This window comes from Channa argus, chromosome 6 (assembly GCF_033026475.1).
Source record: "Channa argus isolate prfri chromosome 6, Channa argus male v1.0, whole genome shotgun sequence".
Taxonomy (NCBI): domain Eukaryota; kingdom Metazoa; phylum Chordata; class Actinopteri; order Anabantiformes; family Channidae; genus Channa; species Channa argus.
In genome coordinates this window covers 16,223,630-16,504,900 of record NC_090202.1, presented here as the reverse complement: position 1 = coordinate 16,504,900, position 281,271 = coordinate 16,223,630, and the positions used below count along the sequence as shown (strand labels likewise).

Sequence of the window (281,271 nt, the reverse complement as noted above, 5' to 3'; positions counted from 1 at the left end):
CTCTTCTTTAGATGAAAGACTCTTTATTGAACCTCCAGCGAGGCATTGGTTTAAGGGACTACAGCTCAGAGGCTGAGGAAAAGAGAAGTCGCTATCACTGACACAACACCACAAGGCCATAAGGGCATGCTGTGCAATAAAAGGACCTGTTGTGTTTGTGCACCAGGATGCAGGCAGAGGCAAGATAGAGAGAGGACACAGGGGAAGCCACTACCAACAGTGAGCTGGTCTGACAGAGACAAGAGAGAAACAGTCATCTCCAGGCCACAGGAGGAAATCATTGACAGAAAGTGGATCTATCACACACACACAGAAACTGAGTTTTCCCCAACATCACTGAGGTATTGTGGGGAGGTCTCTAAACCTGTGGGATACCTGTTTCCTTCTGCTCTCTTTGTTTCCAAGTGCATCCTACTGTAAGCCATGTCAAAAAGGAGAGGGGCAGAGAGAAAGGAAACTACTGCATGCATTTAGACAACCTAGCTCCCCTCAGTCAGTGTTAATGTGGTCCAGTTTCAGTCTACGTGTATCAAAAAAAGAAGAACAGAAAGAGAGGAGAGATCAAGTTGATGTAAAGTTGGGGGGTGTCCTCTCGAGTCTCAATGGTTTTCTACGCTCTCTCGACTGTTCCAAACCAATCGTCCCCTAGAGGTACTCGCTGCAGTGTCCCTTTATAAGCCATCCTGCGATTAGGGTGCAGTACTATCCCACAACCAAAAAAGGAAAAGAAGTATTGTAGCTGCAAGCTCTTTTCCTTGTGTGACCCTGGCCTATATGGTTTCTGTCAGGGCTGGTTCCTTGTCAGACTGCTGTATTAAATAGAATCTTAAATTGCGAAGAGCTAAGCCAGTATTTTTACACAATACACAATTTACATGAGCAGTTGCCCCACATGGCATTATTCTTCATTCTTATAATGAACTAGAATGTATTATCCAGGACAAAAAGGCTAAACTTTGATCCCAATGTGTTAATGAAAGTTACGCAAAAGGGATGCTGCAGCCAGACCAGTATGGAGAATTGTGTTCTTATATGTTTTATTACTAAACTGTGAATATATCTCTTTAAAAACATTTAAATTAGAAGGAATTCTATGAATATATTTGAAATATATAAGAATATTTCATTATTTAATATATATATTTCAAAATATATAAACATTACCTATATTTATTGTTAATTTATGTACATTAGGAAATTATAAGAGCTCTAGACAAGTAAAAGAATTTCTAACAAAAGTGTTTTCTTCTCAAAGTGCATGCCAGATATGTCTGTGACATGTCCAGTGTGCAAGTATGAATCTGCATTTGCGCGACTATATTCGCGCACGAGTGTGTGAGAATGTGCGTATGTGATGGTGTGCACATGCTTGCGTGCGCACACAAATGTTCTGTAAAGTGTGACATTTTTACCATTCCTTCTTTGTATGTTTCTTAATCTTTTCCTGTTCTGGCTCCTAAATCCAGTTTGCCTTTATTTTTTTTTTTTTTTACGCTAATGCATTTGGATGCCGCCTTGCATTAGCCCTACCAGAGTATGGTTTACAATCGAAGGTTTTGCTCCAAAATGAAGTATCCAAAAGTTGAAAAATTAAACAAAAGAATGTTACAGAATGAAACATTGCTGAAACCATTGCTTAATCGATTAATAAAGTAGATTAAAACTATGGTTGAAAAAATTTATGAGATTAAATGATTAACTTGTAAGTGGACATATGACATTTTGGAGATGAATTCTTCATCTGCCCTCCGCCACATCAGTGGCTTGGCCGATCTTTACTAAAAAGTAACAGTTTGACATTTATGCCTTCATTTACTTTGTTGCTGAAAGTTACATGTTGTACAACTATTGTGCTTGTACACTAAATATAATCAGCTTATAATACAGCTTGCAGCCAGTTAGTTAGCGTCACAAGCTGTTTGCCTATTTCCAGCCCTGATGCAAAGCTAAAATCTACTAGCTCTACTGATCAGCAACTGTTCAGCTTAGCTTAGCATAATGAATAGAAGATTGTTTGTTAAATTGTTTCCCCTTCAGATTTCATTTTCATATTTAGCATGCAGATATGACAGTGCCATCGTTGATCTCCGGCAACTTTCAGCAAGAAAGCAAATAAGCACATTGTTCCAAATGTCAAATCATTCCTTTATAAAGACACCCCTTTTAACCCCAAATCTATGCACCCCACTTCCCCATTTTAAGTGTCTGCCTTGGGTGCAACGAAAGCATGACAATTAACTTTACGCTACTGAAATGAACCAAATGAAAGAAGTAGAAATGTACCTTCCCCGATGATCTTATTGTTTTAAATTAAATAGTTATCACGTAGGTTATATGTTACAGCCGACCGCCTGAAGCGATGATAGCACATCCAAGACAATAAAAACTTCCTTTTGTAAAAAGAATAGAAAATGAAGCACTTTAAGACCTTTTCAGGTAAAGAATGACGTAGAGAAATGGCAGCAGTTTAGTTTGGAGATAAATGCAGGCTGCGAAAGTTCACATTGTGTTCTGGTTATTTTAACACTCACTCAGGTTAAGTACAACTTCCAAACTCAATCAAAAAACTTTGATTTTAATCCTACTGGTTTATAAGTAAAATACTTTTGCCCAAATTAAAATTCTTATTGCAATGATGAAATGTAAATGCATCAAAATACATCTCAAACAGCGCAACTCCAAACTCATATGCTGTTTATATATTTCAGGGCATGGCAGGAGAGAGTGAAATTTACTGACTGACTTACTGAAAACAGCAGAACAGCTTCAAAATTGGGCCCCTGTTGTATGTGTGTTAGTGTGTATATAATATTTTACAAAGGCACTGTGTAATGAAACCTCAATACCTGAATGTGAGTGGTTGGAAAGGGTTTCAGTTTTATGGAAATCACTTTTCACAATCCTGTTGATACTAAAATATTCTTGTGAAGTTATCTTCATGTACAGTGGCTTTCCCTTCACTTTTTGCACACTGACTTTAAATTCATACAGTACAATTTTGCTCATCAGTCTACACTGAATAACCAACAATGACAGAATGAAAATGTATTTCTAGTAATTCCTGTGAATTTATTAAATATCAAAACTGAAATATCTTAGTTACAAAACTTTTTACTCCCTTTACTATGGCACTCCAAATTATAGTGAAGTGCATCAAGTATTTTGTGTGACCACGTGCCCATCTCTGGTAAACTGTATTGATTGGATTGGTTTAGGGAAGACCCGACCTGTGTGTTATAAAGTCCTGCAAATTTAACTGCATGTCAGGACAAATACCAAGCCATGAAGTACAAGCATCTTTCTGTAGGCAAAGAAAATACAGGGCCTTGACCATTGTGGTAACAAAGAATCCAAGAGTGACTCTAACAGAGCTTCAGAAATTCTATGCAGAGATGGAAGAACCTGTGGGAAGGACGACCATCTCAGTAGCACTCCTGACTGCTCAGAATGGAAGGAAGGAGGAATGCAGCCAAAAACAGAGAGGTCCTCAAAAAAAGTCTCCTTATGCAAAAAGATCTGAAACTAGGCCAACCTTTCACCTTTCTGCCTGACCCAGGACGACTCTGTCCCCAACTTAAACCTATACACTTTTCTTTCAGTGTGACAGAGCGTAAGAGTATCTTAAACTTAAATTTACAACACACAAGTTTGCAAAAAGCCAAGGGGTCTAACAACAATTAAAGTGACTGTGTATGATGGTACAGAAACATATATATAAGATGTGATTGATGCTTTAATGCTTTAAGGAGTTTCAAGGTGTATGGTGAAATGGATTTTCTTTTTCAAATGCTTGAATTTCATTGTTTTTGTCTTAAAAATACAAACATTCTCAGCTGTTAGAAGGAAACATTGTAAAAGCTTGATTACGTTGGTTTGTTTTGTTCTTCACGTCTGAGTGAAAGAATTATAGTCACCACAGACCTGAATTGAATTGAATTTTTACCATCCTCATTTCTCATTATTACCAACCATTCTAACTTGAATTTAAGTTACAATCTAGCACAGATTAGCACCCGTGTGATGTTTGTTTTTTCTTTTATAGTGTGCACTCACACAGTTATCTGCGTTACACAAATGATTGTATGATTGCTATTGCTGCACAGCTGTGGAACCAAGGTGACCCGAAAGTTCCTGATGCCACCATTTTGTTACTGATAACTAATGAATTGTGTGCTTCTCTGACTGTATTAATTGGCATTTGCCTTGCTGTCACAAAGCCAGCAAGACGTCGGTGCCACTCTTACACCACAATAGTAACTAAAAGCCTTGGTTAACATAACGATAAAAATCTCACACACCTCCTGGAAATCACCACTGATCAAACTCAGCAAATGCTCTTCTTCAAGTGTGTCTTGGTTAAAAATATGTACTGGTGTAGTTCTGTTTAAAAAAAAGAAGTTCTACTGTATGTTTTTTTAGAACATGTTTTGATCTCCAGAGAGACTTTTAGTGAACTTTATACATGAGATAAATATACTGTAAGTATATGTTATGTATATTTGCAGTGTGCACACACTGACGAGAGAATCAAACTGCGCTGCGCGCAGGTTTTGACTTGCTGATGACTTTGCCTCATAGAGACTGAAGATAAAAGTGGGTTTCTGGTTCATGTGAAGTAGAGTTTGGGAGCAAGAATTAAAAAAATGGACAAATAATGATATTTTGGAGGCTCATATTTTGTCTATTTTTAATTTAAATTATACTATTTTAACAAATCACACGTATTTCATCATATATGTGGGAAAATCCAATGCAGTTGTACCGTATTTTATGTTTTGCTAACTCTAAACAGAGTTACAATCCCTAGAGATCCAATACATCTGACCTGAAGAGACTTTGCAGTGGAGTAGAACACTATCAGGCAGCCAGATTGAATATTCATGTGTTACGCCTGCTGTACTTCAAAAATATGGGTGTCAGATATTGAAAGCATCATTATTATTGTGGGAGTTGTATACAGACACAAGCTCCTGTGTTTTCGGAGCGTCCTTTCCCCTAAACTTCCCTGCTGTCTCAAACTGTCCCACAGATTTATTTCTTACCACTGTAAACCAACCCGGTGAATTTAGGTAAGTGTTGTGGTGCCAGTCCACTCTCGCTGAAGGTAAAGATTGTGTAATCTGCAGTTAAGCATTTTTTACTTTAGTTATAAAAATATAATTCTAAATAACAACTATTTATTAATATTAATTTTTAATTAAATGAAATTGTTAATGAAAGACCTATTGTACCACCTTCTCAATCTGGCTGGTGGCTTTCTGTGGCACCCTGCCTACGTGAATCTGTTTCTGTCTTAAAATTGTCCCCCTCTAAAACTGGTGCTGGACCATATCCAGACAACCTGTGACTGCAGGGTGCGCTGCTGCATAGACGGTAAGTTGTTGTTGTGATTAACAATATTCTGTAACAATGGCCCCACAATATTTACATCTAAATGTATTCTTCGTGAGGCACCTGCAGTCTGTGTCATAGTCCTAGTTCCTGCAAAAGTCTTAAAAGACAAAGCCTCAAATTCATAGATATATGAGAACATTTAGTTATAGCAACAATGCTTTTTGGTACACTGAATAACATATAAAGTTTTGTCTTGCTTTCTTTGGCTTTACGTTCGGGTGCAAATGTAAATTAATGCTTTTAAACTTCCCACTGACTTCCCTATATTAAAATGTTCCTCTGCTTCCAGCTGGAAAAACCCTCCAGATGACAACACCTAGAGGACTTTTTAATCATTAGGAGTTCAGATGATGTGTTTTTAATCAAACAAAATACAACTGACGAGTGATGTTAGCTAACAATTTAATAAACTGGAAGCAAATGTGTTTCTCTTGCTGTGCTCTAACTGGCCAGTAACTTGCAGTACATTGAATTTTTTGTTATTTTTTGGTAGGTAAAAAGTGTTTTGCGTATTATGTCCAATATATGTACTCAGTTTAGTTCATCAAAATTCTATAAAATAAATATTAAAGCACCAGTAGTCATCCCTACAACATTTTCACATTAATACTGTGGTATTCAGTTAAAAATATTTTGATATGATTTTGTTCATATCACCCAGCCCCACTTTATGAGTAATAGCAGACCTTATTTCTATTAAGCTTCTAATTTCAAACTACTGTGTTTTTCAGGTGTTTCAATCCATTAGGAGGGACTCAGGCCATGGTAAGATGGTCTCCAAAAGGACAGGGAGAGTTTTTCAGAAGAGTTCTTAAATATGTTCAGTTTTGCCCTTATACAAAAAGGTCAGCAGAATCTCGGAAGACACTCGATCTGAACAAATTAAGTAAAGGCTTTTAGTCGGTGCTGCCTTTTATAGATAAATGTTGGTTTCCATAATTGATTTTTAGGTTTTCTTAATTACCGTATAAATTTTTCTTTTATTGCTGCGATTTAGGTAACTAAATCATGGAGTACTGTGGGTTTTAAAAAAGGAAAGGAAAGTAAAATTGCTAGACAAGGTTACAGTAAAGTTGCCTTAATTAATAGAAACTGGCTTTCATCAAGGCTGTTAGTAATATGCTCTATTTAAGGAAATTACTACATGGTACTGTATTTGGATTATTAACAATTTTACAGGCTACTACTGTATTTACAAACATAAATAACTATACCATGTTTTAGTACATGGTATTATAGCAATGCTATAGTAGAAAAAACAGTATCTGCCACTCTACTGTGAATCAAGAAAAAAAACAGAAATCTAGTGTAATTCAGTATGTGCTGTTATTACAATAACAGTGGTAGAACTGTAAAAGGTAACAGTAGATTACTGGAAACCACACTACAAGTATTTTACTGTTTATCTACAGCTACAGTTTGTCGGTGAAGATTCTCATTCATCTTTTTGTTTTGTTATCAGAAGATTGACTCATGTCAACTTAATTTCTTTCTCCTTGGTTTGGCTACTTATCCAAGCAGCTTCTTCAGCTACTTACCTCTAAAATTGTTTACAGTGCATAGTGTCACTGGTTTTATGATTTATGTCATAGTGTGTATAATTTACATGGTGACATGGTTGTACAGTATAATACTGTTTTACAAATTACTACTGTCAGGACACTCTGGACTCTGAATCCAGTGATGTGTGTGTTTATGTGGACTAATGTTTTTCTGCAAAATCATCAGGGAAAAGATCTAATAAAAGTGGCTGAAGAGCTCAGAATTTGCATGTGATTCTGAGAGAATGGGTGAGGTCGACGTGTCGCTGTAATGAATCAAGGGGGATGGGACTCGCACCATCCTACCAGCCTCCCGCTTTCAATAACGCCTGAGATGGGATTTGCAAAAGGGGCGGAAGAGTCCCCACTTTCTCGCCTTGGCTGGTCGCAGAGGGCGGTGCTCCGTGCCTACGTTTGACAGCTGCGAAATAGAAATTGTATAGCGCCTAGAAGGACTGGGAAACCATGCTGCTCAAAGACAACCTTACTGTCACAAGGAGTGGTATGCAGCATAAGCCTATGTAACACGCGTCAGCCCTCATAAATCTGGCTCGTAAGAGAAAGGGAAATACAAAATTGCCTTTAATTGTGCAGATAATCCTGGGATTCCGGCGGCATGCACCGAGCCTTCTCCTTCCCCGTGACTGTGGAGCGCAGTCGGACCAAGCAGCGCCTGGAGGCGAGTCTGGCCGGGCTGTGTGAGCTGGAGCTGCGCAAGCAGAGGCAGCAGTGCCTTGTGCTGGGTGCGCTGGCTCTGGGAGACCCCTTGCCCCAGGACCACTCCAGAGGGGAGTTGGCGTGTTTCAGCAGTTGGGGGCAGGAAAACTTGACACTGAGGCGCCAGCTAGTAAGGAGTTTATTTTGAGGGTCTTTTCACTGCATGTTTAGATTCCAGTAACCAGCTCTGGCAGATTGGCTCCACATTTTAAACACTTTACTTCTTGCACCATTGTCCTACATGGCGTTGGATACATATTTACATCGTTTTGAATACATAGGCTTTGCAGCGTGTCCTCATTCTATTCTGCTTGGCCGTCGGATGCACTCTAACTCTGTCCCTTTTGTGTAGCGGTGACCCCAATCTGCAAAAAAAGTTACTCAACATGATTAATAGGTCCTCTGTTTAACATGATGCGACGCGTTTCTCTGCTTTAGGATGAGATTAATGCCCGAGGGTAACGAAATCAGGGGGTGGAGCAGCCTGCGTTTGTGGCTCAGGCTGACTACTTAATGGCCCATTGTTCCCTCATCATGGACTTCTGGAGGTTTTACTACTTAACAAGCTCCTATTTGCGCTTTCTGCACATACCAAAGAAATTGTTCACCCCTCCAGCTTTGTAAGTCGTTGTTGCAGCTAACATTTGTATGCCACTGTCATTTTTCATATAATTAATGCGATTTATGATTTAGGTTGTGAAAACCCGCCAGGATGAACATAAAAATAGAACAACTAGGTTAATCCAAAGTTTTAGTGGCAGCGTTACTACATTAGAAAGTTGTATGCACCATATCTTCTATTTTCCTTTTGATGCTGTTTAGATTTAACAATTAGATCTGGGAATTTTGTTTGTGTTTGCCTGCTGCTCCTGCGCAGCTCGCAAACTGTCTAAACATTGCTATAACACAAAGCCATTATTAAAGAGGGTGAAAAAGAAATTAAATCAGCCGCGTCCTCTTCACACCTCCTTCCTGCCTCCCTTCCTCCCTCCCTCTACTCTTCCAGGGGGCTAACAAAAGGCGCATATGGAACAGAATACTAATGACGGCGATCGAGGCCCTGTTGAAAGAATCCCATACATAGATGGCCTTGAACACTTTGTTTTACTTATAACCTCATCTCTGCCATTGTTGGTTGGTTTTATAATTGCGACAGAAAGATATTCGACTTATCACAGAGCCACAGATGTGTAATAACCTACAAGATGAGTGCACGAGGGTCAAGTGTTTCCAATGTGTTCCACAACATCAGCCGCTGGAGCTGCCAGTGCATTTCAGCCTGACTGACGAGAAGCAGCAATTTTTAAAGCAAGTAAAAGGGGTGACACGAGTCCCTGCAGGCTGCACATTTTTTTTTTCCGCGCAAAGCGTCACCGGATCGATGTTGATTAACAGTTATGCTTATCCAAGCGTGTGAGTAGTTACATGGCGAAATGCCTCGGAGAATAGTTTTGCCCGACAGGTCCGTAATTGAAGTCTCAAATTGAGCCTTCATAATATTAGGTCACCATCTGCGTCTCTGCCAACTCCCCAATCTCATCTTCTATGTTGGCTGAACCCTCCAAAATGTATAGTTTACAGTGTGACACAGAAGCTAGTGACCCATGAGAGCATGTGTCTGTGTGCGTGTGTGTAGTTACCTTGAACGTGAATGTGGCCTCAGACAGCTAGAGAAACCTTTTGCCCGAGATAAAGTGTGTTGTTCAAGGTGTTGACAGCTGTGGGACGCCAGACAGCAGCTGCAAAATCGAAACTCTGACCTCCCTCTCAGATACCCTGCTGTGTGTGTGTGTGTGTGTGTGTGTATCTTTGAGAGTGGAAAAGTGTTTGCAGTAATCTTCATCCTAAAATCATGTTTTTAACCTTTCTTAAAAACTGTAAATGGCCTTAATTAACTTAAGCCATAACTTTGTGTATGTCATTAGTGGTGTGTTTTCTTATGCAGGTTTTCTTATCAGTTCATCATTGATAAGGGTGTGTGTCCCCTTGTGGCTTTCTGTGTCTTTACGGTGTAAATGTAAATTAATGGTTTAAAGGTTCCCACTGAATTTCATATATTAAAATATTTCTCTGCTTCTAGCAGAAAAATCACCCAGAGGAGTTTTTCATCATTAGGTGTTCAGATGATGTCATCTGTGTGAGCAATGGAAAAGCGGGTTGATAATGATTACTAATTCCATAGTGTGAGCAACAAGATCACATAATCTGAACTGAAGGTTCCTCCAAGTCATGTGATCTGAAGGCATTTTTCTGCTAGATGTAGAGGCATATTTTAATTTAGGGAAGTCAGAGCAAACTTTAATGACATTCATTTATATGTACAACTCAAACTAGACCCAAAAGAAGAAAGTTCAACATCACTGAAGGCGTCGTTTAAGATAACAGCACAGCGTGAGAAAAGAGTTGGTAGCGACTGATCACTTAAATGGATCGTTGGTTTCCTTTCGTTTTGTCCTTTGTGCCCTTTAGTTTCTATAAAAGAGACAATCAGAAAAGAGCTCATGAAATATAGACTCATAGAAATACAGAGAAACATAGGTAAACCAGATTTTCCTATAAATCTGTCAACATTATGTCCAAGCAGCAGAGTGGTAGCACTTCAGCATCATAGCTAGATATGGAGCTTGCATGTTATTATCATGCTTTCGTGGGTTTCCTCTGGGTACTGGGTTTTCTTCTACGGTCCAAAGACATGCATGTTAGGTTAATTGGTGACTCTAACCTAACATGCATGTCTTTGGACTGAGGAACATGCTCTGTGAGTGTCTCTGTTGGCCCTGAGATTGGGGACTGGTCCATCTTTCAAATTTGATTTTACCAATATAATTTATTTTACTTTATTTAAATAAAATTAGCATTGAATGACTGTGTTTAAAAAAAGAAGGGATTAGTAGTCAATAAGCATAGGAACTGTTAGCAGTGTGTGTGTGTGTTTCCTGCCTCCCACAGTCTTCTCTGTGTGGAGCCAGTCACAACATTGCTTTAATTATACAGGGTTCAGCAGTGCAGGCTGCATGCCTTGTGTGCCCTGTTCCATAGATTTCCTTATCCTGGCAATATTGTTTCTAAAGGCTTGTGTGTTGGAGGCTGGTTAGAGGTTGGTTCTACAGATCAAAATCCCCTTTAAATTAAAGTCTATATCGCGCCAATGTCATTCAAATCAGAAACTTCTCGAAAAGCAGAATTATAAAGTCTTTATTATATTGAGCAGGACATCTAATTCTCACTTGTCTCTTGGTTCTTGCCATTTTTTCTTTAAATCTTGGGTTGTAGCATTTGGCATCAGCAAGTAATCAGTCCATCTGTTGTCTTGGGTTCACCTGCTGATCAGTCTATTTCATTGAAACGGCAGTGTTGCCGTGATTTGTTGTACACCTATAGCATATTGGCTAAGTGAGTCTGGCTGCTGACTGGAGTCCTCTGTGTCCCCCATCCCCCACCAGCCCAGGGCAGAGGATGCAATAAAACAGTAATGATTTAGAGTGTAGAATGTCAGAGAACCAGTGTGGGACCATTAATTATAGAGTGCAATCAACAACCAGCCTGCAAAATTGTCCCTGATACACTGTGAACCTGCTCCAAAGCCATTCAGCAAAAATGTGTGTATTGTTTGGTTTGTATGTCCACAGAGGTCTGTTTGTTACTGCAGCATAATAATTTGATAATGCACACCATGCCTTCCACGTGTTTTCATTTGTGGACATCACCACAAAGAGGTGGCAAGCAATCAATTATGTGAAACAGCATTATTGATTAATTGATTTTCCAGTAGCCTCTCATCCTCCCAACTATTCCTTACCACACCAGAAAGCTTAAACAAAGCTCTGTACTCATAGCTTTCCCTATAAACCATATTAATGTAGATATGTTAATGCTTTGTTTATGTTAAGACATTGAGCATCCTTGTCCAAACAAAGAAATGACAGTGTTTTGGGTGAGGAGGTGGTGTAGATTGTTCACGTGAGCTTGGGTCAATTGCCCCTCAGCACCCCTTCCATTCTGCTTATGTTTAATCTACAGGACAAAGCAGTCAGAGCTCCATCTCTGACTGGTGCATTGATCAAAAGATCATTAGATCACTGAGACAAGGGTCCTGTCCATTTCTCTAGGAATTTGTCTCTTTTTCCCTTATAGTTTTGGGATAAAAATAGTTTGATTTTTGAAAACTTAAGAAAACTGACCAAGACCAAGAGTAGCCGCACTAGCAGTTCTGTGAGGCAATGTAGATTTCCCATTGTTTGAGAAAATGTTGAGGTTCACTAAAGTTATTACATTTCATCCTGAGGGGAATGTGAATGTCTGTTCTATCCAAAAGTTGCAGAGACATGTCACTAAAAACAGTTATCGCCGACTTCATCGTAGGCCCTAGAGGAAAAATCTGGGCACCACCACTATGAAAGTCTGCAAAGTGATTCATGGTAAATAATGATATTTTAGGCAGCAGGCCAACCTTTCCACTCATACAGCCATGAGGAAAGCTTGAAGAAAAAGGCTCTCTGCCAAACGGCCATTTCTGATGACTTCTCATAAGTTCTTTTACATGTTTGGGCTCCGTATTGCTAGTCTACATCTCTACAGGGATTGTTTTATCAGCACAGACGTACAAAGACAGGGCTCTGAAAGGGCAGAACACTGTAGCATTTATCTGCCACGTGTTCAATCACCTCTTTAAGAGGAAATTAAGTCTCCTAACGAACCCTAAGTGTCAACAATATCACCTTCAGAATGAGTGTGCATTTGTGTTTCAGTGCGCTCTTCAGAATTCCCCGTGGGGCCTGATGCAGACGCTGGAACAGCAGGTGGAGGAGCTGAGGATCGACCCCCACGGTGGCAGCTATGATGGAGCTCAAGGAGAAACTGGCGACAGTCGACCAAGTTCTGGTACTTTCTTAGTTTTAAATCTTTTCAGGCTTGCATGTAATTTAGAGTTTTCACATGTAAACATTGTAATAAATTGCTTTAATATGCATATTACTGGCATGAAATTGAAAAACTTCATGCCAGCTCTTTTGTTTTGCATTGTGAAATATCTTTACTGACACAGCAAACTATCCTTTTGCTCATTCATGCTCCAGTTGCCTGTAATGTTATTTTGTGGTCTATTTGTAAAGTACACTCAGCCACTGAAGACCCCATCATGCTGAATGGAGAATTAGATGTACCAGTCCGTCACACCACCCTGCCACGCTCTTTCTCTGCCCCTCACCCACCTCTAGAGGGCATCACTGAGGAGGGCACGGGAGCAGACTCCTGGCAGTGGGAATCCAATGGAGCCGACGTAGCCTGGCAGCAGCACTCTGCAGAGGATCAGATCACTGAAGAGGCCTACCAGCAAGCCTTGAGGGTAGAAGGTTACATCCTAGGTCTCATCCAGCGCCATACTGTCTCACCAAGGCCGTGCCAGCCCTGTACCACATTGAGCCCCGACCATCCATTCTGTACTGCCTCTGGACACAGCTCACTACAAGGGAGAACTCCTCATATGACTGAACAACACATTCCTGACTCCCATCTACAGCTCCACGTTGACCTTTTGGCAAACCCTCATAGTCAGACCTGGGGTTGTGACCTACTAGAGAGGGAGGCAATTGGCAAAGAGCCCCCATCTCTGGAAGATGACTGTTATCTGGCTCTGCCCAACCCCCAGTCCAGACCACACTCTCTGGCTGGGAGGCTCCCATCGCCTCTGACCTCTCTGGAACCCAACTGTGGTTTTGAGTCTCTTGACCTTCATTGTGAACCTGCATCCCCCCAGCATCTATATCTACAACCTCCTATTTATCATAAGAACAATTTAGTTAGTGCTCACTACATCCCTGGACAGGCCTGCTGTGCCCCTGTACGCTCCCCCAGAAACTACAACCCAGAGCAGCCTAAACACACCCAACGCTCTCCTGACCACATCAACTCCAGGTCCAAAACCTCTAAGAAGAGCCACAACGAGCGAGAGAGATCCAAAAGATCAAGCAGTAAAACCAATCGATGCCAGTCTGAAAACAGCCTCCTGGGCCAGCGAGTACCACCTGAGCGAAGATACAGCACCACCGAGAGGCACCAAAGCAGAGAGAAACGAGCCCAGATTACAGGCCTGCAGGTAGCCAACAGCAGCCATAGTGGGAGCCGACCCTGGAGCTCCAGCCTAGAGCTCAGCCAGGATGAGGGGGACACCCACACAGGACAAGCACACAAACAACCACCTCAAAAAGCTTGTCTTTGCCACACTGGTCACCATTCCCAACCCCAGAGCTACCAGCAGCACCACACACAACGCTGGCACTCAGACTTTCAGGAGGGAACACCTCCCTGTCAGGGAGAGGTGGGCTATGCTGCTGCCGCTGCCCACGCAGAGTCCGAGTCCAGCATGAGTGAGGTGTATTCCCCAGCCTCCAGCTCCCTGTCCAGTGACTCCGATGAGAGCGGAGGGCTTGTGTGGCCCCAGCAGCTGCCACCGCGAATTGCGTCTACCTCCTCTCCGAACTCAACTTCACCACAAGCCACTAAGAACGCCCCCCCTCAACCAAAAGCCTTTGTTAAGATCAAAGCCTCTCACGCTCTCAAAAAGAAGATCCTCAGATTTCGCTCAGGGTCCCTTAAGGTCATGACTACTGTGTGATGAAGCCTGTTTAAAACCCAAAACATTTAGTACAGTTTTTAAAGCTATTGTCAGTGCAAAACTGTAGCTGCTACTTTTGGTCACCAGTAATATCTTAGATTTTATACTGCCTACCTCTAATGTTCATTTGAGAAACATTTACTTTAATGGGCATGATTAAATATCTGCAAGAGACCTTCAGTTTGTCATACCTGGTTTAATTCATTTTATAGCTATAGCTAACATCCATCAGACACCAAACTAATGGGCATTATCCTGTTATAATTTATGATAACTGATGTTATGCTAAATTTTGCTGGGTTTAAATGCACTCAAGTTAATTGACTGACTGCTACCATTTGTTTAAAAAATTAATTTTAAAGAAATTTGGGTAATAGCTTTTTTGTGGTAGTTTGTTTGTTCATTTGTTTTTGTTTTTTGACAGGCCAAAAATTATTTCCTTTTTTTCTGAAAAGAACTATGTAATTTGGTAGTAATCATCAGGAAACCGTTTCCTCCCCACTGTTGCCTATGGCTTGCTCCAGGGGGAATTGTTGGGTTCTCTTTATACATCTTTATAATCTTGACTTTATTCCGTAAAGTGCCCTGAGATGACTTTGTTGTGAATTGGCGCTTTATAAATAAAGTTGAATTGAAGTTGAATTGAATTGAATTAAAAACGGGAATTTTCTTAAAAGAGCAATTAATTTTAAACCTAGGCATTAATTGAATTTTTTTTTTTTTTTTACTGTAGACATAAGAGACTCTTTATGTTACAATACCAATTCATTGGAAAAAGTTGACCAACAGTGTATCATTTCAATACTTTAAAAAAATTACTTAAAAGGAACTTTGTAATTGCAGCATACACTTAAAAAATACCTAAATTTCAGTTTTGGCAAGACTTGTACCTTAAGAGCACTTGCACTTCCTGTAGAGAAATCTCTCTTGGACATAAACACGTGTTATTGTACATATATGTTTGTATTTGGTTTTCCCGGCGTCTAAAAAAAAAAAAGTGGGCTGATTGCAAATATTTGAGCAGTGAATACATGTATATCCCTTTTACTTGCCTTTTGCTCAGTGTTTTTAAAGCATGTATTCATATTGAACTGTCCACCATCATACCTCCCCTGTTTAGCCAGCTGCTTTCAGTAAGTGTAAATAAATACACAGCAGTGTGTTGGGAATGAGCTTTAGAGGCTCCACTACAGGACCAGTGTACCGATTCATTCACACAGAGATACAGACTAATAATCTCTGGCAAATATGAATGTTTTTGTATATACCAACATGTGGCCTTGTTTGGAATGAATGTGCTTTGTAAATTAAGGCAATTTGCTCTTGATTTTGGAACTTTTAATACATTTTATTACTTTATTGTTGCATTTGACGTTCTGGTAAAATAAGTCTAATGTAAAAGAGCCTATGTTCGTTTGGGTATCTGTAAAATGTGATTGTGTTTACAGTTCAATGGCATTTGTTTGAAATAAATGTATTTGACAAACCTACACACAACAAACCTTCACTACAGATCATATTCATACAGTTCCAAGCTGTCCTACTGTCTTTTGAAAACAACTGGCCCACTGGGAAACAGAGACTCAGACTTTCCTTCTCCCTCCTGTGGTTTATAATAGTACTGACAGCCATGTTATCACTGGTAAAGCACAATTTGTTTATCATGTCTAACAATATTCATTTATTCATAGTATATAATATCTAATTACAAACCTGAATACAGATCTCAAACAATTTTTTTCATGGTGTTGATAAAACAATTAACACAATTGCTTGAAACACAGATAAACAGGACTGAGAGCAAAAAAGAAGATGTATTTAAAAATGTTTTGCATTTCTACAGGAAATGTTGAAGATTGGCCAACGGTTCCTCATTTCCTGTAATCTTGGTGCATTCAAACTTATCTCTCACTTCAGTGGAAGTACATCCAAAATAACAGTTGGGTTGGTGTGCTATACTCCTGCCTAACACTTTATTTACACTTATAGCATCTATTTGTGTTACTCTTATGGCACAGTACAGTACAATAAAAAACTTGAAAAAAAAAAACAGAAAACATCTTCCCCATCAATTTACCGGCAGTATTTCAAGCTATTTTGACTTGGAATTTTCATTTTTTATCTTTCCAGATCCTCTCGGAACATATACACATAGGATTTTTCTAGCTTAGTCCAATCACTGACCTGCTGAAAGTTAATTTAACTGATAAAAGCATGTTAAAACACTCACAGGACAGTTTTTAACAACATACAATGTTAAAGCAAAGCACATTTGATAGTGATAATCCTGGATATGCATAATATCTCCACTTTATTGAGTCACAATGTGTCCAAACATCATCTTTATGTCTGCAAATTACCTGGCTAATGTGAGCATATTGTGTGGATATCAAAGTTAGTACAGCATCAGATTTTAGTTGCTTCCCTCCCATTGCTCGTGCTCTTGGTGTCTGTATGAGTGATGCTTTGCCTGGCTGTAGGGTCCTCAGTGATGAATTGAAGCATGTTGCGCAGGGAGCGGTTCATGCTGTCCTTGAATCCTCGGCCCAGACACACATACAGCAGTGGGTTGAGACAACTGTTCAAATATGCCAGGCAGAGTGTTAAAACGTGTGCCAGGTAAATTTTTGGATTCTGTTCAAAATGTCGAGGGGTAATCAAGTATAGAAAGTCCACAATATGCATTGGGAACAAGCACAAGAAGAAGGTCAACACCACAGCAATGATGACCCTCACTGTTCGCTGGGAACGTGTCCGACCACGCGTCAGTCCTCTCTCTGCTTTGCAGTACACCACTATGTGACACACCACAATAACCAGGAAAGGCAGTAAGAACCCCATCAGGAAGCGGAAGATGGTAAGCAGCCACGCACTGAAGACTGTGTTCACTGTCTGGCACTCTCGCTTTTCTTCACCTGCATTAATCTCCTGGGTGTAAATAAACTGGGGGATGCTGTATATCAGGGCCAGGCACCAGACACCAACACACCCCCAGGCAGCCTGCTTAGGTCTTCTGTTGTTCTGGCACCATACAGGTTTGGTAACCATCAACCAGCGATCAACGCTAATCAGAACCAGCTGCAGGACGCTGCAGTACATCACCAGCCAAAACAAGCTTTTGACCACTGTGCACGCCAGCGGCCCAAAGGGCCAGTGATCATCATGGGCTAATGGGACCATGAGCAGGGGGATCGAGAGGCAGCACAGAAGATCAGCCAGTGCAAGATTGAGGAACCAGAGAGAAGTGACAGAGCGGGGCATGCAAAACCCTGTCACCCATATCACTAGAGCATTTCCAGGGACACCCAGCAGGACCACAAGACCGTAAAAGACCAGAGCTACTATCTGGATTGGTTGAATCTCAGGGGTAACATCAAAATCAGGTAATGTGTAATTAAAATCCAATTTCATAAAACTGTTATTAAAGTCGTCATAATCCATGACTGTTTAAATCTGTAAATGGAAAAGAAATATATCAGCATAATTTGTAATTTTTAAATTAACATAACTATATTCACAATTTTATAGATCAATTTGTTGGACAAATATTTCATTTAAAATAAAGAATTGCACGCTGTCCCTTATCTAGCGAAGCCAATGTACAGTCACAAAGAATGATAATTATCTTTACCATATAAGCCTCATTAAAGTTTAATTATTTACTACATTGTAGTTACAAAATCTTAACATTTGAAATTTAAGTTTGGTGGATTTTTCTCTTACCGTTCTGTCAGCCGTTTGATGTTGCACCCACAGTTGTCAGCTGCTATGGAGCTCTTCTCCTTTTCAGGCTTTTTATATCCACTATCTCTTGCACGCAACCATTTATGCAAATTCTCTCTGACAAGTTGTCCATATGTGAAGGAAGTGTTGAAGTCTTTGAACTTTAAGCTTAAGGCAGCAACAGCATTTAGGCATATTTCAAAGTTTAATAAGCATAGATAAATGAGTACATGCCTGGCACGTCAGACAATAGTTATATACATGATGAGGTAAAGTGATATTATTATGTATATTTATGCTGTGTACTTTATTCAATAGAGACATAAAAGTAATTCACATTATTTACTTCTGCTACTATCAGATTCTGCTTCCTTAGCCTTACGTGTTAATGCTTTATCTACAATTTGTCCCGTCTTCTACTGATATCATGCATTTACTAGGTATTTCTGCTCTAACACTTCAATACGCCTGCAAAGGGGAAACTGTAGTAAAAAGTAAAGATGATTTTAGTAAAATTTTTTATACATCATCCTATTTTGATCAGGATGTAAAAACCAGTCACTTGCAGGTACCATTTATTAACTATTGATTCCAATTTACATTTAGTTAATTTGTAGACGCTTCTATCCAAAATTGTTTTCATGTTAATTACAAAGAAAGCAGAAAATCAGATTGGAAAACAGAAAATATATTTCAAGTGCATAGGAAGTACAGAAGAGTTCTGCCTTCGAAAAGTTTTTGAAAAGAGGCTGGGAGGCTGCTGAGCAAGCAGAGTTTGGTCGATTGTTCCTCGTTGTAGGACCACAGAGCAAAATATCTTTGCTTGTGATCACTTCCTGTGTGGTGAAGGGACCTCTAGACGGTGTTTGTTGGTAGAGAACAGTGGCTGGGAGGGATTGTAGACCTGGTTGACGGTGTTTAGGTCGAAAAGTGCTGTGTTTGCGTAAAATAATTATACAAACATGTCACACCAAAAACATAAATTCCTCTTTTACTGGGACAAAATACTTTATTGTGAAATCATTATATTCATTGTACATGCACAACTTTTTCATATATACAATTTATTGACAAATCAATCTACAAACACATAAGAAAACTACAGAGTATTATTCTCAATTGCATCTACAGCTAGTGAATGGAAACAAAACCACTTCTGCCTTTTTCTTTTTTTGGGAGGGGGGGGTAAAAATGTTTGACACATCTAACAACATCCAGTGTTACAAAATAACTGTCAGTGACGATTGCAGCCCTGTGAAAATTAATTGCTGAATTGCTGATGCTGACAATCATAGCATTCGTCATGCAAGTTACTCAAAAGAGACATTTGTGGTTTGGGTTTTTTTATGTAGAAATTTAGATCAGTCATCTAAATCAATTATTAACTTGGTGAAATCTGTCTTAAAAAGTTATATATGCTATAAATCAAAGTGAGACAGACAGAGAACATCAAGTATATTTTATACCACTTTAATAAAGAGTACACCTGTAGAGTTTATATAGAGGTTAATTTCCTTGGTGGTGATCTAGGAGGAATGAATTTAATAAGGTACAGGCTGTTATCTTTTTTAGAGACAAGGTAGGGAAACTTAACAAAACACAAACTAAAGAGATGTGCTGTTATGCCGTTATCGTCTTTCAACCTAACAACAGAAATGAAACCCAAAGCTGCACTGTCAGCAGAATTTCCCATAATGTTGCTCAATCTTTTATTTTTAAGATGCACAAGCTGATTTTGTGTGTATTTAAAGCCTTGTTTGTGTTCCTATGTAAACAGTTGACACGTAAAAACCTAATACAGTTTAGGCGTTTCTGTTATTTATATAAATGTGTTGTACACAATAATAGAAACTCTTGTTGGACTGCTGTAATATGCTGCATTGGTTTTGGCTTAGTGTTGCTAAAGAACAACAGCAAAGTGTAACGCTTACCTTCTTCACACTGATATAAAAGTGAACATAAGTTTCACAGTTTTCAAGTAGCTGTTTGTGACTAAAACATATTTTAATAATTGTGTTATCCAATAATCAACATTTCAGTTCAGCCTTTGCATCATCTGTGGTCACTGTGTTGTGTCTGTAAGTGATGGAGGTGAAGTATTATGGGGGGGGGGGGGGGGGGGGGGGGGTCGGGTCAGTTGAGAGCTGGAGCGCTGCTCGGTGGAAGTGTAGGGGTGTCATCTCTAAATGCATCTGACTGAAGGTCTGCAGAAAGAAAAAGTAAAATGTTTTTTTTGTTCAAAATAAATTAAACAATGATTCTTAACTAAACCTTAACTTCAACTCATACAGACTTTGCCTTATCAATACAACATCATCACTTTACTCCAATATTGCATTAAGTGATTTTTTAAATTTATTTTTAAATTGAAAACACATTGAGTTACCTTGTATTGAAATGTGCTCTATAAATAAATGTGCTTTGCACACTTAGATGTGTATGTAACATGGCAAACATTTGTAGAATATTTCTAATCATTTGTCTTGATTTGAAAGCAGTAACAATTTTGTTATTACTGTATGTGACTAGTGTTTTCTGTGTGAACAGGCTGTAAGTTTGTATTTCAATCAACAACTTTGCCACTCAGGGTTCAGATGAACAAAAAAAAAAATTTTGACTCGCCCCGCTTATCTGATTCATCATGCATCACACTCCACCAAAATTAGAGAAGTGACATGGCAAAAAGAAAAAGGTCAGCATTTCCATTATGCTGCAAATTGGCTCTTCCACTGGATACACTCTATAAATTTAGAAAGCATGGTAAAACCCCCAACTCACCAATGAGTGTCAAGCCTTGCTGCTGGTTTAGTATAACTGATGTTTCCTCTTCATCCTCCTCTTCTCCCCAGTCTGTGATGTTGGCTGGAGGGATGCATTGCTCCAAGAAAAGGTCCTCCTCATCTTCCTCCATATCGGTGTTTTCTGGAGGCCAGCGCAGCTCTCCGCTCTCCACCTCACTCACCTCCGTCGGTTCCACAACAATGGATGGTAAGCGCTCCTTTTGGTGGTCATGGTCCAGGTTGTTCAAGGAGGCCTCTGGGCTTAGGACAACCTCAACAGGATCAGGGAAGATCTGGGGGAAAAGTTGGGAGAGCTGACTGACAACTGAGGACAGAAGTCCTACTGCAAACAACAAATTTAATTTTGTAACAATCTGTAAATCTCTGTTAGCTCTTATAATTTTGAAATCAGTTATGAAGTCCATCTTTTGGACCACTCTCATGTTGATAGATAATCCTACAGACCATTCTCTCACACACACACACAACTACATGATGCGTGGGCCATGGATACTGTGTACTTATAATGTTTTATGGTTTATAATCCTTGTTTTAGTTCACATTTGTCTCTCTGTCAAGCATTTTGTGCCCAACTTGTGTTTTTACATTGTCTTGCATGATAAATTCAACTGGATACACGCTTATTTGAGCTTGTTTGGTCACAGCACAATGGTGGAGCATACCTGTAATGTCAGTCTTTCTTCCTTCCTTTGCACTTCTTCGCAGTTTGGATTGTGACCACTGATCTCTTCCATGCCTCTGCAGGAGAAACAAACTCACAATCAGGTACAGAAACTCATATTTAGTTTTATAGAAACAGTTATTTAGTTGTACTAGCACAGCAGAATAAAAGTTAATTTAAATGCCCCACAAGACTCCTTGGCTGAAACCAAGAAATCTACAGTGATCTCATTATCACTGATACCGTGTGGACCTACATAATAAAAAGATGGAAGTGCCTACACCGCCACACCACTGACACTCTTGTTTACACATGTTTATCTGACATGTCTACCACTGAGGACCACAGTTTGACATTGCACAAGGACAATGGACAAGATGAAATCTTTAATCCTGTTTTCTGTGAAGTAAATTTGTTATCCCAGAGCTGAATTACAAAACTATCCCAGCGCCCAAAGTCCTTGTCTTTTGATTGGTCTGAAATTTTCCATCTCAAATGTCATTGGACAAAGCTGGTCTGCCTCTGTGATTTACAGTATGATTTACTGTATCTGAATGGGAGACTGAAAAAACACAGTTATGGTTCTGTCAACATTTACAACAGGCTCCAAGCTTTAGTAGCTGAAGCCTTTAAAATCTCTGGGTCATCTCCCGACTTCTCTGTGCAGGCACATTTTACACAGGGTGTGATTAATACGAAAAACCCAAAATTTCACAAAGACCATAGTCCTGCAACCTTTCTGCCCACTTTATGCTGGGCGCACAGTCCACAGTGTCTATAAAGTAGACACTTGGTTCAGATATATACTTGAGCCTGTTTCTAACTTCAATCTGTTTATGGTCTCCAGAAAAGCTGCTGGGGAGATTATGAAGAGTGAGGATCTCTTGGAATCCTCTTTTTTTTAACCCTCTCTCTTTTTCCCAGTGTTTCCAAGTATCTCTTCACTCTCCGTGTTGTTGTCATTCAGAGCCCTGGAGTAATGATATAATCTGTTAAATCATGCTTACTCTTTAATGAAATTTCAGTTTAAAGCCACATTTAATCTGTTTGCTTTCTGCTAGTACACTGTGTTGGGTACATTTTGATATTTGCCAACAGCAGATTCAGTTAGTTGTTACGCAAACCTTCAGTGGCACACAACATAACAGTTTTGAAACATTTGAGTTTCAAAATGAAAGCATGTTATAGGAGGAGGGGGAGATACCATTAAAATGCTTTTCAATGATATAACTGAGAAAATCTTAAAGAAGCTTTATGTTCACAGGTATTTTTTTCTCCAAAGGAAATTGTGAAAATATATGAAAAGTGGCCCATTGGGAAGGTACTATAAGTTTCACATGAGAAAAGTATTTACGGGAACAATCATAATACTGGTAGCATCGCTGTTGGGTTTAACACTTCTGTAATGAAATTTAGTGCTGATATTCAGGGTTCTCAGCTGACGTATCCTAATAATTGATGAGCTCCTTATATGTCCCCTGCCAGTTGTCAGTAATGTTGTCTAATACATGGATACTAAATAACACCAAACCTATTAATATTCCCATCAGCCTCAGCTGTACTTTGTTTTTCTCTGTCGTTAGAAAGAAAGAAGACAGAATAACAACAGTCTGTTCAAAATCATCTGGCAACCCACAAGTAATTTTCCCGTTGACAACAATGATAAAATTCAGTAAGTGCTGACAGGATACCTCAATCTACAAACAAAAATTTTTATCTATGAAGGTTTTATATTTGTTTACACAGGGTGTATTGAATGTACAGGACCACACAGTACCTGGGTGCTCCTTTCATCTTTCAGCCCAGTGTCCAATTTGTTTTATACATCAATGCTATGTTTGTTTTGTCACATTAACATGTGTATATTAGCATGTTAACTCGAAGCTCTGTTGCCTTGAGCTGTTGTTTGGATTAGAGACTCACATGTTGATCCAAGATGTGCAGTGCTTGACCTGCTTTATTTACTACATGTCCTAATAGGGCTACAATGTGTCAAAGGTCAGAATGAATACTTTTCTAACTTTGAGGTTCTCAGATCAGATTTTTTGATTGATTGATTCCTGATAACTTTTCCTGCAAACCCATATAATGTGATAGATTTCGGCTAAATGTTTCTAATCATCAACCAGAGTTTCATTGTATAATATGACAAATGAAGGAACACTAAGCCAGTTTGCACAGCTGTCAAAACGAGGGCGGCCTGTTCTCATCTAAATAGGATCAACTTTGGGAGGATGCTATCATTTTTGACCCACTTGTGAATGTGTGTAGCCCTACAATTCAATTTCTGATATTGCTGACAACTGTGTCACACTAAGCTGTTTGTGTGCCACCTGGGATGGAAACATTCAGCAGCTCTTATGATGAAGAAGCTTAACCTCCATGTAATCCTTCTCATACACACTTCCTCTAAGCACCTGCACATTTACACTCAGTCAACATTCCCTCTTTGTTTGTGCAGACTAATGCATTTTGCATAACGAAACTTGCACAACAATAAAACCTATGTTATGAATCAAATAAAAGGAATGCACTAAAAATTGTATTTAACAACGTACATTTGAAGGAAAAATCTGAATATCAGAAAAAATATTCCACAAGCCTGATGTGGAGATTTTAAAAGCTTAATTTCATCTGTCACTATTTTAGACAAACACAAGATTTTACACTGCTGTAATGGACACAAGCCAAATAATCGAGGAAATGCTATACATATATGAATTCAGATGCTTTTTCATGTCAAACTAAGGCCTAAGTTAACACTAATCAACTAAGAATGTTATTGGTAAGAGTGTAAGGGGAAGGAGTCACTGCACTGATGGAACTGTACAAAAACCAAGTAAGAACAGTTTTTCTAGCTCTTGTGATGCAATGAATGAACAGCTAGAAAAACTGGTCTTACTTGATTTTTGTACAGTTGTATCAGTGCCCTATATTATATGAATGAAATGTGTGCCTCAATGTGGCTAGCAAGAAAAGAATTGCTAACCACAGCAAGGGTTCCAGTCTTGACCACAGCTAATTTACATTTTCACACACAGAATTACAGGATAATGCTCAAACATACTTTAACTTAGTTTCTGTTCTTCTCTTAAAGTATTTAAATTCTGTTATTTAAATTAATTTCTTTTCTGCTTTGCCTTCTCTTCTATGTATTTTTTTCCAACTTAACTCATGATTGTTATCTGTTAATCAGTTGTCTCACTCTTTACCCTCAATGCTAAGTTTCAGTTTTTTGTAAAAATGTTGGAACGTAAAATAATTTGCAAAATTTAAATTGGTGTACTGGATTGTGGTGCATCTTGTTCTCCCCATCTACATACATGAGAACAGCACCATACATAGTTAGAACTCCCATAATGATCATGTATTTTATAATTTTCTCTCAACGATATGAGCTTTTAGAAATAGGTTTCTTTAGCATGGCTGTTAGGTTGGATTGTGTTCATTTTACATTTGTGTGCCTAATAAAAAGCTCCTCCTCACCACAAATGGGTAAAGTACATTTGCTAAAAGTTGATATTAGTATTCAAATTGTTCTACAGGTCAGATGCTCCAGGGTAGCTAAAGGAATCTTATGGTGAATTGGGTTGTCTACTATCTGTCTATTTTGATGGTTAGTTTTGCATTTGCTGGTTTGCTTCCACAGACTATTCTGTCTATTCCACAGCATCAACAGTGAACTTTCTGTGTTTTTTCAGGGATATGTTCATGGACATGACATAAAAGGGAAGTCAGCATCAGAAAGATTCTAGTTCTTACCCCTCATTTGCAGTCAGGTCTTCCTCATCTTGGCAGAACTCCACAGTGGTGAAGCCTGGCTCCTCCTCATTGAGTACAGATGACATAAGAGGGGGTACAGGAGGAGGTGAGCAGCTCCCACAGCATTCCCCTTCTACAGAGCCTTCAGAGAAGATTTTGGCCTCCAGGGCGAAGTCTGGAAGGGGAGAGGCCCAAACCCTTGGGGATCCCAGGAGAGGGTCAAGAGGCACAGGTGTGCCTGATATCCTTTGTCAGTCAGGTCAGCACCAGTTTCACTTCAATGCTGAGTTCGTCTACTAGGCCAAGGCTTATGTACTCCCTTGTCTCCTGTGTCCAAGTTCTTTTCTTAATGTCTCTCTCAATATCCCTCTCTGTCCTGCCCCTCCTACTGCCAGGCTTTGGAGAAGAGCGGGATTAGCGTCTCTTTCGATTTACAGAGGCTGGGTGGGTGACGTCAGCTAGGCTTGACAGTCCCCTCTGATGTGTTAGTACACTGCGTTGCCTGTGCATCTGTACATAAGCATATGAAGGGCACATGGATCGCACATAGCCCCCTGTTGATGGACCCTAAATTGTATAAACATGAGTACAACTTCCCAGAAAATGTTTAAAGAGAAGTTTAGCACAAAGTAAATATAAGCTCTTCCCCATTATATCGGTTTGTCTGCCATCTCTCTTCCCAACTGTGATAGCTGTTGCTCCATCAGTGGATTTAGATTTGGACGATTCATGGAATTAGCTAAGGGATGAAGAGCTCAGGGTTGGGGAGGGGATAGCTATCTATCTAGCTATCTATATATATAGATATATCTATATATATAGCAGTATGTAATCCCCTCTGTTTGCTAAGTCACTAGGTTATGCCTTAGAATCTGTACTTCTTGCTTTTGAAGAACCTTGTAGCTGACAGACTAAAAATTACACCCTACAAATAATTATTGACATTGACAGTTGAAAACATTTGTCAGTTATCAGCCTGTTCTGCCTGATAAGAGCAACACTTTCACCATTTGAATCAAAGTTTACATAAATTCTGCATATTATTGCTGCCATATACAATATCTGATCTGCTGCACATTTAAATTTAGATTTCATTGCTTTACATTTAAAAGTATATACTATACATAGGTGTTTGTTTGTTTTTTCTAATTTATTTTTAAAAAATTATATACTGACATTTTATAATGGAGCTGAATTGATTTAAAAATGTAAGTAAAATAAAGTTTTAGTGTGAAAAGAGTTTGTGTCAATAGACAGACTATAAGATTTAACAAAATAAAAGCTAAAAGTAAGTAACAATTATTTTTATCATGAATTGTGTATTTGGTTTTGTTTTAATTTCATTTTAATTTTTATTTCATTTTCTTTTTTCATCTCTTGAGCTTTTACATTTTGTATTATTTTCTGAACAGATATTGTGGCTGATGAGGATTTGTTGGAAGGCAGAATATCTAAGCGACACCACTCAAGTTATCAGCAGAAAAAAGTATGTTTGCTAAAGAAAAAACAAAGCAAGAGTCAAATAAAATGTAGAACCTTCACATGAGATATTTTTCATCTGTGATTTAATTTGTGTTTCTCAAATGGAGGTGAGACATTTTTATAAAGCCAGAGGCAGAGGCACTACATCTGATTACCAGTTTGTAACATTGTTCTGTTTTTTTCCTCACTCTTAATCTCCCATCTGGGTTGTGTTTACACTCTAATTCTCTATGATCCTGCCACTTGTTTTAGCTGTATTACTGATGACTTATATATATATATATATTCAAATGCAAATTGTAGTCAAAATGCCAATATTATCCTTGGCTATATGCATACACAAAACAAATAGGAAAACTGTAATTAGTGCAGACAAGTCTGTGCACTAACACTAATCTCTGAGTCAAATGGTGGCAAAAAGAAAGATTCAGACAGATGTCCATTTTTAATCAGATACAAATGAGTGTTTGAGTGTGGATTAATTAGAACCGATGTACAAAAACACTGGATTGTTCAACAGTGGACTGCACTGACATCAGCTGCACAGTATGTTGTCATACTCCTAGCACATGTTGAACCATACATGACATGAAATGTTGCATGTGGTTTGTTAAGTTAAGAGACAATTATTGCGCTGACACCACATCCTTCCTTCTTCCTTTGATGGACAACTTTCAGATGATGCTGCAAACCAGTAGTTATTTTTATTGTTGCCTTCAATAATAAATGGTTGTAATCCATACCATCAAAGTCTTTCAAATAGTTAAAGGGAAATGTAGTTTGAATGTCTAAATTTGCATTGCTTTGATATATTATACAAACACTCACATTTTTATTTTGTATATCATATCCGAAATTAGTCGTCCACGGACCAAAGGGTCAGTGGTTTGATCCCCGGCATAAAAACTGTGCCATATCAACATGCAGACAAAGATCCGCTGTGGTGACCCTGGATAAGCCGAAAGGAAAAAAAAAATCCAAAATTAGTTATAATTGAAATAATCACGTAATTTCATTTTGTTTACATTTGGTAATCTTTTGGTAATCTAATAATCTTCAGTCTAGAGAAGGTAAAAGTCCTAACAGGTACCCAGACCTGTCACATGTAGGCCTAAGTACTGTGTTTTCCTTGTAAGATTGGTTTTAGATAAGCTAAATTGTACATATATTGCTTAATATTAGCTCCACCTATACAAGCAATGATTTTTTACTCTAGATTTGTATTAATTATTAACATGTTTGGTTCAAGTGTATTGCAATGATTACATAATCAGTTTTGCTTAAAATATTGTTGTCTTAGTGGAATACTTTTTGATTTTTTTATCAAGTAAAATGTAGATAATCTGCTTAGTACTTTTTTGCGTAAAGGATTTGCAGAGTTACTCTATTGGGAAAAAACACTGCGTTCTTTGTTGTGACTGACAAAATAGCTTTCTTGCTTAGTTTGAATCTGTGTTTCTTGGTGTTTCCTTGGTGGAAATTGTGTGATTAAGTGTGTTTTAAGTGTGTTTTTGTTTCGTGGCCAAAAAACAACAGAAAATATGTATTTCAATCTGTAAATTATATTAATTATATTCATTAATATTAATTATATGCCTTTTAATGGAAACCAGAAATGTGTTTTTTGTCTGTCTGCCAACAGCTAGGAGGCGCTGTCTGTGAGTTCGTCACATATTCAGTGGATCACGCATGCGCAAATGCTCTGTTTTCAAACGAGGACGCGTTAGCAGCGGTAGGACGTGGACGAGCGTCTCATTTATTGTTTTTGTCAAGTTTATGTTAAGTCTGTGTTTTTGTAATGGATTTAGACAGTGGGACATACGAGCCAGGATTTGTGGGAATACGATTTTGTCAAGAATGGTGAGTTTGTGGGCAAATAAGACTTGGTTTGATTAATTCTTCCGTTAACCTAGCTGACCGAATTTATATAACAAAATTTGTTTGAATGAAAGGATCAACTGTAACAAACTGTTTTTCAGTAACAACATGTTGTACCCTAAAGAAGACAAGGAGAACCGTGTCCTGCTTTATGCGGTAAGTGGCTCGTGGAACCAGGTTGCTGCCTACCACTGTCTACTTGGTCGCTAGCTCCTCTGTTGTTTATGTCTCTAGCTATTACATTCAGTCAGGTTCCAATTAGGTAACGTAAGGTTAATGCTACGTCGACTAAAGTCTGACTAAAGTAAAAGTCGCTCATGAAATACATCGGAACCCGAAAAGTTGGGTGCAGCATATATACATCAGTGCTTGGATTTATGCAGTCATATGTTGGGACAACAGACTTGTTCTGTCATTGGATCGGCTCCTTATTCATTGAGAAACGGAACAGATAGAGACTGCAGATAGTACTTCGGTTTAAACTACATCCTCTGTGTTTTATATAATTTAAAAAATGTGGCGAGTGAGAGGTTTAGAATGCCAACATACTCCGCTGAATGATTCAGGGGCTCTTTTGTGCCCAGTGCTGTGAAAATGTAAATAAGGCTTCTGTTGATGTATGTAGGTATTGACTGTGATTTGACAAATTATAATTGCAAAAATTTTGTAATTGCAATTAAAGCATGGTAATTAGAATGGTATTAATTCCAGGTTATGTTGTTTTTTGTTGTGTAATTGTAGTTTTTTTTGTGTGTGTGTGCATGTATGTTGCAGTGAGCTGTTGTTGCTGCAGTGGTATTCTTTTCTAAATAGCTCTGTGTTTTAATAGTTTGTTTTTGGTAACTCTTTTAGACGAGACAAAGGAGCCTATGGGAGGGGAGGGCATGTTTGAGCACAGGAAGGCAGTGTGCTAGTATTTCTATTGTGGCAATGTACTGTATCTGCTGAATGTCCTGTTTTATTACTATTTTTATAATTTGACTTTCTCAACTCACAGTGCAGGAACTGTGACTACCAACAAGAGGCAGACAACAGCTGCATCTACGTCAATAAGATCACCCATGAGGTTGAGTAAGTAGAAGGAAACCATTTTCATATATGCTTTAATATGTGACCTGCTTCTTGTCCAAGCACTAATACGGTTTTTAGAAATCAACATTAGTGGACAAAGACCAGTCAGTCCCTAGTGCTAGTCTCTTAAAATGTAACCAAAAAAAACCTATAATGAGATTCAACTGTGCCCATACAAACCACAAATTACTTACTTATCATTTTATTGTGTTGAAAAGAAACATTTTAAAAGGTGCCACTGTTACATATTCAACCTGTTCAATTCAGTGACTTGAAGCTTATTTTTGTTCTCAACCATCTTTCTTTGTTCTTTCTTCAGTGAGCTAACACAAATCATTGCTGATGTATCTCAGGATCCAACATTGCCAAGGACAGAGGACCATCCTTGTCCCAAGTAAGCTTTACTATATCAGTCACCCTCACTCATTTTAGGATAATATTGTTTATTCATTTGTGTTATTTTGCTGAAGAAAGCAGTGCAACAAAAAATGCTTTAACTTACATCACAAAATAGGTCAACTAAAGGTTGTCTCCTAAATCTTCACATTCACAAGTTAAACTACCACAGGAAACAGGGCGCACTTGCCTCAGTCCTCAGAAAATAATATTTTTTTACAATCCTGGTTGTTTGACTCTCTTCACCTCCCACATATTTACTTCATTGTTTTACCATCTTGAGTTTGTGGAGGATGCTATGTTAATGTAAAGACTTTGTGTGTTTGTTTTATGTGTGACTTCATGTCTAACTTTTAGATTATCCTAATGTCATGATTGTTGCCTTATAGATGTTGTAAAAACCAGTGCTGCCTTCTTTTATTGCAAAACACCAGTTGATTTAAAATTTCTATATACTGAAAAAAATGTAATTACAGCTGAGATGCAATGACAAATTTGTTAGGGAGCGCAAATTAAACATGAAAGCAAAAACAAATGACAGCCACATTTTGCTATTAATCATGTCATGTGATGAGTTGTGGCTGAGTCACCACAGCGATTGGTCATCACACAACTTCCTGACTTTACACGGATAAGTTGCCTGAAGTTTTCCAAAGATCTCATCACAGATACCAGTAAAGTATCTCCCTTCCCCTTACTTATTTGAGTCAGTGTCTGGGAGCTGTGCCCACATGTAAATGTAAACTTATAATAATCCGATCAATCTATTGCATCACAAAGTCTCTCTGGGGCTTTACATACCTTTAGTTACAGCATGGTACAGCATGGAGGTTACACACTGAAGTTTTTTTCCAGCACGAGCACCAGCATTTTTATGAAGTATGGAGAAGTGGTGTTTCTAAAATTGTGTACCCAATACATCTCTTTCCAGATGTGGTCACAAGGAGGCAGTGTTCTTCCAGTCTCACAGTATGAAGGCTGAGGTAAGCTCTGTAATTAAATACAGTGCATGACCTTAAGTCTTTTGTGCAGTTTATATATGGATAAGTTTACCAGCTTACCGTGGTCAGCAGAATGTCGCTTTCACCTTTTAGCAATATAGTCTGCTTTCATCCAAACGTATACAATTAAGACATTTGTAGTGCTGCAAAACACAGACAAAATTTAAGCTTCCCTCCATACACATAAGATAAAATAAGCAAATAAAACTTAAGTAAAACATTAAACATTTTCCTCCTCCTGACAGGATGCTATGAGACTCTACTATGTCTGCACGGCCCCTCACTGCGGACACCGTTGGACAGAGTAAAGCTGGTGAAAGCACGGGTCTATCATTTTCATCTACATGCTACTCAAAAATATTCCCAGCTGTTGCCCAAATTGGTTTTTGGTTTGTTTTCTTTTTTGTTTTGTTTTGTTTTTTGACCATATCAGTCAGAAACCAAATACAATCAATCTGGTCACTGTGAATATAATAGATTCCATTACTAGACAGTTCTTTGTAGACCCTGGATTCTGTCTTTTATGATGTCCCTTACATGATGTCAGACACCATTTTGTGACTAGAATGGATTAATAGTTTTGGTAACGTTTTGTAATAAAGCCTAAGATTTAGTCTAATTTCACTGTATGATGCAGATACCGATGGAAGAAAGCAAGACATTGGGGAACAAATTTTAACTGTCTACTGGTTCTCATGAGATGCAGTTCTTAGAAAAAGACCTAAAGTAAAAATTGCCTGTTCACATTGACATTGTCTTGTTCACCAAAGTCTTGTTTTCATCCATCGCAACTACATTTAAGTACCAGTGTGAAGTGCTAAGTATTTTATTGGTTCCTGATTCATACGCCTGCATTACACTGACAATTGCAGGCTGCACTATAAATTAGCAATGTGGCTTTTGTTTTATTTTTTTTAAGAGTTGTAATTTTCAGGTATTTTGTTGGAATAAAATACACACTTGTTTGACACGTCTCTAGTGTTTACTCAAACATGTAACAAATACTTCTGTAATTATTCACATTAGTAGACACACCCATGCTTTTGGCAAAACAAACACTAAGTGGCCTCTCTTCAGGGTGTGAAATACTTAATTGTTTAAAGGTTATTCCACTTGTATTCCTCCTACATGATACTTAAACGTCTACCTTACAATCATCTACTCTCCCACAGTTTCTCTGTCATGATATGGAATATTTAAATTCCCTTTTTTGCAAACATGTTTATTTCAAATAATCTCTTGGGTAACTGCTGAATATCTGTAAGACGGCACAATCAGTTAAAAATTTACTTGTGATTGTTGCAGTGACATGTATCCACATTCAATAACAAAGGTAATGTGTGCTTCCCATGACCACACCTCCTGAAACTGGCTTTTTGATAAGGCTGCTGCACATGCTACTACTCGTCAGTCCGCAGCCAAAGCCAAGTGTTTACGGAGTTATGCAGCAGAGAGGTAAACCAACCAATAGCCTTACATACACTTAGAAATATAATTTCATTAATTGTTGCTGATTGGGTAATGACATGAGCAAATATTTCATCGTCATCAAACTGCTTTTCAGTGAATATTGTTTCAAGGCTGGAGTGGGGAGCAGCTGCCCCTGAGCAGAAAGAGAAATTGAAAGCCCCTGCCTGGAGAGTCATCATACATCACACCGCCCTCCCACGCTGCAAAGGCCTGACAGAGGGTAAGGACCAGCTTGTCTGCATTCAGAGAATGCATATGAAAGGAAGAGGCTTTGATGACATTGGATATAAGTGAGTAGTTTGTGCTTTGAGGGCATTTCTTTACATTATTAAAATTAATTCATTTTTCCATCCAGCCAAAAATATTTTTTTAAGCAGTGTTGTGTTCAAAACGCTCAACTTTCAACACAAAATCTGCAAAAATCTTTATTCCTTCTTTGTTAGTGTGACAAGACACTCGATCATACATGATACTTTATGTTTCAGTTTTCTCGTAGGAGGAGATGGTACGTTGTTTGAGGGCCGTGGCTGGGGTGTGGTAGGGGCACATACCAAAGGCAACAATCACGACTCACTGGGAATAGCCTTCATGGGCAATTACAACAGTAAGCACGCATGTTTACTTTTTTGTGACTGCAATAAGAACATGTATGGTAAAGAGTGAAAAAGCAGAGTGGTAAAAAGGTGCACTTTCAATAAGCCTACAAGATGGTTTATAAAGTCAGTAACAGACTGTTCTATTTACATTATACTGCATATATTGCTTCTTCTTTGATTTCAGATGACACACCAAGCACAGAGGAAATTTCATCAGTCAAACTGCTGCTGCAGTGTGGAGTTTCCCAGGGCTTTTTACACAGAGAGTTTGTTTTGTTAGGGCACAGAGATCTGGGAAACACTGAATGTCCAGGAGGAAAACTTTATGCTGCACTGTCAAAACTTAGAGGAACTAAGTAATATCTACTGCTGATTTTGATCAATATTTTATGCCTTAATCTAAGGAAAAAAGAGGATGGCAGCATTGTTTTTTTTTTCTTTTCTAACTGACGAGTGTTGTATCAGGAAGCGGCCCCACAAGTTTCATAGCCTGCCAAACCTTTATCTTGCTGCTGAGGGAGATGTCACATGATACAAGACTAATAGGTGCTAGGCATGCAGAAGTTTACAAACTGTTTCAACATATGTTAAAGTACTGTCAAAGTGTCTTGACATTCTTTCAATTTGTCGTGTCTTAGGTGCAACGTTAATATAGCATGAAATACGTTTTATTTATAAACACATTGCTGATATGGGTGTGATGTTTATGCAGTCATTGTTATGTAATAATCCCCTTCAATTAAATATACCTTCAATTTCAATAGAAAAGGATGCAACGTAACCCTAAACCTAACATATTACAAATGATGCACATTCGGCTATAGTACAAATGTTCTCTTATTATTAACATTTTTTAAAAGAAGGGAGGGAGTGTGTACAAATTTTAAAAAGCATAAAATTTTATCAGTGCAAACGTTTGCACCCCGTTGATATTTTAAAAAATAACTTTTCATTCATAAGTATTCATTTACCATTTGTACAAGCTCAATGTACATTACATTATGTTGATGAAAACAAAAATGCTTAATTTTATTCTTTTTGGCATTTTAAAATAGAGGATGCAAACTTTTTCAACTACCTTTGTGGTATATGTAGGTCCACAGGTTGAACTAAAGGGTGGTGTTCACACTCAAATGTTTTCAGGGTGTCACTGCAAAATCATTATAAACAACGTAACACAGGAAATCAAACATTTCACAAAGAAGATCCAAGAGGATTACAAGTAAGACAACAATGTGTGTTTTCTACAGAGCCGGAAAAATTCCCAACAAGTGCTCACTTGTGCACCATGGGGATTATGGATGGAGGTCCCTATCAAATTGACTAAAAGAAGATACCAACAGATTATACTTTTAGGTCCAGATATGGTGTCTGTTTGACATATGAACTTTAAATCACCCAGGGTAACAGTTAATTCAGTGACTATCAAAGAAACAAACGCACAAGTTGCTACAGCTATGGTAATGTAAGCTTAAATGGCAGCTGGTCAGTGAGGTAAATCAAAACCTTTTTTGTTTTGCACTGTACAGGGATCTCATTTTTAGATTTTGTTGAATGATTGTTGATTGAATGGGAGTGATTAGAAATCATAGGCGGACTTAGAGGGATTTCTTTCTACAGTGCCCATAGCAAATAATAATGAAATGCCTAGTGGGTCTACATCATTGTCTTCAAGGACCAATGCTTTGCTTGTTTTCCAATTATCCCTACCTTCTGATGACTACCTGCCGCAGGTATGTTTAGAAGCTGGAAGATCAGAATTGAGAAGCGTTGCTCAAAGGGACCCTGAAAAAAGATGTATGGTACCTTTTAAGGATCTTGAAGTCAAACCTATGACTAAATTTATGTACAATGGCCAAAGTTATGTGCTTTGTTCTCAGTCTCACACATGAGACATGTATGCCTGTTATTTTTCTATCTAGGAAATTATAAACATAATATACATTTTCCATCTAAAGCAAGCAGACTGCTCCTATTCCAAAAATGCTAGTATAATGCATGTCAGAAAAGGTTAAATACACTGTGTGAACTGTCTGACCTATAGTGAAGTGTAGTTTTGGTGCAGAATCATTCACAGATTTATAAAATCCAGAGTTCTGATAAAATCACTGGCACTAACAGTATATTCTACTCTCTGGCAATGGGATGTTTCCTTATTCGCACAATAAGGACTTTCCCCTAATTCCCTTTGCAATTTGTTCACTTTTTGAGGCAAGAAATCTTCAACTTTTCATTTTAATCTCATTCCTTCATCTTTTTCTTTTGTGCACATATTACTGAGGACTTCAGAAATCCACTCATCACATATCCTATTCTTTTTTCACTCAACACACATGGTTCTTCTGTACTGATAGGGGCCCAGGTGCCCTTTAGATTTCTTTTTTTTTTTATTTTGCCTCTGCCCCTCATGCATCATCAGAAATGCAATGTATAATCCTAATGTATAATTTGCCAATATATAGGGCATTTGTGCCTGTAATGCTGTTTTTTAACTATTCACTCATAAATTTGAGTATCAAAACAGATGTCACTGCTATAGTTTTTCTTTCCATTTTTTTCTTTGGATATAATGTAACCACAATGTTCTCTGCTTCTATGTGATTTATGCACAGTGGACCGGGTAAACGTCATTGAAACAGTATAGCAGGCTGCTAAAAACATCAATATACCTCAATTCTGTATGTTTTTGCTTTTTGCTTGTGTGTGTCTGTGCAAAAAGTTAGACATGAAAATAGGAGTATAGGCATTAAAGCTTCAGCAGAACGAGGGGGCTAATTTATTGTGTTCAAAAACCGTCATGTGCAGATAAATTAAAGGCAGGGTTCCGACTGGCCATGGTGATGAATGTCATCAGAATACTACAAAGTGCTGAACTTTATACCAACACTGTCACATGTAGAACACAAGACCCTGACTCAACCCCCCAACCCCCCCCACCCCCTCTGGCACTATCTTGTGAGTGGATCTTGTATGAGAAACAAGGCTTGGCAGTCTACTACAGACTGAGTGGAATCATCAAGCGTAAAAGATCCAACATGTCTATTTACTGTGCCATTAGGAGGACAACAAGACATTATCTACTGTAGCTTTCTGTCTGAACGTGCCTTGTTAACAGCTGATGAGATGAATCACTGCTGTTTTCTGGAAAAGTCCTGTAAACATTGGTAGAAACATTGATAATGGTAATTGCTCAGGAAATTTTGATTGTTTTGAATTTGACAATTTCATTAACACGAATTTGTTTAGAAATGTCACTTTGATTTAAGTTGAAATAATTATGCTTTGATATTATCCAACTATCGAAACCGCATAGCAGTAAGAGAGCCTGCAGGGTGTTTGGCCCTTGCTGGTTTCCTGTCTTATCAGTGACGCACCATGATTTTTACTCTGACATCAATTTATATCAAAATTAAATCGGTCAGTATGGGTGCATTTCGTTGTTGTCTCAATCTGAATTTGCAAGTTTGTTGTTAAGTGCAATCATCTCGTCCTGGTTTTTGCTAAAACGTTTTAAAAAACATGCGTCTGTTTTTCTCGGTTTGTTGAGGCCTATGGACAACACCAATTCTTATCGGCGATTTGCCAGATTGTGGTGTCAACAAATGCGCCAGAGCAAACAGAAAGAGGCCAATCCCAGGGGGAAAGGCGCGTGTTGAAGGATTGAATTTCAAAAATCGCAGAAATCTTATAATTGAACCTGAGAGTTCAGCAATCAGTCACTCAGACTGAGACCACACTCGGTGTGGTGTTCAAAAGTCTTATGATATTTTTTATTTAGTTTACTTTGGAAATTTTTTGATAATAGGTCTCAATAAAACAACGATGTTTCTGTTACTGCGTTGGATTTGCTTATATTATGATATACTATATCATATGCTGTTCTGTTTTCCTGTGACGTTTCAGTGCACTAACCTACCATGCGCAAATTACGCCACCAAATGTTTCACGTTTTGATCCAAATGCACTACTTTTTTGATGACGAATCCTGCCCTGCTGCGATCATGCGCATTTGTTGTCACGCTGTCTGGCCAGTGCGTCTCCTGCTGCTCACCACTTAGAATCAGCGCATCTTTACACCGTGGGTTTAGTGACGCTCTCTGCCGAACAACTTTGAGCATTTGGGAGCGACTTTTAACCTTTGCAATGGAGGACTTGAAAACTCCGGATCGTTTTTTTCACAAGTCCTCGTTCAGCATCAGCAACTTGTTGTGGAGACGAGAGGGGATGGTGAGTGGGCAGGAATCTCCTTCTCTGTCCCAGAAACTGCACTCCGCGCTTCCAGAGAAATCAAGTGAAGAAGAAAAGTTTGACAGTGAAAACAAGTACGACAACCCAAAACAGCTGTGCACCAAAGTTGACACCAAAGCGGCGCCTGAAAATAGAAAAAGAGAAGGAAATAAGGGAGAAACAAAGAAAACCGGAGTAGCAAATGAAAGCGTCAAACCTGAAAAACCTCCCTTCAGTTACAATGCGCTCATCATGATGGCGATCCGCCAGAGCCCTGATCGACGGCTCACACTCAATGGTATCTATGAGTTTATTATGGACAACTTTCCCTACTACCGACAGAACAGACAAGGGTGGCAAAATTCAATTAGACACAACCTGAGTTTGAATAAGTGCTTCGTTAAAGTGCCGCGCCACTACGATGACCCCGGCAAAGGCAACTACTGGATGCTGGACCCCTGCAGCGAGGACGTCTTCATAGGTGGCACATCAGGGAAACTCAGGCGAAGGGCAGCATCGGGGTCCAGGGCCAAGCTTGCTCTAAAAAGAGGAGGTGGTCGTCTGATGTCCTCCAGCACAGCAACCAGTGTGACCTTGGCTGCAGCGGGCTCTTTTTACTGGCCGGTTCCGCCGTTTCTGCCTCTCCAGACACCAGTGCGCAGCCAAATTGGCGCAGGGACTTACCTGAGCACGCACCCCCGCTTCTCCAACCATGCCGCATCGGTTGTTTCACAGCGATCCCGGCTCAGTGCAACAAGCGCAGCAGACACCGACCGGTTTGTGCAGACGCACCAGGAAATGTCTTACATTGGAGTCAGCTGTGCGCAATCCCGTCGCCATCAGATTGGCACAGCCTGCACTGCTTTCTCCACACCCATCCCTGCATGCACCCTGCCGCTTTCGGATCCATGTTCTTTTAACATGATCTCTGGACAAGCCAGCTACTTTTACTCCCACCAGATACCATTTGCCGCAACATTTAGTCCATGCCAAGAGGAATGCGCAACGACCAAGACATCTCCTGGACATTTTTTATCCAAGAGCGGCCATTCAGACCTCGGTGGATGTTGTAATGACTTTCCCAATTATTGCCCTCAAGTCAGTACAAGTCCTCCTTCGTCCTGGATTATAGAAAAGTAAAGTAACAAACAAAATACCCAACATGTAAAACTTACCATATTGCCATACATGTTAACAAATGTGGCAAAAAAAAAAAACAATTCTTGAATTTCTGCCTGACAATTTGAAAGAGTTGCAGTGATCTAAACTGAAATGGAGAATATTTTGCATACACCTGTAGTCTGTTATTTCATCGGTGTAATTAGGTTATTTGGCGATTGTGTGCAAGCTTAGGCAAAGGCGTCTTCTTGTCATTTTCAAAAATGTGCAAAAAGTATTTGGGCGCTGGTTCAAAATAACTAGCGACACAGTCAAATAATCGAAATTTAAAATATAATAATGACCACTTTGTCAGCATCTGCTGCTCGAAATTACAGTATATTCCTATTTTATAAACATTGTTCTCCACTTATAATTTTCAAGGTAATTAATTTTACGCATGTGTATGCACCTATAGAGACTGTTGTTTGCGCGCATGTCAGTGTTTTAGGCCTACTGCCATAGTCATAATTATCCCACTGCAGAATGCCGACAAATATAAATTCCAAAACGAAATAAAAAGTAAAGAAATAACCATGACCATGTCTGAATTGATTCATTTTAACCAATGTGTTAACAAAGACCTTTAAAAGCTATCAAACTGTGACAGAAGTTAGGTCAGCTCTGATAAGCGAGTAGACAAGGACCAATTGCAGGTGTCTTCATTTAAAAGTAATAATAAAAATAGGTTTAGTCTAACAACCAGAAGTTTAGAATACTAAACCATGTTAGAGGAGTTTCTAATGACATTTAACCTGCTGATTAACAGCACTTAGCCTTTTGTCTTCGACTTCTTTAATGTTGCAACTAAAATATTGCATTCCTATTTTAATTACCCTATTATAATTAAACGATAAATAATGCATTTTTAATTGTGTTTTCTTTTTACCTCATTAAAATGTTGTTGTTGATGTTCTTATTTGGCTGTGTTATTATATGTTTGACTCTGGAGATTTGAGCCCACACACTAAAAGGACAACAGATAAGACAGATAGACTGAATTATTTGTTTAAAGCAGCGTTTGGGATATAGAGATTGCCCCCCCCCTTTTTTTTTTTCCAATGTGCTTGCAGTGCTCATCTGTCTTGTCATCGTGTACAGATTTGCAGACGGAAGCCTGTTGGGGGGACGTGTTAAAACAATGCGCAGACTGTGATGTAACTTCAGCAGGTAGACAGGACGTTTCCAGTCGTGCTGATCTTATTGATCTGTCTTGTGTTTCACCCGTCGCTGACATCACTGCCTGTTAAACTTTCCCTCACCTCCTCCTGTCGCTTACTCTGCAATAGAAATTAATAGAAATAGATGTACGAGGATAAAGACTGGAGCAGCTTCCTGGACGACTGCCTCGGTTAAACAAAAGACTCTTTATTTCAAAAGACCCCAGTCCGTCACCTTTCCAAGCCCAGTCACATTCACAGTCGCCTGTGGTTAAAGCAGACTGGGCTGGATCAGGTTCACTTCACTGTTGGCAAACTTAAGGTCTAGATAGATATGAAGATAAAATTATTTTCATTACTGACATGAGTAATTGTGGTCGCAGCACAGAGAGCCGGGGAACAGAGCTCTAGGTTTATGATGAAAAGTGAACTTGGTTTTTAGGCTACCCTGTGGCAACAGTAGAAACTATTTCGTGTGCACTGATAAATAAATAACCACAAAACCATACATCACCCCTGCTATACCAATGGTAAGATTGCCACAGTCTGTGCTGCTAAATTGTTGCTAATCACGTGGTGAGCAACAAAGGATGATTTCATTATTATGTTTATAATTAAGTGTCTACTTTATGAAATTATATGGCCAAATTTAATATAAGGTGAAAGAGGATGTTTAATTCTTTCTCCCCAGCTTATAAAATGTTACATATAACATACAATAAAAAACATACAATACCTTAAAAACACAATATTATAAATAACATCATTGCATTTTTTAAAATAAACTCCAAATTCTCTGATTCCATAGTGGTCAATTAATAGTGCTCGTTAAACTGGGGATCTAGAAAAGTGGATTTGGTTTACTGCAGTCACATCCCACTACACAAACGCAGTGTCAGGCCACACTCAGCTCACTTTACAGGCAGTTTAAGATATAAGTCTTTTGGCTGAGTTAGGTGTGCTTCATAAAGATACAGCTCTGGAAATCAATCCCCCACACTCGCCCCTCTTAACAGCACACAGGCTGCATTATCCACAGCAAGTGGCTTCCACAGGTAGATCTGCCACCCTTTGAAATAAAGTGGGTGCAGTTGTGTACCCTTAGGCGTCTGTCTGTCTCTTGCCAGAAAGCCAATCTCTCAATGTCTCATTGCAGTTGATAATGTAGCCTACACTGCTGTCTTTCTTACACACACACACAAACACACACATGCACACTGTCTTTCCTTTGGTTCTTGTTGTGTTAAAGAGCAAAACAAAGACTTATGTGTTTTTGGTGTGTGGTATCACTTTAGCTGCTCAATTTGCCATTTCTTTTCTCTTTTCCTATGACAACATATTTAACAGAAAGAAAAAAAACAGAAGTCTTCTTTGCACCTTCCATTAACAGCACAGTGGACACATACAGCTTATAAGCCATGGAAAGGTAATTGTAAGAGAAAGGAGAGGAGCCAAGTGCATCAAGGGAGGTTCCCAGCATAAATAGCAGCATAGGTAAGAGATGGTTCAGTCAGATGTTTCAGCTCTAATTATAAGTGTTATCTAAAAGGAAAGTTATGGCCTAGTCCTAAAAATGGATATGGTCTCTGCCTTCAATACTTGAACTGGGGGCTGGATCCTGGAGAAGGTTTTGACTGATAGCCAATGGCTCTGCCTCCCATTCTACTTTTGACTCTAGGAACCACAAGGTATCCTGCACTCTAAGGGCAAAATGTTTGTTTGGGATAATACTTTGAGTTCTTTCACATGCAGTGGAGTCCATATGATTACATTAGTTACAAGTTGCAAAGTAAAATATCAGCTACAGCAGGTCTATAGGGCCTATACAGTGGCCCTTGTCTGGTAAAGTGATGTTCTTTTAAACCCTCTTTTTAGTTACTGTTGAAAAGTTGTGTTTCATTCGTGGGGCTGGTTTGGGGGGTTACTAAAAAATAATTAACCAGTCTTCGAAATGAATGGCACATTATTTTTTTTACCCTATCAAAAAAATCCTTTTTAAATGTGGAGTACAGGTTTGGTGCTTGGGAAAATAAGGAAAAATCTATTGTGGGTTTAAGGTGGGTCCAAAAACAGTGTTTTAACCAGAGATTAATATGGCCAAAGTAAAAACGTTTGTGACTATTTTGTAAACTATACAGTGTTATATTAATTTTCTTCACTCTATTATAATAGACCTGGATCTGCTGTTGCTTGTTTTTTGAGATCGCTCTTGACTATAGCCGGGTGTTTCGCAATAACCCGGTTGTTATTAAAACATTTTAAAGCGCGTACTAGTTGTCCCGGAAGTACTATGGTCCACGCGAGTCCGGGAGGATCGTTGGGGAAACGAAGGTGTTCGGCGGAGACGAGCGGGATACGATCTGAGAAAACTGTTCTTATAATTCAGCAGCCATGTAAGTGTGACTGATACTCAACAATTGTTTGGGAGAATGGTCATATCTAGACTAAGAGGCTGAGCTCAAATCACAGTAGATTGTAGCTCCAATGCTAAACTTGTTAGCATTTCATGGCGTTAGCAGTGGCAGCGTTAGGAAGTGGAGCCGATAAACCTTTATATTTGCTTAAACTCTTTACTCCATTGTGTTTATACAATAATTACCGATAACATTTTAAAAATGAAGCAGGGTTAATAGTATTTAATCTAATTTAATTGAATTACTGCAAAATTTAAACTGTTGGAGGCAGCACTCACACAATGGCATTGAGGTAGTTCGGCTAGTTAGCGATTGTTAGCTAAATGCTGTATACTGGTCTTCTCCGAAATGAGAAGTTCAATCGTCTTGCTTTTCATGCACTAGTCGTCATAACAATAACAGCAGAGTAGTTTGCCACAATGATTAACAGCACACCTGGCGAGTGAATTGTAAAGAGTAAATTGTAGTTGTTCATTTTTCTTTTAAATAGAAGTTTTTATTCCCTTGATTGTCTAAATTCATATTATGTGTTCTACATGTATTATGCACTTTTGCAATTACTTTATCGACAAATGATAAGGAACTATTATTAAGTCTATGATTATTTGCATTATATAATTATTTTGAGATCTCCGGTATTTCTGTTATATATTATAAATACAATATTTTGTGGCACTGGGCTGCTGTTTTGACAAGTGAAGATGTTCCCTTGGTCTCTGACTTGTTTTAGACTTCTCAGTTGTTTTTAAATTTAAAAAAAATATTTACATGATGAACTAGTAATTAGTTGCAGCCATATATATAAACCCTACTTTTGATGTGATGTTAGAAAAACAATGGGCTAATAATTCTGCCATTTCAATTCAAACATGCCATTACGATTATCATCATTTTAATTGGTAATGTGTTGTGTTGTTTTTCAGGAGTCTGTTAACAAAACCTAAGTCAGAGATGACTCCTGAGGAGCTCCAGAAACGAGAGGAAGAGGAGTTTAACACTGGCCCTCTGTCTGTGCTCACACAGTCTGTCAAGAACAACACACAGGTCCTCATCAATTGTCGCAACAACAAGAAGCTGCTCGGAAGAGTCAAGGCTTTTGACAGGTACTGACTAATTACTTAGCAGGTTTGACTTAATGTGTGTAAGACTTTTTCATCCAATCCTTTTGTAATTTTACACCATTTTCTGTTTTGGTATTGGTATCTAATAAGGTATAAAATGTTTATTGATAGAAGTAATCTTGTGATGTCTTTTTGATTTTGCCCCTAATGGATTTACCTTCAAATTGTTTGTAGACACAATACATTGTACAAATGCAAATATCTTTTTCAAAAAAATTAAATCTAATATGTATCATAGGATAATATTACTTGTATGGGTTTAGACACATTTGTCCTATCAAGAAATGCAGATGTAACACATTCTGTTTTACATTTGTTTTTCAGTTATCCAAATAGGAAATCAATTAATATTTTTATTACATTATATATTTTAATATTGTATCCTCACTCTCTTTGCAGACACTGCAACATGGTTCTAGAGAATGTGAAAGAGATGTGGACAGAAGTTCCTAAGAGCGGAAAGGGAAAGAAGAAATCTAAACCTGTGAATAAGGATCGCTACATTTCTAAAATGTTCCTCAGGGGGGACTCTGTCATTGTTGTGCTGAGAAATCCTCTGATCACAGGAAAATGAACTCTGTTAAACCTGGATCTGTGCCCAGCTGAACTGGTCACAGGTCCTGTCTTTTTTTTTTTTTTTTTTTTTTTGTTAACATTTGAGGGCAGTGGATTTTCATTGTTGTAAGCTTTTTTGGTGTTTTTTTGAGACACTGCATTCATTGGATCCACCTGTTTTTCCACCTGAAGTCTTCTTTTTTTGTTTTAATAATAAAAGTTATTAATAGATTCAGCTGAGTTGTTGTTGTATTATCTTGCTTTTGGCTTTAATTTTCCTCTCTGCTTTGATAATAAAACTCCAGCAGTCCAGTAAGCAGCATTTGGTTTTCAACCGGTTGTCTCCATAATGTAATGTATGTGCTAATCACAAACAAAACACAGCAGCCTGCAAACAAACTTGTCCTGAAGTAAATTTGCATAGCAGTTTTGTTAATGTTAAAATTTTATATATTGGGCTTTAATATTGATTTAAGTATTTTTTCATTATTGAAGATCTGTGGAATGCATATTTAATATTTTGTAACTATTATGTTTTTTGTTAACTATCAGATTCAGTACACACCGCTTCTGGTGTATCAGAGAAAGCTACATTGAAAAGTTGCTTTCTCTCACGCTCTTCCTTAACTTGAGTGTCTATGCCCACTCATCCTCCCGCTGTCACCCTTTCACTCTCCCCTGACAGCATCTAAAGTGTCGGGCTTGATTTCACTCGGCAGCGCTCAATATGCAACAAACTGCCGTTTAAAGGCCCATTGCATTATTGATGAGACCATATGTGCTGACTGTCACTTCACACCCTCGTCTCTCCATTTTAGGCCATTCTTCTCCGTTGTTAAGCCCCTCCTGACCACTTTGTTAATTGTCTTAATAGCTTTACAACTACTCTCAGCTTACTCCTCTCCAACAGTTGGCACCTATCCTTTGCTCTTTGGTGCTCTTGGATTTAGTGGTTAAATATACAGGACTGCGATTGTGTGGATAAATAAAATGCGTGTGTATTTTACAATTTTTAAGTGAGCTGAATAGTATCAAATTTTAAATATATTGCTCTCGTGTAACTGTGGGCCTTATGCTTAATGTACAACTATCTCTTATAAAATCTAGTTCATCACTATGAGATAAACAAACCCTTTCTTGCTGAGGTACTTCCATTATCCTTACATTCCATGCTCCATTATATGATTTTTTTTCTATTCACAACTAACCCTAGTATGCCTAAGGCCAGCACCTGTAATAAAGGTGTGTGTTATGGGTTTTTACTCATTTACAGCTATCAAGTGAAGCCTGGTCACCGGACTGAACACTCCAATTGAAATTAATTGAACCTTTTATGACCTTTCTAAAATAATTATATCGTACTTGTTGCACTCCTGCAGGCAAATCTTGACTACGACTAAAACTTTGACTGAGCTCACGTTACAAGAGCCAGAAATTGGACAAGTTTTTGCAAAGGCAGCTCACAGCATTGAAAGAGCAGCTGCATCACGCCCTGGGGCCCCCAGGAATCTGGTCATCTGGTCACAACTACTCTGAGTGGATCAGAGCAAATATATTACAAAAATAATGTATTTTTTAAATTAATAAAACTTTATTGTGTATGAAATGTATTATCCATGAAAAACATAGTTTAATAACATGCAATAAAAGGCTACAGTCAATCTCTTTGTTTTTAACTAAACAGACCAACCAAAACCAACATGAAGTGTCATGTTTAGCTGTTTGACAGTTATAAAATGCAGCATCAGTGTTTTTTTATTAGGAATAGCTTCTACTTGGGAGATTCTCTCTGTGGGTGTTTGGATGATGGTGATGGAGAGCATTACCTTGCAAGGAAGTACAAAATCCTTGCAAGGTACAGAGCCATTATTGATGGAAATACCTGAAATTGATCAGGTTTGATTTATAGCTGAAGCATACAAACTGAGCATGAATGTTAGTGTACACTAATGTGTTCGGTGGTGTCCAGCAGAGGTCGTAAAAGTACACAAGCTCAATACTCAAAAGTATTTTCCCAAAAGTAATTGCTCACTAAAAGTAGAAGTACCACTTTTTAAAACTCATATAAAAATACTAATGCTCAAATTTTACTTGAAGTAGAAATGTTTAAGTACTCCAGTGACAAAAATAAATAAATGAATAAAAGTCGAACATCTGTACAGACTTGTAGAACAACAGAAAATGGTAAAGAAATGCTAATTTAAAACGCTTTAGGTGCTGACAGGTGGATACATCAGCGTTTATTAGTTCATAATATTTTTATCTATCTATATCTGCAAAATGAACTAATTACAAAGCTATTTTATCAACATATTTTTACTTACATAAAATGGAAATACTACAGGTACAAGTACCTCACAATTGAGTAAGTGTTCTTAAGTAAAATGAAGACCAGACAAATTTACGTCAATTGAGTTCAGACTATATAATCAATCATAGAGCTGTAAATGTGTTGCAGTATCCAGGGACACGGTGCTGTGAAATAGCTTGCAGGTCTATTTGGAGATGATGCCTGAGATAAAAACAACTTTGGGGACCTGATTTGTTGGGTATCATCATCCACTTTTCTCATGTTTCTTCACTCATCTCAAAGACATTTCAAAAGTCCCTTTCCATCCAGGTTTTGGGCGGTGAGCGATCCATGAGCAGGAAGGCAGATGTTTTATTCAGTAGGTGAGCGATAAGAGGGGGGAAGTGTGATTATGATAGCGATCGGCCATCCATCGATACCTCCAAGCAACGCGACACCCTGCAGCGCATCGATCGGGCCCGGTAATCGGAGCAGCCGCTGCAGTTTGTTGTCAAGCAGAGCCACGGTGCGGGTGTCAGAGCCGCCAAGCCCGGTGGAGTGAGAGAGGAGGAACGGATGGTGGGGGTGCAGGAAAGCCTGTCAGCTCTGTAAACACATAAACAGTACCTGCAGTCAGCTCTTTAAATGTGAACGACAGTAAGTGCAAGGACACATTCAGTGACAGTGAAAACAAGGGGATCAGGTGTATGGAGCTGCTGTGTTCATGTAGAACTATTTCCGAACAAGCGCTGCTTTATTGGGGAAGAGGTGGCACCAGGAAAATAAACTGATTTTGTCTTTAGTTAAAATGCTAATAGAACTTTGGCCTGTAGTTCACACGGAGTAGGATACAGAAAAAATCATTCAGCTGCTTATAGGGGTTGGGAGTCCAGATTTGCCCAGAGAACTGAAATGAAGTTATAATTGTTTTTACTCTTTTGGCTCAAAATTTATTTCTCCATTAAATGTCCGTGATGTTTTCTGATGGCTAACTGCTTAAATTAAATGTTAGTTCATTCCGGCACCTTGGCAGCAGTCTCCAATTACGGAGATATTTTCACAATATCACTTTCTTTGTCAGCACAATTGTTGTCATGGTTCCATGGTAAGGATGTTCAACCCTCTCACTATATTGTTAAAAAGTGGAGACTCTGTATGATTTAGGGCTTTGTACAAAAAGACAGTCACATTTACAGAACATATCATTGTCAACATATCATTGGCTTAACATTTTATGTAATATGTATAGCTGACAGAACCTAGGATTTGTATGTGATATCAGCCCTAATACTAAGTGTGTTGATATGTTAATGTGCAGGATATGTTTAAAATAATTCAGGTTACCTTTTTAGTACACATAAAAACCATTAGACATATTCTTGTTTTTAGTTATGAAACAAAACGCAACCGATATAACAATGAAAAACATATTTTAAGCACATTTCATTTTAATTTAATATTAGATTTCTTGGCACGTTGTGACTCTTTTTACAATTAGAAAACATCAAAACGCATATTTGTTTAAGAAACTCTTCCAGTTCAACGCGCGCCTTTCTGTAATAAATTATAGTTATATTGCCATCTAGTGGAAAACAAAAGTAATGTTTGTTTTTTCAATAGAGCCCGCGAGTCATATTAATACAGATTGTCCTGAAAACTGACATAGATACTGGATCTTAGAAGCAAGAAATTTCACATATTAACTTACAAGTGATTTTTGAGTCCCTTTATTCATTTGGATATAGGGAAACTCTCTTGTGCACAGGTTTTCCTGATTTTAAACATAAATCCCAATTATAAGTTGTATTGAGAGAAATGTGTGAGTTTATTGTGTATTCTTCACTTTAATAGCTGACAGCACCCTATAACTCAGTGATGTGCTGGTAGTTTCCCATTTTAAGAGTTCAGGGCCTGCATTTTAGGAAGTTTTTGCCATTTGGATATATTGTGCTGCCCTTTAATGACCTTGCCTCCAGCCAACAACTCTTAACATAAGTAAACAGTAGTGTCTTGATCTCATTTGCAAATTCGACCCTCCTCCAGTGCCATTCCTAAACTGTTACAAGAGATGGAGTAATCGTAAAAATACTTCAGTAAAGCGCATTCATTATTTTCCGTGAAAAGGTAATTAAACTGCAGTAGTATTTATTGAACTTCCGTGCAGTTCAACCTCAGGATCTAGACCGACACTTTGTTTCCTCGGTTTAAGTTCAGTTGTATAATTCTTATTATTGCTTGCAATTGTGGAGACTGAGGCTTTCAGACTCTGCCCCAGGACTGTATGCTTCAACAAGTCCTGGGCTCTCCGATATAAGATGTAGTAGAATTGCAGTCTGTTTACATAATACCCTCTCTGCAGACTCACAGGGACAGAGAGATGCACAGAACATCCACTTTATCAGCTGTCCTTTTTCCATTTTTCAGTTTCCACATCTCACACACACTTTTTGTGGTTTCTAGCATAGGTAAATCCTTTAACTGTACCTCTGAACATGTTATTGGCTCTTTGCTCCAGCCTCCTGTCTGCTGTCCAACAGATCTTCTGTCAGGCAGCAAGCTGTGGACGATGCTGACCGACTGACGTCAAGCTGTGGAAATAAAGCTGTGGTAAAGAGGAGGAGCATAGGAGAAACCTAAAATTACTGCATGACTGTATTTAATTCTTTATGGGCTACTTTCTGGGAACTGGACCGACATTTTGGTTCGGAACCACCACAGACACCTCAAACAGGCTGGGATTAATATCTACGAAAGTGCACACTAGTGATGGAAACGAAATTAGGGGTTTTCTTGACAGTTTGAATAGACACCAACGTTAACAGGGGACACATGGCTAAATAAATACCAGGCAAACAGTTGCTCAGAGCAGTCAGATTGAATGTCTAAGAGAGAGAGGGAGAGTGTAGTGAGACTAAAGGCATACTGGCTTGCTGGATGTTTAAACATGCCATGCAGACGTAATGCATTCCTTTTTCATCCTCTCTTTCACTCCTGTCCCCATTAGATGGAGTGCTTTTAGTGTGTTTCTCAGCTGAGATATGTGAGGCTTTGAACTTACTTCTCTTTATTGGTAACCGAATTAGAAAGCACTTCGCATTTAAAAGATATCTGCAGTTCACTGGTGTTGCTTTCTTGTCCTATTCTTTTGAACAAAATCTGTGGTATTTTATTTATTTATACCAGAAACAATTCTTGTTAAATGCTACAGAACAAACACAAAAGCCACTGTTGCTAGTATAAACCATAATAAGTTACCCAGACAGCCAGTAGGGTGAGGTGGAGGGCTTGGATACAGGCCCCTGGCTTGGATGTGATGATGCCTTCATGTGCTGTTGGAAAATGATCCCGACACATCTCAAAAGCCTAGCAAATCTGAATGTATACTGCAGGCATGCTTGAAATACTGATCTTACCTTCGCCATTCACCATGCATTTTATTTTGTTTCTCTGTTAACAATAAGTCAGAATACCAGGATTATTTGGTCTTCAATCGTTAACTGTTCTTAAAAGGGTGTGCAAAATGGAACAGTAGGACAGAGATTGAGATTTACCTTGAAGTGGCTCAAGTCCAACACAAGTTAAAGCTTCACTGTATTAGTCTCCACTGTAGTAGTTCGAAAGGTAGAGGTGAATGTTCAGCATTAATTAAAAAACCATTGCAAGACAAGCAGTCTTATCAATACAACCATGAAATTATTAAAAGAAATTTGCTGTCCTTCTTAATATATAGTGATGCTTGTGTAGAACATTTACTCTAATCATACAGAGTTCAGACAACTGCTTTGGTATCTTCATCCACTCTTTTCAACCAAGATACCTCACACCTTTGAGGGACATTTTTTCCTCTAGTGTCATTTTTTTTTCAGTAGAAACATTTTTTAGTAGAAACGTTAGCAGCAAAATATAACCGCAGAAGGCCCATGACTGTCATGTTTTATCACTTATTACTTTTGATGCATTTTGTGTTGTGGCTAGTGGAGGTGAAGCTCTTTTAAATTATTTTCTATACATTTAGATTAGATTAGTTTATTCTTTCAGTACAGGGTACATTATAGAAATACTCAAGTATAAACCAAAACATGGCACAGAAATTGCCATCACTTGCTCTAATTTCAATTCCTCTAAAATAAGCTACTCTCAAAGGAAATAAAAGAATCCACTGACACTGTTCGAGGGCGTTTTTACGAGGCGCCCCTGAACGCTTCGCGGCACTGTAGCCTACTTTGAAGCAGGCGGGTTGGGCCGGGCTCCGGTGAATTTAAACAGACCTACCGAGCGACCGAGTAAAGTCTGGCACGGAGACGTGGCTTTAATCGGCAGAAAGCGGGCGGTAAACCGACTCAGAGTGTGCCAGAAAAGTGCTTGTTACGGTGTAGCGCCGGTGCCGCTCGGCTTCACCTCCTTCGCGCACAGAAACCACTGTGTTGTAGTGATTGGAGTTGACAAGCCCGCTCCACTACTGTATCTCCTCCTCCTTCACCTCCTCCACCTTCCCGCTGCACACAAGCAGGAAATCATCGAGGTGTGCTTCTTTATCCCGCTTGTGGCCACCACGTTTGCGGGTGCAGATGCGCTTTTTTTCGGCCGATTTTTCCCTGGTTTTTTTTTTTAATTTGACTAGTGTGACTTTTACAGCCGGACTTGAGCTCTGAAGTCAGCCTAAGTTGCCTGCGAGGAGAGGATCTCCACTCTGGCCGAACAATGAGGTTGGTAAATCGGCTCAAATCCCTTCATCTTCATTGTTTTAACAGGACATTTTGTGTTTCGGCTACTGGTTTTACAAAGGCCATCGCGAAATGCTGACCCCGTAAACCCTCGCTGGTCTCTGCCTCGCACTGTATTTACCACGGCTGTTTTTTCTAACACATTAAATACAATTTCCCACTCAGAAACAACTCTGTTTTTGGCTCCTTTTGACTTTTTTTCTCCCCCAACCACATATGATATTGTGGAGCAGGTCTCGAAAAAACTTTCCTTTTGTCTATGGAGAGCTAACTGTAATGTGCGGTTGCATGGCCATAGTGGGAGCCCAGTCCTACCTGTTCAAGACCGGCGATCTTAGAAGAAATGTACAAGTTTGGGTAGTTGAGCAAGTCAGGTGACTCCGTGTTAACTCCTTTATTTGCCTGCTTTGGCTGCGGCTGCTCACTGTGATTGTAAATGCAAGTGAAATCAATGTCATGCAGCACAACTGATGATATAAAAACCCTATTTCTTCACAGGGACTCTCTTTAACTGCACAATAATCGCCAGACCTTCCTGCTCTATCTAAAGCATAGTGTTTATATCATGGGATGCATTTCACAGCTACATATTAAAGCTACCAACTACTATTCTGCCCCTATGGGGAGTACAGGAGTTTGCATTGGGAACAGAATTGCTGTGTGCATGTCCATAAATTCCACATCCTGTCACAGCCTGTGCAGTTGGCAATTACATGCTTTGAAGCCACCACTGCTAGTTGGAGCTTTGTGCTCTTTTTTTTTTTCTTTACTCCTTCCTATTTAAACAAACTAGTGCTGCAGTTGTGTTAAGGAGCTATTTTTGTCATCTGAAAGATGTAGAGATGCAAGTTTATTTGTAGGCCAGGAGGTGCTGCAGAGTGTGGTGGTGCAGTACTTATAACCTGTGTGACAAGTTCTTTATCTCAAACCTATTGCACAGCCCTTTGTGTAACAATATATCTCAGTTCAAGCGCATGGGTTGGTCCAGGGTTTGTATTTGTTTTGCAGATATTTCTGCATAGTGACTTTGATTACAGCAGAAACAGGAGGCACCTGAGCTGCTTGAAATCCGGTCACAGTAACAATAATGCATTAAACATACCCTTCTTATGAGGGAGTTAATTAAGTAAATGCAATAATCACCCAAGATAATGGTCTTAACATACCTTACACAATACAGAAGCAGTTTAATAGTTTACAATTATAGTTAGCAAAAGAAGCAGATGAAGAAATTACATAATTTCCTTTTAATATATATATCCACAGATACCCGTAATGTAAGATACGTCTGACAACCACTGTGGTACATGAGTAAATGGTCACTCAGTAAGGTGACTATTTTGGTTTTATTGTTCAGCTGCACAGGGAAAACCCTTCCAATCATAAACCAATTGCAGCAATTAGTAGACGGCACATAAAACATGTAATCATGTTTGTCACCTTAAAGTTTGTAGTTAGCATCTAAGCTAATGTTTGTTAGTTCCACCTCTAAGTGGATTTAATGTGGCATAAACGGTGCATATAACCTGGAGTGACATGAACTGGAATGCAGCTCCACTCATGTTCATTGTCATTTGCCACAGTGGAATGTAAATGTTTACACAGACGTGCAGTGAACAGTTTGACCCAGTTAAGAAAACTGTTCCGTAATGCATCTTCACTTGAAACTTGCATTTATATTTGCAGGCGGTAGACACATCCTGCTATTTCACTCCAAGCGTTCTCTCCACTGACCACCTTCACTGCTCGTGTTCCAGTGGGAAAAAAACGTGTGCTTTTATAACGTTTTAGTGTCACGCTTAGAATCTGCACAATTTCTTCCCAGTTTTTTGTCCATACTTTTGGCATGGTGAACGATGTCACAACTGTTTGTATTCCCCAAATCATCACTTTAGACTAAGACTATCTTATCCTTGGATGAGGAAGTGCATCCATCTGCAATATGTGTAATTGTCAGAGAGGTGACTCCCGTCCCCCAAGTATGACTAACTGACTGGGTCTCTGTGACTAAAAGACATGACACCAGCATATGGTTGCCTCCAGACTCAAGAATTAAAAGCACGTGACCTGAGCAAGCACACAGACAGGTGACACTTTAAAACAGTTTGTAGCCTAACAAGTTCCCTGTTCTCAGTTTAGAAGCTCTACATGCGTGGAAGTAAAGCTAAAGCGGGCTCTAACAATTTTCTCCGTACCCAGTTTCATGAGTCTATTATTGATCAGACCCAAAGCAGGGAAATGGCCTCCCCTCAGTCTCCTTTGTGTCTCGACTCTAGCTTTTTTTTTTTTTTTCTGCCTTGCGAGTAACTGGAAAGGAATGCAGCTTTAACAGTGATCTTTGCAGTTTTGGTGTCATGCCCTCTTCCTCTATCAAAATGTTCTTCCTGCCCTCATGTCCCAACAGGCCAGTAACTGTTATTTAAGGCATTTAGCAAGATTATTGCATATGTCCATGTAAGGATAATAAGATGAAACTGAATGGTGTTGTGATAGCAGTGTGTTCATGCCATGGTGTTGTGTAATGTTCATCACAATGTGTGTGTAGATGCAAATGTTTCATGTCAACACTTGTTCTTGTAATACCCTCCCACACTCAGTTTTGTTTGTTTGCTTTTTGAAGTCTGGTATCAGTAGCAGAGGCTAAGCAAAATTCTTTTATATCAGTGTTACTCCCTAACCTTCTTAATATGAGGAAAACACATAATTGTGTACAGCAGGATTAGTTCAGATTTCAGTTCCACTATGATGTTTTGGGTGAAACTCTGTAAATCTTCAAATTTCTGAATTACCCAAATACATTTGTTGGGTGACCATAAGCAGCCTTTTATTATTTCCTTTTTCAACCAATGACGGCCCTTATATCCCACCCCACAACCAATAACAATTTGAGGTAATTGGGGGTATGCTTGTGGGAACTCCCAACAATAATAATGATGATTATAATATTGGGTTTAATTAATGCATCATAAAGAATTGCATGTTGACCTACACTTCAAAAGACTCCTCAGTGCTTCACTTTACAGTTCATTTGACAGTCTGTCTACATGATCACAAAGCCTGTGCTCTCCTCACACCCCATTATTAAAATAGACCTGCCTTGTGAGCTCGTCTCCCACAACACCCATCATGGCTACACCCCTCCCCTAAAACCATTTACCCGTCTTGGTCCTCCCACCCCTTATAGTCATAAATAGGCCATTATGCAGGATTAGACACTTTGCTGCAGGAGATGCTCAACATACAAAACCTTCCATTGTCTACTTGGTGACAAATCCAGTTTCCTCGGTACTGACCAATGTTTTTCTTTTTTTATTGTGCCTTCAGGCTGTTATATTCTCTTTGTTGTCGGTTCTTTGAAACCTCAACCCTTACTACCTTGTTGGTCATGTCTTACACAGTGAGCTTGGTGTATGTGAATGACATCCATATTTATTGGTTTATTTATTTAAAATTTGAATATTGTGGAACGTGTAGGTAGGCAGCTGAAATACATTCCTATGGCCCGATAATTTTTTTTTTTTAGTTCAAACGAGAGTATTTACCTCAGTTTAATTTAATTTTTAAACGGAATATCTCTCTGTTTTGGATTGTAAGTCAGAATAAATCAGAGATGTTGGTGGTGACTTAGATTTCAATTTCTGTATTAAGTGTGGATGACTTTTCTTCTCTAAAAGATATAAAGATGGGAAATTGAGCAGAACTCTGCAGTGGCTTAATGAAGTTAACACACACATAAAACCTTGTGGCATTTTCTTGCAACAGCCAAACAGAGGTGATGGAAACGCTGAGTCTAACATCATTGTGAAACCAAAGCTGGATGTAGGCAGAAATGCAGTAGTGAAGTATTATATGGTCAGCACTGCTAATGGGAACAAAGATACATTGAGTTTATCTGGGGGTTCTATCCTTAATGGAGCATAATGGATGCCAGTTAGTTTTAAACCTGCTGTATGCTGTTATCCTTCTTAAACATTCTTATCATTACGGTCCTCAGATGTTCACTTATCTTTGATGTGATTGCTGATAGAAAGAGGCAGAGGAATTAGATAAAATAATATTAGAGGAAACCCAGTTAACTGCTTTGCTGGTCTGTTGGACAGCATTTTTCTTACGTCCTTACCATTAGCCCCCACATATACTGTCAGATGCTCAGAAAGAATGTCATTGTGGTTTATAATAAACAAAGAGACAAACTTGAAAGGAGATGCTCTTTTGACTTCTGTTGAATCGAGATCCATTTTCTGCGTGGGTTACATTTTGCTGCATGAGTGGGATTGCACAAAATCATGTTTACAAAACTGTTTTTGCTCTCCTGGATGCCATTCAGAGGAAGACCCGTCTATCTGAGTGGTACAAGCTTAGTTTGGAAACGATGTTTAAATTGGTTGAGTCATCGAACCAGAGCAACTTTTTGCTGTAGAGTCATTTGTTAAAATAATTCATGCTTAACACTCAGTCATGGGTGAATATTGGCCTGAATGTTGTTTGTGCTGTTTAGGTTGTACATAGTTTCAGTTGGTAACACAATAAACATGAGGGTTGACTTGTTTATGTAGAGCTATATGTAGTGTGCTTTCATTTTAGGCATTAATTTAAAAATGATGTCATGAATCACCTCAAATTATCAGTTAACTTTTTACAACCTGGAGCAAACAGAAAAGATAAATCAAATCAGTAGCTGGTATCACCAACTTTGAGACAGCACCACTTCTTGTCAATGAAGACTGTTCTTTATAATTATTGGTGTATGTTTGGGCTCAAAGAATGAGGAACTGATGAGAAACCCTCCTATTGATATTTGGTGTGGATATGAATTTACCAAAATTGTCCTAATCAACAGTTATTTATCAACATGCTGATTATTTTCATGACTAATGGTTTTTATCTATAAAATGTCAGCAGTAGTAAAAAGTAGCAATTAGTTTTTCGTTCTTTGTAAACAGATTTTCAGATTGTCAGCAATCCTAGGGAGTAGCCAGTTACAATTGGGACTCATTTGATAAAGATACTCTACTTTGTAAAACAAATACCTTTTGTTTTGATTGGGTCTATTTTTGCTGTCTCTAAATTGACAGACAAGGAAAACAGATAATAAGACTGTATGCTTCAGTAAGCATATTCAGAATTAAATTCAGTAAAATGGAACTGAAACCACATCTCCTCAGCACACCCAAAACATTGCTGTGAAATATGATCGTTAATTTTTGCAGCATGGCTGATACCTTGAGGACCTGAAATCTTTCACAGTACCACGTGTCTGTAGTTTTAATTGTTTTTATAAATAATTAGATTGATGCCATTTGCAAGAAATGGGACTCATTTGCTGTTGATGGCAAAGATTTCACGTGTAAGGAGAGATGGGCGGAGGTCTTTCTCACAATCACTTTGTCATGCTTATATCTAGAGAATTAGCTGATGATGTTCTCATGCTCCACACTCTAGGTGGGTTTTAGAGACGTGTGCGTGCGCGCAGACTCCTGTGGAGTGGAAGGCTCGCCTGCTGGCAAATAATTGGCAGGGCCAGTGGGAGGATTATCTCTGAAGCCACTATCTCTAAAGTAGACTAATGTAAGGTCAAAGTCTGCACACTTGCATTTCAGTGAAAATCAGGAAGTATGATTAAGGTGTTTTGCTTTATTTCTTTACTCAACTCAGAATTGATAAAATAAAGACTTGTAGGCTGTGGTACATGTCTGTGCAGGTGAGGGGAAAAAGAGTTTTTTTATTTTTGTTTTTTTTTTTTTTCCCCTGGATTCTTGTTTTCAGGAGAAGCAGGCCTGCCTCTTCCTTGGCCCGAGTCAAGGAGGATGTGCTTCAACCTGTAAAAGGAGTTGAGCTCAGTGAGGAGGACAGAGGTGAGGTGGTTCCAAATATGGGCATTGAGCATGTCATTTGTAACCCACACACACACACAACTGCCTCAGAAGCAGGAAGGAATTCATCCCTGCTCTTAAATTTGTCAAAAAACAAAATGAAAGCAACCAAACGTCTATTCAGCTTTTCCACAATGGTCCATAAACGATGCGAGGCAAATGAGTCAGTGCTCAAAGAATGCCAAGGGGTTTTTCCTGGTAGAGGAGCTTTAGCAGTAGATGTCTTTACTACATTCACACAGACTTAAGGAGAAAACAGTTTTTAAGAGTGGCTGAGATAGCTGGAATGCTTGTTTCTGTGGGGCTGACTTTTAGAGGCAGAAACCAGCACAGAGTGTGTGCCTGGAGCAGCATGCAAAGACGTGTGAGAAAAAGGACAAAGAAGGAAGTAGGAAGCAAAGGAGAGCTATTTAAGTGGCTTCAGTTTTTTTTCTTAACTTTTAATGCAATGGCAGATGATTCTACTACTCTAAGACATTTGCTTAAGTAAACATTATAATACAAAGTATTTTCCCAAATAGATTTTGCTATAAGCTTTTAAAATCACACTTTGAAAGAGATGTTTATTTATGTTTTTCGTGGGATATATGCAGTTTAAGAAAGAGCCCAACTGAATGGCTGAAAGGTGGTTTGAGGACATTGTTCTCTCAGATGATCAAGCCCAGTGTCAAAAGGCTATTGTGTTAGCTCTACATGTATGAGTCCTCCTCAGAGGTCAAGTGCTTTCCCGGCATCATGACCTTAGTTCATTCTGGGTAGTAAGGTAGCACTAACAAGTTTTTTTAATATATAGTCTGCAAACCTGCACAAGTACAAGCTTCCTTAAAAAATCTAAGAGGAAATTTCTCTTGCAATTGAGAAATGATTACAAAGTAAATATTCTGATGTAACCTGGGTTTAGAGTACTGTTAGCACGGGCATTCACTCACTGGCACATGATGGGATTTCCATTGTTCACACTTTGCAATGACAATAACACTTCCTTTTCTCACTTCTGTCTGCAGGAGCTTATGGAATGGAACTGTCCCAGACTTGTTTTGTCTCACTGTGCCATTCAAGTTTGTCTCTTCACTTGGCTATAACATACAATAAGAAATGTGTCCCCTTTGTAAATTCGTGACTCTTTTTTTTATTTTATTTTTTTATGGTATTAATATTTATTTTGTGTGAATTGTGTTCTGTTTGTCAGGCTGTGAAAGACATTGAGAAAGTGGTTTGGTTAGAGTTACGATTGAAAGACTTATTGTCTTTCTTTAACTGTAAGTAGGTATAGTAAGGAACAGTGGTGCAGTACAGACACTTAAGTGTTACTAATTCAAATGTGACACCTGTTTCTCATTGTTTAGGCTACATATTTAACTGTGGGTTTAGTGTGAGTCATTTCTCAACTGTACTTATCTCTCACACACACACACACACATATACACATTGCCTGGATGCCACTAAGAGGCATCTCTGTACATGTCTTATACTTTCTTAAATAGACTGATTTGGAGCGAAAATGGAAGGAAACGGGGAAGAATGGGAGAAGTGGGAGGGTCAGGTAAGGGGAGGAGGTGGGAAGAGACAGAGCCACTGGGCCTTACTCTGCTTGCCAGCACATTTGTGGAAAAGCTCTGAGAGTGCAGCCATAAACAGACATTTCCAAGAGAGCATGTGCCCTAGCCATGCACTGCGGTTTCCTGTTAACCCCTAATTCACCAACACAGGGATAAGGAACTCTCTCTGGCTGCAAAGACAGTGTTTATTTGTTAGTACATGAACATTTTACACATCATCATGATGGTTATTTTTATGTGCTGAAGTGTTATGCTGTAGCTATTTGCCTAAAGGTTTTTTCATGTTGGCAGGGCACCAGCCAGTGACCTATTTATGCTTAAGACAAAAGCTCTTAAGTCACTGGTCACATCTAAGCTAAGTTAGTTTAGCTCCACATTCAGCTTCAGAGCTCTCACCAGCAGACTGCTGATCTTCACACTATGAAGGACAGGAATAGATTGTTTTTGTCATTTATTCCGGCACAGTTCAGTCAAACCCAGCCGCGAGTCTTCGGCCACCTCTTATATGCAGTTTATCGAGACACGTGTTGTCAGGTTGACAGGTGTGAGGGTGTGTGCAAGCATTTGTCTTTATGTGCTTGTGCCACGCACACACATTGAGAGTCTCGGTGTCCGTTGTTAAATCAATAATGCAGCTGTTCACTTTTACTCCTGAGTCCTTGCTTTCTTTTCTATTAAATATGCAACAATTTCCCTGTCCTATGTTTCTGTCCCCTCCCAGTTTCCAGAAAACATACCCATTGCTGATGAGAATAGCAGACACTGCAGCTCTGTATTTGATGTAGAGTCCAACCAGCTGTAGGTGGTCTCTAAATGATTACGGCCTACAGTGGTCCTTTTCTCTTCTTTGTAAAAAATTTTGTTAGACAGTTGGTTACACCTATGTAAAGCATTTCTTCCTTTTCATTTAACCTCAAATACTAAAACAAAATATTCAAGAAAATATAAATATATAAAATATTCAAGAATATTCAATATTCAAATCCTGAGAGGCTTTTGAGCCTACCACAACATAGCAAAATATTGAATTTTGGTGTATTTGTATATTTAAGAGTTAAACGCATATTGTAGCAATATGCTGTTCTAAACACATAATCCATTAAACATTTTAGTAAGACCTCTAGAATTTTGAGGGTTTTTCCTAAGTGGGACATACTTCATTTGAAAAACTCTTTTATTATGTCACACATATCTTTGCATTTTTGTAATGCTGGTTCTTGCACTTATTAGGTAATGCACACATGATGTAGACCTGCAGTAGTAAGATAATATTGGCTAATATGTTTGTCCCATTAACCATTTTTTTCCAACATTTGTTTATATTAGAAATTCTGCCCTCCATAACACGTGTGGGCGCCTGTGTAATAGTTTTTTTTTGTTTTTTATTCTTTAGTAATAAGTGAAGTGTCTGACATCTGCAAAAACCTATCTAGCTGAAGGTTGGCACAAAGCATAGACTATCAAAAGTTAAAAACTGGCTAAGCATTCACTGGGCACAATAATAAAATGTGCCAAATAACACAATCACAGGTTGGTGTTTGAAGTTTATGTAATACTCTTTTCTATGACTGAAAGCAAACCCAAAGTTATCTGATGTGCTGTAAAACGAAACCATTCATATATATATTACACCAACAGTTTACATTTAATGCTTCAAGTTATCCACTGCTCCTATCAGGAGTACTCATTTTACAGGAATGTCTGTAGGACTGAAATATGAAGGAGCTCCTACTTTATTTATGTTTAGGTACTTTATTTAGGTCATTGATGCCTTGGTGTCAGAAGTGAATTAAAAAAAATGCTTTCCTAGTAACAATGACTGAATTTAAATGTTACTAACCTGGAAAATTCATGACCTGTCTGCACATCAATTGTTCGGGCTGAGGCCATCCTTATTAGGCAGTGCTGGCAGCAGGAAGTGGGCTGTGGCTTTGCAGTGGTGTCACAGGAAGTAGCAGATTGTATCAGTGGAGGGGACAGATGGAGGGAAAGGGGGAGAGGTGGAGAAGATGGATTAGGGGACTACTCTGTGTGGGTGGGGGTGGGGGTGGGGGGTTAAAAAAATTGGAATTGACAATCAGCCACCTTTGTTCCTTTCTGGTCCATACTTGCTGCGGTGCACTTGTTTTTGTGTTATTTTGTTTGTTTATTTTTCTGTTTATAAGTGGGACCTCCTGCAAATATACATATACTTTCTCTTTTTATTTTGATTGAGTTATAACTGAACTGGTTAAGAAATGTTGATGATTTCTCTAACTTCGAATTATTTCTTGGTAGGCCAGACTGTGTAATATGCAATGCACTCTCTAGATTGATAAATGAATTGATGCAAACTGTCCATTGTTGAGTGATGCTTAATTATCACCAAAATGCTTTGCTTATGATCAAGTCTGTGTACCAGCTAATTGCAGATATTTTTGTTTGACTTATCTGTATGTACAGCTTTTGTCGTAGTACAAAAATATGGTATCAAATATTTGTTTCCTTGTAGCATTACATTATATGTCACATATGAAACACACACTCTCACACACTCTTTCTTTGCAGCCTAAATTAAGCTTGCACGTGTGCTGCCCCCCCCCCCCCCCCCGAATGTGCATCAAACACAATTTACTGCATTCGCCTTCTTGGTATTTCACTTCTAACCTGTTGCATGTATGTTTAAACATGTATTCTGCACATTATTCATTCTTACTCTTTGAATAAATGGTTAACACTGATATATTTAACGTATGCACCACTAAACATGTTTTGCTTAAAAACTCCACCCTTCCCAGCACTCAATATATAATCTGTGACCTATCATAACACATTTCAGCAACCCTTTAATAGGTACTGTTTTGTGTCATTGTAGGTTAGACAAGGTCAGAATCAGGCTAGTCTGGAAGGACTGACGTTCATCTCTAAAATTGTTTCTGTAATGTAGTGTTTTGGTCTGTTTGTCCTTCCTGTGTCTCCACTTCCTCCTCATCTCTCCTTGTGTTTACTTTTTCTCATCCACCTGCAGTCCACACTACATATTGTAATTTGATACCATTTCCGATTGGTAAAGCAATATTAACTTGCAAATACATGCAAATAAATGATAAGCCTGTTAAACAGGCTTGGACTAGCAAAGAAATGTAACAGTCCCTCTGTGATTTAACTGACCTTTTGTGATTGTTGCAGGCTAAAATGCCTGTTTTTGTGACACACGCAAACACAAATGTTGTAATATTTGTATGATTTTTATTTATATTTTTAATTCCAAGATCACACAAATTAAGGAAATCTAATCTTCTCTCCCTGTTTAATCATCTTTCTTCCAGTGAGTCAAGTATTTGCCAGGCTCGAGCCACTGTGATGATCTATGATGATGGAAGTAAAAAGTGGCTGCCAGCAGGTGCTGGACCCCAGACCTTCAGCAGAGTCCAGATCTATCATAATCCCACCAACAATGCCTTCAGAGTAGTGGGACGCAAGATGCAGACAGACCAACAGGTACATCTGACGTGATTGGGCTTGCTGTGTGCTTAGCACATGGGTGTCTGACTTACTTTGCCTCTGGAAGTGTGAGGTGTGTGTGGAGTTCATTCATTTGTCTGTCATACACCCTGTGGGCGTCTTGTCTATGAAGTATGTATGAGTAAGTGAATAAATGTGAGACGGTCTGGATTTGTATGTGCTCATTCATTATTATCATAGCAAACCAGGGCTGGGTGATTTAAATGCAGAATATTTACTGTATAAACTGTAGTAGTTTTATTGTAGGTGCCTAGTATAGACAATAGAACACTATTGTTGATGGCTTTTGAAATTTTTTTCAAAAATTGGATTCAGTTTGTCAGTTTTGACTTTAATGCATAGATAACTGCTATTATTGTAAACTGGCGATCGATTAAACGTTTGCAATAGATTTCAGTATTTTAGTCTTTCAGCAGAGACGAGCACATTATACATAATATTACATATATTAAATCTTGAGGAGTGAGAGTATGGTGCACTGGCTATCATCAGTGTGTTTGTGCTGTGGGATTGACAGGTTTGAGAAGAAGCTTAAACGCTAAACTCATAGACAAGCTTATGGCCACTAAATGAAAATGCACGGATATCAAGATGAGCTTGAAAATTTCACTCCAAGGGCTCTTTTGCTTTACATTGGTCTTAAATCTACTTCCACATCACGTGTGTGCATGCTTAATTGTTTTAAATATAATTATTGCTTGGCTACCTGTGTGGACAGGTAGGAGATACAAATGAGTACCTTCAGATTTTAAGGTTTTAGCAAAACGTGCATGTTATTTCTGATCTCGGCCTAGTGAGGTGAGAGACTTTTCTTAGAAAAGGAGAACAAAAAGGATTTCCTTGTTGTTATAAGGCTATGACTAACCAGACATCAGCAGATAAAGGTGGGTTGATTCCAAGTAGAAAAGCTGGGTTATCTGAATTTGGGTGGGTCTATTCTTGACTACAGCCCTGCTCTCCTTCGCCTCAGTGTCTCACCCCTCCTTTAAGCATTAAGGACTCTAAAGCGTTCCCCGGAGATAGCTCTTGAAGTGGATGATGTTTCCTGTGCGATAGTTAGCCTGTTCAACCATTTCCTGTGACAATTTAGAGGGAAGCCTGATATCCAATAACGACTCTATTTGTGTCTGACATGCAGCTTGGTTTAGGATGACAGTGGGTAAAAGCAGCAGGGAGCTAATAAGAGGAAAATATTGGATGGCTGTATTTTCTTTCTACTTCCATCATCTGCCCTGTTGTACATCCTGGCTTAACATGTACTGAAAACAGGTAGAACCATGGCCTAAAGGGTTATCTGCAGGCTTGAGTGTTTTTTTTTTTTTTTTTTTTTTGTGCTGCCTTTTGTCCTGATAATCCCTTTCTGGTCACATTCTCACTCATTCCCTATTGCTTTTCTTGACTTTTAACACAAATGCAGGGGAATACTTTTTAGTGCATGTTACCAACTGTGATATTCTCTGTGACAGGGTGTCCTCTCCTACTTTCTGCTCTATGGAGTCCAGAGGCTTTTAAACAAATAGTGAAATGGTGTGTCAGCACATTCAGACAATGCTCAAACCCAGAACATTTTTTTTCCTCTTAGTTCATGGGCTTCACGCCACCTGCTGGGTGGAATATAAACCAGGACGATCAACCAGAAATATTGCTGACACTTTAATTTTTGCATATTCGGGTTTGTGGTCATATTAATAGTTTTTCCAACTTTCTATTGAGACACGCACTTGCCAAATGCTACTTTTTTCTTTAGTGTTTGGTTCAAACCTCTGACCAACAGTTCGGTTTAATGTTTCAATTGTGACCTTCGGAACTGTCACGATTAGTTTAGATCTGGCCCATAGCAATGGTCATTGCCCATTGCAAACGGATCATTTTATTGCTCACCTATCCACTCTCTTCCTCAGGTGGTTATAAACTGTCCAATTGTGAGAGGTCTCAAGTATAACCAGGCCACACCCAATTTCCACCAGTGGCGAGATGCGCGGCAGGTGTGGGGGCTCAACTTCGGCAGCAAGGAGGATGCTACTTTATTTGCCAATTGCATGGCGCATGCTTTGGATGTGCTCAACTCTATGGCTGATGCAGGTAAATATTAAATTTCTGTGCAGGTAAATTTCTGTTTAGGTTTCCTTACGTCACTATATGAGAATGTACAGCAACAAATTATTATTTGTTGCAACTTGGTTTTGGAACAGCTAAAAAACTCTACCAGGATCGAAAAAGTATTCTGTCCAGATAGCCTGTTTGTCTGTGAGACTAACCGATAATGTACACTTTTTATTATCTCTGTCCAATAACTGACTGCATGCTTTGTCTGTGGACTTTGTACACTCACCAGCAGGGGTAGAAAAGATGTGCACACCAGTGAAAGTGCACAAACCATTTGATACAGTTTGAATGAATGGAGAGCAAACAAACCACATTTTATCTGTGTTGTGTGTTGGCAGGCTATGCAACCCTTCCCCGGCCAGTGTCAAATGGGCCATCTCCAGAAGAACTTGAACAACAACGGAGGTATCATTAGATCGCCTCTAAACCAAACCTACCTTTATTTTAAATTGCTAATTCTAATGAATGTTATTGTAAAATGAATATGTCTAGTTTATAGTCCTAACATTAACACCAGTTCTTTTTTTATTTATTTTGTCTGGATCCACCAGTTGTATTCACCACAGGAGATGATCATTCATGTTTCTTTGAAACAAAGTGGTTTTAACCTTTTAGACAATGTTCTGTGAGGCCATTATATATTTATATATTCCTAGCAGAAGCAAACCATCCTCTAGGTTTAGTTGCATAACAATTAATAAAAATTGAAGCTGTCTTGGCTTTGCATTAGTCCTGTTGGCACATTTTTTGCGCCCTACAGTCTTAAAACCTCTGTCAGTTCCTGTAGGTTAAAGGTTAAAAAAAAAACAGCTGGCAGACACTCCTCAAATTAACCCCATCATATCTACATAAATATATGTTTTTCTATAGTGAAATCAGAGGTATTATACCTGTGTGCTTGAATAGAGTGGGAATTAACGTGTAATCTTATTTAGGCTAAAAGGTAATATGACACACAGACAGGAAATTTTTGTAATTGACCGTGGGTTGTCGGTCAGGTTACTCTTGAAATTGAGCACAGATGCAGACAGTTTTAATTCTGATCAGCACAGTCACACACTGCCTATCAGTTTTTTTCTGATTTGCATTTCCCATGCACTAAATACTCTACCTACACTATGTCACAGCTGCTCTGACTTGCATTTTTTGTTGGTATGTGTGGACCTGTGCATTTTTGACTGTGGGTGTATGTGTGCTGTTCTCAATACAGCTAGCAGATGTGTTTAGGGAGAAGGGAGGGGGCAGTAAACAACTGAGGCTGTTTAAATTAGGCCACTGTGACCAGCTGTGGACATTTCAGTGGAAAGTAATTCTGAAGCTGTGAAATCAACCCTTTATTTTACCAATGTTGGTATACTGGACACAAATCTTTATTAGCACTAAACACAAGTGCTATACTGTTATTAGACAGAATTGTTTGAAACGAAAGGCTGAGCATAGATATTTCCAACAATTTAAATGACATTTACACATGAAATTGATGATGGCTAAAAGGTGGCAATGAGCACCGTAGTTTTTCCCATGGTAACATTTAGGTTAAATGAACAGAACTTATTGAACAACTGAATTTAATTGCCTCTTATATTTTTGTTTTGAGGCATGCTTCACATATGTTTGTCACTGACAGGTGTGTATTTGTGCATAGGTTAGAGCAACAGAGGTTGGAACAACAGGAATGGGAACGTCAGGAGAGAGAGAGACAAGAGCATGACCGTCTGGAAAGGGAGCGTCAAGAAAGAGAGAGACTGGAAAGGGAGAGACTGGAGAGAGAAAGACAAGCTGCTGCAGGTCAGGAAACACCTGGGCTGGTCAATATTACTGCACTTAACTTTAAAGCAGTTTTTTATTATTATTTTTTTTTTTTAGGCCACACTGCACTACCTTCCCTCTGAAAACTGTTGGTGAAGATTTAATAAAATCTTGGTCATAAAAGTGTGACCAGCTAGCCTCAAGCTGAGTAAGACAAGCTTGAGGCTAGTGTGAAGAAAACCTGTTTATTCATAAAATTGGAGGGGGGGGATGATTGTTTATTTATTTATTTATTGTTAAATGTGTTGGGATGGCCAATGTATTCTATTCATCATGTCCTGACATTAGTGTGTAGGCATTGGACATATCATTAGTATATTATGATGCAGGGTCACTGTTTTGGACAGTGAACTTAAATCAACCCACCTTTCTACCGCAACTGTCACCTTCCATGTTACATTATTTACTGGTTTGCAACTTGATACATGTGTCTTTGAATGGCTTATGACCCTTTTTTTCCCCCCCCCTATTCTCTATTCCCCCTAGCTCTACCGTTAGTCTCCGGAGGTCCCCCTCCTCCACCAGCCCCTCCTCCACCCCCTGGCCCTCCTCCGGCCGCTGGCATTCCGCCACCTCCGGGACCACCTCCCACAGGACCTCCGCCAGCACCGCCCCTACCCTCTGCAGGAGGAGGAGGTGGTGCTGGTGGAGGGGAAGGAGCAGGAGGTGGAGGGTTGGCAGCTGCCATAGCAGCAGCTAAACTCCGTAAAGTAGCCAAGGTAAGTTTCTATCAAAAGGAGTTCTGACTGTATGATACATTTTATTTTTGCCATAACAGATAATACTTTAATTATTTTACATTTCTTAGTATGCAACTGCTATTCTGTTGCCGTATTGATTCGATGTTTGTTGTCTTGTATGCAAAGCTGTGATACCTGCATCTATCAGTTTTTGAGTTATCAGGCCTAGAAATGTCTGCTTGACCCTTAGGTTGTATTGCTCTTTGTTGCCCTCAGCAGGAGGAAACAGCCTCTGCCCCTTCCCTTGCCCCTGCAACTCCAGTAGGCAGATCTGACCCCAGCCGCAGCAGCATTTCCTCTATTGGAGGAGGAGGTGGTGGTGGTGATCTGATGGGGGAGATGAGTGCCATTTTGGCACGAAGGTGAGTGACACAAGTTACATTTCAGGAATAGACAATAGACCTTTTTTAATGCGGTTTCTCATTTAACTAATAATCATATTTAAAAGTGAATATGATAAGCTTAAATTAACCTTTCTACATCAGGAGAAAAGCTGCAAACACTGGAGAAAAGGCACCTGTGAAGACGCAAGAGAATGTAAGGGTCTGTTTTTGTTACATGAGATCAAACACTTTGGGTGATAAGTGGTTTGAAAATTACTTGACTTTGCTGTTGTATATGTAAATTAATTCAGTTGTAAGTTTTTTGGGATCAAACTAAGTCAGTCTAATTTAACAGTCCTGCAGGAAATCCTCCTTCATGAAGGTGATAATGTTGAGTTTGTATTCAGATTTAGAGGAGCTGATTCAATTAAGTAGGCTGTTCTTTCTGCTGCTGCTAAACTGTAGTGAAGGCAGGAGATTTTGTTTTGTAGCTACTACTCCCTGACATACTTATTAGGGTTTACAAAATTAGGGGAAAAAAAACAGTTTTATAACATGTAGTTCCCAGCCAAATAATCAATCCTAATATCAGATTCTACCCTAGTGGGTATAACCATTTGTTATGGTCCTGATTCCTCACTATCCAGCTCTGTAGACGTAGGCACAGAAACGGGTAAAAATTGGAAGTGGGTTATTTCTCATAGAGCAAAGCACATTGTCTATATTTACCCTAAAACAAAGCTGAATAGACTGAAGATTAAGATAATTGTGACTATGAAGTGATCTAGAAATCTGTTGATAATATAAATAAAAAATATTCAAAATGATATTTTTGCTGTTGTTGTATTTTAACTAAAGTAAACTGAACTGTTTACTGAGGAAATGTAGATTGCACCACATTCTTTAACTTGAACAGAACAAGCTCTTTGTATAAGTATTTGTTTGTTTAAGTTTGTTTAAGTATATCGTGGAGAAACTTTATATTAGTCTGTAAAACACAGTTCGCCAGTTAAGACTGACCTATTGTTGGAGGGAGGAATAATGTCCTGCAGTGCACACTTTGAATTGTTATATTGAAATATAAATGATTGATGAATTCAAATTTTATATTTATTATTGTTATATATTGTTATATTATTTGAATAATAAATAAGAGCTCAATGGGAAAATAATTTAATAAATTAATTGACAAAAAAAATAATGAGCTTTCTCCAGTCGTGTATGGGGCAGCAATTGTTTAAAGTTTTTTTTTTTTTTTTTTTTTTTAACAGGATGAAACAGAGCCTCAAAGTCAAAGTGGTAAGAACTAAACATGTCTGCATTTTAATAGTAATTTTCCATCTTTTACAAGTGCTAATGTTTATTATTTCATAAATTTTTTTCTCTCAGACACTTTGAGAAGACCATGGGAGAAACCATCTATGGTCAGGTAATCCTGGATTCACTTATTTCTGTGTTGCCATAATCTCAATCCCCTCAGGTGTCTGGTCATCTTGATAGTTTTTTCATCAGTGTGACTGGGGTTCTGTGAACACACGTGCCTTTATGTTTGCCCAGGGACAAGCATGGTTTTGTGTGTGTGACTGTCTTCCATTTCTGTTCTAAGAAAGGAGTGTGTATGTCTCACTAACAGGAATAACTCCATCACCAAGAACATGGACACCACTTCCTCACTGTCCCAAGGTCCCAGGTATACGAAGCTGTCCCCTTCACTCATGACCTTATCTCCCCTTGTTTTTCTTACCTTTTCAGGCTAGCACAACATAACTGCAACCTATATACCATGGTAGCTTCTTGTACAGTTGATAGCACCATCTAATGGATCAGGGAATGGCTTGCACCCAGGGGACTCATAGGTCTACCAGCTGCATCTGTTATAAAAAAAAGAAAAGAAATCAGACTAATAAGAGAGGCCTGCTGGTGATTAACAAAAATTCTGAATGCTGGGGTTGATGCTGTCCACTTGTGGTAAACATTTCTGATGGCTTAACTGGTCTTGTCTGTGTCCTAGAGCTGAGGCATATGCATGCAGTTGTGGAGGGTTAAAAGGTCGATAAACTACTGTATAACTGGTACATGTGTTTTCCAAATGGCACTACATATATTTATTAATTTATACTTGCAGCATTTGTTTATGAGTATTTGCCAATTTTTTGCTGTAATTGTTTCAGAAAAGAATGTTAATGAGATTAGACAGGAATACCTTCATTCCTTCTGTGCATGTGTCGATATTTCTGCAAGTTTCTGTTAATAATTCCTTCATCCTTCTCGTTTACTTTAGTGGTGAGCTTGATTGACAGGCACCCCATGCAGTGTCATGGACCTTTTCTGGCTTGTTGGGTAGCACATAACACATTTTTCCCCCCTGTATTTCTCTTTGTCTTACTACAGGGTGAAACCTGCAGGCAACAGTAATGATGGTGGAACAGATGACTCAGATTTAGAAAAAATGAAACAAGTAAGTTTCTATTAGCCTAGAAACATCAATTATTGACCAAAAGAGCTCAACCTGAATAAGGGAGATTACATGCACACACATACCAGGGGAAAAGACATCAGGAAGCCCTGCTTCCAAAATAATGTAGGGCTGAGTGAGATATCCAATTACCCATCTGCTGCATATACACAGGTAGCCAGGTAACTACAGTTCATGTAAAATCACTGTTCTACAATCACCTGCATAATCTGGTTTCTATAAATAAACTTGCACTACTGTAGCATTATGATTGACAGTCTGTCAATTTTCTGCAGGAGATACTGGAGGAGGTGCGGAAAGAACTACAAAAAGTCAAGGAGGAAATTATTGGAGGTGAGATTAGTTTGTACTCTGTAAACAAAATACAATTTAATTTTGCTTTTGTACTAAATGCTTGTTTCTCCTCTCCCCGTTCACAGCCTTTATTCAGGAGCTGCAAAAGAGAAGCACGTAGTTCTGCTGTCAGGTGTAACTGAGGGGTATGATAGATGGGGGAGGTTGAGGCCTGTTGGGACCTCTCCTCCACTGCACCCTCCCATGTAGCCCAGGGATTTCTCTTTCTCCTACACATTTCTCTGTCCTTTCTCTTACACAAACACATGAGGATATCTGCTTATGTGTACAACATGCATATTCACTTCATGTAAATGGTAACCCAGGGAAACTTCCTCGCGTAATCTGGCACTTTCGATAATCACACACATTGTATTGTCGCAGTGATCCCATCTCTGCCATTGGTCCTCTGTTCATTCATCCCATCCACTTGTGTGTTCTGTTTATCTAAACCAATTCAGAGCATATAGATAAAATCACAGTTGCTTCTCTAGTTTGTCATCATAACCTTCTTTTCTGCAGAAATCCTGCTACTTGTGTCTTCTCCTTTCTATTGTCAGATGCAAAATCTCCTGATGGCGCATTCCTCAGTATGCAGGAACAATGTATTAACTACAGATTTACTGTAATAGCAAGAGGCTGGGATTCTTTCACTCTTATTTGGCAAACCATTGTTTAACCTCAAACACTGCAACAGACCAGTTTAGCTGAGATGTCCTCCAGTAGTAATTAGAGGGAATCACAACATTAACTGAGGATGATTCGGAGACCTCAACTGCCTGACTTCTGCAGTGTCTCTCCATCAAGTGGACTTTCAGCTTCCAGTAATGGCTAAGAACTAAAACAGCACAACCCAAGCCTTCACTGTTGCAAGATAAAGATATTGGAGGAGGAGAAGACAAGAAAAGGGAATTTGATGGACAACCTGAGTGCTGTGAAAGAGGAGTGTGTTGTAGTTTTATGATGTGTGAGAAATTTATTCTCTTTGCATTGCACTTGTTGTAGAGGAAGTGTGTCTGTGTGCCACACTGTCTTGACCAACTAGTCCCTCAAACTGAGACATTATTTGTTGGCCAGTGCAGTGGTCATACACTGTGCATCTGCTAGTTTTACTTATATTCTAGCTATGTTTTCTAACTTTGAAAAATGGCCAAAATGAGGTCAAATAATATGGCCATGACCAACTGCCTTGAGAATATATAAATATATATATATATAAAGAAAAATATATATTTGTTTAGAGGGAAAATGTTAGCAAAAATGAAATGGTGTTTCTATTTTAATTGAAATCACTTGGTGAATGGGGATTTTGTTTCTTTGTTTTTCCTTTGTTTTGATGATTTGTTTTCTTATTTTTTTTTTGGGGGGGGGGGGGGGGGGGTTACTATTTCCTTTTTTTTCTAATAGAATCTAGGCTTTTTACACTGAAATATAAAACAGCTTAGAGACACTGGATTAGAAATGCCTTTATAGTCAAATACAGCTGCTTTATGAATTGCATTTGGTCTTGAGTCTTTTTTTGTTTTGTTTTGTTTTGTTTTGGGGGGGGGGGGCGGCATCTAATGCTAAGATGCATTTACTGGTTATATTTACTTCCTAACATTAAAATCCAGGCTCATGGCTGAGACATTTGCCACGTGGGACTGGAAACTCGACTATATCTTCACATTAAACCGTTTGTAAGGGACTGGTTTCCCCCCAACTTGACAGTTTGCTTTTTGTATTTTATTAATACCTTTTCGTAAGGCTTAGTTGGTGAAAACCTTTACATTTTGTTTTGCAGCAAATACATGGGTAAACTGTGAGTTTGTTCACCCGAAACAGACTTAAATTTTTGAAAACGAGTATTATTTGCCCTCACTGAAGAGCTTAAAATTTCTACATCCATCCTAAATCCAAGACCAGTGCTCCCTAGATGCTTCCGGAAAGGAAAGGCTCTGAGCAGTTTCCGCCGCCATTGCGGATTTTGGACAGAAGATCAGCCACTGCTATCCATCGATGCAGTGCAGGAAACACACACGGAAGAGGGGCGTGTTTAGCATTTATACTAACACCAGATATAGGAAACACGACTGACAACACTGCATATTGTATTTTATTCTGGTTTTTGTTTCCTTTCTCACTGACTGGCTCCGACCTACACGCACAGTGAGGAGGTCGTAGCTAGCGCGGTGCTACTGCTTAGCTGGCTAGCTAGCTGTTCGGCTAGAAATACACGACTGGAGAAGTGTTAAAAAAACAAAAAGAAACTACGATGGCTCAAATACTACCTATTCGCTTCCAGGAGCACCTGCAGGTATGTAGGCATATCTAATAGGCATATAACCTCTACATTTTATCATTCCTTGTCGATGCCGTGTAACGGTGGTTTGACAGATTGCTAGCTAAGCTACGAGACGTCAATACCCGCAGCAAATGAATGACCTCCCATCCCCCGTTTAGCCAGTAGCTAACAACTAGCTTTTCTAGCTAGCAGCTCTCATTCATTCCAATGATGCTGTTGGTTTCTTGACTCAGCTTCCGACAACCATAGCTAATTTTGATGATCGGGGCCAGAAACTGGTGAACATTCAGTGATGCGAGAGAACAGTTCTTGACGTTACTTTTGTGACCTAAGCTATGAATAGCTTCGTATTCGTCGGCTAAGTGTTAGCCATTACAATAAGTAACCCACCGTTAACGGTAACCAGTTGGTGTGTCGTGAGGAGTGTTGCAGTCACGTCAACATTAGGGTTAGTTACGAAAGACATGTAACTTAATGGTAATCGTCGATCCATTAACATCAAATGTCGGAGGAATCACTATTTCATCAATCCATAATGTTGACATCATTTTGATGATGTTTCAAGTCATGTACTAAACTAGCTAATAGATTAGCTGTAAAACTGGTAAGCTGCAATCTACTTGCACCTTCTGCCGTTCACGTTACAAAAGGTTAAGTCACGACTTTTTGTCTGTATGGTTCCCTACCTATAGAATGTGAGGTGGTCCACCCACCCTGTCAAAAATGACAGTTTTACCCTTATACATAAAGACATTCAAAGAGAAACACCTGAAGGGAGATTAGTCAGTTCAGTGAAGTTCAAGCTCAGCAGGTACATCTCAGCTTAGTGCTGTATTACATGCTCGTAACGCTCTAACTGATAGTAATAAATTTGGGACTGGATCCTACAGGAACACGTTTTTATAATCTGACCTTTTTGAAAAAACGATATACACTCAGTTACTAGTCTACTGGTGGACCCAGATGAAACTGATTTGATACAACAGTTCAGCAAAAATACTACCTTGAGGAAGTAAACAATGTTTCAGAAAGGTGTTTGTGATGCTGTTGAACAGTATGGACTGCTACAAAAAGATGTTTATTTAGTTTATCATATTTTATGTAACATGGGTAGGCTAAATGATAAACACTTATGTCAGTATAATGTAGTATATGTAGTACATCATAAAAAGCAGCCTTAAAAAGAAATATGTGAGTGGAATGACATGATAAAATTCAGGGAGGCTAAATGTATTGCAGCAGAATAAACCAGTAACTGAGTCTGTTATAAAGTCCACAGCTAGGGTTGCCCTTCAAGAATGTTGCAACAGCTTGAACTTAGTGCAATACACAAATAATATACCTACAAAGCCCCTTTGTATCTCAAAGACCACTTTGACTTAGTAGTAACAATTAAAACATTGGTTAAATGGTGTCCCATGGTCTCGTCACAGATTTGCTATTTATCCAAAAAGGACCACAGAGGAAATATGTTTTTTATTTTATCATCCTGACATTTTTAGTAATAAACGGTGAAGTCTACAGGCTGCTACTAAAACAGGCTATGCCTTCTTACCTCAGCTCCAGAATCTGGGAATCAACCCAGCCAACATTGGATTCAGCACTCTGACCATGGAGTCCGACAAGTTCATCTGTGTCAGGGAGAAAGTGGGTGAACAGGCCCAAGTTGTCATCATAGATATGGCCGACCCTAACAATCCCATTCGGAGGCCTATCTCTGCAGACAGTGCCATCATGAACCCTGCTAGCAAAGTTATTGCTCTTAAAGGTAAGTTTAAATTTAAAACCAGTGCTGTTAGCACACACTATGTGTCACCTAGAAAACAGTGACCTAGGTTTCTGAAAGCACAGAACAAAAAAAACCCCACAAATCTTAAAGCTTTGGCCAGTCACATATCTTGCTGTTGTTTTACTAAAATGTTGGGCCATTTGTGTAAATTTTGTTTGTTTTTAGTCAGTTATTTAATTGTCACAATCTGCTTCTCATTGTGATGTTCATATGTAGACCACCCCATCTTTATTTGTCAAAACAATCTCAGTAAAAAAGTGTACTGTAACAAATTCAAAACACTGATATTTTAGGAAAAGTAGCCTTAGTACCAATGCTAGTAAAATGTCATTCTGTCATGGATGCTTTGTCTATTTTGCTTGTTTTTGTTCTTTTTTCATTTCTTACTGCTTTCTTATGTTTGCAGACGGTGAGTTAAATTTTACATGTCATGAGTTGTCAAAGTGTAATCCTGTATGCACTGCCTTGAAATGTTTGCACAATACAATGATAAATACCAGCAGAGCATATCAAATTTAAGAGGGCAACTTAGGCTGTGTCCTTTTTATTTCTTTTGTGTGTGTGTTTGTCCCATTTGTTACAATCTACATATATTTTGTTACAGTCAACCATTTTCTAAAACATATTGCGTTTTAATGTAAATGCTGTTATTTCTTTTTACTACATTATGAAATAAAAGCATGTAAAGGCCTAAAACTACCTTCAAAAACAAAGAAACATCCTGCTAAAGGTTGCACTTAAGTTCAATGAATAAAAGGATTTGATATTAAAACCTACAACCAATTAGCTTAAAAATCGGAAATGTTAAGACAAACATACAATATATATCTGGCTGCCTTATCATTAAAAAAAAACACAGTAACATACAGTGAAAAATAGTAATTCCTATGTCAGTTTTAAGCTGACAGTGACTATAACAATTTAGGAGAATAAATATCTGCTCTTAAACATGTATTTGGAAAAAAAAGAATTATATGAATTGAATGTAAAATTTCATGACAATGTGGATAAACCCTGGTAAAATGGTAAATTAAGTAAATGTACAAATATGGTATTGTGAGTATCATGCACGTTGGAAAATGGTTGGTAGTAATGTATAGTCTGTATGTATGTAGTAAAAGGGTTAAAACATGCAGAAAAAGAAATATGGTCCTTTAAATTGGGAAAATCAAGCAAGCAGTGACATGTAGGCCAGCTTTGAATAATCAGTAGGCTACTTTCGATTGGCTGTCTTATGGATATGTTCCTATGATGCAGGCTTTACGTGGATTACTTGGTTGTGATGTTAAAAATTAATATAACGTCAGTGTTTATGTAAAATGTCAAACAGCAAGGGGGCTGGTTGGGCTGAATTTTTAAAATTGCCAAATTTCCAATAAAGCCAATTTATCAGAATGTAAATTGGGAAAAACTGGCACTTTTGATCCCCCAGGGGTGCTATCAAAGAAGACTCTGTGGCATTTGGCATCAGTTATTGATAAACAATACATCGTTTATCAATAAAAAGGAGAGCTGAAATGCTTAGTTTTGCATTCAACCATTAGGTCTCAGAGAGAGAAAATGAATTTTATTTGATTTTATGTGTGAAAGTATAGTTGAAATGTCACGTTTGTAAGAACAATGATGATGACCATGGATAAACCTGCAACACCAGCCTCTGCTGGATAGTTTTGTCTGCTCAGCTACAGCACACTGTAGAGTCTACAGTGATGCTTTTGGGGGGCTTTTTTGGATTGGTTTTCCTTTTTTAGGGCTTTGTTTGGACTATATTGCTAGCTTTATTCATATATGGAAAAGATTAAGTTTCTTATATTCCACACTGTGACTGTATTTGCTGGCCCTTCGCTGTATATGAGAGGATTAGCGGTAACTTAAGCTAGGCATGAGTTTGATGCATAGCTTCTGTTTAAATGTCGTTTAAACAGAAGCTGGCTGAACACCAACATCTAAATAATTGCGTTACTGTATATCAGTTTATGGCTCTTATGCTTTAAACTACTTATATTTTTTCCTGTTACTTATTCTCATCATTTTATGTGGGAAAAGCTTTTTATGTACTATACACAGAGGCATTTGTTAAGAAAAGTACATTGCAGGTTAGAGTGTGAAACCTCACTATTCATCTACTCTATTATCAATTGGTGTAGTTTAATTGAAGCTTGCTTGAGCCTCATTGGATCTAAATTATAGCTTGTCCCCAGTTGAGTTTATCTTTACTCTAATGAAACAGAACTGGAATAAGGAAAACAGAAGGGGTGTGAGTGCATCTGTCCAGCATCCTTTTCATCATCATCTGTTTTTGTGTTTTGTGGTCTTCTCTTCCTAATCTGCATTCAGACCTAACCCAAATTCCTGTATCCATCGTTTAAGATTAAATTTCCATAATTGTTTGAGCAAAAACAATATTATTGGAGTTTTAGAGTAGTAAGTAGGTGGTGGTAGAGGGCTGGACATAAAGGCTCATTTTGACATGCACTGAGCACTATGTTTTTTCTGCAGACATTGATGTGGTTTAGGTTGAGAATTGAATCACTGAACCAAAACAAAAAAAAAGTAACTGTTAATATAGTTGGGAAGCACAGAAATTGTAGTAGTAGTTATAGTAGAACAAATCTATCTGAGCAAGCACTGAGACCTAAAATAGCGCTATGTAAAGAAAGAAAAAACAGTAACTGGATTGATATAGGCATGTTCTTACGCTACATCACTGAGATGGTGAGAATGGATCCAGGAAAACCAGTTTGCATAACAGATCTGTGAATTAAAAGCTGATCAGTAACTAAAAGTCATTATAATATCTATTGTGTACATTGCAAAATCAACATTATCAATATTCTATTAATCTACTTGGACCCCCCACATATGTGGCTAACCCAGCATCTCACCGTATGAAGTTGATTTATGTTCTGATAAAAGTTGAGCCATGTTCAACTTTCTTAGTCATTACTACAAGAGGTTTGAATGTGTTTCTCATTAACAGTTTAATGCATCAGACATAACTGAATGCAGATCCACTATTGAAGTCATTGCCTTTTTGTTGGTCTTGCCTTGATTTGACAATGGTACTGACTTTTTGTTTGTTCCTTTGGTGATACGTAAATCAAACCTGGAATTTTCCACCAGTTGGAATTTGGTACACACAAATGATCCCAAACCGTACTGTGGTTTGTGTGTGGTAACTTTAGTCAACAGATTATTTTGTTTAATAGTTTGTAAATTATTATTAAAATATTATTATTATTATTATTTTGTTTTTGTTTTGTTGTTGTGTTTTGGTTTGGACATAGCCTTTACTAATGTCACTTTATTTTATCCTTGGCACTGAATATTTACAGCGGCAAAGACCTTGCAGATCTTTAACATTGAGATGAAGAGCAAGATGAAAGCTCATACAATGACCGATGACGTGACCTTCTGGAAGTGGATTTCCCTCAATACTGTTGCCCTGGTCACAGACAACGCAGTCTACCACTGGAGCATGGAGGGTGACTCTCAGCCAATTAAAGTCTTTGACCGTCACTCCAGCCTGGCAGGTTGCCAGATCATTAACTACCGCACTGATGCCAAACAGAAGTGGTTGTTGCTCATTGGTATTTCAGCACAGGTAAATCCAATTTGTAGAAAAAGAGCAAGTAATTTTGACATACAAATCAACAGATTTTTAAAAATACTATTATTTAACTTCAATTTAAAAAATGTTGCTTTGAAAACAATAATGCAATGGTTTAAAAAGACACTTTTGTTTTAGGCCCAGTAAGCTATATTAGAAGTAAAGAATTGTAGTGTATATACTTTCGTACCATGAAGTGTAATGCAAAAATACCAACAACAAATGTTATTGAAGATTTCATTGTTTCAATAAAATAAAAATCAATAAAACAAGAAGACCTATAAGATGCACCTATAAATCACAGATAGCTTTGACTCGCGAATTGACTTTATCGATTTTCTTTTTTTTTTTTTTTTCTTTTTTTTTAACTTTTCAGCAAAATCGTGTTGTCGGAGCCATGCAGCTTTACTCAGTAGACAGGAAGGTTTCTCAACCCATTGAGGGGCATGCCGCAGGTTTTGCCCAGTTCAAGATGGAGGGCAACACTGAAGAGTCAACTCTGTTTTGCTTTGCTGTGCGGGGACAAGCAGGGGGAAAAGTAAGAAAGTTACTTGCACTGCAAAGTCTGAGGCTGACAAAAATAAAGACGACAGTAACACCTACAAAAAAGTTTAAGACCGTAAAGATTAATTGCGTATAGAAGACCTTGTAGTCTGATTTTGTCTTCTTTTGTCTTCTTTTACTTCTAGCTGCATATCATTGAAGTGGGGACTCCACCAACTGGGAATCAGCCATTTCCGAAGAAAGCTGTGGATGTTTTCTTTCCTCCAGAAGCCCAGAATGACTTCCCCGTTGCAATGCAGGTACACAAACTACTTAATGAGAAAACATGTAGAGCCTATACTTGATGCTTGTTCCTAAACAATAGTTTTAACAAATAATATATTTTTTTAGTGGGGGACACCTCTCTGCTTGGGTTTATATGAAATTAAAGATTTTAATATGAATTCTTAATTTGATATTAATAAAGGATCCAAATTTGGAGTAGATTTTGCTTTCAAACAGGATACTCTAGTGCTGTAAGGAAAGAAAAGGAAAGGCCAAGTAATATTGTTTGCCATGAAGAACAGTAACATCAGTGTCTTTTTTAAGGGCAGTTGAACAACGATCTGCCTTTTTATCTGTTCTAACCATTCTCTGCCTGTGCATCTAGATCAGTTCCAAGCAAGATGTAGTCTTTCTCATCACCAAATATGGCTACATCCACCTCTACGACCTGGAGACTGGAACATGTATCTACATGAACAGGATCAGCGGGGAGACCATTTTTGTAACTGCCCCCCATGAGCCTACAGCTGGTATCATTGGAGTCAACAGGAAAGGACAGGTACTTCAGTGTACATACACAGGCCCTCCTTCTCTTTAATAGAATAGAAGACATTACATAAATTTGTAAATTGAAAGTAAAATTACATACAAAATTAACAGTAACTTGTTTGAAAGAACATCTTCCAAAATATTAACACAGATTTGAATGGCAGTATGAGAAAAGGTGTGTGCATAGTCATACATTTTTCTCTGGTATGTTGACATTAGTTAGTGATTCACGCTTACTGTAATATGTCGGCCCTATTTCGAATTAGCTGAAGTCCATGGGTGTTGTTTGATCTTGCGTAGGGAAATCTTTATGTATATGTCAAACCGCGGCATCGTTTTCAGTTTTGACAGTCACAGCAGGAGATGTAAGCCTGGCCAGGCAAACTACACAATCCAATCTTGTTGCCTTTGGCTCTCACTTGCAGGTCTATGGTAAATGGTAAATGGTCTGCACTTATATAGCGCTTTTCTACCTATTGGCACTCAAAGCGCTTTACACTGCTTCTTATTCACCCATTCACACTCACAATCACACACACTCATACACCAACACTCACCGGGAGCAACTAAGTTGGGGTTCAGTGTCTTGCTCAAGGACATGTGACCGGAGGAGCCGGGGATTGAACCAACAACTGTGAGATTGGTGGACAACCGCTTCCTGCGCCACAGTCTACTGTATATACCTCCCTGTATTGCATTCACACACACAAAATATAACACAACATGCAACATCATGGGTTAATCCTATGTAATTTAATAATCTGACAAGTACACATTTTAGGATATAATTCACTTGCATACAGAGATCTTAAACATTAAATCAAAGTGTTCCAGCCTTTAAGTGTTGAATGTATACTGTTAATACTGCCAGTATGCATGTGTGGATGGTTTAATGTGGGTGTTGAGAGATTTTTAGACTTTATATATACTCACGTGTGTGTGTGTATATGTTTGTTTGCTGTATTTGCATTTCTTTTTATTCATAAATTGAATGATACAGTACAGAAATATAACAAAAAATATATATTGCTTTGCCTTTAGAATTACATTCTATCCATTAAGTATCCTATGTTGTGAACAGATATTACATCTTGAATATGTTCTTTTCCAGGTGTTGTCAGTGTGTGTGGAGGAGGAAAACATAATACCCTACATCACTAATGTACTCCAGAACCCTGACCTTGCTCTCCGCATGGCTGTACGCAACAACCTTGCTGGTGCTGAGGAACTGTTTGCCCGGAAGTTCAACACCCTCTTTGCGGCAGGAAATTACTCAGAAGCTGCCAAGGTGGCAGCCAATGCACCTAAGGTACCATCATTAGGGCACTTGAAGCAGGGTCAGACAACATGATATAAAGAAATGTTAAAATAAAATAAGGTCAGATTGTTTGACTAAGCAGATTTTTTTAAGTTTAGTACAACCAAATGTGTATGTGAAACAAGTTTAGAAATAAATACAAAAACTAGAAAAAGCATTTCCAAATAGAGAATGCACTGTGAAATATCTGAAAGTATTGCTTTTGCTGAAATACCTGAAACGAAATGTTGCTTCAATATATTTGTTCGGCAAAGTTCAAAGCCAGTTAGCCTTAGTCAAAAACTTTAAAGGATTTGTGTGATTGATAAGCTAAAGTGCTTTATTTGTCATTATGGGCCAACTTGACCTGTTCCCTAACACACGTTTTTAGTGGTAGGGGAAACCAGAGCGCCTGGCGGAAGCATAGGCAAACTCCACACAGAAGGACCCTGTCTGGTTTGAGGATTGAACCTGGGACCTTCTTGCTGTGGGGCAAGAGTGTTAAGCACTCTTCCACCGTGATGCCATTGATGATGTTATCGACTTTTAAAAGTATACAAATCTTAAAAAGCCATATACAAGCAGGAATGTCCTTATTAATATTCTTCTTATTGTTGTTGTTGTTGTTGTTATTGTCCCTTTATTAATAAAAATAATAATAAAGATTAGGATATTATCCTAGAGCATTTACAGTAGATTTTAAAGAGATTTTAAAACAATCTGATTACCTAGGGAAGCAGTTTTTCTTTTAAATTATTTCTATTTTTATCTGAAATGGTACAAGAAATGGCCACCATTCTCAAAAGTGACTTCTCACTGTAAATAAAATACTTTGTTTATCCATCTTTTCTCAGGGTATTCTGCGAACCCCAGACACAATCCGCCGGTTCCAGAGTGTTCCAGCCCAACCAGGCCAGACGTCCCCCTTGCTTCAATACTTTGGCATTTTGCTGGATCAAGGCCAACTTAATAAGTTTGAGTCTCTCGAGCTGTGCAGGCCTGTCCTCCAGCAAGGCCGTAAGCAGCTATTAGAGAAATGGCTTAAGGAGGACAAGGTATGTTCCCTGTTGGTAGTTTTCATATTGGGCTTTATGTTATCCTTAGAGGAATTATTTTCAAAAGATAATATCGGTTCAGAGACACATCTGCACTTTGGAAAAGACACTCTTAAACCTGATTGATGGACTTGCTCCTAAGTCTAAATGAAAACTGTCAAAAGCATTAAAAAATATATTTCAAGAAATACAGAGTCACTTCCTAAACCTGGAGGATTACAGTTTGGCAACTTTTTAAACTTATATTTAAGTGTCCACGCTGTTTCTCTTACTTACCCTATTCAGTTCCTACATTTATTCATCTGGCACTAGTATCTCTTCTAAAAACCTATATGGATTTTCAAGAAGTCTTTGTGTTTATCTCTGTTTACAGTTGGAGTGTTCTGAGGAGCTTGGAGACCTGGTGAAGTCTGTAGATCCTACTCTTGCCCTCAGTGTCTACCTCAGAGCCAATGTCCCCAGTAAGGTCATTCAGTGTTTTGCAGAGACTGGCCAGTTTCAGAAGATTGTCCTGTATGCCAAGAAGGTTTGTGTTATTGCCTGGCTTGTAATTTCAAGGTTCCTCCAGAAGTTTTGAATTGTTACTGACTAAAATACCTTATGCAATAGCTTTTCTGAAAAATTGTGTTGTACATTGCACTGTTTTTATGATGTTTCAAATTACAAGATTGAACAGAATTTTATGTAAAACAAAATGAATTTTTGTGAGTGCACCTTGCAAATGCCTGAAGCAACTGATAAGAGTATTGTGATACAGAGAAGGAAGAAAGACAGAATGGGCATTTTTCAGTATTGTCTTTACACTTGTTTACATTTATTCTATGTGGTTTCATTGCAGCAAAGACATACCTCAGATGTAGGGCATTTACGCTTAAATGTCTGTAATCTCTGTAGGTGGGCTACACTCCAGACTGGATCTTCCTTCTGAGGAACGTAATGCGGATCAGTCCAGAGCAAGGACTACAATTCTCACAGATGCTGGTTCAGGATGAAGAACCGCTTGCTGACATTACACAGGTAACACATGTACAATGTATTTATACTACAAGTCCTACATGTCAGATTGACCACAAATTTCTCACACACCCACACAATCCTGCAGAGCAAAGAGACCACAGAGCCAACAGAAGAAATGTGCACTTAAAGTTCTTCCTGCAGGGTTGTATGAAGGTGTGACCATGTTTATTTGTGATTTAGAACGTTACTGCTTTGGAACAATCCAAAAAAAAAAACAACACAAAATTTCTCTGATCCACGGATTTGTTCTGGCTAACGCTGCTCCCTCCCTATCACTTACTGTGCATCACTGCTCTCAGAAAGAGGGCCAACTAATGTGTTAGTAAGTCAGCAATGTCTCCTTGGCCTGGCAACCGATCAGGCCTGTACCAATATATGGAAAACATTGCAAATGTTAAAAGTTTGACTGGACATTAAACAGGCTTTGCCATGCCATCTTCCTAATACAAAGTCATTGTCTGAATTATCCAGTGTCTTAATAGAGCAGGTCATTCTTCAGGGAATTCGGAGGAAATTACTCGACATAGTAACAATATGCAACTACTGCTGCTTTAGTGTGCTCTGATACAACACTACAGTATACACAGCAAACGTTTCATGTCAACCAAACATACAGATTTCTTAAGAAGGGTGTAATGATTATTTCTTTCTTTCCTTTCTCCAGATTGTTGATGTGTTTATGGAGTACAACCTGATCCAGCAGTGCACATCCTTCCTGCTAGATGCTCTGAAGAACAACAGGCCTATGGAAGGACCATTGCAGACACGCCTGCTGGAAATGAATTTGGTTCATGCACCACAGGTACAGAAACATTTGAATATGTTAGATCTAATTTAAACATTTCATTTAAAAATTGTCCAAGTTGTGGGGTAGATGTCTTTTGCTCCTTAAAATACTTTTATAAACTTACCCTTCAGGTTTTTCCTTTCTTTAAAAAGTATCTTACAGTGTTTCTTATTTACCAACTATGTTTTCTGTTAATAAAACTTTAAATTATTTTGAAATGTCTTTGTATTATGACTTGCAGGTTGCAGATGCCATCCTTGGCAATCAGATGTTCACCCACTATGATCGCGCTCATGTAGCACAGCTGTGTGAGAAGGCTGGTCTCCTGCAAAGGGCACTGGAGCATTATACTGACCTGTATGATATAAAACGGGCTGTGGTGCACACACACCTTCTCAACCCAGAGGTACAACACACAGAACAATTGAAAATATACATTTTAACAAAAGCAATTTAAACATCACCATTATCCCATTTCTACAAATGCTCATCTGAACATTAATGTATTTAGTAATGTATTAATGTATTTAGATTTATTGGTCATTGTAGTAGTTGCTATTCTATTGCTAATAGTTTTAGCAATACAATAGCATTGCTAAATGGTTAGCAATGCTTTTCTTTTCTATTTGTCTCTGCAGTGGTTGGTGAATTTCTTTGGCTCCTTGTCAGTGGAGGACTCTCTAGAGTGTTTAAGGGCAATGCTGTCTGCAAACATCCGCCAGAACCTGCAGATCTGTGTGCAGGTGGCGTCCAAGTACCATGAGCAGCTCACTACTCAGTCCCTTACTGAGCTTTTTGAGTCATTCAAGAGCTTTGAAGGTAAGCTGGGAATACACAAAGTATCCACCAATCTTGAAATCTTTCCTCTTTATTTTGTAACAGCTTTTAAATAAGTTTTAAATAATAGTTGCCAAACGTTCTCGTGTTATTTTGGAATTTTTCGTCTTTTAGGTTTGTTCTATTTCTTGGGTTCCATTGTGAACTTCAGCCAGGATCCAGAGGTCCACTTCAAATATATCCAGGCTGCCTGCAAGACAGGACAGATCAAGGAGGTTGAGAGAATTTGCAGAGAGAGTAATTGCTATGATCCAGAGCGTGTAAAGAACTTCCTCAAGGTCTGAAATAGTCTAGTGCAGAATAAACATTTTATTATAAAATAATTATTCCCAACGGACACAAAGCCAATTCCAAATTTTGAAATTTCTTCTTCACAGGAAGCTAAGCTGACAGACCAGTTGCCCTTGATCATTGTGTGTGACCGCTTTGATTTTGTCCATGATCTTGTGCTGTACCTGTATCGCAACAGCCTGCAGAAATACATTGAGATCTACGTGCAAAAGGTACATTCCTTTGTCATGGCATGATAAAGAATTACCAAATACCCAAAATAGTAAATACTGTACATTTATATTTCGCAAACTGACTTGCCAGAATTCCCATTCTGTAACTTTTTTTCTTCCTTTCCCATCAGCCCAAATCCACTCTGTGTCCATAGACACTGGTCCACTACATTCTAAATAAAGTGAATTTTTGATGTTTATATTGGTGTGAGTAGAAAATTTTATATTTCATAATCATTTATTTTAGGTTAACCCAAGCCGTCTACCAGTAGTGATAGGAGGGTTACTGGATGTAGACTGTGCTGAGGATGTAATTAAGAACCTCATCATGGTGGTGAGAGGACAGTTCTCCACAGATGAACTGGTTGCCGAAGTGGAAAAAAGAAATCGGTAAGAACAAAAATAGTTCATTGAAGTGACTAGTTGCAAAGAGATAACTTTTTTTAATTTGCAGCTTCCTTTAACTTGTGTTATTGGTTCAGTGCTCAAAATCCTCACTTTGCATCTTTCTTTAGTCTGAAGCTGCTGTTACCTTGGTTGGAGGCTCGCATTCATGAAGGTTGTGAGGAGCCTGCAACCCACAACGCTCTGGCTAAGATTTACATTGACAGTAACAACAACCCTGAGCGCTTCCTTAGGGAGAACCCATACTACGACAGCCGTGTGGTGGGCAAGTACTGTGAGAAGAGAGACCCCCACCTTGCCTGTGTGGCCTATGAAAGAGGACAGTGTGACCAGGAACTGATTAATGTGAGTTTAGATTGGAATCATTTTCTATCAAATCAAAAAATAATGGACAGTTTATGTTCATTTTGCCTATTGCTATTGTCTTCCCTTTTTTTATAACATTTAATGATTCAATTCTATTGTGCATACGTTATGACCTGAACTGTCTTAAGGTGGTTTATTTTTTAAAGTTTTTTTTTCTTTTTGCTTTTTATGTAATCCCTTTTTGTATATCATATTTTAGGTGTGCAATGAGAACTCACTGTTCAAGAGTCTGTCTCGATACCTTGTACGTCGTAAGAACCCTGAGCTGTGGGCAAGTGTGCTGCTAGAGACCAACAACTACAGAAGGCCACTCATCGATCAGGTCTGAGGTCTCCTTTAGAACCATAGCTAAATTAGATAGCTAGGTTTTACTAAGCTTCCTAATATAAGACTATAATATCATAGTCTTGTTTAAATCGTAAACTAGATAATAAATATTTTAGTTTACCTAATGATAGCAGATCTAGCCTTCTGTCCTTCTGTGCTACAGGTTGTCCAGACAGCTTTGTCAGAGACCCAAGATCCAGAAGAGGTGTCTGTCACAGTCAAAGCCTTCATGACTGCCGACCTTCCAAATGAGCTCATTGAGCTTCTTGAGAAGATTGTCCTGGATAACTCTGTCTTTAGCGAGCATAGGTAAGAGAGGTTTAAAACTACTTATGACAACTTTTAAAACAATATATATTTGGCATAGCAGCATGTCTCTTGTTGACTGAAAACCTTTTTTCTTGGTTATTGAAGAAACCTCCAGAATCTACTCATACTAACAGCCATTAAAGCTGATCGGACACGCGTTATGGAGTATATCAACCGTTTGGACAACTACGATGCCCCAGATATTGCAAACATCGCTATCAGCAATGAGCTTTTTGAAGAGGCCTTTGCTATTTTTAGAAAATTTGATGTCAACACCTCTGCTGTGCAGGTAAGTGTGCCTTCCTTTTTTTAGGTGTTTCACAGATATCATTTAATTTTTAAGCCTGGTATGCTTTTTGTACTAGCCAACTGAACTGTGTTTATTAATCTTGGTATTCATTTTAATTTTTAATTTTTTGTTTGCATTTAGGTTCTTATTGAACACATTGGTAACCTGGACAGAGCTTATGAGTTTGCTGAACGGTGCAATGAGCCACCAGTTTGGAGTCAGCTTGCAAAAGCCCAGCTTCAAAAAGGGCTGGTCAAGGAAGCGATTGATTCCTACATCAAGGCTGATGACCCTTCTGCTTACATGGAAGTGGGACAAGCTGCTGCCCAAAGTGGTGAGTTTAAATATAGATCTGTTGAATTAGGGAAAAATACAAAAATCAGTCTGCTGTATCATTTTTCGGTTTTACTGTCGAATTGATGGAATATGGTTGTTGTGTGCAGGAAACTGGGAAGACCTGGTGAAATTTCTACAGATGGCCCGTAAGAAGTCCCGTGAGTCCTACGTTGAAACAGAATTAATCTTTGCCCTGGCCAAGACCAACCGCCTGGCAGAACTGGAAGAGTTTATCAATGGACCCAACAATGCACACATTCAGCAAGTAGGTCCTAGGATACATAGAGACATACAGCCCCCACACAGTAATTTTCTTTCACTTGTTGTGAATACTTTGCAGATCATATTTGTTTTCTGTCTTGCAGGTTGGTGACCGTTGCTATGATGATAAGATGTATGAGGCAGCCAAACTGCTTTACAACAACGTCTCTAACTTCGGCCGCCTAGCCTCCACCCTGGTCCATCTGGGAGAGTATCAGGCAGCTGTGGATGGAGCACGTAAGGCCAACAGCACCCGCACCTGGAAGGAGGTAACGAATGACAAATGTTGTGCTTTTCTGTTTATCACTAAGCCATGCGGAATGGCAGTAAAGAGGACATACTGTTGACAGTGCCCTGTCCACTCAGTTGTATATACATAATGCACTGTTTAATTTGATTGTCTGCTCTTGCAGGTGTGTTTTGCATGTGTAGACGGGAAAGAGTTCCGCCTGGCCCAAATGTGTGGCCTGCATATTGTCGTCCATGCTGATGAACTGGAGGAACTCATCAACTACTACCAGGTATGTGAGTTAACTGGAACCAGTGTTAAATTAACATGCCACACAAGTATTTGTATAGTAGAGTTTTTAGTTTGACATAAAATGTTACTTTGTCAGGACAATAAAATAGTAATATTATTTAAATGTGCATTTTTAACAAAAATAAAACCTGTTGTCTGCAGGGAACACATAATAAAAAAGTTTTTTTTTTTTTTTTTTTTTTTTTTTTTTTTTTAATGTATATTTTGCATATGTCTTGTTCTACCATGGGTCAGATAGGAAGAGAAATGGAGTAGGAGTTATACTGAAAGAGGATTTTGTGAGGAATGTTCTAGAGGTGAAAAGAGTATCAGACAGGTTGATGAGTCTGAAGCTGGAAGTTGAAGGGGTGATGTTCAATGTTGTGAGTGGTTATGCCCCACAGGTAGGATGTGAGTTAGAAGAGAAGGAGAAATTCTGGAGTGAGTTAGATGAAGTGATGCAGAGCATCCCCAGAGTTGAGAGAGTTGTCATTGGTGCAGATTTCAATGGGCATGTAGGTGAAGGGAACAGAGGTGATGAGACTGTTATGGGCAAGTTTGGTGTTCAGGACAGGAATGCAGAAGGTCAGATGGTGGTTGACTTTGCAAAGAGGATGGAAATGGCTGTAGTAAAGACTTTCTTTCAGAAGAGGCAGGAACATAGGGTGATTTACAAGAGCGGAGGTAGAAGCACTCAGGTAGACTACATCTTGTGTAGACGCTGTAATCTGAAAGAGATCAGTGACTGTAAAGCATTGGTAGGGGAGAGTGTAGCCAGACAACACAGGATGGTGGTGTGTAAAATGATGCTGGTGGTGAGGAAGATGAAGAGGAATAAGGCAGAGCAGACCATGAAGTGGTGGAAGTTGAAAAAGGAAGAATGTTGTGTAGTTTTCAGGGAGGAGCTGAGACAGAATCTGGGTGGTTTGGAGGTGCTTCCAGATGACTCGACTACTACAGCTAATTTGATCAGGGAGACAGGTAGGAGGGTACTCGGTGTGTCATCTGGAAAGAGGAAAGCGGACAAGGACACTTGGTGGTGGAACGAGGAAGTTCAGGAGTGTATACAGAGAAAGAGGTTAGCTAAGAAGAAGTGGGACACTGAGAGGACTGAATAGAGTAGACAGGAGTACAGGGAGATACAGCGTAAGGTGAAGGTAGAGGTGGCAAAGGCCAAACAAAGAGCAAATGTATGGACTTGTATGCTAGGTTGGACACTAAAGAGGGAGAGGTGGATTTGTACAGGTTGGCCAGACAAAGAGATAGAGATGGGAAGGATATACAGCAGGTTAGGGTGATTAAAGATAAGGATGGAAATGTATTGACAGGTGCCAGGAGTGTGATGGGTAGATGGAAGGAGTACTTTGAAGAGTTGATGAACGAGGAAAATGAAAGGGAACGAAGAGTAGAAGAGGTGACTGGTGTGGAGCAGGAAGTAGGAAAGATTAGTAAGAGTGAAGTGAGGAGGGCGTTGAAGAGGATGAAGAGTGGAAAGGCAGTTGGTCCTGATGACATACCTGTGGAGGTATGGAAGTGTCTAGGAGAGGTGGCAGTAGAGTTTCTGATTAGTTTGTTTAACAAGATCTTGGAGAGTGAGAGGATGCCAGAGGACTGGAGGAGAAGTGTACTGGTACCAATTTTTAAGAACAAGGGAGATTTGCAGAGCTGTGGCAACTACAGAGGAATAAAGCTGATGAGTCACACAATGAAGTTGTGGGAAAGAGTAGTGGAAGCTAGGGTAAGGGCAGAGGTGAGCATTTGTGAGCAGCAATTAAGTTTCATTCCTAGAAAGAGTACAACAGATGCAGTATTTGCTTTGAGGATGTACAGAGAGGGTCATAGGGAGTTGCATTGTGTCTTTGTAGATTTAGAAAAAGCGTATGACAGGGTGCCGAGAGAGGAGCTGTGGTTTTGTATGAGGACGTCTGGAGTGGCAGAGAAGTATGTTAGAGTGGTGAAGGACATGTATGAGAGCTGTAAGACCGTGGTGAGGTGTGCTGTAGGTGTGACAGAGGAGTTCAAAGTGGAGCTGGGTCTGCATCAAGGATCGGCTCTGAGCCCCTTCTTGTTTGCGCTGGTGATGGACAGACTGACAGATGAGGTTAGACAAGAATCTCCATGGACTATGATGTTTGCAGATGACATTTTGATTTGTAGTGAGAGCAGAGAGCAGGTGGAGGAAAATCTAAAGAGGTGGAGGTCTGCTCTGGAAAACAGAGGAATGAAGCTTAGCTGCAGCAAGACAGAATACATGTGTGTCAATGAGAGGGACCCAGGTGGAACAGTGAGGTTACAGGGAGCAGAGGTGAAGAAGGTACAGGACTATAAGTACTTAGGGTCAACCGTTCAGAGCAACGGAGAGTGTGGAAAAGGGGTAAAGAGGCAAGTGCAAGCAGGTTGGAAAGGGTGGAGAAAAGGTCAGACATTTTGTGTGATAAAAGAGTGTCAGCGAGAATGAAAGGAAAGGTGTTCAAGACGGTGGTGAGACCAGCGATGTTGTTCGGCTTAGAGACAGTGGCACTGAAGAAAACACAGGAGGCAGAGCTGGAGGTAGCAGAGCTTAAGATGTTGAGGTTCTCTTTGGGAGTGACGAGGATGGACAGGATCAGGAATGAGTACGTCAGAGGGACAGCTCATGTTAGATGTTTTGGAGATAAAGTCAGAGAGCCCAGATTGAGGTGGTTTGGACATGTTCAGAGAAGAAATTGTGAATATATTGGTAGAAGGATGCAGAGGTTGGAGCTTCCAGGCAGGAGGTCTAAAGGAAGACCAAAGAGGAGATTTATGGATGTAGTGAGGGAGGACATGAAGTTAGTTGGTGTGAGTGAAGAGGATGCAGAGGATAGAGTTAGATGTAGGCACATGATTCGCTGTGGCGACCCCTGAAAGGGAACAGCCGAAAGGAAAAGAAGAATTTTGCATTGGTCTTTGTTTTGAGGGGTTCAAGTTACTTTTTATCTGTCTGTATTCTCCAGGACCGTGGTTACTTTGAGGAGCTGATTACCATGCTGGAGGCTGCTCTTGGCTTAGAGCGTGCTCATATGGGTATGTTTACTGAGCTGGCCATCCTCTACTCCAAATTCAAACCTCAGAAAATGAGAGAGCACCTGGAGCTCTTCTGGTCCCGTGTCAATATTCCAAAGGTAGGATATTATCCTCAAATTAAACATGACTTATTAAGAACTTCAAAACATTTGTTTCTGGCATGTGTAACTTTTTTTAAAACTTTTTTTACACATATACATACGCATATATACACAACTTTTGTACACTTGGTTTTAAATATAAACAGGACTAAAACAACTCCTTGTTTTTTTTTAGTTCTTGTTTTCCTGATAGGCTCGTAGCAATACCAAAAATATAGTAGTCTCTACTAATGGCACAGGAAATCCACAATTCTTGATTCCATTTTCAATACCCTGGCAAAAAATAAATCAATACATCAAACGTTCTTTAGCATTAACTTTCTTATTTTATTACATTGGAGCCTTTCAACTTTTGGCATAGCATTTCTACTGCAGTTTTTATCATATTTTCTGTGTCTCTAAAAAACTTGGTTGCATGGATGGATGGATGTTCATACTTGACTGTCCTGCTAGACATCCTCATGCTGGTGCGGTGAAAAGACAATTAGGTCTCAGTTATCATATATAATGCGCACAAACAAAAACAACACACTTTAGTATATACATTAAGGCTGAGTAGTAATGTCAGTAGTGACTTTAACTAATGTACAGTAGCAGCATCCAGCTCACGTTCACAATATGAACTATCACTTCACTAAACAGAAACATTTAATTTTGCAACATGTTCATAGCAAATTAACAACTGAAAGTATCTCACCTTGAATTCTCACCTTCGTACAGATCTGGATGTCTTTCTGTGACATTCTTCTCTGAGATTGAGGTGTTTCCTCGTTTTTTTTCTGAGACAACATTTTTGTGATGGCATTTGATAGTGGATAACTTAATCCCTGATCAGCTGACTCAAATGCAAAACATCTCCATACACGACTTTTTTAAATTCCCTATCTCTTAAGTTGCAGTGGAGATTCTGCAGTTCGTGCTGACATCAACTTATCACCTTTCTTTGTCTCTTTATGTCTAGTTCTAGATTGCTCTCACTTTTTTTTTAAATTTAGTATTAGTTTAGTACCGAACTATTGGTTCTTGCAATATTCCTATTTCTTGATCAGTGTACCAAGAATTCATAAATGAAATCTGTATCTAATCTGTGTGTTTGTGTATGTCAGGTTCTAAGAGCTGCAGAGCAGGCCCACCTCTGGGCAGAGCTGGTCTTCCTCTATGACAAGTACGAGGAATATGATAATGCCATCATCACCATGATGAACCACCCAGCTAATGCCTGGAAGGAGGGCCAGTTCAAAGACATTGTTACCAAAGTAAAAAAAATAACCACTAGTTGATCATTGGTACTGAGTTCTACAATTACCAGTTGTACAAAATGAACATACTGGCCTTTTGTTCTGATAGAAAGTATTTGTAGATGTTTAATTGAGTATATTTCTTTTTCATTTCAGGTGGCTAATGTAGAGCTGTACTACAAGGCCATACAGTTTTATCTAGAGTACAAACCCTTGCTACTGAACGACTTGCTCATCGTCCTCTCTCCAAGGCTGGATCACACACGTGCTGTCAACTTCTTCAGCAAGGTCTTGGCCCAATATTACCTTCTGTAAAAATGTCTCACTTTGTAGCGTTATAACTAAAACAACTTGTTTTGCAAATATTAAAATATTTTGATATCTAAATGCACACAAACAATTTTCTGATTAAATGTACAGGTGAAACAGCTGCCACTGGTCAAACCTTACCTAAGATCTGTCCAGAATCACAACAACAAGTCAGTGAATGAGGCACTCAACAACCTGTTCATCAATGAGGAAGATTATGCGGTATGATATAATAATGATGTCTGTTGTGTATTAGAACACTGTGGTCATCTATTGTTGATGTATTGATCCTATTTGAAGAAATGTATTACTTTCAGCACAGCATGCTAAATAAGTTACACTTTTTTTTACCAGCACAATATTAAGCTGCATTGTTCTTGTAATCCCCTCATTCTCGTATCCAGGCACTGCGCACATCCATTGATGCCTATGACAACTTTGACAACATCACATTAGCTCAGAGCCTGGAGAAGCATGAGCTGATTGAGTTTAGGAGGATTGCAGCCTACCTTTTTAAGGGCAACAATCGCTGGAAACAAAGTGTTGAGCTCTGCAAGAAGGACAAGCTCTACAAGGTGATTTGCCGCTAAAACATTTAGTTTAGGCTTAATTTATGACATCGCATTTCACACCAGAAACCAATGGCGGCTGCACAAAAATGTGAAATTGTATCATTGTTATAATGTAAAGTATAATTGCCGTTTCTTTACTACAGGATGCCATGCAGTATGCATCTGAGTCCAAAGACATTGAGCTTGCAGAGGAGCTTCTAGCTTGGTTCCTTAAAGAAGACAAAAAGGAGTGTTTTGCTGCCTGCTTATTCACCTGCTATGACCTGCTGCGGCCTGATGTTGTGCTGGAGACTGCCTGGCGACACAACATTATGGACTTCTCTATGCCATACTTCATTCAGGTCATGAGGGAGTATCTCTCTAAGGTGGGTTTGTCAGAGGTAAACAGGGTGTGTGATCCATCAGGGCAAAGTACATGAATATAAGAAAAAGCCTCTCGAGAGAAACTTGTCTGAAGTCACATTATTGATGTTTTTTGCAATTTCAAGGTAACAACAGCAAAAGACTGTAATAAGAAGGCAGATTGGGAAGAGGTTCTTTATGTTGACTGCTTTTTTTTCTCTCCCCTCCTGTTTGTTGTTAATATTCTTTAAATAGTATTTGCAAACCTTCGCCTAGCTGTAGAAACCTACATATCCAAACTGTTCCGATAACATACTACAGAAAGAAACAAACCACATATTTTTTTCCTTTATCTGGCATTTTCAGCCATGTGAAATCTGTTATATCATCAAATGCTAAAATGTGTTTGTAAATACTATTGAGCTATAGGCAGCATCACACAATTTCTCCTAGACAGTATCAAAGAGAGCGTCACTCACTACTACTTGTTTTCCATGCATTTTTCACTCATTTCCTCTTGCTTCTGTCATTTGTGTGTCATCATTGGTGTTTTCCTGTTCCTTTTATTTTTTCACTCAAGCTACTTTTCTATACAAATGTGTTCCAGAGGAGATTAAATGCTACCGTTGTTGCTTGTCATGCCATTTATATTTGTTACATGGCAAAAATATGACTCACCTATTGCTTTCTTGAGATGGAAGCATTTGGAAAACTTGGTGGATTTTATTGCGCCAAACGTTATATTACGACTAAAATCCAGTAATGTTTTCCAGTGACTGAATGCTTCGGGGCACTTTTTGTGACAAATCAGTTTGCTATTTGAAACAAAGTATACAAGTAGTTATTATTAATTAGTCAATTATTATTTTCTTACTAGTCTTTGCATTATATATCATCTATATATCTTTTGTAAGGTTTTAAATATACTGTAGACCTAGTGGGTCATTATCTGTGTTTAATATTTTACACAGTTCTAAGCAACAAGTTAAAATTCAAAGTACCAGAGTAATCAAAACTCTGCATTTGTATCAAAAGTGGTGGTGTTACCAGCATTTCTCACAGGTGTTTTGTTTTCCTTAAGTGACAAGTCCTGTTTGCTCTTTTCTCTCTGTCAGTTTCTAATTCGGGAGACTTTCATTTGTTTTTTCCTCTTTAAGTTGCCTCTCTGAATTTCCTTTTCAGGTTGATGCGATAAAGGAAAAGGTGACAGTCGAATCCATTTCTAATCATTCTTTTTGACCCCTCTCCCTTGTTCCGTAGCCTGTAGTATGGAGGAGTGAATATAGCAGAAACTGCATGTCCCCTCTTCCCCCATGTCACTTTGCTGCTTCTGAATGTAAATTTCACATTTTCACTTGACCACCTACCAACTCAGAAGACACCAGAGTGGGGTTCTTCACATCTGTATCTCAGGGCTCTGTGAAGTTTGCTGGTATCAGTGATGACTCTATATCGATTTAGACATTGAATTACACAAGCACAAAACACAACTGCTGTGGACAAGAGGTTTATGAAAGTCAGTTTTTACAATGTGCTTAAACGTTATTCTTTATAATATTTATTGCCAGGGTTAAAAATTGTTTTTTGGTGGAATGTTGCTGCCAAGTGCTTAGCTTTCTGAGGTATACAGTAGTATCCAATACTAAGGCATTAAAAAAAACATCCTTTACATAACCTTATACGATGAACAGTGTGAACCAACGTTTTTTGCTGGAAACAGCTGCCTGCTTCATCTGACTACACTGGGAACTGCAATTATGAACCAAATCACCAAGGTGGAAGCTAGAAAGTTAAAACAGTAAGATAGAAGATGCTGTAAAGTTCCACAGAGCTATGGAGAAGATGGATTTAGGTGATAATCCTTTGGGCGTGCATACGTATGAACAAGTTCTATGTTTTTCTGTTAAATGCGCCCCATCACAGCCTTTCTCTTTAAGAACACAGTAAGCCTGCTTAACCCAGCATGTCCATCAGTTCTCTGTAGGTGTGGGTGAAGAGCGCCACTCTGGGTAATTATGTCTCCTGCTGTGATTAGGTACTTTTCTCACAGACTAGTAGAGATAAATTTCAATATTAAACTGTCTTGCAACACCACTCAGCTGCAGTCTGCTGCTACCCATCATCCTGATTTAGTTCAGGTTCATTTCAGAAACTACTTGTTTTTATACTATAGATATTCTAAAGGGAGTTAAGAGGCACATAGGATTAATAACGGTTAGTTATAGCTGTCAAGAGGGGTGAGGGCATATTTCTGTGTTTTTGAACAATAGTGCAGTAGCATAAACTGCAGCTAAGTGTTAGACCTAATTGTAGTAATAAAAGCCAGTGAGGAATTATTTTTAGTGAAGTGACCATTCTTTCAGAGGTATTTGCATTAATGTTTTCTGTCTGTACTGCTGATTTTACATCTGTAATATAGAAAAACACGAATGATTAAAAGCCATAAACCATAGGTACATGCATTTTGAAAGATTTTGAAAGGTTATATTTCTACAATATCCCTGAATATTCTGTAAAGTACTGTAAAGTATGGTCTCTTCAAGCAAAAAAACCAACTAAAGAGTATTAGAGCAAATAATCTGTAGTGTGTGTGCGTATGTGTGTGTGTTCTCTGGGGAGGAAATACAAAATGTAGAACAACAAGCATGCATTCCCCCTCCCTTGGTAGCATCAGCAGCACTCAATCCAGATTAGGAGACATCGTTGTTGGCTGTGCCTACTTTCGGAAACCTTGAACTGGCTGCACAAATCCATCCTCTCAACCCTCTTTCACACTCCCTCCGATATGGTGCTCTGCTTCTCAGCCTCTTTCTCATGCACTCTTCAAGAAGAAAATAACTAAAATGCCACTTCAGCATGTCTCTCAACCCTTCTCTCCTGAAACAAAACAACAGCCTCAGCCTGTATTTTTTTTATTTTTTTAACAGCCCGCCTAACTAGACTGACAGTATTAGGAATAGACAGTATGTAGAGAACTGAACCCAAAATCGCCATGAGGCTGCATCACTTGTCACTTGTCCTTCACTTATTTTAGCAGTAATGAGCTGCACTTGCTGGTCATTATGAGAGGTAATATCTGACACTTTTCCCTGGCTGTTTAACTCTTTGAATTATTGTCATTACTGTATGTCCTTTCCTCATGACTTTTGAACTGCTTAACAAATACTAAACCAGCAAAGAAACTACAGGCACATTTAAGGTAATTGTCAAGTCTGAAAGCAAAAATAAGCCCGTATAAATGTTTGTGGATAGCACACAATATTCTATAAAGAAAGTAGTCTACACACACCCCCAGGTTTTACTTTACAAGTGTATGGTATTGTGCTAGAACCCTTTTAAAGATTCCTTATTCAGAGTCCAGTCAGTTAGTGAAATAGTTACAGTTTAGAAATTGTTAGAATTCACTTGGATCAAATGCTGGTTACCACCTAAGGCTAGCCGGTTTGGATTGGTCTGCTTTTCTGTACACAAGCTGAACTGGAAAAGAGTTTTACTCGTCAGCTAAGAGATGGACTTACTAACAGGCATGAAAAACAGAAATATTAGACTCATTAAGTCTGTACTGGTGAGTGGTTCGTTCTCTACATACCCTACAGTTCCATGTTAGAGTAGATCATTTGAGTGGCTGGATGGTGGGACCATTATTGCCCAGTAGATAGCTGTCTTGCCTCCTAATCCCTAATACTTTCCACAAGTCAGTGGATGTTTATCTGATGGATTGCTGCAATCAAGCTTAATAGACTAGGCAGTATCTGTGTAGTTGTAGTCACTCTTTTTGCCTCATGATGGCATTTAACACATTAGCAAGGCCTGCCTCCTGCAGCCTGTTTTTGTGTAATTTTGGATTATTTGTCTTCAACCTGTCAGGAATGGTCCCATCCGTCAGCCAGTGAAATAACGCAGAGGTCAGTTTTTACGAACCTGGCGTCTCAGCCCTTGCTCTTCAAGAGCCCCATTGCTTTCGTGCAACAGAAGTCTTACACTGTGACTGTTGTGTTTTTCACAGGTGGACAAACTTGAAGCTTCCGAGTCACTGAGGAAACAAGAGGAGCAGGCTACAGAGACTCAACCCATTGTTTACGGTAAAAAGATAATTGTATAGCTGTAAAGCAGTCTTCACCAGTTTTGCAGCATGATTTTGACAATCATCACAGCCATGGTCTTTTTTAACTGGTTATTTTGATGTTTCTGCTGCAGGCACACCCCAGCTCATGCTTACAGCAGGACCCAATGTGGCTGTGCCTCCCCAGCAGGCCTATGGCTATGGCTACACAGCAGCACCAGGCTATGGCCAACCACCACAGCCCACATTTGGTTATGGCATGTAAACACCAACCAATCCCCCCCAACACTTTCCTTTCATCTGTCCTCAATTTGTGTTCCTTACCAGCTTCCCATGGTCTTCTACTCACAACAGGGGGCCACAAGCAAGCAACAGACCACTCTCATTCTGAGTACTATTTTTTTATTATGTTGTCCGCTTATAAGAGGAAACATTTAACTGCATTGAAGGACTTTTAGTTGTATTGTTTGAAAAGAAATTGGATCACGTTTCTTTGTATTTCCACATTCCATATTTATGACTTTTATTTAGAATTTTCTGTTAATATTAATGTCATATATTTATTGGTTTATGGTTTGTGCAGAAGTGGACTTGCTAAAGCTCAGCAATGAACCTTTGAAGTAGGTGGAGGAGCATTGGATTTTGCACTTGTGAAAAAAATAATGTAGAGGAGCTCTCTTACTTTTGATGTACTGAACATGTGAACAGGTTACATTGTCTTGTCTGTATAATGCATTCACCATTGTATATTCTAAGGAGAAAAAAAGGTTACATATAATATTTGAACATATATTGCCATTTCAGTGGCTATAGCTAGCAACACTAAGTAATGATAGTATATTCTGCACAGGCGTGTAGCTTTATGGAGTTTTAAATGCATACAGACGTATGTTACGGTTTGAATGAAGGTGTGAGTGTGACTGTGATGGTCTAAATAAGAATTTTAACCCCCTCTCAGCCTGTACTGGGCTATCAATCCACCCTCCTAATGTTAGTGCTCCTTCATTGGCTCCATGTATTTAGGTGACCTCTTGTGCTGTGTACAGTGCTTGTGTGAGACTGTATCTGTATGTGCAAGGACAAGACCACAGCTATACCTCCAGGGCCCTTAACCGTACTGTGTGTGTGTGTATGTGTGTGTATTTACTTTGAACCCTCTTTGTGCTGAGGTCCATGTATGCCAGGTGTTGTGGTGTTTCCCTCAGTCACCATTATTTTATTTTGTTCTTTTGCGTGTACAGATGTGAAAATGAATTGAAAACTTTTTGATGAAGACCCCACCCTTGTGTCCTCTACCCACTCCCCTGTCTTGTTTCCTGATGGCAAGAACAAGCAAGGAGACAGGAGAAGACAGGCCAGTGGAACCGTCGTTGTTCTAATGACAACTTGATTAGATCCATGAACTCTCCTGTAAGTTGTGTGTTTAGATGGTTATGATGAAAAATTTAGGCCTCAGTACATCCAGTCAAGGATGGTCTGAAATAAGAGCCTGCATTTAACTTGATGTACTTAACTACCTTACATGCTTTGAGCGGTGTGTAAAGTCTCATCTTAACCCTAACATAAGTTGAATTCCTTTCTGTTGTCATGCATATTAATAATAAAAGGGATCTGTCATTGACAAGTGGAAGAATATAACTTAACTGAAAGGGAAATAATAGCTTAAATAAAAACAAAAAATTGTATCCAGTCTCTTGTAAGTTTGTGTGATCAAGTAGAAGTGTCTCAACCAGCCACTTTGTTTTTTCTTTTTATTGTGTCACAGTTCTTACAGAGAGCAATCATAACACAGTCCAGTCTCCTAAAAAGTAACAGTGATCAAAAGCTTACACAGAAACCTTTAGTGGTACATTCTTGTGTATTTTAGTTGTCCTGTTGTTGTCTTACTTGAAACATCCTCTTCATCCAAGATTACAAGATTAGGGTCTCACACAGTTTAAACCCCATTCAGAGTGAATTACACAGCGCAGCACTTGGCCTTCCTCTCCACCTCCGAGCAGTATTTTTCAGAGAGGCCTGTAGCCCTTGACATTGATGACATGACAGGTTAATACACATTCACAATAGAGCAGTATTTGCATACATTCTTACTTTCATGCTGATAAAATATCAGCCACATAAGTCTAAAAACACACAAATGCTTACTTGAGCTCTTTCAGCTTCTTGTCTTTGATTTCATCGAGACGCAAACGTCTCTGCCGAGCTTCCTCAATCAGCTGGTCAGCCTCCTTGAAAACCTCCCTGCGTTTGGCTATGGCAGAGAGTTCACGCTCCTTCATCTGCTGTCGGATGGCATCTGAGTGGCGATGGGCTTTTTGCCGTTGCTTCTCCTCCTCCTCCTTATGTTTGATTGCTGTTTCCTGCTGCACTCTGAACAAAAGGGAGGAGGGAAATTTGGTATTGATGCAATGAGTGTGTGTGTGTATATATATGTGTATATATAGTAATGCAATAGTACTAATTAATGAAAAAAAATACCAAGTGTAAATTTTTTTCTGCTTAATTGGCAAGTGGCCTCACCTTCACCTTAAACAATGAAATCAAATTTCTTACTTTAGAACCCTCTCAAACTCGGCCTTCTCACGACCAGCCTCAATCGACAGGAAGTGCTCTTTGTGGTGAACCTGCTCCAAACGAGCTGCCCTCAGCATCGCTTCTTCCCGTGCTTTCTTTTCAGCCAGCTCTTTCTCTATCATCCTCCACTTTCTGTCTGTTATTTCTTGGTTCCTACGAGCACGAAGCTCATCCTTTTAAATGCACAGACCCAAAATTGAGACACACAGAATGCTTTATTCCAATGCACCTATGAACATGTGATGACAGATATTTGATACCTGCTCTGCCTTGTAGTCTTTTGCTCTTTCTTGCTTGGCCCTCAGCCTAGCAATCTCCAACTCTTTCTCTTTCTTCATTTGTCTCTGTTCTGCTTCATATTCAGCTTCCCGCTCCTTCAAAATCATGAGATGTCAGAATAAAAGTATTTTGATAATGAATGAAATCAACATTGTGTGTCAATACAGACATTTACTGAACTGAACTTCACAGGTATGAACTCTCCCTCTGTAAGTAATTTGTCCAATTGTATGGAGACAATTAGCTTTTCATCTAACCAGTTTTTTACGAATGTAATCCATATCTTTCATGTCTTCCAATTTCTCCTCTTCTCTCCTCTGCTCCTTTGCCCGCATGGCCTCAGCATTGATGCGCATGACCTCCTCTTGCAGAAGTTTTTGCTCTGCCCTCTTCTTCTCCAGTGCCTGAAAACCAGTATGAGAACGATAACAGACTCAATGCCAATATATTCTATATGGGACGGCATATCCATCAAAACATATGTGAATTTTAGTTTAAATGTTTTAATTTTTGTTTTTTCTATTCATTGGCTGTCTCCCCCCCTTTGTTTGCACCTTGAGGTCTTCCAGGATCATCCTCTCTTGGTTTTCTCTTATCTGCTGCCTCTCCTGCTCTTTCATTTCGTCTTGCAGTTGCTTCTCTTCCGAACGTTGCTGGATCTGGTCATAAATTTGCTGCATTCCCCTGGAATACAACATAAGGTCAACACATACATGTTAACTATGCTAAACTAAAGGCTCTTCGCTCTTACTAGTCACCACTACTCTGATCACAACACAAGTATGGTTAGTGGTTTTGCTGGGTCACATAAATTGAAAGCATTAATGTGCAAATCCAGCCAGGAACAATTTTGTGTGTATTTCTGCTGCGGGATTCCCTGTACCTGACCCTCTGTTGTCTGCGCAGCTTATCGATCTCCTCCACAGTTTCCAAGGCCCTGCGGCGCTCCACCTCCATCAAGGCATCCAGACGCTTCTCCTCCTGTAACAACTCTGCCTGGATCTGTTTCTTCTCCTGGATTTGAGCATCACGCGTGGCTTGACACTGGGCACTCAGAATCAGCTGAAGGGATCACTCACACACACACACACAGACACACACAGACACACGTATTGATGTTCATGTCAGACTACTTGTACAAAATAAATCAGCATTTCTGTCAGACACTGAATGGCTCACTTTTAAAAATTTCACCATCTACCTTGTTGAGACCTTTGATCTCTTCCTCTTGTTCCATCCTCAAGGCATTGGCCCGCTCCAGCAAGCGCTGTGTTCGATCTCGGGCCTCTAGCTCCAGCTCTGTCAGGGCATGGTTCTCTTTACGAGCAAGGTCAGCCACAAACATCTGACACTTTTTTTCTTCTGCAGCTTTCTAAAAGATCCAAATATTACAAAAGAGTTATGACCTTATTTTTATGTTGTTAATTTGCAAATATTAGATAAATTTTTTGTGTTTCCTACAATTTCCTCTTCTTTCCTCTTCTGATAAGCCTCCCTCAAGGACTCCCTCTCCTCCTTGGTGAGAATACGGGCTGCTGAGTTAATCCGCTTAAAATCAGGTGATGGAAGAATAATGGACTCTCCCGAAGGATCTGTCCATGGGATCCTGATAAAAATGCATATTAAGGGACTATTTTTAAGTCTTGGTACATAATCACGGATTGCAAGCACTTTTTTGATAATTTGACATTGTTTTTTTTAAGGAATGAGGTTGCAAAACATTAGAACCACCTCTTCTTGTAATGCACTCCAGTACAACTCCACTACTCACTTTAGCATTAATATTAAACACATAATAGAATTACCACCTTTCTCACAGTTTATAACGTAAAAACTCAGAAATTATAACCTTGTAAAAGTAGAATTCATAGCAGAGCTACTGTAATGAATTGAATTAAATTGGAAACGTGGTCATAATGTTATGCCTGATTGGTGTATTGTGATTAGCACCCACTTCCAAAAAACCGATATCTTATTCAATTTAGCTCGCTTAAATTATCTATGATTTCATAGATAATGCATTATGCCTTTAAAATCGACAGACAACCTTTGGCATTTATTAGTGATTGTCAGTCTACCTTAGATTGCGAATGAGGTCTTTGGTGATTATTTGAACAGTCTCCCCTTCTTGGTTCTTCAAGGATTTGCCCTTGGTATTTGACACTCTGTTGCCACGGCTGTCTAATGGTATCTGCACAGAGTTAGTTAGCAACATCTCACAAACTCATTTATGATTTGTTATCTCTCCACCCATAAACGTTCCATCCATTATACTAATGATATCACCCTTATTTTAACGGATGCTGTAAGTCTTTCACACAACTTCCATTTCAATGTCTGTGGTGGGCTACAAGATGTCCTAAACTCACTCACCGGGTTTGGGCTTCCAAAAAGGGTTTCGTCCACCTCGGAAGTTGCGGCACGTGTGCGGTATCGTCGTGTGTTAGAGCTGCACCTTGAATTCGTGGAGCTGGATGCGAGTCTCTACAGAGAGTACCATTCCCACACGTGTGAATACGTGACTTACCTCTACAACAAAACAATAAGCGGAACATTGCTTTGTATTTCAACCGTAAACTTACCATGGCCCTTGGTTATTTTTCTTCAGCGCTATGGAGATCTGGAGTTATTCTGAAAAGATCTTAAGGTTTTAAAGACTGAGGATCCGACGGTAGATGGTTGTTGTCTGGGAAACAAATAGTGAAGGCTAAAAGATGGAGGGGCCACTTAACTTGTTCATGTCTTCGCTTTGTGAAAATTACACCTAACGTTAACGTTACAGTGAAAATATACAACTACAGGTGTACAGGTTTAGTACATACCGAAGACATAACATACAGTAGGATCTCCTTGAAGTCTCTAGGAGCCCCTTAATTAGCCACGTGTGAATACATAAACGTCCTCTATTAACAATTTAACACATTAGAGGCGGCTTGGCATTGTTTCCTATTTCAAATTAACGCCACCGTTAGCTAAAACGTATTATGGTCCTCGGTTAGCAGGCCAAATGAAGACCCTCCCGACTAGAGTTAACGTTTCAAAGACTGATAATGCGTTAGGGTATTTTTCTTTAAATGATAAATGTGGATATCTTACTTACAAACCTGGCTACGACGTCCTTTGGCAGCTCAGGAATGTTTGGTGTCCGTTGCTATGGGAACAGTATCGAAGGCTAAAAGGAAATTAACATTTGATTATTTTTGTGAAAAATACACAAAGTCAGCTAAACTAAAACGTAAGCTACCACAGTGTAGCAAGTGCATATATTTATCATCGTAAAGACCTTGTTACGGGTCTTACCTGTTAAATTAATAAAGGCTTGAGTGGGATTCCCCTTAGCTTAAATTGTTAGTTAAATTTCTAAAACGTACTACGATTGGATCCATATAAAAGCAAGTTCAACTCTGTTAATATGTATTTTATCACAATAGTCCGGAGCAGTATGATTTAACTAAATCAGTACAGGGCGGCGCTAGTTCATTCACGTGATGCGGAAACGTCACATACTCAACTTCTACTTCCACGACATGAGCTGCTTCAATTACATGTTTAGAAAACACATACAGCGGTCGGCGACATAATCCTCTGCACAGAAAAGCGGAAATTTGACCTACACAAGTAGCTGGTTGGCTTGCACTAAAGTCTCCTTTTTAAAAAAAAAAAAAAGAGTATAGTTAAATACTTAACGTTTTACAGACTGTAGTGTGTTTGTATCAATACTTAGTCATACACATAAGCTATATGTTGTCTTCTCACATTAGCTTTTAAACACCGCATGTACAGATTCATATCGACTTGCCCACAACTATTATAAAAGTAATCGTTGGCGTACTTTCTATATCGCAGACAACAGAGAAAGAAATTTCCAATGTTTTGCTCTCTGCTAGGTCCACACTGTTAGATCACCACCGTTCACAAACACCCTCACTTGGAGAGGAGCCTTTCCCTGCATGGTCTGCCGTGACTATTGGACTATCCAGTAAATCATTAACCACAGTATCTGAGGAATCCTTCCATGGTGTCTTCAAATGGACAAACAGTTAGGTCATCAAGGAAACAACAGGTCAAAACAACAGGTGCCTTAAGGAAACAACAGGTCAAACACAGTGTTGATGTCACAGACAGATTAAAATCCTTTTCCATAGGCCAGTCTGCTGCATATGGTATCAACGCTGATTTAATTATCTTTTGAGCAGAGAAGTTGAACGTTAACCTCCTCTACTGATCGCAGCTGTTCAGTGGATCCAGAAACAAAGTTCACTGTCAGACAGCAGAGGTCTGTCCAAGAACAAGCTTCGTTCCTCCACTGGATTTTCTTTTCTTTTTCTCAGTTTTTGTAGGATTTGATCTGCAATCATGGCTACAGCAGCTTTGGGATACTACAGAGGATCTATATTCCTGGCCATGTTCGTGGGCTACACGTTGTACTGCTTTAATAGAAAGACTTTTTCCTTTGTGATGCCTTCTCTAATGCAAGAAATTGAGCTGGATAAGGATGACCTGGGTAGGTGGCATATGGTTGTGCAGTGACTTTATATTTAATTACCATATTATCTATATATTCTATATAATGTCTAAAGAAGAGGAAACATGCTATTAATGTTATTGCAATCCTTAGATTCAGCTTAGTTAAAATTTATATCCTCCCCCCAAAATCAGAACTTTCCACTACTTTTGCATTTAAAACTGGGTGAATTTCTTATATCTAGATAACATTTTAAGTGTAACCTAAGACAAATGCTATTATCATTACCCATATCTGAACCTTTTATGATTACACTATGTATTACAGGTACTAAATTATACAGAAAATGGTATCTTAGATATTCAGAACCAAATAATCTCCTTTTAAATTTTGTTTGTCCTGTGCTCTCTTTGTTCAGGCATGATTACCAGCAGTCAGTCTTTGGCCTACGCTATCAGTAAGTTCATCAGTGGGGTTCTTTCAGACCAAATGAGCGCACGCTGGCTCTTCTCCACTGGCCTGTTCATGGTGGGAGGCATCAACGTAGTCTTCTCCTGGTCCTCCACTGTCACTGTTTTCTCTGCTCTTTGGTTTCTGAATGGCCTTGGCCAGGGACTGGGCTGGCCTCCCTGCGGCAGGGTGCTGCGCAAGGTATGAGAGGCCAAATGCCAGTATGTCAGTGCTACAGTGTACTGATGTCTAGTTCTAGTTTTTAAACTTTTTTAAAATTTTATATGCTATTAAGAATAAATAGACACCAGTAGGCAAGCAATAATTATTTACAGGTAGAAAGACGGTCCTCATCATTCACGTGATTTAAACCAAAAAAAGCACCTAAAACATAAACACGTGTCTGAACACTAGTCGAGTTTATTAAGGACTGATTGGGATTGAAAAACATGTTTTTGGCAGGCTTAACAACTAACAAACAACTAACAATATTTTGGCGAATCTAGATACAGTATCATGTTATTACATTTAACCAGTGGAGGCTGTCACTTGATTGTGGCTTGTTTGCAGAAAAGCCCCAAAAATGAAAAATATTATAAAAGTAAACAATTTTTTAAAAAAGTATATTGTTATAAATACAATTTCATTCTTTCTTGCCTTATTTAACCCCACAATTTAAAGTTTGTGGACCGTATAGTATTAAAATTGTCAAAGGATTGTCGTTGAGTTATGTGTCCATTTTGTCACAGAGAGTATTTATTCCTCATATAATAAAAGGTCAGATGCTACCTTTCAGTGCATATGTAATTTAATGTTATTTCTTCTTCTGTGCTCTTAGTGGTTTGACCCCTCTGAGTTCGGGACACGGTGGGCAATTCTATCTTGCAGCATGAATCTGGCAGGCAGTTTGGGCCCCATTATTGCCACAGTGCTGGCCCAGAGTTACAGCTGGAGGACAATACTGTCAGCCTCTGGAATTATATGTGTGGTGGTCTCCTTTGTCTGTCTGTTGGTCATCAAGAATGAGCCCAAAGACGTGGGTCTGCCCAATATAGAGACAGCAGCCAAAAAGAGCAAAGGGGGTGAGACTGAATTGTTTTAGCTACTACTTTTCTCACACAGTTACAGAAATGAGCACATGCATGCACTACTCATTAAACACATACTGTGCACTGTCCAAATATGTGTGTTTTTGTACAACATGTGGGTCTTGTGACTAAAGGTTGACAAATTACTGGACTTTGTACTCAGAGTGCCCCACACATGCAATTTGCATGAGCTATGTCTTGCTCATGCGCATGCAAAGCGAGAACATAATACCGTGCATGTGCTGAAAAGATGTTCATATACACAAGCCCAATTAGAAGTAGAGTCCTCTCATCTCCACCTCTATCATGGGGATATGTTAGAACCACTGTGACATGTTGCTGTTTCAGATATAGAGACAGTAGGCATACAGAAACACTGGATTTGCAAGTATAACTCAGCCTTCTGCCCGCTATCTGTTCAGGATCCTCCAGTGATGAAAGCACCCTCTCTGAGTTCCTGCTCTCTCCCTACCTTTGGCTGCTGTCTGTGTCCTATCTGGTGGTCTTTGGAGTGAAGACGGCCAGCACAGACTGGGGCCAGCTGTTTCTCATTCAGGACAAGGGCCAGTCAACACTCATGGGTAGGGAAAAGGGGGTAAAGTGCATTTCTGCTGAGAGTTCAGTTTGGTTACCTTAGTATGTCTGATGAACCACTGTATTGTTTCCTAAAGGTAGCTCATACATAAGTGCCCTGGAAGCTGGAGGCCTGTTGGGCAGTCTTGCAGCAGGATACCTGTCTGATAAGGCTGTGGCCAAAGTGAGTTTGTATATAGTATTCATCGTAGTGTTACATTTAATCATATATTTTCTTTTGTCCTGTGGAAATGGAGTGTGGTGCACATACCCAGTTGCAACAAATCCCTTTGGCAAATTTGCCACCGTGACCATCTGTATTGTTAATCCACCAAAACTGATTGTGTTACACAAGTCACTAAAAAGTCTTTACCAACAGTACCAATCTTGCAAAATATATTTTATTTATTATATAACAGCATTTTATCTTCTATTTCAATTTCCTTTCATTTGGATTATTTTATATTTCAATTTCATAAAAAGCACCATATCAATGAGTAATTGATTGCCTCCAATTCAAGCAATATCTCTTTTGACTTATTAGAATAAAACTGCATATTATGCATAATATGTTAAAACTACCAGACTAATAGTGAATGGCACCATCTCTTTGCAAATGCATACAAAGTTTTGAATGACAGCTCTGAATTTAAATTGTCATCAGTTTTTCCTAAATTTTGCAGCATTGTAAACCAGTAAAAGTCTGCTTTTAGCCAGAAAACCTAATCTCTCTTTATATTGTCCTTTTTGTACAGCAAGGCATGAGGATTTATGGTAATCCCCGGCATTTAATCCTGATTTGCATGATGGCTGGAATGTTTGTTTCCATGTACTTGTTCAGAGTCACAGTCACTCCCGAAAGCCCAAAGGTAACTCTCAGCACTAATTAATTACAGATATGTCAGACTCTGTCATCCTCATGGCTGAATCTCTCATCATTACATTTAGGTGTGGATACTCTGCTTGGGTGCTGCTTTTGGCTTCTCCACTTATGGACCAATAGCGCTGTTTGGAGTTATAGCCAATGAAAGTGCCCCATCAAACTACTGCGGAACATCACATGCCATCGTCGCTCTGATGGCCAACAGTAAGTTTACCTGTTTTCATAATCATTATATGGTGCATTAGCTGCACATGATGCCTGAAGATAATTGGAATTCATAATTCCAACCATGTTGTTTATAACTGATACTTTTTACATTGCTAATATATTTAGTCTCACAGCCCTCCACTGGCTTAACTTTGATACAGCAAATTAAGTCTTTGTGAATGTGAGAGAGTGAATTGTCTTACCTGCTCTGTTCCCTGACTTTTGCTCAGTTGGTGGCTTCCTGTCTGGACTACCATTCAGCACCATTGCCAAGCACCATGGCTGGGAAACAGCCTTTTGGGTAGCAGAGATCATCTGTGGTGTCACAACTGTTGGATTCTTTCTGTTGCGCAACATCCAAACCAAGATGGGTCACGTGTCCAAGAAGGCAGAATAAAGCATCACAACGCTCTTCTGCAATGCTCAGAGCAAATATTTTTTTAGATTTTCTTTTTATACCAAAGTATTTTTCTGCTATACAGGGCATAAGTGTAAATGAAAATTGAGCATTTTTTCTTGAAAAACGTTTGCAAGGTGCTTTTCTACATACAGTGTTTACAGTCTGTAAACATCATATTGATAATTCAACAAGGAATTTTTAAGGACTAAATGGGATGGATCTCCTTAAGAACAAGAGCACAACCAGACAAAGGATTTCTCTACTGAGGCCACCGAAATACAGTATTTCAGTGATATAGACATAAAGTGGAACCTGGTTTAGACACTAATATTATAGAATATCTGTTTTATATTTTGTAATAGTGAATCATGCAAGGAATCCCTACATGAGGCACATGTTTTTTTGTACAATGTGCATTCATCATTCAGTCAAAACGTTAAATAAATAAGTTTTTTTTTCCAGACATTTTCAGTTTATGCAGAATTTACTATTACTACTAGAACTGACATAGAAATAAAATGTACGTGTAGCCAAGACAAATGGAACAAATTAACAATATGAAATTGTAACACCTGCATGTTTAATGTTTAAATATTTACAAAACATTTTGTATTTACACAGATAATCTACTTATTACAGTCAAAGAAACTTATGACTGGTGAAGCAGATTTGTGTCCTGTCTGGTTCAAGATCCAGTCCCAAAGTTGCCAGCTTTCTCTGCTATCTCCAGTGCACTTTTCAGATTCTGATCAAAGAGTTCACACCTAGAATTCACAAAATCAAAGATTTACAGTAACATCATAGGACGCAAGCAACTGGATGCATTGGTGTTGATCCCTGCATACTTGATATTTAAACGTTGTGACAAGTACCAATTTTTAGACTTTACAATACAACAAGGTGAGACACAATGAGACCCCTTTTTAGATTGGTCATTACCTGATTGGCATTTCCAGAGAATAAAATGGGTTCTTCAGGGCAAAATCTGAGTAAATCTCATAAATCTTCCTCAAAAGTGTATCAATACCAGTTTGACGAGGGTCTGCCAGCACAATAAACTTTATCCCTGGAAAACAGATCAAACACATAGTAAGAAAGACATGACTTTAAAATGTCATATGAATACAAAGTTGTTTTTCCAAACTACTGGTATGTACACTGATCAAGCACAACAGTATGACCCCCTGGGCAATTCAATGCAATGCAATCCCATACAACAATAACCACTTTTATTGTCATTGAGCATATATTCACATTGCACATACATGTTACAGTGAAATTCGTTCTTTGTGTTTAACCTGGCACCTTAGGGAGAACAGCGGGCAGCCACAGGGTGTTGCCCAGGGAGCTAGCTCTGAGTGTGTCTTGCTCAGGGACACTCTACTTTTACAAGGTTATAATTTCTCAGTTTTCAGGTTGAAACTCAGAAAGGTGATAATGCTACTTTGTGTTTAATATTGAGGTCATAGTGTTTAGTGGATTCGTACTAGAGTGCATTATAAGAAGAGGGGGTTCTAATGTTTTGGCCACCTCATTCATTTTAAATTGGGTGGCCAAAACATTGGATTGCATTAAATTGCAAAGGTGGTCATAATGTTATGCCTGACCCAAGTTTAGGGTCGTTCTTTCACTAACAATGACACTTGTTTTTACCACTGACCCGTGAGTGTCTGGAAGCAGTGGAGTTTGAAGACATCTGTTTCTAGCATCTCTATCCCTGAGCTGCCAACTTCAGGGGACAATTGTGAACCTATAGCAAACAATCTGGGAGAAAATATGCCCTTTTGAGAAACACAAGAGTCCTACTTTAGCGTAGTGGACACTTCATGCATGTGACTTGTACGTGGTTTCTGTGAATGGCTAAAGCCAGTGTAAATGTGAAACATGAATAGCTCTTACGAGTGGAACATGGATGCCAGCATCAGCTTCTCATTGGAGCTCAGGCGGGCTCGTCCAAACCGAATAGACACTGGGTAATTTGAGGAGTCTTTCAGGTATTCGAGGATGTCCTTTCCATCCGCTGTGTTCTTTCCAATCACATCAACTCCATTGATGGACAGGACTGCATGCCCCACTGGAGAATAACAACGAAAGCACATCACTTGTTAAAAAATTATTTAAAAAGTCACGTAACCACAGAACATCCTATGATTAAAAGTAACTTACATAGCATACAGACACTCGGCAGGAAATTACCCAAACTAAGGAAATTATTCTGAGAGATTGGTCTAGGTTAAATGTCTAATTTGTTGCACATTTGACTTAAGCCATAACACATCTGGCCTTGATAAGACTGTCCCACTGTTGCTAGCTAATAGTGATATGAGCTAATGACATGCTGAGACCTAACCTCTGATTCCGTCCCGCTGTCCAAATGATACGATCACCTTTTCATCGTGATGTTTAAGTACCAAATCCAAGGGATAGCTAAATGTCTTTTCGGCCTCCGCCCGCGGGACATAGTTGTCATACTGGTAAATTAAACCTCCAGCCTTATTCACCACATACACACTGAAGATCACCATTTTTACAACGTCCTGCCCAGCTGACAAAAACTGTCATGTGACCACAACCAAATCAAAACTAAGGACAAGAAAAGTTAGCTTCAGTGGGAGTTTTTATTCATTTCTGTCTTTGCGTTTTTTCAAACCAACCAACATAACATTTTGGTAACCTAATATAAAATGTCAAAATACATTAAATGATAAAACGTGGAAAAACACTCATGTTCCCAGAGTTCCTCACGCCATTTCCGCATGTACAGGTTGTCTAAGGCGCTATTCCACGGGTGGACTTCCTTTCGCTCCGACATCTTGACGAGGAAACATGGTGAGGATTGTTACTACACGTTTTGTGAACTCAAAATAAAATGTGTCCATGTTTAGTTGACTTATTTCAAGATATGTGTGTTTGGAATATCTTACGATAGAAATGAGCGTTTAAGCCCAATGATATAAAGATGTAGATGAGACGAGCTTTACTTGAATTTTGCTACTTTGGGGTCCCGGACGGTAGCTAGCTAATATGCTAATCTCACCATGCTTTCATAGTACATTGTGCACACCGACAACGACCCGTGCAAAGTTGTCCTTCATTACTTAACATTGATAAGTATTAATAAGTACACATAACGGTAGCTCTGAATATTTAATAAGTTGTCGCTTATTGTAACGACAATAACTAGAAAGACAAATGCGATTTGCTGACGTAACGTGTAGTCGTAGACGAGGCCATTTCATGCCGGCTATTCAAGCTAATCTCGAGCTGGCTAACAGTTACCTTACTGTAAAATCATTCTCATATACATGGATATCGCGGCATGTGTGGAAAGGCTATGCATGTATCCCCAATCTGAATTTGGGACCGTGTGAAAGATGTTAATTTGTGTTCTTCCAGCCTCCTAAACAAGACAAGAAGAAGGATACTGGGAAGTCCAAAAAGGACAAGGACCCAGTCAACAAGTCTGGAGGCAAAGCCAAGAAGAAGGTATGCGTTTGGCTAATGTAAATCCAGGATTGGCCCGTTTACAATGTGCTTTGTGAATAATTGTCTTGATCAGCATTGAGATTGTTTGCTATAACACTGAAACCAAATTTCTCTGAGCAGAAGTGGTCCAAGGGAAAAGTGAGGGACAAGCTCAATAACCTGGTCCTCTTCGACAAGGCCACCTACGACAAGTTGTACAAAGAAGTTCCCAACTACAAACTCATCACCCCCGCTGTTGTTTCAGAGAGGCTGAAGATCCGTGGGTCCCTGGCCAGGAATGCCCTCCAGGAACTGCTTGCCAAAGGTGAATTTTACCATCTTAGTCATTAGCACATGTGATGAAAACGTTCCGCAACTTTAATATGAGGTAGTGTGTGTTAGTGAGGCTGTTGGATGGGTCAGGTTGTGGTGTGCTGGTTACTACATGTTATTTTTGTTGTGTGATAAACATGATTTTATGTAGGGTTTTGTTTTTTTTTTTTGTTTGTTTTTTTATAGCTGTACATCACATAGAGTATAAATGTAATGTTAAGATGGTTATCATATGTTTAGCAATGGTGCGGTAACTTTATGGAAAACATAAAGTGAGTACCCAGTTTAATACCCCAGGCGATGTTAAAGATTGTCTCCAGAAAGTTCAGCGGGATGCCTCTGTTTATGTGCAACGCTACATTGGTGTAAAGTGCCATTTAGATGAAGCAAGACAGATGACATGCCTGCCGGAGAATTATTGAATTATTAAATTTAATAAGTGGATATGAGGAAAATGTACATTAGAGATTTTAAATGAGAACTTAGCTTTCAGTGTTTCACCCTTCTAAGTAATCTCCGAGTTTTGCATTAGAGATCTAGGTGGACATGGTTCCAACTATAGAAAATGATAACAGTAACACATCGCCATCTACAATGTTGTGATGCAACATTGACTGCATCCCATCAATTTGCCCTACAGTCATCAGCACTGCTCATTGACTGTGCCTAACATTTACGCCCTAAGCACCATGACAAAGTGTGTTTGTAGCATTTTCACAGTAGATAAAAATGATAGTTACATGAATAGTTGATGCAAGGATGACACTATTCTATTCTATAATTCTATTATCACTATTCATAGCTGCAGCATTATGTTTAACATTTCTTTTGAACTCTTACTATGTCAGTGTTCTACATACAGATTGCTAAAAGAAAGCCAAGGTTAAAATAGTGAATGCTGTTTAAATATCACATTGCAAGCTTTTTTTTTTTCATGGCAACTATTATATCAATGCAGATGGCAAACCCATAAAAATAACATTAGATTTTGTTTAAAAGTGTGTTTTAAGATCGGACACCAGCATTTTTCAAATCCATGCAGAAAATACTTCTTAAGGTCATACTCATTTTTGACATGCATTGGCTACATCAACTGCAAAGCCAAAATTATTACATTAAACGTTATTTCCATGTTTGTGCATTTCCCCCTTTATAAGCATCCAACTAGCAACTGTTAACTGTGAGGAAACTTGCTTAGATACTTTGACTGACACCTAATCTGGAGCACACAACAACTGGTGGAAGTGGCAGTGCCGGCAAACTAAAAGGTTTATGTAAAGAAGTGGATGGTATTACCAGGATGCTTATGAAGAAATCATCTTTTTTTTTTTTCTTCCAGGCATGATCAAACTTGTGTCCAAACACAGAGCACAGCTGATTTACACACGTAACACGAAGGGTGGTGATGAGGAGGCAGCGGCGGAGAAAGCATGATCAGGTACAGCAGTAAACTGTACGTCTGCATCTAGGTCATCATTGTTTTTCCCTTTGGCTGTCTACTAACCTACAGCTTTTTTTTTTTTTTTTTTGTCTTACAGGTTCTCCTGTTTGTTTCCTGTTTGTAATGTAAACTGAATAAAAAATGCGGGAAAAAAATGCTGGCTTTCTAATTGATATTTGGAAATGTTGGTAAGAGTTAAAATGGTCGGACTGAGTCTAAAAGGTTATGAGGGTGATCTTATCCAGGCAGCACAGTAACATGGATGATGTCTCCCCAGACAAAGTAGTGGAAAATAATTTAGGGCACTTTATAGCTTATTAGACAGTGGTCTCAGAAATAAAACTGGGTTTTGGTTAACTCCTAATTGTCTATAAATTTAGGAAGAGCTTACTACAAACATTTTATTTATATTATATACACATATATAAAAAATCTCAAAACCCAGAAAATAACTAAAAACATGACTGAAATTGGAAAATTAAAATTTTCACCCAATTCTTTTTTAAGGGGGGTATTTTGAAAATGCTTCTACTTTGATATTGTGTGGGTTCATGAAGCAAATCTAATTTTTGCTGCTCACACAGTCAAGGTTGGTCAGACACTGCTTCGAGTATTATTATTATTATATTTGCAGAAGTTTTCTACCAACTTTAGAACTGCTGTATGCTTTCACACTTTCAGTGTGCAGTGAATTACTGTTCCCGTCCTTGTAACTGTAACTTGTTCTGCAGCTACACCGTGTATTGAGTTTTGCCACCCAGAAAATTCAACCGATTGTTTGTAGGTTGAGATGGATCATTTCTAACTTGGTGTTAGATATTCATCATTTAAGTCCTCCATTTTATTATGAGCCACAGGCAGTCAAAGGGTATGAGAGATTGATAAGAAATTGCATGAAATGAAGACGCTACATCTACTGTCACTTGTTATCCTAGGGCATGAAAGTGTTGGAGTGTCATGATAGATGCTGTCAGACATCCCTTTGAGTGCTCAGCTTTACCTCAAGCAGAAAAAAATAAAAGAAAGCAGGATGTTTGCCACAGACAGATGTACCACCCATCAGCTTCTGCCAGCGAAAAATTTGTTCCTTTTTTTTTGTTTTTTTGAAGTGACTACTGAGGCTTTTCAAGCTACTGAACTGAGTCATTTACAATTCACCTTGTTTTCATGAGTTTTTTCTCAAGCAAGTGTGTGGTACAGTGCAGTAAAAGCCTGTTAATGCTTCTCCCCCCCCCCCCCCCCCCATTCAGTATACATGCATATTGTATGTGTCTGCTTAGGTGGAATGACAGGCATTGTGTTAAAAAAAAAAGTTATTTATCCTTTTAAGATGTAACTAGTTCTGCACTAATGCATGTAGCAAAGTTAACAGGACAATCTGATGTTCTGAGAAGAGGTCTAATCATGCGGATTGCTTAGAAGTACTTTAAGTTTAATTCGCATTTAAGCATAAAGGCAAAAATAAAAGCCATCATGCAACCACTGGTAGCTGAGCTGAACTACATGTAACTGTACTCTAAGTCCACCCTGAATCTGTCAAAAGTACTAAATCTGCAGGTTTAAAACAATAATGAGGGACTATGTCCTGCTAATATGGCAAGTCAAAATATACCTTTTTAGCAGCAGACATTGGGGCTTGTCATAATAGCAAAAATGCAGATGTAATTGATCCTTTTAATGAGGACTGCTTGGGAGCAAGTTTCAGGGCCTGCGTTCTGCATGCTGGCTCACTGTCCTACTGAGATGCTTTATGGAACCTCGCCATCATTACAGAAATTTATTTCACCTGTGCTTTTTATGCCATGACAAGTCTGTAAAAAAAAAAAAAAAAAAAAAAAAAGAAAAAGACATGTTTCCAACATGGTGCTAGTTAACTTGTAAGTTAGCACTATGTTGTAACCAAAGGTCTGATCAGCCAGTAGCTAAAAAATAACACCTGTTATTATGTTTTTTGTTTTTTTTTTCTCTAAAGTTGCATGTCCAGAAAGACTTTCAGTATCCTATTCAAATCAGTTGGAATTCTCCTTTATTTTCTAAAGTTCCTCAAATTCATATGACATGCAGTATAATCACATAGCTTTAGGATTTTTTTAACCGTTCACCAACAGGAGTGTGAAGCAGAAGCAGTAAGAGAGTACTTTTCTTAATATTAATGTGAAAGGCCTGAGGATTATGGAAGCCAGACACGGTAAAACAAAAAATCAATCAAAACAATTGATGAGGAAGAGTGTTTTCAATCACTTTGACCAAATTTAATAAAAAATGAACATATCAGTGACAGTTTGAGATTCATTTGGTTTCAAAAACAAGTTTCATAGATTTTTCTTTAAAAATAGTACACAGCAATCAGCCACAACAATAAAACCACTGACAGATGAGTGAATAGCAATGATTATCTAGTTACAGTGGCACCTTTTGCTGGCTGGGATGAATAATGAGCAGTTGATCTTTTTTTTTCAAGCCTGATCTATGCTGGGTGTGATTCACAGAGCTTAAAAAGATAGGATGTTAATAAATCCAGCTTGTTTGGTGCATGGGTGAATTGGGGCATCTATACGAAGGCTGAAACAGGCCGTGGATGCTATTATCTTTCTTTTTTTTGTGCCATAATCTTGTACTAACAGGATAACAACTTTGTTTTCTTGTGATAACAAGATAATTTATCTGGAAAATGAAATTTGTTTTCTACTGATCTTGAGATAAAGTTTGTTTTCTCGAGATAATGAGATAATTTAGCAAAATCTAAATGACTGTCTCGACTCTTAGATAATAGCATCTGTGGCTGTTCTCATTTTCCATACAGATGTCTTAAATTAGTCCTCTGATAATAAAAGTGCATCCACACAGTGGAAAAAAAGCTTTCCTGGATCAGTGGCTCTAATGTCTATGAGGTTTGGAGGCATTCATGCATATCTTTTTTTTTTTCAAATTAATTTGGGTCAGGGGACTCGTCCTCGTTCCTTGTGCCACTTCGATTTTACTGAAACATCTCTCTGTTTGAAAGCCGTTCAAAGCACCAGGCTCGATATTCTCCTTCTTTAAAATTGTGAAACCTTTTGGTTAAGTAGTACACACGAACAATGCAGATGTACCGATTTGTAACGGACAGTCTTATCTATACTTGGTAACCCAAGATGATGTTAAATCTTAACATAAAGACAGCCTGAAGATATTAAAAGTACAGTTTGACAACTTCTGTTAATAGTAGGAGTATGTGTCACAACATATTTTAATGTGAAGAGGTGCTGTGACCATGATTTATTGAAAAGAATGGCAGCAGTGCAAAGATTTTCTGTCCTAAAGGTTTTTAATGAGGCCCACCCCTCTCACACATCAGAGAATTTCATTTATTTATGCTTGACTGGTGAATTCTCTAGTATCGTATTTACTATATTTTCATACTAATACCTGAAGGACTGGACAGAACAAAGAGATTTTTATATCTTATGTTACTACTAGTTTGATAGTTTGATATATTGTAGCTTTTATTTAAGCATGAATCTTCCATATTTTAGTAAAATTGCAAAAGTAAAAATGAAGAGCTTGAGTTGTCAATATTGAATTATAGTATATTAGAAATGTAAAAATGCTGCATTTATGACTGATAAAATTTAAACCGTTTCCATTTTTTTCACTCTCCTCTTCAAAACACTGTGTTTGCTGCATGTCTCCTTCCACTCTAACTACCCTCTTCAAGAGCTGCCCTTCCTGCTTCCTGTCACCAGGCACATCTATCTGAAACACCCGCTCAACTTCATGTTGAGAGCCAAGAAAAAATAAAGTCTCAAATTAGACAAGAATACATCGAGCCTTGGGTTGGGCACTCAAAGTGACTTACTGGTGCATCCATGACAACTGCCTTGCATGGGGCAATTCTTGTGTGAGAGAGAAACTGAACCTCTGTGCCGACGGTCAATTCCCCTCCAATCTCTCTTCCTTACTCTTTTACACACTTATGATATTCAGATGGCTACAGGAAGGCAAAAAAAGGCAATGGGAGGGAAGTGTGAGTGCCGTCTTGTGGTGATCAAGCAGGGGCGCTTCCAGAGCTGGATTTATGGCACGCAGCTGTTGAGTGGCTGACAGACGTGTGAGCAGCTCAAGCACTGCTGCCTCTCAAGCTGCTCGCACCAGCTTCAGCTCTGCTTACTGTTGCATAGAAAAGAGGACCGCTGCTGTTTCTCAACACACGACGGTGAGTTCTCTGCCTTTCTCATACTAATGCTGTCATTTGTTTTTCTTTCATTACCTCCTCTGAAGATTAAGTGTATAATTGTGGCAACCTTTTGACCTACTGCACAGTTTGTTGTACAGTCTTTCCTTTTCCGACTCACGTGTCTCATGCTACAGTAGATTACTCTGTGGTCCTTACAGAGAGAGTTTGGGATATGGAAAAATGTTTCAGGTGCCAGCTGTCAGCGGTTTTACCATACATGGGCAATATTGAAATACAAAAATAACTCTGTAAAAAACATCTCTTTATTTTTTGTGTTAATGAGCCAGCATTTTTTCATTGTACATTAGTTATGCAGTGTGTGTGTGTGTGTGTGTCCGTGTGCCCTGTGGATCTTTTTTAAATTTAGTTCACAATGCTGTGTCCTATTTTTAGAAGTTAAGGCATCGCAGCAGAGTGGAGACATAATGCCGGCCACTTACTAGACAGACAGTCAGAAACTTCAGCCCTGTGCTCAGCTTCCTTCCTAACTCCACACACTGAGCTCGTCTGAGCATTCCTCTGCCAAAACCCTCCAGCTGAACAAGTTCACATAACCAACTTGATGAAACTTCTAACAGCTTCTTACAGCTGATCCTGTGGATTTTAAGTAACATGTTTAGCCTGTCCAGCCCTTCCTGCCATGCAAAGGTCATAGACACGGAGACACAACCCAGCAACGGGCATCACTGGTTGGGGTAATTCCCTAGTTCCCTTAGATACAGTGCTTAACCAAGCACTCAAACTCTAAACATGCCGTTAGCTGTAATTATTTGTAATCTGTAGTAGAGCATTTGTTTTATGTAAGATTTAGATAAATAACTGTGTTTAAAACTGTGTTTCTGTCACCAGGAAGCTTAAGAATAAAGGCATGGACCTGATTAAAAACTATTTTCTCTTGAGGCTTTATGGTCGAGCTGTATTTCCAATCATAACCTCTTATTCCTGGCACTTGAGCAGCGAGGCTGTTCAGTGAGTGTTTATTTGGGTTGCTATGGAAGGATCTGTCTGTGGCTAAAGGGCTGGTTGTAACACTGAAACTGGAGCTTGAAGATGCCTTTAAAGATCCCCTTACAGAGTAAGGACGCCTCTTAATGCTTTCATTTAAAGCAATTAGACCGCGGTAGCCGAAATCCATTAACATCATAATGAACAAATCCACAAGTCTATTCATCCTCATTGCTTATTTACTCAAAGTGCAGACTTAGGTTAATATGCAAATGATCTTTGTTTGTTAATAGGTATAGTGTGGGGGACACTGCAATCCATCAGTTTGAAAGACACTGATTGTCAATAGACAACTTCCTTGGGAAAAAAACCCCAAAATAAAAGTCAGCTGAATCGGTGTTAACTGAACTAGCAGAGTTATGACATGTCGAACCGCTCAGCCTCACTCAGAGGTGCTGTTGCTCTGCTGCGTAGCAGTGGTTCAATTTGTCTTTATGACTCATTCACACAAGTATGATTTAATAAATATAAATGTGAGATATGGGCGAAAAAAATGAGCATTCCACATAACTTTCTCCTTATCTACTTTCACTCTCCTCTCCCCTGAGCAAATAACACAAAGTAATTTTTTTCCTGCTTTTTCTGGCAACTTTCGTTTGTGTGGGAAATAAGGGCTATTCATCACGGCTGGGCTTGCAGACCGTGTGGCAGGTCCTGTGGAGAAGCAGATTTGGTCATAGAAATAGTCTCAGCCTTTTGTCCTCTCCCTGTTTTCTGCAAACGGTAAGAAACATTTTACAGACACTATAAGCCTTATCATCATCTCTCTGAAACACCTTGTCCTAAACATCAGAGAGCTCAGACCCCAGCAGTGAGCACATTTGCTTTTATCCACCATCTCTTGCTGTGAGTGCGGAACAATATTTACCTTCATTATTTACAAAAACACAGCTTATTTGTGTAAAGTTTGTCATCTGTCAACCTATTTTTTATTCATTTTCTATTTTTTGTTGTTAGCTTGCATCAACTCATCACATGGGTCAGTCACGGAGGAATGTGCCCAGCAGAACATCTGTTAATGTTAAGGAAGTTGGAAGTTTGGGTTGGAAAAGTGGCCCCTTCCACATGATTGAAAATGTATTTACTGTGGCAATAAGATGCAACGTCTGTCCAACATCAGTGTGGGCTGAGACAATGTGGATACATCAGATAACATTTCCCATAAAGTAGAGTTATGATAGCTCTAAAGAATTGATGAGGAGCAGTTTGTTGCTCGGGGGAAAGCTGCAGCTGAAAGCTGCCTCTCTGTTTTGTTTTTTCCTGTTTTATTGACCCTTAATGACGGCGTTTTCTTCAGGCCTTGTCCTCAGTGAAATCAGCGTTCTCTGCAGCCTGCGTCTGGTTATTAATGGTGATTAATCAATGGAAAGTGACACCTCTCCTCTCTCTCTGCAGCCCTGTGAGGCTGTCCGGTCCTCGGCTCCACTAAGCTTTAACACTCACTCCCCGTGCTGTTGTGAAATCAGTCCCTGAGGGTCCATGTTGTCACAGTGTCAGATGATCCATATGTACTTACTAGGGGGCTTGCTCGCAGCTTCTGCAGTCCTCTGTCACATGAACTGAACACAGAAAAATACTGTTGTATCATAACTTACGGTACTTGCTGTGGTTTAGAAAATGGAGACTTTCACCTCCTTGGTCTTTGTCATTGGTAGTCTGCTGTTGTGTGGCTCGAAAGTACTGCATCTGCTCTGTAATAAGGGCCCTTTTTCTTTTTCCTTTTTGAAAAACTGCTGAAATTCAGTCATGTTTTCCGTTCGTGCACCGAGCCAGATATCCACTGGGTCTGTGCGGGAGCCCTAGTCTTATGAGTGGCACACTGTTTGAACAAGGCATTGTGTAAAGATGTACAGAAGTAGTGTGTATATACAACTCAGCTTCTAGACTGGAAACAAAAAATATGTGATTTAGGTTTCAAATATCACCTATAAAGAATTAATTCTTGATCAAAAACATTCATAACATCTCTGTTCATGGTAACATGTATGAAACAAAAATTCAGTTTAAAGTTGAAAACAAAACCTCAAATTCTGTATTTTGATTATGCTAAAACTCAGATGTTTATTAAATCCTCCACACATGTCAGAAATGATCATAGTACACACCTAAGAATCCTGTGATGCACATGATAATGTATCCTCTGCTGTCAAACAATTTCCAATTACTTTGCTCATTTTAATGTAGGCCTACAACCTTGCACTGTAAAGCTGTTTTAGGGAACACAAATAATGAACAAAATGGTCAAATATTCGCTCAGATAAGGTGTTTAAAATGAAGTTTGGTATCTGCAGGAAGTGCTATAGGAGGAGGGAGCACTCATTAATAAATGTATCCAGGTGGGCTAAATGAATTCAGGTTCAGATTTTGCAGTTTTTATTAGAACAATCCTCAGTCAAATGCCAGCTGACCATATCACGTTGACATATAAAGTCACTTTTCAGGGCCTGTGATTCTCTGATCCCTGGCACTATGCTCCACCACGCCCACGTACGAAAGACACTAGTCTTTCGTACTAGAGGAAAGACACTAGTCTAGTCACTAGAAAGACACTAGTCTTTCGTACTGAACAGTACAAACATACTAGTGAAGCATTGTCTGAATCTGCTTTTTTTAAATCTTTTCAACTTTTTTTCTTGCCCATGTACTTATACTCCTCTCTTGTGCCGAGGCAGCAGATGGTGCGGGAGCAGTATGTCACAACCACCCAGGGCAGCAGCGCGCCCAGGTCGGTCTCTGATCACGTCTACAAGATCGGCATCTATGGTTGGAGGAAGCGCTGCCTCTACCTGTTTGTCCTGCTGCTCATCGTCATCCTGGTAGTCAACCTCGCCCTCACCATCTGGATCCTCAGGGTGATGTGGTTCAATACGGTGTGTAACTTGGCAGTTTGTGTGTTTGGCTGCGTCCGTTTTTGCTCCTTTCTGTATATCTGTAGTACAGTTTGTCAAGGAGATAATATTATTAATAGTTGATAATGTATCTGACATATTGGCACAATATTACCTGCAGTTTATGACATGATACTTGGCTGGCTGCATAGGATGGTTCATGTGTTTGTTATTGTCAGCTTGTCAGCTTTCTGTCTCAGCTCCAGATGGCAACCGTGGATTTATGCAGAAGCAGAACAAGAGATGCACAACACACACAAACACACACACACAGTTGTGCAGTCTCTTCACAGCTAAAGCTTGCTGGCTTTCAAGATGGCCAGATAAGTCCATCAGGGAACGTTGCTCCATGTGTTTCATGCTTGAAATCCTACGAAGTGGCTGAACAATGAAATCAAAATGTCCCACCTTCTAATATGCAATAATTGACACTTTTCCCCTCGAGGACAAAGTGATTTTGTTGTTGAACCCACTTTGCATTACGCTTGTCTGATTACATAACTTTGAGTCTTCATTTTGGCTGCCCACGCAGGAAGGGATGGGACTTCTACAAGTACACTCAGATGGGGTCAAGCTGGAGGAGGGCGAGTCTGAGTTTCTGTTCCCTGTCTACGCAAAGGAGATTAACTCCAGAGAAGTAGGATAACCAGGAACACACACGTTTTTGCTTCTCTTTTTACATTCTTCATTATTCTTCTATCCCTCTTTTCTACTCAGCTATTTTCTGCTTTTTTTCCATCTTCTGTCTACAAACTACCACTGCTGTAACTGTAACCTGACAGCCATTATTTCCTCTCATTGTTTCCAACATGATCTGCGCAGACTACATGTTCTTTTATCATGTAAATCTAAATCTTTGCCGACAATCCAACAGTTTTATCCAATAGTACACAGAGTAAACTACATATTTCTGAAAATTTTGTTTGGGGGGGGGTGGATTTGTCTGAACTGGATTTGGCAGTCCCACACAGTGCACGTGGTAGTGCAGTGAGCCTTCCATTAACCTCAGGAATATTTGTGGTGAAAAGTAGTTTATGGCCTGCCTGCTAGCAGCAGATGGAAACATTTTGCTGCAGTTGTTTACATGTTAAGGCTTTTTTTGCTCATAGCAGCAACTTTTTTTTTAGCATTCTTTCTTACTTTACAGAGTTCATTAAAAAGGCAAAGTATTCCTTGTTTTTGGACAGACACTTGCATTTAACATGAGAAGTTCGATTGTTAGATAATTTAACAAAACTTCCTTACAGCTGGTAAGGAACAGAGGTGATTTATGGCTAAGGCAGCCTGTTTTAAAAGCTTACTTTTTGTATCTGTCATGTCTGCTGATATACACTCAATTATGTTGTGCCACATAGCGTTGCAATCTTGCTTCCATTCTTTTTTCCCAGGACAATTCACTTCTAGTTCACTCATTGGAAAACGTTACCCTTAATGCCCGCAATGAAAATGGCGATGTCACGGGGAGGATATCAGTGGGTAAGAGCCTGAGAGACGACGCGTGTACACACACAGACACTTGCAGCACTCATGCATAGCAAAGTATCCCACTGATGTATGAGGGCAATAGTAAAGTCATTCATGCAGTTGTCCTGCAGCAATTTCTCATCCAACATTAACTGTGACAAGAAGCTATCTTTTCATTTATAATACCTTAAATTTCCATTTAAAATCCATTAAATGCAACATTCTTCTTTCTCCCATTGCTTCTGGATAATTCTATATTACACAGGGAGCTTGAGGCCTGTGGAGGATCATATTTGTGTGTCTTTTATGGCTCACCAATGGCTATACTGGGGTATTTTGTCATAATTAAAAGGCCAACAAATGACCCAACTAATTGCCTTGTTCTACAGGGATGCTATGTGTCCTTGATCATTAAGCCCTCAAAAGCCATAGCCTGCACCCTCTCAGTCCTCTGTGAATAAAATCTAAGTGCTTGTTAGGTGAGATTACCTGCCAGTTCACAGCTGTAGGTGCTGAGGTAAATATTCCACTGCTTGCAGAGCTGTGAACTTTGATAAAGTGATGGGTAAAGTGTTGCTGTTAATTTCACTCTAGTACTGAACCCTTTTGCCACTATATTGTCCTGTATGAGTTTAAGATTCTCGCACGGTAAAGCATAAGTGTGTCACGCATATTATAAGCAGTGCCTAGTGCTTTGTAACAACAAAACACATTTAGATGACTGTACTATTGCCAAACCCTTACAGGTATTCTTGTTGTTGCTGTTGCAGGTCCAAAAGAGGCTCAGGGACACACTCAAAATCTGCTCATTAACTCCCACAATGAAAACATGCTATTCACTGCAGATGGCGAACAGGCTGTGATTGGACCAGACAAACTAAGGGTCACAGGTATACCAGCGACCGCCACCTGCTGTTTCCATGGAAATATCACACACCTCTTGGCGAGAGTGGTTTTCACGTCTGAAAAAAAAAGGATAATGACAACAGATGCGAACTCAACGGGAGCTGTTTGGTTTGATGGCAGATACCTGATTAACAAACCAACAGCCAAGGAGAAAGACAGACGTAGTCGCTTTTATAAGGATTTATGTCAAATGGTGGAGCACATGAATATGTCTACTGTACGTTATGAGGATATAAATGAAATGTCAGGAGCTTAGTTATCTCAGCCTGAGTATGGATTAAAGCCACAGAGGTCAAATCCATCACTTTAATACAAGAATCTAAACATTATTTTTCTTATAGAATTTTGAGCCGACAAAAGTAACATCCCACCTCAATACCACATATTGTTATGGATGAATCAGATAATCATCCCCCATTGTCTTTTTCAAATTATTTTCATTATTGATTCATACGCAAGTTAAAATCTTTTTTTTTGTCTATAAAATGCAGATATTCAATTTACAAAAAAAATAAAAGACTTAAATGAATAATCTGTTATCAAAGTAGTTGTTTAACTGATCTAATTAGCAAATTAATGCAGCTCGGCTCAACCGAAGCTGTGGACAGACAGACCGACATTAGCATGTTGTGCTCAAATGCTCAAGATTTTATAATAAATTAACTACTTCTCAGCAGTTTCAAATAATTTTCTAGCCCCTCTACAAACTATTTTGACCAATCACAGACAAGTGCAGCTTCTATTAAAGGTTGTACACTGAATTACCTGTTTTTAAAATCTTTTGGGATCGTATGATCAGTCTAGCGTGTGTGCTTGAGGTTCTCTGACTGCTGTAGAACCTGTTACACATCCTGATTTAACAACAGTTGTCTCCGTCAGGTCCTGATGGAGCACTGTTCCAGCATTCAGTGGAGACGCCTCTGCTGAGATCAGAACACTTCAAGGACCTGAGGTGAGTGCTTTAGGCATCTTTCACGAGTTATATTATGGTGTAATATAACAAAAAATCCTGCTTAACTAATATGACATGTTACAACATATAAGATGTTAATTTGCACAACATCCACTAAAATACACAAATGATTTAGCAGCAGACTATGATTTTTGCTTCCTTGAGCCCTCATTATTTGAGGGCATACTGTTTAATGAATTGTAAAGAACAGTGTTTAGTAAAAATAAAGGAGCAGATAAGGTGGATAAAGCTGTGTTTATAATACTGAGATGTTTTACTTTAGGTTGGAGTCTCCTACTCGATCTCTCAGCATGGATGCACCAAAAGGAGTTCATATCAAAGCACTGTCTGGGAACATTGAAGCTGCTTCAAACATGGATGTTATTTTGCAGTCTATTGATGGACTGGTAAGGAAAACATTGTTCACCTTTTCATGCCTGTCACACCTTTTTCAGTGTCTTGAGTTTAGTTCAATTCGGTTTTTCATTAAAAATGAAATCTATACAGTACGTTTTTCAGCACCTCGCTGCTTCACTTTTCTATGATCCCTCATAGTCACACGTAAGAGCTCAAGTGCAGTTTCACAGAAGCTCAGATTTTTCCAGCTTTATTGGACATTTTTGTCCAGAATACCTCACACATTGTCCTTACAGAGCTCACATCAGTCAAGATAAGGTACTGACAGTGAAAAACCTTGTTATATTGTGCTACATGTTTTCAGTTCTGGTAGAGTTGGTCTGTATGTGTGAAGATGAGAAGCCATTTATAAAGCCAAAAAGAACATGCATACTCGACTGTAAACATTTTATAATCAGTAATGAGCCTTTAGAGCTTACAAACCATTTGTTTGAGCTCTGTGGGGGTGTGATGCAATGGTTTAGTTTCCATGTTACTGCTCAGAGTGATTGATTCTGACTGAATCAGAGCTGGTAATTGGTGAAGCTGACGGGCTAAAAAACGGAAAACATTTGTGTTAGAGACCATTCTATGACCTTTTTGAAATTCTCGGGAAAGCAGGACATTCATATGACACTGTACTGTAGTTGTGGGGTATGAGATGCTGTTTTGTCTTTTTTCTCGCAGTAGGGAAGACAACTATGTTAATTTGCACAGAACATGTCATAGATAATAGTAGCAGCAAATCGTAATAGTTTTCCTTCAACATGACAGTGGAACACATTCTAATTTATATATAATTTTTTTTTTGGACTAGTGTGATGTTCTGCACTTACTGGCCTCTAAAGCTCCCACTGCTCTGGGTGCCATGATGCATGTTTGCACTTGGCAAAAGTAGAAAAAATGAAGTGGAGGGAAATTTTATGATGATTCCATGCATTTCTGTTATTCTCCTTTAATTGTCCTTGCTCTGCTGTTCAGCTGGTGCTGGATGCTCTTACGGTGCGCATGCCAAGCCTGCCTCTGAGTGAAGGAAATGTTCCTGGAAATGCTCAGGGCCTCTACGAGGTCTGTGTCTGTCCCAGTGGCAAGGTCTTCCTGTCCAAAGCAGGGGTCGCCTCCACTTGCAGTGAGAATCAGGAGTGCTAGATAGACTCTGACAAGGTAATTGATTTTCCGTCTCTCAGTAGATGCATCTTCTGAGAGGCAACAAGCACAACTGTTTACGAACAGAGTGGTTTTTTGGTTTTCTTATAACCACAGTGGATCTATGACAACCTTAGTGCTAATATCCAGCTTGCACATCGGGGCCTGTAAAAATACAAATACCTGCTGGTGTACACGTTGGAGATGCCACGAGATGCATCCTTTTAGTTGCATTTACACCCTTCTAACTATTCAGCTGAAACATTGGCGCACAGTACCAAATTCATCAGAGCTTTGTGGAGACTTTTCCACACACAGTATCATGGCTGGGCAACGAGGAGCTGGTAACAGCTTACATCTTATGCAATATTAACTTTTGGTGCAATAAATGAAATACAATGGGCCCAAAAGTAAGACCACACCGAAAATAGGCATTTATATATATTGTTATATTCTCATTTAAAGCTGCAAATAAAGTTTTAAGGATTTAAGGACAAGAAACTATGGGCTGTAAAATAAAGTAATATTTCAGATTCTGCACTACCAGAAATCAGGTTCAAGCAAAATCATGGCAGTGACTAAATTAACTTCTTAGTTTAAAGGATTAGATCTGTGTCTGAGATTTTAAAAATTCTACTTTTCCAATGGGACTACTACTACTTAGCCTTTCGCTGCTTGGAGTCTTGCGAGATTTACTAAATTCTGTATCTGTGATGAAGAGGCTTTTCTCTCTTTCATGAAGAAAAGATTGAGATCTTAATTTTCTGATAGTGTGGACATTTTTGGTCTGCCTGATTATGCTACGGCTTTGGATCCACAGTGTGTTAGCTTAGCAAAGATTTAACACTGAGTCGAAATTTACTTAAAATAACAATTTAAAATAACTTATATTTTGACTAACTTTTGACACTTTAACTTGGTTCTGCTGCCACTGTAGCAATGCTACGACATGAGCAATGTTCTTCTGCAAACTTAAGGTGTGGCTTTACAAGTCTCTGACAAGTGGATCAACTCCACCAGTATTATTAGTTGCTCAGTTGAAAAGATAAAGCACAACATGGCCAGTGACACAGATCTGCTTACATTGAATTTACAGTCTAAGTGGTGCAGAAGGTTAAATGTTACTTGTTGTTTTTAAATGCTCAAACTGTTGATAATTTTCAGCCTTGCATGAAAATGTCATAGATCTGGTCTCACTTTTGAAGCTGATTGTATATAAAAGGCCTATTATAAGCCCTTTAATGTGTTTTATAAAAGTCAAAATATTTTAAAATGTCTCAGATCATGACAGAATGCTGGTAAAATTTTTATTTTGGTTTATGTGTGTCCTTTTAGTTCCAAGTCCTTGATATGTAATGGTTTTTTTTTTAGCATGTTTTCATTTATACATTCAATTGTCATGATCATTGTAACTTCAGAGAGTCAGAGATGGTCTTTTTTTCTCTTCTTATTAAAATTCAGACACAGTACTAGAAATATTTGTTTTTTGTCGAGTTTCAAATGAATTACAGGTTTTAGTTTGGAAAAAATCCTTATAGTACCATAAAGTACGGTATGACATGTAATTTTGTTTATAAGCCTGTGTTAATTTCTAAACCCTTGAGAAGCATGTATTTAGTTGATTAGCTACAGACTTGTCGCATCCTGTGAGCTCCTGTGTTTGCTCACCTACAATCAGGGGCCTACAATTAAAAAAAACATTAGGCCACAGAAGCAAAATGCATTGATTAATGGAATTGTAGCTAGTTGTCAGTGGTTTATGATTCTGATTAGAAAAATAATGGGATTATTTGTTTTACTTATACTCAGCATGACAGATATCACAAGATCAAGGTCTTGAGTTCACCATATCAAAATCAAAAAACAATGAATTTCTCATTTCCACAAGTGTTTTAAGTATTTACATCTCATATCTTAGTCCATGGACAGGAGTTACTTTGGGGTTCTTACCTATGTACTGGCAAAATTGGATAGTGTGTAGTGTATATTTATTAATTTTGTATGTTGAATAAACTGTGCTATTCTTCTATGATGTGTCTCTCAGTCCTACTGATTCTTGTATACATATATATTTTTTTGTAAATTTGCTTAGTTAAATGTTATGAACAAAAGACCTAAATGACTGGCTGTGTCTTCAGCTGCAGGGTGGAGATGACCATTTCCTAACCATCTTCATTGACTGCAACGCTCTAGTGGAATAGCTCTACAGTACCACCATGATGCTCTACATATAGTTCGAACATCATTTAAAAGAAAGCTAATTTTCTCACTACTGATTAGATATTAATGTGTACTTGTTGCAGTGAAAAGTTGTGTGGCTTTGGTGCATAACCACAGATGCCAGTACTATTGTCAATAACAGCTGACGTGGTCACCATCATGCTCAAAATTCAATTTACTTGTTATGATTGTTTAATATGCAATGAAGAAATTTGAAAAAATAAGATTTCTTTTTTTGGTTTGGTTGAATTTGGGTCTTCCACAGCTGAACAAAGCCTCCACCAGCTGCGGGAGTCCCACACCAAGACCAATACTTACAGCACATTAATAATTTTCTATTGAAAACACGAGTTGCTTTGCTTGCATATCAAATACAACATTAAAGATCAAACAATACAGACACAATACAAAATATGATGAAATACAAGTGCCCAAATGGTTTGAATTAACAGATTAATAAGGTTTTAATATATTTTTAAATAAACCTAGAAACAAATAGAACACAAGTGAATTTTAATAGGCCTTCGTATGGCACAGTGTACGTCCAGCTGTATATTACACAAGCCTTATTTAAGGAGACACTCTTGGTTGAGTTACCTCAAGCTTGAGATGTAGTAAGATAACGGATACCAAGAAACACATTTACAATATGTTATCAATTTGTGTATTTTCTTTTAAATTAAATGTAAAATGAAGCTCTTTAAACATATGAGCACCACAGTCTGGTGCTGTTCTATGTTCCTTTAAACCTCAAACATTCTAATAATAATCATGTTCAACAAAATTAACATGTAATGGGTTGTGCCCAGATTTCTATACACCAATCAGCCCCTTCATCAACACCACATGGTGGTTTTAATGTTGTGGTGCATAGGGGTTGCCATGGGCACTGTGGCTATGCAGCCCATATACAGAAAGCTATAACATGCAATGTATGTTCCGACAACTGCTGATCACAGTAAACATTTAATTTTCCCCATGCTGGCTCCTGCTCACCACATTATTTAAACCACCTGGTTGTGTAAATGTTGTGGCTGATTAGTGTATGTTCTTCATTTTAACACAGTTGTATTCTCTAACATCACTGTACAAAAAAACAAACAAACAAACAAAAAAAAAAAATCTGAACTATAATCGTCACTGCCCTGTCAAGGACTTCAGTAGTTGTTAAAGATGACAAGCACTCTATAGTTCCTCACAGTTCACATGGCTCATATGAACAGATAATGAAAAAAGTATTGTTAGCATATAGAGTACAACAAAAAAACAAATATAGCTACAACAAAACATATTCAAATAAGAACAATAAGGATCACACACAATAATATTGTAACACAAAGTGTTATTCCATTCACAGTTGCTGGGATGAAACAAGCGCTATACAAATTTAAGTGCAAGTACATAGAATCATGTACATGGAGGAGTTTCAAAAGTGCTTTGTCCAGTCACAACTAACTGGCTATGTTACAGAAAATGTACAATTTTTACAGAAATTATATGAAATCAACCATAAAAATACAAAAAAGAAAATTTAAAAACATGATTGTATTTTCTTGACTTGCTTAGATGTTGCAAATAGGACACATTAAATTACTTTAATTGGAGTATTGACATTTTGTGTTCCTGTCTTCACAAACAGAGCATTCTGTAAGTACAATCACCCAGTTTCTGTAGCAATATATTTAAAAAGCTGTATATTTATAGTGTAACTCAGAGCAAATCTGTACTTTCAATGCGACTTTGGTAAGCAAAATGTATTGCTGAGGCTTCGGCATGTACAGCAAATGCATATTGAAAGAACCTAATGTTTCATGAGAGCATTACATTTTACTGTGAATGGGCCACAGCACCACCATCACAAGTAGAAACTGCATATGTACCGTAAGCTGCCAGCTGGATACTTGAATATTATTCATTCAGAGCGATTTACATGATCTGTATTGCACACAGCCTCAGGTGTCCCTTATTTGCATACTCTAGATTCAGATTCATAGTGATTTTTATATTTTTTGCTGCACAAAGGTTTCAAGCTTAATGATTATCCGTGCGGTACACTCCATCACTCTCATTGCTACTTCAGATGTATATCTGTCATTGGGGATCTGTGGAAATGGCAGGAGATCTGGGTAGCGGGTTCTCAGACTGTCCACACCATATCCTTCAAGTATCTGAACATCATTGGCAAGGCCTCTTAACTGGGAGTTGTACTCCTCCACTTTTTGAGCTAAAGCAGTTGGTTTTACATCTTTGTCTGACTTTCCTCTCACTGCATAGTCAGCAGCTATCAGTGCAAGCTTCGTGGCCAGGTAGCACTTAAAACAAACCCACTCATTGGCATTCTTGTGGAGATCATTTCGAGCGGCAGAGTAGTTTGCTCTTGCTTGTCTCAGCCACCTGCGGGCTTCAACAGGGTTTCCAACTGTTTTGAAGGTTGGAGGAACAAAGAAGCGGTGAGAGTGTGATGAACCTGCATAGTTAGTGTAATGTTCCCTGAACTGCTGCCTTTCTGACTTGTGACTTGTCGCTTCTTGGTTCCACGATGAATAAAACCTTTGAAATGAGAACTTCTCTGACTGGAAGCGGGTTGACGATGTAGAGAATGATCTCCTTGAAGCTCTGTCTGCATTTTGCTGATCGGCCAAAGACTGTTTCTCCATCCTGTTGATCTCATTCTGTAAGTGCTTGAAAACTTCTGTGGCAATGTCCAGATTCTCTGCATTTTTGTCTGGATGCCACTTGAGATACAATCTGCGAATTATTTTCTTCCTCTCTGTATCGGGAAGCTTCCAAGCTTGTTCAACTACTAAGGTCACTTCTTTCAGAATTTCTGGCAAGGCGTGAAGATTGATCTTTTTTGGTGATTGTTTTTGAGGGGGAGGCCTGAGGTTTTCCTTTCCAGCAAAAAGTGGAGGGACCATTCGTAGACCAGAGGAACGACTGTCTGGGCTTGTAGGAGTTGATGGAGCACTGGTGTCTCGCACATGGGTATTTTCATCTTGTCTTGAGAATTTGTACAAGTCAAGGGAACTGACAATTTTGTATTCACTGTAGCCAATATCAATCTGAAAACATTTTCCAAGGAAACTTGTGTCTTTCTCTTCTCCTCTTTCTACTTCTTGAACAATTATTGCGTACGTATAGGTAGGCTGGTAGGATCCATATATGTCTCCACCTTCAGAGTCTACAAGGTAACCCACATATTCCCCCGGATAAAACACATTCATTGGATCCATGAGGAGTGTGTGGTGTATCTCAGCTGGTATAGGGGTTCCAGGAAGGGGTAGCTCAAGTTTTGAAGGCTCTGTTGAGTCATACTTAACGCCAAGAGTGTCCAGCTTCTCTGTGATTCTGTAAATGTCATTGCAGCCAAGCATGGCAATCAGATAGGATGTGTCAGAAATCAAATTGTCTGTAGCAGACTTCAGTGTCATAGCAAGTGCCAGGAGAAAATTAATGTCTTTGCTGTCTGAATGCTGAATGTAAAGGTGAATCACAGCTGTTCCGTACCTCTTGAGAAAAGCAAGTGTTTCACTGCGGCTATGTGGGATAGGACTACATCCTTTCACTCTTAATGTTGTCTGGAGTTTCTCAAAGCATGAAACTTTCAATCCTTCACAAAGCGCTTTGCAGAGACGTATGGCTTTTTCCTCATTCACAAGGTATGCATTGTCATTCTCATGTTTCATTATTCTAATCAGTCCTGTGATGAACTGCTCTGATGACAGCAGTAGCTGAAGCCGCCCTTGAAGCGAGCAAAGAGCCCCAAACTGGCACATTTTCGGCGAATCCTCGTCAAGTTGCTCTTCAAGAATGCTACTTAACAGTCTAGGCCTTAGCTTCTGAGGAAGTAGCATGATCAGCTTAGTGTGGAATGAGTGATCTTTGCCAAGATAACATTGACTCAGGTCCACAAGCATCTGAACTCCAACATTACCCTGAATTCTGCTCTTGTAATGTGGGGCATCGTCAAACACCAAGCCACTGGATTTTGCTAATCTACCATCATGGCTTGGCAGATAAAATGTCAAATCTCTGAGACTCTCAAGATCTTTGCGAATTTCCACTGGATCATTATGGAGAGACTTGAACAATCCTGAAACAACCCTTTTTACAGTTCTCATTTCATTAGGGTCAAGCGGCTTTCCCTCTGAACTTCTGTAAATACGCCACAATACTTCAACATATTGTTTGGTTGACACTACATCTTCTGTGCCAAGAAGTTTGAACAGTTGATGGAAGGTACCAAGCTCTAGTGGTAATTTGTACAAGTATGGTTTAAAGTCAGATTCGTTGTCTAAATTAATGACAACCTCTTCAGGTTTCAGCAATTTCCAGCCATCTTCAACCATGACAAAGGCCACACCACGAAGCTGGTAACGAAAATCTCTTTTATCTGCATTAAGAAACTCATAAGTGGACCTCAGAACTTTATTTCTGGTTTTCACCATTTCATCATCTGGACTGGATATGTTGCAGATATTTTTGCAGTTGCTTATGACCTTCTCTAATGGTGGATCCAAGTTGACACCTAACATGTTAAGCACTTGGTCAAGTTGTTCCTGTCCTGTCAAAGTGCTCCCCTCCTGGTCCTTTATACTTGATGGTGTAGCCTTTTCGGGGAGAATCGGGCAAGATGTCCAAAGCAAGTGAATTATATCGGTTTGCTTAAATTTTGGATTTACCTGAGACCCACTAAAGCGAATCAAAGGAAGTGTGCCACTCATCTCTTGATACTGCAGATAAAGCTTGATTAGTTCTTTAGGAGCTCTCTCAGGACAAAGGAAGGGTATCACTGAGAGCTCTTTGAGAAAAGTACCCTGGAACAGGTCTGTCCTCTCTTTAAAAATATGGTTCAAGAGAACATCGACAATGGTTTGCACTTTGTCTTTGGTCCAGCTCTCTGTTTGTGCTTTGATGCTGACCTCTTTTGAAAACTGAAGAACTTGCTGCTGAGAAACCTCATGTTTGAGACCGATATTTCTCAGAAAGGCTATCCATGAGGTGAGTGACAATGTTCCATTCTTGGGTTTTGAAACCTGCTCAACTTTCCTAAAAAAGTCTGTAGGTATGAATGACTTTGCAGGTAGCATAACTTCAAACACTCTCACTGTCTCATCATAGAAAAACTTTGCTGGCCTGAGTCTGTTTGTATAGTCATAGATGAATGATAGGCCCTCCAATTTCTCATAGAGCTGATCCTTCATCTCACTTGATTCTTCCATTGATAGAAGTATCTCCTTTAAATAGACAATGTGTTCAACTTTGGCATCATAGGAAAGATTCTCAAACTTTGGCAGGAGATGTTGAAGGTATATTTCTAAATCATCAATTGGAATGCAACCGAGAAAGGTATACAGTTCTTTCAGCTGTGGACTATCAGCAAGAAAGGCAAAGGAAGGTGTTTGAGCCCATTTGTCTATGTCTGCAGTAGGAATGTTTTTTGCAAGGACATAGTTTGACCCATAGTTTGCAATGCTGATATATCTCCCACTGATGGATTTAAAGCATGGGAGAAGTTTTAGGCTCTGTACATCCTGTTGTGTGAGGTTCGCTAGGTTGCAGTTGAAATACAGCAGTAGGGCTTCAAAGTCCTTGTCGGTCAGGTTTGCTGTTCTGAATGCAGATGTCTGAATCATGTATTCCACAGCTCTTAGAACACTTGATGGGTTTTCAATGTTTGCTGTGTGTTGTGCTACAAAAGACAGAATGGGATTCTCTTTGAGACAGATTTTGTTCACTGCGAGCTGAATGCACCCTGCTTTCATTAGGGTGTAAAAGACTTTGTCATTTTGGCCATGTGGAAATATGGCTATGTTTATTAAACTCAGAGGTAAAAGCACATCATGTTCAGGGACAACTATCTTATCTCTCGCCATAAATTTGATTCCAGGCAGCAAAGCCCAGTCTTTCAGAATATCAAGAACTGTGTCAAAACTGGGCTTGATGTCCACCTGATCTTCCTTGATGGCGATGTTTTCACTGATGAAGTTCCACACATTTTTCAGCCAAGATTCACTTGCAAAGGTGTCTCTCCACTTGACAGGGACTCTTGTCCGATACTCTCTTGAGAGAACAGATCCAAGTAGGTCACCAAAGCTGCTGATGTCAAAGACGATTGCAGCTCCTGCCTTCAACAAAATGTTGCTATACCTGATGTAGAATGTATTCATGAACATTTCTTTTCTTGATGAGATTATCTCATGATGTGTTGTCAGAAACTTTGGTCTCTTGGAATCAAACACTTGAAGCATATTGTCCATTGTTGTCAATAAAGGCAAACCCTCAATTTTGACTTCACCCGCTTCTATATCTTTGAAGCAGTAGTCAACTAGAAGCTTCACGTTATGAACTGACTTGAAGTTGGACTGTTGGAGACGGCAGGGGAGTTTTCCAAAGTGACAAGATGTGTCTGGTGATGAGAAAGTGTGAAGAAAGTTCCGGACATCCTCTGGTGTCACATATTGAACTGGTATCCCTGCATCTTCCAAACAGAAGTAGAGATTTGCAGTCTCATCACAGCTGTGAACCAAGTTGAAACCAATATCCAGAAGCAAAGTTTTCAACCTGTAGACATTTTCAGCCACAGATTTCCTTGAAGTAATGTTGTTGTATTCTGTGTTTTTCAAATACTGAAGCTCATCTTGTAGCAAATTATCAAAAAAGGCTCTGCCTTTGTTTGCAGTGGAAGTGTTCACCCATGAAATGTAAATGACAGAGTGTATATCAGAGTTGTCAGGTTGTACTACTCTGACTACAGGAAGAAGACGCTTGAGGTCAGCATGAATACAGTTATACACTGCTTTAACCAGGCAGTACCAATCTGGTTGGATATCAAGTCTGTTGACTGGAAAGAAGAACAGATATTTACGCAGTGTATCTTTAACAACATGAAGTGGTGATCCTTGCAGTACTGTCATGGTAGGATCAGGACCTGGGAAGTATCTACGCTTGAGCTGAATCAGCAGTTCCACACAGGCAGAGGCTATCAGCAATGTCATTAAATTGTTATTCCAGTCACTCCTTACTCCTACTCCATTGTCATCTCTCCACAGATTTCTTCTAGCAGAGTCTAGGGCAAAATGTCCATTCACGTGGAAAGGTAAGCCAGTCTCCAATGAAAGTGGCAGAAAGCAAAAGGCTCTGTGGGTTTTTTTGTAGTTGTGGCTTACACATGCAGCTACTCCACCACGTGGAAATAAAGTTATGTCTTCATTTTTGTGAGCTGAGATCACACTTTTTGATACCTTTTCAATGTCGGGGAAGCCAGATCGGTTGCAGATCATCCATGTAGTCATATTTCCATCAGTGTCCTGTATGTCCATTGTGTAGGTTATCTGTTGGACAGGGATAGCAGTGAGTGGCTTCTTTTTGGTCACAGTATCAATTACTGAAGCATGAAACTGCTTGCGTTTTAGCCGATCACCATCTGTTATTTTGGCAGTCACAGAATAGAGCACTTTGAGCTCTCCAGATGCATTATCAATTTCACAGATCGATATTTTCTCCATGTGGTTGAGGAACATGAGAAGCTCTGCACCATCATTTTTTAGCTTATCCAGAAGGTTTTGCACCATTCTGTCTGATGCAGGGACTGAGCTGATCTCTGATGTCTTTGCCATATCTGTAGAACGAATGGGAAATCTGAACATGGTGCTGCGTTCTAACTTAAAATGAGTTCCCAAGTAAAGATTAAGAACATCTGAAAACTGAGATCTGAAGTCAGAGTCCAAGTCTCTAAACATTCTTCCAGGACTCACAGATGTAGCCCCAGGTGCATACTGTGCATGTGGATCAAAGATGCAGAGAATGTCATTGTTTGAGATAAAGGATGGGCAGTCAGTAATGTGGTAGACTGAGTTGAATCCTATGCCATACTGACCAGTTTTGCCTGGGTTGGCCTCTTTTGTTCCTCTTCCGAGGTTCTGTATACCTCGAATATCATCTTCTGTGAAGGGCTGGTTGTTATATACACAAAGAGAAGGCCCTTGCATGGGGACCCACTTATCATCAAATATTCTGTCAGTGGGGTGTGTTCTTGGATCAAAAACAAAGAAGATTTCAGTGGCTTTTGCATCATCTGCATTTTGGAGCAGCTCTTTTAGCATTTCCTTTTCTGAGGGATAAGCATTGAGAATGCTTTTAATTCTGCTTGTGAGTTTTTCTTTTTGTCCAAAGTCACTCCCAAGTGGATTGAAACAGACATTGGAGGCATAACGCTCCAAGGCTTTGTGACGTTTTGGAACTGCTCCTAATTTCACAGCCACTTCTCTCGGAATATCTCCATGACAGTATTTGACAGAAGAGTCTCTGACTTTGATCCAGGGACAGTCATTGTAGCAGAGTGATTTTGATGGTTGCAGAGTCAGACTGCAGTCAGGTAACAGAATCCCACTATAATTTGCTCGGCAGTATTCTTGGTTCTTGTCTCGTATCAAGCTCCATATACCTTCACTAATAATTCTGCGACACAACTGGAAGTTCCCTTCGGTAAGTGCCTTGCGCCCACATTCATGCTTCACAGTTTCAAGAACTGCTGAGAAATCCTCGATTGTGAAGCTGGGCTGTACACCAACATTTTCAAAGAGTTCACGACAGCTGTTTCTGTATTTGTTAGGGAGCTGATAAAGATGGGGAGCTGCATCAAAATTCAGATGGAATGCAACTTTTGATGGATTAACATATGTGTTCTCCACAAGGATGGAGTTGAATGCTTTGAGTTCCTCAGTTATTTGAACTTTTGCATTCTCATCCTGCAGCATTTCCTCATGTAGATACTTGTAACAGGCATTTGTTATATTTTCCTGATATAGTGTGACACCATCAAATGATTGAGACAGTTTCTTGAGTTGACTGATGACAAGTCCAACTGAGGGTTTTCTTATTAAACCAAGAAAGTCTTTTACAGCCAATGACATTGAACCACATCCTTTGAAAGAGGGAGAGTTCTCGTTGAGGATCGGCTTTATCAGACACACAGTATCCTGGTGCTCAGTTGTGAAAACCTCTCTAGCACAGAACATTGTTGTTGGGGAGAAGTTGTTCCCATGCCATGGCAATGAGAACCCTGCAGGTCTCGTCAGGAATGGAAGGAACTTGATGTTCTGTATGTTTTCTAAGAGTTCATCTGCTGCTGAATCACTCATTTTCAGTTTCTCATCAATGAGACTGAGTAGTATACTGCTCCGAAAGCATGCAGCCATGTGATCGTTCTTATTAAGATCAATAACAGACTGAGCTCGTTCAATCAGGTCCTCCCACGACAGATCATCTTTCACCATGCCTAGCTGCACTAGCTTCACTAAACACACAGGATTCTGGTAGTCTTTAGAAGTCCCTTCAGGAAACCTTCCATCATCAGTGTTGTAGAGTTTAGCAACCCTACCCTCTGGGTGAATGAGTCTGGAAGGTATAACCAGCTCCTTATTGGGGCCAGAGCATGGAATACAAGGTGTAACTCTGAGGACTGATGCAAAATCTTCCAGCTTCTCATTTAAAACGTAATGCATTAGGGGATCACGAAGCTCTTTCTCAATTTGCTGGATGTGAGGGAAAAAGACATCTGTAAAGAACTGCTTTTCTGTCAGAGTGTTTTCCATCAACTTCCCTTTACACCCAGCATCATCAAATCCTTCCTTCACCCAGTCAGGTAGCTCCACAGCACAGAGGTTCTGGGAACCACTCTGTCTGAGGTATTTCAAAAAGATCTTGAAAGCAGCAGGACCAATGTCTGGCCTACAGAGTAAGGCATCATCAAGGAATCTGACGTATTTAATTGACACCCAGGTCTTGCCATCTGAGAAAACCTTTGCATGCTCACTGTCTCCGCCTTTGGCAATTTCTTGGTAGACACCCTGGCTGACAAGTGTGAAGTCATCATGCACCAGACTTGGATCTGGCCATGCCGCATAATAGCTGTAGTCAAGCAGTTCTCCAGTTTCAGCCAATGAACGTAGCATTATGAGAGCTGCTAAATAGGCCTGGACAATGACATGTCTCATGAACACACAATTCCACTGTCCTTTGGTGTCTGTCTTCCAGATCTCTTTGCGGTTGGAAGTCACAGCAAAGCAGCCATTAATATGGACTGGTAGGCCTGTTTTGATTCTTAGAGGTAAGTAACAAAACACTTCTCCAATGGGTGTGGCATTTGTTTTTACTGTCCATTTGCGATTCTCTTCCTCTGAAAGCAGAACAGCCACTCCTCCACAAGGCACTAGTCCAAGTCTTTTTCCACTTTCACTGAGAGAAAACTTCATTGCCTCAGTTGCATCCATGCATGAGCAAATGAGCCAGTTGGTGACCTCAACTGCCTTTTGGGGCATTTCATCCGTGAGTCTTTTGGTCTGAACACCCTTAGCAGCCATCTCAAAGTACTGGTTAGGATCTTCTTCTGACCCTCTGAACAGTGGGGAGTGGAGATCGACAATGCGTTTGAACACGTTATGAAACTCCTCCACCACAACACGTATGATACAGCCAGACTTAGGAACATCAACTGGCACCCTGTTGGTGCTTGCTACTTTCTTCATAACCTTTGCTGCAGATTTTAGGATACTCAGGGGTCCGTATGAGGCTTTGGATGACCATACACTTTTATTGATGGTTACAACATCTTGTGCTCCCGCTGGATTTGGTTCCTCGTATTTGAGGTATTTTAGGACCATACTTCCAACATGCTGAGTGAACAGAATGAACCTATGGCCACATATGCTAAACTCATCAACCAAAGAATAGATGTCTGTGGTGTTGTAGTACAGACTACTAATTTCACTGACTGAGGCTTCCTGCTCTGTTCTGAATGGGAGTCTAAACAGTGTACCATTGTATTTGTATGGGGAGTCCTGAGCTAAAGGAAGCTGACAGTTGAAGACATTAATGAAAGGTTTGAACTGGTTGGGAAACTTTCTCAACCTTTTCTGTTGTTTGCTCCAGTTGATTTTGATCCCTGGATTAGACTCATCTCTGATGTGCTTGCTGATGTGATTGATGTTTGGATCAAACATGATCATGAATTCTCTGCTCATTATGATTGGGATATCAGTAACATGATAAACTGAGTTGAAGCCCAAGCCAAATTTGCCAACTTTGTCTGCCTCACATCTCTTCATTGATCCACCTAACCTTGTGATGTTTAGGAAGTCTGTGTCTGAAAAGACGGAATTGTTGAAAGACCACAAGGAGGGCCCGTGGCAAACAATCATACCAGGGTCAAGAAGATTCTCCCGAATGTCAGCGTTTTTTCTCATGTCAATAAGGAAACTGCACTCTGTTGCACTTGCATCATCAGCATTCTGGAGGAGCTCTTTAAAAATGTCTGCCACAGATGGATATTCCTCCAAGATATTCTTTATTCTCACAGTTAGAGGTTCCCGTTGGCCTGACTGTTCAAAGCCCAGGTTCTCTGGGTTTATCAGCCTTGTGCTCAAGCATGGAACTTTGAGCCACTCAGCAGTTTTCATGGGGATGTCATCATGGACTAATATAATGGGCTCTGATGCATCTTCAAGTAGGTCATTTAGATCATCAACTTTGATGTCACAGTAGGTGCATTCATGAATTGGCTTCATTGCTAATTTGCTTGGGTCCTTGTAACAAAGAATCGGTACATACATATTTGTATGTACAGGTATCTGATTGTTGTACAGCCATCTCAGAATGTTGATCAAAAGCAGGACATCATGTTTGCTTTCCTCCTTTGTAATCTCTCCTTCACATCTTTGTTGGATCGTACTTATAACTTCAAACACATGACTTGAGAGAACCTCTTCAACTGAACCACAAAACTTAAAAAGCTTGTGAAACTTTCTCATTGTCTTTGGCAGGGAGTACAAGTAAGGCTGCAAATCTAGATCAGCGAGGGGTTTTAAAACTGTCTGGCCAGGCGATGAGAATGTCTTCCCTGTCCACACCCAATCAAAAGGCAGTGACTTCATTGCTTCTCTTGCATCCTCAAGATGAGCCTGCATAAAACCATAAATCTCAAACAAGATCTGCTGAAAATGATACCAGTCCTCTGTAGTGAAAGATTGAGATTTATGCCAGTCGTTCACTGCTTTTAGGTGCTGCAATACTTGATCCACTTGTGGCTCTACAGATAGTTTCAGTGCCTTCTTCATACCTGCAGATGTATGTTCAACCAGTGCTACTGAAGATCCTACAAGCACTGCATGAGATATGTCACACATCTCAGACAACGAGCAGATATTAATAGTATCTCCAACCCAAGCAAGGGATTTAGGGTAGGTTAGTGGCCTTTCTTTGCAGACAGGTACCCATTTTATTTTTAGCAATGAGGTCTGAGCATCAACTGATTTCACCAGCTTAGTTTGTCTGTTAAAAATCTGCAGGAGTGTTTTAGCCTTTTTGATTATGGGTTCCCAATCTGGTTCCTCACTGCTTTGTAACTCCTCTATCTTCTTTGCAACATGGAGTACATCTTTTTCACTTAGCTGTACTTCATTTTTTAGTCCCAGTTGTCTGAGGGAATGAAGGATATCAGAGGAAGATGTGAATGTGCTTGTTGGAAACCTGATGTTCTCTTCCATGTAGAACAGGTTCTGTAGAACCTCCAGCTCAGGATCAAAAAGTTCTGATGGTCTGACTGACTTTCCAGAGGGCAACTGAATAAATCTGAGAGCAGAAAGCCACCCAATTACAGCTGAATTTTCATTCTTTAGAAATGCAAGGTGTTTGAGTGCCCAAAGCATGATTTGGGTTATTTCAACAGTTGTGTAGAACCCCCTTTCAATATCCTGAATAATCATCTTCAAACATTCTGTTGTTTTTACTTGTTCTACATTTAGCATCTTGAGGAGGCGGATTGATTCCTCATCACAGCAACCTACAAGTTTCATGGATAATTTCACATCTGGTGGACACTTTGCTTGATGATGTAAAACTCTAACTCCTCTGAGCGATGTAAAGGCTGGGATACCTTCAGCGCAGGCCCCCACTTTCTCAAAGATAGAAAGCTCAAGCAAAGTATGCTTTTCCTTCTCTGTAATGTCAGACAGTCCCGCAAGAAAGTTTCTAAGGGCAATCTTCTCTTTGACTGAGAAGGAAGAAACTTGGCTGGATAGCTTTTGTACTGATAATCTGTCCATAATTTGCAGCAGCATACCAGGAGATAAAAGATGAATGTAATTCTTCAGCAGTGGGTGTTGCAAACAGGCATCCAGCTTTTTTATCACAACTCCTCCAAGCTTTCCTATGATATCAACAAGATTTTCAGGAAGTGGTGCATCTTCCTCATCCACAAGAATTATGGGTGATGGAGTTCTGAGGCGTAGAAGCTTAAGCGCGTTCATGCTTTCCTCAAGTGGCACAAGTGGGATCAAAGGCATGTCTTCAAATGTACTCAGGTCATCAGGAAAATGTATATAGAGATGCTTCCAAATTGTCTTCAACCAACAAACTGTAGGATGTTTCAGCTCTCTATTTCCAGGTTCCCACTGAACAATTAAGTCCCTAGTTGGCCAGGTTGTTGATAGAATCTCCTTAATGAGTCGAGCTGATCGTTCAGGATTCAACACTTGCAGCTGGGTGCATGGTCTCCCTGTTAAAAAAAAAGCAAAGGGTTATGATTAAAAGTATCAAAGCTGAAAAAGTTTGGTATTATACTGCTGCTGTTATAATTCGGCAGTCTTGATCCTGCAAATGCAAGTCAAGATGTTTCAGTTTTCGTAGACTAACTGTATTTTTTTTTCACTTATTCAAACATGACAATGTGCCTTTTCAGAGGCGTAAGATAAAACCTTGCATCAAATACAAACTTCTGGCTTTTAACAGATATGCAGTTCAAAACTTTAAAAGCAATATTGGAAAAAAATTAGATTCATTATAATTTTGTGAAAATAAATTGTCAAAGCATATGAACCACTTAACTAAATTGGACCATAGTACTGTTGAAGTTGATAGGTAATTAATAATGAGTATATTCTTACTCAACATTTAACACAATAAGCAAAATTGCACATTGTATTGCTGATGTAAACCATGCAAAGGCACAAACCATGTTCTACACGCACACACACACAGTTTGTTAAAAAGTCCCAATAGGGGAAAACTCTAGCAAGAGACAAATAACTAGTAAAACACTGCACATCATAAATGCACTATGAAACACTGCAGGACTAACTAGTTAGGATCCAATTTTACAGAATCTAAACATGTACATAAGTAGTTGCATCTGTGAGAGTTGCTTGACTGCAGTTACCACAGTACTCATTTACAATCATGTGCTAGTTTAGGTTAATAGTAAAAAGCTTTAGTATCTGACACTTTCAAATACCTACCTGAACAGCCCCAAAAATATTGTTGCACTGTAATTCAAATGACAAATTTTAGAGAAGGGTTGAAACTTACCCATGTACCTGTGTAAATAGTTTTTAAAAACATAAAAAAATTAAGAAGATATTACTAATGACTGGGTTTCACAGAAGACTTTAGAAATTGACAGATGATGCATTTTTTTAGTTCTTTTCCACCCAAAACAGAAGTTTGAAAAATAGCTGTGATACAGAGTGAGTGATTGAAACAGGCAGGTGATGTCTCAGGAGAACTGAGTAAGTCTAAAATTGCAAACTGGGTTGGGGCCAGGGTGCTTATAGGAGAAAATATTTATATTAATATTTCTGGATGGAGTATGCTGCTTGGGTTTAAAAAACATCAAAATAAAAATTAATAGGAAATGCAGACTTTCATACAAAATGTAAAAAATTGTAAGATCCACATTGTTGTATTAATGAATTACAATAATTTTGAGTTTAAAGGACAAATACTCATACTTTTTATATGCTTCTACAAATAATACAGTTTTAAGGCAGCCCTACACATACATAAATTAAATATGTTACATTACCTCTGCTTTTGGCTGCTTTCTTCAAACTGTCCATTACTGAAGGTTTGATGCTCTCCAATAAAAAACGATCCTCAAGTCCTGGATACAGAGAACTTGGGGCAATACAATACAAAAGTTAACGATTTATTTCAAATAAAAAGTACAAATACAATGGCAAGATCAATGCTCCTAAGGTAAAAAAATGTTTTATATGTACATAACATTTGTGTAAAACAAAACAAAACAAAAACATTCTGAATACCATTAAAAGATACACCATTTAATGGATATGTATGGGTTAATATGTAGATTTTAGGTCATTTATACATGAATTGCAGCAAAGGTGTAATGGAAATTTTGCTTTATCTCTACCTGGGGTATTCTTCAGATGCAATGTAAATGGCATCCTTTTCACTGACAGAAGATGAAAATGTTGTAAATGTCTCATCTTGTAGTGGCAGGAGCTCGAGCCCTATGAGATCACTATAGTTATTATCACTAAGGCCAAACTCCAGCAGAAGCAGCTTCTCCTGTGAGGGACCCTTGTGTTTGTATTTCCTGATCGCCTGCCGCATCAAAGATGGAGTTACCTTCCTCACTTCAGTAGACCCAACAATGTTCGTAGCCAAGACAGAGTCTACGCTAACAGGCACCTTTGCAACATGCATTCCTGAGATTTGGAGGTAGTTGATCACAGTCTCTGAAATTTCTGTGTCTGTTTCCATCTCTGAAAACACAGCCTGGTCCACCCTGATCCAGATCTCCCTAAGGGAAAAGATGACTTCATGTTGTAGCAAGTCATTAAACAATGGCTGGAGTATGGGTTTCCACCGGGACTTGACCTGCTTTGGGTCTGGCCATGCCCCGTAGGTTCCTATGGGGGATAATGGAAAGTCTTGGTCCTTTTTTTCTTGTACCCTTTTGATCACCTCAGTTAGGAGGGCAAAGTAAGCCTTAGGGATGACAGTGATTATAAGCAGTTCATTCCACAAGGCAGCTGGATCTCTCCACTGGTCCACTTCCCGCCACTTAATACTCCTACGGTTGTCTGTGAGACCAAAGAAACCACTGACATGAACTGGAAGCCCCGTCTCACTCTCCTCCCCGGGTGGAAGAGGAAGGAAGCAAAAAGCTCGTCCTGAGAAACCAGAGGTTGCACCTACATTGTCTTTGTTGATCAGAGGGAGGGCAATGCCAATGGTGGGCACGAACTTCAAATCATCTGCCAGTGAGTCCAACTCAGAACATATCCCTCTGGCCCCAACTCCATTACACACCAACCAACTTGTTCTCTCAGTCTCTTTAGCTGTTTCATCCTGAGTCTCTATGTAGATCTGGTAAGTGACACATGTAATGGTAGAATTGGGAACACCATTGCTGTACCTGTCAACTGCCTGGCCCAAAGTCTTTAGTGCATTTGGTCTTTCTAGTTTATTGTCAGTATTCTCTGTTGCTGTAACCTGAAACAACATTCGTTCTGTACCATCGGACTCACGCACATGCAAGGAGATCTTCTGAACACTCGTGAGGAAGAGGAGCACCGTGTCCGCATCAGCTTTAAAAGACTCAAAGAGCTCCAAAACCTTTTCTTTGTTGTAGATGTTGCCACTGAGCTGGGAGGGTTTCATGCGGAGTGGGAAACGAAACAGCGTTCCGGGAAAGCTGCCATCCTTAATGGTTTTCTCAGAGCTCCCAAACATCCCAATGTAGGGAGCAAACTGATCAGCCAGTTCTGTAATTTCCTTCATGTCTGTCTTCAAATTCCAACACTGTCCAGACTCATTCACTCCGAACAAAGTCTGATGTGGGTCAAGCATGGCAATCTGGTCTCCACTGAAAATACTGGGAACATCTGAACAACACAAAGAATTAAAAAAAAATATTAATTAAAACCATCTAGAAAATAAAAGAAATATCCACACCAGATGAAAAAAAACAAAACAAAACACATCCAAACACTTTCTAACAGTTAAAGTTATACTTATTTTGTGTGACCTCCACTTGGACTTAGAATGTCTTAAACTCACTTAAGGCAAAAACAGCAAAAAGGCTGGGATATGAAAAAGCTCTGACTAGAGTAAATATCAATGGAAAAAGTTTTATTTGCATTTCAAGAAAACTGCCACCTGTTATATGGTAGACAGAGTTGAAGCCAATCCCAAATCGTCCAACTTTTAAAGGATCATCTCTCTTCCTGCTCCTGGCAATCTCTTGAATCCCATTCCAGTCTTCCACAGTAAACACAGCATCATTGTAGACATACAGTGCTGTTCCTGGTTAAACAGGTTAAAACAATATGAAAATACATACACAGTAATTGTAGTCTAATAATATATTATTTTATAATTCCTAAAAGAAATGTATTTGTGATTTCCCATTGCCTGTTCACATCATGACCAGAACATATGATCAATTACAAAACAGATACTCAACAAGGAGGGATACCTTCCCTCTGATTAAAGAGCAGTGTCACTGATCACTAGGTTATCCTGCAGTGCTTTAATATTAACTACAAACCTTGATGTTGAGTCATGTCAGGTGACCATAGTGACTCCACTCCATACTCTGTTTCATCGTACATGAACCTAACCTCTGTGGCTCCGGCATCTTCAGCATTTTGAATCAACTCCTTTAAAATAAAATGAAGTAAAGACGTGCATTAAGAAGGCAGCACGTTTACAGTGAACATGTGTTTTGACATCAATTTATTTGATGGATGCCTTTATCCAAACATCTTAGAGTAAAAATTAACTGCATTTTTAGTGTTCTATAGCCCCAATGGAATTCAATCTTTGGAAACAATGCCACCATATGGTAATAGGTAAAGCCCAAATAAAACTAGGCCCTTCCTTTTGAGCATGTGTGAAATGTCTCCTATTATACAGTATCTATATATCTATATATATAGATATATATATATATATATATATATATATATATAGATATAGATATATATATATATATATATATATATATATATATATATATATATATATATATATATATATAGATATATATATATATAGATATATAGATATCTATCTATATCTATATATCTATATCTATATATATAGATATATATATATATATCTATATATATAGATATCTATATCTATCTATCTATCTATCTATCTATCTATCTATCTATCTATATATATATATATATATATATATATATATATATATATATATATATATACACACACACACACATATATATATATATATATACATATATATATATATATATATACACAGTATATTATACAGTATCTCCTGATACTGTATAACTGCCTGCACAGAACCATTCCGAGGAAAAATCAACACAATGACTGCCTGCTAATTTAGGTCTCTATAGTGTTTTTATGTCAAACAATACAGACAGAGACAGAGAATGAGGATGCATACTACTACATGAATTCAATCTTATCATACATTTGCCAATTTATATATAATTACATTAATTGCAAATTAGCCAAAAACAACTAACAGTAAGACACAACCTCACCAAAAAAAGCTTTGCTTATTTTAACATCCCCTTTTTTTAGAAGGTAGCGTATTTTTACATTTAAAGCCAATTCAAACTAGTAATTTCTATATTACTGAACTGATTTGTCAAATATAATTTTTTGTAAATGCTACTGTAAAAGTTTTGCAGCCAACAAAAATATCTTCAAACAATTAATGTACCCATGCTTACTTTCAGAATCTGTCCACCTTCTGGGTACCTCCTCAGTATATCTTTTAAAAATTCAACAAGCGGTGGTGTAGTCTGTCCAAACCTCCCTGTAAAAGCCAAGACAGGTGAGCTATAGTTTATCAGTTTTAAGAATTAGTTCATTGGAGAGGTGTGATGGTATTAATCCTACCTCCCCCTTTGAGGCCTGTTCCTTGCAGGGTGACAGTTATTTCTGGGCTTCCAGCAGTCACCAAGGTCCCAATCTGTACGCTGTCATCCAGCTATGGAGGGTTGGTCACATGAAAATATAAAATATCATAAATGAATTCATTAGAAATATTTTTAATAAACCAAAACATTGCTTTAGAAGACAATGACCAAGTTCTCTATAATGTGTGTAAGAGAAAAATAATGACACGATTTCCTCTATAAACCGTTTAATTACTCACTGCATTCAAAAAAAGTTGTTTTTAATTAGAACTATTAATAGTTATACATGTTCATAAAAATTCATGTCATCATAAGTCTCTCAGCTACCGTTAAATCTTTTGGACACATAAATGTATCTGATGATCTTTCCTGGTACATCTTTCAGAATCAATGCAGTAGGAGCCATGGTCGGCATCCCGCCTGCCAGTGCTGCTGCTGTTGGTGGCTTTTCAAGGTGACACTGTGACTCACTGCACTCAGCAGTCTTTGCACATCAACATGCTGTTTGGCAAACTGCTCTGCACAAGCAAAACCCTCTGTCACCATCCTCATCATGGTCACTGCATGATGCAATAATTATTTGTGCAATTAAGAAGGAAGAGTTTTGAAAGCTATTGATGGCATTTTTACACCTAGATATGTTAGTACAGAGAAGAGAGGACCTTTTTATCAGATCATCCACATTTTACCTCTTCCAAAAGAATTTGAACAGGTAATTTTAACATAAGTAAGATTTAAAATTTGTTTGCAACAGTTTTCCAGGTTTTTACTGCAACTTCTTCACTTGTTGTTTGTTCAAAGTAGCTCACTTTTCCTCCAAAAATACCTTTGTGGTTGGTTTTATTGATTTATCCTTTTTTTTTTTTTTTTTTTTTTTTTTTAACAAAAACACTATTCAAAAGATAAACCCAAGAGAAAACACTTAGAGCTAATAAGTTTTTGAAACTCAATCTAGTAGGACTCTCCTTGGTAACAAAAACAGCTGTTAGTCGTGTGTTCCGATAATGCAACCGCAAGGGGGCACAAGCCAGTGTCTTCTTGTGCCAGTCCCAAATCTGGATAAATGCAGAGGGTTGTGGCAGGAAGGGCATCCGATGTAAAACACATGCCAAATCAAACATGCGAATCGTGACAAAGACTTCCATACCGGATCGGTCGGGGCCCGGGTTAACAACAACCGCCACCGGTGCTGTTGACCTACAGGGTACCGGTGGAAATTGGACTATTGTTGGTCGAAGACGAAGAAGAAGAGGAGGAAGGTCTGTTCGTAGGCAGAGAGAGAAGAGGAAAGCTAAGAATGTAGGACTGACAGTAGGGACTTTGAATTTTGGTACTATGACAGGGAAGGCTAGGGAGTTGATCGACATGATGCAGAGAAGGAAGGTGGACATACTGTGTGTCCAGGAGACCAGGTGGAAAGGTAGCAAGGCTAGAAGCTTAGGAGCAGGGTTCAAGTTGTTCTACCATGGGTCAGATAGGAAGAGAAATGGAGTAGGAGTTATACTGAAAGAGGATTTTGTGAGGAATGCTCTAGAGGTGAAAAGAGTATCAGACAGGTTGATGAGTCTGAAGCTGGAAGTTGAAGGGGTGATGTTCAATGTTGTGAGTGGTTATGCCCCACAGGTAGGATGTGAGTTAGAAGAGAAGGAGAAGTTCTGGAGTGAGTTAGATGAAGTGATGCAGAGCATCCCCAGAGGTGAGAGAGTGGTCATTGGTGCAGATTTCAATGGGCATGTAGGTGAAGGGAACAGAGGTGATGAGACTGTTATGGGCAGGTATGGACAGGAATGCAGAAGGTCAGATGGTGGTTGACTTTGCAAAGAGGATGGAAATGGCTGTAGTAAACACTTTCTTTCAGAAGAGGCAGGAACATAGGGTGACGTACAAGAGCGGAGGGAGAAGCACTCAGGTAGACTACATCTTGTGTAGACGCTGTAATCTGAAAGAGATCAGTGACTGTAAAGCATTGGTAGGGGAGAGTGTAGCCAGACAACACAGGATGGTGGTGTGTAAAATGATGCTGGTGGTGAGGAAGATGAAGAGGAATAAGGCAGAGCAGACCATGAAGTGGTGGAAGTTGAAAAAGGAAGAATGTTGTGTAGTTTTCAGGGAGGAGCTGAGACAGAATCTGGGTGGTTTGGAGGTGCTTCCAGATGACTCGACTACTACAGCTAATTTGATCAGGGAGACAGGTAGGAGGGTACTCGGTGTGTCATCTGGAAAGAGGAAAGCGGACAAGGAGACTTGGTGGTGGAACGAGGAAGTTCAGGAGTGTATACAGAGAAAGAGGTTAGCTAAGAAGAAGTGGGACACTGAGAGGACTGAAGAGAGTAGACAGGAGTACAGGGAGATACAGCGTAAGGTGAAGGTAGAGGTGGCAAAGGCCAAAGAAAGAGCATATGAGGACTTGTATGCTAGGTTGGACACTAAAGAGGGAGAGGTGGATTTGTACAGGTTGGCCAGACAAAGAGATAGAGATGGGAAGGATGTGCAGCAGGTTAGGGTGATAAAGATAAGGATGGAAATGTATTGACAGGTGCCAGGAGTGTGATGGGAAGATGGAAGGAGTACTTTGAAGAGTTGATGAACGAGGAAAATGAAAGGGAACGAAGAGTAGAAGAGGTGACTGGTGTGGAGCAGGAAGTAGCAAAGATTAGTAAGAGTGAAGTGAGGAGGGCGTTGAAGAGGATGAAGAGCGGAAAGGCAGTTGGTCCTGATGACATACCTGTGGAGGTATGGAAGTGTCTAGGAGAGGTGGCAGTAGAGTTTCTGACTAGTGTGTTTAACAAGATCTTGGAGAGTGAGAGGATGCCAGAGGACTGGAGGAGAAGTGTACTGGTACCAATTTTTAAGAACAAGGGAGATGTGCAGAGCTGTGGCAACTACAGAGGAATAAAGCTGATGAGCCACACAATGAAGTTGTGGGAAAGAGTAGTGGAAGCTAGGCTAAGGGCAGAGGTGAGCATTTGTGAGCAGCAATATGGTTTCATGCCTAGAAAGAGTACAACAGATGCAGTATTTGCTTTGAGAATGCTGATGGAGAAGTACAGAGAGGGTCTTCGTGTATTTAGAAAAAGCGTATGACAGGGTGCCGAGAGAGGAGCTGTGGTATTGAATGAGGACGTCTGGAGTGGCAGAGAAGTATGTTAGAGTGGTGCAGGACATGTATGAGAGCTGTAAGACAGCGGTGAGGTGTGCTGTAGGTGTGACAGAGGAGTTCAAGGTTGAGGTTGGTCTGCATCAAGGATCGGCTCTGAGCCCCTTCTTGTTTGCGCTGGTGATGGACAGACTGACAGATGAGGTTAGACAAGAATCTCCATGGACTATGATGTTTGCAGATGACATTGTGATTTGTAGTGAGAGCAGGGAGCAGGTGGAGGAAAATCTAGAGAGGTGGAGGTCTGCTCTGGAAAACAGAGGAATGAAGCTTAGCCGCAACAAGACAGAATACATGTGTGTCAATGAGAGGGACCCAGGTGGAACAGTGAGGTTACAGGGAGCAGATGTGAAGAAGGTGCAGGACTTTAAGTACTTAGGGTCAACGGTGCAGAGCAACTGTGAGTGTGGAAAAGAGGTGAAAAGGCGAGTGCAGGCAGGTTGGAACGGGTGGAGAAAAGTGTCAGGTGTGTTGTGTGATAAAAGAGTATCAGCGAGAATGAAAGGAAAGGTGTTCAAGACGGTGGTAAGACCAGCGATGTTGTTCGGCTTAGAGACAGTGGCACTGAAGAAAAGACAGGAGGCAGAGCTGGAGGTAGCAGAGCTTAAGATGTTGAGGTTCTCTTTGGGAGTGACGAGGATGGACAGGATCAGGAATGAGTACATCAGAGGGACAGCTCATGTTAGATATTTTGGAGATAAAGTCAGAGAGGCCAGATTGAGGTGGTTTGGACATGTTCAGAGAAGACATTGTGAATATATCGGTAGAAGGATGCTGAGGTTGGAGCTGCCAGGCAGGAGGTCTAAAAGAAGACCAAAGAGGAGTTTATGGATGTAGTGAGGGAGGACAGGAAGTTAGTTGGTTGAGTGAAGAGGATGCAGAGGATAGAGTTAGATGGAGGCACATGATTCGCTGTGGCGACCCCTGAAACGGAACAGCCGAAAGGAAAAGAAGAAGTCGTGTGTTCCTATACTTTTGGAAGAGATCAAATTTGGGTGATCTGATATAAAAAGGTCTTCTATGTTGTTTAAAGTGTTCAGGTGAAATACCATCGATTGAAAGCTTTAGTTCACAATTTTCTATTTTGTTTTGTCTTCAGATTAGTGCGAAAACAAATGGATTAACCTTGCCTCTTCAATACTTTCAGAGGGGACTGTACACAAGTAAGTTTAAGTCAGTGTTTTTCTTCCTTTGGTTTCTACATTTAATGTTTAACCGGAGCACTAGCAGACTCAAACATTTACAATAAAAAACGCTTATGAAAGTCAGAGCTAAAGCTAAAACTAAAGATCCACAGCTAAAACTTTCAGTTTCTCCTAAAAGCCTACCACTCATCTGGCATCTGCAATAGTGCCTTATTTTTCAATAGGAATTAATCTCAATAGCCAATTTCATTTTGAATCAGATTTTGGGCTAAGGTCTTTTACATCAGTTTCCCCCTTAAATTATAGTGTTTTTTTCATTTATTTACTTTATATTAATTTCAAAGTGAAGTAAAATGTATATTATATTTAATTTTTACATGTAACACAAACCCAACAACCCTTCAGAATCTCCATGGATTATTAATTTGTTACTATTATTTCTTTCATTGTTGTGCTTGTGTGGTGATTGGTTCTTAAATTACAACTAACAAGTGGAACTTAGAAAAAGCTTAAAGATTAAATTCTGGCTATGTTTAGATATACAAACCGTGAAAAATGCTTTTTTGTTTTCAATCCCCACACCTTTCCATCAGGGTGATTCACATTTTAATTGCATGAGGCAGAACTGGAATGCCACACAACATAAAATGTTTTCTTACATCTAGAGATTTTCTTGGAAAATTGTTCAGATTACAATGGTCATACCAGAGAATTCAAGATCTAATTATTGCTTTTGTTGAAAATTCTTGTCTGAATTGTAAGACTTGACTTTGTACTGCTTTGTAGTTTGGAGGTGTGGGTTGCAGCTAATTTCTGAGCATGAGATAAGTGGCTGCCAAGCTCCAGCCTCCAGCTGGTGCTTTCATTCAACTGAGCACCAAAACACAGGGTTAGCTGCAGTCATGTTAGACCATACACTGAGGGAATTATAACAAACCTGTTGTTTATATAGTAGATACAACAAAAGGGGCTGTAATTTGAGTGTAATTTAAGTGGAGCCTCTCACACGCTTCTTATCTGTAGTTACACTGAAAGTATTATGTATTACGTAATTTTTGATAAGTACCTCTTAACTACAAAATACTTACACTGTGGGTATTTTTCTTATTCTCATTTTGCTACTATACAGCTGGCTGGCACCCTCCAGGAGTAACTACTTTAGGCTTCAGTATCTTGTTCAAGGACATTTCGGCATGTGACCCTAAACAGGCACTGTTCCCTAGGGGATACAAGCTGTAAAACTGCAAATAAAACACATACTTTGGAAACAAATACTTTGCCCAGTTAAGGGTTAACTTTTAAAGCTATAAAAAAATATTTACACACATATTAATTTATGATTTCAATGAAACTGTAACAGTTCAGGGTATAACAAAAAAATATTACTAAAATTTAAAGGATCACCTTTTATAAATATGATTTTTTTTGTTGGAAGTAAACTATTGCATTTTATTTAATACACTGCAGTGATGAGGTGCCAGTTTTCGCTGCACACAAAGCATGAGTCAGATCATTTCACTGCAGTCATCTGAGCTGGTTACTGTGTTCAGAATAACACTGCATTACTCTGTAAGCCTGCAGATAGACAGTCACAAGATAAATAACATAACAAAAAGGTTTGTCATTTGTCCTCCAGTTATGGCACAAGTCTAATAAAATTGGGCTATGGACATCACAGGAAAAAAATAATTTCGTCCTCATTGCGCAACATTACATTACAAAAGTGTCAAAGCAAAGAACAGCAGGCAAATAAATTAAAATAACATAGGCAAACTTTTCAATTAAAAAGATAACCAAGAAGACTCTGAATTTGATACTTAAAATAGACAAAAAAGGGAATAAATCTGTCCTGTGAAAATTAGTCTACTATATTACTCCTACTGTTTGTTCCCATTAAAATACGACAAATACAATTCCAAAAAAGTTGGGAAGATGTGAAAACATAAATAAAAATAGAAAACAATGATTTGCAAATCTCATCAACCCATATTTTATTCACAATAGATGATGTTGAAACTGAGACATTTTACCATTTCATGGAAAAATAGAATTTGATGGCAGCAACATGTCTCAAAAAAGTTAGAAGAGGGTTAACAAAAGGCTGGAGAAGTAATTGCTGAATCTCTTTTCATCTTTCTTCTTCAAAAGCCTACATCTCTGATGGTATGGTGGTGCATTAGTGCCAATGGCATAGGCACCTTACACATCTGGAAAGGCACCATCAGTGCTAAAAAGAAGTTTTAAAGCAATGCTCCCATGAAGACGTCTTTCAGGGAAGGCCTTACATATTTCAGCAAGACAATGCTAAACCACATACTGCATTCGTCTCAACAGCATGGGTTTGCAGGAGAAGAGTCCGGGTGCTGAACCGGCCTGCCTGAAGTCCAGACCTTTCACCAATAAAAGACATTTGCCTCATCATAAAATGAATAATCCATCAACAAAGGCCCAGCACTGTTGAGAGGTGAGAATCCTGCATCAGACAAGAATGGAACAACATTCCTCTCCAAAAACTATACAAACTGACCGCACTTCCCAGACATTTACAGACAGTTGTTAAAAAGAGAGGGGATGCTACACAATGGTAAACATCATCCAGTTCCAACTGTTTTGTTTCATTTCAAAATGAGTTATTATTTTCAATAAAATGGAAAACGTTCTCAGTGTCAACATCTGATATGTCGTTTATGTTCTATTGTGAATAAAAAATGGGGGTATGATATTTGCAAATCATTGCGCTCTGTTTTTATTTTTAACATCTTCAACTTTTTTAGATTTTAGGTTGTAGTCATTTTACAGTAATGTAAAACCCTGTTGTATAATAATACATACAATAATTACATTTTTGATATAAATGATTTGCATCTGTTTTGCATTCAAGTGTGCCATTCTTACCTGTACAATTTTAAAAATGGTTTATTTAGGGGTATAGGAGCTCTAACATAAACCCACTCACTACTTTCCCACCACAGGAGCTGTTACAGATAAAACCACTCACTACTTTCCCACTGTAAGTCAGTCGTTGCTCTTTAACCGGCAGGTTTGTCTCCTCATAGATCCGGTTTTTGACATCTTGAACAGATGTGAAGCCAGTAACCTGATAGGACCTTAGGCCAATGTATTCATGACGGACTGTCACCCATGTCAACCTAAAAATATATACATATATGTATCATAAAAACAATCATTATAGGAAACATTTTTATATAAGCTTTTAAATATTTTGAGCTTGTGATGGTGTCATAGGACAAGAAGTTAAATCCTTTCCTTTCCCCAATTGGGAGCACTAACAAGACTATGTAGGCACTGTATTTCAACAGCAGGGAACAAGCATCAAATTTGATCTCTACAGTAGAGGATGACCAATATTTAGGTTTGGAAACACGAGAACAAATACGGCTCCAGACTGGACCATTAGGGCCATTTTAGACATATTAAAAAGTGTAGATTTGAGAACACAAGCATGAATACCTTCACATACAGCCTACAGCCTTACTGCAGTAAAGTGATGTGGGGTATATGCAAGCCTTAAAAAATAAAACCTTTGAAAACATTGTAACAGTAATCAAGACAAAATCATTGAGCCCTTGTTTACAGGAATTGCTTTTTTTGCCCAGTAGGCCTCCAAGGCAATCAGTGTGTTGCTTGTCAGCTCTGCCTCCATCAGAAAGTAATTCAAGGGAACAACACGGTGTTTTACAGGCCAATGTATGAGGCAGAGCAAAATATTCACGCTTACTCAGCAGGCCCTGAGGTACAGCTGAGTCTAAATGGTGCATTCAGGGGGGAAAGAGTGGGTGTGGCTGCCAAGATCATTATTTCAGACTAAACTATTCTAGAGTAGGACGTTTTAGTATTAAAATACTTGAATGGCACATTATGAAAATAATGTTACTGTTATTCTTTTGTTGGTCAGAGTTGAGTGCGTTGAACAACTAAAACAATCACAATAATTACGTCCGCTAACATTCAATATGCGATAATGAAGTAGGGTTTTTTTAGAATAAAAATTGCACGTACCACGGATCTGGACAGTTGGCCATCTCTTAGCTGTTATGTGCCCCAGCACATGTACATTCATTGGACTATCTTCTGCACTGAGCGCAGGAATACTCCACCCGGGAAACGGCTGTCGCAAAACAAGAAAACCATAATTTTATCCAAACACACACACCAGTCCTCATTTGGTGGCGTAAAAAAACGCTAAAGGTTGTGGCTAAGAGGCTTTTCTTTGGCCGTGTGTCGCCGGTGCCGGTGTTTTGTTTAGCCTCTTTAGGACCGTTATCCCAACAAAAAAAAAAAAACACTTACTTTTAACTGTCCGGGGCGCTCCGTTTACCGTCCCCTCAAACAGCTGACACATTTCGCGACAGTCTGTGCTCCTGTTAAGAAAGACAATAACAATAGCAAGTGACATGCCCGTTAACCTCTAGCTACATGCTGACTCCTTCAAAGGCGATGTGCTAATAATAATGAATTGCAGTGCGCGTCAGAGCAGGAGCTGGGGAGGCGAAGCGAGAGGATTCACTCCCGGCTACTTCCGGTGCAGTCTAAAGCCCCGTCACTCAGACTCAATGGTCTCAGCGAACAAACGCTACCTCTTGTGTGTGGACCGCTATTTATCGAAGATGTTTCACAAAAAAGTCAATCTATACATATAGTCTGAGAGAGAGGCTTATTTTGTATTATAGAAACTTCTGGTACTGTACGCGTGAGAATTGTTTTGCGCATGCGTAGCCGCATAGATCTCATAAATCACAACTGCTATTAACTGCTACAAACCGTATATTATTGTTTGTATCTATATTTCGCCACCTTAAATGTGTAAGTCACATGGTCTGCAGAGACTATAGTGAAACAGATGATCACTCTGTCCTGTTCTTCTGTGCCAGTGTTCCTGAAGTAAAACTTTTGACATAGACAATAACAAGTGGGTGACTGACTGCTAGAGCTTTTTCAAAGGCTTATGAACATCAAGCCATACAATTAAAAAATGATCATATGTGCTGAAAATTTTAGGTTGACTGATGGCTCACTTTAAAGCTGCACTAATCGACCTAAAAGACTACTCTCTAGTGTTACTTACAACACCTGGTAGGGTTATGCATTCATTTGGAGTGGTCCTTCAAGCTGCCTGATTTAATATAGTCCAATATTGAAATGTATTTTGGTCTTGACCAGCTGCCGAGGGAAAAAGACCCATCTGCCTCTTTAGCACTGCATAAATAAATCTGCAAAATGTTGAGAATCTGAAAAAATAAAGACGGAATATAACACATAGTAGACATACAGTAGCTTAAACACAGTTTGTCCTAATTTAAAAACATGTACTAATGTTAAACAAATAATTTTAATCTTGTGACACATTAGAAACACCTTCATTGTCTCACATTTAGCTAGTTGTGATGGAGTTCAATTTTGTTTTTACTATAAACAGGCTAATTCTAAGGGAACAATATGCACAGACTGGTGTCACAAGCAGCACCTTGGATGCCAGTCTGTAACGTTTTTTGTTGGCACTGCAAGCTGGAATTATTTTAAAACTATATCTACTTTATCAAGTGCGTGTATGCTGAATTCTGGGAGTTGTAGCCAATAGAACAGATGCCAACATACTGCAGATTCAGACAGAAACTTCAGAATCAGTTAAAACCAGGGTCAAATAAAACTAACTAACCTTAAACACAGTATTAAAGATAGCCTATTAAGGAAATCTACTGTGTGAACCTTGAATGAGCTGCTAGAACTTGATTACACCTTTTGGTCAAGCCTTGACCTTTGCAAAATTTTGATCTTTGCAAATGTAATGTTTTGCAAACATATTGCAATGTGCTGCAATGCCTTTTTTGAGGTAGAAAAGTGACATCATCCCCTCAAATTCAAGGACTCCCATCGTCACAAAAGAAAGCCCTGCCCTAAGTGGCATCCTGTTTGGTTTCCCGAGAACACGTAAATAATCTTGAACTCAATCAGAAATAACACACTATTCAACCCCGAAAACATATTGAGCCACGCAGCACACGAAAAGACGTCAAACTTACCAGAATAAAACATTTCTATTTGTTATTACATACATATGCGTATACATGGTTTATAGTTTTACAATGGCTAATCATGGCTAAAAAAATACTCTTACTTGCACCACTACATCTTAATGCCGCATTGGAGAGAGAGAGAGGGATACTTACATCAGGAAACCATCCGGCTGGCAGCAGCATCAGTGCAGCATCTCCGTTATGCCCTCTACTCTGCAGGGGAGGGCACACGTACTTTTAAATAAACACAACATTAGCATGGTACCTATCCATAACGATTTACAAATGCTAGGATTCGAATATGATTGTACCATAAGATGCGATATCTTTGCGTCGTAAAGACCTCTGCACATCGTGAGGAAGGATTTAACGTACAGGTCCCTTAAAGCGACAGATACCGTAAAACTCTGACGGGGCACACGAGCAAAGATGGGCTGGGCGAATAAAATATAATTAAAATGTAGTCTCAAAATACTATAAACCGTTCAATACTACAATAAAATTGAAGAGTACACGAGTCCACTAATCAAGGGTGTCAAAATATGAAGATTTAACACAATCTGGAATTAGTCCTTTAGATGGGCAAAATAAAAACACTGTAATAGAAACTTTATTAATTTTTATTCCTATTAGCTACTACCAAGGTATCAACTAAAAACTAGAATACTATTTAGTATATGACAGAATAACCGCAAGTGTACCACAATGTGGAATTTACAATAAACCTATAATAAAATAGAAATATTGTAGAGTAAAATAGACTATGACTCAAAGACTGGTGATAATAATGTTAAATTTATTGTGATGCTACACGTGGCGATCTTATGTCATGTTCGATTATACCGTAGAATAGATTAGATAAGAACAGGCTGGTTACACACTTCTTACAGAGAAAACAGCTCAATAGACATTTTAAAGCAGACTACGGTAAACACACTGCATGTAGGTTTCAGCCACCAACAAACCATGACACCAACATCCCAGCAGATGGAGACAACAGCTAAGCCATGTGTGAGTGACGCTTTGATTTTAGCACCGTCCTCTTACTACCTCTCACAGCTAGATGGCCTTTGTCACATTAACACACGTCACCATTCTACATGTTTAACACTAACACAGTGGAAAAAATGAACACATACAATAAAGAGAAATATTAAAGCACGTTTCTCTGGCTGCTACGAGTGACATTACTTTTCTAAATGACTACAGAACAGACCTCATAAAAGTGATGAAAGTATAATGACTCAAATTAAAAACGAGATCCAAATGATAAAGTAGTGATAATAGATGCTGCATTAGATACAACTGAAATATTAATATTCCACAGTGGGATCTGTTACAGATAATTAGATTTGCAAAGTAGACTCTGATTTCCTGGAATTCATACATAACATGTCCAGACATGTACAGTAATTGGCCACTTTTTCTGCAGTGCTGAACTTTTGTCCTCCTGTCTTTGCCTTGGTTCACTCATTCACACAAACACACACACACACACACACATTATATATAAATATATGAAATAGAACCAAATTACCAAAGGTTGATTTTTACTAGAGTCTTCATTTCTAAGTTTGTATTATTTTACTTAGTGACATTCACTTTAGTTGGCATGAAGTGACTTTTTTCCACACTACACATTGAATGCTTTGTATATATATAAATACAGTATATGTATTTTTTGCATGAAAATCAGTAACTTCACATTGAAACCTGCTCTTCTCAATCTTTGAGCAGAACACCCATGTCATGACATCTGCAGCTCATCAGAGATGAAAGCTTCCAAAATAATTCAATGCAGACAACCTGTGAGTAGACAGGCAGCAGACTGAACCTGCATGTAGGATAATAAGGATTTACACTTCAAAGAAGAAGAGTTTGCACCTTCAACTTTAGATTAGTCCTTTTATCCTCTCTTATTGGGTCAATTCTAAATGTGACAATAAACTGTGGGGACCCCAGGCACCATGTCAAGTACCAGTCGAAGTCGCTGGAAAACAGTTTAGGAGTCGCTTGGCTGGGGCACAAAATGTAGTGCACTGACTGGAATGAAACAGCAATGCCATCAAATAAGCACACACACACGCACAGAGGTGGAGAGATTTTCAAAGCAGGGTAAAAGTCCTCCTTCCTCTGTCTCGACATTTTTAATCCTACTGCATCGTTTCCACCTCGCGTCTCAATATAAACCCAGCTGAATCCAAACCTTGTTATCGACCACACAGTGTGTGTTTGGCTCACTGTGGGATCGGGTCTTTGATGTCTGGCTGGCTGATCACAGATCAGATACATGCTCCTCAGGTCCACTAAGCCATCCCCCTCTCCACGCCTTTGATCTTTGGGTTTGTCGTCGATGTGCAGCCGCGGCTCTGCGTTGAGCTGGGCTGGGGCAGCAGCGCTGACATGGTGAGCAGACCGGTGCGAGAAACACACCAGCACACCTCTCACCGGTCTGCTGTCGACTTTTAATGACCAGCACTGTGATCAACGGGCTCGTTTTAAGCAGGTAAGTAGAGCCTTCCGGTTCTTTTAGACAATCACAGTACATGCGGTTACAGCCAAGGCTACGGGACAAGCATTAGAGGTACAACAACAATAAACGTCTAGTGACTTAATTATTATTCTAAGTGATTGTGAGTCGACAGCGACACATTAAAAAATAAACTTACTATATATATATATATATATATATATATATATATATATATATATATATATATATATATATATATATATATATATATATATATTAGTGTCCTGTAAGAACTTAAAAGTCTTCTTTATCGGAGCTATGGAAGTAATTGGGCTTTAATTTGAAGCACGGACTGGGAACAACTGTTGCAGTTGCCGGTGGAACTTTAAAACAGCATCAATTAACTGCAGTTTGCATGTGCCTGTGGTTATATATTAATAGTGCTTCATTGCATTAACGTTTTAGCTTCTCTCAGATTCCTAACAGTGACAGTATTATAGTCCATATGATGTAGGTGCTTTTTATAATTCACCGCTGAAGCTGCAGGTTTCCATATTTTTTGGTTTCTTGATAAATGCTTTTGAAAATGTAATTGTTTGTCTCTTTTCTCGATAATGTTTGAAGTATGTGCTAGAAGAATAAATATACCAACTTATTACGTATTACAGTTTCTAATAATGTATCTTGTTTTAGCTGCAAACAACAAGTGGCTCATCAAAATGGTCTGGATGCTTCACTACACCTTCTCACTTTTAGTAGCTGCGCATGTCATATATTCAGTTCTGGTAAGTGCTTATCTTAGACTACATCAATAACTTGAGCATACATATACCGTTTGTTGCTCACAACCTATTATCACGTCTAAAAGTATTATTTGCCAATGTGTTTATGTTATGTGTATGCGGTCTCTGTCTGTTTAATTCAACTGTACTGTGTTCTGTTTGAAGAAAACATTAATTGTAATTAATGCCATTTCTAATTATGTAGTTGAATAATAAGACATAACTGCAGGTTTTACATTTTTGTACAAACTGCTCACATATATATATATATATATATAAACTGCACTTTGTGCATGTGGAATCTGTAAATCTCTAATGCTGCAAAATCATTACATCTTTCTGCACTGCACTGTCCTCATTGACCGTGTTCCTGATGTAGATATATGGCACTGGTTTCAGTGAGCCATTCATTGTTGCCCTTCACTTAGATTCTGCTTTTGGTAAATGGTAAACAGCTGCTTATATGGTGCTTTTATCCAAAGCGCTTTAGACTATTGCTTCTCATTCACCCATTCACACACACACACACACACACACACACACACACACACACACACACACACACTGATTGCAGTTGCTCTCATGCAAAGTCCTCACCTGATCCACTGGGAGAAACTTGGGGTTCAGTGTCTTGCCCAAGGACACTTCGACACGTAGGAAGGAGGGACCAGGAATCAAACCACTGACCCTGTAGTTTGTAGACAACTGCCTTACTAAATTCCCAGTTTTTAAAGTTTCATCTTATCTCATCCTAACTGACTCAGACATGTGGATCCCCCTTAGCTGACACAAGAGCGATATGTAATGCATAGTTCTGGGTTCAGTCTGGTTTATCTGTTATAAATGAATGTGGTGTTGAAATGCAGGAATCTTTAAACTTCACCAAATGACTGTCGCTCTCAGATTCCTGCAAGGGCCGAGGAGGAGACCAGAGAATGCAGAGAGCAGGAGTACAAGGACCGTTTTGGGAGCTGTAAACCCTGCAAGCAGTGTGACGCAGGACAGGAGCTTTCAAAGGTTGGAACACCTCCTTACCTGAAGCTTTTGTTAGAATCAGTTTTATCTAAAAGTTTTGTGTTCACTTAAGGGTATTTTCCATAAAAAAAGGAAAAGTACTTGTGCTTTTTTATATAGGAAATGGAAAGCATAGCAACATGAGGGATCCAACAGGTCAGTTGAATCAACTTCCTTGAGATAAAAAAAATGGGATGGATTATTCCTGTGGTGAAAATAAATCCCCAACTGTTAAGCTTATGAAAAGAATGGACATCACTGTTTAGAGAAGTCTATCTTATCCAGGGAACAAACATTATTTATTACTTCCTCTTTTTCATGCAGAGAACAGCCAAGCCGTTATTAGCTTTTGTAGAACACCGACCCCTCTTTAATCAGTCACACCCATGTTTTTGACCTTCAGCAGCTGAATGGCTTCCATTGTTTTACCCCATTGCAGCCATTCCAACTTATTGTCTTCAATGTTTGAAGCAAGCCATGCCTAAGCTTGCTGGTCTCTGGGACTTCTGGGAGAATACCGTTTTTTCCACCACCATAGCCACAGGTTTTTGTGACCTTGTACAAACAGGCTACTATGGTGTCAGTTAAAGTTGGTAAGCAAAGGCTTTCCTCTGTGGCAAGTACTAGGCACCTACCTTTTGCAAGTGTAGGCAGTGATGTAAAGAGGAGTAAACTATCAGTGATGATAATTTTGTGGCAAAGCTGTTTACTTTTTCAGTTAGCAAAAATAGTGTAAGGCACACATCAAAACCTCTTAATCTTTGTTTCCACATGCACTTTTGCAAACTATTATTATATAAATACTAAAATAATTGTATGTGTTCCAAGTGCCGTCTCCCTTGGCAAAGGGGGTATGAACAAGAGATATGATTGTATAAGATGTATAAGTTAAATTCAATCAGAGGCAAGTCAGACAGTCTGTCCATTGTTAGACATTTTTATCTGTTTAAAGTTCTTTAAGTTCTTAAGATTCTGTTATAAACAGGTCAAAAGGTTCAATCATTATACATCTACAACCCCAATTCAAAAAAGTTGGAAGGTTATTTAAAACCCCAAAAAAAACAGAATACAATGATTTGCAAATCTCATCAACCCATATTTTATTCACAATAGAACATAAACAACATAGCCGATGTTGGACACACAAACTTGAAAGATGGTGATGTTTACCATTGTGTAGCATCCCCTCTTCTTTTAACAACTTTCTGGAAAGGTTCAGGAAGTGAGGAGATTGAGTTTTAGAGGAATGTTGTTCCCTTCTTGTCTGATGCAGGATTCTAGCTGCTCAACAGTCCTGAGCCTTTGTTGCCAAATTTACTGCAAGACTGTTGTATTAGTCCAGCGCAATAAACAGGATGTGTATGAGAATTTATCTGTTACTGCATATCAAAAGATACTGATCGGGCCTAGAAAAACAAGCTGCAACTCAGCTCTAGGCTAAATGCTTTCAGAAGCAAGTTTTGCCCCTATTAATTTTATTTTATTTCATTTTATTTTATTATACTGCATTGTGCGGTATGCATTTCCATCATGAAAATGAATGGCAGCTTAAGTAAACAATGTTCTGTAAATAAAAAGGCTGTTCAGGCTTCAGGTAGTTTTACACTTGGCTACATTTTTGAGTACTGATGAAAAAACTGTATCACCCTTGACATCTGTTGGACACATGCATTCAAGCCCAGTTGCCTTTAATCTTAGTGGACACAGACATGCACTCTGTGGTTGGTAATATGCTACAGTAGTCCTCTGCCAGCTCAACAGCCATGAACACCGCTAGCCACCCTGGGGTCTTAGTTAATAATTGGCTGCCTCATTCTTTCTCTGAAGGTAGCGGGATGCCGACTCACAGAGGAAACCTAGGCCAACACTCAGAGAAAGTTTCCCAGAGAAACAACTTCTGATCTGAGCTCTGTGTAACCAAGACAGTCTGTCCATATTCTGAAAAGCAGGACTGACTGTTGGGAGGGGAGCAGACTCTTGGAGTCCCTCTGTGCAGCTGCCATAGAGATCCCAGAGGAATGTGGCCCAGTTTGCTCTGGAAGTTTGCCTCTGGAAGCTGCTCTGAGGCAGGCTGACAAACATCAATTAGTTCCTCCACACTAACTGTAGCTAAAAGAACCACCCACACAGATGGAACATCCATTAAAACCACTTATTCTTTTCCTCTCTGACAGTTTTAATTTGAAGTTGAATTCATAGTAAGTTGCTAATTCTCTTGTGCTGTGTGACGCGTGAAGAACCAGGAGCAAACTGCTCTCCAGTGCATGCTGGAAAGTGGCCAGTGGCAAAAAAAAAAAAAACGGAATACAACTTTTATGTGTCAACATCGTGAATTGTGTAGCAAGAGTGTAACATTTCCTTCAGCCACACTTCCAGGGTAAAGTACTTCTGGATGGTAGGCTACTGGCTAAAGAGAGAGAGAGACAGAGATACAAGTTGTTCATTAACAGCATAAGGGTCAAAATCAAACTGGTCAGAATCTGGCATTAAATGTCTGTGTCCAAAGAAGCTTAAGTAGTAATTAGTAGCAATAAAAATGGTCAAAAAGTCCAATTGAAAGTGGAAAACAAAACAAGTGAGAGTGTTTTTTCTGCCAGACAGAACTGAAACAACTAAAAAACTACTAACTTGATTGTTTTAAGTTGTGTTTCATTACCAGATCAGATGGCTGGCTGCCTCCCTTGTGATTCTCTTAATCCTAGAAATATAGCTGCGTCTGAACATGTTTCAGGTCCCCTCTCTACCCTCAACATGGTTGTTATGTTTGGCTATCTCACACAAACTAGATCATGAGATAGGACATGGAAACGAGATGTTAAGCATATGCTTTTTATGGATGACTTTGAGGTGAAACAACCTTGTTGAACAATATAAAGTTATGTGAATGCTACACTTGTATGTTAATGTGCTATTTTTTAATGGCTGTTTATTTCCTGCCATTTTTGGACATGATGCTGGTAGTTCTCTGCCCAAATGCTTTGTTTTATCTTTCACATTTGAAAAGTAGACACATAGTATAAGATCATAATTTGTACCTGCAGAGGAGCATCAAAATACTGTTTCTGCCAGCTGAGGTATAATAGCCTCTGTTTGGTTTTTTGTGTGTGTGTATTTTGTGGCATTTATACCATTATTTACACATGTACACACCCTGAAAATACAATCTTTTCAGGGAGGTTTAACAGATTGAATACGTATTCTTTTGTTGATACTAGTAGACGTTTTATGGTTATTTATTATTGGAAAAGGCTTACACGTTGTGCATACACCTTTTCATATAATAATAACTCTAACATCAGAGATTACCGCAGAGCATTGTCTTTGTTTTGGCTGTTAAACTAGTCAGTGTGTCTGTTCTGCTGAGCTTTGTTGGTGGAGATAAAAGGAAGCGATCACTCCTTGATGTTCTGTGCTGCCTAGATCAGAAGGGCAGAAGTTGGCTCCATTTTCCTTTTGTTTGAATGCTCTGACCTGCTTTAGTCTATATGGCATCAGTCCCCCTCGTGCCAGATGGTGCCCCACGAACAGTGCTTGTGCTAGTGCCAGGCTTAGTGGGGATGAATCATTCCTGGGCCCCTTCCTTTATGTGGAAGTGGGTCAAAGAACCACTGGGAGCATGAGGTGGCTGGGTCTTGCAGAGCTTCATGTAAAAAGGTCTAGGCTTCATTGCTGTGGCAGTTTTCCTTCCTCTCTTGACTCAGTCTCTTGAGAAGAGAAAGATCATGGCTTGTTAACTATGAGCAGCCAAGTCTTCTTTATTCCACATTTCCCTGTTTATCACTCATCAACCGCCCCCTTTCTGTTTCTCACTCTTTCTCTGTCTCTGCCCTTCCTTTGCCCACCCCCACCTACACGGTTCCCTTACCCTTCCCTGCTGGAGAGCAAGGCCTTATATGGAGAGTTCATAACAACAGCTGCAGTAGGCCACCCCTTGCCGGTCCACCTCGGGCCAGGCCTGGCCCAAGGGTTCAGTGTCAGTCTTACATGCATTTGGCTAGAATGACTGAATTCCTCATCTTCTAGCCTGACTGCGGTGCTATCACACGGTCACATCCATTCCTCCAACCTCCCATGTCATTTCTCACCAGCCTGTTTCCCCAAACCCAACCCCCATATCAGACTCTTGTGCCCACATTCCTGCAGGACTGCATGCCCGGGCAGTGAAATGAGACACGGGTGAGGAGAGAAGAGAAGAGAGAAGTCCTGTTTGAACCTGACCTTCACTTTAATGATATATGTGCAGCACTGGACAACAGAAGGCTGCTGCTGTGAAATTGATGATGAATGATAATGCATGAAGTCATCCTCGCAGGGTCTGTTCACTAAGCCTACTGTACAGATCAGCTGTCATGTGAATTTTAGTGTCACATTGAGGTCACCAGTGACAGAAATCCAATTAGGAAACCAACAAAACAACATAAGCATATAGAAATATACAACTGGAGTAATAATCTGAAAAAATTATTGTAATTATTATTACAGTTGTAGGAAGCTGTGCTTTTTAAGCGCATGTTCAATTCCTGAACACAAAAAGAGTATTCATCTTATTTTCTCCATATACGTCTCCATAATCCTTGTCCTCTTCCTGAAGCGTTTCCTTCGCTTGCTGGCCTCTCAATCAACAGGACACTTACTGAGTCTGTTTGGAGAGGGAGTCACACAAAAACACAGCAATAAACTTGCAATAATACAACAGTGGGTGTCCCCTAAAGCTTTTATTATTCAAATGCCTGGTCTTTCTGGGTCTTGCAGCGGAAGGCAACTCATTCATAGTGGGAGAGTCAGAGAGATTATTGCCAGTGTAAGATGGACTCTCAAAAGAGGCAGGCTATTGTTCTCTTCTGATCCTCTGAGCCAAGATCATTCTTTAATTTCAGACCCCCGACAGTCCACATTCAAGCTCTCTTTTCACCAGCTGCACATCACCCCCACCCCAGCCCACCCCAGCCCACCCCAGCCCACCCCACCTCTTACCCGGTGTAATTCTCCCATTAATCCCCCCAGGAATGTGGCTTTGGTTATGGAGAGGATGCCCGGTGCGTGCCCTGCCGGAGCAGTCGTTTCAAGGAGGACCGAAACCTGCAGAAGTGCAAGCCCTGTCTGGACTGTGGACTCATCAACCGCTTCCAGAAGGGCAACTGCTCCACCACCAGCAATGCAGTGTGTGGCGACTGTCTGCCAGGGTGAGACAAACTACCAGACAGTATTGTTATAAACAAAAGAGATATATATATAACAGAAGAGGAGAAGCATATTACAACACCTCATTATCAGCTCATGTTGGCTCCTCTTATGTTCATGACAGCTTTGAAGGTTAAAACATATAATTTAACTTTTTCAACAGATATTACAGGAAGACAAAACTAAGTGGTTTCCAAGACATGGAGTGTATACCCTGTGGGGACCCACCTCCTCCTTATGAGCCTCATTGTAAGCACATTTCTTTTCTTTTACCTCTTCTAACAGTTGGCCTGATATTAGTGGGGCTTTTTGTTAAACGTTCTCATGAATACAGGCTATTCATCCCAACCCACAATAGGTGATGTTCTAAGATGAAACAACAGTGGTACAATAGTCTAAAAGCAAACATCACCAGCTACAGCACACTATTCAACTCTTGGCAAAATGCTACTAGGACCAAAACTTAGGCAGCAGTACCACAACAAAGCCTGTACACACACAACATGCCAGCACAAGGTCTGTGGAGTAACCAGAACCACAGCCATTACAGGGTGGAGCGAGTTACTGTGTCACTGAGCCAAGCAGCTATGCTATATGTGCAAACAAATACTGGGATTTACAAACATACAAACAGCAGTCACATCTGCTCCGCAGCAGGTGAAAAGCTGCAGTAATGCTTACAGAACATACACACATGAATACATAACACACTGGTAACACAATGGTGGATTTTCCAACTCTGGATACTATTAGTTCTCAACATATCTCTCATTTTCAGCTCTCACTGTAGTTTAAATCAGCAAACATCCTCGAGCGAAACCTTCACATATTTCCATTCCAGACATATATACCAATAATGTTTCTCAAATCTCCTGCAGTGTTCAACATGATCTTGTTACAACAGAAGAGTAAACACACACAGGGAGTGTTCTAGTTGAAGCTGCATAATTTATTACCTTTTGTACAGATCCAATATGCAAAAAGGAGGCAGGCGGGTGTTACAATATGTTCACATGAAGCATGGCTCACATTCCAGTAGGCTACAGATCCAATTTACTTTCCTCCTCTGGCCATTATAAGTAGTGAAGTACAACCTTATGATGTCAGTTTCCACATAAAACCAACAGACTAGTGAACTTAAACCTTTGGTAATTGAGTGTTACTTCCTGCAAGCAGAGGAGGCTGCAGCTGTTTCTGAGGGGGCTTTTGGCAGCATGACCATCAGAGGGTTAGCACCCCTGTGTTAAATAAATGAAGACAGCCCTGGGATATCGAACTCCAAACTCCAAACTCTAAAAAACAAAAACAAAAAAAAACAAACAAACCACAAAACCAAACCAATTCGGTTTGCCCTTTGCTCACAAACCCAAAATATGCACAAGTAGAAAATGCATACAAATCATGATTTCATCAGATCATCCCCAGGGTGTTTTTAAAATGTATTGTTGCAAGCAGCAGTACAGTTTGTGTAAGCAACGCCAGCACTGGGAGGACAGGTCTCCCTCTGTCTGCTCATTTATCCATCTGTGGAGCTTCCCATTTGATAGTGGAACAGGCCTGCGAAACAAAATGGCCATTGTGTCAGAGAACCAAGCTGGTAGTTATTCCCCTACAGGGACTCTCAGTGGAGCATTTCCAAATGTTTGAAAGTCTTTCTCTCTCCTTCCAGTGTTATCTTCAGGAGAGTGATGAAAACTTAAAGGGCAGATCATTCTAATAAGCCACACTGGCCCCAGGGCAATGGTCAGCTGTGCAGGGGAGGCAGCCTCCAACTGGGTGGACCGTTAATCGTAAACCACCCTCCTTTTGAGCAACTGGCTTTTTAGGGCAGAGAAAAAACAAGATGATGTTTTTATGAATTCAGTTAGCCTCCCTAATGTGTTACATCTGCAGGAGATTTTACTGTCACGGTAGATCTTGAATAGCTGACTAGGCCATACTAACACATACAGGCAATCAGGAAGAACCATACCTGTTTTTTTTTTGCCTATTTCATTACCATTATTATGGTTTCCAACCAATCTATGGGAATTTTATCCGTTGGCTCAACAATAAAGAGAAATGCAACCAATCTCAGGTCTTTGATGGTATAGGCAGAATATCTAATGACATTTGACACCACATCACAAGAAATAAGTTGAAATCAGAAGAATATTTGAAATTGCTATTGTAAAGTGTTAGGATAAAAGAAAGTTTTTAATGAAGACTTGCCAAAAGTCCAATTCTCACCATAGACAAGCAAAAGGCAAGACACAGAACTGCACCTGCCGGGCAGCAATTCAAACCAGAGCCCATCGGCATTAGAAAGCACACTGAGCAATGTTACTCAGATGTCAGCATCTGGAAAGATGATCTCTGCCGACTGCACTGTTTATCTTCAGTGCTGTTTTGATCAAGTTATCACTCAACTATCAACCAAAAACCTGACAGCAATAATGATGCTTGGTGTTGCCACATTATAAGACACGATGATTGTAAAATGTTAACACAACACCTACGCATTTGGATATTGTAAATCATTCCAGCAGACATATCCAGTTTCACTTTGGAAGAATGTTGAATGGTGATTTAATGTGTTGGCTGTTGCTTGTTTACTTCTACCTTAAGTACACTCTGTCATATGTAGTAACAGGTAAAAATTAACTCTTGTTTTTGCATAGACTATATTTGCATCTTTGGTTACTATTCAAGAACAAGTCAGAACGAAAAACTTAATTCCAGAGTTGAAATTCCTATTTTATCCTGTTCTCAAAAGCTCTGTCCAAGAAAATGTACTTTTGGTAGTTGTCCTCTTCGGTGACTCTTTTTGGTCACGCTAGCCAAACAAATTATTAAAGTAGATTTCTTTATTCTGTTAAATGAAGGTCTGTATAAAACAATGTTCAGCTCTCCTAAATAGTTTGTACGGACAAAAGAAGAAGATCTTTCAGGTTTAAAGAAGTGCTTCTTTTATTTGAAGTATGTGGCGGTCCATAAAGTCAAAAGACAGGGAGTCTGTGAAAGGCTGTGGTTTGTGTGGAGATAATATCAGCTGGTGAGGTCTCTTCAATAGACCAGTGTTTGTGTGTGTTTGCTGCAGCTGCCCTGGCCTCTGATAACAGGCTGCCTTTGTATTTGCAGTGCTGCTGATGCTCACCTTGGATGAGTTCAGTTTGACCTTGACAATAAAACCAAGTTAACATGCTTGTGGTCAAAAGTGTCTGATACAGCATCTGTCTCTGAAGATCACCACATCCTGCTGTGGGATTAACAAACTATTATAATAAACAGAATACAATTACTATGTTTGGATAGTGTGATGTAATGTTCAGTATTTTTTAGTTGTAATATCTGGCACAGGAGTGATTTTTAAGTAATAGGTAAAATATTCAGTCCTTATTTTGAAATACTTATTCTGCTGTACTTATATTTTGTGTCTTCCTGCAAAAAGAATCTGAGTGTTGTTTTTTTTTTTAATTGAAGGAATGCCCAAGTACCCTCATCCCCTATCTAGCTGAATAAAACCAGACCAAAGCTAAAGTAATGTTTGTCTTGCATGACAAAAAGTATTTAGACATGAAAAGGTTGAAACCAGTTGCATTTAGGATTAACGTTCTAAAAAGCTAACAGCACAGCTCACTGAAAAAAACATTTTGTCAAACAAATTCATTATATTTGCCACATTCATAAAAGTGTTTAGTTTTTTCCAATTTTGTTAAGTGGTCGATGTGCTTCTGTGCTGCAACAGCATACTTTAATATACATTGATTAGCAAAATCATGTTTGCTCAATAATCACAAACAATATTGTTGAATGTGAGCATGAATGGTTGCCTGTCTGTGTATGTCTCTCTGTGTTGGCCCTGAGATAGACTGGTGTCATTTCCCCCAGAAGAGAAAAACCACACTGTGTTTATTAATTTGATATTTCAAACTTTTTCTGACTTTGTTTGCAAACATTACAGATTAAAACAAACATTAAAGCAGCACTATTTTATATAATTTTTTTATATAATTTTAAAGGAAGACTTTGGTCATTTACTAAATGAATCGGATTTTCATCAATTCCCACACAGACAACAACGCTTATTGTCTGTCAGTCAGCAGCAGTTTTCTGTCCATGTATTAGGCCTCTGTTGTTGGCCAAAAACATATTGGCCAGATACATGGCTCCACTGGGTGAGACATTTCTTTATTCCAAAACTTGTGGTGTAGAAATTCTGCTCTAAAATGCTCTGACTCACCATTGCTGCAGAAAGTTATGGTGTATTAGAGCATTTTGCAACATTTGTTATACACACACGTTGGAATAAAAACATGTCACCCACTAAAGCACTCACTTTTCTGTTTGGCTGATGTATTTGTTACAGCACAGGCAAATATACAAAGTCAGGTTGTAGACTGACAACCTGGCTTTGCATTAACTGCGAGTAGAGGCAATTCACTGTCGGTTTTAATGTCTTTGTGGGAATTCTTGAAAATATGACCAATTTAGAAAATGATCAAAGTTGTCCTTTAACATTTTGCAGCTCATTGTTTTGGGTTTACAGCTTCAGTTCAGTCTTGAGGTTCAGCTATTTCGAGCAGCTGCAGGAAACTCCCATAAATCACCTGTACTAAACCTGCCCAGCAGCAAACAGCCGACAGACCTTTACATTAACAGCTAAGATCTAAGTATTTCCCTTTAGGAGTTGGTGGAAACCACCTAAAAACAGAGTGAATATTAGACCTTAAATTAATTGGATGTACAATAAGTGTGTCTGCTAGATATGCAAACATTTGCTTAAAGTGGCTAAAAAAGAGTTTCAGTAAATATTAATAACTAGTTGTTTATTTTGATGTCTGTCTTGAACTTGCAGTTCAGTCTGAGAGTGATTTCTTTTAAATGTTTTAGGGTAAATTACATGTAGCAGAAGCCAGTTTCAACAGCAGTGCCTCTTCTCTCTGATGTTGTGATATCTAGTGTTAAGCCTCATTAGACCCTGATGTTCTGTATTTGTGGGAAATAGTATTTCATAGAGCAGTCTTGAGGCCAAATATTTTTGCATGAGAGTGTGTCAAAGGTCCTGGAGGAAGAGCAAAAAGTGGCGTCACATCTCCCATCTGTCAGGATAGGAAGTGCAACAGCAGCTTAATTGTGAAATCAGTCCATCTGGACACAACTCAGACACAAAGTCACAAATGAACACACTAGGTGTCTAACAAATACACACTTAAACCCTATATTGTAAAAAAAACCAAACAGCATTTCTGCGTTGTGTGAATACATAGAATGGGAGGTAGCCCGGGGCAAAGAAGGAGGGAGTGGGATAATGTCTGTAAATTATCTTCATTGGAGAACAAGTAAGAGGCAGAAAAAGAGAAAATCCACCGCAGGCTTTTTGCTTTGAACTACTGAGCTTATTTCATTAGGCTTTGGGAAAGACATGACTGACTCGAGGGGAAAAGGATAATTTGTCTCACATCACTATGTTCTGATTGGCTGAGGAAGGTTGGACAATATTTATCGAAAGCACCTCTTCATACGTTATGTTGTTTTTATTCTTAACTGCCCTCATTGTGGATTTGCTGTGTGTAAAACTCTTACATAGGTTAGCTTACTGTTTTAATATGAAAATCCATGCTCACAGTGCAACGAGTATGTTTCGAATGAATCAACAGCTCTCCTTACACTTCCTTCTCCACAGGCAGCGGGCGCGTGAATCTGGTGCCGCTGCCCTCAGTGGTGACCAGCCCCCGGGACATGGCCCTGGCAGCAGTCATCTGCAGCGCTCTGGCTACGGTGGTGCTGGCACTGCTGGTCCTGTGTGTCATCTATTGCAAAAGACAGCTGCTGGAGAAGAAGCCCAGCGGTGAGTCACAACATCTGAATGCACCATGTGTCCCACGAACTTTAAACAAGAAAAATGATTTTAAAGAATGAAGACATGTTTATTAAGTGTCATAAGCTGAAGCTATTGAATGAGCAGGGATTAGCTGAATTGCAAGTATGCAGTCTTGAAACCAGTGAAGAGGCCTAAATTTAGGTTTAACGATACAAAAACGTTTCATGCACAAATGCCACTGCTTTCTATGGTGGCAGGGTTTTTCACAAATTAGGTTTGCATGTGGCTCTTTGTGGCGGGCACTGAACTTTGTACATGCTCCCCAGGTGCCAAAGAATTCCTAGTACAATTTGTACTCTAGGCAAGATTTCCAAAATAAAAGCACATTACGTGCTCAAAAACATACCTATATCTCATCAGACATAACAGAGACGATAAGATGGCGATAAGTTATCTGAAAAATGTCACTTGTGCTATTCATGTCCTTGTTTTAAGATGTGCTGAGCAGGCAACTGTGTGGCAGCTGTAGTTTTAAGCGCTTTGTTCTTCTTTTGGTTTTTGATTTTCTAGTCTTCTGCAGAGACCTCAATCGCCTTCACACAGGCTAAGAGCTACATATATGAAACGATTATATAGCCCTTAATTAGGCTAATAAAGAAGAGCATAGAAAGCTGGATGAGCATGATTTCATCACTCTTTTGTTAACTATACAAGTGGTGCCAGTTCATCTGTCAGTTGTGATCTCTAGTGTTAATCCTTAATAAACCCTGATGTTGCATATTTGTGGGAACTTAAATAATGAACAGCATTCCAGAAGCCAAAAGCACTTCAGCATGTGAATAGTCCCGGGGGAAAGAATGAATGACATCATATTTCTCTGGAAAACGTACCTGAAACAAAGAGTGTGGTAGAAATTACCAGGGTTATAGTTTCACACTAAACACTAACAAAGTTGTTTTTTAAATTATACAAAGGCATTTTAATTGGTGTCATTACATGTAAGTTTAGACAAAGAAACCCCACTGCTGAAGGCGTAATGATTTCACATGACAGCCTGAACTATCCTAGAATATAAATCTCATTCTTGACTCTTTTCTGTTGTTTTGTAGCAGTAAAGCATTATTTATACTGTAAAATTGGTGTATATATATATATATATATATATATATATATATATATATATATATACACACATACACACACACACACACATATATATACACATATATATATATATATATATATACATATATATATATATATATATATATATATATATATATATATATATATATATATATATATATATATATATATATATATATATATATATACACACACATACACACACACACACATATATATATATATATACACACACATACATATATATATTTATATATACATATATATGGAATATAATAATTATAATGTGAATTACTTTACATTCTGCTTTAATTAATTGATAATAATTAATCTGAATCCAAAATGTAATTAGTGACTGTAGAGTTTTTAGATAAATGTAATTAAGTAAAAGTACAATATGTGCCACTGAAATGTTTTGAAGTCAAAGTATGTAGTAGTAGCAGAAATTGTTATTCAGTAAATGTACTTGCTTACTTTGTACTACTGTTTCTAATAAAATTATCCTGTATTAGCTGTAATGAGAGTATTTATTGATGAATCTTTACATTTATTAACCCAATATAGACCAGCGATTAATTTGGGCTATTTACTAATAATGCAGTTATAATGCAGCAATAATAGAGTTTCAAGTATTTGCAAGCAATACTAAACTATACAGTGTTTAAAATGTATTTTAGTCGATAAGATAAACATTAATGCAATCCAGACAATCACAGGGATTTCTTAAAAACACAAATATGTTCTTAAAGAATTTGATTTATAAACATTAAGTGAACAATTTATTAACCATCGACGATTTTTACATATTTTTAAAGGATATTTTATCGTTATTTTATCAGTAGAAGAACTGCAGCGGTGGGCTGTAGCTCGTAGTTGACTGTGTCCACTATGTATCCTCAGCAGCCTCTCTGAGGTCTCAGGACTTTCCCTACAGTGGTGCGGAACTGTCTTGCCTGGATCCTCGCTGGCTCCATGACTTTCCCCAGAGACCCTGCTGTCAGTGTCACCTGGGCCCTGGACCTACCTGTGGTAGGTTGTAGTTCAGACTTAAGAGACTTAATGTTGCAGCTGTTTTATCTTCACATGTATTCAAATTCACATAAACTGCTCAAAAAGCCACAAACATATTTACACTACAATATAGCGTATAAGCATCATATTCTAAGTGCAGCAGGTTACTGTCAGGTGTCCTAACCATCCCCTTAGATAACGTATACTGTTGGGATGACTATGGATGGTGATGATAATGCACAAACCAAAGAGGTTATGTTTCTGATGTCTAGATCCAGTCCACCTGATCCCATCTCTGTGTTGTGATGAGAGCTACAGTCTGGGCCACAGTCAGGACAACAGTCCCCTCCAGTCCCGGAAGAGCCTCAGTGATGGGTACGTACAGATTCTGCAGCAAATTTATTTTCATGAGGACAAACAGAATCCAAATGTGTCTGACATGGTCATGTCATTTTTGAGCATCAGATTGTAGGATGGGTGGGAAATTGTAGTGTAAATTTTGAGGTTGAACAGCTGCTGTCAGTAAACTACGTTATACATGCGCTAAATTACTTCTACAAAAAAAGTGGTGCTTGATGAACACCTTTTTCTTAACTGCCTGGCAACAGTATGTCGCATTTTTCAGCCCTGAGGTAAATGACTGTAAAAACCTGCAATGTTTGCACCACGGTCTGCTGACTGAGCTGAACCTTTACAGCTGGTTAATGTCTAAACTAAACATTAAACTTCCAGCAAACTGTAAAACTACAATTACACACAGCTGCATGTCTCTGTAATGTAAATAAGCCAAATTGCACATGACAGCATATAAATGGTGACTACTAATATTAGTCCAAACAGTCTGGAATAATATACTATATATTAAAATATGTAAAGGGACAAACCTGTGTACATGCAGTGAGAAAAAACAAGATGAAAGAACTTGACACCGTGTCATTCTGTTTGGTATGTCTTCAGTAAACCTGGGAACAATTATATAGCAATACACACTCTGCTACTGTTCTATTGCCTCAGGGTTAGCGTTCTCATTTTTATTTAATGTACTGTAGACATAATTTAATGTACTTAATTACAGTCGAGTCTTTGAAGTGCTGAGAACTAGCAGAGGCATCCTGCATTGAAGTGAAACAGCACAGGGTGTGGCTGTAAACAGAGATTTGTGCTGTTAATAACTAACTACAGCTTTCCTTTTCATTCTCCTCTAGAAATTTAAACCTGGATGAGGAAGGCATCCCCATGCAGCTGGGAGGACATCCAACAACCGCCTGTGAAGAAGCTGGTGGGAAGATTGGGAGTTCAGAGCCTGCAGAGTGTTTTTGGCTGCTGCAGTGTAAGTCAGAAACTGCAGGGGTGGGAAGAGACGAGGGACACGAGAGCGACGAGGAAGTCGACAGGTGTGGGTCAAAGGAGGAGTCACCTGAGAAAGCCAGGCAAACTGACGCAATGACAGATGTACTTCTTCCCAAACAGCAATCACTGACTCAAGAAGGTGAGGTGACGCTGCACCACTACACTTCTCTCCCTCACACACACAAAATAGAAATGTGATTGTGATGTGATTTTTGACATTTCTTTTCACTTACTTTTAAAATTGCCTGACCATAAATTAGTTTCCTGTGTTTTGGTTCTGCATTAACATCCTTTCTTGGCGTTTCAGACAGAAATTAATATCTTTGTTACAGCAAAGAATAAATCACTCGGCCTGTCCAACACTGGATATATAAAATTATTCAGTTCCACTGTAAGTGACACTTTCACTATGTGCTACTGTTCACTACAGACATTAACACACTAAACTTGCAACAGAGGATTCAACTCAGTGTCCATGAGAAGCAGTCAAAGAAAGAAGCGATAGCATGTGTTACAGACAAGACTGTCCTGTTAAAAATTGACCCCTGCCTGGCTGTGGGTAGATATGTTACTAATCACTGCATGCCTGTGTTTCTCTTCTTCCTCTCCAACTAGGATGACAAGGATTTCTTTGGTTCGTGTTCCACCCTTGAACCACCCTGGACTCAACAACAGCCACGGCCAGATCCCGTTTCAGATTACTTTCCAGCACCCTTTCTCTCACACACACACACACACACACACACACACACACACACACACACACACACACACACACACACACACACACACACACACACACACACACACACAGCAGTATGGTTGCAAAACCTCTTCAAAACCCCTGCTGCTAAGCTCAGAAGCCCCTTGTCAAAGGGTCCAAAAAGAATATGTGCATCTATGCAAACAAAAGCACTGCTGAGGAAAGTAAACAAAGGCACAGTGAACACACACGCAAAATATGAACTGGCCTATAAGGTGAATTGTATGAAGTTGAAACGTCAAGGAGTACAAACTTATTACCATGGAGCAAAGCGATTCAAAGCCAGGCTCTGCTCTGCCTTGAGAATGTCTTACATCTTGACATGTAGGAGAACATGACCTGTACCACTGATCTAGCAGCTGGTATTATGAAGCTTTTGTCTGTAAAGGTCACAGTTGTAAGATTTGACGTGTGAAGTGTCAAAAGTGAATATGTTGCACATTGAAGACAATCTTGATAATATGGAACAGTTAAAATGAGGAATGTTTTAGTGGTAAATGTGTTGTAGATACTGTAAAATAGGAAATAGGTCCATATTTTTGTAACATAGACATGAATGGTATTATGCTTTTCTTCCCCAGCTATATTGTTGATGGTTCTGAATGGTCACTTCCATGAATCACTGTTGTAAATAAAACATTTGTACAAGTTTACAGACGGAATTTACCGTCTCAATTCTTTACTGAATTTGTTTAATAACATATTGTAAATTTTTTTGCATTTGTTTCACTGAAAAAAAAAAGATTAAAATGTTTTTGTCTTGATTTTTCCTTTAGTCCTGATGAGGCTGAATCCTACATAATGCAACTCCAGCATTAGAACAATTGGAGGCTCAACAGCAAATAAATCTCTATTTTGTGGGAATCCTTATCACAAATGACTGAAGGGTGAAATTAATGGAGTTAAGCATAATGAATCTCTTTACAAACAGATTCTTGGTAAATTCATTTGATGTGATGCCACAGAGCCTCTGCTGATATAGCTTGCCCCAGGTTTAATTGGAAATAGATCAGAGGTAAAAAAAAACAAAAAACAAAACAAAACAAAAAAAATGACGAAAAGAGCCATGTTGGAGAGACATCATATCAGATGAACTGTGCAGAACTTGCAGATTTGTGTGGTTAAAGCCACCCAGCATGCTGTGTCTCTCCTTTAAATACTTTCCTAGTTGTCTGCCTCGGGTCTCTTATGCAAGCTAGGCAAGCAAGGCCACTGAATGTGTCAAGACAGATGCAAAAAGCCACTTTGTGGAGTTTGTTCAGGAGTGTCTGTGGAAACATGAAGAACTTTTTAAACCAAGCTACCAGGGGTTCTACTTGACAGTTATGTTGGAGCATCTTCAACACTGTATAGTAAAAAGTACAAATAATATTATGTTTTTCAAACACAACTGCTTCATATTTCAACACAATATCGTACAGCTAAAATTAAAACCATCCAGGTCAGAGCTGATTGCGATCTTCCGATTCTAAAAATTAATAACACAAAGGCCGGAGTTTCTCTCTCTTCCTCCCACCTTCTCTTTCCCTCCAGACACTTTTGACAGACAAAACAGTTGGAGTGGTATTAATTTGAAGCCTAAACAATGACCACATGACAGGAAAAGCAGATTAAGTTTTCTTCCTCACGCTTATGTGATCTGGAAAAAACAATGTTCTGCTAAATTCTAACCAGAAAATGGATATTTAATGAGAGGAAATTGGTTCCACTTATTAATGGAAATAAATGCACAAGACATAATTAATAGGGGTATGTTACATTACAGTGCATTTTCAAAGTAAAACATCTATGTACAAACTCAAACTCATTTTATGAAATCGAACAAACAAAAAGTGGCCTATTACCTTTTACTGATACATCTGCATAAAAAGAAAAACAAAATTATTGCGCCACAAAAAAAGTCTACAGCCTGTGAACAGTTTCCGATGCCAACAATACAATACATTGTAGTTTATTGTTAACATTTTATAAGTTGCTGGTCTCTCAAAGTCACGTTGACTTATTTGATGGTATTTGGACAAATCTGCTTTTAAAATTGGGTGTTGTAGTAAACTCTGAAAATTCTGTCTAAATATATATTGTTGCAGATTATGATCAGCTTTGTCCTGTTCACAGGCTCTGGACAGGCAAAGTAAAAGGTGCCTTGGCCCAACAACTGTAGTGCTCACACTTTGTCCACTTTGGACAAGCGAGGACACCTTTCAGCTTTCAGAGTCCATGATGAAGGTTTCAAAGTTTGGGTTGAGCTCGGACACCAAAGCATTGACAAAGTCCTCAAAGGTGGGCCGTCTCTGCAGCATCCCTGTTTCACGCACACACACACGCGCGCGCGCGCACACACACACACACACACACACACACACACACAGAGAAAAGGTTTTAGGCTACGTGTGTTTTCGTTTACAATTGTTTATACACTCACTTGTGAGGACATGGACACATTCTTGATGGGACCAGATGATATGGTTTTAAAGTTAGATTAGGGTTAAGGTTAGAATATGACTAAAAAACAAAAGTCAGCAGAAAGTCCCCACAGAGTAATAAGAATAAATGTATGTGTGTGTGTGTGTGTGTGAGCTACAAGGTAACAAAAACTGACAAAAACACTTTACAAGGTAACAAAAACAAAAACTTTTTGTTACTTTACAAGGTAACAAAAACTGTGGCAACTGACAGACACTTTAAAGCAGGTGCTCTTTTTTAAAATTACAAATTAGGTTAAAATCCAGTTAAGGTTGGGGATACAGGCTTCCACTCTTAAGATGTCTGATCTAATTTCAACTGTCCTGCAAAATTATCCAGAATATATAAAGTATTATAGACATATTTGGTTCAACATTGAATTCAAGTAAGTGTATTTTAAACTTAACACTAAAAGCAAATTCACACATTTTGGACAATAAAAAATAATTAGCAGCCACCAGCAACCTGTGCAGCCATGAACAAGCCCTGGGAATGTCTGTCTGTGTTTTGAGAGCCTGTCTGCCAGCTCATGCGTGGAGGACTCCCTCACTCACTTTACAATTCAGCTGCACGCCCGCTTTGAAGTCAGTTCATTTCCCCTTGTGTAAATGCCAATGTAAATAGGCAATCTCCCCCTCCCCTTCTTTCCTGCTAGGGTCACCTCCGACACACGTGCTCAAACACACACAGTGTGTGTACTGGGGGAATTTGCGCTGCTCCCATCATGAAACTGGCTCAGCAGGTAGAAACTGAGTGCACGTTTGACCTCAACTGCAGTGAATCGCCTTGCATGAGATCACCAGAGAAGGGATTATCCTCTCTTCTTACCCATTGGTAGCTCCCTGCCCCTGGGCTACAAAATGATACCAAAGTGGAGGTGTCCCTAACACACACCACAACTGCAAGGTCCCTGAATCCCAGAGAACAAGACAGCCACATGAAAGTGATGGTTTCCAAACATGAATTATAGTCCTAATTCAAAGAGCTGCAGGAGGTTTCCGCTAAGTCCAAGACATCTGATTAAAGTTACTCCTCCATAGCAAAGAACAGGCATGAACACATGCAAAGGAAAAGATCAACCGCTTTCGGCTTGTCCCTTCAGGAGTCGCCACAGCAGAACACGTTCCACACGTCCTGTCTAACCCTCCCATTTTTATCCGGGCTTGGGACGGGCACTAAGGTGGCCCTTGGTGGCTGACCACACCTGGTAGGGTGGGATTCAAAGCTGCGGCCTTCTGCATCCAAACCTAATGCTCTACAACTGAGCATGCAAGTTTTAAAATTGAAAAAAAGTGCTCAATTACTGTCAGTTCAATACTGAAATGCATTTAGTATGTTTCTGCATAGGACATCTCAACATAAGACATCTGTTCACTTTTGATTAATTTATATCCATTTCATAATGAAAAACTAGACTGAACCTCTATTTGGACAGTTAACATTTCGGAGGGAAGTGAGGGATTAAATATTCCCTGTGGTGCCTAACTTAATTCATCATTTCCGACAGGTTTTTAAGATTTTTAAAATAACAGCATATGGTTTGTTACGGACATGGACATTCTAAGATTTATGGAAATGCGAGGTTTGTGCATTCTCAGGAGCCAGAGCTCAGTCTAAATTTAAAAAACAAAGCAGAAACATGCAAATTGTTTCACACATTCATGACATGTTCACTTTTTACATATGTGAGCAGACAGATCTGTGGCCTCAGCTACTGATTTTAAGTCCACACACTGTCTGCAACATCGACAGCACTTTTTCTAACAGATGTAATTTCCTCACTGTGTATCCACTGGGGTATCTGATATCTGGAGCCTGCCACAGGTTAGTGTGTTAAACAAGCAGTGTTAACACAAGTGTGATGAGAGAGGCAGGAAGAAAGCGACAGGGAAGAAGAGAGACAGATACACAATTAGGGATAGAAGGGGAAGTGTGAGCAGTGGCTTCTCATCTCCGACAGTCTGTGTTGTCAGCACCTGGGTCTCACGCTGTGACCCAAAGTAGATGGAGAAAATAATCAAAAATAAACAGCGAAGAGTGAATCTTTTCTCAGCTCTGATTCCAGGGAGAGTTTGGGAGGAATGCACAGAATGCAAGTCAAAACACTAGGGATGAGTATGTGATCTAAGGAGCTGCAGACGATAACTGCAAAACATGGGTAAAAACTGTCCATAGCCTATTAATCATCGGACAATGCGGACAGAAAACAGATTCCATGAACAAAAAAAAAACCTAGAGGTTGGATTTTTAGGAATGTATCAAACACCTTTTTAACTACTGAGATATCGGCCTCTGAGATCTGTGTTTTACAGTACAATAAAGATTAATAAAATGTTATTTGTGTTGCTCACAGCTACAATGGATGAAAAATTGGGGTTGGACCTTATGAACTTATGTAAAATTATCTGATTACGCCTTAATTCTATTAATCAATGGATCACTATCATATATAACAAAAAAAACAAAATCAAAATTGCAAATCATTTCAAATAAGAGAGTTAACCTAGGACGTATTTAGCATTATTATTATAAATAATTCATTTCCTGTTGTTTGACTAATCATTGTAGCACTTGTTGACAGTGTGGAACCAACCCTTTAAAATTGGCGTTGATAATGCACAAAGGTTCAGATTCACACACGCTATTCAGCTACTTATGGTTCACAACCTCATATTCATGATAGAACATTTCATTATACCAAACAAGTCTCTCTGCATGGTTGAGCTACAGTGGGCAGAACTGTACACCCACACACAGATTAAAAACCAGAGCCAAACTAAACATTGGCTGTGTTTTGTGTCCATTGTCGGGCGAGTCTTAGGACTGAAGCTTTGCCATGTGAGTCATCTTGTATTTGAGGGTTTCCATTTCCATTGATAATAGCACTGACACAGCCATTGAAAATCAAGGCATCTAGCCATTACAGTCAACTTAGGGCCGCTACCTTAAGCCAGCTGTTACAAGTAGGCATGAAAAAACTTGTATTCCCTTTTACCCCTTTTTGGTTTATTCAATGAAATGTTTGTAAATAGCTCACAAAACAGGAGGTTCTGCAGGGGGCCTGGGAGGAAATCACACCCAAATATCTACAAAGATACAGAGATTTGACAGGCAGTTATTGTTGCAGAGCAGTTTGTTTTCCCATGAAAGTAAAGTGTAACATGCACATTTAATTTGACCATCATTCCGTACTTAAATATGCTCAAAACTTATTTTTTGGTTTTGCCATTTACAACCATTTTAATTTAAAAACAAAAACCAAGTAAAAATAAACCTACGAAAGTGTGTAGGCGTTTCCAAACTTTTTCCTGTGCATTTCCAGTGCATTTAACAAGGTGGAATGAACTAAGAAACAGTGGATCTTTCTTAATGGCTGCATCCTGCTGATCAAGAAAACATTTCTGGCTTTGCAATCACACACACATTTTTCACTAGACTAAGTGGAACTTGCTCAAGGGTACTTCACAAGAACTTGTTAAGGAAGGAAAGTACACTGGTCCTTCTATATGCCTGCTCAATCTTTCCAAGCTCGTCTGGGATTGTTCAGGTCACAGACCATCTTCTTTAGCTTGACTTCACTGCCATTGACTGCCATTTCTTATGATTAATGTTATTTTCTCAAAACCCAACATGGCAATTTTTACTAAAAATGTTAAAAGGACTTTAAATTGACCCAATGCTGTAATGCAGCTGTTGTTTCTTCCACCAGGAATACATACCCAGAAATGCACAGAATAACTTGTTTATTTACTAAAAGGGTGGTGAGTGATGGTTATCAGTCAAATGAAGTCCTTTGCGGCTGGCTAACAGCTCTGAGCCCGAGTAATGACAACTCTGGGGACAAGAGTTCATGCCAAATGTTTTGAAATGATCAAATTATGTGTCCAACCTGCAGCTAATGCTAGGAGGATTTTCCAAACATCTGAGTTATTGCCGAGAAAGACTTAGAGTAGAAAGAGAAAGAAACTGGCTGAGTACACTGTCTGATGACCTGTGTTCTTCTAAGAACTGATAATATGATGATGAGACAATCCATTTTGCTGCAAAATTCTTTGCAGCAAAATGGATTGTCAAGATAGTTGCAATGTAAATATGTAAAAGGAATTAAAATATTTATACTGACTTTTCCACAGCAGTGTAAAAGCCCATAAACTGCATTCCTGGCTCCCTGAAAATATGTATAGCAAGCACTTCCATTTTCACTTTTATCTTTCTATTACAGCACTAATCAGCACTAGTATGTGAATAGTCTTTAGCCAATCAGAAGGCTGAGCTGCAACCAGCTGGTGTTATAAAAGAGGCATTGATCCCACTCCTTTGGGCTTGGCTGTGTCCTGTTCGTTCATGATTTAATTAGTTGTTTTTTATAGGCAAATTACACCCACTTGCAAGAGCAGCAGTAAGATGCACCGTTATATTGAAAATGTGAACAAACAAAGACTAGCACACAAAGTACTAAGTCATTTTTTGCATTTCCAAACACATTTCTGGCTGCTTCATTAGGTGTGTAGCTGCCCTTCATAACCATCAGAAACAAGTCAAAGTGAGAAAAGCTGTTACTTCTGTCAGACCTTGAGGCAAACCATTGGCTCACTACCTCTGTAATTACACCTTTGAAGTCCAGGAAGCTTGTTCTATAAACCACACTTAATACAGGCCCAGAAAGCAAGCGAGACAAGTGTGATGACAAACATTGCACTGGGAGGCTTTTTTTTGAGCAAGTGCCTTCACAAGAAAAAGAAAAAAAGGAAAATAATCTCTGCAGTGTTAATAAGGGTACGTGCTAAAAAACCAAAAGCTAAATTGTGTAATTAAATTTTGAAAATACTGACTAAAACATTTCAAGAGAAGAGAAGTGCTGTGTAAAGCCTCCTGTGACTCAGACTCATTAAATAGCACTTTTTGTTGTTGTTGTTGACTGGGCTTGCTTTTCTAACCAATCAGAATTTTCAAAAGAATTTGCTTTAATAGTTTATTATCAGAGCTTCTTATTTACTGTAATATGTTATTGACGGCTACCTGAAGATCTAGGCAGAATGTTACTTCACATCATATTTATGAATATAATGTGTCCACAGCCTGAAAGTCTAAGGGTTCATGCAACAAGTTGTCAGACATCCTTAGACAAAAGTACTTACAGTTTTTCTAAAAAGCACAGAGTATAATCATGTAAATATGGAGTTCATTGTTTGCTAATGATTTGTACAGAAAAGTGTCAGAAATAACTGCACAACAAATAAAGAAGGCCAGCAGAAAGAAAAGTTTAAATCCCAGCAATTTGTCTCACCTCCACACATCTGGTCAATTGCCATGTGAAGTAAGTGTAAATCTCGGTTACAGGAAAAACTCTTGGATAATTTCTCTCAAACGACTATTACAGAAAGTTGAGGAAGCTTTTTAATGTGCAGTACTAATAGTATTGTGTAATACTTTAGAGTAATACAAAATATCAGCAAAACCAATGACATTCCAATGAGCCTCAGCTGTACTTTGCATTTAGCGTCAGTAAAATTATCATGCTGAACTTCAACATCATAAATATCAACATGTTAGCACTGTAACTGTTAGCATGCTCATATGCTGATATTTGATATTTAGCTCAAGTTCAGCTTCACAGAACCACTAGCCTAACTAAGGCCTTTACCTTTTTTGTGTAGTCATAAATGCATTCCTCTGTCATGATAGAAATTATGTCTACATAAAGCTAGAAACTGAGCTTTTCCAAAACAACCTTGAGTGTGTAAAACAGGTCAGATTTAAAAAGTTAATCTCAAATTTTCCTGAAGAGACAGTGTCAACAGTATCACATTTAATTCTAAATTCAACTGTTTCAAACCTAACAAACAACGCACAGAGTAGAAATGGAAATAGATTCAGCTTCCTTCGCAGATAAACGGGAAACCAGGTGATGTTCCTCACACTGTGTTTTAGAGCTTGAGTGAGAATCATTTCCATTACCATCGTACAAAAGCTACAACTAATTACCATTTATGTTTGCAACAATTGCTGTTAAACTTTCATTACCCTTTTCTTCACAGTGCTGCAGTCAGTATATCAAACATCAAACACTTCCCTAGCAGCACTATGCAGAGCCCTGACAGATAGCTATAACAGATATAATTTGTGAATAAAACCAAGGGCTATAAATTATGTATGTTGCAGATTTAAATCTTAGCTGTGAAGTTTATTCAATCCTCTCCTTGAGTTCAAACAGAACTATACATCACTTTTACAAAAAGTACTGTGGGAATGTACAGACTACTGGCTCTTGAAGTTTGGGTTTATTAGCAACTATGCAAGCAGTCATAAAAACTATTCAATCAAGCTGGCCCCAGACAAAAAAAAAAACAACAGGGTGTTGAGACTCAGCCACCGAGCCCAAGTAGATCCATTTTCTGTGCTCAGCGATCAGGGCTATGGGAACAGTCTAGGCCATGAAAGCCCTCTCTGTAGGACTCCTCAAGGTTCAGTTTTGCCAGTTGATCACCTTTCAAGCTCTCCTTCCCTTTCTCTCCTTTTTTCTTCCCTATTTCTCTCACTTTTTCCTCTGTCTTGCACACTCAATCCCAGTGCTGCCGGTCTGGATTTAATGCCTGGGTTTACATTTCAACACAGTCTTTCCTGGGAAACACTCAGTAGCGGGTAGGGAGTCATGCAGATAAAGACTGGCCTCTGATTAGCCTTACGGGGGCTTGCTCCAGTTCCCAGTGTAGCCTTGTGCACCCTCCACCACCTTGCCAATGGGGATAGAAGGGAAATGTAACACACCTCGATTTACAAGGGTCTTTGTTTGAAAGTATTATCTGCAATGGGTTGGATCTAGATTCAAGTCCTTTGGTCTCTTCTGGCCTAAATACTGCCTTAGATAAAAATGAACCCAAAATTATTTTCCATTCACTGATACCAGTTCAAGACAGTTGTTATGAACTTCTCAACCTCACACTGAAGAACAGTGAAAGCTAAATGTTTCAGCACATGCACTGATGTGGTTTTATCATATAACTTCAGCTATCATGACATGAAAGCAAATTATGACGAAATATGAAACTAACAAAATGGTGCGGCAGCTGAATGACACTTCTAAGAGAACTCAGTGTTTTTATGTTAAGCATTTCTCCAGACAGAATACATTTTATTATGATGAAAAAGAAAAATGTTTTTCCAGACGATCATCATAAATGCAGGTGCACAAATTTGACTAAAAAACTGTATTACTGTAGGACTGGAACTAATATTTCAACCACTTCAAGGTTTGTTTCATGGGTAATTTCAGTAAGAAAATGTAATTGTTTTGACTATTATTCCCAGTGCACACCTTTTTTAGTCCTGAGGTCTGTACAATGACTTATGGCTGGGAAAGACAAGCAGAGGAATGAATATGACCCTGACAACTATTCTGCTCAACAATACTTGGTCTATAATTAGAGTAGCAGTCACTTCAAAGGGAACCATAAAAACAAATATTGTCAGTTCAACACCAATTAATTGGACCGTAGATCTAATAACAAGGATCTGATCTGTTGGTGGCTGTAATTTCAGAGGCTTGGCGCAGCCTTGGTTGGAGCTGTCAGAGGGACAATCTGATGAAGGAGGGAGGTGGTGTCCCTGGGGGAGAGATTTACAGTACACTCCCAAATGTCACCTGATATAACTTCTCTCTCACCTTCTCCTCTGTTGTCCTGTCTAGACATGCCACAGTGACTGCAAGGAGGGGGGGAGAGGAGGACGTGATGGGAGAATGAAGTAAAAAGTTTTTTTCTGCCTTTAAAGCCTACAAAAGATAAACTTCTAATTCTGCTACAGCGAATCAACCCTAAACTGACGAGAGCTTGATGGGTACAAAAAAAGAAAGACAAGCTAATAGCTAAAACAGTGTTGGTTTAGCATATTAGAATCCTAATTTAAATTTGAATTGGGTGAATGAGAAGCAGTGTAAAGTGCTTTCAGTACCAATAGGTAGAAAAGCACTATATCCTGTAAGAGCAGACCATTTAACATACAGCTGAAGCACATGGGAATATCACTGGTTTATAACTTAATGTCTGCAAACCTAATTAAACACATTTTATTTGACCTGCACATAAGTAATGGAGGGACTACAGGGGTTTCAGTCAAGCCAAGGACACTTTGACATGTGTTTAGGAGGAACTGGGAATGGACCCACCAGCCCTGGGGCTTTACCAACTGAGCTTCAGCAATATGTTCCATTAAATGTCTCAGGGACTTTAAAAAGGTGTTTCCTCAAAATAATAACTACTATCTGCTACATGTATGTATATTGTTTAAAGGCCTGTGGGTCAGCAGAGTTCATCCTCTGGGGACTATTAATGTCCTTTCAGAATTTTATTGTAATCCACTTAGTAGTCAAAAATGTGGACTGACTGACACAGACATCTCTCAAACCATGCCACTAACGTAACTAAAACAGTAGTTGATCTGAAGTGGTTAAGTACAGTGTGGAATGTAACAGTCTGCTATTAGAACTGCAGAGTCAGCAACATTTAGCACTCAAACCTATAATCATTCATGTCGGTCTTTTCCCCCTTCTGGTTTTTGTCAGGACACAGAAACGCAACATGATACATAATGACATTTAGTTAAGATTTTTTTTTAAAAGCAGATCAAATAACTAAGCCCAGAAAATGGCTGGACTAGGATGAATAGTGTGTGGTTGCCAGCAGGAGCTGACTCAACAATTTAAACCAACATCAGTCTACTGCAGTAGCAGTAGCAGCATGAGTCTGAGTTGACAAAGCTCCTGTAAACAAAGATAAAAAAACCTTAGGAGGTGTGTTAAACTGGTAAATACATGCCATTGTTGCTCAAATGCACAATAGTCCAAACCACAATGGCAACAGCTGTGAACAGCTGAAAAAATGACAGCCTGACTAATAGACTCACATCTGCTTCTGTCTGATGACAAAGGTTAGTTTAGATTAGATTCCTCTAGGCGATGGATGATGAGCCTAGTTAAAAGGACTCTACGGACCAGAAACCTTTTCTTCAGAGTTTCTATATCAAACTTGATGTAGAAAAATAAAACTTTCTTTTTGTTGCTACTTAGGATGCTTCCTTTCCTTTATCCACTTAAGGACAATGTGTCTCATTTTGGGTGGTCAATAGCTTATGTTTTAATTGTCACAATTTATATGAAAATAGCAATAAGCAGAAAACAATTGGATTCACACATGAAGTCCTAAACAGGTGAAACCATGCTATTCTGTTCCAAATTGTCGGGAGGTCTTAAACCCATCGAATGAGCATGTTGAGGACGTTTCAGTTTGATTTCTCCAGACACTGTGCAGAGTTATATGTGAAAAAGGATGTAGAGATACTGGAGGAACAACTGAGTGATGTAACACAAAAATTAACTGGCAATAAAATAAATTGTTTAAGTTATTTTAATAGTTAAATGTGAAAAAAAAAGGTTTCTAAGTTGCTAATTATCTAAGTTACCTTCCACCATCAGCATTGGCTCCTTGGCTCCTCCATGGGCCAGCATCTCTCGACGATAACGCTCACCCATGTCCCTGATAAAGAGAGAGTAAGACATAGACAGACACAGAAGAGAAAGACAGAAGTTACAGACAATTATGATCTCCATGCACTCTGCCTACCCTCCTACTGTGTCCACCACTGCTAAGAGCCCACGACCTAGTCTTTAAGTTGCCACCTCACAATATACAGGTGACAGAAAACTAAAATCTGACAACCTCTGGTGGAATGAAAACAATCTAAGAGGGAAGGGGAAAAACAGGAAAACAGAGAGACACCAAAGGCAAACAAACATGAATGAGAGCTAAGGGGAAAATGCTGGATGGCTTGAGTCAACAGAGATATGGTAGATGCTTTGATTTCGAAAACAATGTGGTCGTTTCTTTAAGCAGATACCAATTAAAAGATACCTGCAAAGTTTGTGTGAGATTCATAATAATATTGTGTTCGTTTACAAACAGTAGCTGGTGGCTTGTCTTTCTGAATTCACGGGCTCAAGCTTTTTACACCATGAGAAAAGAAAATTTAAGTTGACTCATACAGATAACAAAATTTAACAAAAGTTCTAAGTTTTCCCTAAGTTTTTCAATAGCAATTGCTCATTTTGAGGTTTCTTACGTAAAAAGTTGGAAGTCGAACATTTCTCTCCCATCTCTGCCCGCTCAATTTCATATTTTGTTACTGTACACTTAATCACAAGCAGCTGTCTCACCTGTTAAAAGGATCCTGAACGAAGCACTGTTTCCACACCATTGAGGCAACGGCACGGGACATGAGATAGGAGTAGTACTTGGCTCCATAGCCAACCAGGTGACTGAATCTTAGCTGCCATGCCTACACCAGAAATAAATAGCACAGTGGCTTAACATAATTTAGTCGTCAGGAGATTTTACATCACCAGAGTGAATGTAATTAAGAAATCAAAGAAACAAGAGCATGCAGATATCCCTTGACACTAATTCTAACAAAACGAACATGAAGTGCACTATGTGCATGAGGGACCAGTGTGGCAGAGGGAGGACATTGCAGCCTTAAAGGGTTTAAATGTTTGTGCCTATAAATCCTGTTAAGAGAAGCTTTTCCATGGCTATGCCTAAATGTCCCAGTAAGTAAGTAGATGTTGACTACAACTACAGAGAAGCATAACACATGAATCAAAATCAAATATATAAAACAGGTGTCGACCCTCTTTAAAGTACACTTTCAAGCCTGCAACTGAAGTGAAATGGACAGAAAGGAGAAAAATAAAATCACATCTGCCAGCAAATGTGTTTAAAGGCTGCTTCCAATATTCATTGATATGATTATATTGGTAGAATAGATATTATTATATTGGTGGAATAAAACCAATATGACAACACATTAAATCACAACCTGCCACCTCCTCCTTGAACTTCACATGAACAAAACATGGAAAATCCTACATGACAGAAAGCCCCCTTCTCTTCTCTGCTCTTCTCTACACCTTGTCTCCTCTAGTTGCCTAAGGGGCCCCACACCATATCTATAAAGACAAGCTCTTTTATGATCTTTGCAAATGGGGACTCTAGGGGAATTCAGCTGGCAAACACTCAAACATTCAGCCTGTTTGAGAAGACAGCCACAGCCATAGTTAACAAAACCATAACAGACTTCAGACGCCTTGCTCCAATTCAAATGTTTAACTTTAAACATGTTAATAATTTATATCCCAACTGCAAGTGAAACGCTGACATATCATCACCTTGTTATAGAGAACATAGGAAACATTCTTAATTTGCTGTGTTTGATTCAACGTCACAAATTGAAGTCTAACATTAAGTCTCCATTTAGGTCTGTTTTTAGTCGCCACCAAGAGTAAATACCTGACTCTTTAACCACTGGTTAGTAGCTAACTTTACTGTCTAGCTTTTTCGCAGCTGCCCACTTCAGCCAAAACACTTAATTAGTAAAACCATAACTATGCAAATTAAAAAGCTGTGTAGAACTGAGGGGAACTTTAGAGTTGTGTGATCATATGCTGATATTTTGATCCATTGATTATATGGCAGCTTTAATTTGGTGGGTGGCATTGGAGCCAGTGTCTCCTTCTTCAAGACATTCATTATGGCATTATAAATTCATATTTATCCAGTACAATTCCTAGTCACAGGGCTAGATTTAATGTTTTGTTATAACATACTGAGAACAAAGTTTGAAGATAAAGAGTAAATATGCATCTCTAAAATTATTAGGGTTTAACGGTAATAAAAAGCATTTTCCCTGTTTTAGTGAAACTGTTATTTAATTTAAAACAAAGATACTGTGAAGTTAACAAGTCATTTAATAGGAGCACCAACTAAAAAGAACTAAAACTAAAACAAAAAAAACAAACAAAAAAAAACATTATGCGTGCCTTCATGTTAAAAATTAAGTTAAAAGAAGAAAAGGTGAACATGTGACATTAGTCTTCTCTTTATTCTTGACTGAGAATGATTAGTCAATGAAGCTAAAATAAGTGCAATGTTTCTTTATTTAGTTAAAATTATTTTGTGACCCACATAAGTCTGTACCTCCCTGTGTGCAAGTTCTCAAAAGAAGAGGAAAAAAAGTGTAACAAACTTTACAGCTGCTTGAGATCTTAAAATGGGGGATGCTCATTTTCAGCATTGTGTCAGAGGGCTGATCTGTTCTGGTCTCAGATCAGCATTAAAGTGCTTGAGCTCCAAGTGTCAATTTGATTCTGGGCTGCAGTGAATTTAATAAGAGTAAATAGCACTCCTGAGAGGAAATTATGGCTCAGAATACTGTAGGAAAGCTCAAGTTGACCGAGTGTGCTTTGTCAGCTGAACACAGCAGTGATGCAGTGCCTTGGGTCATGTAGGTTAGGAGTCTGTTTTAGCTCTTTGGTCCGTTTCATATTAAAGTGAATGTGTGTGACAGACATGTTTTTGATTACAACAAAAATTAAAAAAATTTTTTAGATTATGCTGTACTTTTTTGTTCAGTTTTTAATCAAGTGTTAAACCTCCCAAACTGCACTATACGTTTTATGTGGTGTATGGTTGCTGGTGGTTTGAAACATGTGCATCCACTGAAGAGCGGTTTGGTTTGTCACCCAAATTCTTAGACACATCACAACATTGCACAAGAATAATTTTGAGACTTCTTAGCCCATTTTTTGTTTTTTGAGAGTGATGGCCATCGCTCAATTTGCCACACATTGAATGAGTAACGTTGACTTTTGCGAAAGCATGCAAAAAAAGCATGTCGGGGATATGCTTTTGATCTGTACATGCAAAAGAGACAAAACCAGGGCAGACTATTTACTTTTTTGTTTTAGAATGTGAGATTAACCTTGTAGTGTTTTGTTCATGGGTGTAAGGTAAAAATACATATTTGTGTAGAATAATATGACCTGGCTCAAGCACTGCAAACATTGATAAAGAGGAAAAATATTAAAAAGAGGAACAAACACTTGGTCCTGAAGCTTTCAAGCCAAGAATTGCAGATTAAAAAAATGTCAACACACTGAGCAACACATCGTTCTCTCTGCCATTTTATTTCCAAATATTATCTTCAGCTTAAGGGTGAGCATGTGGTCTGTGTTACTCACAGCTGATCGTCCCTCTTAGCGCACAGCGGGAACTGATAGCTCTACTCTATAAACTATACACATGTCAGCATCACCCTAATGTTTAGATTTCTGTGCCTCTCCGTAACCTATTAGCCACTCAAACTTTCGCTTCTCTCTGGTACTTTTCTTGAACTGTATTGCCATGAAAACCGACAGACAATGCAATCTGAATTTAAAAATGTAACAGAGTTTAAGTAGGTTCTATCATTGAAGGATCTAAACAAATCTGTTTTCACTTGCTCTGATCCAATGATGATCCAATCATTCATACTAAAGCACCGCAATCATTCTCAGTTCAAATACAGAAAGTGATCCCTCTGTGGTTAGTTGCACACACTGAGGCAAAGTGTCTGTTAGAGATTTCAGTGTGGTTTAAGAAGTTAAATAGAAATGACTGTGACATTGGGAAACTATATAACACAAACCATAATCTCTGGGGAGTCAGCTACAAGGCAGGACACAAGTAGAAGTGTGGGATGACTCCTGTGAGTGGCCAGGAGGCTCAAGTTTGTGAGAATATACAGCAGTTCTCTAATCTCTATTCCTGATGGCGTCCTACATAATTATAGCCCAGAGTAAATGCTTTATGAAGGCCATTCCTGGCTAAATTATGGATGTTTTTGATTCCCTTCTCTCTCCTGGCCCCATCCCTTCACTACAGCTGCAAAAGTGGGGGAAATAGTGAGCTTTTTTCATTAAAGGACTGGGAGGAAGAGTTTCAAATATTTACCCCAGGGAGAGCTGATTCAAAGTATACCTCTGCTTTGTTATTTTAGCAGGGCATCAAAAAAGGCTTTAATCCCTTAAATACTGCTGTGCCTGAGTAATAGATATAAAACCAGAGAAAAAGAGAGTAAGAAAAAAATAAAAAACAGAAAGGAAAAAAATGTAACTCTTTAATTTTGTGTAGTTTCTGTGCGGTGATCAGAGAGGAGTCTACAGAGAAACATGCACAAAACTTTCCCCAAATTATCATCAAACTCAAAGACTGTAATCCTTCCAAAGATAGAATATTTAGTAGGCCAGCAACTTTAAACAAAACAAAGAAAATGTAGAAGAAAACGAGTATGTTCAAAAGCACAAAGCTTTACCGTATTAGCCGCATAAGGTAAGCCATAGAATTTCTGCTGTGTTTCCATCAGGATCTCTGTGGTGGAGCGGTTCTGAGGTTTGCTGTGGTAGACCTGGTCCAATGCTGCATAGAAAACCTGTCCAGGGAAAAAAAAAAGAGCACTGATCCCTTTGAGCGATCTCTGGAAATTCAGTGCATGCTTAAAACAAGTAAAACACAGATAGCTAACCTTTTAAAAGTCAGAAAACCAGGAGCACAAAGCCAGAACCTTTTAACAACATTATCTATAGTACCAGACAAACACAGTAATGATATAAAACAAATTAACAAACTTTTTTAGCACCTACAACTACCATGTGCTGTTAAATGTTTAGGATAGGTACTAATTCTGCTTCCTTTATCATTAAAGGACTGAAGGGTTTCTTAATTGAAAAAAATTCATTATCAAAACATCACATTTTAAGCTTCCTTTGAAAGTGATTTATATTTTTTAAAATAACAGTATTTAATGTGTGAGGTTCAGTTGTACCTGCAGCTGTGTGTCTGCAGCTCCGCACACCTTCTTCGACTCACAGAGGCGAGCCACCATATTCTCAGGCAAAGGCTGAGGAGACAATGACTCATACATAAATGTCATCTCATTAATGTATCAAAGACCATCTTATTTAAAGTATTTAATGATTCATGTTTTTCGTCTGCCTGTCATTATACCAGCAGTATGGACTAAATACCAGCTGTATTAACAGCAAAAATTAAAGCAGAGATAGCAGTATAATTATGATGCATTATAAAATATCTGTATATTTTTTTACTACAGATTTGTCTTTGTATTAGACTTAGTTTTGGTGGCGTGATGGTACCTGTCCGGTTTCATAATGGCGTGCAAACTTGCTGATGACTCGATAGTCATTGGCAAAGTACTCCATGAGGATGGAAGGGACCTCAGCAAAGTCAGTTGCACATCTTGTACCTAGAGGACAGATGTTGGGTCTTAAAACACAGGATGATGTGGCTCAATTAATTCTTCCTGTATAAGTCAATGCAGAAGCAGACTTTTAGATTTAAAGCTTACTTTGTACCTTGAGAATAAAACTAAGAGGGCATTTAATGAGGAGAGTGCAACAGTAAAAACGTAAGTGCTTTTGTAGCACAGTAAGGAAATCCAGATAATAGCAGGTTTTTACACCCCTCTGATATATTACGAGATACATAATATCATTGAAAGCATGTGATATAAAAACAGATTCAGATAAGTGGAAAAAATAGCATTGAGTTACTGGTATTGCAACTGTAGCGTGTCTAAACATGTGTAAACATAGTGTCCACTAAAGAAACAGCCTCCAGACAAGTCAACAGATACTGTTATTAGTGTAAAATAAATACTTGAATGATATTGAATTACTGTCGAAGGTTTTCATCAACATTATGTGACAAGTGAAACAGTGTCAAATGAGAGCTCTGCCAAGCATATTCAAAACCTCTCCTCTGGGCTTACAGTAAGATTTACTCTCAATTTTCAATTTACTACACAGTTAAGGATAACTTGTAGCTCCATATACAACGCCATGGTGAAATTTCTGAACTTTATACACTAACTAATGTTTTCAGATTCAGAGGAGAAACAGTGTCAATACAGATCACCTCCCACATTGTTAATACCTTGCTAAGTCCTCTCCAAGGTAAACTGTTTAAATTATACATAACACAATAATGGTTTTATTAAAATGTTTTATATTTAGTAGATCTGAATTTAATTTAAGCAAATGTAAGCTTTAAAACTACATCATGGTTACATGATCGACCATGTTCAGTGTGTGCGTGTGTCCGCACTCTCACTTCACCTGTGACATGCTGGTAGCGAGTGCGTCCAAGCATGGAGTGCATGGCATGTCCCATCTCATGGAAGAGGTTCTCCATCATGCCTGGAGTGAGCAGGGTGGGGGTGCTCTTGGTGGGGTGTGGTAGACTCAGCATCAGCACTACAACAGGCAGCTGGTACTGACCTGTTTCCTGGCACCAGCGGCCCCCACGGATGGTGAAGTGACAGTCCTGAAACGAAGAGGTGGTGGTGAGAGCAGACGAGCACAGGGTCATCTATACTGATAATAAAACAATGTACAGGAAGATGCCCGATGTATCATAGTGCATATCCCTGGTATAGTCAGTGCCAGCCTCTGTTTTCTGGTTTCTAACAATCATTACTTCAGAGAAACAGACTACACAGAATATTACATTACACTAATATAAACCTTTGCTGTATGTCAGCTAAACAGATTTTATTTGGTTATTCCAATAAGGAATATTAGATGTGGAAAAACAGATGAGGCAACAAAAATGTGCAGATAAATTTAGAAACCAAATAAGATCACCTTAAAATACAGTAAGCTTCATTTGGAGAAGCAAAAGCATCATGTGAGCAAATTAGTATATGTAGAGTATAAACACCTGATGAGGTTTATTTGGTCGGTGGAAAAAGTCGCAGTAGATGTATCCCAGTAATCCCTCTGTCTCATGTAGCACAGCCTAGAAACACAGACACATTAAACACATACTACACATGCAAGAAAAATGTATTTTTCCTAGTTTTCATGTAATAATCAATGAAATTAATTGTGATTGTGATATTGTGAATTATCATGTAATAAAATAATCAGGTAAAGTGATTTGATCTTCACAAAAGTCCCAAATATCAAAATGTACAAACTTTCTATGCTGATAAAACACAAACAGATCTTTATTAAACCAACTCATCAAACATACAAAAATGATGGTGGAAAAAGTGATGATGGCGTTATAATAACTGGTTGAACCACCTATGGCAGCAATAACCTCAAGCTATGGCTTCCTGTAGCTAATGATTAGACTTGCACAAAATTTAAGAGGAATTTTGGACCATTCTTTCTTAAAAAACTGCTTCAGCTCAGACATATTGTTAAGACAAGTCACCTTCATTTAGAGACAATATATGGATATGTGAATTGATGAATATCTAAAGGACTTGAGATTACTCTATAGCCCATTCTAGGTCCATTTTCTTTTCATTGACTGGACTCCTGACTATAGATGACACTGAGTGACATCAGAAGCGTGTTGCCATTAGCTTTTCCACCATCACTTAGTATGGTTAATGGGTGTGTTCAATAAAGACAGAAAGATGATGACTGTTTTTATCAGCTTAGAAATACTGCATGTGTTGATATCTGTGACTTTAGTGAATGTCAGGTCACGTTTACTCAACCTTTTTTTTTTTTACAGTTTCTTTAGCTTAATGTATATTTTAAAACAGACTTTAACCAACACCACTCATCAAATTATAATACATATTACAAGGAGGCACTGAGGACTCATTAGCAAAGAGTCAACACAGACATTTTGTGCTGCTACTGTGATTTACCAATTTGCGGACATCCTCACTCCACACTTCTCCAGCACTGGGATGTTCAGACATGAAGGACACACCAAACAGGTGAGAGAAGAGGTTGTTCAAACCCTCCATACAGCCACCCAGAGACAAGTAAGGACTATACAGACTGGGCTCTATGTTGTACCTAACAAAAAACACAAACCAAAAGTTAGAAATTAAACAAGCAGCCATTTGAATCTTTAACCTTGATTCTCCTACAAATAGCATGGCTTCTGATACTGTAAATATTTGAAAAGATAAAAAGCTACACCTGTATTCCAGAAATCTGATCCTTTAATTAAAATCAATATAAAACGCCAGATGGTATACGGTATATTTACTATTCACATCAAATACCCAGTACTGTTATTTTAAATGTTCTGTTAATTTGTTATGTAATATTTAATAGATTTTTCCAGGCAAAGTTTGCAATCTAGACATAGCACCTTCGTTTACTGAGGAAAGTCTCTATTGTAAATACAATCAGATAGAGATTAATTTGCTCCAAAAACATCTTTTTTTGGGGGGGGGGATACACTTGATTTACCAGAGACACAACAATGTCAATTCCTTTGTTAAAATGTAAAAAAGTTATGTAGCAGGAAACTAAGTATTCTAAAAATCCTCTGTCCATTTCACATATTTGATTCCAACTGATTTGATAAAGTCACAAGACTTCCAGAGCTTAGGGCAGAGATTGGGAGGTTTGTGTACTGAGGACCCCCCATGCTTAAAATGAAGGCATTCCTGCTGCTATAGGGTACTTTAGATAAAGACCACCAGATCAAAACAGCTTGAACACCCCATCTACTGTATAATCAGTTAAGAAGAAAAGACCAGCTGTTTAACACACACACACACACACACACACACACACACACACTCACACAATCTACATCTCATTTCAGTTATGTCTGAACATGCACCAGGTCAAACAGATACTGATGGAAAAGCTGAGATAAGGAGAAAATCATTGAGTGAAATGCTGACAGAAAAATATGACAATGTGGCTTAAAACAAGTGAAAGCATAGAACGAGATTAACTAATGGGTCCGTGTGTGTGGTACAGAACAAAAATCAGCTCTTGGAAAATCACTTTTAATGCAATCAGACTGTATCCCAAATTTCTTTAATAATGTTCAGCCAACTAGAAGAGCCAAAAACCTAAATACAGGAGAAGACTAGAAATTTCCCTGCAGAGGTGGACCCACGAGAGAAGGACAAGCTAACAGAATATATGGTGACACATATATATGGTGACACAGACAAACACAGTTTGTTCCACAATTTAATTCAAGGGAGACATGAGAGATTTATAATGTTTGTAATTAAAATTTACTTAAAGCCACAGAACATTTGGCTTGTGGTTTTATTAGTCTGTTGTTTGTGGTAGGCAGAAAAAGTGAACAGGTACCTGTAAATAGGACTAATACCGACTAATATTAGAATATTTCCTCTTGATTTTTAAGACTAAGTTTCGAGACACGAAACCTAACGACTGTTTAAATGAGTTTGAAATGAGAAATGAGTTACAGTTGTGTCCTGGTGGCCTAGAAACCCTGGGGCTGAGAAAAAGATCATGAGTGGCATCGTCTATAGTCCAGTAGAGAGACTGCAGTTCTTGATTTCCAATATAACCAACAGGAAGCTACTAACTGTCAAAAAAAGCTAAAAAACTGTCACAACATAATAGCAAGTGTAAGTGCTTCAAGTTTTTCGAAGTCATCAACGAGAGGTTAGGAAATTGTTAAAATATCTATGACACTTTCCAGATGTCTTAAGTTTTTTCATTTTGTCAGGAAAAAAGAGAAAAATCTAATATTCATATCCTGTGCCAAATTTGCAATATTAAATTACATAGTTATACAAAACATAATTTTATCTTGATCAATTTATTTATTGTCTACAATCAGTTACTGTTATTTATTTATTTATTTATTTATAATTTTTGTAAAGCAATCTTGTAATATCTTAAATAAACTCTTCAATATGCTAAAGTAAACATCTCTGTTTAGAACTTGCCTGAATATATGAAGTTGCACAGAAAACCTTTATAGTGTATCACAGAAGTTAAAACGGTGACTATACCAGCATAGGAAATTTCACCTAGTGGCCATTGTTTTTAGTATACTTGTACAATGTAATGCATTTTTAATTTCTGTTGATACTGTCCCACAGTTGTTTAAATCTGGTTTAGCAACATTAAGTCAGCAAATGGAGGCTTTGTACAAGTTGGCATTACACAGAGAAGTGTTTCTAATGCTTTTCGCTGATATTCTAATATTCACAGCACAGATAACTGGCACTATTGCAAAAACCTGAACGTTATTACCATAGAATATATGTCTAGTGTGTTCCATCTCCGCTGTCTATGCCAGTTAAACTAAAGTAGCCACTCAATATTGCATCCTAAATACATGTCCATATTCTAAAAGTAAATAATGGGTACATGCCATTTCCAACTTATATTCACAAACTGCTAACACTGTTACCACTTCAAATTTGAATAGGGAAAAGGTGAAACACAGGGTGTTGTGAGGTCAAATAAGGGGGAAGAGCAAGAACGTCATCTCATTTAGCTTAATAATATTTTCACAGTGTTTGTAGTGTTTTTTTGTCTGAAGGCACTGCTACAGACAAAAAAGAAAAAAACAAAGGAGGTTGATTCTGCCAGGGTTTGTTTGTCCTAGATTTTTAAAAAAAAGTGCCACGCTTCTCCCTTAACATCTTTTGTAACATATGGCACACTCAGAAAGAGCTGAGAGCCTATAATAACCATGCTGGAATATGCAGTTACAAACATCTAAAACCATCACAATGGTCACAGATCAAGTTGCCCTTATCAAATAACATGTTTGAAAAAAAAAAAGGCAAATACTCACCTTTCAGCACGCAGGACACCGCTGAGGAATGGATGATCCCAGGGCATGAGTTCCTACAAAGTAAAACCATCAGGATTATATTTACAGAAATTATTAAAATAATTAAAGAAGAAAATATTGAAGTATAAGAAATGTAAAACCGAATGCATTACATATTTTAGGGCCAGTAAAACATTGGGAAGTTACTACTGATTACATGATTATTAGGAAAATTTTAACAAAAAAACAAATAAAAACACACAGAATGTCGTGGATTGAGTTTCTTCTTCATATGGCTCATCATCTTAAAGTCTCTGGTTGTTCTGTGAGATTAAAAAAGACACACAAAAACAAGTTATGTGCTATCTGACTGGAGGCATTCATTCCAGTCTCTACCCTCCAATAGGGCCAGAACCTATCCCAGCATGCATTTGGCTGAAGGCAGGGAAACACCTTGGACATGTTGCCAGGCTAACAGGCTTACATTTATATCTGTGGGTTATTTAGGGCTCAGGTCAACCTAATTTGCATATTTTGTCCTGTTTGAGGAATCCCATACACACAAAATATACTTACAAGAATATTCTTGTTAAACAGTGCACAGACGTGTTGAAATATCAATTATAAAAACAATTATTTAAGAGAGTCTTTAATGCTATGACAATTTTTTAAGACAATGTAGGAACCACCTAGACTGACATCCTGGATACTGGATCTGAGCATTTTTGACAAAAAAAAAAAAAACTTATAAAAAGGAGACTGTACCTGTCTGACAGCTTGTCTGTTAACAGCTCAAGAAAGCTCATCACCGTCTCTGCAAAGGGCAATAAAAATAAAGTTGCAACATGTAAAACTATTTGAGTCTAGTTGCCAAATGTGCAGAAGGAGCAGCATAAAAAAATCATTTTTGTAGCTTGGATGGAATCTCTAAAATCAGAGTTTCAGGTTTTAAATATGACTACATAGCAAATATTCAAATATTAATTTAAACGAATCTTCATCCACTCTCCATCAAACATTCATTCAGTACATAAGATCCATTGACCTGGTGTTTTTGCCATGGTTCCCTTTAAGGCTCTGTGTCCATAGGACTCATAGCCGATCAGTTTGGCCAGTTTGTATCTGCATTTCAGCAGCTCTTCCAGACACACCATCAGTTCTGCATTAGGATAGAGATAAATCCTGTAGGCAATTTCTCGAACCTATAGGTGAAAGACAAGATAAAGGTAAATTCGTGATACAACAAAGGTACAAAAAAAACTAGAACTAAAGAAACAAAAAACAGTTGGAATGATCTTGAGAGGATCATTTAAATTGTTTTACTACAGTGTGGTCCCCCCATGAAACAATACTAATAACCCCATTGCTATTACTGTCATTATATGAAGGTTAAATAAAATCTGTACAAATAAAATATTTTCTTATAATTTTAAAGGAGGAGGGAACGGAGTGGAAACAGAAATACTAAAAGCATTCTATTTTTAAAGAGAGTATTTCTGTACTGATTTATACCCGAACTGCTTGTACACGCTTACACGAAGCAATATCTTATCATAAAAATGATTTTTAAAATCATGCCAATAATCTGATGATTTATCAGAACAAGACAGTAATTACTTGAATCTGAACATTATCAGTCCCATCTGTTATGTGGCAAAGGCGCCATCTGCTGAGCAAGTGGTAGAATTATTCTAGTAACCAAGACTAAACACATACCAAGTCGTCAGCAGAATCTGCATGTAATCCCCCAATCTGAATGAAGCTTCCTTCATTTTCAAACTGCACATGTAGGTGCTCAGGAAGTGCAGACCTTGCAATCCTGTTTGGCATGTGTGAGCCAACCAGAAACTCATTGCTAAGATCCAACAGCTTAACATGCAGGGCAACTGCCTCCTTCCTCTGCAGAGGAAAGAGTGGAAAGTAGAGTAAATATGTTACACTGTACATGATAAAACTTGTTACAAATTTGGCTTGACTTATTTTGGTTTTTATATGTACATGTTTCCAGACTACTGATGAAGTGACAAACTCACCAGCTTGTCATCTAGATGAATTCCACTGATTTCAAAGTCGAACATGAACAACTCTGCCACTCGCCTAAAAAAGCATTCAAAACTAAATATTTAAACTTACTGTCAATGAGCATGATTCATAGAAAAATATAAACAACAGTGGTCTCAGCACATTCTACAGAGGGTACAGTTAAGCAACAAACTGTAAAACTGTAAAAATTACCTTGTGTCGGGGTCCAACTGAGCCACAATGTCTGGGTTATCCAGGAGCTTCTTTAGGCTCGTGCATAATTCAGTGTTAGTGTTCAGCCTGAAACATACAGTTAACAAACCTGAACGTTTTCAAGTTCTACTCAAAATCGTCTCAAATGTAGCATGCAGCAGTCTTATGTTGCTGTTGTAAGCTGCATAATTGATTTATTATCAATCATCACTGTGACATTCTGAAAAACATTTGTGAATGTGATAGTTGTTCATTGCCATTTACTTCTCCACAACGGTGCCAATCTCTATGCAGGTCTTCTCTGCAGCTTCACGGAATGCTGGATCTGGATGAGCTACTTTAACAAAGTCTGCCTGGATGTGGGAACAGCATACAAATAGAACATAAATTACAGCTCAGTGTAATAAAGACAAAGGGTTAGAGAAAGAATTTGACATGTAAGTATCAATGATTCACAAGACATGTAGAGTAAATGTATGTTAAAAAATATAAAATAAAAACAAAATTACACAACAGAAGATTTTAAACTATTACATTTACAAACAAGTTTTTAAGAATCTCTTTAATTCCATCATTAAAGAATAATTGCTTAGACTTTTTCAAGGCAAAATACTTTCAGTATGATATATGTTCAGGCTCACTGATATATAGTCAGGCTCACTGATATATGGAACAGGCTGATTTATCAGTAAACCTATTGTGTCAGCTCTTCCCAATTATATAACTATTCAGAATATCTCTACCTACTGTCTCTACCTAGTAATAGTGACAGATCACTTCATATAAATAAAAGCTGACTATCTTGGAGTATCAGTGTTTTGTTATTTGTTAAGGGTTTGCACACATTGAATGTCGGACTCACCAAATCAGCCACTTTACATAAACCATCTGAGAGCTGGTCGAAAGACTCTACTGTCTCAATCCCTGGAGGACAAGTACAAGCCTTTTCCACCAGAGTTTCACTGTTTTTGAGAGCTTTCTTTGTGGTTAGATGGAAGCCTGTGGGACAACTCAGCTCTGGCACGCCAAACAAACCCTGCAAACCAAAGGTAACACATGCTGTGTAATCTATGTCACTTTTCTACAAACAAATGCGATCTCTATTCATATTCTTTCATTGAGGCTGTAGCAGAAATATTTAAGAGTAATACGAACCACGTTTTTATCAAACAGGTCCACTCTCCTATGAGGTTTGGCATTGAATGCAGCTCCAACAGGGGACCAAGTTGCGACATTTCTCCATAGACTCGTCCACAAGCTTCTTTGCTTCGCAAAATAAAGCAACTTTTTACACGCTGACATTTTGTAGTAAATCTGACGCTGATGTCTACTGAAGCTTGTGATGCTGACACTGGCTGACAGATGACATGCTAAACGTTCGCTTCAATAATAGCAGGTCTCTATGAACCAGAAATGTAAATAAATATTGTACATTTCATAATTAATATATTATATACATATATAAGCCTTTCTCTTCAGGGGAAAAAGCGAAGTCGGTCAGAAGTCGTGTCTGACTGTTAGATGTTCGTGCCATCCACAAAACAAAACACTTCACATGTTAACTCGCTGCCTGTCTATAAAGCAAATCTAAACAACGCTTGAGGTTGGTACTTTCGTGAAAGGATCCGAGAATATATGCGTACATATCGATGATATCACCTTTAGCGTAAATAAAATGTGAAAAGACTGTGTATATAAATCGAAGGGGGACAGCAGTTTTTTTTTAACACTGCAAAGAAGCCAGAAAAAATTATAATTATTGAATGTTTGGAAAGTGCGAAAAGCTAAACTGAATCCAATGCGTGATGTCGTCACAAAGAAGCGACGTTACGTAACCTTTCGAAGCCTTTCACATTAAAAGCTTATTTCCGTACAACTATTGTGCATTGTAACAACATACCTTAATGATCTCAGTACTACGTATCTCTCGTCAATATTAAATATATTCCTTTATCAAGGCAAATTGTATTTCATGCAATGTTTTTTTATCAGAGACAATCTACATATCCTTATTTCTTTTATAACTGCAGATATACAGTATGTTCTAAAGTTTTTGCTCATCATTTGCACTAATAACATTTTAGGTTTTTCATTAATAATTTGAATGTGACGGTAAAAATGTGACTTATCCTTCACCCTACTCATTTGTTCTAACAAATGAACTGAACTTACCAATGTATAGTTATTGTCATTGAATGTTAATAATCCACATCTATCTATAGTGTGAACATTGACAACAACATACCGTAGTAAGACTACACGATTCCATCTATTATATTAAATTTGACATTATCCAAGTAAATTTACATTTAGTCATTTTGCACTGACAAGGAAGGAACCAAACTCACTTTATGTCCTGATCCACAGGTCGCCAATAAATTTAAAAGTAAATATTTAAAATAAAGTTCTATATGCAATACCAGAACGTCTTAAAGCTCAACAGTGACGGAAAGATAAATCATAAACCTGGACTACAAGTCCAAATCTAATCACCTCTGCCAATCAGCATACCCTCCATTTTTCAAATAGTGCATATCTATTAGTTTCTCTTACTACTTTTATAACTTATCAAACTGAACAGGATGGAGGAAATATCTTTACTGTCTAGTCAAAAATTGTATGAACTGAAATGTGCACTTAAAAAGGAATAATAGGAGTATTTAGTCCACATTTGAGTACTAGGCTGACTACACCTGAACCCTGATGCTTGCAATTATTCTATAAAAGACTAGTTAGAAGCACTAAATTAATCACATCCATAATGCTCAAGATGTCAATGAATGAAATTTAGTCCAACACAGACAACACCTTAAAGAGGGTTTTCTTTATTAATAGGAGGATTAACTCATTCATTGCACTCCACAACCACATTGTGTTAGGTTTCTCCTGTGAAATCTGTTTATTAAACGTGTAGTACGAAAAACATTAAGCAAAATGTCATAAAGCGACTGTATTTAGAAACCTCCCCATAAACAAAACCAAACCATGTGACTGGCAAAACGTTTTAGGTCAACTCTGAAAAAGAATTTAACACTGAAAGTAGGTAACACAGAACAATAAAAGGTCTTCCCAATATGAGAAATCACAGCATTTTGCAATAAGTACTTTTGGTTACTTGTACTTGGCAAAAAGGTACCAATTTGTGACATATGGCAAGACAATGCAGTTAAATGTAAAAAAAAAAAAAAATTTAAATAAATGCTTTGCTACTAACTGATCACCAAACCTTTCAGACAATGCCATTCTCAATCACATATTTACATCTATTAGCTAGAACACAACACAAAGCTAATTAAAAAAAAATGAAATGCTATGGGGGGTAGAAATCATATTTGTTCATTTGGCTCATATCAACTCATAATACAGTCAAGCATTAAGTGTGTGGATTTACAAAGGAGTGCTGTAGTCAAAAGTCTAAACATGGATTTGTTTTGTCCCAGTGAGTGTGCTTGGACATCTGCTGACCTGGAATTGGTTCTTGTCCTTACCTTAGCTCAAAAAACAACTGCATGTCTACAGTAAACTTAGTTGACCCCTGAGTTTCTAATGAAAAACTAGTGTATGAAATACCTCATTACAGTGTATCTTAGTGCAAGCCAGCATAATGCTCGATTAAACAGAGGTATATTAGATAGCACCCAAGCTGACAAGATTCCCCAGAATGGTTACTCTGCTGGCTAATCACAACAAGCAGTATGGTAGGTGGCATTTTGCTTTGTGTCCTTGTGAAAACCAGCAGTTCAAAATGCTTAAATTTGTATTACATCTATAAACATGTTTTTTTTCATAGAAAATATAAATATCCCTGAATGAAACAGATTCACAGCATTTTCTCCCGAGGACTCCAGTGCTACTACCATAACGTGGCCATCAAGTGTCTTTAAAGTCTCCAGTTAATGTCCATCTCCATTTTGTAGCCACTACATCCTTCATTCACTGTCGTGATAGTTTACTGTCCGTTTTCCCCGGTTCCGGGTTTTCACTCCTGTCTTTCGCTGCGGTCTGCCATATGAGTTGTCACTGTCCTCCTCCTCTGAGGCAGCCCGTTGCCGGCACTGCCTTAGCTGTCGGCTGGCAGTCCTTTTACCAATCCCACACTGTCTCTGACTTCTTCTCTTTGGACTGCTGTGGGACCCTGAGCTTGCAAATGAGTTTTCAGAGACTGAGGACGAATGCTCACTTTCAGAGTCAGAATCATGGCTGCTGCTGCTGTAGCTTTCCTTTCGTTTGCATGTTGGCCGCTTTGCGGTTTTCTTCTTCCCACTTCCTGAACCACCAACATATTCCTCCTCGCTGGAATCAGACTGGGATAAGGAGTCCTCTTGGTTGCTGTTACCATCCTCTTGTTGAGGTTCCCTTTTCTGGTACTTTGAGGAGCATGATCTGCTACTTTTATTGTTCCTGGGTGTTGGCTTCTTGTTTCTATCCTCCTCCCCATCTTCAGAGTCTGAGGTGTAAATGCGTTTTCTCTTGGAAGACAGCTGATTTCTGGTTTCAGTTGGAGAGTTTCTGTTAGACTGTGTCTTATTATACTGGTCGTCTCTAGGACCTGTGGTGGTTTTATCACCGTTCCTCTGTTTAACTTGGCTTGCAGAAGCAGAATCTTCCTCAGAAAAAGAGTTGTCACTAATGTATTTCTTTTTTGGTAGGGCTCGGAGACTCAGCCGCCTATTTGATGCGTTATCTGAATTATCGGACTCTTCATCTGATGAGTCAGTTGAGCGTTTCCTCCTTGACTTCCTTTTGGGTTTGTATTCCTGCTCCGAACTCTGTGAAGCTGAGGTGTCACCGCGAGGCCGTTTAGAACTGCTCTTGTTTCGTGTGGACCTCCTCGTCTTTGTTTCAACCCCAAACTCTTCACTGGAGTGATTGCTTTCTACTTCACATTTTTTATCGTTTTTCAGTCTTTTCTTGCGTGGACTGGATCTCTTTGGAGAATCACTTCGTTCATCTGATTCTGCACCATCCAGTTTATTAATTGAGGCAGATTTTTGTTTGTCTTGGCTTTTTGATGGTAAAAGTTTAGTCCTTTTCTTGGAGTCCCTGTGGATTGCGTCTTCCACATTTCTTCCATTTTGGTGTGGGCGTTTCTGGGAACTGTGGACTTTTTCATCATCTGAGCTTAAAGAAGGTTTGTGTCGTGTGGTCCTATGTTCAGGATCCTCTTCGTCCTCACTTGTAATCCTCTTTTTCCTGGCTGGAGCGCTTGCTGTGCTTCTCAAGGGTTTTTGAGACACAGCAGTCTCATCCTCCTCCTCCACCTCTGCAGAACTCTCTTCTGCAGTTTCCTCTTGCTCAGAGTTACTGTCAGACTTATGTTTTGAACTGTGCCCATTCACATGAGACATTGTATCTGCAAAAGGACAGACCAAAAACAAAACGGGAATTATAGGGATTTTTAAATTGTAAAACCAAGCAAGTAACAACTGCAAATCAAAACTACAATGATTAATGGAAATATTATTTACCATTTCCCTTAATCTTAGCAACTTGTTTTGATGTCCTCTTTTTGTTGGACTTCATATGTCCATTCTGCTGATTGTGAGAAGATGAAGATGAAGCATTGGCATCCTCATCCTCCTCATCTGTAGCTAGGAAAAAACAAAAGGAGGACTTAGAAACTATCTGAGCTGCCTGACACAAATATGAAAGTATGTCTTAGGTTTATGTATTTAAAGGTAAATTAAAAGCATTGTTTACATTTGTAACTCTGTTTCAAAATTTAGAACTGAAAAGAATGTACTTACCCCGCATTGACAGCTCTCCATCTGAATCTGAGCTGCTTTGGATCACTGCAGTGCGTTTGCTGGTCCGAGGTGTGTAACGGAGGCGGCTGCTGCTCCTTCGCGGCTTCGGCTCCTCTTCCTCGTAGTCTTCATCTGATGCTTCAAGGAGTTTGATCTTATTCACAGCTGCCCTTGCTGTCTTTCTCTTAAGTGACCTGCGAACCGTGATGTTGTCTCCCTTTTTCTCCCTATCAGAGTCTTGGGATGTGGCTTCCTCAGAGTCCTGAAAGTGACGTTTGTCCCTGCGAGGCAATCTGCTGCTGTGACCGTTCATGTCAGTTCTGGTCTCTGAAAGGGATCCATAAGACAATGTTAAAAATTTTGGTTGTTGAGTTATACAATTCTTTACCCTTGAGGCTGAAGACACTTGTCATCCTTTTTCACCTGCTCGTTTTCTGTCTGCAGCGGCACCATTTCTGGTCAGCCGGGAATTTCTGTTGTTTTTACTCCTGCTGGGGTAGCGACGACCTGAAGATGCCTCCCCATCCTCTCCCTCTTCACCTTCGCTGTCAAACTCTATCTCTTCTTCATCATCTTCTTCCTCCTCCTCTTCACTGTTGCTTTCTGCAACTGGTAAAAATAATATTTCCAAGGACATCAGTGTTTTTTTATAGATACAACACCACTTTTAGAACTAGTGTAACCTCCTGCTTTGTCTAACTAAATACAAAGCTAAATATTTCAAAACTTAATTTTACTTTAAAAACTCTGCTAACCTTTTTTCCTCTGCTTCGCACAATTACTTCTTGTGACTCTTGCTTTCTGTCTGTGTTGATGGTGTCTTGAGGAACCTGGATGTTTTTCCTCCTCTGACTCAGTCTCACTATCAGACTCTGAAGTAGAAGAAAAATCAGATCAGATTAAACTAATCAGGTATCAAACATTTTACATTCCAAAAATGAGGAGGAGATGTAAAAAAACAAACAAACTGAAAAACTGAGGTTTTGACATCTTTAGACCGTCAGATCTCAGACTGATCCCATGATGAGTTGAAGGAAAGTCTCTATTATTAACTGCTGTAAGGAAAGCAGTTATTATGATCAAATAATGATTGGACAACAAGGCCTAATTTGACCTGGTTCAGAACAATTATTTCCTAATTCCAGTCATATACTATGTTTTTATAACACTTAAGATAAACATTGTGCCATCTGAAAGACAAAAAAAGGCATAGCGTGGTAAATGGCACTGCTGTAAAGTCTTGCTGCTTAATTTCCTATGAGTAAATAACTTATTTGTCATCAGGAGGTGAGACGTGTACCTGGTGTTGACGAAGCAGCTTTAGAGACAGAGTCGTCCTCTGATGAGCTGTGACCTGAGCTGCTACTTCGACGACCCCTGGTTCTCTCAGGAACAGACACTTTAGCTGAGGTAGATTTGGTCACTGACAACGGCTCCACTTTTTCCTGAGTTTTGACTGCTGCTCTCTTATGACTTCAGAGAAGAAGAATAAAACGTCTTATTAAGCAGTGATATAAGCCTGTTTCACATTTGAACTCCAGACAGTGTTAGAAGAATTCCACCTTACACATTGTCCTGAATGGCGTTTTACACATGTAACGAACAGCAGGAGATCGCCTGAGCAAGAACCGTCCTCATATGTAAAACTCTGTTCAATGAGTTCAAGGAGGCAAATCAAGATAGAAAACTTAAGCTGTGGGAAGCAGTGTTTTGTTTACCGCACATTGGAGTGCATCTAATTTGAATATATGCATGCACCCTTTTAGAAGTTGAATGCATTAAAGGGGCCCAAACAACAACTGTTCTGTTCAAACAGTTCAATCAAAAACTAAAGCCTTTGGATACATAGTGTACCCACTGATCCACTGAAGAGAGGAATTACTCAAACAGACCTTGTCATGGCAGTGGGCTGATCCGGTTGCTGCATTTTCTTGCGGAACCTCTGACTGCGACGAAGCCTGTCACTGCTCTTGACAGCAGTTTTAAATTCTGATATTATTGTTCTGATTTGTTCTTCGAAGAAGGCAGAGAGCCGCAAGGTCATACTGTAAATCTGCAACAGCAACAAAAAAATAGAAATTATTCATCCAGCACTCTAAATTAAAAACTGAAGTCTAAATAAAAATCAACTCTAAATCCAGAACAGAAAGCACTTATGGTTATTGTTATATCCTGCACTAGAGGGTGATTATTCTGACATCCTTCTAGAGACTTTAAAATACTCCTACCTTAGAGCGTTTATTGGGTGTGTAGGCTTTAGCATTGGCAAATATTAGCCGGGTGTCTTTGCAAAGCTCTATAGGATTCTCATAGTGGCCTTCCTCTAGGGTCCTTTTAACTGTGCCAAAGTCCATTGGTGTATCAATAATGTCATGGTAGTCCTGGACATGGACAAGAAACACAAGTTAGACTTCATACACTACTGATGCTGCTTCATTAATTGCATGACCTCATGCTGTGTAAACTCACTGGATAGTTCTGAGGATCCACAGGCTGTCTAAACGGTTCAGAGTCCTCACACTCAAATATGTAGTTGAGCAGATTCTTGCACTGTTCCTTCCAGGCGTCTCTGTCTGGGAGTACCTCTACAGAGCGCTGCAAAGATTAGGAGAAGAGAAATGAGATTCTTATGACATGTAAGGCATGCCATTTGCTGCTACTGAAGCATTCAACAATAATACTTATTCTTAGGTCAAAGTAACCATGGTTTAGAACAGTTGTCAATAAAATATTTACCTGACGTAATCTGTGTCCAGAGGAGGTTCCTGGTGCTTCAGTGTCCTCATCCTGCAGGTGAGAATCAAATTTGGTTAACTAAAATCATTAAAATGTTAATTGTCCACTCCTGTGGCAACATTGATAAACTCAATAAATATTTTGGAGGGGGGGGAACAACAGTCCTTCATGAATTCCTTGTGCACTTGTGAATTTTCATTGATATGATTAAAAAATAACATATACAGTACATCTTTTTTTTTTATGTTAAATATTCCTTAAGTGCAGTATTTAGGACCATGTGGGCATTCAGAAATCTAGACCAAAAATCACATATGGCTAGGGCTTAACTGGGATCAAACCTTTGAACCATCATACCGAGGGCTCCAAAATCACCCACTCATATGTCATAATTAACATAAAAGCTGTGTTCTTGCCTCTTCATCATCATCCATCTCTTCTACAGCATTGTAAATCTCCATGATGTCTGTGCAGCTTGGCTTACTGAGAAAATGAAAAGAGTATTACAACTTAGAATTTACAACACAATTGCTTTAAATGCCTTTACTTTGTGCATCTACTATTTTATACAAGTTTATCCCTTCAACTGAGAACCATTTAAATACTTTCATTTTCTGTTACAGATTTAAAATTTTAGATGTAACATTTTTCAATGATCCAAGCTGCTTGGATTGTACTGAAAGATGCTGCTTGGATGAGTAGCGAAAACATTTCTAATCAAGAAAAAAGGAGTCCAGTTGTCATGATTCAATCTTCGGATAGTCTAAACAAACTACAAGCAGAACTTACTTGACAAATTTCTGGAGGACATTTGTGATTATTTTTGCCGAGTGGGCAATCTTGCTCCTTGGCTCATTGAAAGTGCGGGCATTATGTGCAATATACCTGGCATCCCAGATTAATGCTGACAGGCGTCTGTGGATCACAAAAGTATATGAAAACAAATCAAAACTTCAGCAAGCAAATAGAAACAATTAACCTAAATTAATTGTGACCAACTTGCATTCTGAGAAAGACTGGTTGGACTGACCTGTAGAATCTGTGCATAAGTCGCAGTCTGATTGTGCCCAGATCAGTGGGGTAGGCGATCACAGTGCAGTAAGTTGGATACTGGGTCAAGTCAACAGGACCTGAGAAGGGAGCTGCTATCTCTGTAGTAAAAACACAATGTAAACTGTTATTACACTTGATGAATGACTGGAAATGTGACCACACGTAAAAGTGAACATAAACAAAGTAAAAAAAAAAATAAAGAATAGTTTCTGAAGACGCATACACACCGGCAGAGATGAGCTGGGTGATACCAGGGATTATGCGTTCACACTCCTCGTCCCTGCTCTTCTCCCCCCACTCTCCTGGCAGAGGTTTGTACATCAGCTCACTCATCTCATCTGCTGTCACAGGGATGCCACCTCCTTCTGTCTCTGGCTGCTGGGCTGCAAACAGCAGAGACAACTCATACAGTTAAACTTCCTCATCTCTGCTCGATTTTTAGACACCAGTATTTTGATGTATAAGGGAAGTATTTACCATTATCTGGAATAGGTTCTACATCCCATGGGCTTAGTTTCTCAGTTTCTCCAGTGTCCCATCTGATGAAAAAAAACAAAAACAAGAGTTGCCAAATTCAGTTATTATACTACAGCAAAACTTGATGCTACTTGTTTTTGCTTCAGTTACAAAAACAATGATTAACATGAGGCCATCATTAAAATCATGCTTTATTTTCAATTAATTATTATTATTATTATTATTATTATTATTATTATTATTATTATTATACGTATTAAAAATGTTAAATTAATTGCAAGAACAGTGAGTGCATTTACATGCACTTAAGTAATCAGGTACTCAGAGAAATCAGTTTTCTGGGGCACTTAAAAAAACGTGGTTACTGGAAATACACGTATATATGCAGCACAAGGGTAACCTGATTTCTCCTCCACCTCAGACTTATTTTAGAAGCCTGACCCACAGCTTACTGTCTGCAGCCTTTGCTTACGCACATGTGCAGTTGGAGAAAGTAGATTAGAAACCTGGTTACGTGTATACATGGCAGAGTAATCAGCAATCTCCGACAGAAATCTACCTGGGGAAACCAGGTTTCCCTAAACCCCTACCCCAGTTTCGGAAACCGCCTGAGGAATGACACTTTCCTGAGGAAGCCAGCTGTAATCTGGTTACTAAAGTGCATGTAAAACACACAGTGCTATAATCTGGACAATGTAATGTTTCTTAATAACCACTAGAGGACACAGAGTTGTTCTGACTGACCAGTAGGACATGCTGTAGTCTGTATTCATGTCCATATATACACAACAACAAAAACGATGCATCATCTAACATTAAAATAGTTTTAGAAAACAAAGTGTTTGAAAGCTTGGATTTGCACGTACCCCCCCAGCTGTTGTGACAGTCTTTAGAGACAAACAATCCAGTCACAAATACCAATTCAGTTGATGCTGTCTGGCAACAGTGTTTAAGCTCGGTGACAATGAAAAGCAGTATGCACTAAAAAGGACAATGTACTTTGTATTGGTGCAAACCAACCACATTACCCCCAGTCATTCTGTCTAGACTATGCACGTCTTCCCCACCTGACTTTGAAGCACTGGAAGAGACTGTCTGCATATTCTGGTTGGTAGGGCTCCTGACAGACAATAGTCCCAAACCACCAGGCATCGTCGATCACTGAGCGAAACCTGTCATCTGCAACACAGAAAACATTACCAGTTTCAGAACAAAAGTCTGACACCCTTTTCTGAGGGTGGCTATACTGATTAAATCCTTTGGAACAGGATGTACAACAAATCATTTTTCACCACCTACACTGAGAAGCTCTAGAAATGAAAAGAAACCGCATCCTGGAATAATGCTCACCACAAGAGTACTTATTAACCTGTGTGACATTTGCATTTAAATCTGATTAAATAGACACATACTGTAGATGATGTCACTTAGAATCAAAATGAAGAAACAACAGGGAGTACTGATCTCACATACTTGGTTGCCAGTTTCTACGGAGTGCCTCATCATAACTCTGTCTCAACACCAGGAAATCAATCACATCTGGCATGTCATGATACCTGCCGGAGAAATCAATCACTTTTACGTGCAATAAAAAGTCATAACTGTGTGTATAAATACACAACAAACCATGTAAAACATTTCAAAACAAAATGTTCAATTTTAACATCAAATGACTTTTTAGCTGATAGATTTTTATTCTTACCATAATGGCAACCCCACATTTATAGTTCATTACTTTATCTGTAAGTTTTTAACCATGATTCTCATTTAAGTACATTCAGTTATTAAAATCAAGCAAATCCACGTTCTTGTTAATTGTCTAATAAAAGTTTTTTCTATTACAAGCTAGCTAATAAAACTGAGCTGAGCTTACTTGACAGAAAATGACTTGTCCGTGATTTTTCCTGTGCCATGGTCAATAAGAGTCAGCTTCAAGCAGCAGAGTGTTGGAGGACAGACTTCATATTTGATCCCAGTGATCTTCACAAACTCTTGGTCCTAGGAAACATTAAGCAGAGTTGAGCCTTTAGAAATTAACATTTCAACTGTTCCTTTTTAAACAGACACCTTGATTTTTTTTTTAAATCAATGACATCATGCTTTTTATAATCTCAGTCCAAAGTTTTTTGACGTGTTTTTTCGTTCAACTGTTTTAGAGATTCAGTTATTTCTTTTAAACCTTTCTACCCAGCCTTACCCGGAGCTCCATTTTCTTCCATGGCTGCTTATCCAAGTTGATGGGGTACAATTCACTACGGTTCACAGCCTCGACATAGGCCTCATGTCCCTGCCGGAAGTAGATAACCTGACACACACACACACACACACAGATTAACATCTTAGCAACAGTTTTGTGTAATGAGGTACAGGATGATGACTGCTCAACCCCCAAATGTTTGCCAAAGGTTAATACATTTGGCCATCCATTAACACCATCCATCTATAAAGTATCTATATAAAAAAAAAAAAAAAAGAAGAAAAAAAAAGAAAAAAAGGGGGGGGCTGCTATACAGGCACATTTTTTTTTTACATCAAAATAAATCATGTTGCATGTTTTCAAAGTTTTATATTTATTTGGTTTCTCTGTCCTCGTGTGGCAATAGTCTAACTTTTCTTGAACGAGATTTAGGTTTGGTCTTATTGGCAGAAAAGAGCATTTTTCTTCTTTAAGAAACAAGCTCAAAAAACAAAACAAAACAAAAAAAAAGTATTTTGTCATTACTCTATGATAAACCTCAGCTAATTCCTGATGTACATACCTCATCACCCATTTGAGGAACAAAAGGAGACTTCCTGGGAATGACATCAGTGATCCATTGTGACGGTCTGAACTCATTAGATACTTCTCTGTTGATGGATGGCCTGGGCTTTGGACGCTGATTGTAAACGATATGCAAATACATATGAATCAGTTTTCAAACACTTATTTCAAATGTTGCCATTATATTTACTTTACAATTTAACCTAAAGCAGAGTCTGTGCAATTATTAACCAGTTAAGATTCAAACATCGACACATCAGTCATTTATTGAGCAGCATAGAATCTGTCAAACTACTACTCACCCTGGGTGACTTGTTCTTTGCTTTCTTGGCCTTCTCTTTGCTTTTCTTCAGAGATTTTTCCTCCTCGTCACTCTGCTGCTTCTCTTCCTCTTCCTCATTATCTTCCTCCTCCTCTTCAGAGGTGCTGAGCCTACGCTGAACTCGTTTCCGGGACGACAGCGGGGTGGAGGGCTGCAGGTTGATACCAGCATCTGCAGTCCAGTCTGAATACTCACTGGACGTGTGGCTGTCCAAACAAAAAGAGTTATGATGACCATTTTAAGTTACACAACACAAAAGCTGTAAAAAATCTGTGAAACATTACCTTGAGCTGTCACTATTCCACTCCTCTTCATCGTTGGAAGAATCCAGTTCACTGCCATCCAATTCATTGTCCTAAGAAAATAAAACATTTTTTTTAAAGGGGCGGGTCCTCAAGTGTAAATGAAAAAATGTAAATAAGTAATAAGTCAGTGTGTACCTCTGAGCTTGCAGTTTCCTCTCCCTCTTCACATGACGAGTCGATAAATTCCAGTGTGTCACTGCGGCTATGTACTCGCTTTGTGGTGGGAGGCTCGTCATCTGAATCATCCTGGGGGGATAGTTAGGACAGACTTAACATCAGTAAAAAAATTTAAACAGAAACAGTGAATAGTGAAAAAAACTGAGACAAACACGTGAATATAAAAAATAGCAGGATGAATACATGTTATGTATAAAGCAGGTTTTAATAGTACCATTAATTTAAACACATAATTCACTAATGTGTTACTAGGTTATTTTTTAATAACAGTATTGTTTTTTTGTTAGTTTTACTTTTTAATTAGACACATTCTAATCAATTTAGTTAAAAAAATGTTGTGATAGATATTTGTTATAATATAGTTATTAAGTGTGCTAATGACTATTTAAAAAACATCAGTACACAAACCCTCCATCAATGCACCCTTATCAAGACTTCCTATGGACTGGCTAAGGAAAAGAAACCTACTCGACAGCTGCTGTAGACAATACGCCTCTTCCTTGTATTGTACAGAGTCACCTCCTCATCTCCTCTGGCCATTCGAATGTTCTCCTGGTCACTGAAAAACAATTTCCATTTTCTAATTAAAAGCAAGTAACAAACTATAGGGTAAAAAAAAATGCTGTAATATCTCATCAGATATGTAAAGTTAACTCTATTATCTGATGGTAGTTTAGTTTATTGTTGATGGCAATTTCAAACCCTCCAGGCTACAATCTCTTAAATCCACTTAAAATAAAATAAAATTGTTAAAAAATTATCTACCTACTGCCTATCTACCTTATATTTTAAAAAAGGTGCCTTAGATAAGAAAAATTCTGATTTAAAAATAAGAGCAAGTTACTCAATATTCCCAGTCAAATGTGTCACAAAGACAACTACCACTACGGTAGATTCATTTTAGAATCTAAATCAAATGTAAAGAACAGACAAACCTTACGCAATAAGATCTATCTGTAATTCGTGGCTAAAATTGCAAATATTGCAAACTCAAGTCTCTACCTGTAGCTGCTGGATGCCAGTTCAGGTACCACCACCCTGCGTCTCCAGGCCTGCAGGTCTCTCTCAGTGGCCATCTGGCTGCGAGGAGCGTTCTGGTGCATCTGCCGGACACCCTCCACTTGTCCACTCCGACGCAGACCCACATTAGGTGGAGATTGCACATCTGCTCTATCATTCACAGAAACTGCAATAAAGAAAAAATAACAAATATTTAAAAAAAAGAAAAAAGAAACACAGCTAATGTAATGTCCAACATCATTACAGCTCAAAATGTCAGCTAAAGACAATCTAATAAAGCACTTTTGGTGTACTGATATACCGATACCTCTGCGTGGTGTACTTGGTGCAAGTGCCAAGGCTGGGCCATGTGCCTCAGCTTCCACCTCTGCTCCTGTTCCAGCCCCTGTCACAGGGTGGTGATGGCGGTCCTGCTCTGCCTGGAGCTGTCGTATGGCTTCATCCAGAAGGCTGCTGCGCCTTAATGCAACTTCCTCAGGTTCTGCAGTCTGTTGGCTGATCACCTGCTCGACCACTTCACCATCACCTGAAGATGTCACCAAACAGGGTAGATTAAGCGGATGAAGACATGATAGAGGCTAAATACTTTTAGCAGACAGTTTAGAAAAGCTTGACAGGTCTCTAAATCTATTTGGAAAAAAAAACATTAAAAGTGGATTGTAGAGTTTATGATTTGTGACATAAATTTAGTAAATTTTAGAAAAAGCCAAGTTAAGAGCTTACTGGTTGCTACATATCCCAACTGTGGAACCAGATGTTCAGCAGCAATGTTTTCCCGCCCTGGCACAAGACGCTGGTACCTGTAATTTATATTTTCCAATATTATTGTTTTTCATAGAGGCTTAGAGGACTGAGAACCTACAAGGATTAAACAAATAGATGAGTGTACTGCAGCTGTATAACTGAAAGAAGCTCGTGTCTACCTCGGTGGATGGGGATTTCCATCCACATCCACTAGGAAGGGCGGCGGCATCAGATGTGGGGCCTGCTGTGTCTGTTCATCCAGCACGAAGCCATTGGCATCCCTGATCAGCGGTCTGTAGTCTGTGTGGAAGAACACCTGGTCTGGAAGCTGTTAGAAGGCCAGGAGAAAGAAGCTGGATAAGATATAGTGCTGCTTCTGTGGTATTCCTCTGATGTGGGATTATTCATACACATTTACACAAAGTGTTAAAAGTAAAGCATTATTAATGTTTTCCATACTCTTCAAAATGAAATAATGTATAGTCATGTCCCCTTTTTTAAAATGGCAGAAAGAAATAAAGACCCCGCCCCACCCCCTTGAAAGAACATTTGCACTACTTAAACCAAGTACAATAAAAACGTGAATTTGCATTTGCTACATACAGTTTCAATGTAAGGGGATACAAACTTAACCTTTTACCTATCATAACTTTTGGTTTAGGGTTTGCTTTAGTGTTTTCAAACATACCCATGTATATCTACCAACAATTATCCATAAAATGCCAATATTGGTCAACATTGATGAGTTGCTTTAAAATTTCAAATGCACATGTGGGATTGATTCTTGCCTTCTCATAAGGCTTGGAACTACCAAAGCCAAAGATGAGTAGATGACCATGGGAGTCTGTGCAGGCGAAGCGCTGGCCATCAGGAGTGAACTTACAGTCAAAAACAGCTCCATGGCCCTGGCCCTCGATCTGGATGAGAAACAAAATTACGCCAAGTTCAGTACAAAGGCCAAGTTAGCAGTTGCCAAAATGCTTTTCCCCCCCCTCCTCTTAGCCAGTTTCTGCAAAGAACAAAAAATACAATAATTACACATATTACTCATTGAACTGCACAAAGGACAGAGATTGAAAGCAAACAAAAATCCTACTAAACTAAGTCTGTATTGTTACCACGCTACTTCTTTCAGCATTTGTCATATAGCGTCTCATGGTGGGATTTTAAACTAGTATTTGGTTTGTTTGCATTGCAGAACTGTAAACGCTTTGTTTATGTACCATGTTGAAGTAGTGCTGTGTGTTTGTCCCTCGCTGTAGATCCCATATGAAGACATTCCCATCATGGCCAGCAGACAGGATGATCCTGGGGTCAAATGGGTGTGGTTCCAGCACAAATACCTCAGCCTCATGGCCCTGACAAAAATTTGTAGGTTAGCCATTGGTTTATAAAAATAAATCACGCCATCTGTGGTTTTGATATCTTCCACACTCTACAATTTCCTTCAAGATACAGAGCATTGTGCAAAATTACTTTGAGGATATGTAGCAGCTGTCCTGTGTAGGAGTTCCACACTTTGAGGAGATGGTTGTTAACAGCCGTGATGACTGTATTGTCATGACGATCCCATGCTACCATGGTGACTTTGGGTTTGAAGTAGCTTTCCTCTTCACTCAATGAATCAGCACTGGAGGAGAAAAAAATTCTTTAAATTAAAAAAAACAAACAAATGAACAGACTACTTGTTACAGCTTTTTACTGAACCCACATGACAGTAAACAAAACTTTGTAGCTTGTATCTCATGCTGCGTTTCTGGAAATTAAGGCCATGAATTTCTCCTTTTGCAGTGATCATGTTGTTGCACATTCCTAATTCACAGTATTATTCTGTGTGGTTGTATTTTATTTTACTTTCCTGAACTGGACAAACAGGTTGGTAGTTTCATAATTTGTCAATAAATAGCTGCATTTTTTCTATTTTGTCCCATAAAACAATCCAGCAATTGTATTGTGTGATCCAAGAATAACTTCCAAACTTTATATGTGGTTGTGATTAAATTAAAAGTTTTACTTTACAGACTACTAAAAAAGGACAAAAAAAAAAAATTCCTACTTAATTATTGCTCATGAGAACCCCTATAATTAGTGGTTCTAATTTAACCTAAGATAGCTTTAAACATAATACATGATAATGTACAGAAATGGTCAGATACCATATGAAAAACCTGATTTATTTGGTCAATGTTAATTTGAAAGGCAGTGGAAATGTAAAAATGCCTTTGGCAGATAAGCCAACTCTAAAAACTGCCAGCAGGGCTGCTTTATAGTCCTTCCCATGACAGACATACAAACGCTGGGTGATAAACATTTTTTCTTGCATTCCAAAAAAACATGAAGGGAGCTAAAAGTATAAGTTGCCTGATTTTTCTTTTCCATTTCTAGCAATTAACTGTATTAGAGAGAGCTACAATATATCACAGAGACAGAGAGCTACAATGTAAATCATAATTTAATAAGTCTGCAAAGACTTTTCTAGCAAGATGAATACAGAAAAATATAGATGTCCATCCTTTCATTGACTACTTGTTCCTCAAAAACACCTTGCTATAGCGGACATTTCAGCAACAACGTTAGGTTAATACACGCATTCACGAAACAAATACATTGATATATAAATATTTTAATACATAACACAGTGCAAATAGAACAAAAAGTCTATATATCAAAAGGTTCCCAAAAATCTACATTATTATAGGAACTGTTAATGACTGCTCTATCAGCAGACAGGAGAACTATACTTTATGCAATCTAACAACTGAACAAAATGACTTGAACATGAAGATTTGAGCAAACAGATTCCTCAGATGACATCAGCACCTGGTTCACTTGAGCATGCTCCAACAGCTCTTTGAAGCAGCCTAAACAACAAATGGCTGAGCCTCTTTTTGCAAATCTTCCAGATACTTTTTACAGCACATGAAGAGCTTGTTCTTGCATACTGTGCTGCTTTTGTGTTTATCTTTCTCGCCTTATTCTGTGATTACTAAGCACAAATAAAAAGCATTTGCTCTAAGATACAATCAATTTGAGCCATATACACACACACAGCAAAGTTGGTCCCTCACCCTGGAAGAGTGGCAGACATGTTGAGCAAGATGCACCTCCACTGTTGCCGCTGATGGAGCCTCCAGATCCGTGCCGTTCCATCACGACTTCCACTTACAAACCTGCATCATGACAGTGACAACAACTGTTACACATTTAACTCACTATGAATGCATGACAAAATATTCAATTAAATATACATTATATCATACCTTTCACTAGAGTGGCAAAACTGGATGCTATCTACTTTGTCCTACACAGAACAGAAATGGTGAGGATTGTCAATATACTTGCTTTTAATGACTTGATGTGCACATAAAAGTGTGCTCTGTCTCGTGATGGTTCTTACTGTGTGTTCATGAAGCTCTGATGTCTTTTCTGGATTTCCACTTCCCAAGTAATATATTCTGATGACATCGTCAGTGCTTCCTGTTGCTAAGAACATCCCACCTTAAAAGAATAAAGAAACAAAAACTTGTGTTATCTACAAAATTCCAAAAGGTTTATATAAATATTGTCTTATTACACATAAAGCAACATTTACATACAAAAAAGGTGTCTAACCAGAATGACTTATTACCTGGACTGAATGAAGAACAGACAGTCTGAACTCCTGGCCTTGGCCGCTCTGTAAATTTCTGTGGCCGATCACTAATGAACAGTATAGAAAATGTTACTGATTTTATGCAAATCATGACCGGTTATAATTACAGTTTATCACACAGACGTACATAGTAATATAAGGAATAATAGGAACAGGATTTTGGTTTCCATATTGTGTTTTAACTAAACTCACAAAACTTCTCATTAAAATATTTTTTTGATTGTATTATATTTAATAGGGATTTATTCTCTTGACTACCTTCTCCACATTTTCCTACATTTGTACATCTAGCTGACATCACAGTGGTGGAGTTAGCTAGAAGGTTGCGGGTTCGGGTCCCTGGTCGACCGTGTGGAGTCTGCATGTTCTCCCTGTGTTTGCACTGGTGACTCTAAATTCCCAGTAGATGTGAATGTGAGTTTGAATGATTGTCTTTGTATGTCTCTCTGTGTTGCCCCTGAGATAGACTGGCGACCTGTCCATGGTGTACCCCACCTTTCGCCCTATGACAAATGGGATAGGCTCCAGACCCCCCGTAACGCTAAACAGGATAAGCGGTTACAGATGATGGATGGATAAGATTTGTAAATCCAACCTAAATTTTCTCAATATGTTTATAACAAACAAAAGTTTGATACACAGCTGTACCAGTTTTGACCTTTATATCTTTTGCCCGATAAAACCTATCCACATAGTTGGAGGAAAACACAGATTCTTAATAGTCAGTTTAATACTCTCTTGACATTAGAGCTTAGCAAGTTTGCTAGGAGCCTCATTAAAAGGATACACAAACTGATGTGAAATACTTTTGTTTAGTCTCATTTTTTAGTTGAGTGTTTCAAGTTTTTTGCTTCTTTATGATGACTTTAAAACTGCATTGAAACACAGTATGCATAATTAAATTAAAACGCCACCCATTTACCTATTAGATATATTAGTTCTGTCATATTTTAAAAGCAATATAAGTGGTCACAATTTTAAACACACATTTACTTCAGAAGCAGCACTCACCTAAAGTTGATGTTGTTGACATCCCACTGCCAGAAGCAGACAGTAGCATCCGTTCCAGTAGACAGCATGTAACGTTTGGAGCCCTTTGCAAATGGCGAGAACTGAAAACACAAGGCGTTCACACATCAGACACCTGAATGAGCAAACATGTAGCTAAACAATAACTGACAGGTCAAATGGAAATTAGTTACTTTTTACTAGATTCAGGGCAGATGTCTATCTTAAACACTTTTTTGATAATACTGAAACGGAAATCAAATTACAGGGCATAGACAACAGTGGCATCCATCCAGCATCAGGACATAAAGGCTGATCAAAACAGACGCTTCAAATAAAACAAGATTTTGCAATAGCTGCTATACTTCGTCTTGATTATTTGACGGTAGCAAAAGCATATAACTCACAGTCGATGTTAGGAAAAATTGTAGAAACACTGTAGACCTCAGTGAAAACAGATGTATTGGGATATATGAAAGCTATCCCAATATGCTCTTTGAGATGCAAGAAGGGATATTCTAAACATATAAGAAATATATTCAAAAAACTTGCTCCTGTGATTTGTCACAGCAAGCACAAAACAACAAGTTGCTAAGGTCCTCAGACCATTAGCTTACGCGTGATAACTGGATGACATATTTCATTCATATGATAAATTTGTTATGGAAAAGGAAACCTGATAAATGTAATATTCTAAAACATTGTTACAACCTTGCATTAAAAAGGAGAGTGAATCATGATGACCCCTTTACCTGAAGGGAGGTAATGGATCCACTGTGCCCCTGCAGCACAGCCACAGGAGCACAGGTACGAAGGCACCATACACGAATGATCTTGTCACAGCTTCCTGCTGCAATTAATGTGTTCTCATAATTAACCGCCAAGTCTGTAATCTCTGCAGAGTGTCCGCGCAAGGTTGAATGAAGTCTTCCATCAAAAGAAGACCAAATCTTCACCAAACAGTCATCAGAGCCCTGGAAAATAAAATATTTAGATTCTACTTCTAATATTCTTTACAACGTAAAGGTTTTACTTAGAGGTAGAAGCTTGGAATGATGACCTACCATTTAACAAAGTTAATTATGTAGAGTTACAGTCAGTAAATGTGATGCATTAAATATATTTTAAAAAGACACCAAATCAATAAAGTTATTGTTTTAAAAGGTGGATATTTTGACATGTTTCATCTTACTGTGAAGATCCTGAGGCCAGTGCGATCAAATGCAATACAGTACACTGCAGACAGATGCCCTAGGATCCGCCTATGCAGCCGCATGTGCTCATAGTTGCTGACAGGACTGATGGAGCTGAAGCGCTGCACTCCTGTCAGCTCTCTCCCTCGGTGCACCTTCACTGTTGATGATAAGATGCCAATCATCTTACTTGTGAAGAAATTACTGCAACAGTACAGGGATCCCAAATACAGTGGGCGTTGAGATATATTTAATCTGATGTGGGAAGGCGTGAGTAGGGGCACATTATAACCAGAGGATGAAATGAAATGTGAAAATTCTATTCTTGTGCGTGTAAATTCTTTGTCTTAGATTTCACTTGCGCTCTAACTAATGTGACTTATGTCTCCCTTTATACATTTTGTGTTGGTAGATACATGTGATTCACACAAAAACTTTATTTAACATAAATCAAATGAAACTGCCATTAATAAATTCTGCTTTTCGATTCTGCTACAATAAAAATAGGACTGCAGGTTTGTGTGATGCATCTGAATCAAATCTATATTACAGAAAACAACAATATACACAGAAACTAGAACACCACCCCTAAAAGTTTTATCTGTTTTAAGTCTTTACTGCCTCAATCTGAAGTTTTTTAAAGCATTTAATCATTATTATTTTCCCCTGGTTTAAATATAAAAGCTTGCTGTGAACAGACATAACAATATTCATGGCTGTGTAAAATGATACATTTATAACAAGGGCTGAAAAAAATGTTTCCCACTCAAACACAGTGTGCACAGTGTACAACATCAGTCCTTCAGAACTGCATCTTACCCAACTATTCAGTCAAATAAAATTCATACTTAGTGGGTAAAGGCATTTGAAAACACTACCAAATATTCATGCCTGGCACATAAATTTGTTCAGATATTGTTTTAACAATCACAGGGGAAGGCTCAATGAGACTGGACCTACCAAGGTGTGGAGGTTTCTTGCAGTTCAAAGGCCTCTCTGGTGGTCTGCCCCGGTGAAGGGCTGCATATGACGAAGCTTTGAACCACACACTATTGCAGTCTAAAAATAAATTAAAAAAGAAAAGGTTCAAAGAATGATTCAGCTGATTAACAGCTGCATGTGAAAAAAATTGTTCTGGTGACCACATAAACTAAGAAACAGTTCAAACTTTTCTATTATGAAAAACTATTAATCAATATAAGAAGCATGTATCATTTCTACTGTACTGACTGTGTAGAGAAGAAAGCTTATTATAAATATCTAAATAGAAACGTGAAAACTGTCTACCTTTTGCGGTCCTAAGCACCGACTGTTTTCCAGATCCCAGGAGAGAGTGTACCCCTGGGACACATGATGGCACCTCTTTGTCAAGAAGTGGTCCGATCTTCTTGCATATCTGTAGCAAATGGTCTGGTGCAATATGTCTGTTAGCTGCAACCTGTTAAACAAAGAAAGCTGTGATATGGCACTAAAAAGACAGAAAATATATGAAAAGCAATTCTGATAATCATTTGAGACTGAAATGCAACAGTAATTTAAACATAGAAATTTACTTGTATTTATTTCAATATCAAATAAATAATACACATTAGAATATGTCCACATTTTAGACTAATGAACAAACAAGATAAGCAATTTGAAAATGTTATGTGCATGACTATATACGAAACAATCAGTAATGCAATCAACAGATAGACAAAACTTTTGTAGGATTTCATGTAACATAGAACTGTCACATTTAAGTAAAAGCCGTGAAAATTAAGTGGAAAATAAAAACATCCAGTAAAGCAAATTTTTACTCCCATTAGTTTTATTACAGGATTTCAGAAAGAAAGCTTGGGTCTTTCTAAACAGGGCACTGTCTAAAACAAGCAGTAAACAAAGTTACAAACTAATTATATTAAAACGAGCAAATACTCCTAACCCATAAACATCATGAAACATCAAGACACAATATAATTAACAAAAAATAAATCAAAACTGACGTAAAACTGAGTTAAGGACAACAGAAATACAAATCTTCAATACAGAAGATTAAAATATGCTGAGTAAATAGGCAAGTAGTTTGTAGTTTTCATTCCTGACAAAACAACTACCAAGACAATATGCTATATATTGCTCAACAGTTCAGGTGTATGTTATGTAATAGCAGCAGTTTTCGGGCTTTTCCTCGCTTTATGAAAATACATGTCAGGGTCCCTACTTGATGGTTTCATGTAGCCTACTTCTCCCAACTCATACTGGAGGGGTGTGACTTCTTATGCAAATCTTGACCAATCACAGCGCAGGTCAGTTGCAAAATAACGCAGAGACAGCACATCCAGGTCTCTGATTGGCCAACAAAGCCGTCTCTACCCAGCTAGAAGCCGAACGACCCACCCTATCTGCAGTACAACAGTCGGGGTAAAATATTATTAAACCCTCTAAACAAATAGCACTTTCTCAGCGAATGTCACAGTTTAAACTGATAAAATAAGATAGAGCAAACAGGCTACGACCTTGTCAATAATCCCAACTCAAGGACGTCAAACAGCAGCCCGACAGGAAAAAGAACAAAGACCGTAAACAAGCACAGAGCGTGGACACAAGAGTACCACTGTCACAAGACAATAACAATCGCCGACAATGAACTTAAGAGAAATGAAGTTAAATCTCACCACATCTTCATATGTCCTCGGGTGCTCGTTCCCCAGCCAGTCTAATCTCCCGGGTAGGAGCTATGGAAAACAATTTTAAAATCCTGAGTTAGCACAAAAACACCAGCAGGTAAACATTAAGCTAGTAAAAAAACGGATGATGTCAAACGAGTGAGACGTACAGAGCTATTAAAAGTCGACTGAGTGAGACAAGTTTTAAGCCGAGACTCAGTCAAGACCGACGGATAGCAGCTAACAGAAAACAAGCAGTACACACAGTTGGTATACCAACCTCATACTCCTCTAGTTCCTTCGCCAGGACCTGCAATGGATTGAAAGAGTCGATTCAGATGAGATTGTCTCTATTAACTCTATTATCAACTAGCTATGTTGGTCAACTATTTTGAAATACAACACACTGTGCCAGTCAAGGCACGCCAGCTAACCTCAGCCGCTTTCCGACATGGACCCGTTGTTAGAAAACGAGAAATCAAGTAATAGAGCTCTGAAATAGAACATTGAGGAAATTAACCACAAGAAAAGCAGTTTGGTTATCAATTAGCATGACCCATATCGTTGTAAATTAAGCTACCAATTGGGTTTATTTCTGCGGCTTACCCGACTCAAGGAGCGAAATGTTCCGATTTTTGGCCATTGAATCGGCCGTGATTTGGAGAGGTGGAACAAATTTCAAGCTAACTTTGTGACTACAGAGAATAGGATATATTTATTTAATTTCGGCTACACAGCTCTGACCCCCTCCACGGTTGCTCCCGCTTTCTATTCAGCCTGTTTGCAGTCGCCATTGGAAGGATGAGGCCTCAGCGATACGACTTACTTCCGCCACAGCGGAGTAACACAGGAAAAGGGGGGTGGGGAGGAGCGCTCTCTCAACAAAAGACAAACTATATAGGGGACTAGATGGCCTGATCACTGGCAACTTTTGCATTGTCTAAATGCAAGATTAGTTTTTGATACGACTTTCAGCCCTACGCGTAATAAATAAGTATTTAAAAAATTGCACCACCTAATCAAACGCCCCCCCCTCTTTTACCAACCAAAGTCGTGAGTTCTGCATATGACGTCATAGGTTGTGGTTGCCAATCTGCTAGATCCGTTTCTTAATTGCTAAAATTGCTTAATCATTTTAAATAAAGTCACGAATAAAATTATGTTGTTTAATGCCACTGGCTTATTTTATCTAATGCAAAGGTTCCGATATCCTACTCTTTATTATTATTATTTTTTATGACTTCTGTAAGTTATTTGGTGCCTAACTACTGCCACAGACTTTCAGCTAGAAACAGCGTTCAAACGTCACCACGTTTAGCTCACAAAGGACAGTAATGCTTGTACACCGCTTTTTAATCTCTTTTATACTTCTTAGGACTTTTTCTAAAAATCGATGACAATTATGTGACGTCATCAATGGCGTCACAGAATTGCCTTTGACCTTTTTTTTATCTTTGAAGCTTTAAGTCTAACTGGTTTTGATGTTTGTCTAACAAGTATATAAGGAAGCGAGAACTCATTTAAGCTATTTCAGCAAAAGCAAAACTTTCAGCAATTTCAGCAATAACTGCTTTTTTTCAACTTGGAAAATCCTTTCGGCACTGAAGCATTCACAGTGCATTTTCGTTTTGGAAATACTTTTTCTACTCTGTTACATTTTTTGGTTTCAAGTAAGGGTCATGTTTGTTAGCATAGTTCTGTTTCCATTATGTCTTGGTTATTTCATTTGAGAAGTATTTAGAACCCTTCAATTTTACAGATTGCATTGTGTTATATTTATTCCGAAGTTGAAAAGAAAAGCCTTTACACGACTTGTTATGACAAAGACATGTTTTTAAAAATGTTTGCCAATTTATCAAAAATCACATCAAACCTATCCTTTACACTAGTTTACACAGCATTTGCTTTACTTGGTCTTGAGACTGCAGCCACAGTCTGTCCCAGACTCCATGAGACCTGAGACTATGGTGTTGGGTCATCTTTCAGCACAACAATGACATAAACCATATAGCCAAGACAACACTGGAGTGGCTTCAGGATAAATCTCTGTCAGTGGGTGGCCCACCACACTCAGATTCGCCAGAACATCTGTGGACAGACCTGCAAATGGCAATTCAGACACTTGCCATACAATCCCACGAAAACTCCAACATTTGGGATCTTGTTGACAAGGGATCTTCGACAAATACTAAATTAGGGTCTGAATACTTTTGTAAATTCTAAAAACATTTTTCTAAAAATGCTCCTATACCACAACATTTTTATATCAGGATGTTTTAATCTATAAATATATTTCTGATTTTTATAAAAATATCATGAATTAATAAATGCTGATGTATCATTCTGGGTTAACCACCTGTCAGCACATAAAGTGGGTACAATCAGCTCAACCTTCACCAACAGTGACCCTTATTTTTTATTCATTACTGTACATTTTTACATCATTATCATAATCAGTAAATTTTAAAATGCATTGTTTTAACAGCAATTTGAGATTTAATAAACAGATCAACTCAATTGCTGGCTTTTTAAATTATAAGTGGTTTGTTTTTAATGCACTTATTATACTAACACTGATTGACCTTTGTGATTTATGAGCCAAATATCTTGCAGCTTTTAAATCATTGCTTAAGACTTATTTTTCTTGGTTTAAATGCATAGTCTTATAGTTTTTTAATTATTATTTTATGTCCTCTATGCTTTGTTAAAATGGTCCTATTTTAGCTCCATTCATTATCTTTGCTTATGTGAAGTACAATTGTCAACAGAATATATTTTTTAAATGGTATCTAAGTATTTTTAAATTCTTTGTAGAGTACTTATACTATTAAATAAACTGCTTAGTACCTTTACCGGAATACAAGTGTACCACATTTTGCTGTGTATGGGACTGTTTAGCAGCAGACTGCTTACAGTGGCCATGCTGACCCATGACATTACTAAGACAACTAGTATTTATGTTATAGGTCATTTGAGTCTCTGAAAGGGGCTGTGAGATATAGCTTAGAACATCAGAAAAAACAGTAAACCTCGAGCCTAACAGGACAATTATCTTTAAGTCTCCATAAGATCTTTAAATTAGTTAATCTGAGAAAAACAAATCTCTTTTGTTAAATTCTTTGTCCACATTATATGTAATGAGGGGTCACAAGACAATATATATTTAATATATGCATAAGGTTTCAAGGAAATTATCTGCTTTTAATATATTGTCATGTTTTCTTCTGATCAAAGATTACAAACTGGGTAATTATTTTATTAACTGTAAATTGGCACCATGTCAAAATTAGGACAACATGAACTTAGATTTTCCAGCTTGGCCCCATACATCCAAATCTAGTTTCGAAACCATACATTTTTCAGATGATGTAATACTAAGATGATGTGCTTGCCCAAATCAGTTAATTTTGCATGGATTTAAACAGATATTGCCACAATGTATTTCATACACAGTAAGAGGAAAGTAGGCCTAATAGCTAATTGGTATGTGTGGCACCCAAGCACATTAACTGGATATTGTTTTGTTTTAACTAAAATATTTTTGTACATGGTTTTATAGATGCATTAAACAAAATCCATTTAAGACCATATTTATTATTATTATTATCATCATTATTTGATGTCTAATGATAGTAAACCACTGTCAACAGTTAGATCTGCCAGTATTTGGAGATCATCTTAAAGGAATCTTTCAATGACAAGTTATACTACATAATTAAAGTACAAATTTTACAAATTTCTTTGAAGGAATTCCAATTTCAAGTGGTGTTTCATACCATTTAAAAAGAGTTTTTTTTTTTTAATTAAAGGGGAAACTACATTGGTAGTTAAATCCCCAGACTGCAATGGATGTACATACAAATTTGTGGCATATACATTTTGTTGACTCAAGAGAAAATACCGTTGTCCCTAAAGGATAAATCATGACAAGTATGACTAACTTTGTAATGCATTTCGTTTAAGCACAGTTGAGAATATCAATAAAGCTTGCCATCCTCAAATGAACCATCACAGACTGCATAAAAACAAGCAACCAACCAACTCCAATACTAGGGAAAATTATTAAAGTAAACGTTACAAACAAGACGTTATAGAACACAATTCTCAAACTTCCAATCATACTGTATTCAACACATAATATCACAAAGTAGTAAATTCCCAACAGTACAGATAATAAAATCCCTCAAGATGCCTCCAGAATGTCGTAGGTTAACTCTGCCAAAATTGAACATCAAATTACTGATTGGGACATGACCTTATGTCATGCAGAAAACTAAAACCTAAGGCAAAATAGGAAGAACGGGGGGGAAAAAAAAGAAAAGAAACCCAAAACATTCCCTTCATAGAAGCCATGAAATTGAATGGATTTGTAGTATTTTTAAAAATGAATTTCACCAATCACATTCCTAAAAATGTCATTGTCTTAAGAAAATAGTCAATAAAAATATTCTCTGCAATGTACAAGAAAGAAGGTACAGGGAGCACCGGCAACTTAGGTTAGAATGTTACTACTACTCTGCTGCTTTATCCTCATCTTTTTTGCCCTCCTTTGCGTTGGCCTCATCTCCTGCTGCAGCCTGTTGAAGGACAGAGAAAACAGGGCTTTTATGTTGATCTGAACATTGCTGTATTACAAACCAAGTGTAAATTTTCCTGTGTTAACAGGCACAAGCAGGTAAACCTGTAATACCTCATCAGTTCTTGCCTCCCCGTTTTCTGCAGGAGCCCCTTTCTCTGCCTGAGGTTCTTCCTTCTTTTCCTCCAGCTTTGCCTTTGCTGTCTCTTTCACTTTTTTATTCTTAGGAGGAGCCTATAAAATTAAAATTGAACCAAGGAGAATTAAATGTACTGTAACATACATGTAAATAAAAAATTTAACCGTTTTTGTTAAAACGTATTGTGTTCTGGTAGAGTGGCAGAATTCCCCCTTTTACCTTTGTCTTTTCTGGCTGTGGTTTTGGCTGTGTCTCTTTCTATAACACACGCACACATACAAAACAATTATTAAACTATATGTACATGTTTTCTTAAGATTACTTTATTGCGTGTTCTTTGCAAGGGCTTGAAGAAGAACTTACGTCTGACAACCTCTGGGACTTCCTCCGGGGCTGAAAAAGAACATATAGCAAGATATCTTGTTATTTCTGCCAAAATCAAGTAACAAAAGGAGTCAACAAAGCATAAACCTTTTGTTATATTAATGCAAAACCATTATTAAAACCCACATTGCACAATAGCAAAACATCACATGATGTGGACCCCAAATTAGCTATGGTCTCATGAAAAGTTCAGAATGTATTATTTTTTGAATGAGAAAACTCAAATTAGCAGGTACAGCCACTTTGGACTGCATATTAACCAGTGCCACCTAGAGGCTGTGCAGCTCTCTAACCAACTGAATTAAGAGCTTTGGACCTATACCTTAACACCAACCGACTGACACCATCACCCTTACACTCCATGGTTAAAACACAGTGCTTCTCTATGTATATTGAAATAGTGTAAAAAGCCAGACCAGCAACAAGAGCAAAATGTTCATTAAAGTGTGAGTTGGGGTGTTAAGATCAGGTTGGGTCGGTTTAGGTGCCAAGCTTTGAATACTAACCTCTGTGCTTGCATCTGCATCACTAGTAGCCTGTGAGACAGAGAAAAGGAGAAAAAATTAACAAGCCTACAGCAACAACCATTCATGAGTGAGCTGAAGTTGGTGAGTAATGCAAAAAGGGGGATGGGCATCCCTCCTTCCCCTGAGGTCACAAAGAAATTATGCAATCTTTAAGTGGGGAGGGGAGACTGAGACCCTTCAAAAAGGTTTAACACAGTAATAGTTTATTCGCACCAAGAACTACACTGCATCATTCATGAAACATGAGATTTGGATAGGCAAGCACGGCGCTGTGGCAACTTACAAAAGAGGGCTGTGGGGTCGCTGCACCTCCCCATGAGTTTCCTACACATAAACACAGCGACTGTGCTTCATCGTTCCCAAGAACGAAATTCACTCAAAACAACCAGACGTGTCGCTGTCTGTTTGTGAGCATCATTTTCAGAGGCTATGACGCTCCTTTACAAGACAACACCTCAAGGGTGACGCGCACCAGCTTTACATTGGCTACGTGCAGAAATCAAAACCTAAAATAACTGGTTTGCTGAAACGCATATAACAGCGCCTATATCACAAGTGCAAATAAATGATATGGCCTTAACAGCAGCGCGTAGCATAACGAAATTTATAAGTTAAAATATTCCGAGACAGTTGCGCAATAAATTAAGACATTTCCTTGAAATGACAACCTGTACATCGACGGTGGTTAACGTCACACGCCTTTGTTTGATCCCAGCACATAGTCAAGGCCAATTCATATTCTTAATCAGTTAATTTCAACAACGGAACCAGCGGGACCCGCTGATTGTCTGAGACCGTGCGGCTCACAAACTTAACTTACTGGAAAGGCACGTTGCCCCGAGCTAAGTAAAAAGGCGCCACTTCCCTGTCTGAACGGAACACACACGACAGACCTGAGCAATGCAAAGGTGGACTTCACATACTGCACATGTACACTGATGCCAGTAACGCTACAATAAAGCTTCCGCACGGGCAATAGACACTTTGTGGCGACGCAGCAGTGCATATGCATTTATTTAATGTTAATAAATACACAGTATGCATGAAAATCAAACGCCACATAATTGACTTACCTTTTTCCTTCCCATTGTGACTTAGAATGTGGCTCAAAGATAAACAACACAGTCTACTCTCCAGCAATTCAAGTCAATACAATAACTGTTCAACCCTTACACCCCCAGAGCAATCTGTAACTTTACTTAAGCGTCGGACCAGTACCAGAACTAGCTTCAACCGGATTGGATCCCTCTCTTGGTATATATTATCCCTCATCCTACCAACCTACCAGGAAGAATGAACCCCCGCCCCTTGCTTCCAGTGATTGGCTTTGAGGTCGAGGCAGCATATTTTTGAACCATAACATCTTACCTGTGTGGGCAGGATTGTGTGCCAATCAGTAAACCAGCGTTTGCTTTTTAATCACGGGCTGTGCGTGGAGTGTGTGCGCGCGAGACAATGCATACCAGTGTAAATCCTATTTCGTGTAATAAAGTGGAAACAAAATAATAAAAAAGTTACATTATTCCATCTCTACTTTTCTAAATTCTTGTTATAAGAGCCTAAAATAGATAGCGTATCCTAACCATAAAGCAACTGAAACGCTAAAATATTAACTTACACACACTTCCATAAATTATGTAACTAGTGTTCATATTTGTTAACAAACACATTGGGCTGCGTAAGTGAAGTGTTGTAAATACAATGTGTTGTGTGAAAAATAGCAGTCATGTACCGTCATGTACCAGCATAACCTGAATTGATTAAGTATTATGTAACTGCATGGCGTAGTCAAGGAGACTGAGTGCAGGAGGAGAAACATGGCGGCCGGCTATACGTGGTTTCTTGTGTTGGGGTCCGTTTTCCTCTGCAATCTCATGAAAAGCCTCCTTCCGAGCATATCTTCTTTCGTAAGTGTTGATTCTCGGTACAATATAATAATCGCATATCCTTTATGTATGGGTTATAGCTCCGTATTATGAGTATTCGAGTTGTTCCTGTAGCTTTGCGTCACATGGCAGACCATTGTTGACTAGCTTAGCGTTAGCTGATTTAAGGCTGATGGTTAATGATGCTAACTTACACGGTTAGAGCTAGCTAGCAGCTAGCTCTAACCAAGTAGCTGCTCTGCTACATCCAGAGGGTGGGGTTTTCCCGAAAAGGGGAAACATTTTGTGCTGTATCACTTTTCAACGTTAGGAGCCCACTGTGACGTTACGTAATGGCGTAACCTATTGTGATTACTGTTAAAACCTGCAGGCTAAACCTTGGGAGCATCCAGAGGTGATGCGAACATTTATTGTCTACAAAGAGCACACGAAGGTCCTCTAAAGTCATGTATTAATTGCTTTGAACAATAAACTGCTTCACATGTTTTTCGATTTCATTATACTGCATAACTATCCAGATACGCACAAGCACCTCTTTGACTTATTATTAAAATACAGAAATTCTTTATATTTTATACGTAAATATTAATTTTCAGTTCAAACTGCTCAACACAAGATGGCCCCTACACCCTGACACCCATTCTCATTGCATGTTTGAAGTTTGAAGTTACTGTTACTAAAAGCCTGCAAAAACGTACTTACGTGCGTTATAGACTGAGATAAACTTCCAAATTATTTGTGATGTTACAAATTATGCAGATATGTGCATTTCTTTTAAGTTTTATGGGGAGCTCAGTGAAACTTTCCTTGTAATGTCAAACTCTGCACATGCATCATGCTGACCAGAAAACACAGCACAACACTGATATAAAAAACAAGTGAAACATTATTGTCTTATTATGTTTAGTAGAGGGAAAGTTACTTTGGGTATAATTTAGTAAATGTGTTCATAAACAATAGCTTTCATTACATTTACACCACGTTTGTTTGGTTACTGAAAAAATGTATACTCTCTTCTCTTAAGCTCTCAAAGATGGTGCAGAAAGATGCAGAGCAGGAGAGTGAAATGAGGGCTGAAATCCAGGAGCTGAAGAAGGAGCAATCTTCCATTAGCATGATGGATGAGTTTGCTAGATATGCCAGACTGGAGCGCAAAATCAACAAGATGACAGACAAGCTGAAAACGCACGGTGAGGGGCAAATGTATGTGAGAGGCATACACACAATAAACTGTTTTACGAGTCTGTCAATATTTAATTCAGTACAATAGTAACAGAATACCATTGATAAAATATTGGGTGATACTCACTTGGAACTTAAAAGGCACATAATGTCTTCCACACATGTGTATTTACTACTTTTTTTCTTGTCCTTTCATCTTATCCAGTGAGTTCAGGGTTGGCACAGCGGATCATTGTCTGCACAGTTTTTACGCCGGATGCCCTTCCTGACTATAGTAGTTTGAAACACTAACTAAACCACCAACAACAGGAAGTGGCAGAGGGTTTTGGATAACATGCAGTACTTGCAGGCTGGTGCCTGTTGTTGTCCTTCAGCCTCAGAGTTATCTTCTACACTAACAGGAAGCACCTAAACAGAATTTTAGTTTGGCACATTTGCAGAACAGAGCAATTCCTCTTTCTGATTATTTCTATCTTCATAAATGACATGACCAGGATACATAGCTCATGTTGTGCTCTATATGACTTAAATAAATGCTTGAATCAATCACTATTTTTCCTAGTTTCCCTGTACTCATTGTCCCAAAGCCTATGATTTAAACTGATTAGATTTTTCAAATAAATACTTTTATCTAAAGATTTATCTCAAGTAGTTTTTCAGTATTTCTTAATATATTATCTCAGCCTCTGCAAATAATGTGGCAGGCTAAAAGTCAATGGCTAATAAATGGTGGCCACAATAAAAGTCACTGTGTTACATCTAACAATTACACATTTTCTTATTTTTGCAGTGAAATCAAGAACGGCACAGCAAGCCAAAATGAAATGGGTTGTCAACATTGTATTTTATATTCTGCAGGTAGGTGGAGATTGTAAGTAGTAGCAAAATTGCATTTAGTTGTAGATTCCAATGTAAGCATGAGATCCACAACCAGTTAGCTCAATGCCACAAATGTATGGACCACTGTTTGATACAAAACTCCCAGATAATTCCAATTTAAGTACTTACATAAATAGACCATGCATCGCTTTAATAGCAAATACAGTGTTGGCATTATCAGCATTATGACAAACTCATGAAATACCCACCATGTACTTAAAACATATCCTTCTGTTGTTTGTCAGGCTGCTCTGATGATCTCCTTAATATGGAAATATTACTCTGATCCAGTCACTGTGGTCCCCAGTAGATGGATTGCCCCTGTGGAGCGCCTTGTGGCTTTCCCAACAGGAGTTGCTGGTAATCGATATTTATATGACCTAGTACAGTTTTGGATTACAATTCCAAAATCATTCCCTCTTCTTGCATTAAATGTGTCATAAAATTATGGTAAATTCACTGATAGAGCTGTTCTTTGTTTTCAGGTGGTGTGGGAATCACGTGCTGGTTGGTGGTTTGCAACAAGATAGTAACACTGGGGCTACATGCTGTCAGTTAGTTGTCTAAGTCAATTAGGCTAATCACAAAAATTAAACACATTCTTTCCCTAACTTATTGCTCAACATTTTAAAGATGAAAGCTACAATTTTGTTCAGCTGGATTTTGCCAGCTACTCCTGCGTAAAAATGCAGTGCATTTTAGTGTGGGCCGTCTCATACTGCAACACATTTTTTTGTTGATAATTTTTATTTTTGTATTATTTTAATTTAATTGTGAGGATGTTCTTTGTATTATTTCAAAAGGTAATGATTTGGAAATTACATTTTAATAAAAGATAAAAGGAAAACCTTTTTATTTATTGTAACAAATTCTTAAATGCCAGAAGGTAGGGATACGAATGTAAAAGTTTTAACTGCATTCAGCATAAATCAGCAATAAAACTCCATGAAAAGTATGCAAATGGGTTGTACATATATTAAGTTCACAAAGCTCTGCTCATCCTTCAGCATCTCTTCAATCTCAGAATCGCACATCTATGACTGTCTACCTCAGTGAGTGACTTGACTGATCTGTTTTGAGCCATTTGTTTTAATTTTGTGCAAAAAAGATATTATGGTCAAATGGAATTAGAACTGGATAAACTGACAGTATAATTTATCAGATATTTTTCGCCGAGCTTCCTGTGGGCACGGTGTATGACTGAGATCTGAAAGCTTCAGAAACCAGACGGGCACAACTAAGCTGTGAAAGGCTGCAGTGCCGCCATGTGGCGGTGGGGGAGTCGTTTCAGTAGTATTTTGGTCTGCACCTCCATCTGCTGCAGTTCCAACACTTCGGTGATTAAGGTGATTACCCCGATATTTGGATTTTTTTAAATCGAGGTTGATCTGGTGTCACATCCCAACATAACACCAGCCTGTACTGTAATAACAATTACAAACTTTATTGGGGAGCCAATTCAAGGACCCTTAACAGTCCGTGGTCCAGCGTTTGGAAACCAACGACTTACAGCCTACAGTGCTGGTCAGTGATATTTCTGTCCATATAAGCACTCAGTAAGGAGCTGGGAACTAACTTCACTGTCCCTGCCTCGACAGACAGCTGAAGTTACCAATCAGTCACTGTGATGCTGCGCCCCTAGGGGCCTTCCCACCAATCCTGCACTAATGGAGTCTAGAGACAAAAATAGCCCTAGCACTGTGTGTGTGTGTGTGTGTGTGTGTGTGTGTGTGTGTTTGATCTCAGTGCTATGTCTCCGTCTTGTGTGCGCTCTAATAATAGAGGAGGCTGCCTGCTCCTTTAAGAGCCCAAGTTACTTGTTGCAAACTCTACAATATATTCTATCAAAATGGTTATTAAAGTCTTCCTCGCGTCTTCATCGGGATCCACAGCGGTAAGCTCTGAGCCAGTCCAAAGATTTCTCATTAGAGTGAATTCTCTCGGTTGTTGAGTCCCTTTCACTCACACTAACCCAGGAGCGTAAACCTACAAATGAATGTGACTCGCCTCTAAGTTCACGTCTGCTTAAAGCCTACTAGCATGTTTATAGATCGATTTGTGTATAGTTCATGCTTGCCCTGGGTTTCAGTGCGCTTCAATGATCTTGTTGTTGTATTCACATGCAGAGCTTTCTCGAACAGCAGCTCGCAGTCTTTCATGTTACGGACCCCGGTACACAGACGCCTGTAGTAGGGATCTTACCCCGCAGAAAGCACCAATTCATGTTATATGTGATCTCAATGCCATTAAGCAAATACATCTACTGTATGTGGAGTGGCCATGGCATGCAGGATGAATTCATCTTCTGGATCTACTTTTGGCAAAGCTAAATAAGCAGTTGGAACTGACCCATGGGGTGACATGGTGGCCCAGTTGGATAACAGTGTTGTCTCATAGCACAAAGACCTGGGTTTAGTTCCCCTGAGCAAACTTGTTTGCATGTTTTTTTAATTCAAGTGGAGGTCTGTCTTCCCATCCTGTGCAAACTCCCCATACTGTGGAGAAAATAAGCCTACTTTCAATCTTATACCAAATCCAGATACCACCTATTTATTTATTGTCTGATTTATTTGACACGTTTATTTTAAGACTGTACCGAACATGGTTTAACAGAATCTATTAGCCTAGTGATTCCTTTATAGTTCACAGATTAATTTGTTAATTCCCAGTGCTCAAACTGATTTCTAAATATTACATTTCAATGAAAAATTAATAATCAGTTATTATTAGTTATTTATTGGCAATACATGTCTGTCAACCAGTAAAGGAGGGAGTGTGCCAAATTTTAACCAACTATATCATATTGAAAAACATAAAATTAAATTAACCTGAGAGAAAGACTACAGCACCACGTTCTTAATAAATAAGTGAACTGTCAAAGCTAGCTTCCCTCACACTATGCCACACAGTGCTGCTTCAGTTTTAGCTTCTACAGAATATGTTGTTTATTTTTCTGCTTCCAAGATCAAAAAGAAGCAGCAAGATGTGGTCGCCTTCTTGGAGGCTCTTAAAGTGGACTACACTCCGCTGGATATCGCCTGCAACGAGGATAATCGCGCTTGGATGAGGCAAAATGTCCCAGAGGAGAAGAAGCCCGCCAACGGGATACCTTTACCTCCCCAAATCTTCAATGAAGAGAGTTACTGTGGGGTAAGTATATTCAGAGGAAAAATTTTGTTTATTTACCAAACGCTGGCTCCAGATGTCACTTCAAAGTTTGGGCACCTCCGGAGAAGAATACATACAGTAACATACTGCTGACCTTTAATGTGAGCTGTTAAACACAAGAGCAAGTTTGTGAAGAGAACAATAAAATGTCATAAATGTTTCAGGAAATGAAAATTTCTGGTCAAAACATATAGAACTTATTGCATATGGAATTAATAGAACCTGCAAGCTTTATTAGGTGCACTTTATTAAGTAGAAAAACAACGCGGTGAATGTGATTGTTTTCTCTTATTCTCATGCAGGACTATGATACGTTTTTCAATGCCAAAGAGGACAACTCAGTGTATGCCTTCTTGGGGCTACCTCCCCCTCCTGGGTCAAAGGTTAGACATTTTTCTTTTGTTTTATAATATAAACAAAACAAAACAAAAATTTATCTTATATTTTCCCCCAATAGCAGGCAGTAAATCTGTTGTAATTGGACAGCACCATCAGTGTTGCTTGGTTTCAATAAAATCAAAAGCAATTCTAAAAAATCCATCTTATGTTTTTTCATGCTTATGGCACCAAAAGAATTAGCCAGTAAAGAGGTAAATAGGACTTGCTTTTATCTCTTTGGTGAGTAATACAAATGTCATATCACCTTAAATGCTTGATCAAATTGCGAATATTGAGTCAAAAGGCCTTAATCTATACTTAGTTCTAAATCTACTGAAGTTTTATGTTAAAATTGAGACAATTAAAGTAAGTTGATTTGGCTAATAGTCATTTGCCACTGTTAAGTGGCTGCTAACAGTAGCATCAGAATTAATTGGTGATTCAAGTATTACATTTCAAACCTAGATTATGTTAAACCTGACCGTTTCCTTCACACAGGAAGCAGAACAGGCCAACAATTCACACATCATGGAGAATGGGACCCATACTGAAGAAACTAATGCAGACGAAAACCTTGATGAGTCAACAGTAATGTCATTATTACTTTAATCCCTTCTTCACGCGTTTTGTTTTTTGCTGTCTCACCTTTTCCTTTCTATTCAGTATAAGTTAACAACTTCCCTCCTCTCCTTCTCCATTGCCTTCAACAGCCACTTTCCTCTTGATCATTGTCAGATTGACTAATGTTTTTGTGTTTTGCATGAATAAGACATTTTAGTTTAAAATTACACAATATTTTCAAACTCAGACATGGCAGCACTTTGTTCTCACTACCACAGAGTTGTGGTGAATTGTGGTCTTGCAGTAGTACTTAACAAACTATATTGGTTTTTATTATAAATGTATTGTTTTTTCCCCTTATTGTGCCTTTGTCAAATGCATGCTTTTAAAAGGCATCTTGTGTCTTTTATACTTTCTGATTCTAGTTCCTAGGATGTTTCCTATATTATGCAGTGTTCCATGATTTGCTGTGTTCAATTTAGCATCAGTTCGTTTCCAGCAGGAGTTTACTTTGCCTTTCTACATTTTTTGCTGTTTCCCTCTGTTACCAGTCCTAAACTAAGCTGATTGGCTACTAATTGCAGCTTCAAGTTTATCACACAAAAAGGGCGCCAAACATTTACATTATGTTCAAAATGGATTCTCACTTCTTAAAAATTTATTACAAACCTTTGGATTTTTATCCAAAAGAATTGACACAGTCTCTACCATTTAACTGACTGCAACGTGTTTCCTTCTTTGGTTTTCCTAGGATTGATTAACATTTGCCTTTCAGGTTTTTGGGTCTCTCCAACTGATGAACTGACCATTTTAGCCATTAATAAAGATTTTAAATCACATTTCCTTGATTGCATGTTGTTGTTTTTACCTCACAATAAGGAGGTTCCAGTGAAGGAGCGTAATGGAGAGGCACACGGAGAGGGGGACCAGGCAGCTGATGATGAAGAGGGAGCAGAGGGAGATGCAGATGATGAAGCAGAAGAAGAGGTCCCTGCAGCAGACGAGGAAGAGGAGGCAGTGGAAGAAACAGACGAGGTCAAAGAAGATTCAGTAATTGCAGCTTAACCTGAATCCAAGCTCCTGCTGCCTTGCCCCTTGAATGTCTTTTTACCATAAGTCCCGGAATGCTTTGTCTTACTTCCTCTTATTCCTCATATTAATTTACTTTTAATGTGGTTTTCCTCCTTATTAAGGGTTTGCCTCTTTCATCTTCATTCTCATTCTGCTTCTCCTTCATATCATTCAGGTCAGCACTAACCCACAATATGCAAAATTTCTTTTAACTCCTATTTTGTCCCATCAGCACCACTGGATATTTAACCTCTTCAACCTATTTATGGTTTTCTGGATGTTTTAACTATACCTCTCCTTGTATTTAACTGGTGACATTGTTGATGTGATGATTCAACACACCTTGCATTGCATATACATTCATTCATAATAGTCCCAGGTGAGATGTGTCAGCAGGCTCCAACAAACACACCCAAAACCAATCATTGTCTTGTTTCCTGAGCTCGATCTATGGATGTTGAGTCTTGGTATAGATATTCGTGTATCATTTGCACAGTTTCTAATACTGTCCTTTTTCCTCTGTTAACAGGCCCATGCATATGAGGAAGAAGAACTGGTGAGTATAAGTAAATGCTTCAAGAAAAGTAGCAGTAGTAGTGGATACCAGTGCTTTGTTCCAGCTTTACGTTATTAATTACCTAACATGAAATGCGTGTGAAATACACTGGATGTCAAATCATTATTTCTTGTCATTCATGTTTGATAATCAATGCACAAACCCATCTGCTGTCAATCAAGCAGTGCCTGCTTGCTAGGGATGTGATATAATAGTATGAGCTGAACTTCTTCCCAACTCAAATAATGTCTTTGTTAGTTCTCATTTAAGAACTGGAAAAATAATAATGTAACACGAGCTGATTCTTATTGTGCTGTTTGTTATTCAAAACTAGGATAATTCACCCTAACTACAAGTTAGGGTGAATTATCCTAGTTTTGTTTTAATAGCCTCCAAATGAATTCTATTCATGAGGGATTATTATTAAACAAGGTATAAGAGGAAGGGAATGATTGTTAAAACATGTGCTATGTGGCTGAAAAAAATCATTTTTAAGGCACATATTACTTGTCTACTCAAACAATTCAATTTGCTCAGATTTTACACTCAGAAGTGTGTCCCACACTTATTTTACTTGGGATAGGTTGTTGATTGGTCTTATGTCTTTTAACATTTCAAAATTGACATGTTTCCGTATTATGTTCGAGACCAATTAAACTACCTCACTCAGTTCACATCACTTTAGATGAATCAGTTTGAGAGGTCTTTCTGCTGGTGTTCACACCAGTCTTGTTCCTCATTCACACATCATATGACATTTGACAACTTCTTTGCCCTTTTGTCCGTCTCTTGGTTTGCTCCCCCAGGAGGAAGAGGATTTGCAGTCAGAGGTAACTGTGCATCGGTGATCGTCTCCCATATAGTCATCAGCAGTGTGGGTTTGATGGTTCAGGGAAGGCTACTCTCATTGGGTTGGGGTAGGACGGGGTGTTGGTCTGCTATTTTCACTCTTTAATCGGCTCATTTCAAGACTTAACCCTTCTCTCCACCTCTACCTACTTTCTCATTTTGTTTTCCTCTTTTTCAGCTAACATATTTAACCTCATTTCTTCCCAGCTCTGTAGCTGCCTCCTGACAACCTCAACTTTCACCATAGTTTCCATGTTATTTCAGAAGACCTTTTATAGCGCATGCCTTTGGTGCTATTTTGCTCCCCACAGCTTGCTGACCTGCTCTCTGTTATTCCACTTAGGAAGAAGAAGAGCTACAACAGCTTGAGGTAGATTTACATCATAGTCCTTTTACCTGGCCCTAGCTGTCCTCACTATGTCTCGTCTTAGTTACTTCCTTTCATTACTTTTCTATCTTCCATCTCTCAGTATAATAGGCATTTCTTTTGTTTTCGCTTTACTATTATTTTAGAACATTTTGTCTCGGAGACACTTTGTCTCCCAGTTTATTTGCTTGGTTTGTCATGAGATTTGGCCATAAGAGACCAAACTGTCAGAATAAAGTGCAACACAAAAGACAACACTGTTGGCCATACTAAAAGGTTTTGCTTGTAGCCTCAAGTATGTAGTGTCTCTGTCCACTCACACAGTACATGCAGTGATGCAGTGATAATTAACAATGACCTTCAGTGATTGTCACAAGGAAATGGCTAATTTAACAAACATTCATTAAGTAACAAGGCAATTTATGTAAAAGTCCATTTTGTCATTTAAATTACGTACATAGATTCTGCCTTCTATTAATTTGTAGTGTTTCTTTAAGCTTTAACACTATATTGTGCCCTGGTTGCATTGACAGAAAATCAAACACGCATACACACACACACACACACACACACACACACACACACACACACACACACCTGACCTGAGATTACACACTGCACAGTAAACCTTGACAACAGAGTTAATTTACTTTTCACACATCATGTTTTATCTCAGGGTTAACTCTCTTTCATGCATATAAGAATTTGCCTGCAGTAGTGTACAACATGAAGCCAAGTAAAAAAAAAATGTCCACGATATAAAATGTCCTTGTACAGTACTGTAAGTGCCGTGTGAAAACCCCTGCTTCTCTGAGACATTCCAACTTCTCACAGATCTTTTATTGCTTATATGCTCATATGTTTCACTGCTTTGCTTTGCCATGCTTTTGCTTCTTTACTATTTCCATCTGTTTTGTCACTGATATCCTACATTTATTGCAGGAGCAAGGTGAACAAGGAAGTGAGGTAGTTTATTTTGGTTTTGGCCTCCTTTTATTTTAAGGTGCTATAGACTTTATATGGTTTCTTTTGCCTCCCTCTTTCATCTGTCTCTGTCTGTCTGTGAGGTGCATGGACTTACGAATCCTTTTTCCATGGAGATGCCTAATGATGTGCAGCACGATAAATATGACAGTATTTCACTTATTTTACTTAAATCTTAGGTTGACTTAATGCGGTAACAGAAATAAAAGTCATACATGGGAAATTACATCGGCATTTGAATAACTTCTTTTCGGTGTATACTTGCTCAACCCAACCTTATTCATTCTTTCATAGGAAGAAGATGAGGCTGACGTTCAAGAGGTATATCAGATTATGGAATATTCGCCTATGTTTCGCATGGTGTGAATCATATTGCAATTGGATTTTGTGCATGATTGCATACAAAATATGTATGCACGGGTTTGTGCAGACTTTTATACAGTTTCTTCCTGAGCAGTCTTGCATCATGCAGCCCAGTCCGCAATGTCGGAATTTGACACAACTCTGGGTTTCATTCTTGAGCATTACGTCAGAAATGACACCACACAGTATTTGTTATCACTTTGGATTTGCTGTTAGCATTAATAAGCATCCACAAAGGCATTTTCCCTGAGTGTACCAAGACATTGTTTGTTTTTTCTTTTGATGCCTTAAGAGAAGGTAGAAAGTTTTGTTGTTGTTCAACTCCAGCATAACTTGAGCATAACTTGGACAGTTTGTTCTGGACTGGAGGCAGTGGCTTGACAGGGAGATGTGTCTTTTTCTTCTTCTTTTTTTAAAAACAAATCATGGCTTTTGTTCTGCTCAGAGTGGTCTGAAACAAAGTGGATGTGACAAGTTCCAAAGAGGATGGATAAGTTGGAGCACCTCTTGTTACTGCATACCACAGGAAGAGTAAACCAAAAAAAAGTGTAACCCGTTGCATATGAGCTGCTGCCTAATCTGTTTCTAGTTTGTTTGTGAGCGGTACCGTCTAACTCAAGTTCTCGGACTGGATGGAACCAAGTGATTGTGGCTTCTAATAATAGATTATGAAACAGACTCCCTTTTTCCCTTGGTGAGCATGTTGTTTACTGTAGGAAAGCAGTTATCAAATTGTACTAACAAGGAACAGCCAGGGCAGCTTGAAAGACAACTTGAAAACCTGAACAGCTTGAAAACAAAGCACAATGTCTTGCAGTGCCAGACTTTACAACAACATCATCAACCCCATTCATTTCTTTAATCCATGCCTTTATTGCTAATGACTATGCTTCAACCTGATTACGTCTTCTCCATTCTTAACCCACCCGTCACTGCGAACACTAACATACAGAGAATTCTGGCCCTTCTCTGATTAGGACCATGACTTCACACTAGCCCCTTCTTTCTCTCTTTTTTTTTTAACGTGTCAAAGAATGAAGAAGATGACTTGGAAGAAACACAGGTAGTATTAGAATTAAAAAAATATCCAGTTTGTCCATTTAAATCTCTGCTCTATCTATGTGGGACACATCTTGACGGATTATATTCAATTTAGCAGCATGAGTCTGTTTTTACAGAGAGGAAGCTCTTTTTGAATTGACCTGAAGCGGGTCGACTGAATTTTTCTAAAAACAAAACATTGCCATCAAAATATTTTATAAACGCTATAATATAGAAACATAGATTTGAATACATTCTTGCTGATTCCTGAGCTTTGTTGTCATTAGCTACCTTTTTTATAAATATTTGTTATGAATCTGTGTTCACAGGAGGAAGAGGCTGAGTAGTTAAAGCCAGGAAACGATGTTGACCTACTACTATCCAGGTAAAAATTATTTACTTTTTTCCACTGCATTGTTATAGTGTGTCTGCTTTACCACAGGGTGGCAGTAAAATATTATGTCACTTGATAGCAAATGGCAAAACAGTATGAGTAAGTCTCCTTGGTGTTGCTCTACTACTAGAAATTTATATAACCAGATTTATTAAAAAAATAGACCTGTATTTAAAGCAATGTTTTGGTCTTTTTGACCCAATTATAAAACAAAGGCCACTTTATAACAACAATTACTCAACCTGTCTGCTATATCTCTATTATATGCTGTGATGGGGGCCTGGTGGCTCAGTGGTAGAGCATTAGGTTGGGATGCAGGTGGCCACAGGTTCAAATCCCACACCACCAGGTGTAGCCCAACCTAGCCACCAAGAACCAAGGGCATCTGGCATAAAAGCTCATGCCAAAATCACCCCAAAATCAAGCCGAAATTGGACCTTTGACTTATGAAGCAGTCACATAATATTCACTTCATATAAGATGTTTCCAGTTACATATAAGATGCATAAATCTCACTGTGTAATGCTGATTTTCTCCTTGCACCAACTTGGTGTTTCCACTGACATAAACTTTAAGGTCAGAGGAAACAAAATAATGCAGCGGCTTATTTACAAGGGCCTGCCACTACTCTCTCCATGTGCAGGCGGCTTCAGCAAGCACTGTGCCTTGGGATCATCTGGAGCTCTGACAAAAACTTACTAAAATTCTTTCTTTGTTGCTCTAAGGCAGTGATGATGATGATGGTTACGATGATAATAATAATCCTAATCTTCAAAGCCTGTCTTTTATTTCCTGCCTGCATCCTGCATCCTGTCAGGCATCTGTGACCCACTGTGAGTAGAGTTACAGCGCAGGCTTTGAAAGGATGGCAATGCCTGTCTGCCTCCTACCATAGCTGTCTCCCAACCCCTGTGAGCCCCTGTCACGCCTTGTTAGAGGAAGCTGCTAAGTGAGCTTCAGATGTGCCTCCGGAGGAGCAGCCACACTGGGTGCCACAGTTGTAGAAGTGGTGGCTGCACAGACAACTGGGCAGTGTGACCTCCATTTTTTAAAATCTGTTTCTTTTGTGTTTCAGCCTAAAGGAGACCCCATTTCCCATCTCCACGATCCCTGATGATAGAACCCTCAGCCCCTCAGACAGACCCTTAGCCCCTCCCCTAGGCGGCACTGGACCCCACTGGAAACCAATGGCCATCTGCTTAAATGTGCCATCCAAACTGAAAATTCCCAATCCACTTTTGCCACCCGTCTTCCCCTTTGAATGCAATGTTGACTTAATTTTTATATTTTTTGTGTTGAGGCATACTGTAATGAAATTGTGAGGTGTAGGCTAGAGGTGTCCATTTGTTTTTAAATCAGAAGCTTTTGTAAAATGCACAAACAGGTATTTTGTTAAACTCAAACATATTTCTCATGTTTTTCTTTAAGAAATTAAATGTTTCTTACACAAAAAGAAAAAACTCTTTCCCTTCTATATCTTACCTTGTGGCTTCTGAAGTTTAGATTCAATGGTTCACAACTCCCTATTTAGTAAGTGTTATGCTCTTTTATTACAGCGTTGTGTCTTGATGACTCATTTTATCAACTGAATGTATAAATGGAAACTAAGATTTTTAATGGCCACATGAGAAAGAAATATGCACATAAACAATGGAAACCACTCCACCACATCTACCATTTCTTCTGCAAATACTGCTGTCTAATCAATGCACTTTGTTGAATGGAGTGAAACATGTGACAAAGGTTTGGATGCAATAGAAAATGCAATAAAGTAGATTGTTTAAAAAAAACTCTCAGTAGGTCTATTTTGTTTTATCTCAAACACTTTTGTATATTTATGGATCAATGCCATATTGTGCCTTAGAAGGGCAGAGAGAAACTAAAAAGCAAATGCCCTGTCCCAAGAGATTCTGTGTAACATTCACTATTGTTATTAGGGAGCATGGAAAAAATTGACCTTGAATTTACTGTATGTGTGTTGGAAGTACTATGTAAGCATGGTTAGTATGCTAAATGTATAATAGCTGTCATGTTACCTAAAATAAAGATCGAATATGTTACATTATTAGTTTGGACAGGCACCATTTTTAGCAGTTAAGAACACTTCCCTGATCTGATCTGATCTGAAAATTGGATAATTTTTGGAAATTGAACATGACTGAACAATTGAATGAACAATTAAATTGTTTTTTATTGTAAAATCTAATTTGAATGGAAAATGCAATAAATGCAAAATATTTGCCTCTTAAATCTAGTGAAGTAGAAACAAAATTGTGGTGGCAATGTAATGTTTTGGGTAAAGCACTGAATAAATACTATATGTATCATGCAGATTACTGGTTTATTATTCCAAATTTAAAAATGAACGCACAGCCACACACACACACACACCACAAACAGAACCTATTCTATAATAGCTGTAGAGGTCAGGACATTATTTAAAAAAAATCCATGATGCATGACAGGAACCATGTTAATTCTCTGTCGTGCATCATGGGTTCATCATACTGTATCCAAATTACAGTTTTTCTCAAATGCTAATATGCATTTAATGAGATCCACTTGATCTTCATCCTCACCTAAGCAGTCTAAGTCTAAGTCTTCTCTTGCAAATGTGTCAATGCATTTTCATTGGTTTCACACATTTTTTACATCTTTTATCAAAACAGTTAACACTCGTGTCATTCAGTGGGCCAAAATGTTGTTGTGTTCAGTGTTTAAACTAAAGGACAACATATGTTCCCAGCTGATAGAAATGACTTGTAAAATTATGATTCTCTAATGTGTATATGTGCAACTACCTATGCAAAATTCTTCAATCAGTGATCAGTCCCTATCCATCTTTAAAAGATACTGCATCTGTGTAGCTAGGGAAAATGAGCAGGAGCAAATGGTCTAAATGTGGAATTCTTTCATGTCCTTCATTTTGACCTTTTGGATATTTCTACTGATAAGTTATATTATACTGATAGTTATTTTGTTTTTTCTTTGTAGTTTTACTTTTACTAGTTCAGCTTTTCCGTGTTTGAACAATATGGAAAAATAATTAAATTGGATGCAGCATGGTAGAAATAATAATTTCTGACTTTAAGTGACATTTCAACTTTATTATCACTGAAGACAGAATACAATACAAAGGCTTGCATGTCAAAGACAGGTGCAGAGAGAGAATAAATCAAGAAAACTTTCTCAGTGAAATCTCTTTATCACATTAATTTTTAAGAAAGTGACGTCATAATGGACGAAAGTGTCTAAGCAAATGAGAAAAACTGTAATTCATATGATGTGGAAGGGGATCAGGTTGTAAGGCACCTGGGATTTGGGGACTTAAAACGAGTATTGTTTGCTGTGTGAGTCACACTGTGTACTTACATCTGTGCAGAGCAAAGTTCCCACTGAGTTTGCTAATATTTAACAGGGCAGTTCTGGGTGAAATAGCTTAGCACCAGAAAGAAGCAGCAGCAGCAGCATCACTGACATGTATTGAAAGTGTGTGACTCTGACTCTGTGAGACACCATTGTGAGGTGAGTAAGAAAAAAAAAGATTTTTATGGTTATTTGTCATGTAATTTCATTCCAGAAAGGCTGCTTTCGGCTGTGTAAAAACAATAGCTTAGAGGCAGGTGTTGCCACATATATCAGCAATTTTGCTTGGGTTACTCACTTTTCTAAACATGCAGTTTCACTCTGACATAAATATAACTCAGCTAAAATTCTTGTACGTTGTGATGAAAGAAGACAAAATGTTTGCTGATGGGGTTGCTGTACAGTCTTCTGTAACTAACCAGTGTGTTAGTAAACAGAAGATCATGTTACATACAGTGGCTTATTCAAGCACCATTATATGAGAAACTGTTTTGACTCTGGCTGTAGGCTGTCACACTAATTTACTGATGTAAATTTTTACATCTGTTTGAAAGGCATGAATGCACAAAAATATCTGACACATTTCTTTTTGAAAAAGCAAATGTACATGTACATGCACAAGGATGCTTAAAGTTAATGTTGTGGTGGTATGGTTATGTAGTATTTTCTGGACCACTGGACACCACCACGTTTGTTATCTCAGAGCAGTGAATAGCATTCTAATCTTTCTCTGATGGGAGAGTCACTGTTTTTGCAAGTATGTTTTGAACATTGGACAATGTGATGACCCTAAATAGAAAAGCTTATGACAAAAGTTATTATCTATCTCGAATGTAATATGGAACTTATGCCAATGTTTTGCCAATCTGTCCAAGAACCTTAATTACATTTAATAATTGAATCATTTTTGTTTCAGTTTAATTCAGCATCACACCATGGATTAACTGATTAAAAATGGACTTCTTTCCTCTGTTACTTCTTCTCCTGCCATGCAGGATTCAAGGTGAGAGTTCAGCTCAAAGTGAACAGCAGTTGGTTTGACTGAAACTGTGTAACAGTCGCCAGCGATGTGCACCCTTTAAAATAAATGCACGGACAAAATAATTATAGGGCCTAATGGTCTATCTGCACTTTATAATTCATTTTCACCAAAATGACAGTAAGAAGTTGCCAGTAGTCAGGGGAGTTAAGAGTCACTGGTTCATGGTCCCACAAGGAGTGTGCTCAAATTATGCTCATTAGGCTGCCATTCTTTGATTGCAATGAATAGAATCAACTGTATCGGCTGGCCTGGATATTTCTCAGGCCTAATGTGCTGAATGGATGCATAATTTATGACTCTGCATGGTGGCTCTAAAAGGTAATGCAGTTATTGCAACCCAAACAAGTTATACATCACCTTGAGTACTATGGTGCAAACATTTTATTTCATATTTCATGGTTTGCATTGATATTAAGTCATGTTATCCTTCATTTGTCCGCATCAGAAAGCCACAAATGTGCTGGAATATAACTGAGGTGTGTGCATTTATGTGCCACTGTGTGCCTCTGTGATGGCTGATTGAGTAAAAGAGGAGTACATTAGTCCCTGACTGCTAGTGCCTTGTGAGTTATGGATGTTTCCTCACTCCTCCTCTGTTTAACTCTAATAATGTACTCTCTATACAGTATCCTTATCAAACACTGCTGTTAAAATATTTACTCTGCAGAATGCAATGGAAGCTCCAGATACAGATGAATTTACGCTGTCATTTTTTTTAAAAGAATGTTTCCTCTCTAAATTCTGTGTGGTCTCGTTCATCCTGCCTGGTCATATCACCAATCTGGACAGTAATAGTAAAGTAGTAAAAATGTAATTTATAGTGTTATCCTTTGAAATTGTACAGAATCTTTTATCTTTTTTAATCTTTTTAAGGCCAACATTATTTTTATCTTTTTTTCTGCCTTGTGTTTTTCTTTCTAATGTCTCGGTGAGTCTCTACAAGTCTATGACACAATTTAAATTTATACACCAATTAGTGACAATGATCTAGATTAACTCTGTTCCATTTCTTGACTCATGTTTGCCACAGTCAACTGATAAAGATATGCTTGTGAAATTTTTCTCTTTCTGAACAAACTGAGCGATGACACACAGTTTTGTTGTTGAGATATATTATTGAAATGTTCATTGTGCTTTTGTTACATAGACATTAATTCATTTACTTCCTAATTCCAATTGGTTTTGTGTACTCGTCTCCTACTCAATATTATTTCACATTGTCACATTGGTTGTTCAGTTTCTCATGGTGACATCAAACAAACCTCCTTTACAACAACTTTTTGTTTTTACATTTATATTTTTGTTTGTCTAACAAAATAAGATCCAATAAAGCTTTGGTTACAATTATATGTATGTGTCTCTTCTGACTTTCAGCAGTTGGATCTAGTATGAAGCTGTCACCTGAAACGCTAACAGTCCTTCGAGGGGAAGAGGCCCGGTTTACCTGCAGTGCTTCCGGCATTCAGTGGAATGTTATGGTGTGGCTGCTGAATGGCACAGTAACACTCACCATCTCGAAGAAAATTGGCATCCTGCCTTCCACCAACCCTAATGTGAAGGCAGAGGAAAGCCCCACTTCAAAGGGAGACAGCTGGGTGTTTGTCCTAAAGAGTACAGAGTGGTACAACCAGGGACCAGTGACCTGTGACCTCCAGGACATTGACCGAAAAACAGCAAACCTGTTTGTACAAGGTCTGTATATGTGTGTGACAGAGAATCTATTGTATGTGAATGTGTGTTTGCCTAGCAAGAAGGCTGATAGTAACTGTTTATGTCTGCAAAGAAAACTAAAGATTTTTTTTGAGCAGCCACACACACACACACACACACACACACACATGCACACAAATGCACACTCTCACACACACTCTCTCACAAGCACACACACACGCACCCCCCCCCCCCCACACACACACACACACACCGAGTAGCGAAGTAAACCAAGCAGATGGCAAGTCTCTTGAAAAGCATTTCAGTGTGACAGAGTGCAGAAACATGCAGAATTTATCCTTGACAAACCAAAAATCACCATTTAAAAAAGAGGTAAATTAAGGGACTAAGCAAAAGTTGTGTAGCACCTTTGATTCTTCCCACTTACATGCTACCAACTACTTTGAAATGTCCTTGTTGTAATTTATTTGAAAGAATTAAAGTTTAAGCAGCCGAACTAGCACAACTGATCAAACACTTCAAGGGTGAAAAATCATTTGGGCATGTGTGGTGGGCTTCAGTTCTCCAAGCATGGTTGATGTTCTTTGTGACATTTTTAATTATATGTGTGGATGGTGTCAGGGGTATGAATTGATGGCCCCTAGACAGAAATACCAGGTGTAAAGTACTGGAAAGTCCAAGCCAGTCAAATAAATAGGCTGCTTGTATTCCCCCCCTCCTCTCCTTTCCTCATTTAGTGTTTCTTATGCAGATACTGTGCTTAAGGGCCAAAGGGGGTAAGGAAGGCGTAGCACATTTACTTTAGAGCTAAGGCTGAGGACTTGATAAGAATCAGTAATTATCTGCAGTTCTTGTCTCACACTGGAAAACACTGCAGTGGGAACCTAAATTTTAATATGTTGGAATTCTTACTGTATATAGTAATTAGCAAAGAGGAACATTCTGCACCTAAAATGTGTATACTAATTACAAATGTACTAATTGGAAATATATTTATTACCATTACATTTGGGGAATGTATTTACATAAAATGGAGGCAGGGGGAGGCAGTTTTCCCCCACAACATATGGGGATCAAACAGTGGCACATTGTAAAAGCAAACTAACTGGACCAATATTTTCTAAGAAATGCAGAACACAGATTGATCTTTAAAAAAATATTAAAGTAAATATTAGTAATTAAGCATTATTTCTACACATTCACTCAAAGTGGCATCATAACTTAAAAACAATGTCATCATTGTTCCGGTTAATTCTTTCTATCTCTCTATTCAAAAAGATTTTGATTTAGTGTTTCAATTCCAATTAGATTAAACATTTTTAAATTCTCTTCTTTGTCTCTTTAAGCAGTGAAAAGGTGCTCCACACACTGTCTGCTGACACTGACTGATAACTGTCTATATCATATAAAGAATAGCTGACAGTACTTAAAAGATATTACTCATTTTACAACTCATTAACTTAAGATTAGCTTGGACCTGTGCTTTACTTGACCTTATCATTGTGCTTATTTGCATCTACACTAGGCACGATGTGAACTGAAAACTCAGCTAAATGAAAACCAACATGAAAACATCTCCTCTGCAAAAAGGGAGAGGATACAAATCCAATGACCCATCACTTCCAATATATTATGAAGAGAACCCCATTGCTGCCAGTGCCACAAATCCCCATTGACATATGCAGCCATTAACAGTAGTGTATGGTGAATCAGGCCCTCCAGTCTGGATGCAGAGGATTACTACGACCTGACACAGCCTTTGAATTAATCGTGCATCCTGGCACACCCAGGTAATAGTCAGCAACTCTGCCTGTGATTTGTGTAGTGCAGCCTTAAATATACTGTTGGAACAGAGCCATAAATCCACACAGGGCTGGTTGACTCTGTGTGCTATAAACCACCCAGCCTGCTTTAATTGTCCAATAGGAAGATGATATAAATATGACCACACACTCAACTGCTTGCTTTCACTGCATCTCCTGTGCTTGTTTCTCTTACTCACTCAAACAAACATTTGACTTGAACAAATCAATATGCTTACATGTGCTGGTGAGTACAAACAGGATCTGCACTGAAGGGTAGGGCAGCATTAAAGGATAACAATATTACAACAATTTTAAATCAGAGAGGGGTGAACATGCCTGTAGATGAATAGGGCCATTTTCAGTAGAACACTTGTTACTGTATTTTAATTATGTAACAAAAATTGCATAACCACACAGACGCTACATAGATTCATGTACAAGCAACAAATGCTGCCCTCAAAGCAGCAATTTCCCCTCTATGAACCTTTGATGACATAGCCACTGAGATTATTAGAGTTAGCTGATGGCAACCTGCCTCACACAACTTGAAACTGAAGCCCAAAGCCTTCCCTACAGTGATTAACAAACCTTATGAAACGTTATTTCAGGGATCACTTAGATTAGAGCTTTGGGAGGGCGTGCTGATGGCTTTCATTTTCTGTTCAGATAGATCAATCAACCTTGATCGCCCCGAGGCGCTGATCAGGCAGCGCAAATGAGGCTGCTGATTCCTCGCCAACCTTTATTCAGTGTTGCTGAGATTCTCTGTAAGAGCAGATGGAGTTCACTATCAGAACCAGTTGCTATACGAATTGAATGGTTTGATGTTTATGACACCTAATCAGCATCACATAAAAGCCCTGGGAGAAAAGATAGAGCCAATAGTGTGTACAAAACATCTGGGGATTTGAACCTAAATCAACACAGACATGTCATTTGCCTAGACAAAGCACTAGGGGTTCTGTAATCATCTTTCTGTCTATAGCAATTGTCCATCCAGTGCCTTTCATTCTACCAGACAGTAGACTTAGACATAGGCTTATGTAATAGTATATCTCCACGGATCTTAATTGGCTTATTTGGCTGACAAGGAAGCAGATGAAGAGAAAAACAGTTGAAGCACATGTCAGGCAAGACTTTGAGACACATGATCAATTTTTATACTGTATGTGAGAAGGCGCAATAAAGAGGCGATGCTCATCTTTTGATATAGATACAGTAAGTGTACACAACTACGACTTTTAAACGGACAAACAATATAGATGAAAAATCACACTTTGATCAACATTCATAAACTCACTCACACTTGTGCATATAAAGGGTTATGTTGTTAATGCAAGTGTATAAAGAAGAGCAAAGTGCATCTTTCCAGTCTGTGAATTGACTTATTTTCTGAATGTAGAAAAGGGCAGTGTGAAAGTCTCTGGGGCTGACAAGTTGGCTTTTAAAGGACAGTCCATCCTCTTTGAATGCCAGGCAACAGCATGGTTCCCGGAACCCACTCTGCAATGGCAGGTCAATGACAAAAAGGTAAGTGCAGAGCACTTTGCCATCAGACATGCTCATATCATTATCTTTGTAGTAAAACAGGCATTTTGGGGATTTTATTTCCCTTTGTAGGGTTTATTATATTTTAAAAGACACATTATAAAGAACTTTTAAACTAATGTGCGATTTATGTCCACATAAAAAATACCTGACTTTGGGAACAAACCCATATAAATTCAATGTGGCCAAAAATGTAGGATGCTGAAATCATATGCAAAGAAGCCACAAATTATGTAAAAAACATATGAAACTGCCCCAGTCTGACTCATCTGCTTCTTAATAGGGAAGTGATGTGATGGATTTAATTGGCTTTTGATTTACATTTGAGAATGAAACAGTATCGATGGCAACACAAATGCTAATAAGACGACGACAAATCAGAAACAAATTTTTCATCTTCAAATACCTCAGCTTGTCCAAACCTTCTAAAACTTACACAAGTTGAGATGGACTCAACATCAATTCCATACAGTACAGTGAACCTTTGTAAGTGAACAGTCTCTTAAGTTCAGTTATATTTGGTCTATTTGCTTACTTACCTACTGCTTAATTCAGTTAATAATTATCCCCAATTAGTAAGCAAAATATGCAGTACATAATAATAATTCTCTCTCTGTGGGGCATGATGTGGAGGTGAGCCAGGGCGAATACAACATCAGCAGTGAACAGTCGGAGAAGAGCCTCTTCACTGTGACCAGTAACCTCAGTGTGACAGCAGCAAAAAGCTCTCGCGTGGACTGTCTGGTCTCTGTGTCTGCTCTGCCTGCGCCACTGAAGAGCAGTGTCCGTCTGACTGTGGGTGAGACTGTAGCATAGCAATCATGTAATAAAGTATAAAAGAGAATAATAAAAGAGAGGAATTAATCTCATCTACACTGCATGAGTTTCCCTCACAGCCACTAAAGCTGAATCAATGTCGCAAAAAAATACAAACACTGCATTATTACACTGCAATATTACAATAGTAATGTTCCATTTGTAGTTGTAACATTGTCTTGGAAGCGGCTTTTTACAGCAAACACCTGCGATTACAAATTAAAAGGGGAAAATACACACACTTTTCAACATTATGTCTGCAAATCTGTAATAAAGTTGCAGTGCAACAGCACTGTTTCAGCATTTCTATACCACAACACTGACGTGACCTTCTGTCCTTAGTTGCTGAGGTGGTGCAGGAAGAAGATGACTGCACTGTCGCACTGGTGGCAACAGCTTCCGTCTCTGCTCTTTTGCTTCTTCTCCTGCTCTGCATCTGCACTGTCCTCTGTTACAGACAAAGGAGACAAGCAAGTAGGCACTTTTCTCTTTCTTAAACTGTTCTGGGTGAGAAAAAACATTGCCCTCCACTACACAGTACAGAAACTCTGATTAAAGTATAATGAAGAAGATGCAGTAGGTGGTTACACACTGTGACTCGGCACTACCCTGTGCTGGCCTTCACCAAGGACACGCAATATTTTTTCCGACAGAACATTCGTGGTCAGCAGAAAGCTCTACTTTGCAGGAAACAGTAGAAGCACAAAGGGTAGAGACATATGTCTATGACTACAGGTCTAGTAGTTTAAATCCCAAAATCAACATGAAAATCAGGAAGGAAGGAGTAACTACTATTACACTCACCCAGGACAACTGCTGCAGAGATGGCCTTGGGCAAGGCATTATTCATTTCATTTTTGTTTGTAAAAGAAGAATAACAGAAATATGATATATATATATATATGTTGCAATTTCAGTACGCATCCTATGAATACATACAGTGACTGTTAGAATAAACTAAAGCTTTTGGACCATATAATTCTGCAGATTTAAACGAATAGTTAAAAGGTTTCTTAAAGAGAGTTAGAGGAAAATATAATATATCCTCTATATATCCTATCCTGTATGTAAAGTTTGAAAGCAGTGTCTTTTTATATAGCACCCTTTGGCTGCTGGTGCACTGCAAAGCCCTACAGATATAAGAGTTACAACAGGGAGGGTTAAAAAAATTTAAAAACGGTTCACATTACTCATGTAGCTTTGAATAGTCCCAATAGACGGATTCAGATCCATGAGAAAAGCAAAAGCAGAAAAGAGAGCAAATTACTTCTTGTGATAAATCGACCAGGCTTGCAAGCTAATTCAGTGTTTTGTGAGTCAGTGATTGATGGTTTGAAATTTTTGTATTCATTATAAATATTGGTAGTATTGAATTATTAATTAAGTTATATTTATTGTTATTGTAAAATCTCAACATATGACTGTTAAATAATTTAATACATAATTTAATATTTTGGCAAAAACATATTTCTGCTAATGCAAAAACATTCATTTTGTTTATGATAGTTAACTAGCTTTTGCTGCACGGTAGTCAGATACTTTAAAATATCCTGCAATAGATTTCTGGGTTGCTAGGTCAAAATGATAGTAGATGTCATAGTCCTGGCTGATTTCCTCTTCTTACCTTAGAGCAATGTGTTTAAACACTGCAGCTCAACAGCACTACATCTGGTAGCTCCCAGCTTCCCAGTTTGGAAGTATTTGAAGTCTCTATTATTAAAAATCTTTGAAAAAAAAACTCTGCCTATGTCAATGGACATGCCACTCTCTTTGTAAATTCACTCTGGTGTAGCAATCTTTGTGAGAAGAAACTGTTATACATTTGCACCTATTATTATATAACTTTACGCTCGTTGCTTCTTTGACACTTGCCAAAATGGCCTAGCAATAAAGTTATTTATTATACTAGTAGTGTTGCTTGTTTGCTTGGGTTTTGACATTTTCAATGCTAATAATCTTACTGTTGAAAAGATTACTCGACATAACCCCCCAAACTATTCTATTCGTATAAGAGAATTACTGATTTTTTGTTTTTAAAGGTGACCAAGGCAGTACCAAATCTTCCTTTGCCCTTTAGGTCTTGCGCAGGTGCATAAATCCCCTAATAAGGGTTTAAAATCACCCCACAGTGGGACAGTTTTACTGCAACTCTTTTAGAGCCTATAACCTGAGCCAGAATATTTGTAATGTGACCAGACTACTTGTCACATCTCCACACGTAGAGGTCGATACCTTGGCAGGCTCTGGAAGTAAAATGCTGTGATGCTGTAAAAAGTCTGCCTAGAAAAACAGGACTTTGGAGAGATGATTCTGGAGAGCCACCTTTGAGAGGATCACTGCTGTAGCACAAGGAGACGGAGAAGGCCTGTTTGTATGTGATAACAAAAGTTAGAAGTGAACCACACATTTAGAAGTCAGGGTAATCCCCGTTACTTATTCTGGACCACTGCAAATCATGGCCATGTTTTAGAGCGGAGGATTATCATAAAACAGGTGTGACCTTTCTCTTCTTTCTGTACCTGAAGTGTCTGATACCTCCTTCACCGCTGTCCTTGCTTCAGTCTTGCAGCTTTAATATAACATCCTCATGCAAGTTAAATTGACTTTCTGAGCATGTTTCACATGTTAGAGTCTGTGGCATGCTTCCAATTTACTGAGCTCTTCTCGGATTAATACACCTCAATGGGATGTAACACATGCTTTGTAATTGTTAGAAAAAAGAAGGGATCTAAAATAGTCACCCTGAAAGACTTTGGCCAGGACGACAGCAGGGATTTAAAATATAATGACAATGAAATTTCTCTCGCTTTAAAAAGAAAAGTTTATATCTCTCCTGGGGCAAGCACCATCTGCATCATTGTTATATTGTTGTTCTGTCACCGTGGCCAGGAGGACCTTTGGCAAAGACAACCATGAAGCCGTGATACAAAACTCATTAACACTCAGCTCAGCTTTTACTGCTGAATTGCACACTGACTGGAGATGATACTTGTGCAAAACCAAAAACTAATAAACCGTGGGGCATTTACAGCTTTCATATTGCTGTAGACAGAGTGAGCAAACACAATGGCTTTTTTGTCAAAGCATTGAGACTAATAAAGTTAGCAGCTGATAGATAATAGTTCTGTAAACCTAATGCCTTGTTTTTCTGCCTTTCAGAACCAGGCCCACAGGAGGCAATAAGGTAAGATTTTCTTGGTTCCTTTTGTTTTATGACGCTGTTTTTAACAATGAGAACCTTTGATTATCTTCACTTTATAAACCAACAAAATAAACATTAGCTGTGGTGTCCCAAGTGAATTCTCTGTGCAAGAAAGAAACTGCTAATAATCTGTGAATGAAATGCAGATATACAGTCTTGCCTGTTCAGAGCCCTATTTATATAGTTTATGCGAGCTATTATAATATGAATTCTTAGCGTAAATCTCTGTTAACGTGTACAACTTCAGTGAATTCCCTTTTATTGTTCTTCATCACAAAAAACAATCGAAGACATAAATTTAAAATTATATGCATTAAACTGTTATTACATTTGGTAAAAACTTCATTTAGATTCACATTGTTGCTAACTCATTTCAGGAGCAGATATCTTACACATTATACATGTCATCATTTTTCATCAAGCCTAAATGTATTTTATGGCATTTCCATTCAGTACAGTAAAGGCGGGGGGGGGGGGGGGGGGGGGGGGGGGGGTTAAAACATTTTGTGATCAAACAACCTGGAGCCCCCCAGTGTAACTCGGCAACATCTTTGATAAAGGTTTTCTTTTTCATTGGACCATTCATGTGGGCATTTTCAGGTTTGACCAGTCAGTGAGCGGGAGAGGCTTGGTTGCTGAGGTGACAGGGGGGGAGGTCAACCTGGGATACTCTAGTGAGGGTCCCACAGGTGAGCGAGTGACATGTACGGTATATGGTTTACTGTTACAACCTAAGCTACAACTGTGTATTCACCACAACACCTGACAGTGTAATAGAGTGTGCAAATTAATATTTTAGTTTAAACTGTAGCAATAAGTTAGGAGAAGTACACTTATACTGTACTAACTGCATGGGTAAGTATAATTTTAACAATGGCAATATTTCTGATGGGGGTCAGGGAAGATTCATATTTATTTCTAGAATGAATCAACTTGCTTTAGGCACTAAAAATATGGATTGTAATACTTATAGCTTGGTTATGTTTTTTTTTTTTTATTGTAGATTAAGTAGAAAAAAACAGATTTTCTAAGCAGACTTAATGTTCATTAACATATTTCACTTCATATTGCCATAGTAAATAACAAAAGGTAAGTCACAGATGGTGGTTTGAAAAGTGAGTAAGTATATATGTTTATACTTTTTCTGACAGAAACAAAGGATTTGGATGCTGTTTTTTTGGTAAAAATCTCAGACCTCTGAGACAATAAATCTCCAAAATCCCTATATTTTGATAAGTTTGACATTAAAAATCAATGCATATTGGCTGTAGCTGATCAGAGGAGCTGCAAGGTTAGATCAGGCTAAATTGCTGTTTTTCACTCTGCAGATGCAGTTTACAGACAGATGGACTTTGTCAGCTTTCACAAGGTAAACTAGAGAAAGTTTAAGTTTGAGGGTTGGGAAATAAGGCAGAGAGAGAGAGATGGAGGGAGGGAGAAGCTGCTGCTGAATAATGCAGTCAGTCATTCTGCAGCTGGAGCTCCTGGTACCTCTATGTTGATGCGAACAGGAGAGAACGTAGCTGGCCTCCAGTCAGACAACTCAAAGAATAAAGCACAGATGTGGAATAACATGCATTTTGGTCATAGTGGGTGAATCCGAAATTGCAGAAAATGCCATAAGCAGTATTTTAGTTTACAGGTCACTGGTTCATTATCATTGTAATGTATCAGTAAAATATTTGGATGATCCTCACATCCAAAGCCACGCGCGCGCACACACACACACACACACACACACACAATAATTATCAATGTTTTTATCTGTCTGTACTCTTTATGTATTATATTGATGACATAATTGTACCATAGAGAAATTTCTGCAGACAACCTAAAATTGACAAATTGATTATGTAGAGCATGCTGGATTGATACCTTGTGTAATATCCTGGTCATAAATAATAAACTAGTGAGGAGGCCTTTGGGTAATAGCTCCCTTCCAGTTATCTTCACCTACTGTATGTCTTAGGGTGATTACCAGCTAATGGCAGTTACAATACACAAAATCATTCTCGGTTTCATAATTTATGACCTGCTCTATCGTTGCTGAGAACTAAATTCAGTGGCTTTTTCCAGGTCCCTGATGTTGCTTGCACCAGCAGCCTGCCTCTACACTGTGAGAAACAAACCCAGATGTGTGTAGCAGAGGAAAACCCAAAGATAGTCAGGACAATAACCACTGTTTAGATATTGTTTTACAGGGAGATGACTCACTTTGTAGGATATTATGTTTAAAGCTAGAGGTTTTATATTATTTGATTTTAAACTGAATGAATTCTCAACATGTAAATTACAAGATTATATTTTTTTCCATTAAAAGCTTTATGTGCATGTGTTTCTTTATATTGCTGGCTTTTATTTACATTCTCTAGCATACAGCCAACAGCATGTGCTTTGCATTTTGACAAACATCATGGTATGTCACGCTCTTATTTTTCACTACGGTTGAGAAATAGAAATGAAGTAATAAAAGAGTGGGTTATCTTTTAACTTATTATCAGTTGTGTAATCTGTTAGCTATTTCTGCATGATGGGCAGGAAAATCTCAGAGAGAGATCTAGGTGATTGTTCACCTAACTATTGTACATGCATGTTGATTAACTTCCTGCTACTTACTATTGTATCTCCTGCACTGACTGATAAGGTTTAATGTGACTTGATTCTGTATTATATTAGTTGACAACTTGTTTGCTGAAATCATCAAAGTCAGAGATTTTTTCACATGGCCATCCATAAAGCAAAGGCAAGTTTCCACTTAGTATATACTGTACAGAACATCACTTTAGCCAACTAATCAAACGGGTCTATGTCTGTTTCAGGTTAACAATGATCCAATATGTGCATTTTTTTCTATTTCAAATTGATTCATAATTTTCCAGTCATGGAAAGGAAACAATAGAATACAGCATCAGTGGTAAAAGCTGGAATGTAAATTAACACAATGTGACTGGTGCTGCAGTGAGAGAGGCTCTGTGTAGCAATGCACAGAATAACAGATTTATCTCTGCGTGAAGTGGGTGACATAACATTTGCATTTTTTAATAGTAAAGAATGGAGGAGGGATTGAGTGGTGCAGATGGAGGTATTTGAATCTGCCAGACACTATCGTTTTATAAGCACTGCTGTTATTTAGGGAGTGTGTATACATTAAGAAGATGTCCTGTCTATGTGGCCTGCCTGTAGCAGAAAAAAATGTGCCCTGAAAACAAAAGAAAACAAACAAACAAAACAAAATCTCAGAGGAATTAAACATACTGTTGTAATTAATCATGTTACTTATACTTATACTCCAATTTTTCACATTTCAAAAATACATTGGACAAATACAGTAAAAAGCTGGAATCATTATTTCTTTTTGAATGTCTCGCAATATCAAATAATAAATTTGTCGCAAGGGCAAAATGCGATGCTGTGACTCTTAGTGGTTATGCATCATTTGTCACCTCCTACAAACTTCCTGGGCCTTGGGAGAAAATGGCAAAGCATGCAATCAGCAGCTCATGTTTTGCTGAACAGGAAATATGGCCAGTGCATATTCTGAATGAATTTAACTTTAGATTTGATTTATTTTTGCTGGCATCCTTGATTAGCTGGACATGACTGCAAGCCACTGAGTTGAGTCTAAATGTCTGCAAATGCAAACACTACATATAACAAATGCATCAAATTGCAGCATGCCCAGCTTTGAGCTATGTCATTCATTCATTTATAAAATGTAGTTTGAAAAATGAATAGTTAACAGAACATTTATAGGTCAAGATTTAGAGTGAAGACACTACAATGGAAAAGGAGACAAACATCTGTATTGTGTCCTTTGGGGGGAACTAGTAACATTTATTCAGTCAATATAAAATATAACAATGTACAGTATCAACAAGAATTCCTATTCCTTGAAGCACTGTGAAGCTATGGGCACAAACATGAAACATAACTAAATGAGAGCATACCACCTCCATACTTCACACGTAATAATCCAGAAGATCACATTGCCTTTTCAAGACACAAACTGCCATAAAAAAGCAACAATCAATTTAAGACCTGTACACTTTTACAGTAGCGAACAATTAAATGGTTAGCTTTTTGTGCACACATTACATGGATGCTTTTGACCTAACATAAAAATAACAAAACAATGTTAAAATTGATGACTAAAATAGTTGAGACACAGCATTTTGAAATACCACACTATGAACTTGGCTAAAAATTGATGTCACACACACCAAAGGCTGAGGATTCAGCACTACTTTGCTCTGATATTGTGGGGGTTGCAGCTCTACTTTCCACCATCATTCAGAAAGATTAAATGAAAAGAGAAACAGACGTATACTGTGAAAATAATACAGCCATACACAATAAACACATAAAATTCTCTCCTCAAATTGTTGGTTATATAGTGACAGCTTGCATGCTTGCATTATTGAAAATAGCATACTGACATAGTTTGTCTGCTGTTCCCTATCACCAGATGGCTGACACAGATCTTCACACTTAAAATCACATCTCACCAGTGAATGTGAGGAAAGTATTTGTCCCCCCCACCCCTCTCTCCCGCTATGCTTTCATTGTCACTGCCTTCTGTTTTCTCGGACCAAAGGCCTGGCATTGTCATGGCAGGCTATTAAATAAATTAGGTTTCCTCCAGTGGACCGGACTAATGCAAAATGAGAGGCCTATTACATGACCTGCTTCAGGTGTTTTGTGTTCCACCTTAACCTTATCCTTCTCTGGGGCTTACTTGGGCACTACATGGGTATCAGTTACGCTTGACAAAATGGTTTGTTTGTATTATTTGGTCCCACAGAACCAGCTAGGCCATGGTCACTCAGTGTCTGCCTTACCAACAGTGAGGCTGTGACAAGGTCTTTTACCTTCGCTCTTCAAAACTGTCCCCATCTTTTGGAGCTCTCTACCCTCCTCCTCCTCTTGTCACGAACTGTTCTCCTGCTCACATCATTGCGTGACATTGCAGTTACACCGCACACGCTCAAGTCTCCCATGCCGTTCTTGGTACCAGTCTCTTACGTCAGCATAGAAATTTTGTGAGTCTGCAAGGGACCACCTGCCAGTACAGCAGGTATCTCCTTCCTCCCTGGATGCATCAAACAAAGTCACTGAGTGGAACAGAACCATCAGAGATGATGGGGGGGGGGGGGGGGGGGGGGGGGGGAGTCTGCTGCTAGGGTGCATCTCCCCAGCTACTTCAACAGTTTTCTGTCAGCAATTAGCAAGAAGCCACTGCACACTTTTTTGGTGTATGGATAAATAAATGGAAACTTTGTCTAATGGCTCTCTGGAGTAAAACATAATGTCTCCAGTGGCTTGTTATATTCTGCTTTCCACTTCCTGTTGTCACGGTCCATTAGCAGTCCAGTCACTACTCTGCTGCAGGAAGTGAAGATGCTGATCAGAGGAAAGACATTAAACCAAGCATTTACAAATATCTACTGTATAGAGTAGTGTTGCCTCCTGCTTAGGTTTCATTCTTTCTTTTTATTTTTGTTATCATCAAAACTACAATAATGTACTTGGTATTTTGCAATTCTCTCTATAGTGTCTGATGGTTGTAGCCCCAAGACATCAATCTTTAAAAATGGGACAACAATATTCATAATAACATAAATAATAATAATTTCTAGCCATTGCAGATTTTTGTAAACATTGTATCCACACCAGGATACAAAACACATTTCTATAAAGCTATTTTTAGGAATGAATTATTACACATTTGGTAGAAATGAGTATATGTGCAGGGTGGAAAATTAATTAAAGTGACCCAGTGCAAATTTGGTGCTCTTTTATTTACATTCACTAGTCTCTAAGCAACAATGGCTGTACATATACAGTATAACAGCCTTGGCAATGCAGGCAATATCTCCTACAATATAATTAGTATTTTTATTTTTGTTGTTATTTTAGACTTTTTACACTAGAAGACAAATAAAGTAGAAGAATCACTGACCTTCTTCATCAGCTTTATAAAGCTTTATACATGCACATAAGACCCCAGTGACATGTTAATCATCTGATGCTTCAGAATGCCACTGTGTTCATTGACTTTAATGAAATGGGCCCTCTTGGCACTGTTCAGGACATATTAAGCAGTTGGTGCTTTATTTGGGCTTTCCAGGGCCAGCATTCGTAGAGCAACACTTATGATTTACTTAACACCTCCTCTCATTACTGAAGCCAGTGCTTTCAGAAGCACTGTGGCAATGGGGTCCTGCTAATTTAGAGAGGCTTCAAAAGTAACTGTGCCATTGTATTTTCTGTGTCTATAGCCATTACCAGCAACTGAGGTTAAAATCCTTGACACAACCTTGTTAGCATAGGGTACTCTTTATTTGCCATTTAATGCAACTCAGCAAGTGATTTTGCAGGCTAATCACCACAGTTAAGAGTTGTTAAATTGGCCAGTATTTAAAAAAAAAGAAAGTGAGATAATAGATAATAGAGTTACTTGTCTGTATGTGCATGGAGTCCCTCTGGCTTATTAATCGACCTCTGCAGCCAGTGTAGCGGGTGTCACGGGTTGCTGCAATCTGCAGCCTGGCTGAGCAGAGCAATTACTGAGCCTCAAAGGTATTTCCAGTCCCATCCACTCCCTCTCCCTTCCCTCTGTGAGTGTGATTCAGTGTGCTCATATTCTCAACAACAATTCTTGTGTTTTATTTCATTTACATTCTTTTGATTTTCTGGCAGTTTAAAAAATTTAACAGAATGACACATCCTCAGTGAGTAGAATTGCATCAGACTTGTGAACCGAGTCATATGATGTTATCTAGATTTGCGTGTCTATCAGTAGACAAAAGTAAAACTTTTATGAAAAAATTGATAGAGTAATTAAAATCCTGAATGGCTTTTCATGTTCTCCCAACCTGCGAGGGTTTCCACCAAGTATTCAGTTTCCTCCCACAATTAAGATGAGCAGATATGTTCATCCAAATTATCTGTTGTGTCAATGATTGTCTGGTACTGCATGTCTCTCAGAGATAGACTGGCCTCTCCAGGGTCCACCCTCCCCTTTGCCAAATGACAGCTGGCACGGATTCTGGAGTTATTTTCAGTTATCTTCTACAGTGAATAAAATGAATATTCAATTACTTTGAAATGTTCCCCTTTTATTTCTTTTCAACCTTGAATCGAAAAATATTCTTCAAAATGAAATTAAATTTCTACAAAATCAAATATTAAGATGGAGCAAGGGGACTTAGGGACACGACTGAGACACCCATGATTTTCAGCATCTTTTGCCCAGATTCTTCATTAGTTGAAGCTTTATGGGAGAGTAGCAGTGAAGTGAAAAAAGGTCACATTAAATCGGCTAGAGGTCATCAGAAGCCATGTGTGAGACTCCGAAGGCAACTGGAAATCTTTTCTTTGTTCTGATGAGACCAAAACCGGAGTTATAGCTTATTCCAGCTGTAAAGGGAAAGGTTACACCCTGGACAGGTTGCCAGTCTATCTCAGGGCCAACACAGATCGACTTTGGTGTCCATCATACAGTTGTTCATGGATCCTTATGACACAGGAATGACAATCGTATAGTGGTTCAAGATTTTTACAGACATGGGCTTTTACAGCATAAAATCTTTGCAGAGATGGAAACTGTATCACCGTTCATAGAAACCCATTTGCGATGACATCTATGACCCTCAGGAGGCCACTGTTATGTTCTGTAGCCTTGAAAATGGCACTGAACATCTAGGATTAAACTAAATCTGACAAAATTACAATGAGTAAGTAATAATATGTAAAAGAAACTAATAGTGAAAAGTAATATATGACAGAAATTCAGATGATGTGTTGTTTGACAGTTAGTTTGAAAGAGATCACAGTCCCTGAACAATAAATGATCTGATTTTTGGACATTTGTTTTTATCTCTTGGCCATAACGTTGGATCATATGTGTTTTAGTTTTACATGCTGTAATGTTTTAACCTCGCTCTTTTGTGACATTATTTATGGGTCCAGATTTGACAGTGGTTCAAGACTATTTCAGACTAGACTATTTGGCTTATGCTATTGCACATTTACAGTATATAACCAGCTGAACAATTTTTGCTTCTTCCATAAGCAATTACACAGTATCATTACATTTGGTATATTGCAGAAATGTAAAACACAATCTTTCTCAATGAAAGGCTTTTACAGCATGTTTTTCAAACAAGTGCAAGATGTGTATTAAAGCTGTTTGAACAAAATTAGGCTGCCACTGCAATATTCCAAATTGCCATTGATTATGCAGTAAATGCATTTGCATGTCATTGATTTGCATATTTTACTAAATAGGCAATAGGCAACTTCTCAGTTGCCTCCAAATAGTCCAGAGGAGATACATGCTATGATTTGATCATTTAAGTGCCACCCAGAAACACATTAATGGTCATGTTGATTTCTATACAAAAGAAAAATGAAATATTATTGTATTTATGAGTTGTGCTGCCACATCTTTTGTACCTACATTAATGTGATCAGTCATATCTTGTTAAATTACTTTTCAAGTTTAATTATATAACAAAAGTTAGAATTCACTTTTAATTTCATGTCTTCTTGTAGTTTCCAGTCCTCACACAGAAAACAACTTCTCTAGTCTGTGGACATTTTGAAATGAAAACCTATCAGTGAATTGTGGGAAATGTGGCATCCAGACAGAGGGCGTAACGAGACAAAGCACCATGTGATAAACTGTTGCAGTGGACTTAGCTGCACTAGCATGCCGTGATAAACTTAAAGCCTCTTATGGGGCCAATACATTCTCCACTCGCACTTTTTCACCTGACACTGCAGTTCACACATATGCATTTTGTGCAATGAACTTTAGCTTCATGTAGATGCTAATTTTTGTCCCTCATAACACAGCAGCTAATCAGCATGATTTGAATGAAAGTTACAGTGATGGATTGGAGTCAACATTTGGCTTTTGTTTGGTTCTTCACCCTTGAACTTCTTCCCTCACAAGCAAACACTCCTCCTGTAATCCCAGCTGTTGCTGAGATAACTTGCTTTATCCTAACCCCTGTCCACATGTGTGCATTTGCATCACTAATCCTTGGTCAAAACAAGACTGATTACAGCTGACCACTGATATCTATCATCATGTTGCACTTCAAAGTATTATTGCAGGAAAAGAAATACTGCAATATTTGTGTGTAAAGCACTGTACTGACTTTCCCCTTTCCACTATTTTGAGGTATGTAGCAGATGAAGAGTGGACGACTTTCCTCCCTGAGATTGAGGTGAATTCTCTCTTATGGTGTAGTAAAATGCCCTCCATATCCCCCACCCCCAATTGAGATCCTGCCTAGTGATTGAAGCTAAAATTGCTCAGCATGGATAGATGGTGATGAGAGAAAAAGATAGGGTAGGTGCTTTGATACAAGAATAAAGATGTGATACATGTCATGAAAAAGCTTTGCATATTTAGGAAACTCTTTGACTTCTTAAAGCAACTTGGTCCAGGTTGTTTTGGTGATATAGATAAACTATAATATTTTTAAGAAAAAGTTTATAGAAAGTGTACATACCCTGAGTGACCAGTGACAGACCTGCAATAAGCACTACCCCTCAACATGTTTCCTTTATAAATGTATATAGGTTCTCAGTCATGCAGGTTTGGTGATCTGAAGGTTTGTGTCAACTGGATTTCTTTAGACTGAAGAAGCTGCTTAGATAAGTAGTGAAATGTTTCTAACTAATAAGAAGGTAGATCAGTTGACACCATTAAGTTTTTACCTTTTACTTTTTACAACTTTGTACTCTCTGATTTGAGCTTGTTTTCTTGACCAAACATGTACTATCAGATGCCCACATTATAAGTGGTGTGTGGTCTTTGAATTTGTTCTTTTCTTTGTTTATATAAATGGGTAATCTGAATATGGGTGTGCAGGTCTAAATTCAAATCATTCAAATTAATGAACTATATTATTTTACTATTTTAACATGGACATTTTGTACATTTAACAAAGTAGTTTTATTGACTACGGATAGAGAAAGAGGGAACAGCTTGTGATCAGTAATAATATTGAATAAATGTTAAATCTCAGCTGCAGAGGGACTGAATGGGAACAATAGAAGGATTTAGGAAAACCTAACACAGTTACTAAAGTGTGTATGTGACTGCGTCTCACTTCATCACTGACCTCTGTTACCAACACATATTCAGTTTGCCTCCCTTTAAATGTCCGGGTGCATGAGTGCTCACACACAGACAACAACAGGCTTTAAAAAAGCACAGAACTCTTGCAATATTTCCTGAAAGAAGTGGAGATAATTTGTCCATTTGAAGATCCTGGTTATGAACTGTAGTAAATTAAACACACTTGGTATTATAGTTGAACTATCTAAAACAATTTCCCATTCTCCAGAGACCTGTGAAATCTATATTAATAAAATATCACAACTTCCACACTTTAAACTTTCTGCATTCTGCAGACTACTATGTCCTGAAATACATTTTTGTTCCGTTCTATCCAAGCTTTTCTATTCCTACATCATTAACACCCCATTGTCATGGAGGCAGTGATGTCTTTTTGAGCCTCTTTGTACTAATTACTTCTTTGCTGCAGAAGATGCCAATGGTTTGATTTCTCCACGAGTATATATACATTAATCACAATTTTGTCAGTAGCTTTCACTTCCTAGGAGTGTTAAAAAATGTCCTGTCATGTTCCCGCATCCCACATGAATCTGTCTTATTGTCCCTGACTGTCTCTGTCCTCGAGGGCAATTGGTGGAATTAGAAATAATTAATGGGTTTCCAAGCTAATGCATATGGTTAGACCATCAGTAATGTACCCTTTTGCTCTGCCAGAGCCTTTTGTGATCCAGGTCAGGAGGTTTTTGCCTTTGTTCAGCAATTTTATGTCTCATAAAATATAGCTTGAAGTAATCTCAGAACCAGTTTCCAATAATGTCATTGGGAACTTGGAGGAAACCAAGGTCTGGCTGTGTAGTAATTAAGCACTGACTCATCATGGCTGCTCTCTTGCTTGCTCTGCTTGCTGCTGAGTAGACTGGTTCTTTCAGGACTGAGTTCTGCTTTTAGCTGAAATAATTCATTATATGGTTAATGGGAAAATCTCCAGCTTTATCAACTGAGTCAAGGACAGTGTGAAACAATGTAATTGCACACAACCCCCAGTGTGGATTTTCTTTTTGTTCATGCTCTTAAACATCTTGATTTTATAACCTTTTCACAGAGGAAATGAAAGTCAACAGAGAATCACAATTTCTACAAGAAACACTGAGCCAGCAGATTTCCTTTCTTTTGGCCCTTGTCCAGCATAATAGCTGATATAAACCAAACAAGCCAAACAGAATTTGTTTACCCTATATGGAAACTCTCTCATGTGTCACTATACTTTCATTTTTAACTGGCATTTTCACACTCACAGTTATGAGTTTTTATTATATAACTATTCCACATAATGATTCTCTGCTCTCTGTTATTTCCAGTTTTACAGAGCTGCTGCTTTGTGTGCGACAACACGAGGCAGTAAAAACACTTAATAATATATAATAGAACAAATGCTTTTAACAGCTCCATAAATGTGGTCCTGGTAATTTACAGTGGATCTGGAAAGTATTCACAGTGCTCAACTTTTTCCACATTGTTATCTTACAGCCTTATTGCAAAATGTCTGTTTGACCTTCAACAAAGTATTAAGCAAAGGTGGTAAATACCTATGTACATGTGATTTTTTTTCAGTTTTTAGAAATTTGCAAAGATTTTAAAAAAGCTTTTTAAACATTGTCATTATAGGGTATTGTTGGTAGAATTTTGAGGAAAACAATGAATTTGATCCATTTTGGAATAAGGCTGTAACATAACAAAATGTTGAAAAAGTCCTGTGAATACTTCCTCCACAAAAAAACGTTTTGTAGAAATGACAATACAAAGCTCTATTCAGTATTTTCATGTGATTCCTGTACATGATGGTGGCATATCTACTAATCTACAGAACTTTTAGCCATGGTGCAGGTGACATTCATCAAATATAGAATATAATGTATGTGGTTGTTGAAATCTTTTATAAATAACTTCAATATTGCAGATCATTGGCATCTACAAAACTCACTGACTAAAATGTTATATTTTATTTATTTATTGCATACAAAATTAACTTAGCCATCTCAGACTAGAACTGCTTTTTATCGTTAATGGAACTTTAATGCTTGCTTTAACTTAGATTTTTGCTTGCCTTGTACCTCACTTGTAAGTCGCTTTGGATAAAAGCGTCTGCTAAATGACTAAATGTAAATGACTAAATGTAAATTAATTTTAGTATGTCTTTGCATGCATTTTCTCTTTGTTCCTTCCTGTACAGTTGCCAGGATGCTCCTGCAATTCTCAAAATGACTTTGCAATCAAATGACAATACAATTATCCTTAATTTTCTATTGGTGTTCATGATGAAAAGGATTAGTTTAAGATGGATTCAATTACCATTTGTGTTTCTCCCTGATATGAATAACCAACAGCATTGCCAGTATTCCTAAGATAATCCATCTATGTGCAGGTGCTGACAATGCACATTGGCTTGGCTGTACTCCACTTGCAATTCAATTGGCATTGATCAGGTCCACAGACAAGGCAAGACATATTGAAACCACACCTCACTCCTGTTCAAATAGTGCTAAATTCACTGTCAGAGTTGGTGGGTTCCACTAGCTCTCTGTCAAGCAAGCACTCAACTGACACCTGACAAGTAGGCAGCCTATCATCACTTTCCACTGAATGGCAAAATTACCAGTAATTAGGCACTAATAACTACAGTGTTCAGAGTTAAGACATGAAATGAACTGTCTTTTTACTCTGCTGGAGATCCCCACTGGGCATGACAACCAGACTGCCAACTCAGGAAAAACACATGTGTAGAGGATCAAGTAGAAGATATTGAGAATGTAATTGGGTTGTAAATAGGCTTGTTTGCTTTTTTGCTTGTAGAAAAGAAGAAAACAGCTAACATTGTCATATCTCTGTGTTAAATATGATGGTTCTGTACAGTAAAATATCTTATTATAGCATATTGACTAGAAACAGGGATATGATTAGGCTTTATCTTGTTCATCTTTTTCATAGAAACACAAAGGTAAAATATCATCGTTACTTTTAGAGGGGGTGAGGAGTTACAGTATAAGTGGGCATTCTAGATGCCTGTACCCCAATCCTTATGTGCTTGAGGGTTCTAATATAAAATACCAGAATCTCTAACCAAACTGTGAGTCGCATTTAGAATGTTAGGGCCTAAAAAGCCTGTCGCATTTAATTTATTGTGAAAGAAGGCAGGTTCTCTACTGAGTCTCAGTAGTCAAACTTTCTTGTTGCACCGTTCTCTGGACATCCTTTTGTCCCTAACGTCTCTAAGCTAAACCCTCTTCTCACAAACACACAGTTTGCATCTCATTAGCTGTACCCTACTTTGTCTTTAGCGAGTTCTGTGTTAAAAGTAGCTACCTGACTCTGTGGCGTTCAGTGCCCAGCTGCTAGCACTTATTATAAAAATTGATCTGTATACTCTGATGAGTAGCAGCAAGAACCTGGCCACCGCAGTCGATGCTTTGCAGAGACAGAGAACATCGCAGGAACAGACAGTCACAAGGCATGTGACAGCAGTTGGAAGCCCCTCAGAGGAGAGGATTATAAAGCAAGGGTGTAGAAATGAAGACAAAGGCAGAATGCGGAAGGAGAAAGAGAGGCAATGGCTCTAGATTGTAAAGAAAATGATCCCAGGCAGGCGGAGCTGTCAGGTTTTCTCTGTGTGAGATTTCATTATGCAGCTGTCTCTGGCTCTCCAGTGGTGGCCATGCTTGCAGAATTAGATTAAGTTAGCAACAAGTGTCATAGAAACAAGGAGCACATCTCCAGGGGGGATTTGACACAATGTTTTTTTAGAGTCCACGCACATACACACAAACCAGTGATCAACCATTTATTGGATCCACACTTCAAGCTAAATTTTGAAACGTGCGACCAAATGTTGATTCTGCTTTATACTAATTTTAGCATGTGTCACAAAGACAGCAATGTAATACCGCTCCTTATCTTAATTACCTTAAAACATTGGAGACTTGCCCAAATTACAATATCACATTTAAAAAACCTGTATTTAATTTCAATGAATTGATTCTTTGAAGAAAACTTCAATAATCAACATAGTAAGAAATTTTGTCTAGAATGTTCATCACATTAATTAGAATCTAAGAATTACAGGTTAGTTGGGAACCATGCAACTGGCCTTATTGACTGATTACAGTGTAAATATGTTGGTCTATTTCAGCAGAAGCAGCACAATAATAACATTACATTGCACTTTCACATGCCAGCAAAACTGACCAGAATTATAAGAGCGGCACATGGAATGGAGCGATGTTAAGAGCCTTTTGGTTGTTCTTTAATCAAATATGTGGCAGGAGACAAGAGATGTAGTGCTGAGCGATATAATGACCTAAGGCTTACAAACAACCTGGTACAAGACAAATTAGGCTGCCAGTCTAATTTATATTCCAGCTTGGTGCTGGGACTTCCCCTACAGCAATTATGTGCCTCGAGGAGCTAAATGCCCACACTTTTAGTTTGTAATTCCAGCACTGGCACTGAATTCTGACACTGCATCAATCAAGACGTCCAAATGTCAAGTCCATAATAGACGTATTTCTTAGAAATACTGGACTTGTGTTTGTAAATGAACAGCCTGACTCTCCAGAAACATCTGCACTTTCCTGAACACCTGAACTGTTTTACAATGCACAACTTTTAGTTTTTCTTTGCTTTTTCTGTTTCTTGCTGTTTTTATAAACTGGTAAAACTCGAACTTGTCCTCACTGACGTGAGCTGAATGGTCATTCACATCGTTTGCAGATTTATTCATTGCAATAATTTTGTGTTTTTAGCTGCACAAATTAAACCCATATTACACCATTATCTTGTTTTCTCAAGATCGCATCTGGCCATCTCCAATCCCAATGGCAACATTACACCACTGGAAAAACTGTCCAGCATAAATGTGTGAGCAAGTACAGACAGAGATAATTTGAAAGATATTGTTTATTATTGTTAGAAAGAGCAAACAGAAACCATGGACATGTCCATTCTTTATTCTGCTAGTAATACACATCAGGGTAAGGGTTAACTGCAGGGAGCTGTTGGGCAGTTACATCTCAACCTGAAACAACATAATGATAAAGATAAATTGCTTCCTCTGCACATACATCCACGCTGTATGGGATCACACAGTGCTATTTAAGGCTGCAGAGTAAATGTATTTGTATGTGGACTCATTTGCACTGGGTACTTAACTGTACATCTGTATATCTGCTGAGGTCCCCTACAGTGCACAGTGACTGTGAATTATGCTTTACACTTAGCTACTCAAACAATGTGTACTGTGAAACTCCGTAAGCTGTCACAGAGTCTGCACCAGTGTCAACAAGACAAATCTGTGTGCGTCTATTGTGTTCAGCGGTTCAAGGGACTGTGAGTCCTGTTGCATGAGAACCAGATCTGAAATTCTTCATTCTACCAGTTCTTTTGAAATGTAGACTCATCTGGTCTGATGAAAACCTTTGACTTTCTTCCAGTGAACAAATGCATTTTTGATTGCTACCTAAAATCTGAAAAGGAATGTGAAGGTACAACCGAACAGCCTCTACACACCCACAGTACACAATCATGGCTTGATAGATGGTGGCTCAGTGGTAGAGCATTGGGTTAGGATGGACATCTGGAGTAAAAACTCATACCAAATCATCGTGCGGAACACTTTCAGGGGTGACCCCTGAAGAGACAAGCTGAAAGCCGTTGATTTTTATGATTATTAATATTTTTTTTGTCCTTTCGGCTTGTCCCGTGAGTTCAGGGTCGGCACAGCGTTTCCCAATTTCTATGAGGCTTGGAACCGGCACTGCATGGCTGGGGATGATGATGGGCCGTTGGGGGTACAGTGTCTTGCCCAGGGACACTTAGACATGTGGTTGGGAAGAGAGGGGCGTGAGCCTCTGACCTCAATCTTCGCTAAAACAAGAGGGAGAACCTGAATGTGACCATGTGTATTATAACAATGTAATGATACTGTAGTCGCATTATACTACATTGTACTAACTGCATTCTTGTTTACTGTAAGATAATTGTCAAAAGCCTTTTAAACACTTTTGATAACTAAATGTATATTGCTAATAGTTTTGCAAATGCTCAGCTTTGTGCCAAACAACAGCTTGTAAAAAAATTACACTTTGATCAGAGTGCTGTCAACTCAAAGACACCTGAAGAGGTCACAAGCCAAAATGGCCACTGGTTTAATCTTTAATCATTTCAGGAGATTATCATATGTGAGTTCTGAATGTACTGAAGTAAAATCAGTGAATTAGTGTAAATTAGTGTGAAAAACACAAGGACTAGTAACTCAAATTCGCATTTCTATATAATATTTGAGTAAGTTCACTTTCCATCACTCTTTACACAGTTTTCAGCTGGGTTTGTGAAGGCATTTATTTTTATTCTCAAAGCCCTACAGCAAGAAGGGCACTGAGGGCACTCTCTCTGTTCTTTTTTACCAACCTGCTGGGCTGAGGTTGGCGTCTTCAGACAGAAGGAGATGAAAGGAAAAAGTATCTGTGGACAAAATGTTCTCTGTCTCTCCTTTAATAAAGATTTGATTGATTCTGTGTTTGTGAAAGGCTTAGTGCATGTTCTACAGTGGAGATATGAAAGAGTACTACATTGAAACATGCACGAGATGTGGTGTTTGACATAAGAAAACACACTTTCAGGATCTGTCTCACTCTCCTCTCACACTTGTGCAAAAATGTTGTAGCATTAACAAACTGAAAAAACTGCATTGATCTATAAATAGGGAACTATTATCAGAAATTTTAATGGTAGTAAAACAATACCATATAATTACCATAATCTTTTTGAGCAACAGATTGCTTTTGTTACTGCAGAAATTTATTCAGCACAGTGTAGATGTTACAGTGACTTACTTATATTACGTTTTTTGGCTGATGTAATAAATAACTAATTAAATAATAAAATAGATACAGCTCTAGCTTCGGGACTTTGTTGAAAGCAATATCAGACAATATGAAATCACATAAAAATATCTGCCTGGAAAATTGTGGATATTTGAATGGTGACTTTTTTTTAAATGACAGTCAGCTTGGGCTCATTGTGTTTATTGCGGACTTCCAAACAAAACAACAAAACAATCTTTATTGGAGAAATTTATGCCACAAAAGGCCTGGTTAACATATATTTACATGCCGTATATGCGCACACACACACACACACACACACACACACACATACGGGGGAAAGTATAAAAATTTGTGTGCCATTCTCAGAGGGAGAAGCATCCTCACAATAAAAAGAGCTTCTTTAGAATAATTCACGAGTGAAAACCCTAATGCAAATATAACAGAACAGCATCAGCAACTTATACAGTGGAAGGGGATATAATGTAGAGATAAAAAACAAAAAAGACAAACAACTGCAAAAAACTGCAAAAAACATAAAGGATACTATTATTGTGTTTGTTTATGTTATTTACATGAGTTGAAGGAAAAGCACTTAAAAACAACACAGACAAAGGTGTGATCCTCTGTGTGTGCTTCTTCCCTCTGAACTCTTAGCCCCTCTATTGTTCTTTGGATGACCTTTGACCTCAGATTCCCATAGAGACAATTGAAAAAAATGAACATTTTAGTGCAAAGTGCAAATTCACATGCTTTACATATGGCACACATCTCTGTCGACAAAAATAAAGATTATACTAATCCTTGTAACAGGCCCTAAGTACTTAGTGCAGATGTCACATGAATGGTGTACTGTACAAATCTAATCAAGCACTGTTTTATTTACACATGTTGCCAGTAGACATTTCCCATTATGGTCACTTGCCACATTATTCCATACCCAAGCCTTTTTTTTACTCTGACTTCAACATCACATCTTGCCTTAAGGTAGACTTCTTAACTCCTGAAGAAAAACCAGTTGTTTTCCCAAAATGTCCATCTGATTTTTCTTCACCAATAGCTCGTCGACAATATGCTCACTCATAAATGCCTATCTGTTGTGTACCCTGTGGAAAAAGCAAGTTGTTTTCTTTTTGTTCCTGACATCTTCATTTTCTCAACTTTGATCATTTGCTTTTTATTTGCTGTTGTTAAGCACATAAATGTTTAGTTTTGTTGTGGGGCATCTACACATTTGATTTACATGAGGCTTTACTGGCATATTAAGGATAGGATGGACACACCAATTACTCTGATTCTACTTGAAGACGAACTTCATTCTTTCCACACTTTGGCTGTAATTTACTGCTATTCTGTGAGAATACACATACAGTACATATATTTGCAGACCTACTCAGTGAAAAGCATTTCAGGTAACAAAGTTGCAAAGGCTTTCATGATAGCCAATGTGCACACCACCAGTGCTAGCCCACCAAATCATAACTGTCAAGATGTGAGCTCAACATTACAACCGCTACTGTTCTGAAAATCCATGTATCCTCATCCATATTTATTTTATGCAGTGTGTTCTAATCAGAAATCAAACTGTAGATATTATTATTGTTCCTGTACAAAATTAGCTAATTATCTGTAGTCATTGCAATCTTATAGCATCTGAGCTCCTGTTCTGCACAAAGCCTTGGTGCTAAGGCACTGCAGAATTTCAGGCCATTACCTCTTGTGTGAGCAGTAGCTTCCCTAACATCTCTTCAGTTAATGTATTGTATTGTCTGTGTCCTGTACACTGCAAAGTGCAGCATTAGTTCAGCTAGTATTCTACATTGTTGGCACCACAGATTGTGCTGTGCCTTGGTTACTTCATAAGCTTCCACAAAAACCTCAGTACCATCTGCTGCACTTGGCAAAACAAATCAACTTTATTCCTTCCAACCATCTTTGAAGCAGAATAATTTTAGGATTTTTTTTTTCTTTTTTAGAGAACAAAGACCCCAAAGCAATTTCACTTCAGATGGACTCCAGCTTGTTGGACACGATGACCCGAGAGACATACAGGTCAGGTCATGGCAGCAGAGATGTTAAACTTCATCACTGACATTTAGAGCTTCTTTGGTTTTTCACTGCACTGCATTTCAACAATCTACATTTGATCAAACATGGCTGTCAGGTTTGCAAATACTCCCATAAAAACATTCCTTAGATGGACCAAACAACATCACCACAACAGAAGATGAATTTGATGCAAAACAGATATGATACATTGTCTTCTGGGTCAACATATCCCACAACCGATCTAAAACTGGTTTCATCAGTGTCCATTATTGCAGGGCATGTGCAAAGATGGAGTCCAACACCATCTCCTTAAAACATTTAATTTTCCAAATTAATGCAAACTTTTGTACCCAGTTGTATATTGTAAGACTAGTACTTCTTATTGTACATTTTGATGTTAGACTGTGTTGTCCAGTGAAAGTCTATAAGAAGGATTATCAGCTTGTTTTTCTTTGATTCTTCAAAGGTGTGTGAAAATGAGTAGAAGTATCTTTTGGATTAAAGTGATAAGTAATAATCACTGTTCAACAAACACTGCATCTTTTATTATTTTGCAAATTGATGTATGGATTGGACAAATTGTAATTAGTTACCTCAGTGGATGATGAAAATGATTACGCCAGTCCACTAAAACTAGAAACATTTTTTTCTTTAAAATTAAATCTGTCAGCTACATTTAATAAAGTTAAAACACAAAGCTCAGGCTCTCTGCAATTAGCCTTGCTGTATTTTGGGCAAGCAGAGAAAATTTGATTAGTGTATTATACTACAGTAAACTATTAGTAGACATGATTAATCAAGGAATAAATGTGGGGGGGATACCTAGCAAACCCAGAACATTTCGTAAAACAGAGTTGCAGTAGAAATGTAGAGCCCTTAGTGTTTTTCTGTGGATTGAAATAAGCACTTTTCTCTATGTTAGAGTAAAACAGCACAAAACCCTGTTTTTCCAGGGGGAGAAAACATGCAATAATTTTGTTTTATAGCTGTTGTTATGAGGCTCACACCCACGCTTTGCACACACTGAGGTAGGAGTGACAATGGTACACGTGAAGTGACAATGGTTACCCAACTTCTATTGATGCCACGATGACTGAAACCTCCCACATCAAAAGGAGAGAGATGCTCCGTTTGGCGGATGATGATGAAAAGAGCTTACACAGCGTATGAATATTTGAAGGAGTTGGGTGGTGACTTGGGAGACACATTTGCCCACGGCGTTCCTATTGGTTTATTGGCGACGTGATGACACGGAGGAGTTGGGCTCCGCACTTTATAAAGCTTCTCTTTCCGCGGCGAGCCACTCTTTTAAAGACCACTACTGCTGAAACTTTCCATTCCGCAACTCACGTACTGGAAGCAGACGAGAAACCTTGACATTACTCTTCATCATGAGCGAGGTAGGACAATTATTTTTTAAAAACAAAGAAGCCGCAGGGTTAACCAAATTACGCACGATCCGTACGCTAATGCGCGGGGTGAAACATCCTTAATGAGAGTTGTATCAGGCAGGCGAGCTGTTCTATGCGGATTATAATTAACCGCGATGAGATTTCTCCACATTTGCTGTGCAGTGCGGCTATTCATTCCTCAGAGTGTCAGATGCTGCACAGCTGCTCTGTCTAAGTGTGCACAGCATCACTGTAGGGCACAGCAGGGCGCAACAAATGTGCTGGGGGCTCCTGTCACTTCACGGGGAGTAGTTTTCTATCGAAGTGGATTTTCAATACATAATACATACACACATACATAAGATTTAGTTTTCATTACAGTGGTTCAGACCTGGGGCCATGATTTGAACTACATACAGTGAAAATGGGGGTCAGTGTGGACAGGTTAGGAAAGCAGATTTTGGGCGCACAGCATTTTCTAAAATGAAAGAAACGTGCAATTGAAATTTGCAAATTTGTATTTTATGAAAACAGAGATAGTTGAAGTCTTTTCGCATTGTTTTGACATCATTGGGTTTATAGTGCAGTGTGGCAGTTCAGATGGATGTAAACTTTGGTGATTCTGACAACTATGACTGTATTTCTTTCTCTAAATATAAATACAAATTAAAAATATAACATAGGGTTAGAGGTTGAAATGGGAAAGCCCTGTTAGGTTTCCCCACAGCTAATTCCACCATTCTTCCATACAATCACATATTTAAGGCTCCATTCATCTGAAAGCAGAGGGAAGTGTATATTATTGGCGCTTTTTAATTAAATTTTTACTCTGCACAAACTCTAAAGTTCATTGCTGAATGTTCTGGAGTATCCTGTTAATTCCACCACTAGTTCTGTGAGTTTGGTAGTTGTGATTTTAATCTGAGCGGTATCCTGCATGTTTTTGAAGATTTTGCATTTTATTATAATGTTGATGCTGCCTTGACATGAATACACCAAAGCTGATGTTAAAGCTCTGAACTGATTGAGTGTCACTGTCATAAGACTTAAGTAACACCTACAGCAGTTGTCAGTGTTTGAAACATTTGGACCAGTCAGCAGATTGTGGGGCATCAGCAAGGTTTGCAGACATCTTACTTCAACACAACAGGATTGGGGGGCCAGACACTTCCACTTCAACCACTGGAAGTTCAGCTGAGATTCAATAAGAATTTATAATATTTATAATATTTGCAAAAATCATTTTTTTTAAGTATGCCATTCAACTTTTGAGGTTGGGAAAACATTTGGCAGGCATAAATACATACACAAATAATTAGTTGGAAGTTAAGACTTCACACTTATTATAAACTTATTATAATATAATATAAAGCCTTCAGATAGAAAAGTAGCATTGTTGGAGCTCAGTCCGCAGCCTAATGTGCAGTCTGCCATCTAATAGATTGGTGGCATCAGCGCACTTCTTGCAAGCTGTTCATAACAAGTCATTCACTTGGCGCCTCAATAAAAGATGAATTCAGGGTGCACGCACAACAGGAGCTATAACAGCTTTTGAATAATTGAATCCATTGCCAGCAGCAAAATCACCTGAGCTTTTCATTTGGTAATAATGTGCAAAGTAAAGAGAAGCTGCCATCCCCTGTTGATTAAAAGAGTGTAATTTAAGGAAGAAAAATGGCTCTGGTGTGAATGTGGAGAGAAGGAGGTGGCAGTGAAGGGGACATGAAATGATTTTTCTTTTTCTTTTTTTCTTAGTTGTTATGTTTTGCAAGTGCTGTACAGAGTGGAGTTGTTCTCAATCAAAGTCATGAACACATTGCCTCTCTAAACTTGACTTGAAGCCAGTAACTGAAGCAGAGCAGCTCAGCATGTTCTGGATGGATGAGTCTCACAGTGGTCAGCACTGCAGCCCTCCCTTATCCCCTGGTTCTTTCCACCTCCCTCTTCCTCCCCTTATCTACACATACCTGCTCACAGTGTGTAATATTATATCAGTTGGACTTTTTTTTCCCTTTTTTTTCAGATTGAGTTGTCCTAACAACAAAAGCACTGGGGTTACTAATACCCTTAATGACTGCATTGTCTGTTGCTTTCACACAGTGTTGGCCAAATGTGAAAAACTGGAGAATGTTTTCTCCTTTCTCTTAGTACTGTTGTCACATTATTTAATTGATCTAAATCAGACATTTTTGCTAGGCAACAGATTTGATTTCAGACTTTTTTTTTTAAACCATTGACCTATGTTCATTTTACATGCTGAACTTGTGCACATCAGACGTTTCCAGCCCCAAGTGAATCAGATCTGATTTTTTTCATGGAGATGTGAACAAACCAAATAAAAATTTTTTTTCAAATCAGATATGGGCTACTTTAACGCGTAGTCCTAAATCCAATTCATATCGAGCCTCTGGCTGTCAGAATGCGACAGAATGGAATGGTCATTTTTAGGGTCTCACCCCTGCGGGCAAGTGCAACAAAGCAACATCATTAGGTAAGAAAAGAACAAGGCAAAAAACCGCAAGAGTAAAATTTTGTGTGGAGCACATCCACAACCCACTGTTTTCACAGTTTTCTGTAGGTGGTCAGTGAGTTTCTTTCTTTTAAATAACTTTGCACAGAAAACGCCATCGTAAAGAGTTACCGCACATTTATTAGAACATTTTCCAAGAATACTTGAACTCAAGTTGACTCATAGGTATTTCCAAACTATAAAATCCCACACTGTTGTTACAGTACTGCAGA

At 38.6% G+C, this 281,271-nt stretch overlaps 24 protein-coding genes and 1 long non-coding RNA gene across 122 annotated transcripts in view; 16 read left to right on the top strand and 9 right to left on the bottom strand.

Moving 5' to 3' along the window:
- The window catches only part of gramd1bb (GRAM domain containing 1Bb), a 101,950-nt gene extending 101,220 nt beyond the window's left edge, over positions 1 to 730 (top strand). For all 22 annotated transcript variants that reach the window (XM_067506542.1, XM_067506540.1, XM_067506537.1 and 19 more), the window contains one exon: positions 12 to 730. In XM_067506542.1, coding sequence (XP_067362643.1) covers positions 12 to 101 — 90 coding nt within the window. In that variant the 3' untranslated portion in view covers positions 102 to 730. The remainder of the gene's footprint in view (positions 1 to 11) is intronic.
- Positions 731 to 6,989: 6,259 nt separating this feature from the next.
- LOC137128481 (dapper homolog 3) lies at positions 6,990 to 15,790 on the top strand. 2 transcript variants are annotated; one of them, XM_067506561.1, is made up of 4 exons: positions 6,990 to 7,437; positions 7,530 to 7,782; positions 12,401 to 12,533; positions 12,764 to 15,790. In XM_067506561.1, exons 2-4 carry the CDS (start codon positions 7,552 to 7,554, stop codon positions 14,263 to 14,265), a joined length of 1,866 nt encoding a protein of 621 aa, XP_067362662.1. In that variant the 5' UTR covers positions 6,990 to 7,437; positions 7,530 to 7,551; the 3' UTR covers positions 14,266 to 15,790. The 2 variants fall into 2 exon arrangements, with proteins under 2 accessions (XP_067362662.1, XP_067362661.1); XM_067506560.1 differs by having other exon boundaries at positions 6,990 to 7,782.
- A 94-nt stretch (positions 15,791 to 15,884) lies between these two features.
- Positions 15,885 to 18,088, bottom strand: c5ar1 (complement C5a receptor 1). The gene is made up of 2 exons (XM_067506563.1): positions 17,989 to 18,088; positions 15,885 to 17,718 (listed from the first exon to the last, which is right to left on the bottom strand). The coding sequence occupies exon 2, from the start codon at positions 17,704 to 17,706 to the stop codon at positions 16,672 to 16,674; it is 1,035 nt and encodes a 344-aa protein (XP_067362664.1). The 5' UTR covers positions 17,707 to 17,718; positions 17,989 to 18,088; the 3' UTR covers positions 15,885 to 16,671.
- Positions 18,089 to 20,107: 2,019 nt separating this feature from the next.
- lbhl (LBH regulator of WNT signaling pathway, like) lies at positions 20,108 to 28,305 on the bottom strand. Its single transcript, XM_067506566.1, has 4 exons — positions 25,213 to 28,305; positions 21,452 to 21,527; positions 20,767 to 21,061; positions 20,108 to 20,192 (listed from the first exon to the last, which is right to left on the bottom strand). The coding sequence occupies exons 1-4, from the start codon at positions 25,296 to 25,298 to the stop codon at positions 20,122 to 20,124; spliced, it is 528 nt and encodes a 175-aa protein (XP_067362667.1). The 5' UTR covers positions 25,299 to 28,305; the 3' UTR covers positions 20,108 to 20,121.
- Positions 28,306 to 28,384: 79 nt separating this feature from the next.
- Positions 28,385 to 32,010, top strand: polr2i (RNA polymerase II subunit I). Its single transcript, XM_067506567.1, has 6 exons — positions 28,385 to 28,554; positions 28,674 to 28,728; positions 29,570 to 29,643; positions 29,963 to 30,037; positions 30,971 to 31,022; positions 31,286 to 32,010. Exons 1-6 carry the CDS (start codon positions 28,493 to 28,495, stop codon positions 31,346 to 31,348), a joined length of 381 nt encoding a protein of 126 aa, XP_067362668.1. The 5' UTR covers positions 28,385 to 28,492; the 3' UTR covers positions 31,349 to 32,010.
- Positions 32,011 to 32,163: 153 nt separating this feature from the next.
- Positions 32,164 to 35,631, top strand: pglyrp5 (peptidoglycan recognition protein 5). The gene is made up of 4 exons (XM_067506564.1): positions 32,164 to 32,495; positions 32,605 to 32,800; positions 32,996 to 33,114; positions 33,291 to 35,631. The coding sequence occupies exons 1-4, from the start codon at positions 32,390 to 32,392 to the stop codon at positions 33,464 to 33,466; spliced, it is 597 nt and encodes a 198-aa protein (XP_067362665.1). The 5' UTR covers positions 32,164 to 32,389; the 3' UTR covers positions 33,467 to 35,631.
- Positions 35,632 to 36,933: 1,302 nt separating this feature from the next.
- On the top strand, positions 36,934 to 39,358 carry foxg1c (forkhead box G1c). Its single transcript, XM_067506562.1, has one exon. The coding sequence runs from the start codon at positions 37,082 to 37,084 to the stop codon at positions 38,471 to 38,473; it is 1,392 nt and encodes a 463-aa protein (XP_067362663.1). The 5' UTR covers positions 36,934 to 37,081; the 3' UTR covers positions 38,474 to 39,358.
- Positions 39,359 to 41,921: 2,563 nt separating this feature from the next.
- On the top strand, positions 41,922 to 43,977 carry snrpd2 (small nuclear ribonucleoprotein D2 polypeptide). Its single transcript, XM_067508074.1, has 3 exons — positions 41,922 to 42,044; positions 42,989 to 43,168; positions 43,586 to 43,977. Coding segments are annotated over exons 1-3 (357 nt in total). The 5' UTR covers positions 41,922 to 42,042; the 3' UTR covers positions 43,761 to 43,977.
- A 1,018-nt stretch (positions 43,978 to 44,995) lies between these two features.
- On the bottom strand, positions 44,996 to 51,196 carry LOC137129155 (uncharacterized). Of its 3 annotated transcripts, XR_010914689.1 has the most exons (6): positions 51,071 to 51,196; positions 49,583 to 49,635; positions 49,445 to 49,478; positions 49,287 to 49,360; positions 48,516 to 48,619; positions 44,996 to 46,637 (listed from the first exon to the last, which is right to left on the bottom strand). It is a non-coding gene; the product is annotated as an uncharacterized lncRNA (long non-coding RNA). The 3 variants fall into 3 exon arrangements; XR_010914690.1 differs by lacking the exon at positions 49,287 to 49,360 and having other exon boundaries at positions 51,071 to 51,189; XR_010914691.1 differs by lacking the exons at positions 49,287 to 49,360; positions 49,445 to 49,478; positions 49,583 to 49,635.
- vaspb (vasodilator stimulated phosphoprotein b) lies at positions 50,279 to 70,978 on the top strand. 3 transcript variants are annotated; one of them, XM_067508062.1, is made up of 14 exons: positions 50,279 to 50,737; positions 61,496 to 61,667; positions 63,593 to 63,773; positions 64,136 to 64,202; positions 65,443 to 65,585; positions 66,093 to 66,325; positions 66,563 to 66,708; positions 66,832 to 66,883; positions 67,941 to 67,968; positions 68,059 to 68,098; positions 68,276 to 68,359; positions 69,061 to 69,127; positions 69,421 to 69,478; positions 69,565 to 70,978. In XM_067508062.1, exons 1-14 carry the CDS (start codon positions 50,733 to 50,735, stop codon positions 69,597 to 69,599), a joined length of 1,311 nt encoding a protein of 436 aa, XP_067364163.1. In that variant the 5' UTR covers positions 50,279 to 50,732; the 3' UTR covers positions 69,600 to 70,978. The 3 variants fall into 3 exon arrangements, with proteins under 3 accessions (XP_067364163.1, XP_067364164.1, XP_067364165.1); XM_067508063.1 differs by having other exon boundaries at positions 50,280 to 50,737; positions 68,303 to 68,359; XM_067508064.1 differs by lacking the exon at positions 68,276 to 68,359 and having other exon boundaries at positions 50,280 to 50,737.
- Positions 70,979 to 71,379: 401 nt separating this feature from the next.
- LOC137129141 (clathrin heavy chain 1) lies at positions 71,380 to 98,142 on the top strand. 3 transcript variants are annotated; one of them, XM_067508045.1, is made up of 34 exons: positions 71,380 to 71,774; positions 73,323 to 73,530; positions 76,887 to 77,155; positions 77,538 to 77,699; positions 77,851 to 77,964; positions 78,315 to 78,488; positions 79,590 to 79,787; positions 80,630 to 80,830; positions 81,204 to 81,356; positions 81,725 to 81,847; positions 82,512 to 82,649; positions 82,876 to 83,040; positions 83,273 to 83,453; positions 83,586 to 83,749; positions 83,849 to 83,974; positions 84,222 to 84,364; positions 84,490 to 84,724; positions 84,945 to 85,067; positions 85,236 to 85,381; positions 85,487 to 85,670; positions 85,812 to 86,004; positions 86,114 to 86,271; positions 86,372 to 86,536; positions 86,681 to 86,788; positions 89,763 to 89,930; positions 91,040 to 91,189; positions 91,328 to 91,459; positions 91,592 to 91,702; positions 91,885 to 92,055; positions 92,196 to 92,417; positions 93,577 to 93,597; positions 96,262 to 96,299; positions 96,401 to 96,476; positions 96,592 to 96,731. In XM_067508045.1, exons 1-33 carry the CDS (start codon positions 71,733 to 71,735, stop codon positions 96,429 to 96,431), a joined length of 4,917 nt encoding a protein of 1,638 aa, XP_067364146.1. In that variant the 5' UTR covers positions 71,380 to 71,732; the 3' UTR covers positions 96,432 to 96,476; positions 96,592 to 96,731. The 3 variants fall into 3 exon arrangements, with proteins under 3 accessions (XP_067364146.1, XP_067364144.1, XP_067364145.1); XM_067508043.1 differs by lacking the exon at positions 96,262 to 96,299 and having other exon boundaries at positions 71,384 to 71,774; positions 96,592 to 98,142; XM_067508044.1 differs by lacking the exons at positions 93,577 to 93,597; positions 96,262 to 96,299 and having other exon boundaries at positions 71,386 to 71,774; positions 96,592 to 98,142.
- Positions 98,143 to 98,194: 52 nt separating this feature from the next.
- On the bottom strand, positions 98,195 to 103,266 carry cfap45 (cilia and flagella associated protein 45). 10 transcript variants are annotated; one of them, XM_067508059.1, is made up of 14 exons: positions 103,143 to 103,266; positions 102,407 to 102,482; positions 101,893 to 101,996; positions 101,684 to 101,794; positions 101,389 to 101,501; positions 100,772 to 100,916; positions 100,512 to 100,682; positions 100,194 to 100,372; positions 99,865 to 99,994; positions 99,568 to 99,714; positions 99,292 to 99,405; positions 99,011 to 99,204; positions 98,603 to 98,827; positions 98,195 to 98,481 (listed from the first exon to the last, which is right to left on the bottom strand). In XM_067508059.1, the coding sequence occupies exons 3-14, from the start codon at positions 101,893 to 101,895 to the stop codon at positions 98,415 to 98,417; spliced, it is 1,599 nt and encodes a 532-aa protein (XP_067364160.1). In that variant the 5' UTR covers positions 101,896 to 101,996; positions 102,407 to 102,482; positions 103,143 to 103,266; the 3' UTR covers positions 98,195 to 98,414. The 10 variants fall into 10 exon arrangements, with proteins under 10 accessions (XP_067364160.1, XP_067364155.1, XP_067364161.1 ...); XM_067508054.1 differs by having other exon boundaries at positions 102,411 to 102,482; XM_067508060.1 differs by having other exon boundaries at positions 101,893 to 101,941; positions 102,411 to 102,482.
- Positions 103,267 to 103,530: 264 nt separating this feature from the next.
- On the top strand, positions 103,531 to 107,841 carry slc37a4a (solute carrier family 37 member 4a). The gene is made up of 8 exons (XM_067508065.1): positions 103,531 to 103,814; positions 104,194 to 104,426; positions 105,064 to 105,307; positions 105,736 to 105,894; positions 105,985 to 106,070; positions 106,642 to 106,755; positions 106,835 to 106,973; positions 107,207 to 107,841. Exons 1-8 carry the CDS (start codon positions 103,667 to 103,669, stop codon positions 107,371 to 107,373), a joined length of 1,290 nt encoding a protein of 429 aa, XP_067364166.1. The 5' UTR covers positions 103,531 to 103,666; the 3' UTR covers positions 107,374 to 107,841.
- A 93-nt stretch (positions 107,842 to 107,934) lies between these two features.
- On the bottom strand, positions 107,935 to 109,931 carry trappc4 (trafficking protein particle complex subunit 4). Its single transcript, XM_067508072.1, has 5 exons — positions 109,727 to 109,931; positions 109,276 to 109,450; positions 109,037 to 109,140; positions 108,316 to 108,442; positions 107,935 to 108,140 (listed from the first exon to the last, which is right to left on the bottom strand). Exons 1-5 carry the CDS (start codon positions 109,899 to 109,901, stop codon positions 108,062 to 108,064), a joined length of 660 nt encoding a protein of 219 aa, XP_067364173.1. The 5' UTR covers positions 109,902 to 109,931; the 3' UTR covers positions 107,935 to 108,061.
- A 123-nt stretch (positions 109,932 to 110,054) lies between these two features.
- rps25 (ribosomal protein S25) lies at positions 110,055 to 114,461 on the top strand. The gene is made up of 5 exons (XM_067508073.1): positions 110,055 to 110,205; positions 110,773 to 110,862; positions 110,983 to 111,166; positions 112,514 to 112,612; positions 112,713 to 114,461. Exons 1-4 carry the CDS (start codon positions 110,203 to 110,205, stop codon positions 112,606 to 112,608), a joined length of 372 nt encoding a protein of 123 aa, XP_067364174.1. The 5' UTR covers positions 110,055 to 110,202; the 3' UTR covers positions 112,609 to 112,612; positions 112,713 to 114,461.
- A 1,713-nt stretch (positions 114,462 to 116,174) lies between these two features.
- Positions 116,175 to 127,858, top strand: sgcg (sarcoglycan, gamma). 4 transcript variants are annotated; one of them, XM_067508071.1, is made up of 9 exons: positions 116,692 to 116,810; positions 118,449 to 118,559; positions 120,509 to 120,706; positions 121,257 to 121,361; positions 122,113 to 122,200; positions 122,959 to 123,078; positions 123,974 to 124,046; positions 124,330 to 124,453; positions 125,424 to 127,617. In XM_067508071.1, exons 3-9 carry the CDS (start codon positions 120,512 to 120,514, stop codon positions 125,589 to 125,591), a joined length of 873 nt encoding a protein of 290 aa, XP_067364172.1. In that variant the 5' UTR covers positions 116,692 to 116,810; positions 118,449 to 118,559; positions 120,509 to 120,511; the 3' UTR covers positions 125,592 to 127,617. The 4 variants fall into 4 exon arrangements, with proteins under 4 accessions (XP_067364171.1, XP_067364170.1, XP_067364172.1 ...); XM_067508070.1 differs by lacking the exon at positions 118,449 to 118,559 and having other exon boundaries at positions 116,175 to 116,810; positions 120,512 to 120,706; XM_067508069.1 differs by lacking the exon at positions 118,449 to 118,559 and having other exon boundaries at positions 116,182 to 116,810.
- A 389-nt stretch (positions 127,859 to 128,247) lies between these two features.
- sacs (sacsin molecular chaperone) lies at positions 128,248 to 157,282 on the bottom strand. Of its 6 annotated transcripts, none has more exons than XM_067508036.1 (13): positions 157,185 to 157,282; positions 157,027 to 157,086; positions 155,150 to 155,220; positions 154,859 to 154,967; positions 153,795 to 153,987; positions 146,517 to 146,607; positions 146,348 to 146,433; positions 145,165 to 145,276; positions 144,774 to 144,920; positions 143,020 to 144,499; positions 142,669 to 142,760; positions 142,103 to 142,129; positions 128,248 to 141,363 (listed from the first exon to the last, which is right to left on the bottom strand). In XM_067508036.1, exons 4-13 carry the CDS (start codon positions 154,879 to 154,881, stop codon positions 129,809 to 129,811), a joined length of 13,806 nt encoding a protein of 4,601 aa, XP_067364137.1. In that variant the 5' UTR covers positions 154,882 to 154,967; positions 155,150 to 155,220; positions 157,027 to 157,086; positions 157,185 to 157,282; the 3' UTR covers positions 128,248 to 129,808. The 6 variants fall into 6 exon arrangements, with proteins under 6 accessions (XP_067364137.1, XP_067364140.1, XP_067364138.1 ...); XM_067508039.1 differs by having other exon boundaries at positions 153,837 to 153,987; XM_067508037.1 differs by having other exon boundaries at positions 157,027 to 157,081; positions 157,185 to 157,236.
- A 1,639-nt stretch (positions 157,283 to 158,921) lies between these two features.
- On the top strand, positions 158,922 to 177,160 carry tnfrsf19 (tumor necrosis factor receptor superfamily, member 19). Of its 2 annotated transcripts, none has more exons than XM_067508067.1 (10): positions 158,922 to 159,379; positions 160,040 to 160,131; positions 161,032 to 161,145; positions 166,147 to 166,325; positions 166,487 to 166,572; positions 171,989 to 172,153; positions 174,176 to 174,301; positions 174,556 to 174,658; positions 175,489 to 175,772; positions 176,249 to 177,160. In XM_067508067.1, the coding sequence occupies exons 2-10, from the start codon at positions 160,066 to 160,068 to the stop codon at positions 176,251 to 176,253; spliced, it is 1,128 nt and encodes a 375-aa protein (XP_067364168.1). In that variant the 5' UTR covers positions 158,922 to 159,379; positions 160,040 to 160,065; the 3' UTR covers positions 176,254 to 177,160. The 2 variants fall into 2 exon arrangements, with proteins under 2 accessions (XP_067364168.1, XP_067364167.1); XM_067508066.1 differs by having other exon boundaries at positions 158,924 to 159,379; positions 174,173 to 174,301.
- Positions 163,488 to 203,113, bottom strand: LOC137129142 (mitochondrial intermediate peptidase-like). Of its 5 annotated transcripts, none has more exons than XM_067508047.1 (20): positions 202,676 to 203,112; positions 202,383 to 202,556; positions 201,785 to 201,873; positions 201,521 to 201,607; positions 201,319 to 201,382; positions 201,002 to 201,184; positions 200,331 to 200,487; positions 200,051 to 200,099; positions 199,548 to 199,608; positions 199,307 to 199,359; positions 196,416 to 196,569; positions 195,467 to 195,544; positions 194,863 to 195,070; positions 193,882 to 193,991; positions 193,551 to 193,625; positions 193,041 to 193,157; positions 189,067 to 189,188; positions 188,316 to 188,389; positions 178,565 to 178,698; positions 177,165 to 177,664 (listed from the first exon to the last, which is right to left on the bottom strand). In XM_067508047.1, exons 1-19 carry the CDS (start codon positions 202,820 to 202,822, stop codon positions 178,598 to 178,600), a joined length of 2,103 nt encoding a protein of 700 aa, XP_067364148.1. In that variant the 5' UTR covers positions 202,823 to 203,112; the 3' UTR covers positions 177,165 to 177,664; positions 178,565 to 178,597. The 5 variants fall into 5 exon arrangements, with proteins under 5 accessions (XP_067364151.1, XP_067364148.1, XP_067364149.1 ...); XM_067508048.1 differs by having other exon boundaries at positions 178,595 to 178,698; XM_067508050.1 differs by lacking the exons at positions 177,165 to 177,664; positions 178,565 to 178,698 and adding an exon at positions 163,488 to 163,549 and having other exon boundaries at positions 202,676 to 203,113.
- A 1,212-nt stretch (positions 203,114 to 204,325) lies between these two features.
- On the bottom strand, positions 204,326 to 226,464 carry brwd1 (bromodomain and WD repeat domain containing 1). 4 transcript variants are annotated; one of them, XM_067508856.1, is made up of 45 exons: positions 225,970 to 226,464; positions 225,798 to 225,856; positions 225,644 to 225,673; positions 225,373 to 225,432; positions 224,003 to 224,153; positions 223,676 to 223,774; positions 222,715 to 222,875; positions 222,275 to 222,496; positions 221,526 to 221,626; positions 220,491 to 220,561; positions 220,260 to 220,360; positions 220,123 to 220,163; positions 219,931 to 220,032; positions 218,339 to 218,492; positions 218,086 to 218,220; positions 217,651 to 217,779; positions 217,042 to 217,190; positions 216,842 to 216,918; positions 216,426 to 216,644; positions 216,101 to 216,284; positions 215,567 to 215,657; positions 215,057 to 215,167; positions 214,901 to 214,971; positions 214,597 to 214,822; positions 214,293 to 214,409; positions 213,731 to 213,838; positions 213,407 to 213,531; positions 213,007 to 213,089; positions 212,601 to 212,712; positions 211,534 to 211,595; positions 211,284 to 211,439; positions 211,034 to 211,154; positions 210,793 to 210,918; positions 210,420 to 210,486; positions 210,004 to 210,054; positions 209,737 to 209,862; positions 209,496 to 209,648; positions 209,160 to 209,320; positions 208,568 to 208,740; positions 208,236 to 208,322; positions 208,023 to 208,139; positions 207,691 to 207,876; positions 207,268 to 207,594; positions 206,989 to 207,105; positions 204,326 to 206,873 (listed from the first exon to the last, which is right to left on the bottom strand). In XM_067508856.1, exons 1-45 carry the CDS (start codon positions 226,004 to 226,006, stop codon positions 205,450 to 205,452), a joined length of 6,780 nt encoding a protein of 2,259 aa, XP_067364957.1. In that variant the 5' UTR covers positions 226,007 to 226,464; the 3' UTR covers positions 204,326 to 205,449. The 4 variants fall into 4 exon arrangements, with proteins under 4 accessions (XP_067364957.1, XP_067364955.1, XP_067364956.1 ...); XM_067508854.1 differs by having other exon boundaries at positions 206,989 to 207,111; positions 225,970 to 226,462; XM_067508855.1 differs by having other exon boundaries at positions 206,989 to 207,111; positions 208,236 to 208,319; positions 225,970 to 226,462.
- A 2,473-nt stretch (positions 226,465 to 228,937) lies between these two features.
- hmgn1a (high mobility group nucleosome binding domain 1a) lies at positions 228,938 to 232,232 on the bottom strand. Its single transcript, XM_067508900.1, has 6 exons — positions 232,063 to 232,232; positions 230,969 to 230,998; positions 230,442 to 230,471; positions 230,298 to 230,336; positions 230,054 to 230,173; positions 228,938 to 229,940 (listed from the first exon to the last, which is right to left on the bottom strand). Exons 1-6 carry the CDS (start codon positions 232,075 to 232,077, stop codon positions 229,875 to 229,877), a joined length of 300 nt encoding a protein of 99 aa, XP_067365001.1. The 5' UTR covers positions 232,078 to 232,232; the 3' UTR covers positions 228,938 to 229,874.
- Positions 232,233 to 232,757: 525 nt separating this feature from the next.
- Positions 232,758 to 235,891, top strand: get1 (guided entry of tail-anchored proteins factor 1). Its single transcript, XM_067508899.1, has 5 exons — positions 232,758 to 232,896; positions 233,900 to 234,065; positions 234,848 to 234,915; positions 235,182 to 235,296; positions 235,422 to 235,891. Exons 1-5 carry the CDS (start codon positions 232,807 to 232,809, stop codon positions 235,493 to 235,495), a joined length of 513 nt encoding a protein of 170 aa, XP_067365000.1. The 5' UTR covers positions 232,758 to 232,806; the 3' UTR covers positions 235,496 to 235,891.
- A 137-nt stretch (positions 235,892 to 236,028) lies between these two features.
- On the top strand, positions 236,029 to 246,458 carry sh3bgr (SH3 domain binding glutamate-rich protein). Of its 39 annotated transcripts, XM_067508858.1 has the most exons (13): positions 236,655 to 236,830; positions 237,901 to 238,086; positions 238,407 to 238,487; positions 238,981 to 239,070; positions 239,923 to 240,078; positions 240,644 to 240,670; positions 241,477 to 241,500; positions 241,863 to 241,889; positions 242,829 to 242,852; positions 243,165 to 243,191; positions 244,267 to 244,296; positions 244,604 to 244,659; positions 245,744 to 246,458. In XM_067508858.1, exons 1-12 carry the CDS (start codon positions 236,786 to 236,788, stop codon positions 244,619 to 244,621), a joined length of 735 nt encoding a protein of 244 aa, XP_067364959.1. In that variant the 5' UTR covers positions 236,655 to 236,785; the 3' UTR covers positions 244,622 to 244,659; positions 245,744 to 246,458. The 39 variants fall into 39 exon arrangements, 38 of the variants coding, with proteins under 38 accessions (XP_067364973.1, XP_067364979.1, XP_067364985.1 ...); XM_067508872.1 differs by lacking the exon at positions 238,981 to 239,070 and having other exon boundaries at positions 236,029 to 236,830; XM_067508878.1 differs by lacking the exon at positions 239,923 to 240,078 and having other exon boundaries at positions 236,652 to 236,830.
- A 1,579-nt stretch (positions 246,459 to 248,037) lies between these two features.
- On the top strand, positions 248,038 to 260,449 carry igsf5b (immunoglobulin superfamily, member 5b). 7 transcript variants are annotated; one of them, XM_067508530.1, is made up of 11 exons: positions 248,038 to 248,193; positions 248,951 to 249,037; positions 250,451 to 250,768; positions 253,955 to 254,082; positions 254,734 to 254,899; positions 255,259 to 255,390; positions 258,076 to 258,100; positions 258,719 to 258,807; positions 259,270 to 259,298; positions 259,447 to 259,487; positions 260,195 to 260,449. In XM_067508530.1, the coding sequence occupies exons 2-11, from the start codon at positions 248,989 to 248,991 to the stop codon at positions 260,259 to 260,261; spliced, it is 1,044 nt and encodes a 347-aa protein (XP_067364631.1). In that variant the 5' UTR covers positions 248,038 to 248,193; positions 248,951 to 248,988; the 3' UTR covers positions 260,262 to 260,449. The 7 variants fall into 7 exon arrangements, with proteins under 7 accessions (XP_067364631.1, XP_067364630.1, XP_067364629.1 ...); XM_067508529.1 differs by lacking the exon at positions 259,270 to 259,298 and having other exon boundaries at positions 250,454 to 250,768; XM_067508528.1 differs by lacking the exon at positions 259,270 to 259,298.
- Positions 260,450 to 278,334: 17,885 nt separating this feature from the next.
- Positions 278,335 to 281,271, top strand: part of pcp4b (Purkinje cell protein 4b) — a 28,505-nt gene continuing 25,568 nt past the window's right edge. The window contains exon 1 of the mRNA XM_067508483.1: positions 278,335 to 278,538. Coding sequence (XP_067364584.1) covers positions 278,530 to 278,538 — 9 coding nt within the window. The 5' untranslated portion in view covers positions 278,335 to 278,529. The remainder of the gene's footprint in view (positions 278,539 to 281,271) is intronic.

What these genes read in the sequence shown, in the direction of transcription:
- LOC137128481 (XM_067506561.1), top strand. Translation starts at nt 7,552, where the DNA reads ATGCACCGAGCCTTCTCCTTCCCCGTGACTGTGGAGCGCAGTCGGACC. An exon ending in TGACACTGAGGCGCCAGCTA is followed by an intron (nt 7,783 to 12,400) that starts GTAAGGAGTTTA and finishes TTTGTGTTTCAG; the next exon opens with TGCGCTCTTCAGAATTCCCC. An exon ending in CGACAGTCGACCAAGTTCTG is followed by an intron (nt 12,534 to 12,763) that starts GTACTTTCTTAG and finishes CTATTTGTAAAG; the next exon opens with TACACTCAGCCACTGAAGAC.
- sacs (XM_067508036.1), bottom strand. Translation starts at nt 154,881, where the DNA reads ATGGCCAACTGTCCAGATCCGTG. An exon ending in GCTCCTGTGGTGGGAAAGTA is followed by an intron (nt 146,608 to 153,794) that starts GTGAGTGGGTTT and finishes AACCCTCCATAG; the next exon opens with CTGGATGACAGCGTACAGAT. An exon ending in ATATTTTTGGGGCTGTTCAG is followed by an intron (nt 141,364 to 142,102) that starts GTAGGTATTTGA and finishes TTTTTTTAACAG; the next exon opens with GGAGACCATGCACCCAGCTG.
- trappc4 (XM_067508072.1), bottom strand. Translation starts at nt 109,901, where the DNA reads ATGGTGATCTTCAGTGTGTATGTGGTGAATAAGGCTGGAGGTTTAATT. An exon ending in ACAGCGGGACGGAATCAGAG is followed by an intron (nt 109,451 to 109,726) that starts GTTAGGTCTCAG and finishes GTTATTCTCCAG; the next exon opens with TGGGGCATGCAGTCCTGTCC. An exon ending in CTGGCATCCATGTTCCACTC is followed by an intron (nt 109,141 to 109,275) that starts GTAAGAGCTATT and finishes ATTTTCTCCCAG; the next exon opens with ATTGTTTGCTATAGGTTCAC.
- tnfrsf19 (XM_067508066.1), top strand. Translation starts at nt 160,066, where the DNA reads ATGGTCTGGATGCTTCACTACACCTTCTCACTTTTAGTAGCTGCGCAT. An exon ending in TCCTCCTTATGAGCCTCATT is followed by an intron (nt 166,573 to 171,988) that starts GTAAGCACATTT and finishes CCTTCTCCACAG; the next exon opens with GCAGCGGGCGCGTGAATCTG. An exon ending in GCTGGAGAAGAAGCCCAGCG is followed by an intron (nt 172,154 to 174,172) that starts GTGAGTCACAAC and finishes ATGTATCCTCAG; the next exon opens with CAGCCTCTCTGAGGTCTCAG.
- hmgn1a (XM_067508900.1), bottom strand. An exon ending in ATGCAGATGCAAGCACAGAG is followed by an intron (nt 230,472 to 230,968) that starts GTTAGTATTCAA and finishes GTTCTTTTTCAG; the next exon opens with CCCCGGAGGAAGTCCCAGAG. An exon ending in GGGAGGCAAGAACTGATGAG is followed by an intron (nt 229,941 to 230,053) that starts GTATTACAGGTT and finishes GTCCTTCAACAG; the next exon opens with GCTGCAGCAGGAGATGAGGC.
- LOC137129142 (XM_067508047.1), bottom strand. Translation starts at nt 202,822, where the DNA reads ATGTCAGCGTGTAAAAAGTTGCTTTATTTTGCGAAGCAAAGAAGCTTG. An exon ending in ATTGGCACCGTTGTGGAGAA is followed by an intron (nt 201,608 to 201,784) that starts GTAAATGGCAAT and finishes TGTATGTTTCAG; the next exon opens with GCTGAACACTAACACTGAAT. An exon ending in AACTCAATCCACGACATTCT is followed by an intron (nt 199,360 to 199,547) that starts GTGTGTTTTTAT and finishes TTTACTTTGTAG; the next exon opens with GAACTCATGCCCTGGGATCA.
- foxg1c (XM_067506562.1), top strand. Translation starts at nt 37,082, where the DNA reads ATGACGAATCCTGCCCTGCTGCGATCATGCGCATTTGTTGTCACGCTG.
- pglyrp5 (XM_067506564.1), top strand. Translation starts at nt 32,390, where the DNA reads ATGACCACACCTCCTGAAACTGGCTTTTTGATAAGGCTGCTGCACATG. An exon ending in CGGAGTTATGCAGCAGAGAG is followed by an intron (nt 32,496 to 32,604) that starts GTAAACCAACCA and finishes ACTGCTTTTCAG; the next exon opens with TGAATATTGTTTCAAGGCTG. An exon ending in CTTCATGGGCAATTACAACA is followed by an intron (nt 33,115 to 33,290) that starts GTAAGCACGCAT and finishes CTTTGATTTCAG; the next exon opens with ATGACACACCAAGCACAGAG.
- c5ar1 (XM_067506563.1), bottom strand. Translation starts at nt 17,706, where the DNA reads ATGGATTATGACGACTTTAATAACAGTTTTATGAAATTGGATTTTAAT.
- LOC137129141 (XM_067508043.1), top strand. Translation starts at nt 71,733, where the DNA reads ATGGCTCAAATACTACCTATTCGCTTCCAGGAGCACCTGCAG. An exon ending in GAGTCAACAGGAAAGGACAG is followed by an intron (nt 78,489 to 79,589) that starts GTACTTCAGTGT and finishes GTTCTTTTCCAG; the next exon opens with GTGTTGTCAGTGTGTGTGGA. An exon ending in TCAAAGACATTGTTACCAAA is followed by an intron (nt 91,190 to 91,327) that starts GTAAAAAAAATA and finishes TTTTCATTTCAG; the next exon opens with GTGGCTAATGTAGAGCTGTA.
- slc37a4a (XM_067508065.1), top strand. Translation starts at nt 103,667, where the DNA reads ATGGCTACAGCAGCTTTGGGATACTACAGAGGATCTATATTCCTGGCC. An exon ending in GGGCCAGTCAACACTCATGG is followed by an intron (nt 105,895 to 105,984) that starts GTAGGGAAAAGG and finishes TGTTTCCTAAAG; the next exon opens with GTAGCTCATACATAAGTGCC. An exon ending in CTGATAAGGCTGTGGCCAAA is followed by an intron (nt 106,071 to 106,641) that starts GTGAGTTTGTAT and finishes CTTTTTGTACAG; the next exon opens with CAAGGCATGAGGATTTATGG.
- vaspb (XM_067508062.1), top strand. An exon ending in GAACTTGAACAACAACGGAG is followed by an intron (nt 64,203 to 65,442) that starts GTATCATTAGAT and finishes ATTTGTGCATAG; the next exon opens with GTTAGAGCAACAGAGGTTGG. An exon ending in CTGTGAAGACGCAAGAGAAT is followed by an intron (nt 66,884 to 67,940) that starts GTAAGGGTCTGT and finishes TTTTTTTAACAG; the next exon opens with GATGAAACAGAGCCTCAAAG.
- cfap45 (XM_067508059.1), bottom strand. An exon ending in CGCAGACAACAGAGGGTCAG is followed by an intron (nt 99,995 to 100,193) that starts GTACAGGGAATC and finishes GTTGTATTCCAG; the next exon opens with GGGAATGCAGCAAATTTATG. An exon ending in ATTACATTCGTAAAAAACTG is followed by an intron (nt 99,406 to 99,567) that starts GTTAGATGAAAA and finishes ATGATTTTGAAG; the next exon opens with GAGCGGGAAGCTGAATATGA.
- sh3bgr (XM_067508858.1), top strand. Translation starts at nt 236,786, where the DNA reads ATGGTTATTAAAGTCTTCCTCGCGTCTTCATCGGGATCCACAGCG. An exon ending in AAGGTGAACAAGGAAGTGAG is followed by an intron (nt 242,853 to 243,164) that starts GTAGTTTATTTT and finishes ATTCTTTCATAG; the next exon opens with GAAGAAGATGAGGCTGACGT. An exon ending in ATGAGGCTGACGTTCAAGAG is followed by an intron (nt 243,192 to 244,266) that starts GTATATCAGATT and finishes AACGTGTCAAAG; the next exon opens with AATGAAGAAGATGACTTGGA.
- snrpd2 (XM_067508074.1), top strand. An exon ending in AGAGTCAAGGCTTTTGACAG is followed by an intron (nt 43,169 to 43,585) that starts GTACTGACTAAT and finishes CTCTCTTTGCAG; the next exon opens with ACACTGCAACATGGTTCTAG.
- igsf5b (XM_067508528.1), top strand. Translation starts at nt 248,989, where the DNA reads ATGGACTTCTTTCCTCTGTTACTTCTTCTCCTGCCATGCAGGATTCAA. An exon ending in CCTGCCATGCAGGATTCAAG is followed by an intron (nt 249,038 to 250,450) that starts GTGAGAGTTCAG and finishes TCTGACTTTCAG; the next exon opens with CAGTTGGATCTAGTATGAAG. An exon ending in GGCCCACAGGAGGCAATAAG is followed by an intron (nt 258,101 to 258,718) that starts GTAAGATTTTCT and finishes GGGCATTTTCAG; the next exon opens with GTTTGACCAGTCAGTGAGCG.
- get1 (XM_067508899.1), top strand. Translation starts at nt 232,807, where the DNA reads ATGGCGGCCGGCTATACGTGGTTTCTTGTGTTGGGGTCCGTTTTCCTC. An exon ending in TTCCGAGCATATCTTCTTTC is followed by an intron (nt 232,897 to 233,899) that starts GTAAGTGTTGAT and finishes TCTTCTCTTAAG; the next exon opens with CTCTCAAAGATGGTGCAGAA. An exon ending in TTTCCCAACAGGAGTTGCTG is followed by an intron (nt 235,297 to 235,421) that starts GTAATCGATATT and finishes CTTTGTTTTCAG; the next exon opens with GTGGTGTGGGAATCACGTGC.
- brwd1 (XM_067508854.1), bottom strand. Translation starts at nt 226,006, where the DNA reads ATGGCCAAAAATCGGAACATTTCGCTCCTTGAGTCGG. An exon ending in GGAAATCCCCATCCACCGAG is followed by an intron (nt 216,919 to 217,041) that starts GTAGACACGAGC and finishes TATAAATTACAG; the next exon opens with GTACCAGCGTCTTGTGCCAG. An exon ending in TTCCAGTGCTTCAAAGTCAG is followed by an intron (nt 211,596 to 212,600) that starts GTGGGGAAGACG and finishes TTTTTTCATCAG; the next exon opens with ATGGGACACTGGAGAAACTG.
- sgcg (XM_067508068.1), top strand. Translation starts at nt 120,512, where the DNA reads ATGGTGCGGGAGCAGTATGTCACAACCACCCAGGGCAGCAGCGCGCCC. An exon ending in GAACACTTCAAGGACCTGAG is followed by an intron (nt 124,047 to 124,329) that starts GTGAGTGCTTTA and finishes GTTTTACTTTAG; the next exon opens with GTTGGAGTCTCCTACTCGAT. An exon ending in TGCAGTCTATTGATGGACTG is followed by an intron (nt 124,454 to 125,423) that starts GTAAGGAAAACA and finishes TCTGCTGTTCAG; the next exon opens with CTGGTGCTGGATGCTCTTAC.
- rps25 (XM_067508073.1), top strand. An exon ending in GAGGCAAAGCCAAGAAGAAG is followed by an intron (nt 110,863 to 110,982) that starts GTATGCGTTTGG and finishes TTCTCTGAGCAG; the next exon opens with AAGTGGTCCAAGGGAAAAGT. An exon ending in CCAGGAACTGCTTGCCAAAG is followed by an intron (nt 111,167 to 112,513) that starts GTGAATTTTACC and finishes TTTTTCTTCCAG; the next exon opens with GCATGATCAAACTTGTGTCC.
- polr2i (XM_067506567.1), top strand. Translation starts at nt 28,493, where the DNA reads ATGGATTTAGACAGTGGGACATACGAGCCAGGATTTGTGGGAATACGA. An exon ending in ATACGATTTTGTCAAGAATG is followed by an intron (nt 28,555 to 28,673) that starts GTGAGTTTGTGG and finishes ACTGTTTTTCAG; the next exon opens with TAACAACATGTTGTACCCTA. An exon ending in AAGATCACCCATGAGGTTGA is followed by an intron (nt 29,644 to 29,962) that starts GTAAGTAGAAGG and finishes TTCTTTCTTCAG; the next exon opens with TGAGCTAACACAAATCATTG.
- lbhl (XM_067506566.1), bottom strand. Translation starts at nt 25,298, where the DNA reads ATGTCATCTGTACTCAATGAGGAGGAGCCAGGCTTCACCACTGTGGAG. An exon ending in GACCTGACTGCAAATGAGGG is followed by an intron (nt 21,528 to 25,212) that starts GTAAGAACTAGA and finishes TTTCTCCTGCAG; the next exon opens with AGGCATGGAAGAGATCAGTG. An exon ending in GCAAGGCTTGACACTCATTG is followed by an intron (nt 20,193 to 20,766) that starts GTGAGTTGGGGG and finishes TTCTTTCTGCAG; the next exon opens with ACCTTCAGTCAGATGCATTT.